The 288358-nt window shown below is 42.4% G+C and overlaps 1 protein-coding gene and 1 non-coding gene across 2 annotated transcripts; both read left to right on the forward strand.

The window, feature by feature from the left end:
- Positions 1 to 66478: 66478 nt before the first annotated feature.
- Positions 66479 to 207112, forward strand: LOC124722606. The gene is made up of 15 exons (XM_047247746.1): positions 66479 to 66513; positions 66654 to 66863; positions 67010 to 67231; positions 68171 to 68392; positions 68557 to 68736; positions 68901 to 69098; positions 69271 to 69468; positions 69997 to 70194; positions 70359 to 70538; positions 70703 to 70900; positions 71065 to 71286; positions 71451 to 71672; positions 96981 to 97201; positions 181351 to 181544; positions 206999 to 207112. Exons 1-15 carry the CDS (start codon positions 66479 to 66481, stop codon positions 207110 to 207112), a joined length of 2814 nt encoding a protein of 937 aa, XP_047103702.1.
- On the forward strand, positions 95073 to 95145 carry Trnaa-cgc. The gene has a single exon. It is a non-coding gene; the product is annotated as a tRNA-Ala (tRNA).
- Positions 207113 to 288358: the final 81246 nt, after the last annotated feature.

Below are 288358 nucleotides of genomic sequence, written 5' to 3' on the forward strand. Positions count from 1 at the left end.
TGTCATCTCCCAATCAAGATAAACCTTTTTGGGATTCTCATAATTGCTTTAGTGACCTTGGTAGGTCAGAATGCTTTGAATGTGCTTGTGAACTCCTTCTGTCACTTCAGGTGGATATTTCTGATGCTTTTTATGGTGCCACCTCTGGTCTGTCTTTACATAATGGCATCCATCGATCCTTGAGGGATGATGGTGTAGCATGCTTGGTTCAGAGTCTGCAGCGTCTGCTGTGGCTAAAAAGTCCCACTCAAAAGTGGCAGTCCCTACTGCAGTTTGGGCATGTGAAATTTGAGGGACTTCGAACAGAAGCCGCTCTGTCTCTTCGATTTGTTCTCTTCCCGATTTGTTCCTGTGTGCGTTCGTCCTCTGAGAGCTTGACGCCATTGCGCACAGTTACTCGCCACTTGACATGGTCATCTGCAATGCTTTCCCAGTGACTTGGATTGATTCTGGTCTTGGTCAGGTCTCTCTTGCAGACATCCTTAAAACGAAGATGCGGTCGTCCCACTGGCCTCACACCCTCCTAAAGTTCTCCGCACAGCAGTTGTTTCAGTATCCGTTCAGGATCCATGCACCTGACGTGTCCCAACCATCTTAGACGTCGATGACTCAGGAGTGCAAAGATGCTGGTTGTGCTTGCATGATGAAAGTCTTCGGTGTTGGGTACTCTATCTCTCCAAGAGATCTGAAGGATCTTCCAGAGACAGCGAAGATGGAAGCTGTTGAGTCGAGATTCTTGCCTAGAAAGAGTTGTTCATGTCTCACAGCTATAGTGAAGGGTGCTTATAACACAAGCGTTGTAGACTTTTAATTTAGTTTTTGTGTAAGCAGTCCGTTGTTCCATACTCTGTTTTTCAATCTAGCCATGACAGACGATGCCTTTGCGATTCTGTTAGTAATTTCAGTGTCCATGGACAAGTTGCTACATATTGTGGATTCCAAGTAGGTAAAGTTATCAACTACCTGGAGAGGATTGCCATCAATGCTGATGGATGGAAAGTTGGTAGTGCTCTGCGCCATGATCTTAGTCTTTTGAAGGTCGATGAGTAGACCAAATTTTTCAAAGGCATTTGATAATTTGTTGATTATATACTGCAGCTCATCTTCTGTGTTCGATACTAGAGCTGCATTGTACACATGTAACAACTCACGGATAAGAACTGTATTTACTTTGGTCTTGGCCTTGAGGCGAGCGATGTTGAAAAGATTTCCATCAGGTGCTGTATGTAGATACACTCCCTCCTCACAGTCTTCAAAGGCAAATCTGAGCAGAAGGGAAAAGAAAATCCCAAATAATATAGGAGCTAACACACACCCCTGTTTCACACCGCTATTAACAGGGAATGCTTCTGCTGTTTTACCATTGAAGCAGATTGTTGCTTGTGTTTTCTCATGGAAAGAGACAATTATCTGTAGTAGTTTAGGTGCGCATCCAATCTTCTGCAACAGTTTGAAAAGCCCATTTCTGCTCACTAAATCAAATGCTTTAACAAGGTCAATGAAAGCAATATAAAGTGGCCTCTGCTGCTCATGACATTTCTCTTGTAGCTGTCTTAAGGAGAAGATCATATCTACGGTTGATCGGCCGGGCCTGAAGCCATACTGAGGTTCTGGATAGATTCTGGAAGCTAAGATTTGTAATCGCATTAGGATGACTCTTGCATAAGCTTTCCCAGCTACACTAAGTAATGGAATGCCTCGGTCATTGTTACAGTTGTTTCTGTTCCCTTTCTGTTTATATAGAGTAACTATCCTCGAATTCTGAATACTCATCTGGACATAACCTTCTTCCCAGCTGGTTGTAATAAGTGAATATAAATGTTTGAGAAGAACAGACTTGTTATACTTAATAACCTCTGCAGGGATCCCTTCTTCACCTGGGGCCTTTCCATTAGCAAGAGAATCTATTTCTCTACTAAGTTACTCCATAGTAGGCATTGCATCTAGTTCCTCCATAACTGGCATTTGTTTGATGGCGTCACATGCACCCTTGCTAACTTCATTCTAGGCTCCATACAACTTGAGGTAGTGTTCAACCCAGCATTCCATTTTTTTTCCCTTCATCAGTAATGACTTCACTTGTCTTGGACTTCAGAGGAACTGTTTTTCTGACAGTTGGTCCAATTGCTTTCTTAATACCATCGTACATTGCCTTAGCATCCCCAGAATTGGCCGCTTTCTGTATACCTGTACATAAATTCAGCCAGTAGTTATTTGCGCATCTCATGGATGTTTGCTGTGCCCTGTTCTTTGCTTCCCATAGGTGATCTCGAGTTCTTTCATTTGGGTTTCTTTTGTAAGCAAGCAGGGCTTTCCGTTTAACCTCAGTGACTGGTTTCATTTCTTCCAAATTTTGCTCATACTGGTCCTTATTTCTTTTTCCTTTTATTCCATAGGCCAATACTGCTGAGTTGTAGATTGCACCTGAGAGTTTTGCCCATTTCTTATCAACATTCCTTTCTGCTTGCACGTTTCCTGGAAAAGCACTTTCAAAATTACTGGCAAAATCCTGCTTTCTTTGTGTGTCATGAACATGATCTGTGTTGATACGGGAATGACCTCTCGGTTTAGCATGGTGACATTTCTTAGGAGTGAGCCTCAATGTGCATGCCACCAGGGCGTGGTCAGTGTTGCAATCAGCACTATGATAACTTCGTGTCAGTATCACATTTTTGAGACCAGTATGCCTAGCTATGACTAAGTCAAGTTGATGCCAGTGATGAGAGTGTGGGTGTCTCCAAGACACCTTATGCTGATCCTTAAGCTGGAAATATGTGTTTGTAATACAGAGGTCACAGAATCAGCAAACTTCAAGCAGTCTCTGGCCATTTTCATTAATTTTTCCCACCGCATGATGTTCCAGGCAATTTGGCCATATGTCAATATCTGATCCAACTCTAACATTTAAGTCCCCTAGAATACATAGTGTCTCGGTGCTAGGTACCTTGGCTATTCTGTCGCTGAGTAAATCATAAAACAGATCCTTCTCTTCCATGCTGGATGATAAGGTAGGAGTGTACACATTTAGGATGTTGACAGTGCCACTTAAGGAGCATATTTTCAAAGCAATAATTCGCTCTGTTCCACCGGATGGTGGCACAGTACAATCCAGGAGGGTGTTTTTAACAGCAATTCCTACATCATGAAGTCTTGGCTCGTCTTGAGACTTCCCCTGCCAGAAGAATGTGTAATTATCCTCCCTGATAGAGCCCACTTCCTGGAATCCGCGTCTCCTGCAGCCCTGCGATGTCAACATTCAAACGATGGAGCTCTCTGTCAATTACGGCAGTCTTACGGTTGAAATCAACCTCTTGGGCATCGTCAATGTACCTTGGACACATGGTCCTAACATTCCAGGTGGCAATACGAAATAGTGATTTCTTTATTATTTCATTTTTGTTGTTGGTAGGTGTACTATACCAACCCGCTTGTCAAAGATTACTTCTAAGCACCACACACCCCGTGAAGCAGGCGGATAGTGGCGGGACAGCACCTTATTGTCTGGGGGCTGCCCAGCTTGAAGCGGATGGTAGCTGTCCAATGTGATGCAATGATGTCTACCACCGTCGGAAGTGGCTCCTGGCACTCGAGTCTTACGCCAATCAGACAGAGCTTATAACTGGTAACTGCCTCTTCCCGTGTTGTGCTGAAGTTCTTGGACATCACTGAAGTGTCCTCTCCAGGGTGCTACAAGCCTGAGCGATAAATATGAAGACTCATGAGTTGCCCAATCATCGCGGTCTCCCTCTCGACCTAAATGATAATATCCAGAGAAAAGGCAAGCCAATACGTCTCGTATCACTTCGGTTGCAGGAGCTGCCAGAAGGGGTCGTAGTACGCCTCCCAACTGCCTTTGGGTCCCACTCCAGATTTTCTTTCAGGGTTTTCTCCCTTAGCCTTCATCCCTCCTGAGACTAACCACAAGGCAGTGGTGTGTTAAGGTAATTAGAGAAAGAAAAGGAATAGTAACTGAGGAGAGGGTAGGGAATAGGATATATAGGATATAGGATATAAGACAGGTCATTGTGAGGCACACTTTGTCTGGCTTCTCTGCTGAGACCTGCCCGGCTAGGTTTGACCTGCCAGTAGCTACTCTATCACCAATATAGCTCTCAGCTTCCTTGGAGCACATAAATTTTCCCGCCCACATGGACAGTGCTATGATAAGGCGGTACCTCATGGGAGTCATGTCTTTACAAACTCTTTAATACTACTGACTTTCTTTGCAACATTTTCCACTCTTCTTCTCAATTTGTGTAGCCTGTGAATGGAGGAAAAGCATTTCTCTCCATTCACAGGCTTACAGATTTTGATATCTTCACCTTGCACCTTAACGGTGCAGATAGTTGTGATCTTCCAGGAAGGCTTACCCAATTTTTTATTATAGGAGTGTTTAGCAGGTGCCAGGGACATGGATGTCCCATTTCTTTTGCAGCTAATTTCATTTTTATAGCATCATTGTGTAATTCTCACTCTTAAAAAGGAAAATAACATTTGTGTTATAACATGTTCATGAAAAAAATCATGTTGCAAGTAATAACAATACTAATACAGTATTATTCTGTTCTGGCTCTCCTAATTAATAATGTTAATAATTGGTGTTGTTTCAGTAAAATGATATCATTTTTAACGCTCTTCAACTGTGGTCGGTAGCCCTTCTCTCAATTCAGGCATTCGCTGCCATCATCAACACCTTCAATCCTTAATCGGTGAGATGGCCACCTCTCTAACAACAAATGCTGAGTCTCCCTCTTTGTGGAAGGAAAAAAATTAAATATTATGAAGAGAATCAACCTATGAACCTACAATGAAAAATAGTGCAATTTAACATCTATATTGTGACATAACTAGATCAATTTAACACTTTAACAGCTATTTAATGGAAAGCCATAATAACCCCTATAGCAGGCACCTGGAGATGTTCGTAACCAGTGTAAAAGTGTTCATGGTTAATAGGCTCCATATAGATATCTTGGAAATGTCCCATGGATCACAATTGAGAGCTTTCTCCACCGTCATGGTAACCCACATTGTCACATGCTTCAGTATAGCATGCCACATAATTATATTTTGTTGTTGCTTACCTCTAATCACTTGGATTTTGTCGATAATCTACATCTACAACACTCATCTCAAGAGGATTCGCTGTCAAAATGGTTGGCTTCTGTATCAGTCCTTAGTACATTTTTTTCATGCAAACAAGTCACACTGTTTCCTCTGTGAGGCATCATCTTGGCTGTGGCTTGCCATACTAAAGCAAAAAAATGATGTACTTTGTCTCAGTGCAATACATAACAACAGAGTGTGTTAGCCTCTTCATATACTGCCCTGCCAGTGGTTTTCCACCATCTAGCAGATATGAAAAACACAGATATCTCAATTTCACTGAATGTATGGCTTACCAGCATCTAGCCTTGAGCACTATTGTATTTGAATCTAATTCACTCAATGAAGTATAATGTAATTACAGTTAGGCACAGAAACATCGGCAGTAGTATATACAACCCAGAAGTTCCATGTCTATTTCCATGACAACAAGTTTTTCCATCTAACGGACCTTGTAATCGAACATTAATAACCATATTTGTCCCATGTAATATGGTACCAAAGCAGACACCTGAACAATAACAAAGATGGACTATATTTCTAGAAGCATACGAACATAAGATTTTTTATAAGATAGTCATCCACAGTACCACCTCTAATGCTCTATTCAAACTTCCAGTAGACACAAAAGTAGCTCTAGCTACTAACAAGAATCACATCCTAGTGGTAGTGATTCAAAGGGCCCAACAGGTGTGGCTCAAACATTCACCGAGAGTGCATCACAACTTGTGCAGCATCAACAGTTATCATTAGCTAATGGAATGTTGATAGTCTCACTGAATCCAGAAGGATGTCAGATAGTTATTCCAAAGCAAATCTCTGTGGAAATTTGAATTATGGTCAGTATCTGTCATCCCTGGCACACTCACCTGGACAATTTGGAACTGTTTTTAAAGTATATATGGTTGGTGGTGGCAGGCACAGTGTCTAGTTACCAATACATCACCAACACGCAGTCAGTCGCTACAGATCATATAATCTTAGGCCTAAGTAATTTTCTCATGTTTGATGATGATGATGATGATGTTTAGTTTGTGGGGCACTCAACTGCATGGTCATCAGCACACATACAAAGTCCTAACTTTTAAACAGTCCAATTTTTACATCATCCAATCTAACCACTGTTACAAATGATGATGAAATGATGAGGACAACCCAAACACCCAGTCCCCGGGCAGAGGAAATATCCAACCTGGCCAGGAATTGCTCATGTTTGAGGTAAGCCTACTCACATACCACACAACACAAATAACCTGAAAATCCCAACAGAGATATTTTATGGTGGAAACCCATAAATGTTACTACACCTCCTCCACATTCAGCAATCTCCATCCTGCACCCAAAGACCTTGATTCTGGCAGCAGTAGAGAACACCCATGGCCAGATGATGTTCACTGCAGCCACCTGGGATAGTTGTCCGTGGCACCACCAAAACTATCTCTGTCTATGGTGGTCTTGCCAACTAACCACTAACAAATGAAGAACAACAACACCATCAAATAATATCCCATGAAAAATTTCACCAGACATCACAGATGATATGTGATACTGGACCAACAGCTTCACCACAACCAAGGACAGCACCCCATACAGGCGGCACCTTCAAGTAAAACAGTATTTCTCAGAAAGATTCTTTTAGGGAGATCCAGTGGAGGGTGGTCTATTGGCAGGTTCTGCCAATTACTGGTCTAGCTACCCTGATATTTCCATGCCTATAAACACAGACTGTCAGAACAGTGCTCCAACACTGAACATCCACATACTTAGCACATTAATAATCTGTCGGAGTCACTATCAGTCAAGTTGATTCTAGGCCTATTTGCTTTCTGTTTGGGTGAGGGTTTTCATGCCAGGTAATGTTATTGACAATAATGCTGTATCACAGCTGCCACTAGACCTGGAGGTAACTAACAACAAGAGGGCACCCCAGGCCATGAAACCACCATGGCTCGATCAGCCAACTTCATATTACTGGGACATGCATCCACTGACACCTACATATGACACCCAAATTGAACAGTAACCATAAGCTTGTTGCTATGCTCATGTGAAGTACTCACCAGTCTTCTACTATTAATGTCAACTCATGTCCACTATGGACTTTAAATAAAATATTCTATGGATTGTAGCTGTGATTAGTGGTTTCAAACTTTGGTTTTGTTCATTGATTCTCTTCTGTGCCAGTTTAGTTGTCATTCCTAAGTACTCATGCCTTCAATACAGGAACTTGTAAACCTGTTCTTGATATTAACTACATTAATATTTGTGATTTAATACATATTAGCATGTCACTGACAAACCAGACTCCTCTTGCTCACCATAATTAGGAGGTGGCAGCCCATAAGATGAACACTTACTGCTGTTATCTTGGTGTAAACTGCTATTAGTATTGAAAACAATGCGCAAACAAATTCATCAGACACCATTACACATTTTCATTGGACACTGGACTATGATTTGTGTCTTTGTAACTGCTAAAGGCTGATCATTACACTTGATTTATATATGCCAAAGGACTTTTCTTTCTTTTCTTCAAACCACTACCAGTGAGGTTTTCCAGTGGAAATAATGGGAGCACAAGCTGAATCTTGTACTGATGTTGCCCACATTGGTGAAAACCAGCTGCAAGCTCTTCCATATTGGGGTCTAATAAAAATTAGGAGGATTATATTTAATTAGATTCAGTTCATAGATCTATGAGCAGTTTTTTTTCCTTTTCAATATTTATTAAAAATTTTTAATTGTTCCAGATAATTTAGAAGATGCTTTGTGGTCTTTTGTAATCAAACACACATAGAAGACTTAATTTTTTCCCTAACCATGTCAGATCCTGCATCTTGGTACCAAATGGTAAGAAGGCAGTTTTTTCTGTACCTGCATACTGACACTCTTTGTGTATAGATGGGGCTTAGTCTCTAGAGAGATTTTAAGCCAAGTAGTCTATTGTAGCCATGTACCTCTTTTAAACATGAAAATCCTAATCGTTTCCCTTCTGTTGGTAATGTATACTCAGTTTTCTTCCAATATTGTGTTTAGGAACGTAAAGACACAAACTGCTTCCTATTTGTCAAGTAGGACCTCACCAAATTATGAGCTGTGCCTCGAATGACATAGTTCCACAGTTTTTCCTGCAATATGGTCGTATCAACACAGTCAAATGCTTTTTGTAAGTCTAGAAAGATGCCACATACATGTTCTTTGTTATCTATTGCTTGAGTGACACCTTTGATTCAGTTGGATGCTGCTGTAATGGTGGATGATCCCTTGGCAAACCCATACTGCCCCTGAGAAATCACTTTTTTGCATACCAGGAAGTTCCAGATTCTTATGTATATTACTTTTTCAAAGATTTTGGATATTCAGAAATGGGTCAAAAGTTTTCTACTCGATTTCTGTTTCCTTTTTTTAAAATAGGGACAACTCGAGCAATTTTCAATTCGTCTGGAAATAGACCATCTTCCGTATGAGAGTTGATAACTGTGGATAAAGGTGATGCAATTTCATGTATACATTTGTTAAGAGTGTCCAGACTAAGACCATCATAGCCTGCTGCATGGCAATTCTTTAAGTTAATCACTATTTTAATTAATTCTTCTTTACTTGTTGGTGTCAAAAATATACTTCCTGACACTAGTGTTCCTCTGAATTTGTATTTATAATTTTTAACATGATTGTTTATGCTTGAGCCAAAAGAAGCAAAGTAATTGTTAAATAGATCTGCTATCTTATTCTGATCAGTTTCTATTGTGCCATTTATCAGCAAGTGGTTGCATGTTTCCTAGATTTACCTATTTCTCTATTTACTAGTGAGCATGATGTTTCGGAGATATTATTTGAGTTCTGAATGGCAATTTCAAAATATTTCTGTTTTTCCAAAATTAGGAGGTCTACATAGTATTTCTGATACTTTTTGAACTCTTATTTTAATTTTTTATTGCTCAAGTAATTTAACATAGCATACTCATACCAGTCTTTTGAAATGTGGTGCTACAGAAGAATGCTGAAGATTAGATGGGTAGATCACATAACTAATGAGGAGGTATTGAATAGGATTGGGGAGAAGAGAAGTTAGTGGCACAACTTGACTAGAAGAAGGGATTGGTTGGTAGGACATGTTCTGAGGCATCAAGGAATCACCAATTTGGTATTGGAGGGCAGCGTGGAGGGTAGAAATTGTAGAGGGAGACCAAGAGATGAATACACTAAACAGATACAGAAGGATGTAGGTTGCAGTAGGTACTGGGAGATGAAGAAGCTTGCACAGGATAGAGCAGCATGGAGAGCTGCATCAAACCAGTATCAGGACTGAAGACCACAACGACAACATTAACAACAACCATCACAGGTCCTCCACCATGCTTCAGAAGAAGAAGAACACAGTTTATAGTGGGCACACTCACTGGTGTTCTTTGTGTGTTATCAGTTCCTAATGTCTCAAGTGTCAGATTCATTGAATAAAATTAAATGCTTCCATATGCCACTAGAGTAGGACCTGTGTGCTGGCAGAAACACCACAATAATTTTGCAAATATTTCCCATCATATATCCATATTGCACAACCTGCTCTGTAGATAAATTTTGATCTCAGTACTCTCTTATATTTTACTTGTTATCTTGTTATTGATAGGAATCGTAATTTATGGCCTGTTTTTATTATGGTGCTCAGATTTCCCTCCACTATTGTGCTTAGCAGGTAAAGATTTATCATTCATTTGAGATATGTGATCACACCAGATACAGATAAAATTACATGCCTCTTATAGATTAGAGCTCAAAGTCATAAAAACATCAGCTGAGCAGACATCAACAATTTGTCCTTGACAGAGATCTGTAATGTTCCACATGAAGTAGATACAGGATGCAACTTCAAATTATCTTTCACAATTACTAGTCCATTTATGACTGACCTTTCAAATCTTACTGAAAAATTTTGTACATTTTTAAATATATTCTCATGCCTCTTTGCTTTTCTGCTTCTAAAAGGCTTCCTTGGTAGATTGACTGTGCTCTTTCCAAATGAGACTTGCAGTCAGGATATCACCCATATACACTGCTAGTTTGGACAGTAAATCATCTTTTAGTACCTGACACCATCCACTTATGAAGACACAAATGCTAAAACAAAAGCCAAAAGGCCAGTCTGCAAACTGGTAAAACACATCTCATAAGCACATGGCTTTTATAGCCATGTGCTTATGAGATTTGTGTGTCCACAGTGTACATGTCTTTCAATACTGAGAGAAGTCTTTCACTGTGGAGCATATTTTTACTGTTGTTGTTGTTGTTGTTGTTGTTGTTGTTGTTGTCTTCAGTCCTGAGACTGGTTTGATGCAGCTCTCCATGCTACTCTATCCTGTGCAAGCTTCTTCATCTCCCAGTACTTACTGCAACCTACATCCTTCTGAATCTCTTGGTCTCCCTCTACGATTTTTACCCTCCACGCTGTCCTCCAATGCTAAATTTGTGATCCCCTGATGCCTCAGAACATGTCCTACCAAACGGTCCCTTCTTCTTGTCAATTTGTGCCACAAACTCCTCTTCTCCCCAATTCTATTCAATACCTCCTCATTAGTTATGTGATCTACCCATCTAATCTTCAGCATTCTTCTATAGCACCCGATTTTGAAAGCTTCTATTCTCTTCTTGACCAAACTATTGTCGTCCATGTTTCACTTCCCTACATGGCTACACTCCATACAAATACTTTCAGAAACAACTTCCTGACACTTAAATCTATACTTGATGTTAACAAATTTATCTTCTTCATAAACGCTTTCCTTGCCATTGCCAGTCTACATTTTATATCCTCTCTACTTTGACCATCATCAGTTATTTTACTCCCCAAATAGCAAAACTGCTTTACTACTTTAAGTGTCTCATTTCGTAATCTAATTCCCTCAGCATCACCCAACTCAATTCGACTACATTCCAAGATCCTCGTTTTGATTTTGTTGATGCTCATCTTATATCCCCCTTTCAAGACACTGTCCGTTCTGTTCAACTGCTCTTCCAAGTTCTCTGCTGTCTCTGACAGAATTAAAATGTCATCGGTTAACCTCAAAGTTTTTATCTCTTCTCCATGGACTTTAATACCTACTCCGAGTTTTCCTTTTGTTTTCTTTACTGCTTGCTCAATATACAGATTGAATAACATTGGGGAGAGGCTACAACCCTGTCTCACTCCCTTCCCAACCTCTGCTTCCCTTTCATGCCCCTCGACTCTTATAACTGCCATGTGGTTTCTGTACAAATTGTAAATAGCCTTTCGCTCCCTGTATTTTACCCCTGCCACCTTTAGAATTTGAAAGAGAGTATTCCAGTCAACGTTGTCAAAAGCTTTCTCTAAGTTTACAAATGCTAGAAACGTAGGTTTGCCTTTCCTTAATCTAGCTTCTAAGATAAGTCGTAGGGTCAGTATTGCCTCACGTGTTCCAACATTTCTGCGGAATCCAAATCGATCTTCGCCGAGGTTGGCTTCCACCAGTTTTTCCGTTCATCTGTAAAGAATTCGGATTAGTATTTTGCAGCTGTGACTTATAAAACTGATAGTTCGGTAATTTTCACATCTGTCAACACCTGCTTTCTTTGGGACTGGAATTATTATATTCTTCTTGAAGTCTGAGGGTATTTCGCCTGTCTCATATATCTTGCTCACCAGATGGTAGAGTTTTGTCAGGACTGGCTCTCCCAAGGCCGTCAGTAGTTCTAATTATTTTTACTTGTCAACATTAAACCATAGAGCTGCTCTCAGTCTGTGACTTTTTTTTCTAATGCAAGATCAAAGACTTCCTCCCTTCCCTTACATAATTTCACTGCCTCCAGGTATATGGACTATAGCTCTGCAGATGACGGTGGGCCAAATTTCAATGTAACACTTATCCTGGACTAGCATTCAACTATCTTGAAGCCTTTCATTACATTACAGAAATCACCTTGCTAGGCTACCTTCTGCCTATATAATGAGATAAGCCTGTACTAAGAACTATTCATTGATTACAGTATTAAAATGTGCACAAAGCCACAATACTTCCCTTTATTTGTTGTGCATATGATATGTGTGGCCCATTTGCTCACATTTACAGATTTGACAACACAGAGATTCTGGAGTTACTCTGACTCCTTTTTTACTATTGGTTCAAGAGAAATTAGTACAAAGACTATTCCAAAAGGCTGAGTATTTGCTGTTGGTTTAAATGTAATATGGGCTTTGAAATCATTGGAACATCCAAGGTAGATCTCAAAGGTCTTCACAAAGTTCCTCCAAATTGAGAAAATGAATATCTTATACCACATTACACCTTAAAGTACTGGATACTTTTTATCACTTGCTTTTGACTGGCTTTTGCTCTGAGCATAAGCCTGAGTGGTATTCTTTTCTTGTTAGGAGAAGTTATACAGTTGTCGGCTAGTGACAGTGGTGGTAAACCTGTTTTTTATCGCGTTAAATAACGTTACTGTTGGACTTGTGTCTACTTGAAATGATAATAGCTGTTTACTGATGTAATTGAAATTTCATATGGTGTACAACAGTGTAGTACAAAATTTTATATATTGATGAAAAATTTCAAATTTTGTATTTTGTTTGAGGCATATTAGAAAACATTGCATCTGTTTGTAGTAGAAAGCTACTTAACTACATTTTCTCCATTGTTGCAGTGGTGATTGTTTATGATCTTCCTTCACTACTTTGCGTTCCATGAAGGAACATAAATGTAGCACCCTTATTAATGAAATGACGTATGCTATGCACTGGTTTCATCTTCACTTTACTGCTGAAGCTACTTAATTGATTTTGACAAGCTTTTAATGCAGAGAGATTGCAGAGTACACTGAAATGAAGATTCAACAAACACTAACTGACTTGGCAGGCTTTGCAAACTTACCATCAATAAAGTTAATCAATCCTGACCTTTAACGATATTTAAACATGCTTTATTTTGGTTAGAGACAGCTGCAATGCTGGTAGATTGCATTACATAAACCAATGTTTGCATTCATGCTAAATAAAGCACTGCATGCAAGAAGGCAACTGTGGTTCATGAGCAAGAAGGCAACTGCTGTTCAGAGTGGTTTATTAATTGTTTAAAATGCTTGCTGCTCCAATACCAAGTCCACACTCAATTCTTTAGTTAGTGTGGTGCATGCCTGGGGCATGTTTGCTGCAGCTGCCAGTCTCAGCTCTTGTCTGATGTGCCAAGTGTCAGCAGTACATTTATGTAATCTGCACATCAGCACTATTTCTAGTTGTGGTTATTGGTAATACTTGATGTAGTAAAGGGGACTGTAATTTAAAGGAATTGTGTCATATCTCCTCCATTTGTCTCATACTGCATGAGTCTATTATGAATAAAAGAACCCATATATGTTGTCTGAGATTATTGGCATCCAAAGAAATATTTATGTCTTAATTTCTGTCAATCTGTTGGTAATGATAGTATGCTGCTAGTGACACACACATTTATACAAACGACAATGTTTCTGGGTCTGCCACTGGGGCTAGCATATGTAGTGAATTAAACACCTCTTGTCCAGTCCACAACAAAAAGGCGGGCTATTTGACTGACACTGTCTCATACCTCACAAACTGGAAAATTCTGTTGCAGTGGCAGTGCAATGGATAATACCTAAGCTAAAGGAGATTTCTGCATTTATAAGATGTAGCTCAGGAATTTCTACTCTTCTGTCAACTACACTATCCAGTCACATTAATGTTACACCCTGTGAAAAGCCCGAATAACCACCTTTTCAAGTGTGGCCATCTGTGAAACATGCTGCAACAGAGTCAATGAGGTTTTGGAAGGTTCTGATAAGAATGTGGAGCCATGCAGACTCCAGCACTGCTGGCAACTGTACTAAGTTTCTTAGTTGAGGATCCACAGTGCAAACAGCCTGATCCACATGGTCCTACAAATTTTCAATTGTGTTTAAATTTGATGTGCTCTTCATACCAGGCACATACACTGATGAGCCAAAGAATTATGACCATATACTTAATAGCTTGTTTGTCCATATTTGGAATGAAATACATTACTGATTATGTGTATCAGGGATCTAACACTTTGTTGGTAGGTTTGTGAAGATATGTGGTATTAGATGTCTCTTCACAGGTCATTTAATTCGCATTAATAATGGGCCGATTGTCTGCGTACACAGTGATGCAGCTGATAACATCACAGATTGGTTCCACAGAACTTACATCAGGCAAATTTGGTTGATGATACATCAACATGAGTTCACTATAATGCTCCTAAAACCATGTAGCATTGCTCTGGCTCTGAGAAATGGACAGTTGTACTGCTGAAAGACGACATCACCGTCAGGGAAGACATCAAGCATAAAGGGATCCAGGTGATTTGCAGCTGTCAGCATGTCTTTGATTCCTACCACAGGTCCCATGCTAGCTCAGAATAATGTCTCCCATAGCATAATACTATTCCCACGAGCTTGCATTTGTTGCTTGCAGCATGTTTAGATCCACCTTTCCCTTTGATGATGGTGTTTTTGGAGATGACGAGTAGCCTAGTGTAGCAAACATGTGATTCACCCAAAGAGCTCACACATTTCCATTGATCAACAGTTCAATCCCTATGGTCCCATGGCCACTGGTTTCGTAATTGATGATGTCACTGGCTCAACAAGCGAATGCATAGGGATTGTCTGCTGTGGAACTCCATATTTAACAATGTATGATGAACAATGTGCTCCAAAACACTTGTGTGCACACCAGCATTGTGCTCTTTTGGCAGAGGTGCCACAAATCACCATGTATCCTATTACACAGAGCAGACAAGCCTCCAAACCAACATCCTACCATTTTGTGCCTAGTGGTAGTTCCACTGTCCTTCTGCCTCTTTCCGTAGATTCTCCCAACATGAGCACGTGAACATTTTACCAGCTTTGATGTTTTCAAGATACTAGTTCACAGGCTATGCATAATTATAATCTGTCATTTTTCAAAGTCGCTTATCTAAGTGGGTTCCCCCATTTGCAGCCCATACCTTCACTAGGGTGATTGCCCATTCATGTCTTCTCCACTTACGTACTTTTGTTTCTGCATCACGTGCCTGCAATGCCATCAGATGGCATCAGATATCATGGTGGGCAGCGGTCATAACGTTTTGGCTGCTCAGTGTACACTGCAAGCTGTGTGACACATTGCATTGTCCTGCTGGTAGATTCCATCATTCTTAGGGAAAAAGAAACTGCATATAGGGGTGGACATCCCAAAGGATACATGCATCTATTGTGCCTTCCTTAATGATGAGATCACCCAGGGAATGCCACAAAAACATTCAGTAGACCATAACACTCTCTCCTTCAGCTTGGATCCATCCTATGATTGTTGGAGGGTGTTTGCTTTCAGACTTTTAATGTTGTACACGTCAATGACCATCTGTCTGATGGAACACAAAACGTAATACTTCTGAAACAGCCATTTGTTGCCACTTAGTAGACATCCAGCTGTGGTACTGATGTGTCAATTCTAGCTTTCTTTTCTGATATACAGCAGTCAGTGTGGGTGCATAAACTGGGAGCCTTTTTGCAGAGGCCCACATCAAAAATATTCAATGAATGGTCTTTGAAGAGACACTGTTGGTAGCTCCTTGGTTCATCTGAGTAGTTTGCTGCTCAGTTGTTGCATGTCTGTTTACCCATACATGTCTCTGCAGCCATCATTCACCCTGTTCACCTATGGCCCATGTTGTGCCACAGCTGCCTTGGAACCAGTTTTGTATAGCACCATTTTGCCATGCTGGTGTACTCCAATGTCTGCAGCATGCAAACAGTTTACAAACTTGCCATTTGGCCATTTGGTATGAAAACCAATGAACTTGACCTTTTGGATGTCAGATAAATTGTTACATTTCCACATTACTACACTGTGTTCACTGTTTTCCACATCCCCCACCATTCTTTATATACCCTCCACTGCTTGTGCTTGCACCTGCCACCTGTGGGGGGTTATCGCTTATTGATGTCAAATATGGGAGGTAGCCATATTAATGTGAATGGACCATGTATTTGTTCTGTTATTCTTGTTGTTCTTGCTGTGGCTCTTGTAGCTGCTTCAGTTGCTGTTGCTGCAATGACTACAAGTCCGTAAAATACCAGCATCTGCACTGTTATTGGTCAGTCCACATATAGCGTCTGATGCATTTCATCACCAAGCAGTTATTTACCATGGCTCATGATTCTCTTTAAACAGATGAAAGCCATTGCAGGCTAGAATATCACAACAAATTTTAACGTGTTCATTCAGTTACCAGGCCAAAGTAAGGGTCTGTAAACCATTGAAGAGCAGGTTGTTAGTAGCATGATCACAGTCACTCCAAATAACATCCACAAATGTAGCCTAGGTAGTTCAGTGCCATAATCCATAGAGTAGTCTGGCAGGCAGCTTGAGTAAGCAGTGTGAGTGAGTGCTAAACATCACGTGATCACTCTCTAATGGGAACTTTTAACAGTGTCATGATGTCACAGTGACACCAACTATTGCTATGGCTTACGCTTCCAGGGTCAGCAAAGATCTGCCTTCTGGTGAGAGAGTGTCTCTAGCTCTGGTGAGACATTGATATCATTATGCAACAGTATTATTGTACTGATTTTATAATGGAGTCAGAGTGGTGAACAAGGATTCTGCTTGTTGACCAGTGCTGGCCAGTAGTTGGAGGAAGGCAGGCCTTGTCTGGTATCTATTGGTCATCCATTTTTGTATTATAGGGGATTCAGAATTATGATTGTGTTATTACAACTGTTGATTATGATGAAAGATGAGCTGACTCTGTCTTCAAACATTTTGGTACCATCAGTGGCCAATGAAAACACCCTGCTTTCATATATGCATGCAGATATGTGAGCTCATGTGGTAAGTAATATTTTTGTTACAGTGGGCCATGGGATTGTTGGGTAGGATATGGCAATTGAAACAAAATAAAAACCTAAGCACATGCAACTGATCTACAGCCTGTCACAATTAATGGAGATGAAATGATATGTTGCAAAGAAGATTGTTAAGTCTTCTTCAGCCACAGAAACACAGTTGATAGTAACATTTTTCTTCTCTGGACAATTTGTTGCATTTTTAATTAGATACTGCATAGAACAGAATGGTAATAAGATGGTGACTATAACTGCGGTTGCATTTAGAGGACCTCGAAAAGTCTGAGGAAGGCAGTTGTGGGAAGTTATCAGAAACCATTATATGGCGTTTTCTCTTAATGGAAAATATATTTCTCACACCAAAGATTGTAATGCTATTAGTCATGGCAGTCATCTGAACCACATACAGAAAATATGAGATGGCTTCCATTATTAGTAACCATATAGTTCCCTTGAATGAGTGTGCACCTGCTCCCAAGGGTGGTCACATCTGAGCCAGGGGGAAATATGTGGCACAGGGCAGTCAGAGTCTGAGCACATGCATGTAGGCTTGCACCATTTTTTGAGTCTCAGTGTCACTGCCTGTCCAACAAACATGACGTCATGCTCTCATGTGTATAATTCCCCTATGTAACCTTCGCAACAATTGGAGTACGAATGGCTGGGATCTAGGCAGGGCAATAATCCTACAGTTGTCATACTCCATAACCAACAACATTATGAAACTAGTTGCCGTGACCCTATGTTCTAGTGGGAAGCATGTTGTAAAAGATGGCAGTAATTGTTTTGGCAGGTGAACTGGCAACCCATACTTAACTGATGATGCGGCTCTGGAGAGTAGCATGGTTACCCCTGTACATGGGTCTATATTGTCAGTAGTAAAAGGGAATTCCACTATAATAAAATACACATTGTTATTTATTTGTATGTGCAATGCCTTTTGTGGGCAAGTGCTCTACCAGCTAAATATGACTCATTATCTATCATCTCAGCTTTACTTCCACCACTACCTCATCTGTACCTTCCAAACTTCTCAGAAGTTCTCTGGCAAAACTTGCAAGGCAAGCAGGCCTGGAAGAGAAAGGATGTTGTGGAGACATGCCTTAGCCAAAGTTTGTGAATGTTTCCAGAAGTTTGGAATGTAGGAGATGAGGTCCTGGCAGAAGTAAAAATCTGATTATGGGTCATGAGTCATGCTTGGGTTTCTCAGTCAGTCAAGCACTTGCCTGTGAAATGCTAAGGTCCTGAGTTTAAGGCTCGGTTCAGCTCACAGCCTTAATCTGCCAGGAAGTTTCATATCAGCACACACTCCACTGCACAATGAAAAATCATTCTGGAAACATCCTCCAAACAGTGGCTAAGCCATGTCTCCACAATATCCATTCTTCCAGGAGTGCCAGTTCTGCAAGTTTCACAGAATTTCAGCGATGTTAGGAAAGTAGGAGGTGAGGAAGCAGCTGCGTTAAAACTGTGATGAATGGTTGTGAGTCATGATAGGATGGCTCAGCTGGCAGAGCCCCTCCTGCAAAATGCAAAGGTCTCATGATTGAGTCTTGCTCCACCATGTAGTTTTAATCTGTCAGGAAGTTTCATTTTTGAACTTTTTACGCACATTTTGATAACTTAGATGAGGCCTAACCGTGCCTAGCATATATTTGGTTTTGTATTAGCTTTGGAGCTTTTTCTGTGAAGGAATTTGAGTTGGTTAGATATAAAATGGTAACTATAGAGTTTAAATGACAGAATAATTTGAAAGATTTATTAACTTAAACAGAGGTATGTATGAAACAGACAATAGAGGGCTAACAGTTTTGAAAGTATATGACTTGAAGAGTGTTTATACAGCTATAAAATATGGTTAATTGTGATGGGAAAATAAAATGGCGTGGGATTTTTGAAGAAAAAGTCCGATTTATAGCATAATGTGACTGACATGCCTCTCATGAACACATGTCCAAAACAAATAATAGTTAATACAGTCAGAGAGTGGTAAGATATCAGTTTAGTGGTACTACATTGCACAGTAAATTATTACTCATTTATTTCAGACAATTGTGATTTCAGCCCAAGTGCAGGTTTAAATGTCTCCGAATGTCCGACCAGCATAAATGATCAAGCAAGTTACATACCAGTGTAACAACTGACAGGTTAGCAATGAATGCTGTTTTTATACATACATATCTATAGAAAAAAACGTTTCTGAAGGCTGCTGTAAATTAATTTTAATATTTACTATTTATTCAGAGAATGCCTGATATTTATGTTAACATAGGCATACTTCTGAGGCATTAACAAGCCAGTAAGTACAGCACCAGAAGATTGGCATGAGGATGAAGTGTCATCTGTAAATGGTGATTAGTTATTAAAATGAATTAAAGAAATTAATTCTAAGCTACACGAGTTACTATTTGCCCAAAAACTTAAGTTCCCATGACCAAATGATTACATATACTGACTCAGAAAGTATTCCTCTTTGGTGTGATAAATGACAACTTGCTGTAACTGTGTAAAATATAGTTAATACACATTAGTAGGAGAAACAAACCTGCATTGTTCGGATATAGTGTTACTAATGTACTTCATGGCACAGTCACATTGATTAAGTATCAGGGGGTACATTTGCTAAGTGATATGATCTGGTACAACCATATAAGGTCAGTTATAGGATAGATGAATGGTTGACTCCAGTTTACTGGGAGAATTCTAGGAAAGTGTAGCTCATCTACAAAGGAAACAACATATAGAACACTCATGCAACCCTTTCTTGAGTTCTGCTTAAGCATTTGGGATCCCCACTAGGTAAGATTAAAGGATGATATTGAAGCAATTCTGAGAAACACTGGTAGATTTGTTACTGGTAGGATTGTTTAACACCTGGGCATTACGGAAATTCTCTGTGTACTCGAACAGGAAGCCCTGAAGGGAAAACAATGCTGTTTTCATGAAAAATTATTGAAGAAAGTTTGGAGGAACACTATTTGTGACTGACTGCACATCATGCACAAGGACCAAAAAAAAGAAGCTAGGAGAAATTAGGACACATTCTGAGGCATATATACATTCTTTTTGTCTGTTCCATTTGTGAGCATAGCAGGAAAGGAATGACTAGTAGAGATCAGAAACAGAGTGAATATGAATCTAATCTTTGGGTTGTATGTTTCACAGATTAAGACACAGCTGTTACATCAGTGTTAACAGGCTTCCTTTGTTCATCTTATATCCTACAGTAGTCACTCAGTGACGACTCTTTCCTGTACACTACAACATCAGCTAACAGTCACACATTGCCTGCTCACCTTATCTGTCAGATCATACTTCCCTGGGACATTCCAGGTTATGTGCTTGTCTCTGATGAACACCCACTGTCCAAGACCAAGTACCTTGTTCTGCTACTTAAAAAGTCTTCAAGCCACTAACATACCTGAGAACTGATCCCATATGCTTGGACCTTTGTTAATAATCAGTAGTGGAGCACTGTGTCAAATACTTTCCAGAAACCCAGGAATTTGGACTCTTCTTAATGCCCTTCATCCATGGTTCACAGATTATTGTGTGAGAAAAGGGCAAGGTAATATTAGGGAGACGGATGCATTCAAAATCCATGCAGATTTGTGGGTAGAGGGTTTTCTCTCTCAGGAAATTTATTACATTCAGAGTTAGAATAAGCTCCAGAATTCTGCAGCAAACTTATGTTAAGGAAATTGTTTCTAATATAGTTGGTTCATAATTATGTCCTGCTCATGTATTTAATCACCTCTACTTTTTTCCATTGCCTGAGACTTTGTGATAGATAAGATGTTCATGATAAACACAAGCTAAGTAAGGAATCAATGTTGAAGTGTACTCTCTTGTGAAAGCAAATTGAATTTAATATCACCCTATATTACTATGAGAGATGCAGTTCAGCAGCTACAGATAAAATTACATTCAGGGTATATAGTCACAAGGTTTGTGCAAACAAATGCTAGTCTTAGCCAAGTAACAGAAAATAAATGTGTGCCTTAGGGAGTTTAGCAAGTGAATTCACAAACATGCAGAGTGAATTCTCTGGGGCCATTGGGGTCAGGTGAGACAAATGTACTTCAGTTAAATTAAAAAATCAGACTGCATTCAAGAAAATAAAAATGTGCACAGTTTCACTTCATCACATAAGAGTAGAGTGAAACAGGAAATTAGTGTGATTCATGCGAATATTAGGGAGGTAAGAAATAAAATAAATGAGTTGTTAGTTTGTTTCAAAGATCTCAGCATTTGGTAAGAAAATGATATCATTTGTCTCTCTGAACACAATGTAACCACTGGGATAGAGATATTTGTAATAGGTGGCTACATGTTACCTGCCTATTCATGTCGATTGTCTATGGAGAAAGGAGGAGTTTCACAAAAATGCTTGTAAATTCAAAAGCACAGAAATAATTGAACGTTCTGTAGACAATGATATAGCAGCAAGTGCTCGTCAGTTAATACTGAACAATATAATAACAATATTATTGTTACAGTATACAGGTGACCACAAGGTAATTTGTACAGTTTCATAAAAAATTGAGATATCCTAACGTGCTGTGCTGTCTGTCAGACTGAAAGATGGAATTATTGATTTGTAGTGAGTTTAATGCAAATCTCTTAAAGGAATCTTACAGGTTTGATGTTATTAAACTTAGACAGTTTACTGTCACATCTAAGTTTACCTACTTGCATGGCTCATGATAATAGTACACTGACAGATAATGTATTCAGACAATGAGCTGAAGTTAAAGAAACACAAATCTTCCCTGTGATAGATACATTACATAACGTAGCTACATTGAAGTCCATAAAAACTCAATGGAGGCAGTAAAGATGACCAATGACAAACCAATGAAGATTTTAAGGAAAAACATAAGAACATATTGACTGGAGTGAAGCTTACAAAGAGCCTAATACCAGCTCCAAATTCAATGTTCATCTTATTAAGTTTTTAACCATTTTGAAAATCATTTTCCTGTGAAAGTAAATAAGTCAAAGAAACTTTGGGTCACTAAAACTATTAAACTATGTTCAGAATGAAAAAGAGAAATCTAGAAAGTCATAGAAAACAGCCAAACTGGTAAGGATCTGATTCTGATACTTTATTAAGCATTTTGTATAAATGCATGCTATAATTGTATGTAATCTGGAGTACAGAATTTTTATTCCTTACAAAATTCACTTTAACTTCTAGAAATGAGTGTATAGTCAAAGCTTTGACTTTTTCCTTGTGCCTTTGTCCTGCATGTGCACAGGATTGGCATGGTTATTAGCAGATTGGGCAAGTTTATTTTAGGGTATTCCTGGATACTCTTTCTGTTGCCATCCACTGAGATGGAATTAATGTATCTTAACTGTCTGTGTCTAGTGCTATTCACATGAAAATGAATGAAAATTTTCCAAATATTTATGACTCACATAACTGAGGTGGGACTTAGCTACTGGGATGTGGAAAATTGCCTAAAATCACTTCCAGACTGACCAGCACACTGACACTCAATTGTTAAACCTCCTGACCAGCTCTATCCAGGACCAGTGCATCACTCATCCTCGAAGCAGTGCTTTAACATGCTCAGATTTCCTGGTAGGTAGCGGATAACCATACCTCTTGGATACAGTAAGGTATTTGTGTCACCTGTAAAATTTAATTGTTGTGTCTCGACATGTAATGAAACTAACCAACTCTTTAATATAATAAATGACAGCTGGCCATTCTGGTATCTTTTTAGCCATTTTCTAGTTATACCAAATTAGTTAAGCACCTTTACCTCACAGAACATTGCGATTTTGTGTTATTCAGTTGTCCTGTGTTTTATGTCATTGTTTCCGAGAAGCAATCAGCCTATGGTTCAATAAAATGTAATTTATGATATTATGCATTCCTAGAAACAAGTGTTGTACACAAAGTCTGAGTCAGTCAGTATATGGAAAACAAAATTTAAATAATGTGTAGACACTTGTGTGAGTGAGTCTGTGCAAATGTCAAAATCTACATTTATAAATTTTGTTTAGCCCACTGATACCAAAACATAGACCCAGTGTTAGTAGTTAGTCCTAAAATCATGTAAATTCATGTATTTGTCTTGAAACTTTGTATGTAGGCTTTCGCAGGACCTTCAAGTACTACCAGTTCTGGTAATCCTGCTTGTCACTAACCCATGAATCGAACAAACTTTTCACTATTCATGCTGCCTTTCTTTTTGCACGTTTGATATAATGCCTGCTGTGGATCCCAGTCACTTGAGTAATATCGTAGGATGGATCATTCAAGTATTCTATAAGCAGTCTCCTTTGTAGATTGAATGCATTTTCCAAGAATACTATGAATAAATTTTTGATGGTGTACAGTAACCAGCATTTTAGGGTGGCTACTGTACATCATCAACAATTTGTGTAACATAGGAGCCATGATCTCTAACCCAGTGGTGGATATATATGGGGGCACGCAGGGCACGTGGCCCTCCCCTCTTCCCCCCCCCCCCCCCCCTTGCGGAGGCATCCACATTGCCACCCATGCCAGTCAGCCCACATGCTATTCATTCATTTCTTTTGTCAGTCAACTCGACTGAGTCGAGTAGTTGTACTTTCCTATGTAGCACGCGCATCCATGACATCATATTTTATACGTTTCTCTCTGGCACATAGATAGCTAACATATACTGATTCTGTTATGCAAGTGTTGTCTGTTTGTCCTTGATCTGACTATCCTACTTTGCACATGCTGTACAAAATATTTACTTCTCTAGCTGCATCTATTGCTACAGTAGAAAGAAGTTTTTAAACACTGTGGCATACAAATACATGGCTGAGATTGACAACGAGGGAGAATCGACTTAATGGCTTAGCTCTGTTGAACACTCAACCTGACGTTGATTGTCCTATTGATGATGTAATTATCCAATTTGCCAGGAAGAATAGGAGCATAGAATTCATCATTTAAGGGAGAGAACCACAATTGTAACTATTTTATATCATAAGATGCCATTGTCTTGTATATGTGTATAATCATTTTAAAAAATGCTTTCTTAAACTTTGCATGTGACTTGATTATTTTTTATTGCAGTAAAAGTAGCCTAAAGGTATCTTTAGCGCACCCTCCTTGATGTTTTTCTGCATCTGCCACTGCTCTAACCATCTCCTTATGTGACAAAATTGCATTATCCTATTACTGAACTGAAGTCAGCTTTCAGGTACAACTAAGGCTGAAACTATCTCCATAGATTGTAACCGTCAGGTACCTGAATGAGTTGACTATTCCCAGTTGTAACTCATTGATATTTTAGTCAATGGATACAACGTTTTTGCATGTTTTGAAGGGCACAGTTTTACATTTACGATCGTTTAAAACACGTTACCAGACTCTGCACCATTTTGAAATCTTATCAGGAACTGTCTGGACATTTATGCAAGCCGGCCAGTGTGGTCGTGTAGTTCTAGGCGCGTCAGTCTGGAACTGCGTGACCGCTACAGTCGCAGGTTCGAATCCTGCCTCGGGCATGGATGTGTGTGATGTCCTTAGGTTAGCTACGTTTAAGTAGTTCTAAGTTCTAGGAGACTGATGACCACAGATGTTGAGTCCCATAGTGCTCAGAGCCATTTGAGCCATTAATGCAAATTGTTTCGGCTAGTCCTTCATTATGCACGACTGCATCATCTGTAAAAAGTCTGAGGTTACTGTTAATGCTGTCTGTTAGTTGATTATGCAAAACGGTCAGTAACAGACCAGTGTTAGCAGATGTAAGAACTGTCGCAGAATGTCCAAATTTTGTGAGTGTCATGAGCAAGTCCCGCCGAAGCCTTATGAGGAGTGGCAGGTGTCCCGACTTCAGGGCACTACCATCAGTTCTAAATGTAGTCCACATTCACTTCCAAGTTTCTCGAGCACATGAAAAGTTACAAAATGAGGTTCTTAGCTCCTTGATTGTGATAACCAGTAAAGTTAGAATATAGTGAGCCAGGACGCCGCAGTCAGCCAGTGATGTAGAGAGACTCCCCAGCACATTCTCGAACTGTACATTTCGAAAACAATCGTGCGCTGCCACTGTTATGTTATTACCGACACGCATCACCACTCTCGTCAAATGGGCGATTGCGAGTTAGCTTGTTGCGCCACACAGTACTTCCATTCCACGGCAGAGGACGTCTTTTGAACCTGTTTTGCTTTAGTTTCGTGCGCTTTCGTTTGTAATAAGAAACAAAACGCGAAAAACAGGTGCCTTTTATATGTGTGCAGAATGCCTTGTCAACGTTCTCAATTCGTTGTCTGTAGAAATACTACGTTTTAAGTAATGCGCCGAATATGCATCTGTTTCGAAACACAGTGAATATAAACAGATGAATGAAGTTACATGATGGATATATTAAGTAACTAAATCAACAAGCCTAAAAAACGACAGTCTTACCTTTTAAAGTTTTATTAACATTCTTAAGAAACGCAAGGCGTATAATACATTCCTGTGCATTTCTTTCTTCCTATGTAACCTTTCAGGATCTTTTGTTAACGGTTGATTGTAGACTTGCTTATGAATCATAGATGTCAGGAAGACTGCTGAAAAATCCAATTTTGTTCCTTTTCAGGATATTGTATGTGTTTCCTTGCACATGTATTGCATGTGTTCTTATTAAGTTTTTGCTCTTCCTAGGCATTCATACCTGGACTGACGCAACAAATTTCATTGGTTTGAGCTGAGTATCAAGTGCTGGCTGCATATATAATTATTCCAATCTTGTATTAGTCCGTCTCTCGCATTCGCCTCTATGTCAATCTCTTCCTTTACCTCCTCTCTCATCATCTTCTTCATCCCCTACCTCTATCCAATTCCCCCACCCCCTCCAGCCACTCTCAGCGCATCTATTCCTGCCATTCTATACCTCCTCCTCAACCCCACCTCTGTCCATCAGCTACGTCTTCCTCTGTCCATCTGCTCCCGCCCGTCTGACTCCATCTCCTCTTCCTCGTTTTTGTCCCTCCCCTCTCTCTGTCCACGTTCTCCTCCCCATCTCTCTGTCCATCTCCGCCTCCCCATCTTGCTGTTTATCTCCTCTTCTTTCCGTTCTTTGCCCATCTCCTCCCCCTCTCCCTGTCCATCTTCTCTCGCCCCTGTGTCTGTCCATCTCCTCCTTCCCCCTTTCTGTCTAGTCACCTCCTCCTCCCACCTACTCTCTCCATGTTATAACTCCCAACACAACACAAGGCTGATGGTGGTTGAAATTGTTCCACAGCTTTAAGACGAGTGTTTTACCCCTGACTTTTCCTGTGTACACACATGTCAAGTATATTTCACACATATTTCACATGTGTTGTTACACATATTTTACCTGTCTCTCTAGCGAATTTCACCCTACGGTTTCATTTCCACACAACTCTGTGTTTATGACTTTATATATCCTGGACTGTGAGTCATACAATGATGTAATTTTGCAGGTAAGTCCAGTGGTACATGTGGATACTGTTTTCGAAACGTGTTGTGACTATAGTTACTTGTAAAGAAGTAACAAATTAAACCGTCATGCATGATGCCGCAGTTTTTCACGCATCTCAGTGTTTATGACGTCGTACGTCCTGAAGTGTCACTCGTACAATGACACAATTTTTGTCGTACATTAAGTTGCACACATAAGTACTGTCTGCAAAATGTGTTGCGAATGCAGTTAGTAATAAAGAAGTAAGAACTTAAAACGTCATGCTTCATGCGGTAGTTATTATATGTGAACGGCGAAAATGTAGAATGTGATAAAATTTTCCCTTTCGTCGTTTTGTGGGTGTTGTCAGCGGAAACAGATTCAAAAAGGTTTGAAATTATGTGTAAAGTTTGTCGCAGGTCACAAAGTGGTCTTATTGTCAGATACTGGATCAGTAAAATATGAGTATTTGTTAGTCATGGACTATACTACTTTTCACCCCCATCTCCATCTGTTTTATAGGTAGCTGGTTCTTATCCTCACAGTGATTCTTTGCAAATGGTAAGTGATACGTGTACCAAGTTTGGTTGAAATCAGTCCAGTGGTTTAGGAGGAGGTGTAGAACATAAATACAGACAACAGTTTATACAGAGTGGTCATTAACAGTCTGGAAAGCTTGTCAGGGTGTTGCAGGGTATTTTGTGCTGAGAAATAATTATTAAGAAAAAAATTCGATACGTTGCGCCGTTTCTCAGTTAATTAACATTGAAGATGGCCAATCAGTCCGTTGCGTGTGCAAATTACAATCTTGGCTTTGTATTATACGCCCAAACGAAGTTGACACTCAGTGTGGTGGCTGATAGGAGAGACCTTAAAGGCATTTCTCTTTTACACTCACTCCCATCAGCCACTGCGTCGAGTGATAATTTCGTTTGCGCCAATAAAATATAGTACGGTACACTTTTCGCCTCTTTTGAAAATAATTTTAATACAGAATCTAAGCATCTGTCATATATGACTTACTCTGCTTCTTAGGTAAGTACATACATCCATTTCTTTTATCATTGCTCCTTCCATTACTCAATGAATAAATACGTTACGAGTCAGTTCGTGCGGGTGATGTCGTTTACATAATCTCTGCAACAAACTGGGCAACCGCACATGTGAGTAGCTAAATAATTATTTTTTAAGTGATTACCTTTAGCATTTCGCCCTACTTTGGTTTAGTAGCATCCGCAGTGTGCCTGTAATACGTGATTTGGCTGTTCGTGTATTTTATAGATACATGTCAACCTCTGTTGGCTGCTTATTAACAACTGCCATGTTGTGCTGAGAAATAATTATAAAGAAAAAAATTCGATACGTTGCACCGTTTCCCAGTTAATTAGCATTGAACATAGCCAATCAGTCCGTTGCGTGTGCAAATTAGAATCTTGGTTTTGTATTTTATGCCAAAAGGAAGTTGACATTCGTTGTGGTGGCTGAAGTGAGAGACCGTAAAGGCATTTCTCTTTTACAATCAGACCCATCAGCCACCGCGTTGAGTGACAACTTCGTTTGCGCGAATATTATATAGTACGGTACACTTTTCGCCTCTTTTGAAAAGAATTTTAATACAGAATCTAAGCGTCTGTCATATATTACTTACTCTGCTTCTTAGGTAAGTACATACATCCATTTATTTTATCACTGCTCTGTCCGTTACTCAATGAATAAATACGTTACGAGTCAGTTCGTGTGGGTGATGTCGTTTACATAATCTCAGGAACAAAATGGACAACCGCGCATGTGAGTAGCTAAATAATTATTTTTTAAGTGATACCTTTATCATTTCGCCCTACTTTGGTTTAGTAGCATCCGCAGTGTGCCTGTAATACGTGATTTGGCTGTTCATGTATTTTCTAGATAGATTTCAACTTTTGTTGGCTGCTTATAAACAACTGCTATTGCACTTACTTCACGAGTTTTTACGTATTATTGATTGGAAATACAAATTTACATATTTTAGTGGCACTATATAATTCGGCTGTTTGGCAGCATACGGTAGTTCAGTGGGTATTCGAGCACCTACACCGAAATGTGCATATTTTATGCTCTAAGTCACCAGCATCGATACAAATACGTGTTTTCTGCTGATAGTGTCCAAAAATTTTCAATACAAATTTACACATGTTTATTGCACCATAGAATTTTGCTATTAGGCAGTTTAGTTAAGTGCGTATGCGAGCACCTACACCGAAATGCGCTGCACTTGATGCTCCATATCCAATAGGAATTTGTGTTTTCCCCTGTTTGTGTCAAAAAATTCCTATCGTAATGGGAAAAAATGAAAACGGAAAGACAAGTATCATAGAAAATGAAAATATCGAACCGTAAGTTGAACAATAACTGCAGTTTCACCCCATATCTGAAGTATGGGATCTGTTCAGGAAAGGGGTAAACACGAAATTCGAACGTAACGCAAGGAAGAGAGACTCAAAAATGTATCAGACGTATTACTACCCCAGTTATGAGCAGTGTAGCCTCTAGGTGAATTTCACAAGTAATCCATTACAGACACGTCATTTGGAATCTGTTTAGTAGGGGCGATCACTTAGGCGCTTCGACGTAGTTCAAAAATAAATAAAATAAAAATAAAAAAGATTACGGTCTCAGTAATGTTGAATATCCCTCAAAACTCCATTTTAAACCTTGAGTGACATTTTCGACCGACAAGAAGTGTTCCTCATAGGCCATAACAAGGTCGACCAAGAGAAAGAACTCCGTGGTACCGGTACTACCTGTAATCACGACGAAATTAAGAAATGCATTACAAATGTGTGCTTGAGGCTCAGAGTAACTGATATGTACCCGACACACGCAGCAATGTACGTGTAACATATATATATAGTACAATGACTGAAGGAAGGAAAGGGCTTTTCAGATCATGTTGTAGAATTCTTCTCTCGTCAGTAGACATCGAGGAAAACAGATATAATTAGATAACATTACACAGTTAAAAGGAACACCAGTTGTGACGTTGAATCAGCCTTGTAGTGTTTCACAACGAACATTTCCTGTCATTCAGCAAAATAAAATTCGTCTGAAGATTCTACCATGCAAAGAGATGTGCAGATAGCGTGTTTGTAACACTGTATCCAAAAACTTCATCAGGCAGCAACACTGTGCTTACAAAGATAGTGAAAATATTGACTGGTACATTCTGGTGCAGTCCTTTTCGTTTTTTTCCTATCTCTATTACCCCTAAAACTTATTCACTAGCGTAGCTCAGGTTATTGTGAAAAGGTAAATCAATGTCTTGTACGAATTTAAAACAGTATAACAAGATACGATGCTACATTTCTTATAGAAAAACATAAGGGGTAGCCATAATACCTGGAAAAGTGAAGACCTTGTCTGAAGCCTGATTTTTGACTGTTCAAGCAATGTTGTACCTCGCAAAGCACCTCCTTGTCATTCTGGAAGTGCTAGCCCCACAGTACTTTCTTTATCTGAGGAAAGGGGAAGACGTCACTGGGTGTCATATCAAGAGGACATTGGGGGTGAGACAAAATTTGATGACACAAAGAAGCTGCATGTGTGACTGTGTCGTGCCTAGAATAGGCTACGACACTGATATGGAACAGATGAACCCCATGGACAGCTTTCCTTGCTTGTGCTAACAGCCTCCAGTAACCTTGTCAGGACATTTTGAAAGTATGCTCCAGTGACGATTGTCCGTTCTGAGTGTAATCAGTTTGCACCACACTATGTAAGCCCCCTCCCCCCCCCCCCCCCAAAAAAAAAATTCAGCAACTTCTTGATTATTGTTCAGTCTTGACGTTATTTTGGGAATGGCGAATTCACATGTTTCCACTGCTTCCTCTTCTTCTTTGTTTTGGGGTCATAGTAATATGCAGAGCATTTGTACATGTGATTATTTAGCTGAAGAAGTCATCTGGACTATTCTGAGATAGCTGTTGTGGGCCCTATTGTTTTGATGTGGTTTTGCAACTGTCGTAAACAGTCACGGAGACGAACAGGTGTTGAACTACGTAGTGATCAAAAGGCGTGTGAGATATTTAAGACTGATCTTTGTCAGATTTTCAACTCTCCCACTACTGCTTTGATTGACACATGCTGGTCTTCGAAGACCAGGGCCTCCACTTTTCTTGTGATTGCTGTTCTTCACAGTGAGATGGTGTGCTACTGAAACTCATTTACACAGGTATCTGCCAAGGGTCGCGAGAGGGGACACTTACCCCATTCTTGTATCTGAGGATAGGTTTCTTATTCGTTACAGAATTCTTGCGAATTTATAACAGTGTCTGTCTGTGTACCGGGACTGCAGACATGTTACATGTAAAAAAAACTGTATTTTTCATGTCATAATTAAAACTTTATGTTATACTGGTACCTCCTAGTTACCTCCAAACTGCATTCCACTTCTCTAGAAATGGAGAAAATATGTAAATAACTGCTGGGAGAATAATGGTCCACAGCTAAGGATTAGCCAGGGAACAGAGCTGCGGAGTGGGACAGATGTGTTTTTGTTGTCGTAGGGAGAAGCAAGCAGCACTATGGCTAGCTGGTGGGCGACAACGTCCAGCTGTGCCAGATAACACATTGCTGCCGTGGCCTCTTCCCATTCCATCCAAGGCAGTGTATACCAAGCTGTCCCTGTGCAACAGTGGCAGTATGTCACATGAAGATGACCCAGGAAACGCTCTACAATCTTTAACTACAATGAGGACTGCTCACCAGGAAAGCGCATGTGCAAGGTAAGGGACACAACTAAATTGAAACTCCATGTTATTTTGTGTTAAATATGGTACCAAAATAGAGTCTCAAGTTCGTTCCTCTAGAAATTGTACCAAGACAAGTGGATCTGGTTAGTCGAAAAATAAATAAATAAATGCAGATTCTGTTACTGAGAACAGACAATAGACATGCAATTTGCCATCCGGTCAGCTGTAGCTTGTCTATGTGGAGCTTCCAGTCAGGTGTAACAGAGCAAGAGCTTCGAAGCATGGACACTTTACAGCAGTTGTCTTCAACAAAGCTCACACAGTGCTGGGCAGCTACCTCAATGAAATAAGATTGGGGATCCAAAAGAAATTACAATTAGTAAGTTATTATTTTTTGTATTTCACACGCCATTTACAACAATGCATTGTTTAAAATATAGTGTTTATCAGATATACTGCACTTACCCTATGTCAAAGTTATACCCATTGGTGGAAATCACTTTTTATGTCTTCCAGCGTTATGCTTTGTAGAAAACACTGTATGAGTGGCACTCCCCTCCCCCATCCCCTTCCCCCTAGATTAAGATCTTTGCAGTCCTAATTTGCATCCTGCTCCATTACACAGATAGACATATCAATTAAGTGTCAGTATTAAGAAATCTAGGGTATCTAATGGGTATAGATTAGTATAAGGGTGTGCCTAGGACTGTTTGTCTTGAAATGGCATTCACAGTGAAATTAACATTAGTTTCACCACTCTCGCTTTGTTATCAGTACATGTTCCAGGTACATTCTGGCTGCATAATGACTCCAACACATTGTGTTTCAACAAATCTGCCCTGAAAATTTTTTAACATTCCAACTAAATTCAGTGATCCACGTTTTATCTACTCCACTTGCTCAAAATTATAGACCCTGATTGAAGTGATCCTCAACTGACTGATGTATATCTTCTGTTAACTGGCATTTCATGTATTTGCAGTCTGTCCCTGGTTTCTATTGTCAAAATCCCTTCCATAGTTCCTATCTGTACCAGTCCCATTATAATCTCTATTAATTCCACCATTATGATATTCATTCCTTAGACTTTCGTATTCTCTACTCCCTTGGCTTCCCCCCATTAAAGTCTGAATTCCATCCGGTATACTGATGATATCTGTGATTGGTATTTGATCTATTACCTGTCTCCAAAACACTATCAAGCTTGTCCACATACCTTAAAAATTGTTCCATTGGGTCATAAGGTCCATAAATTAAATCCCATTGTATCCTCTGTGGTATAGTTTCCTTTTGAATCTACCATTGTGTGTCATTTCGTCAAACGGCCTGTCTAAATGTACTAACCTTTTTAACCAGTTTTTGCAAAATTCCTTCATTCCCATTTCTTCCTCTGTAGTTAGGTCCATTTAAAAATTTACTCTAGGTTCTGTTCAAACTCTGACAAAGACTTATTTAAAAACCCCATGTCAGATTCAGCAAAAGTTACTCTCTGATCAAAATTTTGGTTTGCCAAGATAAATCTTCCACTTCAAAAAACTTCTTAACAGATTTAATTTTTGAACTGTCTTTCAGACCAGTCACAAAGTTATGTTTACAATGTTGAAGATAAGACTATAGGGCATAAGACACTACAATGAAAACTTTTCTCCGGAATATTGGCCCATATAACACTAATGTTAGCACACAGATTTTTAGGCAGTGTACCCTCTGGAAATTGTACTAGATGTTCGCTAACATTACGCAACTCATTTCCTGTCACAATCACAACTTTAGTTATACATTGTTTTTGACATCACCTAAATGTGCATCTAATTCACTAAGATTTTTCTCTGTTTCAATAATTAAGCTACTCATTTTGTTTTCTAAGGTACCTTTGACCTTGCACTGTTCTCCTTTTACCTTATCATTCCTGTTCAATAATAGAACTGATTTTATAAAACTTTTATCCCATTTAATACTTTCTTTAACAAACTCAGTTTCTAAAACGATTAATTTATTTTCTATGGTAGGTACTCTGGAATTGATCCCCTATAAACTAGTATAAGAAAGATTTTTGTCTTTGGTAGGGTATTGCCAGAATTTTACCTTCAATTTCATCGAATTTGTCACCTACTAAGTTCATTTAAAAGCCTAAAAGTGTCCACTGTTGCTTTGTGTTAATCTTGCTTCTAGCTTCTCACTTTTTTCTTGAAGTTTTGCATCTAAGTGTTCACTTAGCATTGTTCTCTACTTTGAAACATCAAACCTGTTCTCTGCTTCTGCTTTGAAATTTGTAAAACTCTCGAATTCAACTGGGTGAAGGCTTTGTTATTGCTTGCATCCAACTTACTCTGCCGAACTGCAAATCCACTCAACACTTTTGTTGAATCAGGGGTATTGACTTCTTCTGAACCAGGCTGATGTAATATAATTCCTGGCATCCTACCAAGCAAGGTGGCACAGTTGTTGGTACACTGGACTTACATTTGGATGATAGTTCAAATCCTTGTCCAGTCATCCTGATTCAAGTTTTTCATGATTCCCTAAATTGCCTGAGGGAAATGCCAGCATGGTTTCTTTGAGAAGGGCGCAGCCAATTTACCTCTCCATCCTTTCATAGCACAATCTTGTGCTTCATCTCTAATGACCTCGTTGTCGATGGGATGTTAAACCCTGCTTTTCCTTTCTTCTTCCTGCACCCCACTATAATTAAATTTCTCTCACGATCCATTTTTGTTACCGTTATTGATAGTCCAAAATAAAGTGTAAAGAAGTGTAAAATAGTTAAAAAAAGTGTAAAGTCTCTTATCTTTCCTGCTGAAGGACAGTTTACTAACTGTTTTCGACAATGTGAGTCTATTCTAGCTCAGTTTGTCTGAATTTTTCATGTTCTATGCACATTATTCTTCTGTAGTAATCTTGTACTGTTTTGTACACATTTTGGAAATTGTTTTATATATGCTGCTGACAAACACAATAATAATTAGAATTTAAGTTTATGATTTTCAGACCCTGGCAGCAGCACCAAATTCCAACACAGCTACCATGTGTTAGTTAGACAAGGAAATCAATAAATGAAAGGTATTAAGGTACCATGCAATTATAGTGTAAACCACTAATGTTGCATTTATGTAGACAATTTTCTGAGTAGTCTTCTTATAGGGAGAAGGTGAATTACTTATCATTCACTGACAGCAGTCATAAAAGGGCTGCAACAATCCATTTGGGATTTCCATTACTGAGGCCTAGATTTTGGCGAATGGTGTAAGTATTCCTTCTGCTGTTAACTTTTCAATCTATTATGATTTGTCATTCAAAACTATGTTCACATGTCTGTTCTGAATCACACCGAAAGGTCAACAAATATTGCATTCCGTTCCAAATTCAAACTCCCAACAAATACAATGATCAGCATTCGACTAATTGTGTACAACATGTCTGCCTATTTTGGTGCAGTGACATAACCTAGGATATTGACATATGGTAGATGAATTATGAACATAGAAATATAAACTGTGTTACTCACTGTGTACAATAAAAATAGTACTCGTGTATCAATGTGGGGTGCAAAATTATTCCATCTCTTAAAATTTATGATTTTACTTACTTTCACTTACACTACTCATAAAAGTATCAGAATGGCTAATTTTGTAGAGTTTTCATATTCCTGCACTCGAAACACAGTTGCAAGATATTTTCATTAACTTCAAAAAGAAAAATTAATTGGAACAGCTGAGAAGTATATTAATATACCAAGCTCCCTGTAAAATCTAAGACCCGTGCAAAGTTGGCCAAAAGAGGCTTTGGAACATTCATGAGAGAAGGTGGTGGTGATAGATTCAGTTCACACTAAAAAGCTCAAAACTGGGTTCTTTACATTGTGAATTATCCTTAATGGACAGTAACATAACCATTGTGAGGATTCAAAGAGCTTAACCAAAGAGTCACGTAAGCCTAGAACATCACATTAATCAGACAAGAAGCTTACTTTTTCTATGCTGTGATAACATAGTAGTAATAGAATAACGACATTAAGCTGCACACAATCTTTGCCAGGTTTCTCAGTCTACTTCATGCTTATAGGTTCCCACAACAAAAAGCAGAAGTAATGAAATTGGCCATAGGAGAAGCAGTGTGTCCAGTGGCTGCATGTAACATCCACCAAACACCATTTGGCAAGCTGTCAATTGAATACATCCACAAATAAAAGAGACGAGAGTGCCTTTCATCAGTGCTATACAAAACTAAATAAACTTATTGAGCATTGTCAACGATTTTTACTGAAGTAGAGAAATATTCACGCATTATGACTAAGTACTTTTTCAGAATATTAATTACAAAACACTATCTGTGCGTAATCAAGGAATCTATTAACAACTATAAATGTTTGTTATGAAATTAGCAGGGAAGACTGACAGGTTGTGTGAGTATCATATAACAATCACTTTGGTTTTGTAAGCATTGTCAACCTAACTCGCTAACATAAATGAGCAAGTGTCCTTTGAAAAATGAAATGTGAGCAGCTCATCCATCTCCTCATAATTAGCAATATTAACCATAAATAAGAAAATTTGTAGAAAAAAACTGATAATTTTACTATGAGTACGGACAGGAAAAGTTCATTCAAACGATAACACGACGAATAACGTGAATTCAGCAGTTTTTAAGGAAGTCATGCGAATTCGGCAGTTTTTAAGGAAGTAACGCGAATTCGGCATTTGTTAAAGAAGTCACGCAAAATCAGCGTTTTTCAACAATATTTTTCTGTTTCCTCGTAAGGAGTTTCGTAAATCTAATGATGTCAGAAACATATTTAACGTTGAAATCTTCCATGTTCCATCGTCGTACTACTTTTTGTAGTTGTGACGTCACTAGTGGCCTTTCGACTATCGACTTTTGCGAGCGCGAACGAATGACCACTGTGCGAATTTCGATTATTTCTTTTGCAGTGTATGAGCCACAGTATGACGTTTCAAAGCAATGGCATAATGAAAATCTATCACAAACACATCACATTGACGAAGCCTACAGTAACCGCTGACAAAAGGATAAGAGAATTTGAAATCGGTGGTTTATGTGTTCCTCATAAGCTAACAGTATTTTGTAAATTCTGCAATGTCAGAGTTTCATGAGAGTGTGGCTGCAGTCGACCGCCAGTAACTTCACTGGCGAAGTGCAGAGTAAACGGTCTTTGGAGACTCGAGATTCTTTGCCAGTCCCGTCTGCTACTTGACTGAGTGATACACGTGTCGTGAAATTCTGCATTGTTTTTCTTGTGTTTCTGTAATTATAGGAACCTTAATAAAAGTGTCTTATCGTAATAAGTTGGAGTTTACGGTGCGTGGTCCGTCACTATAGCCAAAAAAACCCACATTGGTGACCCCGAGTCGCGAAAATACGTTGCAGTCACTCGCTGTGTATCACCGGTTTCGCGCCAATAGACAATGTCGTAGCCTCCAGTTTTTACGGCAGTGCATGACGCGACGACCACAGAATGGACATTCGACTGTGAAGCGCAACGCTTTACCTCGTTTGCTACTAATACACCGGGAATGTTCATATCACCCGTGTTTGCCTCACCTGGCCGGACGACCCTAACCTCTGATGGCATACCACACCGGGCACTGTACACATCATTGCGGATACCTTCTATGGCATTCTACACTTGACAGAATGCTCCTCCAGCACAGGACCACAGAAACCCCAAGTTTCTGCCACACAACATGGACCACGCTGCTGTCTAGTTTATGGGTCCACACGCACGACCGCCGTTTAACGTGACCCCCTCCGCGTTGGTCAAATGGACACTCAGTCCAACAGTGTCGAGCCATTTATGCGCCTATCCATCCTGCTGCCCCTCACACACCTCAGGCGACGCACCTGCTGTGGTTCCGCCCTGTCACTCGGCGCTCAATCGCGATTTCGCGCCTCTGCTTGAGATTTTGGCTGCATCAGCAGTTGATCAGCCCGCATCTGCTGCACTGTGCTCATCGTGTGGCCATACAGATTCCATGCCTGCAGGTTGCAGTAGCTACTGGGAGATGAAGAAGCTTGCACAGGATAGAGTAGCATGGAGAGCTGCATCAACCCAGTCTCAGGACTGAAGACCACAACAACAACAACAAGGACTGGATACCATGTCTCGCCTAAACAGCTAACGGATGTTCATCGCAACACATTGCCTGCCACTGGGGCACAGTTCGCACCTGTGAACACCGTGCACAATCCCTGTATGGTTTGTGCCTTTCCTACACCCGCAAGCACTGGCCCCCGGCCGTTTTCCGAAGCTGCCGCCATTAGAACCGGAAAACCCAGTGATGTGGTTTATCTTGGCGGACAACATGTTGGACATACACGGTATTGCAGGTGACAGCACTCGTTTTGTGTGTTTAGTGATCCACCTGCATGACCAACCTGATCTCATCAGTGACTTATTGCGGAACCCACCTCAGAGCAACAAATATGCCTCTGCTCGTGCATTACTCATCGAGTGCCTCTCTCGTCTGCTGGTCGATACAATTCACAACATAATTTACGACGAGATTTTAGGTGACAGAACACCCTCACAGCTGTGGGGATGCTTGTGTGCACAGGTCAGTACCGTGATCTTCTTCGAACTTAGCGCTCTGGGCATCGTGGTTGGTGAAGCTGCCGCAAGAACTACAGTTACATTTGCTTCCACATACCGCAGTGTCACTCCAGGATAAACTACGGCTGGCAGACCAGGTATACACCATAATTCGACATAGCCACCTCCCTCTGCGCAGCACAGTGCCTAATACCACCGAGGTTGCTAATCCTGGGGTTATAAATTCCACCGTCGGGCGGTAGAAACCAGGCTCGGGCGTATTGCGGACAGCACACGGAACAGCAGCCATCTAGCTGCCAAGACCTGGAACTGCCAGCAGGTCGGCAACAGCCTCTCCCCACCCCAACTGGGCTAGGGCCTGCCTGCCCCACCTGACGCTTCGGCTGGTGGGCCAGGTACAGCTGACTCATACATATGCTGGTTTCACACCACTTTCAGGGACGCTGCTCGCAACTGCCGTCCACCCTGCTCGTTCCCAAATGCCGCACATGGGCCGCAGTAGGCACCACAGCCCGCGGATACATGCAGGGGCACCCACAGACATTACATTCTATGAGATCCCCCATCTCACGAGGACGTCTGTACGCCTTGGATTTAGGTTCGCACCGGTATTTTCTCGTTGATACCGGAGCAGAGATTAGTGTCATACCTCCCACATTTTCTATAGAGGACACGACACCAACCAAACTGTCCCTTCGATCAGCAAATAAGTTGATACTTTGTGTTGAGGGTTTGGCCAAGTTACCTATTGAACTGATACCTGACAGACAGTTCACTTGGTCCTTCTACGTGGCTGATGTCGAAGATCCAGTATTAGGCATTGACTTCGTTTTCCACTTCGGACTGTCTCCAGATCTGTAGTCAGCTGCATTATTGCACCATGCCTCGTCCACTCATTTTGCATGTTCAGTCACTTCTTCGGCCCCCCTTCCCTGTCAGCTGCCCGATGACTCCGGCACAGCTCCCATTGAGTGCTCTTCATTGGCGGACAGCCTCACAACTTCCATTGCCCAGCTCCAGCCCGAACGCCCTGCAATCGCCGGTCTCTGTGCTCACAACACCGAACTAAACCGTGCCATATTGTCCGCTACACAAGCCCTCACCGAGGCACGATGCCTTGTACAATGCCTGTCAACACTGCCACCATCCAACACCGGAGATGCACCTCGTGGAACTTTGTCGCCACCAATGCAGACAGCTTCCCCGGCACATCAGGTTAGTGACTCTTGTGTGCTACCGATTCCCATTCACGACACCCCCGATCGAGTTCGCCAGCTGAGCTGTACGCTATCATGAGTGGCACAACACACAAAATTGTCATGACAGATGGGCCTCCAGTGCGCCATAAAACTCGCAGACTGTTACCACATAAACTATGCATTGCTAAAGCCGCAGTGGAGGGACTTCTATTGGTAGGTATTGTTCGCCCATTGGACAGTAACTGGTGCTCGCCGATACATTTAATCCCCAAAAAGGACACCACTGTGCGCCTCTGTGGCGACTGTCATCACCTCAATGCGCGGACGGTATTAGACAATTACCCGATACCTAACATACAATACTTTGCGCAAGTACTTAGCGGAGCATGCATCTTGAGTGTCTTGGACTGCCGCAAGGCATACTTATTGATAGCAATGGAACAGAGTGACATACCAAAGACAGCATTGATCACACCTTTTGGTCTGTACGAATTTTGTTACGTGCCTTATGGTCTCAAAAATGCGGCCCAAACTTGGCAACGTTTTATAGACTCACTTCTTTTTAACTACACATATTGTTACACATACCTCGACAACATACTAATTTTCTCCCCCTCTGACAGGGAACATGAACTCCATCTGGCCACGATACAGGACTTATTGACACGTAACGGTGTCAAGATCAATAATGACAAGTCACAACTCCGCTGCACTACTAGTGCTTATTTACAGTGCCAGTGCAGCAAAGTTGGCAGGCACACACAGCCCTGTCTAGGTAAATTCGACATCATGAAAGGCCACTTCCGTCACATACATGTGGATCTCGTAGGACCATTACCGATGTCTGATGGTTTCAGGTATATCCTGTAATTGATGCTAGAGAAACTGATTTATGCAGAGTTCCAATGCTGATGTGGAAGGTAGGTTAGCAGGTCAGCCATTGGTAATAAAGTGCTGTACCTGTAAAAGTATAGGGTTATCACCAGTTTCAAACTCACATGTGTATACAGTGGATTTGGAGTAATAATTTACTTTTCCTAAGAAGCCTTAGAGTTCCCTCTGGTTTGTTGCCAATGGTAAGTAAGTGACAGCTTCAACATGTTTTGAATCAGTCCTGTGCCTCTACTGATAAGGATGTGGCATAGGTATTCCACTCAAGGTTGGAAGAATTCATGTTTATCTAAATTACGTTTTAGACCATTCTGCTGGAGTTTTGTATAGAACAGGCACAGATTGTGAAGGCATTCAGCTTCTGTATAATGAACGATAATTATAACACTCAAGTAACTGCCACATCTATACATATACTCTGCAGACCTCTGCAAAGCGCATGGAAGTGGATACAGAGTATAGTAGGCAACAGGTTAAGATTTCTTCTGACTTCAGTTGAGTATGGAGAACGGGAAAATGACTGCTCATATGCTTTTTTGTGTGCTATAATTAGTGTGATTTTGTTTTTACATCCCCTACATAAGTGATACATAGGAGAAGGTGAATATCTCTAGATTAGCCACTTAATACATTTTCTTAAAATTTAGCGTGTAAGCTTTTGTCTAATACTTTCAGTATATCTGAATGTGTCGGTCAATTCAGGTTTTTTTTACATTTGTTTCTGCTCTCTCGTGAGTCAAACAAGCCTGTGACCATTCACACTACCTTCTTTGCATACACTGAAAATCACCTGTTCGTCCTATTTGGTGTGGGTCCCATATACTTGAGCAAAATTTTAAGATTCGATGCACAGGTGACATATAAGCATTCTCCTTTGTACATTGACTGCATTTTCCCAGTATTCTGCCATCTGTGTCACCTACAGCTGAGTATATGTAAGCCTTTATTTATTTAGCACTCTTATTATCATGTTCATGATATTGGATGTTTCAAAGTACAAAACAGTATAAAATACTATGTGTTTTCATCACTTACAAAATCTTATCAACAAATCTTTATAACAGAAACATATTCTGTTTAATTAGGCTATAAAATTATATATGTACATACTGATAAAAGCTAGTGAACCACCTTGGTTGATTTTACTAAAACTATTAAATATGACTACTTTACTGAAATAGGCATAGTAACATATGGCACTAAAGTTAGGTGCATAATCAGATACATACGTTGACAAAAGAAGTTTAGATTTATACAAGAATACTTCGATAGCTATGAATTTTTGCTTAGATAGATTATGAGCAGACCTACAGATTTGAGCAGAATTACAGGTATTCATTAATGCTGTTGAAGCTATTGTTTATTAGTAGATTTTTATGCATTTTTATATAATTTTTAAATGTATTATTGCTTGGTATTTTTTGATGTTATCAGGCAATACACTGTAAAGAATGTTTGGTTTGTAAACAACATTGTCCTTATATACTGATTTTCTGTGTACATCCCTATGATAATCATCCCTGTCCCTTGTTTGATAATTGTGTGTCTCACTGTACAAAGCTGAAACTTGATGGTTTTTAATGAAGCAGATGAATTCATATATAAATATAGATGGTAAGGTCATAATTTTTAGTTCCTTAAAGATACTTCTACATGATTCTCTGCAAGCAATATCACTTATTAATCTTACAGTTCTCTTTTGAAGTTTAAAAGATTGCTTTGCACACAGGGGCTTTTGCCCAGAATACTACACCATACCTCAGTAGACTATGCATGAATGTGTAATAAGCACTTAACACTGTTTCAGTATTGCAGCAATCTTTAAGAACTCTTCAAATGTAACATTGCTTGCTTAATTTCTTGTTGAGCATTTATACATGTTTTCCCATCTCAGATGCTCACCCATCTGTAATACTAAAAATTTTATGTGATTCTTGTTTTGAATCACGTTCACACTTTTACTTATAAAATACTTTATTAAAATATACATATGTTCACTTTACAAAAGACACACTAAGACTGTCTATTGCGCCTCATCACTCACGCATATATACACAAACATAGCTGTCACCACAATCGATACTTCTCGAACATACTCGATATAACTTATTCTAGAATGATGTTCTGGAACTTTCTTATATCCGATATAAATGTATTACATAATTCCAACACACCTCCTTACATTTATATCGCGATGTTTAACATATTCCTAATTTTAATGAATTTTTCTTTACATAACGACTTTGTGAATATATCTGCAACATTTTCATTTGAATCTACTTTAATAATATCAATGAGTCCCTGTAAATAACACTCAATCACAAAATGGTAATGCACTTCTATGTATTTTGAATTCTTTGTAAAATTACCAAACTTCGCTATATCTAATGCTCCTGAATTATCTTCATATATGCCAATAGGTTTTTCAAATTTAACATTAAAAATGTCTAAAATATCATGTACAAGTTTCACCTCGCTTACAGCCTCAGACAATGCTACATATTCTGTGAAAGTTGAAGCCTTTGTAACACTCGCTTGTTTTCTTGACTTCCAAAATACAACATTACCAAATAATCTAATTACATAACCAGAAGTTGACTTTCTATCCACACTATCACCTGCCCAATCTGAATCCACAAAACAATCTAACATCTCAGCACTTTCATTCCTACAATAGTTTAATTTCAAATCTTTAGTTAAATATAAATCTTTCAAAATTCTCAAAGCATATTTAAAATGAGTACTACTGTAACAACTTTGGAATCTGCTCAAGTAATTCACACTATAGCTAATATCTGGTCTAGTACCCGAACTTACGTACAAGAGTGCACCTATCAAGTTTCTATATCTAACGTCATTACAATCTTCATACGCTGGTTCTAACTTTAAATTTACTTCCATTGGAGTTTTGTACAAGATTGAATCTTCAATTTTATATTTCGCAGCTAACGAATCAATATATTTTTCTTGATTCAAACTCATAAGTCTTGTTTCACAATCATAATTACTATCGATGCCAAGATATCTTTTTATCTCACCTAAATCTTTCATATTAAATCGTTTTGACAATAAGTTCTTAATCTTAACAATTTTTTCTTTTCTCACACAGCAAACGAGCAAATCGTCGACAAAAATAATCAAATAAATCAAGACATCTCCATCTCGCAATACATAAAGACAATAATCATATTTACTCCTTTTAAAACCTAAACTTCTTAAAAACTCGTCAAGACAATTGTACCAAGCTCGTGAGCTTTCTCGCAAACCATACAATGCTTTATACAATTTACAGACACTATCCGTACCATCATCATATCCTCTTGGCTGCTTCACATATAATTCAGATAAAACTTTACAATTTAGAAACGCAGTCTCCACATCCATTTGTTCTATAACCAAACCTTCTTGACAACAGTATGACAACAAAATCTTTAATGTTTGCATATTGGTTACTGGAGAATAAATATCCTCAACGACTTCTTTTTGTTGAAACCCCCTGACAACTAATCTTGCTTTGTAAACACTTTCTGATTTCTTTGTGAAAACCCACTTTACATCAATGGCTTCTTTATCAACCGGTTTATCTACTAATTCCCATGTTTTGTATTTGTTCAAGCAATCAATTTCCTTATTCATCGCTTTTTCCCAATAATTTGATTCGGCGCTGTTAATCGCCTCCTCAAAGCTTTCTGGACTATTTGCACTGCAAAAGTTTACATAAATAAAATTGCTGTAAACATAATCATTTAATATTTTTGGTTTTCTTTCTCTAGATGATCTCCTCAACTCAAGTACTTTCTCTGGTTCGTGATTATCAGAAAGCTTTTCATTTCTCTCAATTTCCTTCTGTTTTTCTATTAGTTCAGTTTCATTTTCTATACTTTTGTGTTCAGAATCACTAGAATATTCACTTACTGAATCATAATCTTTAAACCCAATACATTTAACACCACTTTCAACAATGTCCACATGTCGAGCAACAACTATCTTATTATTTATTAGCACTCTGTAGCCTACTTCACAATAACCCATTAAAACCCCCAAATCGGCTTTCCTATCCCATTTCGACTTCCTCAGTTGCTCAGGTACTCTTACAAAAACTCTACTTCCATACAACTTCAAATGATTAACATTAGGTCTTTTCCCCAGTAATGTCTCATAAGGAGTTTTCTTTTCAATGGTGTTAGCTAAAGTTCTGTTTTTGAGGTACGCTGCTGCACAAACCACTTCAGGCCAAAATCTCGTGTCTACTCGCGCTTCGGCTACCAGACACCAAGACATGTCCATGATGGATCTGTTATACTTTTCAGCAGTACCATTAAGCTCATGCACATAAGGTGGACAAGCATTCAATACAATTCCTTTTTGTCTCACAAATTCAGAGACATTTTCATTTAAATATTCCTTCCCATTGTCACATCTTATCTTTTTAACAGTTTTCCCAGTGAGATTCTCAACGTCATTAATATACTCTACAAAACAATTTTATACTTGATCTTTAGATTTTATGGTGTAAACACGAGCTGCCTTACTGTAATCATCAATGAAAGAAAGAAAATATCTTTCCCCATGCATTCCAGTAGTTGAGTGAGGCCCATTTAGATCTGTGTGAACAATTTCTAAGATTTCTTTTGCTTTGGTTCTATTATTTTATTATTTTTAAAGGGAACATTATGCATTTTGTTTTCGATACAGATTTTACATTTCATAAATTCTGATTCTAGTTCTGAAGGAACCCCATCTACCAATTGATGTTTACATAAAGTATTTAGATAATTGAAATTAACATGTCCCAAAATGCGGTGCCATTTTTCCTTTGTTGTCATATTATTGTCTTTACTCATAACATTAACATTAACTTCTCCTTTATTAATAGTACTACTCATTTTATACAACCGACTCTCTTTCCATGCAATCGCAATCAATCCATTAGCTTTATCAAAAATTTTAGCATTATTCCCTACCGATACAATTTTGTGATTATCTGTAATTTTGGCATAACTGATCAAGTTTTTGTCTATGTCTTTTACAAAGAAAACATCTCGCATATTAATTGGAGCCATTTGATCATAGACAGGAAAATTACTAATTACATTACCAACTTTAGTAGCTTGCAAAATTTTTCCATCAGCAATTTTTACATTTATAGGTTGTTTTAAAGTTATACTCTTAGAAAAATATTCCTCATTATTAATAACATGATCAGTACAGCCACTGTCTAATAACCAATTGATTTGAATTTGATTGTTGTTACTTGACTCTACTGTTCTATTTTGACCTATCATAGAATTAACCTCTGTTATAAAGCTACTCATACCATGATCACTCTGATGGTAACCTTGCTTGCTGTGATGCTGACCGCTGCTAAAACCATGCTGCTCTCCTCGACCACGTTGCCTGCTGCCATAACCTCCACGCTGCATGTTGCCGTAATTTCCACGCTGTACATTGCTATAGCCTCCACGCTGCATATTTCCATTACCTCTGTCGCTACTTTGAAAATGTACTCCAGGATGCCATGTGCCTCTGTTACTTGTTCTTCCCTGGTTACAATCACGTTTGAAGTGACCTGCTTTGCTGCATTGATGACATACTTGCTCCTGATTTCTTGAATTCAATTTTCTTTCTGTGTGAAATGCATTTGATTTTACCTCTTCATTTCCAGTTTTTGCATTCAATAATTGAATCTTACTTTTAACGTATTCAACTGTCTGGTCCTCTTCCTTCAAGACGTCCACTAAGTCCCCAATATAGCTCATTGACTCTGGTAATGTTCGCAGCATATAATTTAACTTCTCCTTTTCCGTTACTTTAGCGCCTGCAGATCTCAGCTCATTTACAGTTTTTTCAAATGCACTGAAAAATGTCCCCGTATCACTGTAATCACTTAACCTCAATTTGTCCAACTTGTTTCTGAATAATATTTGAAGGGCTGTAGACTCTTTCGAATATAATTCATCAAATTTCTTCATGATCTCGAAAGCACTTTCTCTGTCACTCACGAATTCTAGTTGCTTATTTGTGATTGCACCATAAATATAGTTGATAGCCTTCAAGTCCTCTTCATCCCACGTTTCGTTGTCTGAGCTCCCTTTTGCCCTCGTAGTCACTGTATGGCATTTCTTCATTTTTAGGTACATGATTATCCGCTGCTTCCAGTTCCCATAGTCCTCGCCATCAAGTACAGGTATAGTTATATCAGCCATGTCGAACTTTCTGAATAACACGCGACGGCCACAATATGATATTTAACTTCTACTTTTCTTTTCAATAACCACGCTCTGCTACCATGTTTTGAATCACGTTCACACTTTTACTTATAAAATACTTTATTAAAATATACATATGTTCACTTTACAAAAGACACACGAAGACTGTCTATTGCGCCTCATCACTCACGCATATATACACAAACATAGCTGTCACCACAATCGATACTTCTCGAACATACTCGATATAACTTATTCTAGAACGATGTTCTGGAACTTTCTCATACCCGATATAAATGTATTACATAATTCCAACAATTCTTTTGCTGAGTTTGGCTATTTGATAATTTGAATTTTACATTTGTCCTATTTTTGTTTCTTATATGGTTGAAGATCATCTTTACAGTTTTCTTGTCACTGATACCTAGATAATTACCTTTAAACCATTTTCAGCCACTTCTGCTGTTTTTTCGATTTCTTTCTGCATTCATAACCATTCTTCCATTTTATAAAGAATCTGGTACTATCAGCAAACAATATAGTGTATCAGCTGTTGAAAATCTTTGTGGTAGGTCATTAATAAGAACCAAGAATAACAATGGTCCTATTATCAAGCTCTGGGACACCCCATAATTAACTCTTATTATATTCAGAATGATACACGTTACCATCCTGAGAAATTTGCACTCTTTGTTTTCTATGAGTTAAATATGACTTGAACCACTGATAGGAAACACCATGGACACCATAACTATATAGTTGTGACAGTAGTAGTTTGTGATTTATAAGATCAAACGCTTTGGAAACGTCCAAAAACAACCCATAGACCAGTTCCTTGTCCCCTATAGCTTTGTAAACAAGTTTTAGGAAATTGAAGAGAGACATTTGCGTTGATTTGCCTTTTCTGAAACCATTCTGTTCATTTACAAGAATGTTTTTAGTAAGTCTAGCAATCAGTCATACATTATTCTTTCGATTATTTTTGAAAGTGTGGGTTATAATGATAGTGATCTGAGATTTTTAATATCAAACTTGTCACCACTTTTATAAACTGTTATTACTGGTGACTGCTGAAGTTCACTTAGAAACACACCAATTCCAAAGGAGTCATTGACTATGTCCACAAGTTGAGAGAAAATATTATTGTTACTATATTTAATAATTTTTTCAGTGGTTCAAACAAATCGGCAGGTCATTTTACTCTTTACTTTACTGATAGCCCTCTGTACTTCTTCAGGTGTTATGCGATATAGGAGCATTGTCTTTCCATTTATTGGAGCTATTACGTTTGTCTTTGGACTATATACACTTGTGGTCAGGTTTTTGGGCTATATTAATGTAATGATCATTAAATATATTAGCTATTAGCAGTGGATCATCAACAATTTCATTTTTGTGTTTTATGGGGAATTTATTACTTGTGTTTTCATGTTTGCTTGTATGATAATCAGTAAGTTTCCACACCGATTTCATTTTGTTGTTCCCTATTATGATATATGAATCATTGTGCTTCTTTTTGCAGCAACTATAGCCACTCAATGATATTTTCTATAACATTTTGCATATGGTTTCAAGATATTATTTTGATTTGCATTCTTATATAGCATTCTATGACTTTCTGATTACTTTTTGATTTCAGTTGTTATCCATGAATTTGACTGTTTATTTTTGTTCTCTTCAGAGGAAATGAATTATCATAGCACTATTTATAATTTGACAAAAACTTGTTGAATTTTATGTCTACAGAACTACTTGTTTCCGTATTCCAGTTTACATTTTTTAACATGAGATTAAAGACCCCAGTGCAGTGATCATTAATTAACTTCTTTCAGAATATCTCTTGTTGACACTTTTCACATGAGGTATCTAAGTTAATTTAATTGCTTGATGATCACAGAAACCTGTATCCAATACCTCACATTTAAAGCCGCATTTTGTTTTATCAATGAATTTGTGGTCAATAGCTACTTCACTACTGCTGCCATATCTGGTGATATCTTCTGCACATGTGTCCATATTGTATGATTTTAGTACATTAAGCAGTTTCTGCCCTTTTTTCCAGTTGTCCTTGAAATTAACATTGAAATCCATAATCATAATTATGTATTTTGACTTACTATCTAGACAGTTCAGAAGGTTTTCCAGACTTTCAGAGAACAACTCAAAATTGCCTATTTATAGATGTAATTATAATTTTGCTTTCTGTTAGTTAACATAAACCATATTCAAAATCTTTTTCAATACAGTAGATATTTTTAAACTTAATTTCTTTTGGTTTAATATCCCTTTTTACATATGTACATGTTCCACCCACTCTGTATGTTTCCCTGCAAAGTCTGTAATTCCAGCTGCACATTTTTGTATTTCTTGCAGCCAGTGTTCAGTTACACACAAGACTGAAATCTCCTTTAGTTTATCATTCAAAAGTACCTGTAGCTCACATAAGTTACTGGTTAGGCCCTGTAAATTGTGATATGGGAGAGTTACCAAATCATTCAATTCTATGAGAGGTACATTTCTTGCTTGGTTAATTCTTTGAAGAGTAGACGCTGGTCTTCTTTTCATTTCTGTCTTGATTTTCATCTCCTGGGGGTCCTGCAGTTCTCCTTGGTTGTATCCTTCTGCAGTGAATTGGACCATAAAAAATCATTCATGTGTTGTTCAGGTGCTGTCCTGTGCCTGGTGGTTCATTGTGATCTGCTGTTTTTATTTTCTGTCCAACCTGGTATCTCTTCCTCTTCACTCTTATTAGATGGTGATATTGTTTTCTGTGGTGCTTCCTTGTAATTTGTTCATTCCACAGAATTCATATTTACTGTTAACTAATTTCATAACCCTACCATCCTTGTCATTTGTTCGTCCCACAGAAGCCATATTTACTGTTAACTGATTTTGTAACCCTACCAATAGTCACGCCTAGGTATTTGTATGAGTCAATTGATATTAAGTGCAATTCTCTGATATTGTAACCACAGAGAATTATGACTTTGTTTCATTTTGTGAAGAGCATGACTTTACATTTTTGTACATTTAAAGCAAGTTGCTAATCATTGCACCATCTCGAAATTTTATTAAGGTTTGACTAATGTTCTTGTAGCTTTTTTCAATGAATACTTCACACAGATAACTGTACCACTCGGGGTACGTCTGAGGTTCTGTTTTTAGCATGGGCCCATCTGAAGTACTTGGACATCTGTTGAAGACCTTTCATCCAAGATAACATACTATTTCCTGTCTACCAAGATATCTTCAACTGTGTCAATAATTTTGTTTGATACTCAGTATATTCATAATTAGTCAACCTTGGTGCGGTACTGAGTCTAATGCTTTTCTGAAGTCTGTAAATACTGCATTCATCTGATTTCCTTGATTCATGACTTTTAGGATGTCACATGAAAAATGCTCAGGTGGGTTTTGCATGCGCAATGTTGTTGGAATCCATGCTGATTGAGATTTTGTTTCAGGTAACTTGTAATGATCGAGCTCAGTATATGTTGAAGGATTCCACAATAGATGGCTGTCAGTGAGACTGAATGGTAGCGTTCTGGATTGCTTCTGTTATCATTCATGTACACAGGTGTGAACTGTGCTCTTTTTTAGTCATAGGCCTAATTTACTGTTAAGGGATGTGTGATATATTATAGTGAAAATGAGATCTAATTCAGTTGTAAATTCTGTATGCAATCTGACAGGGATCACAGTGGGGCTTGCATCCTTGTTTAATAGCTCACATCTTTAGAGCGGTGTGGAAGATAAATTGTATCTTCCTTAGTCATTTGAAAATACAGTTCAGTATTTCTGCTTTCAGTTCTTTGGTTATCCATGAGTGTGTGAATACTAACACTGGTGTTGTTGATGGTCTTCATATAACTTGAGTTTCTTTGGGTTTTGGTAGTCATTGACAACCTCATTCACTGCCATCTCGACAGCCAAATACACTTCATTTTTCATCTCTCTATCTATGGCATATGGAACTGGCTATGCCTGGGAGATTTTTGATTGTGCATTTGCTTTCAGAGTAATAAGAGCTTCAAAATCATTGGCCTTACGTAAAGAGTCTTGAAAGACATCCTGAAATTCTTTGCACAGTTGAGATAAAATGTCATTAGGTACAAACGTGTTGACAGACGAAGAATTTTCCTAAATATGTAAGCCAGACAAGTCAAAAGTGCCAATGCCAAAAATATTTCGATGCTGTCTTTTGTGTATAGCAGCACAAATGACATTGTTTTAGTTACTTTCTTAAAAGTGACATGTAAACTAGACATGCCAAGAATCAGAATGTCACCTCCATTGTAAATGGACAGTACCATTTGTGACTCTGAAAGTTTTTGCTAATGTAATTGTTCATATGTAAGCCTGTTTAACACAGTGACTGATATTACTGTGTCTAGTTGCAGATACCAAAATTTGCTGAGAAATGTTCAAAGGCATGAATAACTTAGCTTTTCTCTGCATTGAGGACCAATTCTATGACTTTGTGACTGACTTCGCTACAGACTTGGAACTGACAGACTTAACAATGTTTGCCTCAGGAACTGGCTTTGACACAATCGCATTCACACTCTTACCTTTCTTTTTTAATGAACAAACATTTGACTTGTTCTGAAATAGTTTTGCACGCAAAATGATTGAATGTTGCCATGTTTGCCACATTTAAAACATTGCACCTTTCTACAAGGGCAAGCTAGCCATTTATGTACTTTGAGACATTATGGACATGACTTTACTTTGTTTACTGCTTGCTTAGTGTGAGGCAGGTGTTTACTACTTCCACCACGTAGCACGGGCCAGGCTGGTCTTGAACATTCCTCACTAGGCCATGGTGCATAACCTGCATGCATACACTGTTTACTACTGCCACTAGCTTGAACGTCAGTCTATCAAATATGTCTTGGTGATCCAACAAATCAGCAACCCGCTTGAGAGTAGGATATTTGAATATGATAATTTGAGCTCTAAGAGAATTGTCTGCCACATTTTGGGTAATGGCATCATGCCACATCTCGTCACTATAATATTAACCACATTCACATTTAAATTTGCACTGCCTGATTAAGAATGAAATATACAACCTATTGTTTGTTACTTTGCTCTTGCTTCCTTAGCAGTATAAAAAAATTTATACTTTGCAGCTGCTACACAAATCTACTCATCAAAATGCTTCTCTAAAGCAGTTACTAAATTGTCATAAGCAACATTCTCAGTGCAAGGTTCAGGAAACAGTTTACAACAATGCTTGTGAGTGTCAACACCAACTGTTGAAAGAAAATGAGCAAACCACTTTGTACATTGTATGTGATAGACTGAAAAGTGTGCCTGCAGCTGTAAAAAATACCCATCCAGTCTTCCTGCTGTACATAAAATTCTCAGAACTTAGATGCACAGGCAGATTTAGATTTCTGCAGTGTGGCCTTAGTAGCAGGACGCCATGCCGTTATGTTTGATTGAAACTCCAAAAGTCTATTCATACTGTTTCTAAGTTGCTGGATCTGTAGTGCCTGAAATGGAGCGACATGTTTAAGTGACATTTCTGGAATAGAATGGCATACAAAAATTTAGGTAAAGCTGCAAGCAATGACTAATTCCAAGCACAAGTAAAATAAGAGTACTGAACAACAATAAAATACAGTGTATATACTGGAAGCAGTCTTCCGCCAGTATTCTGTAGAAAGAACACGTTAGTACACCTAAATACTGGTGGGCAACAGCCAGATCTCAAACAGACACAAATTTTCCAAAATTTAAGCAGCGCTTTCAAAACCTTATTTTTCCTTGTCGCCAGATGTTGTAGCTCTTAGTGTCAGCATTGAACAATTTGTTTCTTAGTGGTAGACATGCATACAAAATACAATTCTGTTCAGGAAGGTGCACAGGAATTGAAGCATAACTCAAACATAGAATGAATAACAAACATCATTTAAAGCAGTTATGCCATGCGGAGGGGCCGTGCAGTCAGAGGCGTCATGTCATTGACGGCGCGGCCCCTCCTGCTGGAGGTTCAAGTCCTCCCTCGGCCATGAGTGTGTGTTGTTCATAGCATAAGTTAATTTAAGTAGTGTGTAAGTCTAGAGCCCAATGATCTAAGCAGTTTGGTCCCTTACAAATTCACACACATTTGAACATTTGAAAGTAGTTATATTGAGAGTAGTCAGTTTATAAATTAAAGACTGGTGTGGGGTGCAGTCCTTTCTTTACGGATGGTGTTGACATGTACAATTGTAAATCTCTGTACAATAGTTCAGTTGTGCTGACTGAAGTCAAGAGTTTCATAAAAATAACTGCCCCATCCATCAGTTGACATCTCTGAGATGAAGTAAACACTGAATACCAATGTACATCACTGTGCTGTTAAGTGGCTCCGCAGGGGATACGGGCCGGTTGGTGCTTGGGGCTGGACAGCAATCACTGCAGTGGTGACTGCTGGTGAATGGCAACTGCACTTCATCTGCCAACTTTGGAGTCCTCAGTAATGGTATTGACTGTACAACAATAACACATCCATGAATTTAATACCAATGGCAATTACAGAATTCTCCATCTCTTCTTGTACCTGACCATGTTTGCAGTTTATATACTGCATAAATCTGTGGCACAGAATCTTGTGAACTGCCTCAAAATTCCACACTCAGTTAGGTTAAGCTTTAGAATGTGTCAATCCAAGCACTTTAGCTTTTGTATATGCCAACAGCCTTATATCAACATCATGCACAGCCGTGGGATTGGCCCTTGCCTCTTGGAAAGTACACAAACTTTTCTGTGATGTGAACTGCAGTTTTTCACGTTTTTCTCTGTTTTTCCTACTATCTCTCATAATGAGACAGATAGTCCCCATCCTTGACTTTTCTGAAGTGATGCATTATTGTTTTAAATGACCACTCTTTATTTTTTGCTGCAATCATCACTAAAAGTGTTATAAATTGATTCGACATCAGTAATGGCCTTGGAAGGCATTTGCACCAGTTCTTCATTATCTGTGATTTCAGTGATAGTGACATTTTCAAGTTTCTTGATGAAACCAAAAATAGTGTTTGCATTGTCTCTTTCCTCTTCAAGTACTTCACATGATAAAGATGGTAATTAAATTGGTATAAAACCTCATAAGATCTTGTTTGCATCAGTCCTCATTGTGAACAATACAAACACAAATACAAAATGTCCACTTACAGTTCACTACATCACTCACACATGAATACTGTAGAGTCAGAATAATCTTATCTTACGCTGATGAGGCACTATGTGCTGGACATGTGGATTACTTACAGCTGACATTCTGTTAGTCTGTTAGATACCAGTTAAATTGGCAGCTAAAATGTGTGTTCTGATATCTATTGTATTGGCTATGCCTGTGTCCAAAACATGGGTTCAATGCTCATGAGAGATTTTTCAAATGTACGTCGTCTGGCAAAAAAATTAAGAAGCAGCCTAGAACATCACCACATTCTTTCTGTACTGCTACATTCAATAGAAATTTAAAGGATGTGAACATGCTGCCAGTGCTGTGCTGACTTCAGTGTCAAGTAGTAAATACTATTCCTTTGATAATATTTCCCACATATTTCCATTTGTCTGTTTAAGTGCATCATATTGACAAGTTGTTTGATGCCCTAAACGAATTACAGCATGACATAACTAAAAGAAAATCATTAAAAAGAAATAATAATGGTTGCTTCACTTGCAAAGTTGGCTGTCAGTGTTTACCCTTTACAGTTATTTTTTATGTGTACAAGTGCTGATAACATGTTACAATTTTAAGCACTGCTGTATTTCAAATGAAATTAGCATTGAAATCATAGAAATAACACATCAAACTATTTCAGTGTATTGAATCTATCACAAGCTACTAACCAAAATGTTAAGATGCAGCAAGATGAGTGATTTGGAGCTTAAATTTTAGTATAGATGAAGAAACAGTATCATAACAGCAGGAAACAGAAAGAAATTGTTTCTTTGGATTGTTACGCTAAGTATATATCTTCTTAAGGAGGATGTGAAAGCTTACAAAGCTGATAAAGTTTAATAAAGCTTTTCAAACATTAGAAAGGGTAAAATGATGTGTGTGGTATATACAGGTGCTCCTTGTAGGTTTTTGACTGTTTTCAAAGGTGATTTCAACTTATTGAGGGCTATAAAGTCTTCAGTGACTGTACATCAACACAACATCACAAACTACTAGCAACATTTGTGTAAAGTTTTAGGTGACTGTTGATCAACACATCAGCACAAAATACATAGACATATGGTAGCTCTGGATTCTTCCAGAGATTGCTTAATTCAAGGGGAAAGTAAGAGAGAAAACATGATCATTTGACCAAGGGATCGAAAAAAACAGAAATGAGGTTTTAATGCCAGTATGTTGAAGCTGATATTCATGTCACTCATCACAGACACATGAAGCTCACTACACTATTACCTTTGTGAGTAGCCAATCCTCAGTACCTAATTTACCAAAGCCTACAAGCCTTATGGATGGCTGATAATAATGCAGTCACCAACGCTCAAAGAGATTCAAACAATAGAACAGTGCTCTAGCTACATTTTATCATGCATATCATGATGTAGATCAGGAATTTCTTCGCATTTTCATGTGTTTTGGTAATTTACAGCACTTGAAAAAATGTACCAATAAGTCACACTATATTTTGTTGTTTAAATTCATACTGACACAGTTGCAGACTTTTGAAAAAACATTGTTTTTATGAAATTCATATGTAAGGAACACAACACAAATCATCTGACAGCCTCACTTGTTCTGTGGCATTATCACCTGTTGAAGTACGACAGTAAGACACTATAGCATAGGAAACCTGTGCCTAATAGTTGAGTTTACGTTTTGGGAACACAGAGGATGTGACAGCAGCATTATCCACTCCAGTGGCCATACCAAGTAACTTGGACAACTATTCTTACTGGCAAACGCCAATATACAAGCTGAAACATGTAAGATAAAACCTGTTCCTGTGTCACACCAAGGTTTCAAGAGGACTTATAATCTGTGTTGTTTTTCAATCTTTACCCATTACATACTTTAGTGATGTTTCACCATCATCCACAAGTTCCCTCTATCTTACTTAACAGAAAATTTTGTTATCCATGTCCATAGGCATGCACCCTCCTGGAAATAGGTACCAATTTTTTATTCATACTGGATTTCTAGCAGTCATTGCCTGCAACACCCCCAAACTGCAGATTTAACAATGCCAACCACAACAACAGGTACATAATCACTATGTATTTTGGGTTTTCTCATTTGTCACTCTTTTTACAGATAAGCATACCAATTCTTTGAGGTAGCTGTAATTTACCAGGATAAAGTCTTCAGTCTTCTTCTGTCATTTCCTCATTCAGCACTCACTGAGTTGCAGAAAGGAGCTAGTCTAACACCATGTTGCATGGATTCAGTCTCCAGTTCTCACCACATAAGCTTGGCAGCAGTATATGTGCCTGTCATCTACTCACTTTTCCTGTAATGACACCCTTCCATCTAGTCATCTGGTGCACGATAGTAGTTTACCATGTATCTATGGGAAAATAAAACCCATGATGGTCTACTGCTTCTCCATTCAGTTTTACAAACAGAGCTGTTGTAGTACAGTAAGAAGAACACAGTTACGCTAACTTGTGTATGCTTAAATTGATACTTCATCCACAAAATTTTAGTTGAGAAAATTGTGAAATTCCAAGGTCATCAAAATATGCTCTCCAGGATTGGGACCTTTTGTCTGTTGGTGAAATACAGCCCCATATGCAGCTATGAATTATAAATTCCAGTTGGCATCCTTCACAATAATGTGACAAACAGGAGGGATAATGATTACCTTGGCGCTGTCTTATGTTGCTAAAAGTTGATTCTACCTGCCAATTTGACAATTGTTTTTGGAGGTTTCCCACATTTATCTAGTCATATACTGGCTGGCCCTAGGCTACAATTTTAATAAAAAAATACAGGTTGAAAACACATTTTCTTCAAATTCAGTTATTCCAGCCAACACTAAAAAATAGGAATTATGAAAATAATGCAGTAAGTCCATTAATGTGAACAGATGTGAAGTCTTGTAAGTAAACAAAGTCTTACAAGCAATAACAGATTAGAATAAACTTTTGTAAATGTTTATTTCCTGTTCCTCCACTTTTATGGGTATTAAAGTGACATTTCTGTTGTCATCCAACAAGATTTTCTCTGTCATTCTGACTTTTTTCTTATTTCAGGTTTTTAATTTTCCAATTCCACCTAACATTATGCAGGTTAAAATAAATCATTTTTGTGAATATTTTCTAGTTTTAGTTCATAATGTGTTGGATGTTCTACATTTAATGATATGAGAATGTAATTTCAGATATAGTAGTTGAATCATAATATCACATATATATTCATCCTAGTAATATAAGTAGATATTTTTGAATATATTTATTGTTTAGGTACAAAAATAATCTGCCTTCAAAATACTAAGGAAATAAATATCCAAATGTCCATCTTTCAAGGTACAGCAAGTTTTGTGTACTTTTTGTCAAATTTAGTTCATGGGGCATAATTTTCACAATCACTTACTCAATTATGTTAAAACTAGCAAAGTTTTGAATCTTGCACTATCTTGGAAAAATTTTTACACACTCCCAAATTCATGTCACTGTCTGTCTTTTGGTCTACAACTGATTGTCTTATGGTCTACACCTGATATTTCGTAATAGTTTTTCATTTTTGTTAAGGATGATACAGGTTTCCACATAGTCGGAGCTTGTGGACTCTGCTTGCAGCGTGTTCTGTTTCACAGATTAATCTCTCATTAACTATGAAAGACTGCATGTTGCAAATACTGAGGATAATTATTAATCTTGTATTTCATCATTAGACTGTGTGTTTGTTTGCCATAACATGTCAAATGATACGATCCCTCAAGCCATTCCAAAACCTCTGCTAGTTTGGTCTTGATGACGTTCTTCAAAATCAAGCACATTCTGCTGCAGGCAGAACTGTGAAGAGAATCATGTTTAATAGCATACTGTGTTTCCCTGGTAGGTACTGCATGGTTTGTGCTTCTTATCCCACTGAAGACTCTTCCTTGGATTCACACTGTATAAGAAATCTCCGACACAAAAGTAATACAATAATCATTTTACTGAGACTGTTGCCCTAGCATAGTTTTCATTGACACTATTTTCTCTGAATGTTTTCTAAGTTCAACAGTTTCTTTCATGATTACTGACTTTTGTGAATGGTAGCAATCTTCTTCAATGGACTCCTGCCTCTGTCAGGGAGTTAAGTGTCTCCTTCAGTGTTATGTTTATGAGACAAAGATTTCTGATGACATCTGTATGCAATGATGACGCTAGATACATTACCTCCATGTACACTATGTGACCAGAAGCATCCGGACACCTGACTGAAAATGACTTACATGTTTGTGGCACCCTCCGTTGGTAATGGTGAAATTCAATATGGTGTTAGCCAACCCCTATCTTTGATGACAGATGCACTCTCACAGACATACGTTCAATCAGGTGCTGGAAGGTTTCTTGGGGAATGCCAGCCAATTCTTCACAGAGTGTTGCACTAAGGAGGCGTATCAATGTTGGTCAGTGAGGCCTGGCACAAAGTCGCCATTCCAAAACATCTCAAAGCTGTTCTATAGAATTCAGGTCAGGACTCTGTGCTGGCCAGCCCATTACAAGGATGTTATTGTCATGTAACCGCTCCACAACAGGCCTTGCATTATGAACAGGTGCTCAATTTTGTTGAAAGATGCAGTTACCTTCCCCAAATTGCTCTTCAACAATGGGAAGCTAGAAGGTGCTTAAAACATCTGTGTTGACATGTGCTGTGATAGTGCCATGCAAAACAACAAGGGGTGCAAGCCCCCTCCATGAAAAACATGGCCACACCATAACAGCACCGCCTCCAAATTTTACTGTTGGCACTATATGCACTGGCGGGTGACGTTCACAGGGTGTACGCCATACCCACACCCTGCCATAAGATCACCACATTGTGTACCATGATTCATCACTCCACACAATGTTTTTCCACTGTTCAACCGTCCTTACGCCAAGTGTGGTGTTGTTTGGTATTGCACCGGTGCAAAGTGTGGCTTATGAGCAGCTGCTTGACAATGAAATCCAAGTTTTCTCACTTCAAGCCTAACTGTCATAGTACTTGCAGTGGATCATGATGCAGTTTGGAATTCCTGTGTGATGGTCTGGATAGATAACTGCCTATTACACATTATGCCCCTCTTCAACCATCAGCCATCTCTATCACTCAACAGAGAAGGTGGGCCTGTATGCGTTTGTGCTGTACGTGTCCCTTCATGTTTTCACTACACGATTACATTGGGAACAGTGGAACTAGGGATGTTTAGGAGTGTGGAAATCTCTTGTACAGAGATATGACAGAAGTGACACCCAAAGACCTGACCACGTTTGAAGTCCATGAGTTCCGCGGAGCACCCTATTCTGCTCTCTCACAATGCCTAATGACTACTGAGGTCGCTGATATGGAGTACTTGGCAGTAGGTGGCAGCAAAATGCACCTAATATGATTAACATACCTTTTTGGGAATGTCCAGATACTTTTGATCACGTATTGCACATCTAGTGCGTTTGTGAATTTCGTCACAGATGTATCAACTAAGAGGCACCAGAAACTACAATGAGTGCCAACCAATGGTGGCTCAGGGCACTGCAAGAGATATTGTAATTAAAGTGAGAAAGAAAGACAATATCATTGTGTTATACATCAGCCAGGAAAAATCCTCCAGGAAAGGGATGGTTCTATCAGTCTTTCACTACATTTCACTCATCCTTGGACATATATTTTGTACTCATCACAGTGAACTGTTCCTTGTGTGGTGCCAGCTGACAGTAGGAGATATGAGAAAGGTCATACAATTTATGTTAATTAGCAAAACAAATTATGTTTGTAACTATTACAATGCTGCTGGAGTTCATGATCTGAAATGTGTGACAAGTAAGACTTGAAAGTTACAAAAATCATTATGTAGCCTTAGTTGCTCAATGACATTGTCATGTGCTAAAGTAGAAATTGTGGCAGTTTGTAATTATTACCAACTGGTCAGAAGCTAATTCTTACTTACTGGTCTTGGGACTAAAAGCTGTGGTAGATGCTCCGTTGACATTGGCAGCAGCAGTTGATCCAAGAGACTTTTCGACCTATTTGGACAAACCATCGCAACCAATGATTGAATATTCCAATAAAGAAGCATGAGAAGGGTAAATTCTGTCTGAAACCTCTGTGAAACCCAAAAGAGAGCATGAAATATTTTTGAAGTTTTATATGTTTTCTATTAAATTAGGGAACCACAGAACACTGATATTACCTTGGATTTTTCTATATGATTCCCAAAAATATTTCTGTGACCTAATGTCAGTAATTTGGATATTTATGGGATTGCATAATTTTTTTGGTACATCTAAGTTACTTACAAATACAGTAAACATTTATCATTATTTGGAAAGATGATTGTCTCACTCTTGTTTGCACTTTCATCATAAATAGGACTAAACTTCTTGGTGAAGTTAACATTACGTACAACAGCTATGGACTATCACCACTGATCGAAACTGTCACAGGCATAACCAAGCATTCTGCATCAATCATTGAACATAAAGTAAATGATATAGAGAAATTAAGATGTGATGTCATTGTAGATAACTCTGAACTTTCAAATCACTTGCATCAGATCTTAAAATTTAACATAGGTGTAAAAAACAAAACTAAAGTACTCACATACATAATGGTATTCTTTATGCCGAAAAGAGTCAGATCTGTCAGAAAGATCAACACTTAAACTTGGAAACACTTGTACATGGAGATTAGCATGAATGGGCTATTTTCAAAGTTCATTTCAATATTTAAATTCAGTTTTGAATTTCAGTTTTGAAGAAGTACTAAGAGCTATTAAAACACAAAATAAAAATAGCTGGGTAACTAATGGGATATTGAAGGCTGTAATCGTCAACCATCTTAGCAGTATAAAAAACAACAATAACAATGCTGCATTTTGTAACCAATACCATTCATACAAAAAGAAACTTATTTATTTATTTAACAGCTTATGGTGTACATTTATGGAGTAAGTCCAAGTACATATTTGATTTGTCAGTTTTCCAATAAAATACATTACTTTTACTGATTCTAACTGTAGTTTTGCTAAGATAAGTAATAAATTTTAGCCACAACATTTCCGGAAATTAAAAACATCATTACAAAATTTTAGATACTATAAACTGAACAGATTTTATGAGACATACATAATCTATGTACCTAAATTACAGAACATTGAATTTCAATTATTTTATGCTATGGGTCCATCATCTTATATATACGGTATAATACAGTCACATAGCACATACATATTCTATATCCTGTTTTTTTTACATTCATAAAAAAAATTTAACAGCAATAATACTGTAGAAAAACAAAATCTTTGGATAAAACAATGCTGTTAAGAAGTTAATACACTTTACTTTTTCTTTTTCTCTGTACCTGTGTACATTTTTCTTTTCGTGTACTATGTCTGTTTGGTTCAGTTATTTTCATTTGAAAGAATTTCTCTGATTGAATATAAAGGGGTTTCTAATAGCAGTTGTTTGATTGACTGTTTAAACTTCTCCTTTGATTTGTCATTAGTGATGTGTGGTGATAAAGAGTTGTACAACTTTACTGCCCTGTAACCACTGCTTCTCTCATATTGAGTTGTGTTCTGCTGTGGAATTCTTAATTTCTTGGTGTTTGTGGTGCGGTGGTGGTGTACGTCTTCATTTTTGTTGAATTTATCATTATGATCCCAAGCAAGGAGCAGAATTTTATATATATACAAGCTGTAGATTGTCAGAATCTTATATTTTTGGAAAAGAAGCTTGCAACTATCTCTTGATCTTTTGTTTCCCATTATTCTAATTGCTCTCTTTTGTAATTTGAATATTTTAATTGGCTGAGTTGAGTGGCCCCAGATTTGTGTACCATAGCTCATTATAGCATTGAAGTATGAAAAATACACCATGCACACATCATCTTCAGTTATTAGTGGCTTAATTTATCTCAGAGCAAAAACAGCACTGCTAATTTTATTGCTTATATTGGAAATATGATCTTTACATCTTAACCAACTGTCCTCAGTGATCCATAGAAATTTAGCACTTTCAACTACTCTTACATCTAGCTCTTGCAAATTTGTTGGTTAACTTGTTTTTCTTTTGTTGTTCCTAAATAGGATTGCATTAGTTTTCTCATAATTGAGAATGAACCTATTCACTTCAAGCCAGTGGGTGATTATTTCAACTGTATGATTACTTTTACTTGTGGCCTCCTGTAAGCTCGGTCTCACAGTTATTCTTGTTGTGTCATCTGCAAAGAGTATCAATTCACTGTCTACGTTACAAGGTAAATCATTTACATATATAAAGAAAAGGAGGGGTCCTAGTATAGTACCTTGTGGCATGGCACCCCATGTTTTATATCTTGTAGTTCTGATAGCTGTTTCCCTTGATTGACACTTCCACTGCTTGTTTTCTGTTCTGCAGAATGACTTTATGATATCAAGAGCACTTCCTCTAATTCCATAGTGCTGTAGCTTCATTATTAATATGTGGTGACTGACAGCATCAAAAGCTTTAGAAAAACACCAACTGGGATTTGACCTTGATCTAGGCCTGCAGAAATTATATTAATAAGTTGAAATGCAGCTGACACTGTAGATTTTCCCTTCTGGAATCCAAACTGTCTACCATTTATGATAGAGTTTTTATCAAAAAATGCCATTAACCTAACAAATATTATTCTTTCTATGATCTTCGAAAATGTGGGAAGGAGGCTAACAGGTCTGTAATTATTTGGGCACATGTGATCACAATTTTTTGAATAGTGATAGTGCTCTGGCGATCTTCATTCTATCTGGGAAGATTCCTGTTTTGAGACATGAATTTACTGAGTGGCAGAGGGGTTTAGCAAGTTCCCAAGTAGTTAGCTTCAATTTTTTTTTTTTTTTTTTTTTTTTTGACAGGTCATTTATGTCTGTGGATGCTTTATTTTTCAGTTTCTCTATTACTTTTCTTATATCTTGTTCAGTTGCCGGGTACAGGTAACATGAGTTACTGGGTGACTTTTGTTTATTCTCAACTAGTTTTTGGGCTTGCAGAGAATCGCTATTGTTACCCTGTGTAAGTTGTTGGCAGATGCTGGTAAAATATTGGTTGAAAGTGTTTCTAGTGGTTATTGAATCTTCTGTTACAACATTATTGATTTTTAGGCTTAAGCTTTTATTGTTATTTCCTGATGACTTTCCTGTTTCTCTGTTTATTATCTTCCAAGTGTTTCTGACTTTGTTGGGAGCGCGTGTAATAACATTTCCATTATACAGTTTTTTGCAGGTATTTAAGTTTTATTGTAAATCTTTTTATAGGCTCTATAATATTCAACAAAATGAATAGGCCTATCTGGAGCTTTCAAAATTGCGTGAAGAAGTTTTAACTTTTTACAGGATACTAATAGATCTTTTGTTAGCAATGGCAGATTTCCTCTCTTTTTCTTTATTGGTTTAGTTTTGGTTGGCAAACATTCTTCAATAATTTTTAAATAGATATCTAGGAAACTGTTATATTTATCATGAACACTATTACTTAAGTACATTTCTGGCCACTTCCCATTTTGTAGTTCTATCTTTAGGTCTGTTGTGTTAGAACTTCTCATATCTCTGTATGGGATAAAGCTGAGTGTATCTAATTTCCCTACTTCTTTTATTATAACTGTCTGTGAGTGGTGGTCTGATAAATTCATGTCTTCTATAAGGCAATTATATCTGCCAAACTGAATATTTGTAATTATGTAATCCATGGCAGTTTGAGTGTTCATACCTATTCTGGTATAAGTTTGTATTGTGTTATGTAAACCATACATTATAAGTAAGCTCTCTAGCTCCGTTTTATATTTTGATTCAGATAGTCAGTATTCAAGTCTCCACATAAAATTAACTTGTTCTCCCAAAATTGTGATAGCAGCCTATCACACTGAAATCACCACTGGGAGCTCTGTTTAAAGACATTATTACATGGGTTGCATTTTGCAGTTCAATACTTATACCACTACACTCAAAATGTTTTTCAATTGCATACCTTTCCAATGGAATTGCAGTTACAGGGCAGGAGATGCAATCTCTAACAAATATGCAGCTACCACCATTTTTAAAATTCTCTCTGCAAAAGTATGATACTAACTTATAACTGTCTAAGTTTATACAAGTTATGTCATTGTTTTTTAGCCAATGCTCAGTTACACAGAGAACAGTAGTTTTTATACCACTGCTTTCTATATCTACTTGTGAGTTTAAGAGTTTGTTTTCGATTGATTGAATATTTAGATGTGTAATTATTAAAAAATTATCTCGAAAAATTATCAGAAAACAAAATCAATGCAGTCTGGAAATCACCAAAGAGGAGACAAATAGAAGAAAACACAAGAAACATACCATTGAAGTATCATGGTACCACAATATATGATCCCAGGAATGGAGCACACATTGCAGTTCAATACTTCAGAAACATAGGTACCAAGCTACATACAACAGACATTTGACAAAACACAGTCTGAACAAAAACTCACCAAATACAATAATTCTGTGACCCAACACTACAGTACAACTATGCGCTTTTAAGCACAGTCTAAAAAATGAAGTGCCTCTGCACATACAGAAGAACTGTACAGTCAGTGTGAAAAACTCTTTAGTGCAAATCATAAATGATTCTTTCATGACAGGCTGCTTCCCAGGGACAGTAAAGGATGAATATGGAACCAAATCCAGCGACCGCTTATTTCTCAGTAGGAAAAACAAAGCAAAAATACAACATGGTTTCTTACACAGTGGAATTACATAGTACAACAAACTTTTACAAGTGATCAGAGACTTAGGAGAAAAACACGTTCATTCAGGAATACCCTAAAAGCCTACTAGAAAATTGTATCAACAGGTACCTTCAAAGATTGCCTGAACTGGCACATAGATTATGGTGACAATTATGCTAATTATTAACTGTTACGGTTAAGAGACATTCTACAATTATTGAATATAATATGCTGCACAAATAAAAAGCATTAAATTACATGTGTTTGTCTATACATTTATGTATCTGTATTGTGTACATTTATGTGTTGACAATATGCATACAATTCATATTGTTTACAGAAAAAAATCATAATCCTACAAAGCTACCCTTTGGCAAAGTGCAAACTAATCACTGCTTAGTGTGTCACAGAGTGCATCCACAGTTACTGTTAAAACCTTGGGCAACACTTCTGGGAGAGAGGAAGTCTTCCTCACACGCCATAACAAGGTCAATAAAGAGTAAGAACTTGCCGCAGGCATTGAATTCGCTAGTGAACTCCTCCTGAAGACTCATATTAGTTGATCCATATACTACACACCCAACAGTTTGTATCCTAGAAACATGGCGTCAGCAACACTGAGAAAGTACAATGAATGAATCAATAAACAAATGGGGAAATGAGCAATTCATTTATGAAACCAGCTCCAATTTATCGAATTTGTGTCGTTTCATTTTTTTCAGCATAGCCCAAGATAACAGAAATCATTGGATTACATCCTACACAAACAACAGACATAAATTATGTTGATGAGTCAACCTTGCACTGTCCCAAAATTAACATTTCCAGTTTTTCAGAAAATTAAATGCAGAAACCTTTGTACAACATTAAATGTTACTAAGACTACAGTGCGTGTCTCACCTACTTCAAGATTTCCAAAGATTCTACCACATGGAGTGGTGAGCAGATGACATATGTGTAATGGTATCTTCCAAACTTCATTGGGAGTCAACACAGTGCCTACGAAGAACAAGCAAATAATGGCTAAGCTACTGTAGGTCTCATGCAATCATTTATATCACTGATGAATCACGTACATATAGGAAGTATGATGTACTCCTATCTAAAAGATACAATAATTTTCAGTGACAGTGCACATTTCCATTTTTCTCTCACCCCACTTATGACTGAGATTTGGTGACTAGTGTAATGTAAGTGTAAATTGGATTATTTAGAACAAGTCAATGTATGATTTGCAGCAATTTGATTGTGTTTGAAATTCTCTGAATATTCTGTATAAATCTGTGTTTGGCTTTTCAGGAAACATTTCACCTTGAAAACGGGTCTTTCTGGAAATGCTCACAATGATTTCTTCATCCAAAGAAATGGAAAATCTCACAGGCTGACATGTCAAGACAGTACATGGCAATGTTTGATAGCCCAAAGAAGCAGTGTGTGTAAAAACACACACTCAGACTGCTTCCCATGATTCTTCATTTGCCAGCCCCCCTACCTCAACAGGAGATTTTGGTAATATGCTCATTTGACAGTTCACCTGTTTGCTGCTTGTACCACACCAAGACACCTTTGTTTCATGGTCACAGTGATATACCATACACTTATCCAGGTGGCTGGGTGACTAGAGATGGCAATTGGATGACCATGACAGCTGCAGTATTTCTGCTGTGGTTTCAGTTTGGCATGCTTTTTGTTATGGTGTGAATAGCTGTGGAACCAACAGGTAGCAATATTTTTCATATTCAATATTTCATTGTATAAGATACTAAAAACAGATCATTGACTAATTTCCAATTTATCCACTATTGCCTTGATTGTGTGAACTCTATATAGATTGTCGCTATTTTTCTTCTGTTCAAATGTACAAAAGAAATCACCAAATCATTGCATGATGCTCCACTTTATTTATGGTCTATACCCTTTTGTTTTCTCTCTTCAAGAAGTGTGCTATGATAGGGATTATTGTAGTGTGTGGTTTTCAGCGTGTACTGAGTCTGTGGACATGCACCTGCAAATAAACAGAAAAATAATTATGAAAACTTATTTTTTGACGTGATCATAAAAATTTAATAACTGTCCTTCATAGTTAGCATTAAACTGAATTCCATTCTTCTGAAATTATGTAGGAGAAGGAAATTTAGACAGGTAAATAATTTCAGTGGGATTTATTATTCACTCCAAAGGACCAGACCTGCAGAGTATCATAGATGTATTTGTGCTGTCACAAGGAGAAGGTAGCAGGCCTGTGTCCAGCTGGTGTTAGACCTCCTATGCCTCCTTCCCAGTTGGCCCCCTCACTGCCTCTCCTACTGGGGCCTTTCCCCAGCCCACTAAAAGCCCCATATACTGAGATGTCCCTGTGCAACAGCAGCATTACATCACATGAACATGGCTCAGAAAAGCATGCAGCTACAATTCAATTTACCCACAAGCAAAGCTCCAGTAAAAAGGTAGGGCACCGCAACTGAACTGAACACCTTGATAATTTTCAGCCTCTACCCAAACCTCAGTCAGCCCGCACAATGTGTTAGCTGACACTGCCTGTCCCCAATGCACCAAAACCCTTGTATACTTCAGTGTCTGTGTGCAACAGCAGCTTTACATTACATGAAGGTGACTCAGAAAAGCATCCAACTACAATGAGGTCTATCCACCAACAAAGCCCCTGTACAAGGTAAGGCATCACATCCAAACAGAACTCCTTGATTATTTCATGCAAGATGGAATACCCAGACACATAATAATTATTTGATGTGACACTTTAACTAAGGTCTGGAGCTGCCAAATGGCACAGATGTGTTTGTTCTGTTGCAGGGAGGAGCAAGCTGGGTTGCGGCAGGCTGGTGTTAGGCAGCCTCCACCTCTAATCCCGTTGGGCCTCTCACTGGGTAAGCGGTTGGGACGTATCCCCACTGCATCAGAAGTCACATGTACTACAGTGTCCCAACATAACAGTGTTAGGTCATCATATGAAGAAGGGTCAGAAAAGTCTGCAGCTATAATTGGGTCTCCCCACAAGAAAAGGTCCTGTACAAGGAAAGGCACCACAACTGAACAGAATTCCTTGCTAATATTATGTGAGATGGAATACCAAAACACATCAAAATTACTGAATGGGACACTTAAGCTGAGGACTTTTGAGTGCCATAGATGTGATTCTACTGTTGCAGGGAGGTGCAAGCAGAGCTGCGGCATGCTACTGTTAAGCAGCCTCCACCTCTAATCCCATTGGGCCTCTCACTGGGTAGGCGGTTGGGACCTGTCCCCACTGCATCAGAAGACACGTCTACTAAAGTGTCCCTACATAACACAGCCAGTTGGTCATATGAAGAAGGGTCAGAAAAGTCTCCAGCTATAATTGGGTCTCCCCACCAGAAAAGCTCCTGTACAGGGTAAGACACTGCAACTAAACAGAAGCTTCTTGATAATATTGTGCAAGGTGAAATTCCAAAACACAAAGTGGCGATTCTATTCTTCCATAACTTGTGCCGAGAGTGTATTAAAATTACTGCATGTAAAACTTCAAATAACGAGCACAGCTGTAAAGAGGCATAGATGTGTTTGTAGTATTGAAGGGAGGAGATAGGAGGGCTGTGGCCAGCTGGTGTTAGGCAGCCTCTATCACCATCCAAGTTGACCCTCTCACTGCCTCTGCAGGTGGGGCCTCTCACCATCCCACTAAATGCCATGTATAAACTAGTTTTTCTATGAAACAGTACCAGTACATCACATGAGTTTGGCTAGGAGAAGGGTGCAGTTACAATTGGTTCTAGCCACCAGCCAAAATCAAGTATGGGGTAAGGCACTACAACCAAACAGAAGCTCCTTCCTTTTTTTGTGCAAGATGCAATATCACAACACAAACTCATTTCTGGAAATTGTGGAGAGAGTGTATTAAAATTACTGGATGCGACAGTTATTTAAGTGGCAGAGCTGCAGAGCGGCATGGATGTGCTTGTGCTGTTGCAGGGAGGGGCAAGCAGGGCTGTGGCCAGCTGGTGTTAGGCAACCTGTACCCCCATCCAAGTTGGCCCTCTCACTGCCTCCACAGCTAGGGCGTCTCCCCATCCCACGGAAAGTCATGTATACGGTATCATCTGTGTGCAACAGCGCAACAGAGGGTGCAGCTACAATTGGCTCTACCCACGAGCATGGATACAGTACAGGGTAAGGCACCACAACCAAGCAGAAGTGCCTTCCTGATTTTATGCAAGATGCAATATGACAACAGAAACTCATTTGTGGAAATTGTGCAGAGATTGTATTAAAATTACTTGGTGTGACACTTATTTAAGTGGCAGAGTGGCATGGATGTGTTTGTGCTGTTGTAGGGAGGAGCAAGCAGGGCTGTGGCCAGCTGGTGTTAGGCAACCTGTAACCTCATCCCAGTTGGCCCCCTCACTGCCTCCACAGCGAGGGCCTCCCCCCATCCAGCGGAAAGCTATGTATACGGTATCACCTGTGTGCAACAGCAGCAGGACATCACATGATGGTGGCTCAACAGAGGGTGCAGCTACAATTGATTCTACTGACGACCACGGATCAAGTACAGAGTAAGGCACCACAACCAAGCAGAGGCGCCTTCTTAATTTTGTGCAAGATGAAATATCACAACAGAAACTCATTTGTGGAAATTGTGCAGAGAGTGTTTTAAAATTACTGGATGTGACACTTATTTAAGTGGCAGAGTGGCATGGGTGTGTTTGTGCTGTTGCAGGGAGGAGCAAGCAGGGCTGTGGCCCACTGGTGTTAGGCAACCTGTACCCTCACTGCCTCCACAGCTAGGGCGGCGCCCCATCCCGCGGAAAGTCATGTATATGGCACCAGCTGTGTGCAACAGTGAAACAGAGGGTGCAGCTAGAATTGGTTCTACCCATAAGTATGGATCTAGTACAGGGTACGGGTCCACAACCAAACAGAAGCACCTTCCTAATTTTGTGCAAGATGAAATATCACAACAGAAACTCATTTGCGGGAATTGTGCAGAGAGTGTTTTAAAATTACTGGATGTGACACTTATTTAAGTGGCAGAGTGGCATGGATGTATTTGTACTGTTGCAGGGAGGAGCAAGCAGGGCTGTGCCCAGCTGGTGTTAGGCAATCTGTACCCCCATCCAAGTTGGCCCCCTCACTACCTCCACAGCTAGGGCAGTGCCCCATCCCACGGAAAGTCATGTATACAGTATCATCTGTGTGCAACAGTACAACAGAGGGTGCAGCTACAATTGATTCTACCGACAACCACAGATCAAGTACAGGGTAAGGCACCACAACCAAGCAGAAGCGCCTTCCTAATTTTGTGCAAGATGTAATATCACAACACAAGCTCATTTCTTGAAAATGTGCAATGAGTGTATTAAAATTACTGGATGTGACACTTATTTAACTGACAGAGCTGCAGAACGGCTTGGATGTGTTTGTGCTGTTGCAGGGAGGAGCAAGTAGGACTGTGGCCAGCTGGTGTTCGGCAACCTGTACCCCCATCCAAGTTGGTCCCCTCACTTCCTCCACAGCTAGGGCAGTGCCCTATCCCACAGAAAGTCATGTATACGGTATCACCTGTGTGCAACAGCACAACAGGGGGTGCAGCTACAATTGGTTCTGCCCACGAGCATGGATCTGGTACAGGGTATGGATCCGCAACCCAGCAGAATTGCCTTCCTAATTTTGTGCAAGATGAAATATCACAACAGAAACTCATTTGCGGGAATTGTGCAGAGAGTGTATTAAAATTACTGGATGTGACAGTTATTTAAGTGGCAGAGTGGCATGGATGTGTCTGTTCTGTTGCAGAGAGGAGCAAACAGGGCTGTGGCCAAAAGGTGTTAGGGAACCTGTACCGTCATTCCAGTTGGCCCCCTCACTGCCTCCACAGCGAGGGCCTCTCCCCAACCTGCAGAAAGCTATGTATATGGTATCACCTGTGTGCAACAGCAGCAGGACATCACGTGATGGTGGCTCAACAGAGGGTGCAGCTACAATTGGTTCCACCCACAAGCATGGATCCAGTACAGGGAAGGCACCACAACCAAACAGAAGCTCCTTCCTAATTTTGTGCAAGATGCAATATCACAACACAAGCTCATTTCTTGAAAATGTGCCACTTATTTAACTAACAGAGCTGCAGAGCGGCTTGGATGTGTTTGTGCTGTTGCAGGGAGGAGCAAGTAGGGCTGTGGCCAGCTGGTGTTAGGCAACCTGTACCCCCATCCAGGTTGGCCCCCTCACTGCCTCCACAGCTAGGGCAGTGCCCTATCCCACGGAAAGTCATGTATACGGTATCACCTGTGTGCAACAGCGCAACAGAGGGTGCAGCTACAATTGGTTCTGCCCATGAGCATGGATCCAGTACAGGGTAAGGCACCACAACCAAGCAGTAGCGCCTTCCTAATTTTGTGCAAGATGAAATATCACAACAGAAACTCATTTGTGGAAATTGTGCAGAGAGTGTTTTAAAATTACTGGATGTGACACTTATTTAAGTGGCAGAGTGGCATGGGTGTGTTTGTGCTGTTGCAGCGAGGAGCAAGCAGGGCTGTGGCCCACTGGTGTTAGGCAACCTGTACCCTCACTGCCTCCACAGCTAGGGCGGCGCCCCATCCCGCGGAAAGTCATGTATATGGCATCAGCTGTGTGCAACAGCGAAACAGAGGGTGCAGCTAGAATTGGTTCTACCCATAAGCATGGATCTAGTACAGCGTACGGGTCCACAACCAAACAGAAGCACCTTCCTAATTTTGTGCTTGATGAAATATCACAACAGAAACTCATTTGTGGAAATTGTGCAGAGAGTGTATTAAAATTACTGGATGAGCAACTTATTTAAGTGGCAGAGTGGCATGGATGTATTTGTACTGTTGCAGGGAGGAGCAAGCAGGGCTGTGCCCAGCTTGTGTTAGGCAATCTGTACCCCCATCCAAGTTGGCCCCCTCACTACCTCCACAGCTAGGGCGGTGTCCCATCCCACGGAAAGTCATGTATACAGTATCATCTGTGTGCAACAGTGCAACAGAGGGTGCAGCTACAATTGATTCTACCGACAACCACAGATCAAGTACAGGGTAAGGCACCACAACCAAGCAGAAGCGCCTTCCTAATTTTGTGCAAGATGAAATACCACAACAGAAACTCATTTGTGGAAATTGTGCAGAGAGTGTTTTAAAATTACTGGATGTGACACTTATTTAAGTGGCAGAGTGGCATGGATGTGTTTGTACTGTTGCAGGGAGGAGCAAGCAGGGTTGTGGCCAGCTGGTGTTAGGCAACCTGTACCCTCATCCCAGTTGGCCCCCTCACTGCCTCCACAGCGAGGGCCTCTCCCCAACCTGCGGAAAGCTATGTGTACGGTATCAAGTGTGTGCAAGAGTAGCAGGGCATCACGTGATGGTGGCTCAGCAGAGGGTGCAGCTACAATTGGTTCTACCCACGAGCATGGATCCAGTACAGGGTAAGGCACCACAACCAAGCAGAAGCGCCTTCCTAATTTTGTGCAAGATGCAATATCACAACAGAAACTCATGTGTGGAAATTGTGCAGAGAGTGTTTTAAAATTACTGGATGTGACACTTATTTAAGTGGCAGAGTGGCATGGATGTGTTTGTGCTGTTGCAGGGAGGAGCAAGCAGGGCCTTGGGTAGCTGGTGTTAGGCAACCTATACCCCCATTCCAGGTGGCCCCCTCATTGCCTCCACAGCTAGGGCCTCTCCCCATCCCACGGAAAGCCATGTATAAGCTATCACCTGTGTGCAAGAGCAGCAGTACATCACATGATGGCGGCTCAATAGAGGGTGCAGCTACAATTAGTTCTACTCATGAGTATGGATCCAGTGCAGGGTAAGGTACCACAACCAAACAGAAGCTCCTCCCTAATTGTGTGCAAGATGCAAGACCAATATACAGTTCATTCCTCTGGAAATCGTCCAGTAAGTGTATTAAAATTACTGGATGCAACACCTTATATTTTATGTTAGCTCTGTTTATGGTATGGGACATGCACCAAATACTGGGTCAGTCTTTCCAGTAATATTATTTGTGCAGAAATAAGAAGAAATATATAAATTACAATTAGACCAGAAGTGATTAGTTTCTGTGTAGTAATGCCATCTGTTGTAGTTATTATCTTATTTGCATGTCCACCACCGTTAGAAAATATGAAAGTTGTCAGAGTGTCTTCATGCATCATAGTAGTGTACCCATATGGTAGCTAGTTTTGTGTCTGGTTATCACAAAAATAACTCCCAGTGGCAGTAGTAGTTATCTATATTCTTGCTGAATAGTGTTTCCAATGAGTTGTGCTTCAGCTATTTAATATAAAAAATGCTCCTTTGTGGTAGGGTTTTATAATTTTGTGCAGCAATGAAAATCAAAATAGGACTGCTATTCCCTTTTTTGCTAAGTGCTACCTGTCACCACTGTGTAGCCAGGAGCATTGATTTGGTGTAGGATCATAATTTTTATTGTCAAAATTAAGCCTCCACTGTTTAACCATTTGAATGTGTTAATGCCCTTTAATTGTGGTATCTTGGGCAATAAATTGATAGCGAATAAATCCCCTTAACATCAGAAACAAAGGAAACACAACAATATTGCACACATGTAGGTTCTTTCCAGTTTTGCTTACTTACCTTGGGTTGAGATGCCAGTCTTCCACTCACACACTTGTTCTTCATTTTAAGAGTTATATGTATAAAATAATGACTCAGAGCAGAAAATGATTTTTGATAGATTTCTGATGCGATTACTAACTCTTCTTCTAAATTGTGGCACATGCTCACACATGGGTGGTTCTCTATTCACATTAAAGCACAAGCAGAAAGAATTTTGCTACCACACCATTCATCTATGTATCTCCAGTAAATCGTTTTGGGATTAAAGGCAGGATTTTTCAGTCAGTTCATTCAGTTCATCAGTCATTCTGAAATAGTCAGATGAAGTGACATAACAGATTTTATCCCCCTTCTTGGCTGTTTTATAAGTTGAAGTACAACCAAGCAACATTTCATCTCTAACAGACATCCAGCTACTTGAAGATCCCACAAATCACTAATTACCTGATACATTACATAACATTGCATCATTTATATGTGTTGAATCAGAACAGCACCTGGGACTGATGACCTTCGCTGTTTAGTCCCCCTTAAACCTCCCCCCCCCCCCCCCCCAGAACAGCATCTAACCCTGATTTGTATTAGAAGGAAGCAGAACTTGATTTTACCGTATGGGTCAATTAAAAAGTTGTTAAATATCTGAAACATCATTTACAAAATAAGAAAGGAAAGAAGGTGCACTAGCATTTAATGATGTATTGACAATGAAACAGATTATAAACTCTAGTAGGAAATGGATGGGGAAGGCCATTGGCTATTTTCCTTTGAGAGGAACTGTAACAAAATTTTCCAGTAGTAATGTAAGGATACAATAGATAATCAAAGTACAGTAAAGGCACCCTGAAGGAAAACCTATCTCGTCAGTGGACGGCAGGAAATGGGTTCTTGTTACCTGTGGACCTGTCCATATATTGTGCAACTTATGTAACAGGATTATCTCAGCATTCGCTACCTTTGTCCCATAATATGGACACTATTAGCATGATAGGATTCAGCTACTATCTTGAAACACTGGCTACATTTTAAGACTATCGTTTCAAATGTCTTTTGGCATGTGATAGGTAAATTCACTAGCAATAATAACCACAAAAGGGCTCTCTACATAATATTCAGTGTGTTTCTGTCAGCTTATTAACCTCTGAGACAAAGGTGTCAACTTCATTATTTTGTGTGGAGCTGTGGAGTAGGAATGCTGTCAAACTGAAATATCCTATTTTGCTTGCAGAGTACTGAATGATGCAGCACTTGGAATTTTATGTTACTTGTAATGGAAAACTGACTTTTGGAGATAGTAGATGATTTGAATAATTGTGTATTGTCATTGAAGAGATTGATTACACTGCAGTGGATTCAGTGTTTGTGTAAGACACCCCAAAAACTAGTCATGTTCTATCAATGTCAAAGCTATTGGAGGAGTACAGTTTACATGTACATTCAGTGGCACTGTATGTTTTGTCATTTGTAGTTTGTTCAAACTGAATTATGTAGAAGATGCAGAATATTGAAGGAAAAGTTTTGAAACACTCATAAGCCTGAGTAGTCTGCAAGAGCTCATCACTAACATTATTATTATCCTTCATCAGGGTCTCACAAGTTTTAAAATTCAGAATTCTGAAATGAACCTAGAAAAGTTTTAAATGTTGTAAAAATACTTAGCATAGTAACCATTACTGCACAATTAGATAAATTCCTTCCTTCGAAATGGCATATTGAAAGTCATTCTTCTCACACATTAATTGGAAATGGAGCAAGAAGGGAGTAAAATGATACTGGTACTGTATCCACTACAAACTGTATGATGATTTGAAGAGTACATAGATAATTTGAGATGTAGAGTTTACTAGGCTAGAGAACAAATCCTTCTGTGAAGACATTCTAGTAATTGCTTGCTGTGATGTAGGGAATCCACAGAATATCAAACTCTAGATGTCAAGACAGGGATCTAAATCTCACCCATTCAATGTACAGATCTACAGAGGTTATTAGCCAGTACAGTGACAGAAAAGTTGAGGGAAGGTACCAGTTTGATTATTGTTTGGTTCAGGTGTGGGGGTGGCATCATAATGAGTGCGCATGTGAAGAATGAGAAAGATATTTTTCCTCTCTGGCTTTAACATCAGTTATACCTCCTCTTCCTTACACAACTGTTTTTACTGCAACACATGTTTCACCAAAAGCTTTATGCCATACAAATGAAATAGGTAGCAAATTTGCATAATTGGCTACTGTTTGTGATGATTTACAAATTATAAGTCAAAAAACTAATTTTTATGGTTATTGGTAGAAAAGATTACTCATATTGTCCCAAATAACACAAAAAACACAGAAAATTGAAATGTTGCAAAAAAATTCAAGAAATGAGGAACTGGCACACTCCACACCTGAGAAAGTTATATGCCCAAACACGTGAACCTTCATTCTGAGGAAAATAACCTGGTTAACTCTTCACACTTGCTTCTGACTGGCTTCTGTTCTGAACATAAGCTTGACTCGTATTCTTTTCTTGTAACATAAAGTTATACGGTTGTCAGCTAGTGACAATGGTGGTAAACCTGTTCTGTAGTATATAACCATGTTACGTAATGTTACTGTTGGACTTGTGTCTAGTTGAAATGATAATGGCTGTTTACTGATATCATTTACATTTTATATGATGTATAACAGTCTACTACCAAATTTTAGGTATTGATGAAAATTTTCAAATTTTGTATTTTGGCTTCTAAATGATGTTTGATGAATATTAGAAAATATTGGGTCTGTTTGTAGTAGAAAGCTACTTAACTAAATTTGCTCCATTGTTTATGATCTTCCTTCACTGCTTTGTATTCCCAATTGATTCATCATGCATAAAGGAACATAAATGTATCACTCTAATTAATGAAATGATATACACTATATTCTGGTTTCATTTTCACTTTATTGTCAAAGCTCATCAATTGATTTTGACGAGCTTTTCATGCAGACATATTGCAGAGCACACTGAACTGAAGATGCAGCAAACACTAATCGACTTGGTAGGCTCTGCAAACGTACCATAAATATAGAAAATCGATCCAAGCCTTCAGCAATATTGAAACATGCTGCAATGCTGCAATACTGGTAGAGTGTATTACAATAAAGCAATGTTTGCATTCATATTCAATAAAGCACTGTGTGCAAGAAGGCTACTTCTGTTCAGAGTGGTTTATTAATTGCTTAAAATGCTTGCTGCCTAGATATCAAGTCCTTGCTCAATTGTAATTTTAAGGAATTGTGTCATACCTCTTCCATTTGGCTCATACTGCATGAGTCTGTTATGAATAAAAGAGCCGATATATGGTGGATAAGATTATTGACATCTAAAGGGATATTTATAGGCCGTGCGGTTAAAGGCGCTGCAGTCTGGAACCGCAAGACCGCTACGGTCGCAGGTTCGAATCCTGCCTCGGGCATGGATGTTTGTGATGTCCTTAGGTTAGTTAGGTTTAACTAGTTCTGAGTTCTAGGGGACTAATGACCTCAGCAGTTGAGTCCCATAGTGCTCAGAGCCATTTGAACCATTTTTTTGATATTTATATACTAATTTCTCTCAGTCTGTTAGTGATGATAGAATGCTGCTAGTGACAATCACATTTATACAAATGACAATGTTTCTGGGCTGGCTACTGTGGCTAGCACAAGTAGTGAATAAAACACATAACATCCAGTCCATAACAGAAAGTAGGCTTTTTGACTGACACTGTCTGACACCTCAAAAACTGTAAAATTCTGTTGCTGTTATTTACATATTAAGACTTCAAGCCATATGTGGCTACTAAAGATGGTGGCAGTGCAGTGGATGTTATCTATGCTAAAGGAGATTTTTGCGTTTGTAAGTTGTAACTCAGAATTTCTACTCTTGCATCAACTACACTGTTCAGTCACACTAATGTGAATACCTGTCAAAAGCCCATATAACTACCTCTTCCCTTTTGGCTGTCTATGAAATAAGCCGATGAGATTTTGGAAGGTACTGGTAAGAATGTGGAACTATAATCAACTCCAGCACTGTGGCCAGCTGTACTATGGTTTTGGGTTGAGGATCCACAGCGCAAACAGCCTGATCAATGTGGTCCTACTGATTCTCGGTTGGGTTTAAATCAGCTGTGCTTTTCAAACCATGCACATACACTGATGAGTCTGGAATGAAATACATCACTGATTCTGTGTATCAGGGATCTGACACTTTTTTGGTAGGTTTGTGCTGGTATATGGCTTTAGACGTCTATTCATAGTTCATGTAATTCATCCTAGTAATGGGCCACTGATTTGTGTATGCAGTGATGCCGCTGATTGCGACACAAGTGGGTCCCACAGGATTTACATCAGGTGAATTTGGTTGCTGAGACATCAGCATGAGTTCGCTATAACACTTCTGTATCAAGGTTTTGGCACTGAGAAATGGACAATTATACTGCTGGAAGATGGCATCGCCGTCGGGAAGATATCAGGTTTGAAGAGATTCAGGTGATTTTCAGCTATCAGCGTGTCTTTGATTACTACCACAGGCCCCACGAAAGCTTAGAATAATGTCTCCCATACCATAATACTGCTCCTACCAGCCTGCATCTGTGGCCTGCTGCATGTTTCCAGCCACCTTCACCTTAATAGTGTCTGTGGAGATGACCAGCAACCTAATATAGCAAGAGTGTGATTCACCCAAACAGGAAATAATTTCTATTTATCAATCCCAATGGTCCCATGGCCATGGCAATCATAACTGATGATGTCATTGGCACAACATATAAACATGTAGGGATGGCTTGCTGTGGAGCTCCATATTTAACAGTGTATGATGAATAGTGTGCTCCAAAACACTTCTGTGCACACCAGTGTGCACACCAGTGTGCACACCAGTGATCTTTTGGCAGAGGTGCCACAAATCACGATACATCCTATTTTATAGAGCAGATGAGCCTCCAAGCCCCACAGTCTGTGGATGTAGATGCTCATGACATTAGCACGTGAACATTTGACCAGTGTCGCTGTTTTCAAGATACTCGTTCACAGTCTCTGCTAAGTAATAATTTTTCCTTTGTCAAAGTCGCTTATGTCAGTGGGTTTCCCCATTTTCAGCCTATATCTTCACTAGGGTGATCCCCCTTGCATGTCTTCTCTGCTTACATACATTTGTTACCTCATCACGTGCCTGCAACGCCATCCAGTGTCGTGGTGGGCAGTGGTCATAATGTTTTGGCTGCTCAGTGTACACTGCAAGCTGTGTGGTACATTGCTTTGTCCTGCTGGTAGATGCCATCTTTCTGAGGGGAAAAAACTGCATGTAGTGGTGGAAATGGTCCCAAAGCATACATGCATCTATTGTGCCTTCCATAGTGAATAGATCTCCCAGGGAATGCCACAAGACCGTTCCCCAGACCATAACGCTCCCTCCTTCAGCTTAGACCCATCCTATGTGTTGCAGGGTGTTTGATTTCAGATGTTTCATCCTGTTTACGTCAATGACCATCTGTCTCAGTAAGCACAAAATGTGATTTTTCTGGAATGGCCATTTGTTGCCACTTAGTGGACATCTAGTTGTGGTACTCACGTGAAAATTCTACCTTTCTTTGCTGATAAACAGCAGTCAGTATAGTTGCATAAACCAGGTGCCTTTTGCAAAGGCCCACATGCAGAAATGTTCGATGAACTGTCATTGAAGAGAGACTGTTGGTATCCCATTGATTCATCTGGGTAGTTTGCTGCTCAAAAATTGCATATCTGTTTACCAATACACATCTCTGCAACCATCATTCACCCATTTCATCTATGGCTCATGGTGTACCAGAGCTGCCTTAGCACAGGTTTCTTATAGCACCATCTTGCCATTCTGGTGTACTTTAATGCCAGCAACATGCAAACAGTTTACAAAATTAGCCATTATGAAAATGCTTCCACTCTTGATCTAAAAACCAATGATCATGCCCTTTTGGATGTGAGATAAATCATTATGTTCCCACATTACAACAATGAGTAGCTCTTGTAGATGCTTTAATTGCTGTCCCTGCAATGACTTTTATCTTTGCCATGTATTTAAAATATCAACATCTGAGCTGTTATTTATCAGTCCACATGTAATGTCTCATGTAGCTTGTCACTAAACAGTTATTTACCCTGGCTCATTATTCTTTTTAAATCCATAAAAGCCATTGCAGCCATGAACATCACAACAAATGATAATACATTTGTTCAGTTACCAGTCCATAGTAGGACTCTTTAAACCAGTGCAGAGCAAGACGTCAGTAGCATAGTCACAGTCAATCCAAATAACATCCACAAATGCAGCCCAGGTAGCTCAGGGCTATCATCCATAGAGTAGTCAGGCAGGCAGCTTGAGTAAGCAGTGTAATGAGTATTGAACATCATGTGAAGTATGCAGTCTATGAATGGAACTTTTAAAAGTGTCATGATGTCACAGTGACACCAACTATTGGTGTGGCTTACACTTCCATGGTCAGCAGTGATCTGCCTTGTGGTGAGAGAGTATCTCTAGCTCTAGTGAGACATTGATATTGCTATGCAACACTATCCTTGTACTGATCTGATGAAGGAGTCAGAGGTGGTGAACAAGGCCTCTACTTATTGGCCAGTGCTGGCCAGTCTGTCAGTCACCCATTTGTGTCATTATAACTGTTGATTATGATGGAGGATAAGCTGACTCTGCCTTCAGACACTTTGGTATCATCAATAGCCAATGATAACACCCTGATTTCACATCCACATAGAGATATGTGAGCTCATGTCCTCATATTTTTGTGACAGTGGGCTATGGGCTTGCTGGGTTGGATATGGCACTTTGAACAAAATAAAAACCTAAGCATGTGCAACTTATCTACAGGCCTGTCACAATTAATGGAGATGGGATACTATGTTGCAAAGAAGACTGTTAGGTCTTCCTGAGTCACTGTTGATACCATAATTTTTCTTTGGACAATTTGTCACATTTTGGAATTAATTACTGCATGGAACAAAATGGTAATAAGATGCTGACTATAACTGTTGCTGCATTTACAGGAGCTCCAATAGTGTGAGGTAGGTAGTTGTGGGCAGTCATCAGAAACCATCATATGGTGTGTTCTCTTCATGGAAAATACTTTTCCCACACCCAAGATTGTAAAACTTCTGGTGATGATAGTCATCTGAACCACATATAGGAAATTTGAGATGGCTTCCACGACCAGTAATCATATAGCTCCCTTGAATGAGTGTGAACCTACTCCTAAGAGTGGTCACATCTGAGTCAGGGGGAAATATGCTGCACAACACAACCAGAGTCTGAGGACATGCATTGTAGGCTTGCACCATTTTTTGAGTTTCAGTGTCAATGCCTGTCCAACAAACATGATGTGATGCTGTCATGTGTATAATTCCCCAAAGTGACCTTTCCAGTAACTGGAGTAGCAATGGCTGGGATGTAGGCAAGACGATAAAACTACAGTTGCCATCCGCATAACCAGCAACATTATGAAACTAGTTGTGTTGACCCTATGTTGTAGTGGGAAGTATGTTATAAAAGCTGGCAGTAATCCTTTCAGGAGCTGATATGGCAACCCATACTTAACTGATGATGCGACTCTGCAGAGTAGCGTGGTTCCCTGAGTACATGGGTCTATGTGGTGAGAAGTAACAGGGAGTGCTACTAGAATAGATTACACATTGTTATTTATTTGTAAATGCATTGCCTTGTACTTATGAAACTTAGTCCATGAAGTTTCATGGGATGGAGAATATTCATTAGCCGGGCCTATAATGAATGTCAAGCAGTTCTGCACTTGGGAATAAGCCCCATTACTGCGATTATTGTACTACTTTTGTGGGAACTTAGACTGGAGGCTTATAACAGCTATGAGTGGCTTATGATCTGGAATTATGTAAAATTGTGTTCCTTACAGATATATGTGAAATATCATAATCCCATATGCTATCACTAATACTTTCACTCTATTTGTGAGTAATTAATTTGGGCCACCACTAAGTCACCTAAGGTAAAAGTGGTCGGCTGGTGTGTGTTGTAAGAAGTCTCAGTGTACTTCTTGTGTTCTTCTGCTATACTGTCGCCTCAATGATAGTATCATATCACAGTATATGGCCAATTTATGCATCTCTTGTGTGTAGGTTAAGCTTTGAAGGACATAGCTTCCTTGCCTTCACTCTATTGAGCATTCTGCATTAGCACCACACTTGGAAGCCTACTATTTTGTGTTAGCCTTATTACCTATTCAAGTACTAATGTTGACATTAAGCGTACAGCATTCACTCATGGACAGGTTGTCTGATGACTGTTAATGCTTATAAGTTCCCAAAATGCAGAAGAAATGTGTCAGTTGCTTTGACGAAATACCTGGGGGATCATTAACTGAATATACTGAGAAACAAATGGCAGAAGGACAAGTTGCTCTACATACATGTACAATACCAGATAGTGAACTTACATTAATTTTTGGAGCTTTCTAGAATAATTTTTCACTCTGCAGTATTGTGTGCTGATATGAAACTTCAACGCAGACTGAAACTGTCTGTCAGACCAAAACTCAAACTTGGGAACTTTGCCTTTTGTGAGCAAGTGCTCTACCAAATGAGCTACCCAAGCATGACTCATGATCTGTCATCTCAGCTTTACTTCCACCACTACCTCATCTCCTAACTTCCAAACTTCACAGAATTACTACTGCAAAACTTGCAGGGCTAGCAGGCCTGGAACAAAGGAACTTCAGCTTGCCAGGTACAGATACAGAGGGTCATGTGATCAAAATTTGTGCTAGAGATGGATTTATGCGACATCACTCAGAATGTCTTGTCTGAAAATTACTTGGAGCAGATAGTTAGATAACCAACATGGTTTCTCCTTTCAATCACTGTACAAATGTCGAAATGGCAGATATTGGCATAACTGAGCATGGAACAGAAAAATAACTACAACTGCTTAGTAGTGGACAGGCATTATGACCAGATAAGATACCTATAGGATTCTACAAAGGTTATGCCAAAAAACCATACATCCCTTCTAGAAGTTGTTTATCATAGTTCACTGGACCAAAGAACGATACCTAAAGAGTGGAAAAAAGCACAGGTTATCCATATTTTGAGGAAGTCCCATAGGGCAGATGTACCTGTTTCATAATTATGCAACAAGTTTTATGCTCAAGAGTTATGACATTTTTGTTGAATGAAGCTCTCCTCTATAAAAATCAACATGGATTGTCAAACAGAGATCTTCCAAAACTCAGCTCATTCTGTTCCTCCATGAGATACATAGTGCTGCAGACAATGGCACACAGATTAATGCCATGTTTGTTGACCTCTGGAAGGCATCTGACATTATGAGCTTATATAGTATCACAACAGATTTGTGACTGGATTCAAGCCATCCTTGTGGACTGAACTCAGCATGTCACCCTTAACAGAACAAAATTAACAGATGTAAAAGTAATTTCCAGTGTACCCCAGGGAAATGTGATAGGGCCATTTCTGTTTACAGTGTGAATAAATGATCTAATAAATGTAACATATTCATTTGCAATTACATATACACGGATACTCTGAAAATCACACTTAGGTGCCTGGCAGAGTGTTAATCGAACCACCTTCACAATAATTCTGTTATTCCAATTTTGAACAATTTGGGGGGGAAAAAAAGCAAACAGCTATATCCTTCCGTGAGAGCTCTGATTTGCCTGATTTTGTTATGATGATCATTTCTTCTTATGTAGGTTGACGTCAACAATATATTTTTGCATTCGGAGCAGAATGTTGGTGACTGAAATGTCGTGATAAGACACCACCGCAATGAAAAATACCTTTGTTTTAATTATGTCCACCCCAAATCGTGTTTTATGACAGTGACACTATGTCCCTTATTTCACGATGATACAAAATGTGCTGCGCTTCTTTGAACTTTCTCTATACACGCCTTTGGTTTTTGAACATATTCTAAGTTGATTTTTGAACTAATCATAAGTTGATTTTTTAATGTGTGCATAGCGTATGTGATGCGTCTGCCAGGAGAATCTCTGTCACATCAAGAAGTAAAAAATTTCTGCAGACAAAAGAGCATGGGGCTATACGAGCTGAGGTGAATAAACCCGAATGGGTGAATGCAATCGCTGTTTGTTTATGTGGTTGACTGAGTGTGCCAGTGATGGGCTTTGTTATAACTATTAGTGAAATCCAGAGATTCAAGCTGCCAGAGTGGAAAAAACGACTAACAGGAATAACAGCTAAGAAAGATTACCTATTACCTTCTCAGTGTAACCAAGAAAATGAGATTTTGACAGAAAAATTTTGCCAGGATGCCACAATACTAGGGCCAGTAGTACAGTCGACGGTTGGCAGCCACTTAAGTTCTATTCTTGGCATACGTGTTGTACAAATACGTTATAATGCCTGACCAGAGAATGAATATATCTACTGTGAAGGAGATTAAATAAATCTGATCACACTAGGAAACCTGTGCAACCTAAACTGCCTTCTTTCAGTACTGGAGATTTGAGAGCCTCTGTAAGCCTTAGGAAAATAATAATCTACATTGTCATCTGTAACTGAAGCTACCATACAAAATTATTCCTAAACATGTTCAGGAATTATGGAAAATAATATGCACTGCCTATGTTGAAATTTAGAAAAAATGAACACTTGACATTAAATAGAATACATCTGTATTTTATATTAGTAAACAGTGATAAACCACTAGCAGTTAATGTACCTCAGCTATCCTTTCTTCCCTGTACATAGGGTAGGATGAAAGATTTTCTGAAATGGATGACTATTAAACTGATAAATATTGCATGGGAAGTTAATAACTCTTCCATAATTACTCTACCAAGTTGTTAAGTTCACAGAAACACTTTATAAAATCATAAAAGTAAATGTAAAAGGGTGTGCCTATAACTCTCTACTTTTCTTAGGAATCACACAGGTAACTTAAAAATGATTACAAGTCCTCTGTTTATTGCCTGAAAATTTGAAAAAGAACTTACCCTTCTCTCATTCGTTTCTTGGCACGTTTAATCAATGGCGATTGGGATGTAGTATCACAGGAATTGGGAGTCAGCTGCTACAGGAGCTGCTTTGGCCACATACATAATCACTCATGTTCCTCTATATTCAGAATACCTATAAACATGAATTAGTCTGGGACAACATTTCAGTTTGTCCTTTAATAGGCAGCAATGACACAGAACAAGTTAGGTCACCTGAAAAATATTGTACTACGTACTGGGCTTACAGATAATTAATCAGACTTAGCCTGTCTTTTTGTTCCTTTAGGATTGCAGTATCAGTGTTCATAAGGGAAAATATACATCTGCATCTACGTCATACTCCTCAAGCCACCTAATGGTGTGTGGCAGAGGGTACTTCTCACACCAATAACTGATCCCCCCTTCCCTGTTCCACTCCCTAATGGTGCATCGGAAGAATGATTGTCAATAAGCCTCTGTATTAGATAATATTTCTTGAAATTTCTCATCAGTGTCATTTCATGAGATGTATATGGGAGGAAGTAATATGTCATCCAACTTTTTCCGGAAAGTATTCTCTCAAAATTTCAACAGTAAATCTCACTTTTAATGCTTGCCAATGAGGTCTGCTGAGCGTTTCTGTAACACTCATGCACCAAATAAATGATCCCATGACAAAACATGCCCCCCTTCAATGGTCTTGTTGATCTCTTCTATCTGTCTACCTGGTAATGATCCCATACTGAACAATACTCAAGAATCGGTGGAATATGTGCCTTATGAGGCCCTTACTTTGTGGATGAGTTACATTTCTTAAGATTCTTCCTACGAATTGAGTCTGGCATCTGTTTTTCTTACAATTTGTTTTATGTGGTTATTCTACTTATGGTTGCTTCAGACCAGGGTACAGATTAGCTGGCTGTTTATCAAGGAGTTCCTTGTGGGGTGGCGGAGTGGCCATGTACGTAAAAATTAATATTCCATTTGAGACCCTAGACATACCACAGCACTGCACTGAACAGATATTAGAATGTTGAGCAGAGGCAGTTGAATTTAATGAAACTAAACTTCTAATTTTTGTTGATTATAGGTCCCCTAACTCTTGACTTTAGAGCATTTATGCTCAAGTTAGAGTGGGTTCTTGATTCACTTTAGGAAGTGATAGAAATTGGTTATATGTGGTAACTTCAATATTCACTTCGAATATGATTGTTCCAGAAAAAGGATGCTGGTAGATCTCCTAAATTTATATGGTCTTATGTGGACGGTGTTTTTTCCTGTCAGTGTGCAGGGGAACAGTAGCACAGCCATAGACAATCTTTATATTCATTCTTCGTTACTAGATAGGCATTGTGTTAGTAAAAGAGTTATGGTCTTTCAGACCATGATGCACAATTTTTAACATTAAGAGGCTTTTATTCTCAAACAAATGTCACATATAATTACAAACTATGTAGGAAAGTTAATCCAATGGCAATAGAGAGTTTTCTAAAACTCATCAAGGAAGAAGAGTGGCATGGTGTTTATACAGCTGATAACATAGATGACAAATATACTGCTGTCCTTAGCTCATTTCTCATGCTCTATGTGAGTTACTTTCAATTATAACATTCCAAATGGGGTAAGAGGCAGCCTGGGTGGCTGACCAGTGGGATAAGGATATTGTGCAGAACAAAGAGGGAATTATATGAAAATGTTAGAAGTAGTCACAATCAAGTTACAGTTGCCCATTACACACAGTATTGTAAGATGCTTGAAAATGTTATTAGGAGGGCAAAGAGTATGTGGTGAGCAAATGAAATAGTTAATTCACAGAATAATGTTAAAACCATACGGTCACTTGTGAATCTGGTCAGCAGCACAAGGTCAATGACATAAAGTCAGTTCGTAGTAAAAATATTTCTGTTACTGATAAACCAGATATATTTACAATATTTAACAATAATTTTATGAGCATTTCTGGTGAATTAAATAAAAATTTAGTTTCTACAGGGGATCATACAGCTCTCTTGGAAGATGCATTTCCGAGACTGATGCCTGAAATACTCCTCTGTGAAACTGACATGAGGGAAATTGCGTCAGTAATTGAATCACAGAAGGCTAAGGACTCTCATGGATATGAAGGAGTGCGTAGCAGAATATTAAAGTACTGTGCTGCACATGTTAGCACTGTAATTAGTCATATTTGTAATTTTTCTTTAAGGAAAGGTCAGTTTCCTGAACGGTTTAAGTACTCAGTAGCAAAGCCATTTTATAAAATGGGAGAAAGGGATAACACAGACAATTTTAGATCAATTTTTATGCCATCAGTGTTTGCTAAAGTTATTGAAAAGGCTTTTTATGTGAGGATAATTGAACAGACAGCAGAAAGTCATTGTTCGCAGTGTTGAGAATGACTATGATGTGGGGTCTTGAGTGGGGTACAGTCAAGTGAAGGTGCCAGGGGATCAGTGTTTGCGCCACTCCTGTTCCTTATTTGTATAAATGTTATGCCCTCTGGTATTGCGGGTAACTCCAAAATATTTCTGTTCGCTGATGACACTAACTTGATAGTAAAGGATGTTGCGTGCAACATTGGCTCTGTTTCAAACAGTGCAGTTGATGACATAAATTCATGGCTTGTAGAAAATAAACTAACACTGAATCGCAGTAAGACCCAGTTTCTTACAGTTTAATTCAACAAAACTCAATGTTTTAATTTCACAGAATAGGCATATGATTAGTGAAACTGTACAGTTCAAATTTCTTGGTGTTCATGTAGATAGTACACTGTTGTAGAAAGGCCACATTCAGGATCTTGTTCAAAGACTTAATGCTGCCATTTTTACTATTCAACGGTATCAACATGAAAATTAGTCTTCTTTGCTTATTTTCATTGACTTGTGTTGCATGGTATTATATTTTGGGGAAACTCTTCCCATTCTAAAAGGATATTTTTGGCTCAGGAATGGGCGGCTTGTGCAGTGAGTGGTGTAAGTTTGCAGAACTCTTGTCGGCCCACGTTCATTAATCTGTGAATTTTGACATTGGCCTCTCAGTATATGTATTCTTTACTGTTGTTTCTTGTTAACAATATCAGCTTATTTCCAAGAATAATCAACTTTCTGTCAGTGAATACTCAGCAGAAATCCGACCTGCATTTGGATCGGACTTCCTTAACACTTGTGCAGAAAGGAGTGCAATATACTGCTACGTCCATTTTCAATAAGCTACCACAAGAATTCAAAACTCTTAGTAGTAATTTTCTCGCTTTCAAACTGAAACTGCAGAATTTCCTCATGGGTCACTCCTATTCTCTTCAGGAGTTCCCTGAAAAATTAAGCTGATTTTTATGTTATATTTTTGACTGAGTTTCCTGATACTTATTGCTTGACCTTTTTTTTTCTTCATAAACATTTTATTTTTATCTTTTATTACCTTTAAGTTGTAATTTCATGTTGTGACATGTTCCATGATCTTGGAGATTTGATCCTCAATTTGGTCCTATGGAACTTCACGTTTAAATAAAACAAAATAAAGATAGCTACTCGTATATACTTTATGGCAGATACTGTTTCACAGTTTGTAATCAGTGGTGTAGTTATACAGTGGTGGATTTCTTTTCCTATTTATGTGCAATACACATGCTGGATAGTTGCACAGGTCATATCAATACTCAAGAAAGTTAGTAGGAGTAATCCACTAAATTATAGGCCCATATCATTAACGTCGATATTCTGCAAAGATTTAGAAAACATTGTTCTTCTGAAACACAACCACCTCTTTACACATGCAAATTTTTGAATGTTATTGACAAGGGATTTCAAATTTATTCAGTATTTCTATATTTCCAGAAGGCTTTTGACACTGTACCACACAAGTGAATTGTACTGAAACTACGTACTTATGGAATATTGTCTCAGTTACATGACGGGATCCGTGATTTACTGCCAGGGAGGTCACAGTTCATAGTAATGGATGGAAAGTCGTCAAGTAAAACAGAAGTTGTTTCTGGCGTTCCCCAAGGTAGTGTTACAGGCCCTCTGCTGTTCCTTATGTATATACATGATTTAGGAGACAATCCGCTCAGCCATCTTAGGTTGATTGCAGATCGTGCTGTCGTTTATGATCTAGTAAAATTGTCAGAAGATCAAAACAAATTACAAAACTATTTAGAAAAGATATCTGTATATTGCCAAAATTGGCAACTAACGCTAAATAATGAAAAGTATGGGGTCATCCAAATATGAGTGCTAAAAGGAATCCATTAAACTTTGTTAACACGATAAATCAGTCAAATCTAATGGCTGGAAATTCAACTAAATACCTAGGAATTAAAATTATGAACAACTTTAATTGGAAAGAACACATAGAAAATGTTGTGGGGAAGGCAAACCAAATACTACATTTTATTAGCAGAACACATCGAAAGTGTAACAGACTGTTAAAGAAATTGCCTACTCTACACTTGTCTTTCATCTTTTGGAGTACTGCTGAGCAGTCTGGGATGCTTACCTGGTAGGATTAATGGAGTCAGCCCCAAATCTAAGATAGTCTGAGCCGGGGCAAAAATGTCTTTGAGCATTTGACTTAGGAAGTAAAAAATTTAAAAAAAATCGTTTTTGAAAATTATGTTCATTTTGTAGTGCACATCTCTCTCAAGAGTCTGATATGTAAAACATACATGTTCCAGAAAATGTAAAACTAGTTGTTTGGTCTTAAGTGTGGCAAAGTGAGGTGCCAGGCATATTCACACATCACTCTTCTATCACACGTCACTGTATTTCAGTCTGTGGGATTAAATAGTCAATATTTTGTAATGGAAGCTGTCAGACTTATATTCAGGGACAGTGGGAATTAAAATGTCCTGTGGTGCCTATCCTATTCCCAGTCAGCCGGTTTGACATCATAAAACCTTTTAAAAAAAAATAAATAAAAAAAAACAACAATTAATACTGGTTGGTATTATATACGACCGGGAGAATAAGAACTCTTCAGAAAATTTGCACTCTTTATTGCTTTATAGCTAATAACTTTCTCTTTGTGTAACAGAAAAATAAATATAGGAAACATAAAACCAGTAAAGGCAAGAGACAAGTATGACATATATATTTCTTCAGTCCTTAGGTCCCAGCATTTTTCCCTCTCTAATGTAGCTAAGGCTTTACACACTGTCCTTTACTTTCTGTGCAAGAATCTATATGCCAGACTGTTTTGGCATAAATGGCCTTTCTATCTACCTCATTTACATAAATAACACAACAGAATGTATTTCTCGAAGTACCAATACCTAATGTCTATAACGCTTGTTACAGGAAAAAGGTTTATTTTAGGATAATTGTATAACATTTCAATTACATGCTCCAGCTTCTCAAGCATGAGATCGAAAAGTAGTGGTACGGAATTTTTATTTAAATATGGAATCATCATAATCTTCCATATAATTTTTGTAATGTCCCCATTTCTTCTCCTTCCTCGATCTAACAAACAACCTTGTCATCACTAATTCTGTAACATTCCCTGATTAACTTCACTAAGCCTGCCAGAATCCCCAGTTCAGGTAACTGACAAAAATAACTTTTGTTGATGTTGTTTTGCAAATGTCAAACATATCTTATTGATTTTTATAACATGTTGGATCCCTAAAGTGAATAGTAACACATCAGACTATATATTGTACATTTACAACTTATTTCTACAATTAAAAGTATGAATTACATGGTTTCGTGCATAGAATACCACAAGATTGAATAAAAGCAGTTTTGCAGTAGGTAAGCTGTCACAGACTTAAATTTTTTCTTCGAGATGAGGTTTTATTTGTCTTGGATATTTGTGACTTAGTTTTTTCTGTTGCATGGTATAAACCTTTTTTTGGAAAAAAAATTGTGTTGCAATGGTTAATATGTATATTACTGTGCTATCTGGTACTGTAATCATGGTCAATTATGTTTTGCATAAAAGTGTTTTCTTTTCTCATTACACTTTTTTGACTTGCAATACTACTTTAAATATATAAATGCAGGAAATGGGTAAAATTTTTAGATCTTCAAAGTTAGTTTTGCATGATTCTCTGCTGCTTGCTTGTTTAATTATTCCTATAATTGGCTTCTGTTTCCCAAAAACTGTCTTGGTTTGATTCACATTCTCCAGAAAATGATACTGCAGTTCACCGATGAATGTACATGGGCAAAGTATATAGGCCAAACTAATTCTACACTGGTGTTATTGCAAAACAATCTTACTACATAGCTAATTTTTGCTAGTTTTGCATTTAGGGATGTACTATGAGAGCTCCCGTAAGATTTTCTTGAATATGAATCGAAGGAAATTTAGTTTCAGTTACAGCATCAATGTTTTGATTATCCTGACATATTATTTGTTGTGCTGCATAAAAGAAATATAAGTGAAATAAGTAACTAGACTAATAATGAATGTTTACATGTTTCAATTATATTTGCTGAAAATACTCTGACAGCACTTTGTGTATTACTCACTTTCCAAAAACTGTATGCTAAAAACCAGCATTATTACACATGGATGTATGTAGCTTCAAAACGTCTTTGATTTATGTGTTAACAAATGTTTCCCTTTTTGAAAATTAATTAATGATGGGGGGTATTCTGAAAAACTTCAATTTTTTGTAAAATTCAATTTTAAACTTCCCAAGAAGGATAACTACATATTAACTTTCATGTGAGAAACATTTTTTACATGTCATCAGTTTGATGAAAGTACCTCAAAACCTAATTACCGAATTGCCTTGTGGGGTGTGTTTAACTTGTTAAAAGTGAAACCGTGAAGAATTGCATCATTTTTCACCCTCAGCATACCTGCCAAGTTTCATCAAGATCATTTAGTGGCACTTGAGAACGTTCCCTTGTTAGTTAACATGTATTTATGTCTGTTCCTTACTATAACAGGCCACAGGCATGCACAGATGCCTTACTGCAATGATGAAGGCCTATAACAGAAACTGCAAGTTGACTGAAGGTCTGCAAAACTAGCTCTTAATTTCCAATGGAATGTGTGTACTGACATGCAACTTCTGTATTTACAGATACATCTGGCTTCTGTTGCACATTGCAGTGTATAGACAATCTTTGAAAACAACTGGGAACAGTATAAACAATCTTTCAAAACAACTGGGAACACTAAGTTTTTATTGATTGTCCAAATGGATTGAGTTGTAACATCTTCTAAAGAAGTAAAAACTACTTTTCTTAAGCCATAAGCAGTTCTTAAACTTGGTTTAATATTATGATACTGTGATTAAAATACACTGACAGAAAAAAATCACAACACGAAGAAGGGGTTGTGCAGTTTGGTTGCAGGACCTCAACTAGCCTCTATCTAAGCAGCACATGGTCATCACTGCCACCTCAACACTTACCTCGCTTGACGCCACTTAAGTCAGAAATAGTGGTGGTTTGAGGTCATCGGAATGCAGGCTACAGGGCATCTGGCTCACAGCTGTCCTTGAAGTAACTGATTTGTAACAGTTCGTTGTGTCACTGTTGTGCCAACTGGTGCTCAGAGTGCTGTTACAGTGGCAGCACAATATGCCAGGACCTTCTGCTGAACACAAAGGTTTTTCCTCCTGCTAGTGCCAAGTGTCTGTCCAGAGCCTGGTCTTCTTGCAACTATACATTCTTGTGACCATGATTAACAGCAATGATCTACAGTGGTCACATTCCTGACAAATCTTGCTGCAATATCTCAGAAGGAATATACAGCTTCTCACAGACCTATTACATGGCCTTATTCAAACTCAATGTGGTGTTGACAATGGCATTTATGTTGCCTTAAATGCATTCTTGACTAACATCAACTCACTACATTCAATCTCAAAGGCACCTAACACTCTTGACCATTACAGCATGTGTTTAAAGCAAACCTGCATCATCATAGTGATACTGCTAGTGCTATTTTTATGCAGTTCCCATGAAATTTGAACAGACATCATCTTTCAGGTGTCGGAACTTGCCTACCAACTTTTGTTTATGTCACACAATTCTTTCTTTGTATTTTGAATTTTTTCCATCAGTGTACATTATATAACGAAAGTGTGAAAACTCAAATGCTGGGTAAGATAGCATGCTGCTACAGTAATATAGTGCAGTATTCAGGTTTTTTGAACAACTGAATCATTTTCTATGCATTTTTCTGATATGGTAAAATGTTGCAGCAGTAAGGTTACCATACATATATTTGCTAACACAGTTGGAAATACTTTGTTGGAACTGTGTTCCTTAGACACATTTTAAGCCCAGCTGACACCTAAATGGAGCTGACATCACATAAAAGGTAAAAATCTTTTTAAAACCATTTTCTCTCTTTCCAGAATTTCAGATCCTCTTCAAAGCAGATACATTTATCCAGCTAACTTTATACATATCTGAAGATTAGATACAATAGATGGAGATATCCTTAGTAGCCTTTTACTGTTACCACAGAGGCACCAAATAATCTGTAATAGACTGTTCGTGCTTCTTAAAAGTCTATAAGCTTCCACATGATTATAGATCAAGGAAACACACAAGGCCAACAGCTTACTCATTCTTCAGCACACTTTCAAATTTGTTGTGGATCAAGGGAAAAACCAAAGAGAACCACAATGTGTAATAGATGACTCAGGAAACAACTTACAGAAAGTAGTGGTAATAACATGAAAATCTTATTGGTTACCCCTCACCTGGACATGCTCTCTTCAAAATAGTGTCATCTGAAAACTATTCTGGGGCTCACTACACTAATTTGTGCCATTTTGTGGATTCAATTAACAGTATTAAATGTGAGAAACTTCACAATTAATGTTTATCAGTACACACACAAACACACACACACAAACACAAAAACACACACACACACACACACACACACACACACACACACACACACACACATACACACATCATTTGAAAGCCATGTCTTTTCATAGTACCATTGTCTATTAATGTACAAAGAGGGACAATTTGCAGTGCAGACATTTCACCATGTTATCTAAGGCTATTCAATGGTTCTGGGCATTCATAACAAAGAGGAAAGCAAGTGAATAGGTCTCCTGTAGGAGAAGCAGCAATTGTATTGGCTGCTTCCTCCTTCTGTGAAACACCGTGTAAAAAACAAAGAGGAAGAGTGTAAGTTGTTTTACTATCCTCTCCATAATAATGTTAGTACTGCCAATTGTGTTTTGAAATATGTAAGTGTTTGTCATTGCATGAGAGAAGCACTGACATACTTTGATGATTTTTGTAAAATTTCTGTTGTTTATGAAAGATGAGGCTAAGAGTTGCCATGAACCTGAACTCGTATTATCCCTCCTACACAAAATACCATTTTTTATATTTGACATATGTAGAAACAGGTATCCAAGCATCTTTATATTTTTAACTGGTGTAGAATATAAATGAATAACCAACAAAAAGGCTAAAAAAACAATCTCCTACACACACTGCTGCCCAGATTGTGTCATGCTTATTCATGGTTCTAGGTTTTCAGAACAGAGGATAATGGGAGTGTCCGCATCAGCTATGGCTGAAACAGTAACTGCGTCAACCTTTAATGACACAATGCTAGGCAGGGCACCAACTGAATATACCGAGAAGCAATCAGAAGGAGAGTAAGTTTATCCTCATTAATGTCTAAATATAAACACATATTGAGTTACTTTTTCTGATGTATTGGTGTTTTCAAGTTAATTACAGGTGAACAGGTGCACAGTAATTATGTTCACTTTCATAATTTTAGTTATGTAAATAGTTATCTGAGCTAAAATAAGTAGTTAAGATGTTTATTGACTTCAGTACATGTTTCTTGGAGGAACTGGTATGGAAGGTGTACCATCTACTGTAGCTGTACCAGTATTAACCTGGTTCTCATAGTCTCTCCTCAGTAGCACCCCTTTTGATCGGCACAAAGCTGAAAAGTATAAATGAGTGCAAGATGGTACTTACTCAAAGATGTACACAACACCCTTGTTTATATTGAACTAACACACTCATTTGTTCTTCACTAAGTTTGTTATTAGAAACAGTGACCAATTTGTCAATTACAGAAATTTGCTAGCTTATTGAACCACATCTGCTCTACAATTATGTTAGTGAAGTTATATTGCAGCACAAAGAACATTTCACATTTACACATGCCAAAACTTGCACTTAGCATTCTTCTGTAGTAATTCACTAGAAAAAGGTTATGCTTTGATGGTTCTTTTAAGCAAGTCTATAATGGGGAACACCATGTGCAATTGTGACTAGTTTTGATGTAAACAACATTCTTCACTCTTGCTTATCACAGCACAGGTTGAGTGAAATGTTAATTAATTTAGGTTCCAGAAATCATTCAAAAGCTATTAATTGTTAAAGTTCTTTAGTTCTTACTTGTGAGCTATCTAACTGCAAACTGACAATTTTGAGTGAAGTTTGACTACTTATAGATAGGCATAACAACAAACTGTTACTCTGAAAAACCATACAATGTTTTACAGTTTAGCTAGGAATACTTTCACTGTTTTTGATTACAACAAGAACTAATGTGATTTTGTATTAACCAAGTGAAACACTTTTTTAACCTTGTTTCACAAACTTCAGTATTACTGTATGACCTAGGTTTCAGGTTATAAACCTATTTTCCTGAAACCTATGTCATACAGTAAGAATGAAGTTTTTGAAGTAAGACTAAAAGAGTCTTTCATTTACTTTATATGATATACAGTATTTACCAAGAAACCACAGATGGATCAATTAAGAGAATGAGATTTTGCCTGATAGAAAATATTGCTTGATAGAAATGTAGAAAAATACATGTACACCATTCTCCTTATGCAATGTGAATCCACTTCTATCTATGTCTGAATGCCATATTGAAATTTAGGATAAATTACAAGAATTTATTAATCATTTAATTAATTATTTTCGTGTATAATTATCTATCAGTGGCCGTGCTGCAGTGGTAACATCAGTTCCAGTCAGATCACTGAAGTGAAATGCTGTTAGCGTTGGTTAACACTTGAACTGGTGACCATCTGTTGGCAAGTGGGGTGCACTCAGCCCGTTTGAGGTCAATTGACGAGATACTTTGTTGAGAAGCAGCATTTTTTGTCATGAATACTGACAGTGGCCAGGAGAGCAGGGTGCTGACCACATGCTCTTTCATATCTGCATTCAGTGATGCCTGTGGGCTGAGGATGACAAGCCAGTGTAGAAGGAAAACTATTTAGTGTAGAGGTATCCAGTTTTATAAGTATGATGTTCAGGCTCTGTGCTGCAAGATTTGCATTGTTTGCAGTGCTAGTGTAATGACTTGTTGTTAGGTGTTGGTACTGGTATGGTGAAGCAGGATTGAAACACAACCATCAGTTTGCACTACAGTGGCAGTCAGTCAACATGAGCTTGGACTAGGTGAGCAAGGCTTCATTCATAAAGCTGTTTTATCAAAATAAGCAGCATATTCTTCATGAATATTGACTCATTAAAGGAATATGGTCAGGTCCTCTTTCATGAAGAATGTTATTAGGAAGTTCGTATTAACTGGTGTTTTGGAAATTGCTCCTGGGAGAGGCTGATGGACAATTGTGGTCCAGATTGTTGAAGAAGTTACTGTTATGTGGCTGAGAATTGTGGATGCAATGTGCAATCTTCAATCTGTACACAGGCTGTGTCACAACAGCTGAACCGGGCGAGGTGGCGCAGTGGTTAGCACACTGGACTCGCATTCGGGAGGACGACGGTTCAATCCCGTCTCCGGCCATCCTGATTTAGGTTTTCCGTGATTTCCCTAAATCGCTTCAGGCAAATGCCGGGATGGTTTCTTTGAAAGGGCACGGCCGATTTCCTTCCCAATCCTTCCCTCACCCGAGCTTGCGCTCCGTCTCTAATGACCTCGTTGTCGACGGGACGTTAAACACTAATATCCTCCTCCTCCTCCTCCTCCACAACAGCTGAACATTTCATGGTCCACTGTTTGAAAAGTAATATGAACAATTATGAGTTGATATCCCTAATACAGTTCCAGGCTGTATTGGTAGCAAATAGTCATAGTATTGAGCAACATTTGTAACCTGGAACATAAAAATGGTATGTAATTAACAGATGTTCCTCTCTAATGTGGAAATTAAATGTCTTTCTTTCAATGGTTTACAAATTATTCATCTTCCACAAATCCTTACAAATGTTTCCACTAAGTTTAATTGTTGTATACTCTCTAGTTTTTCGTGGGGGATCTCTCAACCAGGGAAAGTTTAATTATAAGCACCGTGTATATGACTGTACTTATCTTCATATCTGTACTCCGTAACTGTCCATGGCAAACTCAGATTTTATACAATACAATAAATGCAGTATAATACAACAGAAGGAAGGTCAAAGCAGTGTTTCTTCTGAAATGTATGCAACAGGAAATTCACAAATAATGCTGCTGTTAAGGCTTCTAGCAGAACAGTAATTATTGTAGGTGAAGTGTGTTTGCTTGCATTAACCCCTCAATACCTTACTGCAGCATACTTTACATCTATGTCACTGCCACAGTGAGTCCCTGCCACTACCAGACTGCTTCATTGCACTTTCACCATTGCTAGACGGTCATTCGCCAAATGCTTAGCTGTTCACCCAGGCACATTTTTTAGACCAACTGTGCCACTTGATGTGTAGAGCCTTACCATGGTTTTATTTCTGTCATTGTCTCTTTTGAGAATGTTAAAATATTTAGACTCTGTGCCTGTCTTGTATATTAAAATTTTGTAAAATGTTGACAAAATCATTTTATTCCTTACAACTAACGATTTCATCTTGTGAAAGAATTAACATGTGCTACCTCCATATTATCTCACTTAATCAGACACTGGCCCACTCTTCCTCTCCTTTAAGTTTGCTCACTATTTTTAGTTGTAACCATTATTACCAACACAGTGTTACCAATGGTAGCTCATTCTGTGGATAACAAATTTTTCTGAATTGAGGTAATCCTAGTTTGTTATTCACCTGCTGTATGCACAACCTCCATGATGGTGCATACTATGCCATTGTGTCCCACAGTTTGGCTTTGATGGGGTTTGTTGTTGTACTGCATCTTTCCCATGTTGTGCATATCTTTCATGGCAATTTCTGGATGACTTCCTGATTGCATGGCATACCAGCTGTTACATTTGCTGTGGTAATAGCTGTGTCCTCTCTCCAGCATACCTGTGATTTTTCGTTCTGTGGTCCATGATTGATAAGGGCCAGCATGTTTGTAAATACTCAGAGATCCTTGGGCAGACTGTCAAATTTCAAACCGGACTGAAGGAAAGCATGCACATGGGGTATTAGATTCACACATGGAACAAGTGGTTTCAATTTTCGCCTCTCCATCACAATGTAGGTTTTCCATAATTTCTATTGATCACGCAACAAAAACATTTGGTTGAGTCTTTTGATAAGACCACATCCAGCCTCTCCGTCCTTGTCATTCATCCACCATAAGCTAGAGTCCTGTACCTAGTGATTTCACTCTCAACTAAACATTAGACACTAACCTCTATTTCATTCCTTTCTTCCTTTCAAACAAATCTGCTGCCCTCTGATCTTGATCTGCTTTGTATGATACAGAGACAAGCAGGCAGAAGTAAGCAGTGCCCAGCAGCCTTCAGTCACTCTTAGCATCCTGCGGAGATCTGAGGAAGAGTTGCTACAATGGCCTCTCCCGACACCACAGGATGTTGAGTACTACATTGGTCTTCCATTATATGCTAGTAGTAGTAGCTCACTGGGAGTTGCTACTGCAATACATACAGATGCAGATACATCAGAGGAATCCCCAACTGGAAGAGGTAAGTTGTTACTGTGAGTTTCTAAAATCATTTCCACAGTAGACAAAAACATTAGTCATCTGACATGCTATTACTGTACTAGTGTATTAAAAAACCCCAAAAAATTAATGTGCATAACTTGAAAAGAGTATTTGAAGGTTCACAGAACAAGAGAAACAATTAATCACAAAATGTATGAAACTGAACCGAGTCGACTCCAGAAACTGAACAGAGCCGACTCCATGTATTTTGAAAAACTACCCATTTAAAAAGAAGTAAAAACATGGAAACTATCTTAAACAACAACAAAAGTTCAGCAGACAAAATAGTTTCTCCCAGCTACCAATCATACTTGCGATAAATTACTTCAGAAGTACTATTGGCAATTGATTCCAGTCCTGAGATTTTGGTTTTGTGGATCTGGAAGAGAGATGTTTGCTGATGGGTGGCAGTCTGCCTTGCATTGCATCCTAGATGTGCTTTATAACAGCATTTCTTAAGGTTCTCTAATTCTGAACCCGTGGTAATTAAATTTTGAATCAGGGGGTTTGAAGTATTCCACTTTTTGCCATCCAACAGTACTTGACATTTGCACCTTTGATGTACTCAATATTTCCCTAAACACTGAATAGAGTAAGTCATATTCTCTTTCATCCATGCTATTACATGGTATACTACAATACTCTGATGTGATCAATTCCATGAGTTTGATCACATAAATAATTTAATTTCAAGTTATTATTATTTTACCAGAAGTGCTACTCAGTTCAAATTGTGATTCCTTTTGTTGGTTATGATCAAAGTGTTATGATAACCATGTTTTTATACGTTTATATGAATAATATCTGAAAACTACACTGAATACAGGGTGATTCTTACCAGCATTTAAAAGCCCCAAAAGTGCCATAGATGATGATGAGACAAGTAATTTAATATAAGGCACATGGAGCTACAAAAGTCAGGAAATACCCCAAAAAGGAATGAGAAATACTGAACATCTGACATCACCAGATGGCATACCTCATTGCACATGCAGTGGTTGGCCTAGGGCATGTAGAGATTATTGAGTGATGTAGTACTTGCACTAAAGCAAACAGTGCAAATTTCAGACATCTTCTGTGAATGTGGTCCGTTGTAAATGTTGAATTTGTAAATTTATGGTCCTTTCTGTAACCAAGTAAAAGCTGTTTTTATTTTGTGCTTCTTTCCTTTTTCCTCCTTTTTACTGTTTACAGAAATTATGTAGTAAAGAAAACGTAAATCATTTACTGGTAACAATGCAGTATGGAAGCTTATACCCATTTACTTGTGATGGAATATTGTATGTTTTAGTTGTATTGTACTTTGTATTAACGAGTGGTGACTGCAAGACCAGTAAATAAAATAATAAACCTTACTTCAATGTAAACACATAATTGTTTAATGGAATGAAAAAATACTGCTTGCCAGACACAAGACTCAAACTCTGAGCCCCGTGCGCTGAAGTCATGCACGGGAGCCCAGAACCACACTGACGGGAATACTTGAGTAGGGTTGAGATGAGCAGGTGCAACAAACTGATAGGTTCAACTGGTGCATCTACAATAAAGTACTCCAGGTGGTGACATCACCTGTTCAACATTTGCCACCCACTTTTGGGATATTTGGTGACATTTGCAATCCCATGTGTCTTAAATTAATTGACTCAGCATCATTTACATCACTTTGGAAATTTTTAAATGGTGATGAGAAACACCTTGTATATTACATTAATTACCCAGTGAGGAAGAAGCATTAGACAGTAGAGAATAATATCACTGTGAAAGAGATGAAGAAGGTTATAATGATACTTGCAGTTATTTTATTAGCACAGATAATATATGTAAGGCTCAAAAATTAAATTTAAAGAAATAAGCAAGATTACAAAACAAAAATTAAATGAAAATACCACCTCACCCAAGGCATATTGCTGAAATACTGGCTGCAGATTGTTACTTATTTATCCTGGTTATGAAGAAAGGCAGTCACAGAAATTTAACTGAACTATGAAATTCTTGTGGGTCACATACTGTAAGCTCAAATAAAGTGTCATCACAGTTTGTTAAACACAAATAAACTTTCTGTAACAATAGGTTTCAATTGTCTGTTAGTCCATGAAATCAAACAATAATACTTGGTGATAATTAATATAAGCCTTAGTTCCTGATAGAAATGAAAGTGCAAAAGTTTCTGTTTGAATATGATATAAATCCAAGCACTACTTCTTTATGATGCATGTGTATTGAAATTAGACATGAAGCAAAGTTCCACCTATGACTAGAGGGGCTGGAAACCAATCGCTCAGCTGTCAAAGCACTATACAACACAGTTGTAAATTTGTCCACATAAACGTCAGTGGTGGTCATAGTTCACTTGCTTAGGAAAAGTTGGATTATAGCAACTGAGAGCAATCTAGCCACTGGTTGATCTTATGTTTGCCATTTACAGAAGTTTATTTGACCAACCTATTGTACTGGTGGCTGCAGGCTCCCTTGCTGGATGTAGGCAATGTCACACAAATTGACATGTTCATATCTTCCATTTGCATGTCTGGCAAGGTCCCTAAATCATGTACAGTAGTTTTGATGGTGTGTATGTATTACAAGCATTTCTTGCTTCTGTTTTGAGCCTTGCACTTTAGCCAGTAATAATCAAGAATACAAAGAAGAAACACTAAAAAATTGGGTATTTTGCATCCATTTTTAGATCTATATAGATGAATACTCTCTAGGTTATTTTTGTCTCAAGACAGGAAAAATTAAAATATTTCCAAGGAAGGTGTAGGCATATGCATTTTAATCTCTGAATGGCAGTTAGTAAATTTTTCTAATCTTTTGGTGAATGTAATGATGAAAACCTGGAAGTGGAAGAAATGTATAACTGAGTTGCTCAAACAACAAGTTTAGGAAGCATTGTCATTCACATAATTACGAATGTTTGAAAGAAACAGACAAAAATCATAACATATTCTTCATATTTATGACATAATTTTCTGTGGTAAACGATCATTTATAAGGGTAGTATTATTGCATAAAAGCAAGTAGTGAGTAAAGTAGAGCATCAATTATCCAAAACAATTTGGGGCTGGGGTGTTCAGATAACCGATTTTTTGCATAACTAATCATTTTTTAGAAAAGAAAGTACTATTATCATTGGAGGAATATGAAATGAAGAAGCAGATTTGTATATTAAATACAAAAGTGCATGTTTTTTGTATGTATTACAAATACTGTACCTAGCTTACATAAATTACTCATTTTCTATTAAACCATCCCTACCATCTATGAAAAGGAGTTCTAAATTAACATTTTCTCCAGACCTGAAACATGCTTTTATTGTCCTAAATCTCATGCACATCTTAAATACAACAGCTGCACGACATCACACTCTTCAAGTTTGCAAGGCAGTGAAAAACTTCCTCACTGTGTGGTTCTTTTATGGTACAGTCATCACTAGCCTCTATCTTGTCACTGCAAGTATCTTGGTCATTGATGACGTTGCCAATGACCTCATCATCTGTCAGTAATCGATAACCAGGAGCATTGGTATCCCATTTGAACCAGTCTTGAATGTTTTTCTGTTCATAATCTCCAAATCTTGAAGATCCTTTAACCAGCCCATGCTGTTGCAATACAGATGTCTGGTTGGTGGTTCTACAGTTCCAGTGAGGGGCTCATCTGATGGAAGGAGTTTGTTCCAACATTTTGCTAGAGTAGTGTCCTCAACAGCAGTCTGAATGTCTACTGCTGTGTGCACAGTGTCCTACAGGTTAATGCCAGAGGACTGGAGTAATGTTCTGAGGCAAGAAAATAACTTTAGACTTTCCATTTTGTCTTTGCATTGAACAGTTTGAGGGATGACTTGGGGACAACAAAACAATTTCAGAATTACCAATTGCATGCCGTTGCTTTTACACTTCAGAAATAAATACAGGGTGGTATTATTCTGTAAAAATGCTTGCATCTGTCCTTGCATTCTTTTGATTCTTGTAGGTGACCAACTATTTTTTACTCCCATAAAACAGTGTCAAGTCTTGGATTTCCCTATGAACAGAAAGGGTAGCTTATGTGTTCTGGTAACATTTCTGCACACCATAGAAATGATGCCAGGTTTTCTTGCCTTATAACCAGGGACTGACACTTATTTCTAGGAAACTAGTGATTCTGTTGGCATTTTCTTCCAATACAAAGAAATTTCATCTATGTTGTAGATATTTTTTTGCTATAGCACTTGGTGATAAATTTATTTAGTCTCTTTGATACAATCTGCTGCTTCAGTGTCAGCAAACAGTTCTTCACCTTGAGTGTCCAATTCCCCAATTCAATGCCTAGATATAAAGTGCGTAATCCATCCAGGAGAATAATGGGTAGCTTTGAGAATTGAAATAGTGAAGGCAGCAGAGGATGAAGTAGGTAAAAAGATGATGACTAGTAGAAATCCTTGGGTAACACAAGAGATATTGAATTTAACTGATGAAAGGAGAAAATATTAAGATGCTGTGAATGAAGGAGGTGAAAAGGAATACAAACATCTCAAAAATGAGATCAACAGGAAGTGCAAAATGGCTAACAGGAATGGCTGGAGGACAAATGTGAGGATGTAGAGGCATATATCACTGGGAGTAATATAGATGCTGCCTACAGGAAAATTAAAGAGACCTTTGGAGAAAAGAGAACCACCTGTATGAATATCAAGTGCTCAGATTGAAAACCAGTTCTATGCAAAGAAGGGAAAGCAGGAAGTTTGAAGGATTATATAGAGAGTCTATACAAGTGCCATGCACTTGAGGGCAATATTATGTCAATGGAAGAGGACGTTGACGAAGATGAGATGGGCAGTATGTTACTGCATAAAAAATCTGACAGAGCACTGAAAGTCCTAAGTTGAAACAAGTTCCTGGGAGTAGACAACATTCCATTAGAACTACTGATAACATTGGGAGAGCCAGCCATGCACGAAACTCTTCCATCTGGTGAGCAAGATGTATGAGACAGGAAAAATACCCTCAGACTTTAAGAAGAATGTAATAACTCCAATTCCTAAGAAAGAAGGTGCTGACTGGTGTGAAAATTAGTGAACTGTTGTGACTCGCCAATCTTTCAAAGTTCCGCTGTGCAGTTACATGCATCCTCTATGTGTGGCACAGTCTGCCAGCCATGCAGCAGCAGCGCCACCTAAGCGGCCAGCCAGCCAGCGACCGCGAGACTTGGACTCAGTTATGATTTAACTGTTAAAAGTGACATACATCTTACTCTGTTTACTTGATCTGTGACTTTCATGATTTGCATTGTCCTTGAAATATATTTGTTCAACTTGAAGTTATAACATGAACTATCAGTTTAACGAGGCACAGTATCAAAATAATAACTCGATTTCTTTATAAACAAATGCAAAAACTAGTATAAGCTGACATAAGGGAAGATCAGCTTGGATTCCAAAGAAATGTAGGAAGACTTGAGGCAATAGTGACTCTATGACCTATCTTATTTACATTATTTGTAGACTTTGAGGAAGCTTTTGACAATGTTGATTGGAATACTCTCTTTCAAATTCTGAAGGTGACAGGGATAAAATACAGGAAGCAAAAAGCAGTACAAGATTTGAGCGGCACAAATGGGAAGCAGTGGTTGAGAAGCAGGGGAGACAGTGTTGTACACTATCCCTGATGTCATTCAATCTGTGTACTGAGCAAGTAGTAAAACAAACAAAAGAAAAATTTGGAATAGGAATTAAAATCCAGGAAGCAGAAATAAAACCCTTGAGGTTTGATGAAGACATTGTAATTCTATCAGAGACAGAAAAGGAGTTAGTAGAGAAGTTGAACAGAATGGATAGTGTCTTGAAAGGAGGATGTAAGATGAACACCAACAAAAACAAAATGAGGATAATAGAATGTAGTAGAATTAAATCCGGTGATGCTGAGGTAATTAGACTGGGAAGTGAGACACTTAAAGATGTAGATGAGTTTTGCTATTTGGGCAATAAAATAACTGATGATGTTTGAAATAGAGAGGATATAAAATGTCGGCTGGTGATGGCAAGGAAAGCATTTCTGAAGAAGAGATATTTGTTAACATCAAGTATAGATTTAAGTTTCAGGAATTCTTTTCTGAAAGTATTTGTACAGAGTGTAGCCATGTATGGAAGTGAAACATGGGCACAAAGGAAATAGCAGCTTTTGAAATGTGGTGCTACAGAAAAATGCTTATGTTTAGATAGGTACATCATGTAACTAATGAGGATGTACCGAACAGAAGTGGGGAGAAGAGCAATTTGTGGTACAATGTGACTAGAAGAAGGGATCAGTTGTCAGTTGGTAGGGCACAAGCTGAGGCATCAAGGGATCACCAATTTAGTATTGAAGGGAAGTCAATCATAGAGGGAGAATGAGAGACGAATACACTAAGCAAGTTCAGAAGGATGTAGGTTGCAGTATTTACTCAGAGATGAAGAGGAAAGAACAGGATAGAGTAGCATGGAGAGCTGCATCCAGCCAGTCTTTGGACTGAAGACCACAACAACAAGCAACAAGCCAGCCAGTAGTCACTTTAAAGTCAGTATTATCCCCAAGTTTCTTATTCAGTGAAGCACTTTTTCATAACTCAAAGGGCCACTTATGGACTGTACCTGTGTGAACCAAGTGTACACTGCAGTGTCTATATTCTGATATTCTGCCATTTTCATCATTTTTCTGTGTAAGATTCCATCTTCACTGCCAAGTCACTTGGCAAATTTTGTAATAGCGTTACATTCTTTTTAATATCCATTCTTGTGGCATGCCATATACCCTAGCTAAGCTTGATCCACTAGCACCATTCCTCAGTTGGCCAAATATTTTAAGTTTATTGGAAATATTGAGAACAACTCATTTACATTTGTTAACTGATGTGAACAGTATAACTACAGCATATTTCAGGTGAAGGCTAAAATGCCACTCATGGATGATGATTAGAGGATTGAGTTCAGGTAAGAACTAGTGGTCACTAGCGGAAAAGTATGATGTACAAATTTAAATTTATTGACTGAAACCCTTTCATATAATCACTGTTTCAGTTGATTCACATCAGGTTATCAATATCCTACTCTATAATATGTCATATTTATCAAGAGTATCTTGTAAATACCTTTTCAAGGAATTTTTCATATTAACTGTTTCACAATATGTCTATTAGCCCATGAACTTCATCATTTGAGGTGAGTATGATGTTCATAGCTGTTATACTAGAAGAAAAAAATTCCTTTGCTACTCTTCAATTGACACTGTGCAAAGCTCATTCCATAAGGAAGATATAAAAATAATTTTATTTGTTAATTTATGTACTAATGTCATGACTGATTTGCCATGGAACAGAATTTTAAGGGACCTATTTGAGACCTACAAACTTATGCAGATATCTTACTGTCAAGCTAATCTGTAGACTAGCTTAAACCCAATCTTTCCGCTTTTCTGTAGAAAAGGAGAAAGATTGTGTTTAACATCCTGTTGACATCACAGTTATTAGAGACAGAGCACAAGCTTGGCCTGCATTCAGGATGGGAAGGAAATCGGCTGTGCCATTTCAAAGGAATCATCCCAGCATTTGTCTGGAGCAATTTATGGAAATAATGGAAAATCTAAATCTGGACAGTCGGACATTGGTTTTAACCATCATCCTCCTGAATGGGAGTCCAGTGTGCTATGTAGTGCGCCACCTTGCTCAGTAATATATAGAAAAGTAGTAACGTACACACACACACTGATTAAACACTGCAGAGTCAAAGAAACTGGTACATCTGCCTAATATCATGTAGGGCACCAGCGAGAATGCACAAGTGCCATAACACAATGTGGCCTGGACTCGACTAATGTCTGAAGTAGTGATGGAAGGAACTGACACCATGGATCCTGTTGGGCTGCCCATAAATCTCTAAGGGGACTAAGCTGTGGAGATCTCCTCTGGACAGCACATTGCGAGGCATCCCAGATACACTCAAGACTGTTCATGTCTGGGGAGTTTAGTGATCAGCGCAAGTGTTTGAAATCAGAAGAATGTTCCTGGAGACACTCTGTAGCAATTCTTTTTATGTGGTGTGCTGTATTGTTCTGCTGGAACTGACCAAGTCTGTAAGAATGCACAATGGTCATGAGTGGATGCAGGTGGTCAGGCAGGATGCTTATGTACATGTCACCTGTCAGAGTGATATCTAGACACATTAGGGGTGCTATATCACTCCAACTGCATATGTCCCACACGTCACACACCAGGAGGAACAGCACTGTGCCTCTCTAAGAAATTGGAAGAATTCCTCAGGTAGCCACCATACCTGCTGACAATGGTCATCTAGGGTAGTGCAGAACCACGATTCATCACTGAACATAATGTGACAGCTTTCATCAGCAGTCAAAGCTACCTGGTACAGCACCACTCCTGACACAACTGTTTGTGTTGTGGTGTTTTAGCAGTCCACACAAAGGACAGCAAATCCCTACTCAAGCTGTTGCTTTCCTCTGACCAGTGGTACAGGATGACATAGAATGTTGCAGATAGTCTATTACTTGTGGATCTTCAACTTTTTCTTATGTAGTTTATGGGTGAATGGCCAGGCATTAGTGTCCAGTGAGCACAGTATTTCAGTGAGCAACCACATTGCGATCATCAGATGCACTCATGAACTGACTGCTTAGAAGCTTGTTCATGGTCTGCTCTCAGGTGTGGATGTGCATACAGCATCTCCTGCCTCATCTCCTCCTTCATATTGCTCCATCGAAGATTTATGACCCAGTGTCTTGTGCTGATGACATCTCCCATTTCTGTTGCTCCGTATGGCCCTGAAGACAGTTTGTAATGGGATTCTACTGTACTCTTCTGTGTAACCTAGCCCTGATTTTCCCCACATATACCAATGCCCATTGTTTCCCCAAAATTTCCTATCAAAATTTAATCTATTCATGTGATATCTATTCCTGTCTTTATCTTGTTGCTTGTATGGTTCAAAGTTTATCCTTCTCTCATAATTCTTTTGTGATAATTAGCCTGATTTCTTCTATTTTTTCCCACACCAAAGTGGCTAGATCTCAGTAGGAGGATCCCTAATGTACCTCATCATTACCCCTATTTTCATATCTACTGTAGTTAAATGGTTTGGCGTTTCCTTCCAATGATCTGTTTAAATTTTCTTGTATTCTTTCCCATTAATATTTCTGTCATTCGACTGTGGATCACTTTTCTGACGTCTTCCCTCATAATTATACAGATAACTTCTTCCCCGTTTCCTTCTGTAATTCTCCACTCTTGCGCTGAGTCACACTATGGAAATTCTGATTAAAACTATATACATAATTTCTCTCTAATCCCCTGTCCAGTTTATCTGCATATTTCAGAAATCAAAATAGAATCATCTGCCCCATAAACTAAACCCAGTTGCACTTTCCTTGGTAATCTCCTCTTTCATACACCTTTTTGTGTAAGCTCATCAAATGATTGATCTAGGATTATTAATTTTCTCAGGTGCTTCTCTCAAAAATCTTTCATGTTGCCATTCACTTCTCACTAATTGGTCCATTTATGAATTAACTTTTGATACTAGCTTGTTCAGTTTCTGACAATTTATTCTGAAAGCTGTTTTCAAGAGCACAATATGTCATTTCTGCATGAATATATTGGTTAGTCCAAGAGAGTGCTTCCTCATCCAAAGACTCTTTTACAAAATTTATCTTAAGCAAATCAGTCAAACAACTATCAAAATTATGACAAAAATGTTGTTAAAATGAACTGGGTTAAGGTTATTATTTCCTCTAAAACTTTTAATTGTCACATTGGTGCTCATCCCACTACTGTTACTTCTAGTTACAAAATTTTCCTCCAATTCAGATAGTTTTCTAAGAATATTAACTACTTTACAATTACATGGAATTACACTGCAACTTTCTCTAGTGCAATAACTTTATCATTAACTACCTACTTTTCAAGTTATTAATTTTGCATTCAAGATTATTGTCATTTTCATCCATTTCTGATCTTAATACCTGGCCTTCTTGTTTCATCACATTGTGCATTATTTCAAAAGTTTTCCAATTTTCTCAACTTTATCAGGACAATTTTGTTTTAAATTCAGTCACTTCACATATAACAGAATCAATCTGTACATTGATTCATTTGTCCCCTGAGTGTGCAACTAATTTATATTTATTAATATTCCCTATTGTTTCAGGCACTTGAATGCCAGTCTCCAAATTTCATTCTACAACTCCTTTAACTTGTCATTTTTAGCAGTGATTTTACCACCCCTATCACTTTTTTATTGTTTTAATCCTACCAACCAAATCTTCATTTAGTTTGCTTCTTAATGCCTCAATTCTACCCCCCCCCCCCCCCTCCCAAATTTTTATTCAGTTCCCTGCTGCATTTTTCTAGTTTTTCTTCAAAAAGCTTGGTTAGTAACAAACTATACTAATAATTTCCCCTGATAATCCTCTGTGACTGAAACTTCGGAATGGACAGCAAGCACTACTAACATTCCTGCCTACTGTTCCTTTGTCTTGACTCTGATTTTGTTCCAACCTTGTCAATAAAAACAATTTCTATCTCGTAAGGCTATTCGTAAGTTTCATACTGTCATTGAAAACTGGTTTTTTAATAACTGTGTAGATAATGGGGAGCAGTTGTTGTAATTACAATGATGTGATCACTCGCATTCCCAGCACTTAATATGAGTACTTTTATTCTTGCAACATATACACAATGCGTTTAGCATAGAGCATGTACTACAGAAAACTGATCTGACAAAGATACAGTTGTTCTTGTTGTGGTAGGGCAGCGATGTTATTGGGGGATAGAGTGCTTCTAAATCCCCCCAGAGGACCCACCCCCCCCCCCCTCAAATCACAAAAGTGCAGCACGGTGACTAGCGTACATCATAATGTGTTGTCCTGCTGGCGATGGGTAATGCCAACATATTGTAGTCTGCCAGGTATCTGGGTGCCCGTAAAGTGTGGCTGGCCTGTGATGTCAAGCAGTGGTACCATTGGCACAGTGGTGATGCCCATTGAGGTGTTGGTGGCTGGTAGTGCGCCATCCAGTATTATAAAATTCTCTGGGGCCGACATGAGCAGGTAGCCCTCCAAAGAAAGAGTAGATTTCAGACCTGCTGTGTCAGTCGTAGGTGGAAGGGGCATGCAGTGCTCTAATGACCTCAAGACCATGCTATAGCCTGACTATCTATTGTTTAATTTGCACCTGAGCATGACATGTGTACATGATTGGAGGTCCTTGTGCTCAAAGATGGTTGGTTTGTTGTGGTGGGATGGCGATGGGATGTGGATGTGGTGGATGTGGTTCCTGACATGTTTTACTAGGTTGACATCCACAGGGTCGGTGGTTTGTGGTACAAACTCTTTTGGGAGGGTGATCGGTTCCCCATAGAGCACCTCTGCAAGCGGGGCACCTAGATCATCTTTGTAGGCAGCTCGTATGCCCAGCAGCACCCAGGGGAGAGCCTCCGTCCATTCCTGGTTGTGGTGTATGAGTTATGTGTTGAGGGTGCAGTGCCACTGTTCCACAAGTTTGTTGGATTGGGGATGGGAGGCCGTTGTGTGGAACTGGTGGCACCCACAGAGGTGACAGAGCTCAGAGAACAGGGTCAACTAAAACTGCTGGCCCTGGTCAGTTGTCAGGGACTCTGGGAGCCAAAGTGTGCAGTCCATAATGTGATGAAAGTTCGGGTGACGGTGTCAACTAAGGTATCAGTCAGAGTGTGGCCTCCACCCATCAAGTTGTCCTGTCTATGGAACATGTACTTGTATCTGTCTGAATGTGGGAGGGGCCCCACCGGGTCTATGTGGACATGTTGCAAACAGTCCTTCGGGCTGGAGAATTTCCCGAAGGGTGGCTGGGCATGACGTTCTGTCTTGGCCCATTGGCATTGGTTGCAGGCTCTCGTCCATGCAGTGCTGTCCCAGTTAATGTTAATCCAAAAGAAACTATCTGTTATCAGTTTTAGTGTCGGGCGTACTCCGGGGTGAGACAAGTTGTAGAGGTGGTCAAAAACTGTCTTCTAGAAGTTCTGTGGGATGACAGGTCATTGCCTACCATGGGATACGTTGCTTCAAACTAGTTTTGTTGTGCCTGCAATGGTGCACTTCCTGAGCTGGAGGCCTGTTGTGTGTCCAGATAGTAGGTTTTGAAAGTTGGTGTCAGTTGCTTGTGACTCCAATAGTTGGTCAAAGTAATGGTGTGTCGATGTGGCAGCGAGTCATGAGACAAAGTCAGCCACCGTGTTGTCAGCTCCCTCATACATAGTGTAAGTCTGTAGTATATTGGTATATTCTGAAATCAAGTTCAGGCGGCAGAATTGTCAAGAGGAGGTATTGAGTGGCAGGTATTTAACAGCGTCTGTGTGGTTAGTAAGCTGCCAGCCCTCGATGTCGTGTGGGAAGTATCAAATCACTTTGTATATCGCCAAAAGCTCACAGTCAAAAGTTGACCACATCTTCTGGGAGTCAGTAAGTTTCCACGAGAAAAGCCATAGGGGTTGGGTTGCACTGGGGACTTTCTGTTGTAGCACTGCCCAAATCACTCAGTCGTTGGTGTCGGCTATCATAACCATATGAGTGTCCACGGATGAAAGTGCCAGGGCAGTGATCTGAGCAAGCTCTGTTTTGATGTTCTCGAAAGTTCCTTGCAAATCAGGAAGACAAGTGAGCTTATGTTTGCCTGATGTGTTCTTGCCACGGAGTGACTGTGTGAGCAGGACGAGTGTCTCTGCGACATGGGGGAGGTGTTGTATTAAAAATTAATTACCCCTAAGAAAAGGCGCAACTTGTGATAGTCCATTCTTGGTGGTAGGTCCGTACTTGGTCTATCTCTTCTGGGGTGGGGTGGATGCTCGAAGTGTTGTCGAGCTGGCCTATGAATGTAACACATTTTTGCCAGATTTGGCATTTGTCCTCATTGACAACAACACCCTGTTCTGCTAGTTTGTTGAATACCACTTGCAGGTGTTTCTCATGACCTCGAGTTGTTTCTAAGAATATATGTACATCATCCAAGTAACAATAGCAAAAGAGCATGGTAAAAAAACAACTCGTCAATGAACCACTGGCCAGTCTGGCCTGCGTTTTTTAGTCTGAAGTGCATAAAGAGGAACAAATAGGCCAAAGGGTGTAATTATTGCAGTCTTTGTGATGTCCTTCATGGCCATTGGGATCTGCCAACTATCTCTTTTAGAGTCGATCATGCTAAATATGGTTGCACTAGCCAGTTGCCGGAGGAAGTCCTGAATATTGGACATGGGCTAATTATCAATGATGGTGTGCATGTTCAAATGTCTGTAGTCTCTGCACATGCACCACATTTTATCTTTTTCCATTTTCATTGTAGTCAGTGAGGCGCATGCACTGACAGTTCCTAGATCGTGGCCTCGGCCACCTTTAGTTTATGAGGGACAAGGTGGTGGGGCTGGTGTCGGACCAGTGGACCTAGGGTTGTATTAATTCTCAGATATGGAGTTGTTGTTCAGGTGAATGCGATGGGCATATCAGTATGAGCATCTTCACTGTCTCATATCTGCCAGTGGTTGGTGCATGCAGTAGGACATCACCGATAAGACTGGTGTTGGTAGGGAGGTGGTTCAATAGCACCAAAAACTTGTCACAGTCGTCTGTGATCCCAGCCAACTGCATCATGCACTCACAGAGTGTGAACCATTCTTGCAGGGAATCAACTTGTAGCGGTGGCAGATGTAAATCAGTGTGTGGTCGGCGGTAATCTGCCTGGTGGCGAGTGACCAGGACCTGTATGAGGTTGTAATCATGTGAAGTACATGGTGAAGATTCATGAAGACCTTTTGGTGGCACTGATAAAGGCGGCGGCTGGAGCTGCAGCGTGGTAGTTGCGGTTGGTGTATTTTTAATGAGAGAGTGGTGACCAGTTATCACAGAATGTGGCACAGGTGCCACAGCTGGTGCATCGGCGTCATGAAGGATGGTGTAGTAGTGGGGAAGCAAGGAGTACAGTGCGGTGGACAGGGTGGCAGATGGCACATCAGTGTAGATCACCCAACTCGGCAGCTGTTGAAGGTAGTCCTTGTGTTCACACAGTGTGTGATTCGTAGTTGCAGTCAGGCTCGCCATACTGATATGCTGTTCTCACGAGGTGTGAAAACTCTGTGCAGTTGCGGGTAGACACGGTATGCCTGCTATTTGAGTGACTTCATGTGGCAGGTGTGGCCCAGAGCATGATACGGCTGTTGTCAATGTGACGTCGTCGTGATGACGTGATGTAGGGCACAGTACAAACTTAACAAGTGTGACGTCACCCGGGTGATCTATGGTATCACATAGAACGTAAAGTTCAGGTGTAGGCCATGGAAGAGCATGGTCTGGCATAGGTAGGTCATTTGTAGGATGGATTTGTCTGCAATAACCTGCAAATATCAGTTCTCTGCAGTGGAAAGTGGTCATATATGGTGGCGATTGTTGGTCAACAGTTGCAGTACTCTGGAGTATGTCTGTCCATAATGTCAGTATGCACTTAATCATTAGAATGAAAGTGAATGGGTTGTAGTTCATTAACAGTGTCACTGATCAGTATACTACTAGCACTGGTTAGGTGGGAGGTGGAGATGGCAGCAGGCAGCCATTTTACACAGTGCACACCTGTTGATGTAGCACAGTTAATTAAGGGTGTGGCAGGCTTCATCTCATGATCTTCAGTGCTAACATAGTACTTGATCTGTGATTTAGTGTGTTCATCTGTTTGGTGAGAGGTAACAATGCCCTGGTTTGGTGGTTGTTGAAACAATTGTAACACTGAATGAGATTTTCACTCTGCAGTAGAATGTGCACTGATATAAAACTTCCTGGCAGATTAAAACTGTGTGCTGGACCGAGACTCAAACTTGGACCTTTGCTTTTCATGGGCAAGTGCTCTACCAACTGAGCTACCCAAGCTCAACTCACGCCCTGTCCTCACAGCTTTGCTTCCGCCAGTAGGAGCCCTTGTTTTGTTCAAGACACCTTCAAGACTACCTACAAGTTTGTGAACAAAGGTATTTATATGTATGAAGATGGTATCTGTTCTTTTGGACACACACATATATATATATATATATATATATAGTTATAGCTCACCGGCCACTTGACCATCTTCTTCTTTTGTGGGGATGCACAAACAGTGCCAGAACTCTTCCAGGAATCAGAAAAAAACTGTGAGTAATGAGTATAATGGGCAGGGGTGCTATGAATATAGTGTGGGACAAGAAGTTGGGAACGTGGGTCTCACAGGAGGCATACCAGAGATAAGTCCCTGCCATTGCACTATCCTCTGTGTCCTTGGTGGCTCAGATGGATAGGGCATCTGCCATGTAAGCAGGAGACCCTGGGTTTGATTCCCAGTCGGGGCACAGATTTTCAACTGTCCCTGTTGACTTATATCAATGCCTGTATAAAGCTAGGGGTATTCATTTCATTGTAATGAATATATTTATGTTTGAATTTGGCCTACTGAAGAGGCATGCAATGAATATTTTTAATGAGGTTCGTTCTATAGGACAAATTTCATAGTCGGGTTGTTTTTTTAACTTTATAAAAGATTCTAAGTAACAGTTGTTGATACCATCTTTCTCAAATACACATTTTCCTCAATGAGCAGTTTTTTAAAAAAAAAAAGAAACTTGCATTCTCTTTGTGGGTAGATCATCTGATGATGTAGATCTTTCATTAGCTGAATATGCTGTCACTCTCACTGTTTCATTTTTTATCAGTTTCTGGCTGTGTTGTTTCATCTCCTGTAATTGTTATTACAGCTGCTCCTCTCTGAACATTTTCTTGTGTAATCAATGTTTCTTTGTGTGATACTGCTGCTGCACCTCAATAAGTAGGTAGGAATAATAAGTTGTAGGTCTCCTTTGTAGTTGGTGAAGAAATTGTGTAACATTTCTGAATTCTAGAGAAAACATTTTTCACTAACACTTTGGTATTCTGGCTGAGTAGTCATTTGCCCCATTTGCTTACATGAATTTTGTGCATTGTACAGTGGTTTCTTTCCAGACCATAAATAGTGAGGAAAAAAAGCATTTGAAGTGGTATCGCTGATCTTACTGTAAGTCCTGTTTGGTTTTTGGCTCTCTTTATTTATGGTACACAAAAAGATTCAGTAAGGTCATGCCTTTGTTGTTTGCTTATCAGAATCGGTTTTTGATCCCATAGTGTTCATAGCCTGTCTCTTAAGATTCTCTTTGCTACTTTTATTTCAGTTTAATAGATGTCTTCATTTGCATTTTGCTCTCTTCTTCATGCAGTTTGCGTAAGTGCTGCCTTCCAATTGTTATTACCTAAGCTGCATGTAATAATGTATGCCAAACTGTAATTTTCCAGTTTTGGACATTAAGTTGGTATGTTTGTTAACCGAGTTGGTCACTTTCATTATTCTTACTTTTTTGTCTGATTTTTAAACATTGAGTGAAGCATGTAAAACAGATAGCAAGATTAACATGAGCATTTTTAGTGATTGACAAAAATGCTTCAGACAAAAGTTGCTATGGGTGATAGGGCAGATTATGTGGTGTTAACAGCCTTGAAGAGATACAACAGTCAACTCTCTTATTTTAAATTGTGCTATGTTGTACTTTGGCTCCAGAACAGTATATATTGATGTGAAAAATCAGCCAACCAATTGCAAATAAAGGTTTATTATCCCTTGATCATGGTTTCGATATTTGTAAAAATATCTTCTTCAGAAGCATTGGCACTAAAAATGTATACAGCAGTTACAAAATGATTTTTACTAACAGAAAAGAAATATTAATAGAAAAACATTTCTGAAGTAAATGTACTCATTTATTACATCACATGTTGCACCAATTGATTAGATGAAGCTGAGCTCCTCTTGTCATAAATGAAATTTGTGAAACAAGAGTTACCACAAGCCATGGCTTTAGATAGCGTGAGATTACATGTATCATACTGTAGAAAGGCTACTCAGTAAATGCCCACGGGTAGAGGCTCTTGTTATCATATAAACAGAATAGGTGTTTCAAAATAAAATATATGCATAAATTACATATACTTTATGCCAGAGACTAATTCAATTGCTGGAAATATACAGGCTCAAGCGAGCAGGAAAAACTGGTCTACAGAGGACACTGCTTTTGGCTGATTTTTCGATCTGTTCTGAATTTCACAGTTGCTGTCTCACAGCCATGTTTAAGATTTTGAGCTATTGATGAGGTAGGTTATTTGATATAAATATTTTTTGATCTGGAAAGTAACAGAGTAAAATGCATTTAAAATAGGCAGTTTACTACTATTATTGTGTTGGGCTGAATAACACACCACTCTGAAGTTCTTGCAACTGTTGATGGTAATATGAAGTCATGAAATAAGATATTCTTAAACTGTTGTATGTTGATCTTAGGGAAATAGGAAGGAACATTAGGATTTAATGACTATTTACAGTAAAGTCATTGGAGATGGGGCAAAACCTGAATAGGGTAAAAATGAGTAAGAAAATCACTTGCGTTCTTTGAAAATCAATCATGGCAGCCTTTGTCTTAGTTTATAAAGGGCAATAATTGAAAACTAAAATCTAGATGGCCACTTGTTAGTACAGAACCCATCATTACTCCTGATAGTTCACTGCCCTTTGGATGATCTGATTAAAGTGTGGATCAACCACAACCAATACAATAATGTTCTGAGATTCACCAGCAGATATAAATACTGGGAATATTGACACCTGCTGATGAAGTATGATACTGGTGGGTTAATAGCATCCATGAATGCGGTACATAAAATGAGATGATGGTAATCTGTTATTAAAGTAGCAAAAATAGTTTGTTGTGCTGATTTATTACTCTGATACCTACCACTGCATTTGTACACCATAATTTATGCAACTACAATATGGTATTCTTAAAAAGAATCATCTGGGGATTTTATAAGGTCAGTTTCAAATACAAAATCAAAAGAATCTTGGGAAAAATCCTCTGTTACCATAAACTTCTGTAACTGCTCAACAACTAAGGTAAAAAAGGAAAATGGAAAGACCTGTTATTCTGTAGTACACAATGACAACCATATAATATTTTGATAAAGAGTTGTGATGTTGTACAGGACTTAAAAACATGTCACATAATAATCATTGGTAGCTCTTTTCTTGTCATAAAATACAACAAATTCAATAGAAATTTGACTCACTGCAATGAAAATAACAAAAATACTGCAGATTTGTGGGTCACCTTTCCAGGGTAGTAAACAACAAGCACTGGATACTGGTTAATGCATGCTGGTTAATAGTACAATAATCTGTCATAGACAGATCATTATGTCTGCATTTAAAAACCAAATAAGACCAATTCCCTGTCACAATTAACAAATTAATCTCCGCCCAGGACCATCTACCATTACCTAAAATGAAATTACAGCAGTTATATGGAAGCTGAAGATATCTCCATAACCAAAGTGAGCAAATTACCAATACAACCAAATACTACAGAATTATTGTAAGAAATGATGAGTTTTTTTTAAAGGCAGAAGCAAATTGTCTCCATCCTTTAGTTTTTGATTATACTTGGTACTGAACTACTATGGACACTCTGTTTCAGGTTAATGCTGTGCCTGGAGGGTGTTGTACAAAGGGCACAGCATAAGGTGTGGAGCTGAAGCATGAGTGCAGTCTAATAACAGATACAGTTTCTTGAGTATAGAGAAACCCAAAACACACACTTGGAGTGAAGCCAGCATCACAATGAGTGTAGCAGTAATATTTCTTTGATTTTGTGTAGTTTACTAATTGATGAAAAAATTTTATTCATCATTTAGTAGAAAGCTTACATTTTATTGTTCCATATGCCTCCACATTTCATCATGTGTGTTCACATGAGTTTTCTTGATACGATGTTTATCAGAAAGGTTTTAATTATGTTTTAGCTGCTTGTTCCTTGTAGGCCAGCCACAAAAGTGTTAATTTTAGGAAAAATTCTATACTGAAATGCGTTAATGTCTTTACCATATCAGTAACAGTTTTTACCACTGAATCATCAAATATGAATCAAAAATATTTTGCCTTGTCACATTAGTTGGCTCTTCACTTGCCATATGTAAGATATTTTTTAAATTTTAATCTGTTTGTCTTCTGTATGTCAATGAACACTCAGAATATGTAATTTGTTAAATAATCAATGTTGTAATGATGAAACAACTATTGTATGAAATATGGCACATATATTTAAAACTTAAGAAATTATTCATTCATTGCACTCAATTATGTTTGCAATAAAATAGCACCTAGTCACTCAAGTATTATCTAAAGTTTAAAATAAAACAGGAAAACTTTTATTGTTTTATTTATGAATGATTCTTCTTATTCCATTACCCACTTCAGTGATATAATAAATGTTATAGATTGGGCTGCCATTAAATTCATTCCACTCTCACACTAATTTTTTTTTATAGACTACATACTTTTCTCAGCTAATCACTCAACATGACTTAAGCTTCACTTGAAAACTGTGCAGGACCACCTGTATTTAGCCATTTTGATATGATTAGTAGCTTTTTCAATACCAGCAGTTTTCCTAAACTGTATTAGGTATAATAATGTCTTGTATTTTTGTGTTTCCATGTTATTGTCCACCTCCTATAACCACACTATCTAAGTGTATATGTTCACCTAATACATTCAAACCTTTCTTCCATTGATTAGTAACATCTACAATGCATGCCACTTTCATGTCTCCTACACATTATGTTCATTAGGATAGTGCATTGTCCATAGGGTAAATAAGCCATTTTACAGATAATTGCCAAACTTTCTTACTATTTTTATCATCACAATCATCAACACTGAATAACAACTAATTATACATTTAACTATTCAGTCTAATAATTGCAGACCATTTTTGTATGGGTGTCCAGTCATTGTTATTATTAGTTACATTGATGGAAATCTGGACCTATTTTGCCTATTACTGTCAAGAAAACAATGTAATTGGAATCTTAAGCCTTTCGTGAATACATTGTTGACATCATGACCTAGATAGCTATGTGACTCCTTTTGAGAACCATTGATGCAAAAGTGTTTTGAAAACTCTGTACATAGTGGATATTGTCAGGATATGAGTTACATTAAAAAAAAAAAAACCTATATTGATATTTGTAACTCTGTATGTCACAAAGAACAAGCTTTAACAGTGTTGATGTTTCTTAAGGGCAGTGGCCCCCTTTGATGAATGAAGTGTATACATGTTCTGTTCCATAGATGGGAAGTAGTACATGCTGTATTTTGCCCTTGTGTTTATTACAGAACAGTATAGAGAGTTATATAGCATAAAGTCCGACCCGATAGCTGAATGGTCAGCGTGACGGATTGCCATCCTATGGGCCCGGGTTCTTTACCTGACTGCTGGAGATCTTCTCTGCTCAGGGACTGGGTGTTGCATTGCCTTCATCATCATTTCATCCCCATCCAGCATGCAGGTGGTGGCGTCGAATGTAAGAAGACCTGCACCAAGGCGGCTGGACCTGCCCCGCAAGGGGCCTCCCAGCCAATGACACCAAATGCTCATTTGAGTTCCATTTATGGCATATAAAAATGCCAGATATTTTGATAAGCTTTTGGGCCTTGGTGCATCAGATGATATGGCTAAAGTTCCTGCTTGTCAATATGCTATTAGGTATCCTGGTCAATGTTATCCACACAAAAATTTATTTTGTCATATGGTTTTTGCCTTTGAGAGACCAATTGTTTTAGTTGACTATCACTGAACAGAGGCCACATATACACTAGCTATAGCGCAGTTACAAAAGATGCCATTTTTGAAGATATACATGAAGGACCCAGCTAAGTACACATGACGTAACACAGTAGCATATCTTGCAAAGAATAGTAATTGACATGTTGCATGGTGAAGAGATCCATATGAATCACTATTTGATAATTCAACACCTGCATCCAGAAGATTACCTTCTACAGATGCAGTTTGTGGATGGATTCAACCATCATATTAACCGGATGATTACTTCTTAAAAGTTTTAATATGGTCTGATGAAGCAGTAGTAATAGGTGAGGATAACTTCAATATGCATAATGCCACTATTGGTGTGCAGACAGCTGGCACATCTCCTAAAATCATGTATATCAGATTTGCTTTAGTGTGAATGTATAGGAAGTTGTATTTCAGGTCCCCACTTCCTAAATCAGTTGACTGCACTACCCATTTCGTGCGGTTCTAGGTGCTACAGTCTGGAGCCGAGCGACCGCTATGGTCATAGGTTCGAATCCTGCCTTGGGCATGGATGTGTGTGATGTCCTTAGGTTAGTTAGGTTTAATTAGTTCTAAGTTCTAGGTGACTGATGACCTCAGAAGTTAAGTCGCACAGTGTTCAGAGCTATTTGAACCATCACCCATTTCTCATAAACAATTTGCCTGAAGTGCTGAAAGATATTCCATTTTACATTCAGAGGAGCTTGTAGTTACAACATAATGGTGCACTTGCGCACTCTGGAAGGAATATGTAGAGCCATTCCTGGAAATGGGTTAGTTACATAAGTCCAGTTTCATAACCTCTGTATTTGCCTACTTCCTGTATATTTGTTCCTCCAGAGGCACTTGTCCTTGTGTGCACGTTTATTCTATTGACAAAGAATGTACAAGAACTAGTAAAGAACATCCAACTGCTCATGTAACTGTGTATGCAAGTATGTCTGAAATATTTCAGAATAGCGTGATTCAGTGAGTTACTAAATGTTTGGAAAATGCAAGGAGGCCACTTTGAGCAGTTGATATTAAAGTCTTTCAAAATAACATTATGTAAAAAAATTTACTCCACATTCAGAGATCTCAAATATGAGTTATAATAAGCTTCTGAAGATAACCATTATTTTCTTTATCATATATTATACTATGAGAATCTGCTTTGAAGGCAGTGTATGTTTCATCAAAGACATGGTGTTGTGATAGTGTATTTGTACTATCTTAGCAGGCTGCTAATGTATTTCACCTTGCAGCTTATGCTGAATGTAGTTTGTATGTTTAACTTTTGAAATTATTTTTGTCCTATTACAGATAATTTTTGTTTAATATTATTACTATTATTATGATTGCTATGCTCATAATTAAAATATTATAGTTGCAGGATATATATGGTTTAAAATATAGTGTATACTATATTATCATAGGAAAGAAAAAAAAGGGGACACCAAAATTGAGTTTCAAGGATCTCTGTATGCAGAATCTGTGTTGTTTGCCGTAGATGAGATTTTTTCTACAAGTAGGTCATAATCGATGATCAAAAAATGAATTCCATAGTTCTGCATCAGACAATATGAGCCTGTTAATATCTTCGTCCTCCAATAAACTTTTTCTTAAAACTGTTAGCGGCTAGCAATTGTCTAATTGCTTAACACAGCATCATTAGTTTTTCCAGTAACCTGAAATGATCTGTTGATAGAAGGGGGCAACTTCATTTGCATGAACTGTATAGAATATTAACAGTACTTATCCCTCCCCAATTTCTTGACACAAGAAAACAATGTAGGTGCGTGTCTATTCTGTGATGACTACATCATTATCTGGCATTGTGGTTTTCATGCAAGGAGTAAATGAAGAACTGTATTACAAAGTTCCACAGTGAAAAAAAATTTGAAAGACCAAATTTGATACTTCAGCTTTATATCTATCATCTGCCACCTTCACCCCAATATCGTTACTGAGCAGTTGAGTACGTAACTTTGAACCACTTACTGAATTTGTGAAAGACCAAAACTAATTCAGATACTTGGTCAGTTGGAATAATAAAAGTTTGCTTTTGAGTTCACTGAACACATCTTGAACTGCTCTCCTTATGTTCAGTATCAAAATGTTGACCAGGTTCAATGGTAAGTTGTGTGTCTTAATTATAGCTGTGAGCAATGACACAGGAAAAATTATATGGAACATGACAAGAATTATACACAAAGAAATTAATATTCTCTAGCAGCTCAGTCCAGTGAAATGAATAAAGGTCATTACAATTCTGTCTAAAGTCAGTATAGCTGTCAGAATCTCATCTGTTCAAAAATCTGTGGATAGCCATCTGTCTTGAACATATAAGGACATTGCTTCAGTTCGTAACATTTTTGTTTCTTATGATGGTATTCCAGATACTATGGATTTCTTTATTGATTGCCATTTTTTATTTGTAGTTCACTGTTACTATTTGAGTTTACATATTGTCATTTTTTCATTTGGAGGTAGTGAGTGGAGCTGTGGACACTAGAAAATGGAATGCCATGTGGGAACATTTCTGACATATTCTTCTTTTTTGAGTTCAAAGAGAGGGATGACAGCAGTGGAGGCAGCCAGAAACATTTGTGCTGTGTATGGGGATAGTGTCATTGGACAAAGTACGGCAAAAAAATGTTTTTCTCATTTCAAGGACAATTGTTTTGACATTAGTGACACCCCACATTCATTTAAACATGTTAATCTACAGTCACCCACATCAGTGTACTTGAGAACTGGCAAATTTGATGAACTGTTATGATTCCACCATGGTGAGACATTTCCAAAGAATGGGGATGGTTCAAAATCAAGTGTATGGATACTGCATACTCTAAGCCTAAATCACAAAAATCAGTGAGTGGTCATATGTGCATCTCTGCTCACTCGTCATCAGTTGGCTCATGAACAACACCAACCATTCCTATCCTGTATCATTACTGGTGATGAGAAATGTTGTCTTTATGCTAACATAAAGAAAAGAAAGGAATGACTGAGCCCAAACAATGCACCAAATCCCTGCACAAAGACCTAAGTGCATCCACAGAAGACAATGTTATGCATCTGGTAAGACAGCGATGGTGTGATGTTCTAGGAATTGCTTCCCCAAGGTGTAACCATCACTGTTGACATTTATTGCCAACAGCTGAGATGTCTTGCAGACACAATCCACGCACAGTGATAAGGAAGACCACGTGAAGTGATGCTGCTCCACAGTAACGCCCGCCAGCATTCTGCTAGACTGACAAAAAACACCACACAGGTCTTGCGACCTCGGATTTTCACCTTTTCCACTCTCTGTTGAACAGCCTTCAGGAAACGTCCTTTCTGCATGAAGATATGCTATGAAAATGGTTTGTTGAGTTCTTCAACTAAAAATCACATAATTTCTATAGTCACAGAATCAAAGAGTTATCACAGCATTGGCAGACTGTTGTAAATAGTGAAGGAGCATACATTAGAGATAACCAAAATCTCTGTTCGAATTTATTCATCAACCCAATATATGCTAATTGCCAATACCAGATATCAAAGCAAAAACTTTATTTTTTATCCCTTTTAATGTAAATGACTTAAAAATAAACTTACAGAAATGGTGTACTGGTTACAAGAATTAAATTGTGATGTTTATTCAGTAAAAGGATACTGGCTAATTCATAGTGAACATGGAATAAGTGTACCTTATCAGTGCTAATTAGCCACATGTTGTTGTAGAGAAAATCTGAAGTATTATGGTGTTTCAATATTTATCAAACAAACCACTAATTTAGAATATGAAGTGTAGAAGCAGTTTTTGAAGTTTCAAAAATGCTGATTCTAAGTCAGGAACTAATAGCTGTATCAACATAACGCTCTCCTAGTAATAACATGGAATTATTTCTAGAAAATCTTGAAAAAATGATTATAATTCTCTTAAAATACTATAAAATTTTTAAAAAATGATACACCAGGAAGGAGCTATGTAAATTGGTCACAAATTGAAATTCATACAGGTATTGACGGAAAATACAAAATTGTAAACTTTGGCAGCCAGTGGATGAATATATGATGCTGCAGCACAATTTCATCCTGCAGCTGGCAAGTATAGTAAACTCAAGACATGCCAGTATCAGGGCATAAAGTCTTCGTGAATTTCATACTCTGTAATCAAGTGGACAGTAACTATGCCTCACAGACAGGTGCACAAACAATACATGCAGATGTTAGCATTTCAGAGAGGGTATGTTGTTGGGCTCAAAGAAATTGGTGGGAGTTATTGGTGAAACGCTCAACATTTGAATAGTGGCAATGAGATTATTTGACAATTTCAGCAGGAATGGGTAAACCATAGTCAAACATAGTATCAATAAGGAAGTGGTCGAGCTAAGGAGATGACAGAAAGTGAAGACTGAACAATTCTTAGAGGCACTCAGAGCCCTGGATGCAACATTATCATTGATCAGACATACAACTGCTTTTTCAGTGACCACAACAACTATTAATAGGTAGCTCACCGAAAAGGGGCTGAGGTCATGGTGTCCCTTGCCCCAAATGCCATTGACCTCTGTACACCAGCAAGCCCATTTGCAGCAGTGTCGGGTTCATTCAGCCAGGAATCGCAATGAATGGAGTAGAATTGTCTTCAGGGATGAGTAACACTTTGAACTGATGCCCAAAGGGCAGCAAATACATGTGTGGAGACAACCTGGACAGCAGCAGGATATCAACCGGACTGTCATCCACCATATGGCCTGACAAGTGGGTATGACGGGCTGGGGTGCCACTTCATTTCATAGCAGCCACCCTTTGGTTGCCATCTGTGGTATCCTTAAAGCACAGTAGTACATCAACTATGTTCTATGCGCCATTTTGTTGCCCTTCAGTGTAAGCCATCCTGAGCTTACATTCTGGCGAGATAATACCTATATGCATACAATGAGAGTTTCTATCTCTGGTCTTCATGGTTCCAAACCATGCGTTGGCCAGCAAGGACGCTGGATCTCTTACAAGTACAGAATGTTTCGAGCATTATGGACAGTGCCTTCTATCCAGCTCAGGATTTCGGTGGTCAAATGCACCAGTTGGACAGAATTTGCCACAATATTCCTCAGGAGGACAGACAATTCTGTCAATCAATGCCAAACTAAAAAACTGCTTACAGAAGGGCTAAAGGTGAACCAATGAATTTCTGATTTCCTCAATTTGTAAAGCTCTGTCTCTCAAATAATTCATTCAGTTTTCCTGAAATTGTAATAATTTACTTCTCTGTAAATGCAAATCACATCTATCGATATCCATCCTATTTGGGTAATTCTTTCCTGGTGCATAATAATGGCACAGTTATAATATTTAGTAATATTAACATAGACATTAGGTATAAGACTAAACATATGTTGTACCTATTAGACATGTTAAGATCACTAGACTACTACTGTCTGTATGATAATCCCATCAGGCTCAATGCAAGCTTAGATAATATAATCTGCAACTTTCAACCAAATAAAATTGTATTTAATACTACAGACCTCACGATTTCTGACCATGCTGAACCATGGCTTAGGCCCCCTCTAAGCAAAAAAATAGACAGCTCTTCAACTTAACTTGGAAGGGAAATCAGACCAAGCAATGAACATGAATTGAATCAGTTAAAAAACCATCTTAGCTTCATCAACTGGGGTACAGTAGTCGCTAATGTTATGTTTGCCCACGAATCAACACAGAAATTTTTAAAATTACTTGTAGAAAACATTGTCACATGTCCCATCTATAACAAAAAACACACAAAACAGAACCAGTGTAATAAACCTCAAGAACTGAGGGACTGGGACATGCCACACCTGAGCCAACTTAGTGAGGAAATGACTGAGCACTGCGACAGAGTGCAGCAGAATCCAGCTGAGAAGGAAGCTTAGACAGCAACAAGAAGGATGTATAGATTAGAAATGAGAACAGTCAGAGGATACTTAATGACAACTGTATACTCAACTGAAAGTGTGAAGTAGGATGGAAAGTTATTAAAACAAAAGTAAGATCTGAAATTAAACACAACATTTGAATCTAACCAGGCACCTAAATGCACAATTTACCAGTCCTGGCACAAATAAAAACTCTCGCTGAAGATGTAAATAATGCCAAATCTTTGGTCCCAGCTCTAGACAGCAAGCTATTGACAATTTCTGCTGGTCTTGTGTAACTTACAGAACAGTATGTGAAGCAGTTGTCAAACTTAGCAACTCAAATACCAAAAGCTTCTATGGGCTCTCAAACTATGTAATACAAACATCAATAAAGAAATTTTACAGCCACTAACTCAAATCATCAACCAAATACTTCATGACAGGATCTCTCCAGATGGCCAAAAATTATTATTTTAATACCTACTCATATCAGAGGTGATAAAGCATCCCCTGATAACTGCCATGCCATCTCACTCACACCAATAATACCAAAGATAATAGAATATTATATGTACAAACAGATAGACCAGCATTTCAATGAGAATACCATACTTAGCTCTTAACAACGTGGTTTCTTTTAGGTTTAAAGAAATATCCTCTGAAACTCTTCTGGATTTGAGAAAAATGTTTGATACTGACTCCCACAGCATACACTAATCATAAAGTGCCAATACTACAGAATTGGAGAGAATCCTCTTCATGTTGCTGAGTCACAGCAAAGCAAGGGAGAACAGTCAGTAACTACACTCAAAGATCAGAATGCTGATCTGCTACAAAAGGAGCCCCACATGGCTCAGTACTCTGTACTTTCTTATTAACTGTGTGTATGAATGATTTACCCTCATTTATACCATTTGAGTTCTTATTAGACACAGGTGATACAACTCTAATTATGCAAGTTGATGATCTGGAGGAGCAATGGACAATTGTATTATTGGTTTGAGATAATGTGTTTACAAATTATAATAAAAGAGAAGTCATTGTTTTCAGTTTTAGTGTCTCCAATAAAGATTACAAAATAATTAACCTGTTGGGTTTCTACATGTACCAGAAACTCAGCTGGATGAGTCACATAGAAAAACTGTGTTCGAAATTATCTTGAGTGATTCATCTGTTGTACAAACTGAGGAATAATTAAGCATAAACCTATTAGTGTATGGACATTTCACACTTTTCCACTCTTGCCTTACAAAAGGAGCTCTTCTACATGGTAACTCCCCCAGCTCAAAATTGTATTCAGATGGCAAGAAAAGGGTGCCAGATGTATAGCAGCACTTACCACAAGAGAATTTTGTGAAGATTACTTCAAAGATCGTAGTGTAATTGTAATTCCTAGCCTCTATATGTAAATTTGCCTTCTCAGTGTTAAAGATAAATTATATGATTTTCACCTTAGGATGTCTGGTCTCGAACACAACACAAGAACTGGACAATCAATTGATACACTCACAGTAAGCTAGTTAAGGTTCACAATAGCTACAAATATCTAGGACCCAGATTTTTCAGTAGACTTTCAAAAGCTGTCCATTGTCTTAGCTACAGTACATTCAAAACTGTTTTAGAAGATTGGTTTGAGAGGACAGCATGCTGCTCCATAACAGAGTACGAGGAATCAGACTTAAGTGACTCAAAGTTCTAACTAATTACTGTCAGACAGAGTTGTAAGAAATCACTGCTTAAAAGGTTATTGCATATATAATTTTCACATAATAGGTAATGATGTCCCACTGATGCAAATATCATGAAATTTTATGTACCTCATTTCTCTTAGCCTTATATATAAATATTTCTACCAATAACATGTAAAATGTTTGAAGTGAAATAAACTGTATTCTGAACTCTATTCGCTAATGGTGCTCTCCTTATCCATATTTTGTGACACAATTTTTTAATTAATGGATGGGTAGAGCCATAAAAAGATCGGTTTCACCAATGCTGGATGTAGATTAATGGATTAATTTGTTTTTTTTACCAGTCACACACAAAAAATAGGTATAAGGCAAGACAAGTAGAGACACAAAATTTGTGACTGTTTAAAGATCACAAGATATTTCTCAGAAGAGTGGTCAGTCAGCTTTCGGGCACCTCAAGGGTCATTAATGGAAATTGTAGTTCTCCTGATCCATATCAGTGACTCGAACGTACATACTGATTTACATAAAACAATATTATTAACAAAAGCAGTTCAAAATGCAGATACCCTATATGTAGTTAGCTCTTTTATACGTCAGCTCAGTAAATTGTTAACAATATATCAATTCACTACAAACCCTGAGAAAGTAATATTAATAAATTTCCATAGTAGTCAAAACAGTATTCTGCATTAACCTGCCGTCATCATAAACAGTCAACCCATTGTAAATAAAGAAGCAATAAGGTTCTTGGTATTTAGATAGAATGTGGCCATAAAGGGATAAGCACATTAAATACATCAATTCCAGTATGTGAACAGACTAGTTAATTTTAATGTGTCTAAAGGGATCTCTGAACAAACAAATACTAATGTATGCTTATCTGTATCTGGTTTGTAAATTTACCTAATTTTTGGGTGCTGAGTACACTGGTAGGATCAGTTTTTCTCTATGGTGTCACATTTCCTAGATACACAGCAGGATAAAAAATGGTAATCGCAAAAATTGACACAATTAAGTCAAACAAAAATACACATTCAGAACGGTTGAAATGAATACTATTTGGTATGTATATATGGGCATGATGCCAATAAAAGGTCCAAATTAGTTCAGCACATATTTTCACCTTTAATAGTCTTTGGTTTTTGAAAAATTCGATGCCAGAGCTCTCCTTTTGTTTGCTGTTTCATCACTCTCCCTAACAAGACCTCAGCAGTAGTCACCCATCATCGAAGGGCTCCAATGGCCTTGGTGACGGTATTCCATGGTAAGAATGTCTTGGTGAAAGCGTTCTCCATGGTCATCGCTTACGGCTCCCAAATTTTCCAGGAAGAAATCGAGGTGAGAATGTAAAAAGCAACATTCTTATAATTTTCTAACAGTTCTTTCATAATGGTAACATAGTTTTCTCTTTTCTGTTATCCAAAAAGCCTGTCACAATTGCTTTAAAAGAAGACCAAGCACCTAATTGGATTTGTGTGCGTTTGGTATCAAAGGCTGGATCTTTCAGAAATTTTCTTATTTGTGGTCCAACAAATATACCCTCTTTCAGCTTTACCTCACTTACTTTGGGAAACTTTTCTTTTAAGGGATTGAAGGCCTCACGTTCTTTATTCAGAGCTTTGACAAAGTTCTTGATAAGGCTCAACTTGGTATGAAGGGGAGACAAAATGATTTTATCAGGTTCAACCAATGGGGTATCGTTCACATTTACGTTTCCAGGAACATATGACATCCTTATAGGCCATTCCTGGACTGTATAGCGGTTCATGGTGTCATGGCTGTCCCAAAGGCACAAAAAGCAGCAATATTTCGTGAATCCAGCCTGTAAACCTGTAAGGAGTGCAACAACTTTTAAATCATAGCAAAGCTGCCATTCACGATCCTTAAATTTGATTGCCTCTAGCAGCAAAGCCATGGTTTCACAAGTTTCTTTCATGTCTGCTGCGTGAGCCAAAGGTACCATAATCTGGGGTGAAGTGATAGAATGGGGTGAATTGAGAGAAAATGCAACGTTTGCTATAATATATCTCTGTATTAGCAACTGAAAGTAAATGTTGGCTACAATGATGTTTCTCGACCATCTAGGTCTGTTCTAATCCCTGTGACAGTCAACTGTTTTTTCGTGGCAATTTTTCAGGTCAGTTGAATTGTTTACTTTGACAGGTTATGTTGTGCTTTTTTTTAGGATACTGGAAACTTTACTCAACTAACACATACCCTACATTTCAATAAAGCTGAATTTCTTGTAAAAGTTGTGGATGCAAATCCTGTTGATATTGAAGAAAACCTGGATGAATCTGTAAAAAGTCTGCTTCGGGAGCTACACTATGGGAAAGAAAAACCTAGACCAAGAACCAGGTGGACAGAAAGCTCCACGTTGAACCAGAAAGAAGTGTCAAGAACGTTGGAAAAGATGAACCAGAATCAGAAAAAGAACTGGAGACGTCTCATGACAGCAATGACAAAGACGAGGCATACTATATGGCTGCCCCCGAAGAAAGTCAGAAAGAAACTGTGAAGTAGTTGAGCCTACCACAGAAGTTGATTGCATGACCCTCACTGTAGGAAACTTTTTGCTTGTAAAACTAAAAGACCAAATAACAAAAAAGGATAAGTTATATTGTTCGCAAGTCTCAGGTGTGTCAGAAACCAGTAGTGGTAGTAACAGGGTTATAGAAGTAAGTTTTCTCAAACAGTATAGCTGCTATAGAGACACTTTTGCATGGCCAGAAATCAAGGAGTCAAGTATTGTATACCATCATGAAGTTATTTCATGTATTCCAAAGCCAGCGACTCTTCACTATAGTCACCTTCAATTTCCAAAAAATGTTTTCTAATTTCTTTGTGAATAAATAGTTTTTTAAAAACGTACTATTTGTTTCAGTTCACCCCAGCGCTGTTAGTACATGATACAGCAGCCATTTCATATATTGTATCACTTCACCCCTTTACCTGGGGTGAAGTACAAGGGTTTTCTTTAAAAAAATAGGTAAAGAAAATAAGAAAATTAAAAAGGATTACATGGACAGATACTCCAAACATAGATCTAACCAGCCACTGGTATAAATAGATTTTTTTTAAAAATTATGTGTGTTAATATGTTCTTAATTTGCGAACTGTATCACTTCACTCCATTTTCCAGTACCGATGGAAATGCATTGCCATAATACAGTAGTACTGCTTTCAAGCTGGTTTTACCGAAGTCAATAAGTAGTCGCCACTCATGTGGGTTTTGTTGTACACCTAGCTGCATCATCACACCATTGACATCTCTACATACACACACGAAATTCTGCATATCGAAATATTGAGCGAAGGAAGCACCTCTTAATCTGGAACAGGAAATTGTGGTCCCCGGAACTAGAAGATTCCGTTGTTGCAGTCTCGACCCCAAGAGATCAGCTTGGTGTTTCGAAAGTTTTAGATCGCGAACCAAATCGTTCAATTCCTTTTGATTAAAGAGCTGAGGAGGGGTGTCATGATATTGAGTGCAGTACTCTTCTATATATTCAATACTTTCTGATCACCAACAGGACAATCAACGTACATTTTTTAAGAATTCTTAACCAAATCAGTGATTGGTTTTCTTTGAGTTTTGGAGTGAATTTCCCACACACATAACAAAAGTTGTTGTGGTGGTTTGGACAGCAATAAGATTTGCTTTTGAAGAGTATATTCGGATTCTACACACTAGAGTATATACTAGTTGATGTATCACATCGCAGATGTAAAATGGCTGTTGGGTAGTGTTGTTATAGGAAGCAGAGATAGACAGCTGTATAAACCAGTGTTTAAAACACTGCAAGCGCTGATGTTACCATGCATGAATGTTACAGACAAACTAACGAATATTCAAAAATTTAACTGGCACAGATAGTTGCATGAGACACGATTATGACATACACACTAACAATTCAGGATTAAAAGGAGATAGGCATGTAATCTCAACTAATATGTGTTTATGCTAGAATCGTGCAAGCAATATGGGAATAAAACTGTTCTACATGTTGCCCGATGATTTGAAACATTCACACATCAAAAAAAGTTTTGCATCACCCCGGTTCCCAGAACACTTGAAGATAGACGTTGACTGTAGATGTTGTATCACAGACACAGTCCCTTTGACTGTACAGAGATGTCACAAAACCTCCTGAAAGATGTAGACAACCATGCTTGAGCAGCACCTGTCAGCCGGAGGGGGTTCGACAGTTGATCAGTTCGTCATTCAACCAGGAAGGAGGTACACAGCTAATGTTATCTGAAGTTCAACAATGTCTAGATGGTCAATACCGCGGTTCTATCGCTTCTGCATTGTTACTTTGTGCCAGGAAGGGCTCTCAACAAGGGAAGTGTCCAGGTGTCTCTGAGTGAACCAAAGTGATGTTGTTCGGACATAGAGGAGATACAGAGAGACAGGAACTCTCGATGACATGACTCGTTCAGGCCGCCCAAGGGCTACCACTGCAGTGAATGACCGCTACCTACGGATTATGCCTCGCAGGCACCCTGACAGCAATTCCACCATGTTGAATAATGCTTTCCATGCAGCCACAAGAAGTCGTGTCATGACTCAAATTGTACGCAATATGCTGCATGATGCACAACTTCATTCCCGACGTCCATGGCGATGTCCATCTTTGAAACTACGACACCATGCAGTGCAATACAAATGGGCTCAACAACATGCCAAAGGGAGTGCTCAGGACTGGCATCACGTTCTCTTCACCAATGAGTGTTGCGTATGCCTTTAACGTATCGTCGAACACGTGTTTGGAGGCAACCCAGTCAGGCTGAACGCCTTAGACACACTGTCCAGCGAGTGCAGCAAGGTGGAGGTTCCCTGCTGTTTTGGCGTGGCATTATGTGGGGCCGGTGTACACTGCTAATGGTCATGGAAGGCGCCATAATGGCTATACGATATGTGAATGCCAACCTCCAAGTGACAGTGCAACCTTATTGGCAGTACATCAGCAAGGCATTCATCTTCATGGACGACAATTCGCGTCCCCATCATGCACATCTTGTGAATGGCTTCCTTTTGGATAACGATATCGCTCGACTAGAGTGGCCAGCATGTTCTCCATACATGAAGCCTCTCGAACATGCCTGGGATAGATCAAAAAGGGCTGTTTATGGATGATGTTACCGACCAACCACTCTGAGGGATCTACAACGAATCGCCATTGAGGGGTGGGACAATGTGGACCAAAAGTGCCTTGGTGGACCTGTGGATAGTATGCTATGACGAATACTATCATGCATCAGTGCAAGAGGTCGTGCTACAGGGTATCAGAGGTACCGGTATGTACAGCTATATGGACCACCAACTCTGAAGGTCTTGCTGTATGGTGGTACAACATGCAATGTGTGGTTTTCATGAGCAATAAAAAGGGCAGAAATGGATTTTATGTTGATGTCTATTCCAATTTTCTGTACAGGTTCCGGAACTCTCGGAACCGAGGTGATGCAAAACCTTTTTTGATGTGAGTATATTAAATGTAACTGCATTTAAAAGATCTGGCAAGTGAATACTGGAACTTTAATATAGGTACATATGAACATTATTATTTTTCATTGCAAACACTAAATTCTTATAAACTCCAGTATCGCCTGGTACATCATACTGCGTATGACTGAATAGGCTAATGAAATACACTGCCTGACAAAAAGGTGAAGCTCTCAGAATGGGAGGATTGTATCAAATACAGCGTAATTGGTTCGGGGTTATGTGGTGTTACTGCAATGATTACAAAACTGAGTCACATTTACAAAGAACTTGGTAGTATGTGCTCATCCAACAATATGAAGTTGCAGCCCCTCTAACCCAGATAGATACACTGAATCATTTGTAAAATGTTGTATCCTCTACTGAGACAAGAGGGCCAACAGCTGTCGAAACTGGTCGTTGATATCCTGGATACTGGCACTGGAACAGAGCTGATGTCTGAGCCGGTCCCACACCTGTTGCATTGGGGAGAGACCTGGGGTTCTTGTTGGCCACAGGAGTACCTCAACACAACACCCACAGTTCATAAAGACTCCTGCCCTGTATGGGCAAGCATCATCATGCTGAAAAATGGTGCTGCAATATTGTGACGTCACAGGTAAGAGGGTTTTTGTGACACACCATTGTACTGTCAGAGATCCTTCTATCACTTCCAGCTATCAGTAGAAGCCATACCCAGTGGCTCCCCACACCATGATGTCAGGAGCAACACCATCGAGTCTCCCTGTAACATTTGAAGAATGGGACAATACCATTGTGTCTCTCTCAAATATTGTAAGAACGAAGAACGGACCTCTCCCTGTCACCACCATATTCACCAATGATGACCAACTATCATAGTGCAGAACTGCAATTCATCACTCAACATAATACAGCACAATTCATTTGCAGGCAATGTATCATGCTCACAGCACCACTTCAGATACATGTGTTTATGCTGTAGTATTAATGGCAGCCTACGAATGGGATGGTACATCCTTAGTTTACCTGCTTCTACTCTTTGACAAAAAGTATGGTATGACGTATAACGTATAGTGTTACATGGAGTCAATTACTTTTTCTCAGATGACAGGTGCATATGTGAAGGGGTTACGATTGACTGGGATCTTGATGATGAGTATGACTCCGCTCACATTTCCATGCAGTACAAAATCAGGCCACTGTCACTCCCAGATTTCACATAATTCTGGATACTGAATGAGACGATCAGCTACCTTAATAGAGACCCACAATAAGACCACTTTCAAACTCTGTGAGGAGCTGATAAATCTGTCTCACACGAATACATATCTTTCACGGTAATCACTCTGCATCTGATACCATTAACATCCTTTATTTATCCTATCAGGCCAGGTAACAAAGTAAACCTGAACAAACCCTAATGCATTCTGGTGGCTGTTTTACCTGTCAGAAAGAATTACAACTCTAATCATTTAACCATCAACCAATGTTGTGTACATGCCTGAAGTTGCATTGACATCTAATCATGTTCTATGGGGAGCTTCAGTTTTTTCCCTTGGCCACTGTAAAGAGATAGGATAATGGGAAGCATATCTAACCCATCTTATTGCGAATTAATGACTCTTGTTACTACTGTCATTTGCGTCTTCAGCTGTTATACTTAAAAATTCTGGTACACATGTTTAGACAACATCTAGGCCAAATTTAATTCAAATTATTTGCACATAATTAATCATAAAAGTAATGCAGACCACCCACAATAAAGTAACTCATTTGTTCCACATTGCGTGTAATTACTTTCATATGTTTTCTCTTATAACTACTCATAAAATTGTGTTACCTTTCATTACATGGAAAGCTGTCCTAGACTGAGGATTACTCTAGATGTTAGTGCATAGAAACACTTGTTGCGAATTATGGAACAATAACTTTGTACACAGTTTACAATACATTCGAACATTTTACAATAATGTCAATGATATAGAAATGCATAAGATGAACACAGATTATAATACGGGTCTAATTTAATCTCTCTCTCTCACTCATTCACTCTCTCTCTCACTAACACGCACACACAAACACAATACATACAATTCCACTTTATTAACACGACTTCACTCACACCACTTATTTTAATTTAGTGCATTCACCATCCTTCTTCCTTTTCATAGTTACTTTCAGCATGCTATGTGTTTTCTAGATAACTGGGGAAAACAAGACGAGAGCAGACTGACTAGAATCACCTATTATAAAGTACTGTAACATTTAGACAATATACACATATGAATGCATGTACACTGTAGTATCTGAGGATGTTCTCATTTCATAAATGGCACTCTAAAATGTCAATTTTATGCATATTGTATTACATTATGTAGATAGGTTCTGATTAAGTGAGCCTTAAGTTATTTCTAGATATATATATTTTTCCTGTCCTTATTCTGTGTGGTACACCTTAATACAGAATGCGCCCAACATTTATGGAACCATTTCCAACGAACTGAACATGAATCAACTCAATATGGTGCGCATCCCAACGTCTGGATTCTGTATATAGCCCTAATACTGTTTACCATAGCTGTACAATTTTTCTTTAAGTAGATGATCATTTCAATTTGTGTATGGTAAAGACACAACTTCAGCATTTGAACATTCCACACCAGTTATCAATCATGACGTGGACTCCAAGAAATTAGTAATTTTAATTTTCTTTCTGTCTCAGTAATATTTTACATTCAGTACCTAGTCTTTGCAATCAGATACACATGTCACTATATGTGTACTGCATTGACAGATCAAAGTTCAAGGGCAGTACAGAGCCCATCCCCGTTATCCCACATTCGACCTGAAATATGAAGTGTGCCGAAAACTTATACCTAAGAATTTTTTATGTGAAAACTCTTAAATAAAGGAGACTTTATTAACATTATCCATCTTTATTCATCATATCTGTATATTTGCAGCCATCTGACAGCAGAGGGCTCCTAATTGTAGCGTGCAACATGATGGAGTGTAAATTAAGAGTCGCTGCATGAGAAACAGTGTACTGTAATCGAGTTTCTAATTTGAAGAGCTTGTCCATACACTGTGGATCCTCTCCTTTAGCACAACAATGCCAGATCACACATGAGTGCTGCAACATCTGAAATGATCTGATGCATGGGTTCACTGTCATCGATCATCCTCCATACAGTCTCATCTTCGGCCGGCCGCGGTGGCCAAGCGGTTCTAGATGCTGCAGTCCATAACCAAGAGACTGCTATGGCCGCAGGTTCAAATCCTGCCTCGGGCATGGATGTGTCTGATGTCCTTAGGTTAGTTAGGTTTAAGTAGTTCTAAGTTATAGGGGACTGATGACCTCAGATGTTAAGTCCCATGGTGCTCAGAGCCATTTGAACCATTTGAAGTCTCGTATTGTCCGCATCTGATTTTCATCTGTTATTAAAACTCAAAGCCACTTTAAAGGAGTAATGATGTGCAAAAACAGATAAACCAGTGGCTCCATCATCGAAGTCAAACATTCTACAGTGACAGTGATATAGGAGTCTAGTCCCAGACTGCTACAGTCATCAGCAGAAAGCCAGGAATGATGCACTGGTGAAGACCTAGCTATGCTCGAAAGCACCAAGAAAATATCATTAGCAATAACAAACATATTTATTAGGCAGTAATACAGGGTTGTCTTTCAAAGTGCTGTGCCACAGCTGGGCAAGCAGAACAGTAGGATCATCAACAGAGAAGGCCGGCATGTGCCGCAGTTGCAGTTTCACCAGCGCAGCGAAGCGTCAGGTGGTGGCTGTTACATCATATGGTAGCCATTCGGCCATTGACGCCAGTGGCCTCCAGCTCTATGTATCGATCTCCAAAGTGCTCTCATGAAGATTTGCACTCAGGGGTGCTGCCCTCAGATCCGCCTGGACTACTTGCTGGCTAACAGGGATCGACTCTCAGGTTCCAGGCCCCATCTGTGTTGCCTCAGAAGTTGACAGTGCAGCTGGCGGCAGCAGCGTCCTTCCAGCCAGACTCATGACCTCCATAGCCTCCCCTCTCACTGGATAGCTGCAACTGCCACAATGACTGAGACTACATACTAGGAAGTCAGCAATCAGCACTCAACAATTAGACATATATTAAGAAGGATGAGTTTTTTGTATTGGTGTTTCCCGTCTTCCCATGGTGCTCTGCGGCTGTGGGGATGGCAATGACATCATGTGTCCAGGTTTACCCCTGCTGTCAGCTCTCCTAGTAACTTCAGACTTTCGCAACTTGACCTTTCAGAGGTTCTTTTCTGCTGGTTTGGCACCTGAACAACACTCTGCTTGTAACTAGTTTGATGGTACCTCTCGGCTTCCATGATGTCATTATGCGTGTTTCCTGACTTTGTCGCTCAGTCGTTCCCCCATGCTGCAATAGCCACCATGTCTGCCATAACTAGCTCAGCATGTCCCCCTCTGGCAGTCTAATGGTATTGACACAAGCAGTTTATCTTGCAGAGTTGCCTATTTACAACTTGGACGAATTGTTTATGTCATTCAGCGATGCTTTCTGCAGGCATAACATCTCTCCCTTCCTTTAGAAAATTCATCTCAAAATTTTCAGTTTGGAGTACTCTTCATAACCAGATCCTACATATTTTGCACCAATAGTCATATATTATGAAACTTTAGTTATGCTTTCATTACCATACAGCTAATGTACATGATTTTCTACTGCTGATACGTCGAATCGAACACGAAGGTCTCCGCAGAAATCGTTTCTTACACACTAAAACAATTACTCACAGCAATCATAGATGTCTCTTATAGTCGTGATACCGTGATGTTGTCTGCCTTAGTATTCCTGTAAGTGCAGCAACATTTTTTGGCTGCAATTCCTCCTTTTTGCGTTATTACTAGTTCATCCAACGAGCCCAAAATATTTGGATTCAAGTTATAATTTAGAGAGGTTTAGTTTAGCATAGGCAGCACTTGTAGCAGTTTATTGGGCCAGTACAACAGAGGTTGTTCCCACTTAAGTGTGGTCATAATAGCGATCGGAGCTGGCAGATGTAATGTGACACCCGCGAAGAAACAGGTCTTACCGTTTGTTATTGTTCTGCTAAGCCGTATTTCTGCCCTATACATACATCTTGTTTCTCGTGTTCACAACAGTTAACTGTGACGACTTCTGGTGAAAAAACTGACTAAACCTAGTGTGTGACTACTCTCAGAAAATGTGGATATGGCGTTGACACTTCCCAGTGACATTCATTAACTTCGGCTTTTACCAAGAATAATTGGACCTTCCATACCTGAATACCAACCTGTATCTCTATGCACAAACATATCGTAAGAATTCCATTCTGGCATCTCTGTAGGTCTTCCAACAACATTAGAGCTACACATCCCTTTGATCTGAAATTATTAAGGGGAATTGGAACGCCCTATCCCAACAATGTTAAATTTAGTGACTTGACTTCCCTGTATTTCAGGAACCACTATAGCCATTGACATGAAACTTTTACGGGACATTGAACTGTGTATTCTGAGTCTACTGAACGACAATAATTTTATTGCATTTCAGCCACGGCTTTCGGAAATACAATTTTTTAACTAAACAGTTAAAATTTTGTGTACTTTTTTGTACATTAACCTTGATAATTTTAATTATACATAGCATTATGTTCTTCTTTTGGTTCAATAGACTCAGAATATGTATATTATTACTCCCTGGAAATTTGAATACTCTACTCAAAGTTGTTTCTGAGATTTAGGGAAAATGCAACAGAAAATGTAAATTTCCAGGAATGCCTTCTAAAGCTTCGAAAGACTGTAACTCACTTAGTATATCCTTAACTTTTTATTTTTAGTCACTCAGAAACACGCTACACCATACTTTATATCATCCTCTTGATCTCTTTCCAAGTTTTCTCTTCTTTTATTTTTTCTGGACTCCTTAGTGGCCAATTGTGCTGTATACTTTGCTTTATCAATGTGAACCTTGTCCATCTGTTCAAGTTCTCTGATGCAGTTTGCTCCAGGATTACCTCTCAGATGCTGTACCACTTTCACCCTACCAATGTTGCCATCATTAAAAGCAATAACAGAATCACTGACACCCCCCCCCCCCACTTTAGTGCCTTCATTCCAACAAAAACATTTTTGGTAAGTGAGTCCATATAAGATTATTGAACGACTCATTGGGATTTTGAAGCTGACAATGTAGACACTTCTTCAATAATTCAGGATTTGCCAGGTCTCTGTAAATAGGTTTTATGATATCCATGACTGCTTTTGGGATGGAATGTTTATGGCTGTATGAACTGTTTGAGTACTGGGCATTGTGGTAACTGCACCAGGTCCACTAGGGCAAAGGTAGTATACTAGTTCTTCATCAATTGACAGTCTGTGGAAGATGGTAGCCTATGCTGCCTGCTTCATTTTCAACAAATCCTCACTATTATTTCTAATGGCCAACCCATAATACTGCTGTCAGCCTGCTTCTTATGGTTTAACCGTCAGAAAGTTTCTTGTCTCTCAAACTTTGCTTCAACTTCCCCAACCTGGTGCCCATTCTCTTTTAGACATGATGAACACATTCCTGCTTTGTGACAATCTTCTCACCATAATGCTGAGGGGCTACTACATTGTTATATACTTTTGAGTCTCCATCACCATCAATGTAACACACTCCCCTTTCGTTCACAGATCGACTAAAAATTTCAATACATGCAAAGGCCTCCATACCATCACTTGTTCCATCACAATTTCTGTCACAGATGTGCCCTTCTTCTTTCCATGATTTACAGTTATAACAATGTTCGGTTAAAATCTGGAAATCAATTAGCTTCGACAATAGAAACAGCGCTTCTGCAAAGTTTCATCAAAAGCTACAAGTATGTCAGTCTCACTATCATTTATTTCAACAGCTTCGTTTGCAGCACCCTTCATTGACTCACAGCCAACAGATTCCACAGCACCTCCAATAAATCCTGTATACTTGTCGATTTAACAAGGTGGGCATGGCATATTCATCATGGCACACATTGTTTCTGACGTAGTGTGTTTTTTGCCAATACATCTCAATCCATAAAACCACATAACATTTACTTCAAAATAATTATCATTATACTAATCAGAATTCCAAAATGAATGAGTACATTTATAACTGGCACAATTAATGATAAGTTTCCTGGCTTATCCATTTGATACCTCCCTGTTTTCATGTAAACTAACTGACCTTCTACATATTTTACAATAGACAAATTCACCTAACACCCTTGTTAGGAAGTGTAATTCTATCAGAATATAATCTGAGCTACAATTTACATCACTTTCGTTTTGAGAAAACTTCCTAACAAGGGTATCACAATGTTTTATTTTAATCTTTGCAGCACTAATTGGTGGTTCTCTAGACACTGACGAGTCTGCCTTTATTTCATTGTCTGCAACTTCACATGCCACATGTTGAACACAATATTTCCCTTTATTCAAAAATCTATTACCATGAAGCCCACGTTTGTTAAAAACACTTTGTTTTAGCGTCATACTTTACTTTTTTAAAGATTTATCAATCTATTCATCACTTTTCCTTGGGAAAATGTTAGCACTTCGACATACAACTCATGTATATACTACGAAATGATGCGATACGGTTTTTGACAGTGCTACCAATACAAACACGTAATTTAACCTTTATAATACATCAATCCAAAGCCTTTTGTATAAAAAATTACCGATTTTATTAGATCTTGAAGTAATGCACGTAAAAATTTTAACATTTTCAACCAGTGTAAATTATATTTGAAAAATAAAATAAAATATTTCGCATGTGAGTTTATAAGTGATTATATATATATATATATATATATATATATATATATATATATATATATATAATTTTATTCAGAAATTGCAGACTTTATAATGAGACAAAAATCCGAAAATGTGAAAAAAGAATATTTTCCTCTCTAACTCATCTTAATACATATTTAGTCTGTATTTGTACATCAGATATTGAGTCAGAAGTCCATGTATCAGCCAATATTTCATGACATTCTAAACAATTAGGCACTAAAAATATACAATCATTTATTAAAGATGGTCAAACTGACCAGCCCAGTAAATTCTTTCATGAATCCTCTTGAGATTTCTCCTAGTAAAAATTAATGTATGACTCATGTGGTTGATGGAAGTATCAACGTACATGGAATAACAGAACAAAATGTTTCTAATGTAAGTATGTGGCCAAAAGTACTTAATGCGAGAGATATAGAACATATTATACTATGTGGACCCTCACAAGTATATCTAAATAATTTTCCAAAAGATGAAAATGGGCGTCATTTCTCTTTAACACATTGCACAAGAAAACTATCAAATGAAGAAATTATCAGACGATGGTGGCTAGTTTAGTCAGTATCAAACGACAGTGTGTTTTGTTGTTGTTGTCGACTGTGTGGCATAAAGTCAACTGCTAATTTGACTACCACTGAGGGTTTCAAAAATTGGGAACATTTAAGTGCAGCTTTCATAATACATGAAAATAGTCCTAACCACAAAACCATTTACTCAATGGACCGGGCTGAAATTAAGTCTAAAGCTGGAATAACCATTGACGAGGAAAAACGAAAGCTAATTTCAAAAAATATTTACGATGGAACAATGTGCTTCAAAGACTGATGCAAAAACTTTGTCTTTGGCTGAAAATAATATTGCATTCAGAAGTTTATCAGATAAATTATTTACTCCAAATAATGGAGAATAATTCTCTGGCCTTGTACAATTATTGGCAAAGTTTGATCCCATCACGGTAGGGCATGTCAGATTGGCAGTGAATGGTGATTTGGCTGACCATAATTGCTGCAAAAATATTCAAAATGAACTAATAGAACTCATGATATCAAAGGTTATGTCTACAATATCATACTGCATGAAGGGTTCAAAGTATTATGCAATCATATTTGATTCTACTTGCGATATAAAGCATAAAGAACAACTTTCAATAACTTTAAGATGCGCTGGCATAACAGAGGATGGCGGGGGAAAAATAAAAGCGTTCAGAACAGAATTTCGAAGTTAAATCCGCTAGGTTTTTGGTGCCATGTGGGCGCCATGGTAAATTTTGACCGAACATTTGAAAATACAGACGCTGAAAAATTTAAGTGAAACGCGCCGGGAAGGTCGAATTGAAAGCATCAAAGCGGTTAGTTATCAATTATGTGAAATTCACAATGCCTTGGTTTCCTTGGCCATGTTACCAAACAAAGCAATGCTGTGACGTCACACAAAGCGATATCACTAAGAGATCAATTAAAAAACTTCAGCTTCCTTGTTTCTCTAGTGACACGGTATTATGTTCTGTTTGAAATTAACGTTATGAGTAAAGCAAGTCACTCACTCACAACCAACTTTTGTTGAGTTTATCGAAATCCTTTATAAATCTTGGTCTTACTTGGAAACATATAGACAAACAGGTTTCGAACAAGTTATCGTAAGAGCAACTGAATTAGTGTCGCATCTCGATACACAGCCATTATTTAAACCACAAATACCGACTAAGTCGTATTAACCATAGATCAGGTGAAGAGGCTGTTGATGATCAAATAATTGACCCAAAAAAGAAATTTGAAGTACAGTTTTTAATGCTCTTTTGGACAATGTGCTATGAAATAAATATTTGAACAGATGCAAGATTTTTCAGCGACGTGGAATTTCTTGTTTAACATAAAAAATAAAAATAAAGAAGAAATAATATAACGATGTTCTAAATTACGAGAAAAGTTAAATGTCAGCATGAGATCAGAGATTGATGGCGATATGTTGTGCGATGAAATTTAAAGCCTGTAAAATTATCTCGAAGACAGAAAACGCCTATTGAAGCCTTAAATTTTATCAAAAAGCATAATCGTCAAAAGTTATATCCCAACGTCTGGATAACGTTACGTTCTCTGTTAACAATACCAGTGACTGTAAGCCAATGCAGTTTTTCCAAACTGAAGTCGATAAAAACGTACTTGCGGCCTATAATGTTTCAAACAAGACTGACCAATTTGGCATGACTGTCCGATGAAAACGAAGTTACAGAAAACTTAGATTTTGCTAAGCTTATAGAGAGTTTGCTGAGAAAAAAGCTAGAAAAGTAAAGTTTTCACTCTTTGTTTATATTTGGTTTTCATTAAATGTTTTGTGCTCAGACGACTGACACACAATGTAGGTTCATAGCTTGTAGTTATATTAAAATCAATAAAAGATAATATAGCCAATTCAAAATTTGTTTTTTTTTCATTATACATATAATTATAAAATAAAGGACGCAAAATGAGGTGCCCTGTCTTTATTACGTGATTGAAGCTGCTTTGCTACACCGTGGATATCTGCTTCTAATTTGGCAGTTGTTCTCCTTTCAAATTCTGTGATATTTACTTCATCTTCTTTGGCAAAGGAATTTCGGAAAATCGTATTTAATTAGTTCGACTGTCATCAGTAACATCGTCATTGTTATTGAGCAGTGAAGGTATTGATTGCGTCTTGCCGGTGGTGTACTTTACATATGACCAGAATCTTTTTGGGTTTTCTGCCCATTCTGAGGCAAGGTTTCGTTGTGGCAAGCAGTAAAAGCTTCTCGCATTGAAGTTTGCGTTATATTTCGAACTTCAGTGAAACTTTGGCATTACTGAGAGTTTCGCGTTCTTTTAAATTTGGTACGCCTTTTTCGTTGCTTCTGCAACAGTGTTCTGATCTGTTTAATGTATCATCGGGAATCAGTACCATCTCCTATTAAATTATTTGGTATATGTCTCTCAATAGCTGTCGATACTATTTCTTTGAATTTAAACCGCATCTGGTAGACGCTTGCATATTCAGATTGAAAGGATGGAGACTGTCTCTTAAGATGGTGGCAAGCGAATTTTAATCCGGCGTTTTAAACACATGTATTTTGAGTTTACTTTTGGTGAGTTTGGATGTTATGGTATTCAGTTTCGCTACAACAGCCTAATGGTCACTAATTCTTGTATCCATCACGATGCTCCCTATCTGATCAGGATTATTTGTCCCTATGAGGTGAAGTATGTTTTCGCAAACACTTACATTTCAAGTTGTTATCTCCTGGACCAACTGTTCAAAACAATTATCTAAAAACGCATTCAAAACGATTTCGGACCACGTTTTAGGCCTACTTACGACTTGAAACAGGTATTTTCGCCAATATATCGAGGGTAGATTCAAGTCACCACCAACTATAATTGTATGAGTGCGGTACCTATTTGACATGAGACTCAAGTTTTCTTTGAAATGTTCGGCAACTGTATCATGTGAGTTAGGGGGAGGGGGTTGTTAAGTATAGCCTCTACCCATACTAAATCACAGGATCTATCTACTTCGATTTCGCTACAAGTTAAACTGTTTCTGACAGCAATAAACACTGCACCACCAACTGTATTAAATCTACCCTTTCTTAACATTGTTAGGGTAATTTGTAAAAATTTCGGCTGAACTTATCTCCAGCTTTAGCCAGATTTTGATACCTATTTGAGCTACAGTGAGAGCTCTGGTTTTTTCCCAACACAGCTACAACAATTTACAACTGTAGTACTGATTGTTTTTGGTCTTCTTCGCTATGTCTGTCCTGCACCCTTTAGAGGCCCGCTGGATTGACACCTGAATACTTATAGTTGCGTTGCTGCTAGGCCTCCTCACGACACTCTGCTTTGTCATTAGGAGGATGATATCTCTTGGCTTCCATGATGTCATCACGCTTCGCTTGACGACTTGGAAGCTCGGTCATTCCCGCGTGCTTCAATAGCTTCCTTGTCTGCAGTAACTCGCTCAGCATTTTCCCCTAATACTGTTAGCCGACGTGGGCAGTTCGGCTTTGTGAGAGCTGCCAAGGCAGAACTTGGACGAATTTTTAGTGTCCTCCAGGGATACTATCTTGGGGCGTAGCAGTATCAATAAACTGGTCTCTCATTGGAAGAAATGTTTTCATCGGCAGGGTGACTATGTCGAGGAATAACTATATAGACACGAAGAATAAAGATGTAGAATTTTAGTAACGTTTGTTTTATTTAAAATGCTTGAAGATTTTTCACATTAAAAATGTTGAGACATTACTTTCCAGCGCGCCCTCATGTTACATGTGCTTTTTAGCTTTTTTAAAATGTGGCTACACACCCGTGTCCCCCGCCCAACTGGCATATGAGAGCACGATTCTCTCTATACCTGTATACACTGCTGTCAGAAGTGGGATCACCTTTTGGTCCAAAGGGAGACTATACATTTAAAAATCGTTGCTATAACAGTCATGTCTGAAGCCAACTGACGCCAACAGAAGCATAAGTAGGGAGGGTAGCTACACTGTTTCCACACACAGCGAACAAATCGACTTTTTACAACACTCACCATGAAGCCACCTGTAACTCCTCGCCAGCCATTGATCCAGCGTTGCCAACACCTCGTTTCCGTGTTGTGCCCACTGTATTGCCGAATTCCTTACCAGTCATGAGGCCACTGAATGCCTGCCTTGCCACAGAATGCACCACTTTCCTGCCTCGTCTCATCACTGCATGCTGCCTGGGCCACCTTGCCTGTTGTAACATTCACATTATATGACAGCTGCCATCAGAATTTGCTGTTTGTCACCTAGGCTTATGGTTCAAAAGTCTCTGAGCACTATGGAACTTAAAAGCTGAGGTCGTCAGTCCCCTAGAACTTAGAACTACTTAAAACTAAGTAACCTAAGGACATCACACACATCCATGCCCGAGGCAGGATTCGAACCGGCGACGGTAGCGGTCGCGGGGTTCCAGACTGAAGCGCCTAGAACCGCTCGGCCACTCCGGCCGGCTCACCTGGGCTTACCCATGCAATTTCGACAACATCGATACATGACATAACTGAGGTTTGTGTCACTAAAACGCCACTTTACGGGTGATGATTTGCCAAGTCCATGTGTCAGAGATGCAAAGTCGTTGAACAAGAGTATTATATTTTATATGACCTCCAGAAGCTCACTCATGTGTGTACTTGCACTGACGGACACGAATACCTGACTAGGTTTTGACGTTTCTTCCTTTCAAGAACTGCCCAAGACGTGTTAAGCTGTGCTGGAAGCGAGTTTTCGTTTCAGCACCAAAACAAAAGCATTGCAAGTATCAAGGCACCAAAAGAAAATTCTCATACCTTCGTAGTTAGAATCTCTAATACCACTAATTACTGCAATCTTGGTATAGTCTATCAGATTACACGTGGGAAGTAAGTGACTGTAGGTCTCAGATGCACACACCTCTAAAGCTGCATCACACACTTGCAGTTGCTGAAATCACTAGGATCCTGAGTAATCTTCCAGATCATGGAACGAATAGGTTGAATTCATGGTGCACAAAATCAATGTCGGAAATTCAAAACCGCTTTCAGCGGTGAGTTTAGAGAAATGTTCCGTCAAAGTCGCCACATGAGGAGCCAGAGAGCCGTCAGTGATGCTTAAGAAACTCAGGTTGAGCCGACTGCTACCTAAGCTAGGTCAGAGACGTGTTGGTCCCAAATTGACATGCAATTCCAAGGATGTACCCCGGATTTTTTTCAAAAGGCGAGTTTTCTGATTTGTCAAAGAGGACCTTAAAAACGCTCACGTTTTTAATTATTCTGAAAGCAAATTTATTTACTTTTTAACTTTTATGTACACAATTTGCCTTTGGGAGACCTCCATACAAATAGTATTTGTCTATAAAATTAAGCAAGAAAACTTTTCTTAAATAAGTACAGTGTGGAGCAAATGAAAGTGTCCTAGAGGAGTGGATATAATTGGACGTGAAGGTTTGCATGTAACCACGCCCGTGACATGCATACCACATGTATACTTACCAAATAATCCACACTGGTTCAGAGCACAGTGAAGGCTGTGTCAGTGTGAGTGGAGCAATGCAAGGGGGACGATGAACCTCACAGTGAAGTATCATGTGTTCGTTGTGGAAAGTTATGTGCCAACAAAATCGTGGAAATGGTCTGTTCAGTTGTTTGCTGAGAAGTTTAATGGTTTGAAAGTGCCAGCAAAGAGTGGCATGCAGCGCTTAGTCCGAAAATGGCGTCAGACTGGATTTGTTTGAAGAAATCAAAAAACATTCCGAAACGTGACGGCATACCAAAAACTGTGGGTGCAGTTCATCAGAAACTGCTTCAGAGCTCTAGCAAATCAACCTAGTGTCTATTGTTTATGCTTTAAAACCAGCAGACGCTCCTCAGCGCCTCCAGTTTTGTGAGTGGCTGTTCACTGAGATAACAATGAATGGCTTCAATCTGTTTTTTATGTCTGATGAAGCGTGGTTTCACCTGAGTGGTTACGTTGATTTACAGAATTACATGCTCTGGGCACTGGAGAATCCACATAACTTGCACAAAACGCCACTGCATGATGAGAAGATAGGGGTTTGGTGTGCAGTGTCTGCATGCCACATTATTGCTCCCATCTTCTTTCATTAGACACTGACTTTGGGGCATTACATTGCCAACATCTTGAAACCATTATTTTGTGGCAGCATTAATGGAGGAGGAAAAGACCTACAGTTACTTCCAACAGGTTGGAGTAACTGCCTATACAGCCAGCCGAACCCTGGTGCACATTTACAAAATCTTCACACCTGACAGAGTCGTTAGCAGAGGTAAGGCTCGTCACAGTCCTAACTGGCTAGCAAGGTCACCTGATCTTCCAGTATGCGATTATTTTTTGTGGGGAGCCTTCGAGTCTAAGGTGTATCGCAACATCTCCCATAGCGCTTTCAAGAACTGCAGCAGAACATTTCGGAAGAGACTGCAGCAGTTCCAGCAATCTAGCGTCGATCTGCCTTCAACAACTTGCTGACAAGTGCTCAAAAGTACGAAGAGATGAATGGTGGCGACTTTCAACATCTGCTATATTCAGGTTAGTAGTGTATTTCCTTTCCTCTGTTGTGTTTCTTTCTACCCTGGAACACTGTTCTCCAGACCACATTTATTTGCCCCAGCCTGTGTAACACACATTCTCAACAATATATAAGAAATACCCAAATGCACAAATAAATATATTTTTATTTGACAGTATGATAACTTCACTTTGTTGCCAAACGACTTAATATACCAAAGTGACGAGAGTCATGGGATACCTCCTCATATCGTGTCGGACCTCCTTTTTCCCAGCGTTGTGCAGCAGCTCGATTTGGCATGGATTCAACAACTCATTGGAAGTTCCCTGCAGAAATATTAAGCCATGCTGCCTCAATAGCCATCCACAATTGCGAAAGTGTTGCCGGTGCAGGATTTTGTGCACGAACTGACCTTTCAGTTATGCTCAATACATGTTTGATGGGATTCATGTCAGGTGATGTGGGTGCCCAAATGATTCGCTCGAATTGTACAGAATGTTCTTAAAATCAATCACAAACAACTGTGGCCTCGTACATTGGCGTACTGTCATCCATAAAAATTCTGTCGTTGTTTGGGAACATGAAGTCCACGAATTGCTCCAGATGATATCCAAGTAGCCAAACATAACCATTTCTGCTCAATGATCGTTTTAGTTTGAACAGAGGATCCAGTCTATTCCATGTACACACATCAAAAAAAGTTTTGAATCACCTCAGTTCCAAGAGTTCCACAGCCTGTACAGAGAATTGGAACAGAGAACAACATAAACAAAATTTCCACCCATTTTGTTGCTCATTAAAACCACACATGGAATGTTGTACCACCATACAACAAGACCTTCAGAGTTGGTGGTCCAGATTGCTGTACATATCGGTACCTCTCATACCCAGTAGCACGACCTCTTGCATTGATGCATGCCTGTTTCGTCATGGCATACTATCCACAAGTTCATCAAAGCACTGTTGGTCCAGACTGTCCCACTCCTCAATGGCGATTGGGCGTAGATCCCCTAGAGTGTTTGGTTGGTCACGTCGTCCATAAACAGCTCTTTTCAATCTATCCCATGATGATCGACAGGGCTAATATCTGGAGAACATGCTGGCCACTCTAGTCGAGCGATGTCGTTATCCTGAAGGAAGTCACTCACAAGATGTGCACGATGGGGACGCGAATTGTCGTCCATGAAGACGAATGCCTCGCCAATATGCAGCCGATATGGTTGCACTGTCAGTTGGAGGATGGCATTCATGTATCGTACAGTCATTACGGCGCCTTCCATTACCACCATCGGCGTACATCGGCCCCACATAATTCCACCCCAAAACAGCAGGAAACCTCCACCTTGCTGCACTCGCTGGACAGTGTGTCTAAGGGGTTTGGCCTGACTGGGTTGTCTCCAAGCACGATTGTCTGGTAGAAGGCATGTGCGACACTCATCACTGAAAAGAATGTGATGCCAATCCTGTGCAGTCCAATCGGCGTGTTGTTGAGCCCATCTGTACCGCACTGCACGGTGTCGTGGTTGCAAAGATGGACCTATGGACCTCGCCATGGACGTTGGGAGTGAAGTTGCGCATCATGCAGGCTATTGCGCATATTTTGAGTCGTAACCCGACGTCCTGTGGCTGCACGAAAAGCATTATTCAACATGGTGGCGATGCTGTCAGGGTTCCTCCGATCCATAATTCGTAGGTAGCAGTCATCCACTGCAGTAGTAGCCCTTGGGCGACCTGAGCGAGGCATTTTATCGACAGTTCCTGTCTCTCTGTATCTCCTCCATGTCCGATCAACATCAGTTTGGTTCAGTCCGAGACGCTTGGACACTTCTCTTGTTGAGAGCCCTTCCCGGCACAAAGTAACAATGCGGACGCGATCGAACCGTGATATTGACCGTCTAGGCATGTTTGAACTACAGACAACCATAACGATGTACCTCCTTCCTGGTGAAAAAACTGGAACTGGTAGGCTGTCGAGCCCCTCCGTCTTATAGGCGCTACTCATGCATGATTGTTAACAACTTTTGGTGGGTTTAGTGACATTTCTGAACAGTCAAAGGGAATGTCTCTGTGATATAATATCCACAGTGAACGTCTGTCTTCAGGAGTTCTAGGAACTGGGGCGATACAAAACTTTTTTTTGATGTGTGTAAAATACAGCTCACATCATTATGGAGCAATCAGCTTACACAGTGCCAAGCTGACAACCTGGGCCAAGGGTTTCGTGGTGTCTGCGCAATACTCGGACCCTACAATCAGCTCTTACCAACTGAAATCGAGACTCATCAGACCAGTCCACGGTTTTCCCGTCGTCTAGAGTTCAACCAGTATGGTCTCGAACCCAGATGGGGCACTGCAGGCGATGTTATGGTGTTGGCAAAGGCACTGGCGTTGGTCGTCTCCTACCATAGCCCATTAACGCCAAATATCGCCTAACGAATATGTTCTTCGTACGTCCCATACCGATTTTGCTCTTACTGCGCGCTTGTATGCTAGCGCTAACACTTCTACGCAAACGCCAGTGCTCTTGCTCATTAAGTGAAGGACGTCCACCACTGCGTTGGCCGTGGTGAGAGGTGATAACTGCAATTTGGTATTATTCGCACACTCGTCACACTGTGGATCTCGGAATATTGAATTTCCTACCGGTTTGGATGTGGAATGTCCCATGCGTCTACTTCCAACTATCATTTTGCATTCAGAGTCTGTTTATTCCCTTCATGTGGCCATAATCACGTCAGAAACCTTTTCAAATGTACCACCTGAGTACAAATGATAGTTCCAACAATACATGTCTTTTATATCTTTTGTGCACGATACATCCGCCATCTGTATATGTGCATATTGCTATCAAATGACTTCTGTCGCCTTAGTAATTTTCTAATACGAGGTTCACTAACACAGAGCAGAAGAATCTTAACGTTGGACTGAATAATTTATGATGCTAAAGGGCTTGAAGCTCTTTTGAGAGCAGGTATGTTTCTCGTACTACAATCTATTATTTAAATTGCCAAGTTATCTGAAACCACGTCAGAATTCCTTCAGTACATCAAAGCATTCCAAGTTTCTGAATTTATTCTGACTTTAAATATCTTTCAATGTATTAAAATCCTTCAGTTTCCTTAAGCGATCAAGAAGTTCTTTTTAAATTATTACTTCAATAGTCAACTTGAAACTACAACAACCAAATATATTTATAGCACAAATAAGAATACACAAATATTATGAGCTACAGTTTTGGGATCTTAACATTGATTCACGCAATGAATTCAAATAAACTTTTAACGTATGCGCTATGTGACGTTGCTAATGAGTTTCCGTTTATCCATGATAATATGATTACACGCTCTTTATGCTGATAAACTGCTCTGCGATGTACATCATACGTTATAGTCAATGGCTGCTCGTGAGTATGCATTCTGGGTCTTCACAAATTCAGATAAATTTGAGAGTGTGAAACTAGTAGCATCTGCTGTATAATAGTTATGCTTATCAACAAGTTTATGCATAACTTATCTGACAAAAGAAGCAATTTTTCTGGGATTCTGTTGTTTTGTACAGAATTAAATACAGTTTAGGGCAAGACCGAAATAATGTTTAAACTTTCGCAACTCAGCGTTACTCATTTTTGTGGAAGTGGAAGTTTTAATGCCTTTTCCTTTTTTTCCGGACAGATATACAAGATCCGTAACAGATGTATTAGTCCACGAATTTACTTCCGGGCTGAAAATCAGATATTCCTACGTTGCACTCACAAAATTCACTCTAAATGTACACTTCCTAATTAAATGTCCGTTTGTAGTCACACTTACTTGGTTTCGTCAGTCTTTCAATCAACGAATGTCATCTGGGAGGTTATAGTTCCTTTTCGGCTAACTTTTCCCGGTAATTTACTTATCTGTTCCCAGAATGAGATTTTCACTCTTCAACGGAGTGTACTTTCTGGCAGATTAAAATATCTGCCAGATCTAGACTCGAACTCGGGTCCTTTGCCTTTCGCGGGAAAGTGCTCTACCAATTTTTTTTTTTCTTCTTGTAAGGAACCGCTGCAGGTGCAGGACGACGGGTAGAGCAGGGGTCGACACCCGAGGCCTGGCCATCCCGCCGCCATGCCCAAGAAACGTGTTCGAGGATCGAAGGATCTGGAAGAGGATGTAGCGGATTGTCTATGTTCTTTTATTTATTTATTTAATTTTTATAACATTTTTATTTTTATTTTGTATTGTATTTCCAGAATGAGAAGTAAAGCTGTGAGTACCGGACGTGAGTCGTGCTTCGGTAGCTCAGATGGTAGAGCACTTGCCCGCGAAAGGCAAAGGTCTCGAGTTCGAGTCTCGGTCGGGCACACAGTTTTAATCTGCCAGGAAGTTTCTTGTATTGTATTTATTGAATTATTTTTGTTTCATTACAAAAAAAGGTCCTACAACTCCCGTAGCTGATCGTCCGAGTCGTCTCTTCGTTTGTTGGGAGGGGTTCCCCCCTATTCCGTCCGTAGAGGATCAATATGCTCCAGGATTCTTCTTCACTTTCAGCTCTCATACCCGGAACGCCCAAGTGAGTGGGAGGATCCGCAAATAATGAACCTAAAGAATTTGCGAAACGGGTTCTGTACTTCGGGTGGCGGCTGAAAGCTGCATATGTCGTCATCAGTAGGGACCAAAAGTCCAGTGTACCTTTATGAGCATCGCAAAATATGTAGTAAGGGGCTATGAGTTTCTGCTAGCTAACGGCGTTCGTCCTGGCCGATGGAAAGTATACGCCGTCGGGGCGCAATATATCATCAGGGGAGACAGACTCTGGCAATCATCGCAAGAGTAATGCCAGCATGCGCTGCGTCAGTAGCCAGCACTTGCCAGTCAGGGCACAAGTCAGACGGTGTGCATCCGAGTCAATGACTGAGTATGTCGGACACAAGGGGGTCGTCCGTCAGATGAATAGAATGTAGTCTCTGACGAGTAGCGAACTTCCCATTCACAACCACGTACCACAATGAACGCACCGTCGTAGGTAGAAAAGGTGTGTGTACCACTCGCCACACCGTGTTCCAGGCAATTTCAGGATGTCTCTGGGCGACCGTATTTATAGATTGCTGCTGTTAATAGAGGCGATAATAGTCTTTCGTGCTGGGCATCCATGTTGTCGGAAGGTCTGACCGTAGGTAGCTGTAGTCAATCAAGAACTCTCTAATGTGGGCGAGTGCCGGTGAAATGTGTCCGATAGAAACAGGGGGATGCAGAGAGTGTGGTGCCACTTCCGCTTTCAGGGTGCCTGTCAGAGTGGCGTGGGCAGAGGCTCACGTGTGACGCATAGTGTTGAGATAAAGCGATCGCGCACGGTTATATACATGAATTAAACCGATACGGCCCGCCCGCTGCGGCAGTGTCAGGGTGGCGTATCGGACTTTAAAAACAAGGCCGGCGCTTACGAAATGTCCACATGCTGCTTGAAATTTGTCAGCCATCGTAGCTGTCAAGGGAAGGACATGCGCAAAATAGTTCAGTATGGAGACAAGATAGGTGTTGACATAACGTGGTCTGATGAGCATATCCATGCGACACAATTTGTCGTCCTGCAGCAGAGCACGTGTATGGTGTAGGAGCCGGCGGTACGAGGCCGCCGTGCCGTAAACATTGCTATAGAACCGCTCTCCTAAACATTTGAGTACGGACACTTTATCAAAGCGCAACGCCGTTGCGTGGAAAAGCCCCCCTCCAGATCATCCATGTATTTTGTCTTCTTCACGTTGATAACGCTCCCAGAGACCGCCCCGTAGTGGCGTAGCCACTGAAGCGCCATATGCATTTCATCCTCTGATCTGCCAGGAACACCACGTCATCGGCGAATGCACCGCAACTAAAGGTCACGTCCCGCATGGAAATGCCTGTTAATTACTGCCGTAGACCGCGTAAAGCTGGTTCAAGCACTGCTGCAAATAATATACCCGACAAGGGGCACCCTTGTCGCACTGACCGTCCAACAACAACGTGACCAGACTGGTAACTGTTGACCATCAAGGGGGAGCGCGCTCCGTGGACCAGTCGAAGGCCCACCTGTGCAGACTCTGGAGAGAGGTCCATGTGTTGCAAAATTGCGCGTAGGAAGCCCTGGTCGACGCGATCGAATGCGTGGTCAAAATCTACGGCGACAAGGGCACCTCGAGTTTTGCAGGCCGCCGTCAAAGCAATTACGTCGCGGTATGATCCTAACGCTGTATGCATGTTTCTGACACCACCTAAACATGTTTGATCGGTGAGGATGGTTTTCCCGATAGCGGTGTGGAGACGCTCGTGGAGGATGCGGGCGAAGCTCTTGTAGTAGTCGTTGTTGAGGAGTGTGAGTCGGCGAAAGTCCTGCAGCCTACAACCACCATTCGGTTTCGGTATTCGGATCAAGATGCCGTCTGTTTATTCTGTGGGGACAGTGAAATCAGGGCGGATCAGTTCTTGGAACATTTGGAGCCACTTGTCGCCAATAAGGTCATAAAAAGTGCGGTAGAATTCCACGGGTAAACCGTCTGGCCCAGGCGATTTGTTCGGTGCACCACGTGCCAAGGCCGATGTCGGCTCGTCGGATGGAACGGGTAACAGCAGAGTATCATCGAGTGCCACGTCCCTAGGGTCGGGAAAATCGTGCAACAGCTCGTCATTATCACCTACGTTTCGCCCATCTTCCATGTACACGGTCCCATAGTGTCGGGCTGACGTCTGTGGTGGCGCCTCTCGCGCACTATGTGATAGACTGATGCTGTTTCGTTGGGGATGCGGTCATGCACTCGCGCACGGATGCGGACACCTTCTAGCTGCTCTGCCCTGATACGAAGTAGACCAGCTATGATGCGTTGTACGGGCATCTGACGTTCGGGAGACGGCAGTTGCGTCGCCAGCTCACGTAAAGCTGTATAGTAAAATTCCGATCTTGTCCTTTGCGAGTTCGATCTGTCACACCCGTAGGCCATCAGGGTCTTTCGGAGTGCAGGTTTGACACATCCCAGCCACCACAGCAACGTGGAAGCATGCATGGGCAGGCGCCTGAAACAACGACGCCACGTGTCAGTAACTGCTTGCCGACACGCTTCCTCGCGAATGGGGGAGGCGTTCAGCGTTCACGGGCCTCTGCTGCGTCTTGTGAATTGTCGGGATAAGGTGATAGTGCAGATATACGCGAGATGATCCGTGAAGGTCGTCGGCCAGAGTTCTGCATCACGGGTTGCTGTGCGGAGGGCACTCGAGACGTATATCCGGTCCAGACGACTGGCAGAGTGGCTGGTAAAATGCGTATACCCACGCTGGTACTCATGTTGTAGGAGCCAAGTATCGTGGGGCTCGAGGAGACGTATCAGTGCTTGTAGAGCCGGACATGAGACGTGCTGCAGTATCTGGTCCTCGGGCCGCAGAACACTGTTAAAATCGCCACCCACCATGTAATGGTGTATATTTCCTTCCAAAAGGGGGGGGGGGGTACCTCCTCCGAATAGATGACGTGCTTGTCACCGTGGTGCGAATTACTGGAAGGAGCGTAGACTTTAACAAGGCGGACTGCGCAAAGTGTGAGAGCGATGCTTCGCCCGTTCGGCAAGTATGTCACGTCCGTCGCTTCTATGCCATTTCGGAGAAGGACGCCCGTTCCTCCTGCGCCACCACCAGAGGATAGGCTGTAGGTGTAAATGCAGTTCGGGACGGACCTCCTGTAGAACGGCAATGTCCAAGTCTGCCGCTCTGATCATGTCGTGTAACATGCGGGTCTTGACAGTGGAGTGGACACCATTGACATTGACTGTTCCCACACGGTATGGCTGAGACATATCAAGTGGTGGAGGCAGTGTGCTGGTGTAAGCGCACGGTGCTCTCGCACACCACACAGCCATCCAGCCGCATGCCGTGCATTACTGTGCCGTATAATCCCCTGACTGGCAGAGCCCTTCGGGCTCAATGTCAGCCATGGGCCTGGTGGAGGTATCGATGTGTGCTGTGCATCATCGGTCTCCACATCCTCCATATCGTCTGCCCAAACACCAAGAGAGGATTGTGAGGTCAGTGGTGGCTGGTCGCTTTCACAGGAGCCCACATTTTGGCAGTTGTAACGCCCGAAAGACAGAAAACCCTAATTAACAAACTTTCTGAAAACTTAAAGTAGGGAAGTGAGTCATCTTGACAGTGACAACAACTATTGGTGATAAAAAAAGTTACACTCATAATGTTTTGATTAACAACTATAACACTCAAATACTGAGAGTAACATACAAAAGAGGAGATAAAGGGAAAGGGTCGTCATGCATTATCTTTTAAACATCTATAGAATAATTTTAAATTCATATGAACGAAGGTAAAATCCAAGGAGGTAATTCGGTCAAAGATAAGAGTTACCATGGAAGAGAGTTGTAGCCGCATCGAAAAGAAAATTCACCGCGCGACTGCTACGGTCGCAGGTTCGAATCCTGCCTCGGGCACGGATGTGTGTGATGTCCTTAGGTTAGTTAGGTTTAAGTAGTTCGAAGTTCTAGGGGACTGATGACCACAGATGTTAAGTCCCATAGTGCTCAGAGCCATTTGAATAATTTTTTTGAAAAGAAAATTCAATGCGCCTACAATGCAACTCGGATATGGAAATGTCTACTTAGTTGCTCTTGAGTACTATTGCGATAGTCTTCTGGAAGCAAACGCTATTACATTGTTCCAGTTGTGAAAGTTCGACAGTTCGTGGGAGAGAGACTAAAGCCATACTCAGTCATTCGACTGCATAAAGTAATCTTTACCGTTATCAACGCAACGGTAATTTTAATTCAGTGATACTAATTTACTGGACTTAACCTTCGGACTGAAGAACAGTTGCGAACTTGATAGTAATGAATCAGTGACGCGAAATTTATTCGTAGTCTTGAGTAGGACACAATAATACAAAGTCATGAAGAAAAACCAATACGCCGTTCAATCAAAAGCTGTTGTCATCGTCACGATTACTGGACTGATGAGAAGTTAAGCTTGAATGACATATCGGTGTGTGTGCGTGATAGGGGCAAACAGTTAATTACAAAAAGGTTAATAAACTATTAGTCAAGAGATAAATCAGATGTGTCGCCTACATGATTCAAGGAATAATATTACGTATGTTCATGCTAGTGATTGAGTCTTTTAAACATTTTAAATGATTGCGTGTAGACAGGAATAACAGACAGTGAGAGGTGAATAACATAAAAATCAGCATTACGGCGTGTTACAAGGATGTTACTTCAACGTAAGTGATCTCTGGAGTTACGTTGGACCGTTGTTAATAATTTGACGTAGCAAAGGCATAGCAACGGAATTACGGTAAGGATGATGTGAAAAACGACCGTAATGATAGGATTAAGAACCAAGATTTCACTGCTCAACGAAACTAAGCGGGCATAAGGTAAAAGATAAACAATTGGTCAGTTAACACAAACTGATGAGACTGTTACGGACGAACAATAGAATATTTCTTAACTACGCGAGGAGCTATGTTTTACGAGTGTTACAGGTGCTGTTCCACGTCATACTGACGGGGACGACCATCATTACGAGTCGCGTCTCCTCCCGACGAGTGCAGAAGGAGGGAAGGGACGTCACAGCGTCGACGCGATGCACCTCGCTTTCAGGGCCACCAGATGTAGGAGAGTGTTCCTTATCTTCAGGCGCCTTCAGGTGAATGAGGCCACTGGAGTTCGTTGCAGCTGTAGACGCGTCAACGAAGTCGATGTCTTCCGCCAGCTTCACATTCCTGTTCCATTCTTAAACAGACAATCGCCTCTTCTTGTGTCGCTTTGGTGTTTTATGCCTGCGAGTCTGAGATTTGACATCCACTGGAGGGCGGGGCTCGACAAAGCCTCGGACATTGCGCGGCAGCCACCAACGAAAACATGATGCAACGTGCTTCTTAAATTCTATGCTCACATGTCGTACCCCGTTAAGGATAGGGTACGTTTCGAATGTGTTCCATTTCTACCCTGTATGGCTCAGAACTGTGCAGTATGGCCACAAGGACAGCGACAAGGTTGGCAGGAACTTCGAATGGTAGTTCAAAGATGCGCACCGTACGCACCCCCAGACCAGCATGGTCAACTCCTATCACGCTCACATTACCGACAGAGTGACAGTAGCGAAAGCCATTTGCAGATAGTTGGAGGAGTCTGTCGCAAGCCGCTTCGTCAATCTATTTGAGGTACACTGTGCTGGATACAATAGACAAATGAATGCCTATCAGTTCTTGTGGTTCTATGTGCACGATGTCTCGAAGAAACAGTTCAATTTCATGGGCCTTCGGTATCCTGTACGATGCGTTGAACGTTAGTTTGATTGTAGTTTGTCGATATGAGAACGCCATGGCGGGTCTGTATCGGTACTATAAGGCAATACAAAGACGCAACCGCGCGCTAGCGGGTAACAACACCTGCAGAGCGCTGCCCGTGGCACCGAACCTGTCCGCACGGTATCACTGAGATATTCACTCTGCAACGGAGTTTACGCTGATATAAAACTTTCTGGCAGATGAAAACTGTCTGCCAGACCTAGACTCGAACTCGGGTCCTTTGCCTTTCGCGGGAAAGTGCTCTACCGATGTTTTTTTTTTTTTTTTGTTTTGTTCGATATAGTTCGTTGCGTTTGGTCTGGGCGGACGTCACAAGTCATCCGTTGAACTTGATCGTTGATGCCAATTGTTTTTTTCTTTTTTTATTACAGAGAGCACGCAGCCCTCTGACCGAACACGCTGAACTACCGTGCCGGCACCGATTGAGCTACCGAAGCACGACTGACGATCCGTCCTCACAGCTTTACTTTTCTGTTAATATTTAAAATAGATTCAACATAGTTCATGTTTACTCTGCACATGAAGGCCAGTCCTTGCACAGTACACAGTGATTCCAAACACAAACTGCCGTTTGTGGAAATGATTAATTCAAGTAGTAATGTCTACCAACATGGTCACTTGACTAGAATACAAATGAGGCGCTGAGAATCATTAGGATCTTAAGCACACCGTCGTCGATCCCACATTTAAGTGAATATCAAGGAAACCAGTGAGACAGCTTTTTGTCAATGTTCATATTTACGATGTGGGCCTCCTGCAGCACAGATAAACCTGGCCCACCATAAGATCGACAGATTTGAGAGGCATGAATAAATGATACAGTCTCATAATCAACAGTGATATGATTTAGGCTGTTATGATTCTCAGCGACTCAAATGGATTACTGTATGATAAAATTAAGAACGTAATGTATTATAACTCATTCAGAAACCTACAAAATAGGTTTTTCTCTCAGTATAACTATAGCATACACTGACGTCCGATTTAATTTTACTATATAGTGAGTGAATTGGCATATCTGAGGAGTGTGCTATCACCTAGCGGGGTTTATACCGAGCGAAAGGGGTACAAGGCTGCCGCAGTGTGCAATGATAATTTTTGTACACATGCTAACATCGCAGGCTGAAGATGAGGATATAAAGTATATGAGGATATCAAATGGGTAATTCAATACCTGGTGGCACTGATGTAAACTTGCAGTTGAGTGGTAAGGGCAAGCTGTGCACATCGTGAACGGTGCAAGTTCTTTATCAAATCCGTATGTATTTGGCCCCTAAGGCAATTACGTCACCCCAATTGCGCATGCGCAAAAGCTCCTTAAAACGTGCACAACTGGAGGTGTCTGGCGACCCTGATGCCAAGTTTCACAGAGTCTAAAAGAGCTGTAGCGCAGTACATTTAACTGCTGTATCTTTCAGATTGCAGCATCTATGTTACGTTTAACAGCAATGAAAGAGAACTAACTAATAAATCCGCAAGGTGTCGAAAATTACAGTGTTCACCTGCTCTTGTGCCGCTGGTTATCGCTAATACGAAGTTTATTTACAAACACATTGAATTGTGACGGTTAGACTCACTGTTGCAATGATATTACGAGTAATACATTTCACAGTAGAAGATATTGCGCGATATTTTGCCATTAGTGAAACTAATGATAGAATTTTGAGAAAATTTTTTAAAGCTAAGCAACCATCGCTGTTTGGGCGATATTTTTGTTGATAAACGTGATGTTTTGGCGAAACAGGCAAATCCAAGAGTATTACCAACCACTAATTTTAATTTAATGTTATTTCTCGTTATGTTTACCGCCCTGCGGCCATTTTAAATGCTGAAATATTGCAACCCCAAAGTGCTACCAGTCTCCATATGTCTTCAGTGCTAGCATTAAATTCCTATAGAGAGATAATTAGGCTATTAGCACATACATATTTTTATTTTACCGTAACTCTAGTGGACGAATCGAGATTGCTTCTCCTCTTCTTTCTCGTTACAAACTTACTTGTAATTAAAAACTATCACAACAGCACACAGAACAAAAGCAATAAACGCCAGTACGTACATCACATTCAGCTGCAAGTAAGAACTGAACTGATTAACAAAACAACTGAGCTAAAGTATGGCCAACATGTGCAATAGTGGTCTTGGTTTAAGTATGAATGGGCTATTGCTGACAGTGCAGTCGATACATCGATCGGTTTGTTGACTATCGACAATGTGTATCCCTTTTCCGTCGTATAATTGTAAATCAAAATGTCTTCCAATTTCACCTGTGATGTATAGGTAGTTTGCCACGGAACCAGGATAGCACGCACTCATGGAACTCTTCATTTGAAGAAAATCGATGGCCACAAATGTCTTCCTTCAGGGCTCAAAAAATATGAAACCGGATGCGGAGAGAACGGGACTGTACAGAGTGCCTGTGAGGGCTTCCCAGAGAAACGTCTGCACCGTAGTGGAAAAAACCATGGTAGTATGTGGGTGGGCACTGTCCTGCAACAGAATTATGCCATCTGTCAACATTTCTGGGCGTTTTTGCTTGATGGAGTGCTTCAGCTTTTGCAAAGTGTCCACGTAAAAAAAGCCCTGTAATGTTAAAGGACGGCATCACACTACTTGCACACTTTGCAAAAATTGAAGAACATCATCAAGTCCAAATGTCCACAGATACTGATGGACGGTATCATTACGGTATATAACAATGCCCGTCCGCATATTTCCAAGGTTGTTTGGGCTGCACTGCAGAAATCTCTCTCGGAAGCTTATACACATCCTCGATACAGACCTAACCTCTCCCCATACGTTTCTCATGTTTGTGGAGCTCTGACGGAAAACAAGGACCGTTGATTTGCTTCGGGTGAAGAGATGTTTGTCTGGATACAATCATGCTTCCATAGGCAACCGAAAACATTTTTCAATGAAGACATTGACCGTTTTGTCTCACAGTGGGATAAGCTTATTAACAGTTATTTCGATTACTTTTGAAATAAACAGCTTACTTACTTTTTTATCGTCTGGTTCGTTTTCATTTCACTGCCCGTTCTAGAATAAACTCCATTTAAATATTTTACGTGAATAATTACACATGTAATTCTCAACGATTTCTCTGTAGCTAATGTTGCATTTTTCTGTAGTTAGGTTTGTCTCTGTTTTGAAGCAAGTATTTCCACTCTTTCTTTCGAGGTGTTACAAAAATTCAAAATATTGATTTTCACGTCCATTACGACTTTCGAATGGACTGTTACCCTTCTGCATTTCTTTGTAATTTTCATGTCAGGGTAAACTTTACTTCCGGCCGTTATGGTCGAGCGGTTCTAGGCGCTTCAGTCCGGAACCGCGCGACTGCTACGGTCGCAGGTTCGAATCCTGCCTCGGGCCTGGACGTGTGTGATGTCCTTAGGTTAGTTAATTTTAAGTAGTTCTAAGTTCTAGGGGACTGATGAGCTCAGACGTTAAGTCCCATAGTGCTCAGAACTATTTGAACCATTGTGGTAAACTTTACTGCACTTCTGTTCAATGAAGTTATCACGCACTCGGTCCCTGTACACTTGTGCCTGTTATGTGCTACCTGAAATCCAAGCTGCAGTGTTTTATAGCACATCCGTGTACTCTACTGTTTAACAAATGTGTCATCTTGATGCGCCTCTGCTGTGTTTCCACTGAAGACGCAGAGTTCCGACGATATTGGCCAAAATATTTTGAATTTCGTATTTGCTGCGACTTCACGTAGAAACTCAACAAGTTCGCAAGAAAAACTTCAGATGTTTGCAGTGAAGGGTTTTCAGGTCAAATGCAAAACTGCTATGGTATCAGAAAATATTCCTGGATGGTGAACATTTTGTAATGGCATTGGTATTCGTGCATGGAGGGACGTTTGTCAATCTACAGCTACAGGATGGTCATTGCACTACACTATCTCAAGCGTGGACCATGCCAGGCAGCCATCACGTGTTGCTAAATGCGCACAGTTCTTCAAGATGATTCCCTGAGAACATGAATGCAGCTACTGCGAAAAGCACCGTGACTTGTGCCTCCTGTCACCCACCTTATGCACCATGCAGTCTTTCCCTCCCACAGGGATGTAGCACACTGCTAGGATGAGTTACCTTTTCCTCTTACCTATCTGGCAACTGTCATGAAGTAGTGGCTAACCACAGTTCTCTGCCTCTTATTTCCATGTGATCTCTCTTGACATGTGATTTGAAATGACGTCTAACAGTTCCCAGCTGAGCGTAAATTCTCACGCCGCGGCGTTATATGCTTTTTACAGAATGTAGCACTTTATACCTTCAAGTACTCCTTCCAAACTGGATATATTCTTGCCTTCCCGTTATAAAATATTTAAAGCGATGCTTCTCATTATTTCGTTTCTTTTCTTAGTAGATCTGTTTCAAATAATGAACATTTTTTCTACAATATACCTTTCACTCAATTTTTGGAGATAGCACTTATGTTTAGTACTCTGAGTTTCTCATTGAAGGTGAATGATACATTGAAAGGAATTTGAACCTAAGAGTTACTATTCAATATTTAGTCAGTAGTTTTGATGCCGAAAAAATAAGTGCACTCTCCATGCAACCATAGCGAGAACGCTAATGTGTGTTAAGAGAGATTAACTTCTCTTTGAGCTAAGTTAAAAGAGACAGTTAAATTCCATGTTGTTCATTCCACAGCAAAGAAGTGTTTATGATCTCTGCCGCAAATGCCACTGCATTTCATGCTACTCACGTTGCATCTCTACTGGATTTGATCATTTGCTGTTGATGTAATCGTAATTAATGGGGAGTTATCACACTCACTGGTGACCCAATTCTGAGTCCATATTTTAACTTTCTGCCTTTCTTCCTCGTACAGCAAGTCTGGAACTAGTGGAAAGCAGAATGTTTAATGGTGTGCTTCCTTCCACTACTGAAAAGGAGAATTGCAGCTGTTTTTTGAGCCATTTTGCACTTCAGCATTGATGAACAGCTGCGACCGGCCTCTAGTTATGTTTTAACCCCCTCTGTTTTCTTACCATATTGCCACACCACTGATGTTTTCTTAATTTTCCCTTTTCCGTTTCTAGGTATCATTCACTTGTGAATATCTTGAGTGATACTGACGATAAGCAACAGCCACTAATTCGTATCGAGTCAGGTGGATTTGACTCTTTGGCAATCTGAAACTGCACTGCGAAGTTAAATAGTGCTACACCAATATTTGGATAGTACACAGATGACTTGTTAAATACAAAGCACAACCCAAGACTGGGAATTAATGAACAGCTATTGTTAGTAGCGTAGTAAAGTAGTTTCTGGATCACAAAACACTCCAATAGTACTAAAGAAAGAGTCATTGATCAATAAGTACTTCCCATGATAAGATAATGCTATAACTGATAAGTAGTACTTACCTAGTACCAGTTATGGTCTTATTGATTGGCGACTCCATAGTGTCCTGTGCACTACGACCAGATAATGGGTATACTTGAAAGGAGAGACAGCATTGGTCGTATATTTTTGTTTATTATCGCTAAATCGATTTTCGGTCACTTAGTGACCATCTTCAGTGCTAGAAGTTAAAATTTTTTTCACATTACGATCAGAGAGTATAAAACAGAAAATGAACATAACACTTGTTAGAAACATACCTGTAATATATAACTTAAATTAGTAAGCACTGGTGTCAATAAGCTTACGGCGATCACATAGACAGAGGTCGCTGTTTACATGCACTTGTTCAGCAGACCTCGGTGTGACGGGGCTTGACATGCCCTCTATGTGACATGTGTCACGTGAAGACATAGTATTACTGGTTTTGCGAGATATTAACACTAAATAACTCTTGTGCATTTGTGAATCGTGCAGTAATTCAAATTTAAAATGTACGTACAACACATAGCAGACGAAGGGGGAAGGAAATATCTAAAATACATTGGCGTACTGTTTTTTTTTTTTTAAACAAACTTATAAAATATAAAACAGATCGATGATAAGTTGTCAGAGTGCAGGACATATAAAAGAGCAAAAGATAATGAAAAAAAGAATATTAAATGAATAACATGAAATGAGGTGTAACACAGGTTTTTAAAAAAACATTATACCCACCATCTGGCGTGGGAAGTTAGAAGTACAACGTTCGTGATTACGTAAAATGTTACGTTAAGACCAAGGAGTCAAATATATAAAAAAATAATAACAGTACGAAACTGCCATTACCTAATAATTAAAGTGCCGTGAAACACAATGTTCATTACAAAAATGTTTGTAGGTGTGGATAAACAATTTTGTTACCATGTTTAACCGACATGCTGATGTACGTCTCGTTTGTCCCTTTGGGCAAGCTAGCAGTGTTATAACAGTGATTATAGGCTTCCCCATAAGCACTGGGTCAGAACCCATACATACATGACATCAAATATACACAGTTGCTTACTGTAAAACATAGCCCCATCATTTGGCGTGGGAGGTTAGAAGTACATGGTTCTTGATTTACGTAAATAGTACGTTAAAACTGAGAAGTCAAATATATAAAATAGTAATGGTCCGAAAAAGCCACTAAGTAACAATTCATATGCCATTAAATAATATTAAAAAAAGTTTTGAGGGTGCAGAGTATCAATTTTGTTATCATATTTGACGGCGTGATAATGTACATATCATTCGTCCCATCACTGGTTGTACGCTTCCGCATAAGCACTGGATCAGAACCCATATGTACATTCACAGGTTGATTAAACAGTAATGAAGTTGCCAAGCAACCAGTTTTGAAATTAATAAACTAATTTGATTTTACATACTTATAGTAGTAGTGGGACCCATATGAAATACAAGCAGACTTAAGAAGTACCTATAATTCTAATTGTGTATTTGAAATACATTTGAAAATATAAGGTGCGAACAGGTAGTATACATCAAACATCGAGAAACCATCATGAGGAAGGACAGGTAATAGTGCCACTTCTACCAAAAATATACATCGTACTTTAGAGAAATTAAACATAGGCTATGCACGATATCCAGTGGTACAATTATATGACAAAGAGGCGAGATAGACAATACAAAGAAAATGGCGGGCAAAAAAAGTAGAGACAAAAAACAATAAACATGAAGCCGTTCACGCTGGACGATAAAAACACTAACACTTGTTGACACGGCGCACAGAACACGGAGGACGGCGACGGCACATGTGAACAGTGGAGTTGTAACTGCGAAAGAACGCGAAACACAAAACGAAGCACACACACGAGACACTGATGGCGATGATCTCCGGCGCGCGAATGTTCACTATGCGTGTGCGAGTCCGGGGACCTGCCAAGAGAGGAGGAGGAGGAAGGGGAGTGGGAGGGCGAGAGGGGAGAGCAGAGATGCCACGGGCAGGGGAGATAGGGGGAGGGAGGAATGGGGAGGGGAAGCCCGCGGGAAGAGGGGTGGAGGGAGGGGACGAGGGAAAAGGAACGAGAAGGTAAGGGAAGAGAAGGGAGGGAGGGTGCCTAAAGGAAAGGACACCGGAAGTGGAGGGTGGGGCGGGGTCAAAGTTGATAGGAGGGGTAGATGGAGGGGAGGAGGACATCATCAGGGAGGGGGAGCTGGCGGAAGCCAACTTGGGAGAGGGTAAGGAGGGTGGAGAGATGGAGACCGGGTGGGACGTGGGAAAATAGGCGCAGCAGTGGGCGGGGGTGGGAGAGGATCTGGCAGACGAGCGGGTGAGGAGGATCGAGTTTACGGGAGGTGTACGGGATCCGTATCCTTTCAAGGAAAAGGAGGAGGTGGGGGAAGGGGATGAGATCTTACAGGATCCGCGTAGGGGAGGGGAGACGGATGCGATAGGCAAGGCAGAGAGCATGGCGTTCAAGGATTTTTAGGGATTTGTAAAAAGTAGGGGGGGCAGAGATCCAAGCCGGATGGGCATAAAAAAGGATAGGGCGGATGAGGGATTTATAGGTGTGGAGAATGGGGGAGGGGACCAGACCCCACTTACGGCCAGAGAGGAGCTTGAGGAGACTGGGTCGGGAGCGTGCTTTGGCTTGGATTGTCCGGAGGTGGGGAGTCCATGAGAGGCGACGGTCGAGGGTGACGCCAAGGGGTGGTTTTGCCTACAATGATCGACTGGGATTTGGAGGGATTGACCTTGAGCAACCACTGGTTGCACCAAGCGGTGAACTGGTCAAGATTGGATTGGAGAAGATGTTGGGAGCGCTGTAGGGTGGGGGCAAGGGCAAGGAAGGCGGTGTCATCGGCAAACTGGAGAAGGTGGACGGGGACTGACGGCGGCGGCATGTTCGCCGTGTACAAAAGGTACAGAAGGGGGGAGAGGACGGAGCCTTGGGGCACACCGGCAGAGGGGAAAAAGGTTTAGGAATCTGAGTTATGGACAGTGACATAGGAAGGACGGCGGGAGAGAAAGGAGCCGATCAGACGGACGTAGTTAATGGGAAGGGCGAAGGTTTGGAGCTTGAAGAGGAGACCGGAAGGCCATACGCGGTCATAAGCACGTTCGAGGACCAGGGAGAGGAAGATTGCGGAGCGACGGGAATTAAGCTGTTCGGAAAGGAGATGAGTGAGGTCAAAGAGAAGGTCGTCGGAAGAGAAGGACGGCCGAAAGCCACACTGGGTAACGGGAAGGAGGCGGTGCTGGCGGAGATGCTGGTGGATGCGTCGGGTGAGGATAGATTCCAGGACCTTGCTGAAGACCGAGGTAAGGCTGATGGGACGGTAGGAGGAGACGGCGGACGGCGGTTTGCAGGGTTTAAGGAACATGAGGAGACGGGAGGTTTTCCACAGGTCGGGGTAGTAACCGGTGGACAGGACTACATTGTAGAGCCTGGCCAGGGTTGAGAGGAAAGAGACAGGAGCTTCACGAAGGTGACGGTAGGTGACACGATCGTGACCAGGAGCGGTGTTGCGTTTTGTGTGGAGGGTAGCAATGAGATCCTGTGTAGTGATAGGGGCATTGAGTTCCGTGTGTGCAATGTTGTCCAAGTACTGGAAACCAGGAGCGAGGGGAGGGACGGAGGTGTCAGTTCGATCACGGATATCCGGGAAGAGGAAGTAATCGAACTGGGGATCATCGGGGATGGAAGATACATCGAAGTGGTAGGAGGCAAATTGATTGGCCTTACTAAGGGTGTCAGGGAAAGGGTGATCATCATGGAGAAGAGGATAATAGGGGGAGGGTTTAGTTCCGGTAAGGCGACGGAAGGCCGACCAGAACTTGGATGTGTTGATTGGAAGGGTACCATTTAAACAGGTGCTGGGGGAAGAGATGAGTACCGAATCACGGCGAGGAGTGAGGAGGGAGATGGGGGCACCAGGACAATTCTGGCGAAGGAAGAGGGTGAGGTTCCAGGCTTCAAGGAGGGAGGGATCCGGACGGGAGAGGAGGTAGCGGTAGGAGGAGAGGGTAGTGGAGGAGGAGGAGGAGGGGCCAGGGATGGGCGGGGAGACGTCCATGGCATCAGGGGTGGGTGAAGGGGGACGAGGCGGAGCCTTTTTGGGAGCAGAGGAGGCGGGGGTGCCACTGAGGCGCTTGACGGAGGTGGAGGATGTGTGGGGGATGGGAACAACTGGAATGTGGTGGGGAGTGGCGGGTCCTGGGGCTGGAGTCGGCGCCGGAGACGGTGAGGGCGATGGCGAGGGCGATGGTGAAGCCGATGACGAAGACGATGAAGGTGAAGGGGAGAGTGGAGCGTGGGCAGTAGCCCGCCGGGCGACCACCCTGGCGGGGGCCACAGAAACGGAAGGAGCAGAGGGAGAGAGTGGAGGAAAGGGGTCAGAGGAGGCGCGGGAGGGAGGAGCCGGGGACGGAGTGACAAATAGGGAGGGAGATGAGAGAGTGAGGAGTGGGGGATGGACTGAGGGGGGAGTCAAGCAGCACACCACGTGATAGTGGTGGCAGCAGCGGAGGGGGAGGTGTAGATAATGGCAGTGGTGGTGGCGGTAGAAGAGGTGGTGGGGGTGGACATGATGATTAGGGGGAAAAAACACAGTACTAGACAAAGGAGCAAACGAGAGACACAGAGGAGAGAGGGACGGAGAATGAAGAAGGAGACGGGGGCCGAAGCCCCACTCTGCTGCCGCTGGGGGTGGGGGCGACCCGGCCGGCTGGCTGGTGGGGAGGCCTCAGCTGCTGCTGCTGCTGCTGCCAGGGGCAGTTAGGACCACCGCTGGCCGCTGGCTGCAACCGCTGGTGGCGGTACCGCTGCTGGCCGCTGGATGCTGGGTGGTGGCCGCGGGCTGGTGGCCGCTGGCTGGTGGCTGGGGCCGGCGTAGGCGAGGACCGCTGCGAGCTGCTGGCGGGGACGCTGCTGGCTGCTGGCGTAGACCGCCGCTGGCTTCCGGCGGGGACCGCTGCTGGGGAGGACCGCTGCTGGCTGCTGCCTGCTGGCTGCTAGCTGCTGGCTGCCTGGGTGGATGGCTGGCTGGCACCTGCAACACCTAACACTTCGATCAGTACCAGAAGAGCACAGATCAAAGGGCGGTATTCGACTGAATTCCCGCCGACGACGGATGCCTATATTTTTTTGTTTCCTTTGTTGTAATTTTAAACACCCATACAGGCGGGCTGTCAGCAGCATAGTACGCTGCTCTTCAGCCTTAAGTGGAACAATAAACATGACAGATAGGTGATATATACAATACAAAAAACGGCGGGCAAAAAATAGAGATACAAAAAAACAATAAACAAGAAGCCGTTCACGTTGGACGAAAAAAACGCTAACACTTGGAGACACGGCGCACAAAACACGGAGAACGGCGACGGCACATGTGAACAGTTGAGTTGTAACTGCACGAAACACAAATCGATGCACACACACTAAACACTGATGGCGATGATCTCCGGCGCGCGAATGTTTACAGAGCGTGTACGAATCCGGGGACCTGCCAAGAGAGGAGGTGGTGGAGGAGGAAGGGGAAATGGGAGAGGGAAGAGCAGAGATGCCATGGGCAAATTTGAGAGGGGAGGGAGGAAGGGGGAGGGGGAGGGGAAGCCCAGGGGAGAGGGTAGGAGGGAGGGGGGAAAGGAAAGAGAAGGGAAGGGATGGATGCCTATTTTTCTAATTGTGTATTTGAAATACATTTGAAAATGTAAGGTGCGAACAGGTAGTATACATCAAACATCGAGAAACCATCATGAGGAAGGACAGGTAATAGTGCCACTTATACCAAAAATGTACATCGTACTTTAGAGAAATTAAGCATAGGCTATGCACGATATCCAGCACTTATTCAAACAGCGTCCGCCCCAGTAGCTGAGTGGTCAGCGTGACGGCTTGCCGTCCTCTGGGCCCGGGTTCGATTCCCGGCTGGGTCGGAGATTTTCTCCGCTCAGGGACTGGGGTGTTGTGTTGTGTTCATCATCATTTCATCCCCATCCGGCGTGCAGGTCGCCCAATGTGGCGCCGCATGTAATAAGACCTGCGATATGGCGGCCGGACCTGCCCCGCGAGGGGCCTCCCGGCCAATGACGCCAAACGCTCATTTCCATTTCCATTCAAACAGCAAAGGAATTGTTAACATACATTAAAAATAATTACGTAAAGTGATAACCGGTTCGTATTACTTTGTGTCAAACGCCTAAGAGATGTCGACTGTAGTAAAATTATGTTCAGTAGGCGTCCATGAGTTCTGCAAATTACGGATCAAAAAAAGAGCATCTTTTTTAAAAACCGAAATTAGTAATGTTATTAAAACAAACCGAAACATGTGTGTCTATGTGTTGAGATAGTTGGAATAGCGGCCATTGTAAGTGTTCTCGTAGCAACTGTGACTGAGGCGTTGTATATAAGGGATAACAAGCAACTAACTACGAAGTCACCCTCGACCGTCGCCTCTCCTGGACTCCCCATCTCCAGACGATCCAAGCCAAGGCACGTTTCCGACTCCATCTCCTCAAGCTCCTTTCCGGCCGCACGTGGGGTCTGGACCCCTCCACAATCCTCACAACCTATAAATCCCTCATCCGCCCTATCCTTTGTTACGCCCATCCAGCCTGGATCTCCGCCCCCCCCTACCTTCTATAAATCCCTCCAAATCCTTGAACGCCATGCTCTCCGCCTTGCCTATCGCATCCGTCTCCCCTCCCCCACGCGGATGCTGTATGATCTCCTCCCCTTCCCCCACCTCCTCCTTTTCCTTGAAAGGATACGGATCCTGTACACCTCCCGTAAGCTTGATCCTCCTCATCCGCTCGTGTCCCCGATCCTCTCACCCCCGCCCGCTGCCGCGCCTGTATTCCCACGTCCCACCCGGTCTCCATCTCTCCACCCTCCTTACCCTCTCCCAAGGTGGCTTCCGCCAGCTCCCCCTCCCTGATGATGTCCTCCTCCCCTGCATCTACCCCTCCTAACAACTTTGATCCTCCCCCCCCCCACCTCCTGTGTCCTTTCCTTCAGGCACCCTCCCTCCCCCCCTTTCCCTTCCCTTCTCTTTCCTTTCCCCCCTCCCTCCTACCCTCTCCACCGGGCTTCCCTCCCCCTTCCTCCCTCCCCCCTCACTCCTTTGCTTATGGCATCTCTGCTCTCCCCTCTCCCATTTCCCCTTCCTCCTCCTCCACCTCCTCTCTTGGCAGGTCCCCGGACTCGTACACGCTGAGTGGACATTCGCGCGCCGGAGATCATCGCCATCAGTGTCTCGTGAGTGCCATCATGTTTAGTGTTCAGTGTTCCCGTCATACTCCATCGTTCACCTGTGCCATCGCCATCTTCAGTGTTAGTGCGTCGTGACAACAGTTTGTAGTGAATTATCGTCGAGTGTGAATGGCTCCGTCTTTGTCTTTATGTGTCTACTGTTTTATTACCCACCGTTATGTCACATTTGTGTATTCTTTCTGTTCTTTCTTTATCTCCTCTACGGCTGAAGAGCGGCATACCATGCCGCTGACAGCCTGCCTGTTTGTACAGGTTTGAAAATACCAATAAAGACAAAAAAAAAAACTAACCACGAACCCTTGCCACCCACCGCGTGGACACCTTCCTCCTTAATGAAACCTTCGTCCAACCCCACCACACCGTCCACACTTCGCCCTACCTCCTCCACCGCTCCGACAATCCCCTCCCAATTGCGCGTGACGGAGTTGCCATTGGGCACCTTCGCCAGATCCCCGTTCGGCTCCAACCTCTCCTTCCCGACCCCACCGAACACCTGATCCTTAGTCTCTTCTTCCCTGGCCTTACCGTTACCTGCGCCACCATCTATGTCCGCCCTGACGCCCCTATTCCCTTCGACTTCCTCTCCCACATTGACCGTACCTTCTCCTCCTACGTGATCGCCGCCGACCTCTACATCCATAGTCGTTCCGCCGCCCAGTTACGACGGTGGCATCGCTTCCTCTCCTCCTTTCAAGGCGACCTCATTCCCATCCCCCAGCACACCCGTCCCGAATCCAACTCCACTCCTGATGTTATCCTCTCCTCCCCCAACCTCCTTGGCCGCATTACGATGGATGTCCTGGAGCCTATTGGTAGCGACCATCTCCCTGTCCTCCTCACCGTTTCAGACGGTCGTCGCCCTCGCCCCGACCCTCGTACTGACCCTCCCCCTAAGTATGTCCACGACTATTTCCCGTGCCGACTGCAACACCTACCAGGATACCCTTTCCACCCAGGTCGATAACCACCCTCTCACCTGCCACCACCCAGGTGATGTCACCCAAGCCGCCTCCTTTCTCCAGCAGACCTTGTCTGAGGCCGTGGAGGCCCACGTCCCTACTGTCGCCATCCACCCCCACCATCCTACATTAGCCCCACAGGCCGTTCTCCTCCTCCGTGAATCCTGTCGTCTCTACCGTGCCTTCCTCTGCACGCGTGACCCGGACACACTACAACGCCACCGGCAACTCCAGCGACACGTTCGTAATTTGCTCGCGGCTTATAAACGCCGGGACTGGCGGCAGACATGCACCCGTTTAAATGCTACCCTACCAATCAACTCGTCCAAGTTCTGGTCGGCCTTCCGTCGCCTTACCGGAACTAAACCCTCCCCCTATTATCCTCTTCTCCATGATGATCACCCTTTCCCTGACTCCCTTAGTAAGGCCAATCACTTTGCCTCCTACCTCTCCGATGTATTTTTCCATCCCCGATGATCCCCATTTCGATTACTCCCTCTTCCCGGATATCCATAAGCGAACTGACACCTCTTCCCTTCCCCTCGCTCCTGGTTTCCAGTACTTGGATAACATTGCACACACGGAACTCAATGCCCCTATCACTACCCCAGATCTCATTGCTACACTCCGCACTAAACGCAACACCGCTCCTGGTCACGATCGTGTCACCTACCGTCACCTTCGTGAAGCTCCTGTCTCTTTCCTCTCCACCCTGGCCAGGCTCTACAATGTAGTCCTGTCCACCGGTTACCACCCCGACCTGTGGAAAACCTCCCGTATCCTCATGTTCCTTAAACCCGGCCAACCACCGTCCGCCGTCTCCTCCTACCGCCCCCATCAGCCTTACCTCAGTCTTCAGCAAGGTCCTGGAATCTATCCTCACCCGCCGCATCCACCAGCATCTCCGCCAGTACCGCCTCCTTCCCATTACCCCAGTGTGGCTTTCGGCCGTCCTTCTCTTCCGACGACCGTCTCCTTCACCTCACTCATCTCCTTTCCGAACAGCTTAATTCCCGTCGCTCCGCAACCTTCCTCTCCCTGGACCTCGAACATGCCTATGACCGTGTATGGCATTCCGGTCTCCTCTTAGAGCTCCAAACCTTCGGCCTTCCCATTAACTACGTCCGTCTGATCGGTTCCTTTCTCTCCCGCCGTCCTACCTATGTCACCATCCGTAACGCAGATTCCTACACCTTTTTCCCCTCTGCCGGTGTGCCCCAAGGCTCCGTCCTCTCCCCCCTTCTGTACCTTTTGTACACGGCGGACATGCCGCCGCCGCCAGCCCCCGTCCACCTTCTCCAGTTTGACGATGACACCGCCTTCCTTGCCCTTGCCCCCACCCTGCAGTGCTCCCAACACCTTCTCCAATCCCATCTTGACCGGTTCACCGCTTGGTGCAACCAGTGGTTGCTCAAGGTCAATCCCTCCAAAACCCAGGCGATCATTGTAGGCTAAACCACCCCTTCCTTCCGCCTCCTTGTTTTCTACATCACCATCTATGGCCGTCCTATCGCCCTCACTCCCACCCTTAAGTACCTTGGCGTCACCCTCGACCATCGCCTCTCCTGGACTCCCGACCTCCGGACAATCCAAGCCAAGGCACGCTCCCGACTCAGTCTCCTCAAGCTCCTCTCCGGCCGTACGTGGGGTCTGGACCCCTCCACCATCCTCCACACCTATAAATCCCTCATCCACCCTATCCTTTGTTATGCCCATCCGGCTTGGATCTCCGCCCCCCCCCTCCCTTTTATAAATCCATCCAAATCCTTGAACGCCATGCTCTCCGCCTCGTATATCGCATCTGTCTCCCCTCCCCCACGCGGATCCTGTATGATCTCATCCCCTTCCCCCACCTCCTCCTTTTCCTTGAAAGGATACGGATCCTGTACACCTCCCGTAAACTTGATCCTCCTCACCCGCTCGTCTCCCCGATCCTCTCCCACCCCCGCCCGCTGCCGCGCCTGTATTCCCACGTCCCGCCCGGACTCCATCTATCCACCCTCTTTACCCTCTCCCAAGGTGGCTTCCGCCAGCTCCCTCTCCCTGATGATGTCCTCGTCCCCTCCATCTACCCCTCCTATCAACTTTGACACTGCCCCGCCCCCCACTTCCCGTGTCCTTTCCTTTCGGCACCCTCCCTCCCTTCTCTTCTCTTCCCTTCTTTTTCCATCTCCCCGTCCCCTCCCTTCCCCTTCTTCCCCCGGGCTTCCTCTCCCCCTTCCTCCCTCCCCCCTATCTCCCCTGCCTGTGGCATCTCTGCTCTGCCCTTTCGCTCTCCCGCTCCCCTTCCTCCTCCTCCTCTCTTGGCAGGTTCCCGGACTCGCACACGCATAGTGAACCTTTGCACGCCGGAGATCGTCGCCTTCTGTGTCTCGTGTGTGTGACGTCATATAGTGTTTTTGGTGTCCGCCGTCCCACTCCTACGTTCACTTGTGCCGTCGGACTCGTCAGTGTTTTGTGCGCCGTGCGAACGTGTTTTCAGTGTTGTTATCGTCACATGTGAACGACTCCGTGTATTTTGTGTCTCTGTGATCTCTCTCTTTTGCCCGTCACTTTGTTCATTGTCATTCACCATTTTTTATACTCTTGTAAAACGCTATGGCTGAAGAGCGGCGTAGTGTGCCGCTGCCAGCCTACCTGAGTTGTACAGGTTTTAAAATAACAATAAAGTAAAAAAAAAAAAAAACTAACTACGAATTGCTAATTGTGATAATTGGCCACAAGTTGACTTTTTTCATAGGAAATCGGAGAAGCATTCCCAAAAATGTGTGCTTCTCGATATCGTTTGCTCGTTAAGTAGCGCGGTATCTGGAGCTTTATTATAACAAAAGATCTCCATCTCTTCCATAAGGTCGAGGAATCGACCTTTTTTACCCTTGTGCAACAACTTCAATTGCGATGTCAAATCTGGAGTTGTATGACCAGGTGCTACCAGATGGGCTGCGAAATTCGATTATTCGGCAATATCATTCCTCTCAAGTGCAACGTGCTCACGGAACCTTGTTTCCAATTTTCGTCCGGTTTGCCCTATGTAACCTGCATTACACGTGGCACACATAAGTTTGTAAACACCTGATTCAGTTAAGACGTTGCGTTCACGAATGTTATTCCTTAAAAGCACGCCTAGTCTGTTCGTCGTCGAGAAACCTACATTAATATTCCTCTACTTGAATATTGTGGCAATTTTATTGCTAATGGGACCATAGAAAGGCAAAGTGATAAATTTTTGATATTTAGTTTCGCTTGTCTCATTCTGACTTAAATTATCTTTACTATATTTTTTGGATACCATCTCATAAATGTTCATGATTTATTTCAACGGGTAATTATTATTTCTTGCAATTTGTTTAACTATGTTTAACTCTTTCTCATGGTTTTCATTAGATAATGGTAATCGGAACATACGATGAAATGCAAAATGGAAAAACGCTTTTTTGTGTTGGTCAGGGTTTTGTGAACCATAATCTAAGATGATATCTGTGAATGTTGATTTTCTGTAAATGTCAAATGTATGTTTTCCATTTTCCCTTCTAATGGTCAGGTCTAAAAAATTAATGACTCCATTCTGTTCTTTTTCAACTGTGAAAGCAATTTTGTTGTGTAAACCGTTAAATGTACTAACGACTTCGTCAATATCAGATTGACTGCCATTAATAAGCAATAGCGCGTCGTCTACATATCTATAGTAGTAAACGATCTTTTTAGCTAGTGTGGGAAAATCTTTTAGTAATTTCAGTCCAAGATAGTTAATAAAGATGTCTGCCATAATCCCTGACACAGTGTTTCCCATGCTGAGTCCGTCTTTTTGGACATAAATTTTGTCGTTAAATGTGAAGTACCTACACTTTAAGCTGAATGATAATAGTTCTATGAACTCATTGATTTCCACGCTGGACATATTACTGTGGTTTCTGAGATTAGCGTCAATAATTTGTATTGTCTCCTCAATCGGGATATTCGTATATAAATTGACAATGTCCAGCGAAAGAAACGTCATAGTGTCTGTAATAGGTGTATCTTTTATTTTCTCTACTAATTGGGTACTATTTTTAATCGAGAACTGTTGCACAAATTTATAATGCTTATTCAAAATAGTTAGGCATTGTTTCGCAATATTCACCAACGGGCCCCCTCTCCCATCAACTACGGGCCTAATGGGATTAGATTGCTTATGAACCTTGAATTGTGATCGTAGCTTAGGAATTTTTGGATTCATTACCTTGAGATACTGTATCTCACGAGGGGCTATTACATTTGAAAGTGATTTAAGTATCTTATTTAACTTTCTTTGAATCTCATTCGTTGGGTCCCTCGCAATTGATGTAATACCGTTTTCTTATTATTGTTACAAAAGAAATGTACGTAGAAAAAACTTTACAATTTTTTCAAGAAAACGGTATTACATCAATTGCGAGGGACCAATGTCCAGCGTGGAAATCAATGAGTTCATAGAACTACTTCACATTTAACGACAAAATTTATGTCCAAAAAGACGGACTCAGCATGGGAAACTCTGTGTCAGGGATTATGGCAGACATCTTTATTAACTATCTTGAACAGAAATCACTAAAAGATTTTCCCACATTAGCTAAAAAGATCGTTTACTACTATAGATATGTAGACGACACGCTATTGCTTATTAGTGGCAGCCAATCTGATATTGACGAAGTCGTCAGTTCATTTAATGGTTTACACAACAAAATTGCATTCACAGTTCAAAAAGAATAGAATGGAGTCATTAATTTTTTAGACCTAACCATTAGAAGGGAAAATGGAAAACATACATTTGACATTTACAGAAAATCAACATTCACAGATATCATCTTAGATTATGGTTCACAACACCCTGATCAACACAAAAAAGCGTTTTTCAGTTTTGCATTTCATCGTATGTTCCGATTACCATTATCTAATGAAAACCATGAGAAAGATTTAAACATAGTTAAACAAATTGCAAGAAATAATAATTACCCGTTGAAATACGTCATGAACATTTATGAGATGGTATCCAAGAATGAGACAAGCGAAACTAAAAATCAAAAATTTATCACTTTGCCTTTCTATGGTCCCATTAGCAATAAAATTGCCACAATATTCAAGAAGAGGAATATTAATGTAGGTTTCTCGACGACGAACAGCCTAGGCGTGCTTTTAAGGAATAACATTCATGAACCCAACGTCTTACATGAATCAGGTGTTTACAAACTTATGTGTGCCACGTGTAATGCAGGTTACATCGGGCAAACCGGACGAAAATTGGAAACAAGGTTCCGTGAGCATGTTGCAGTTGACAGGAAAGATATTGCCGAAAAACCGAATTTCGCAGCCCATCTGGTAGCAACTGGTCATACAACTCCAGATTTGACATCGCAATTGAAGTTGTTGCACAGGGGTAAAAAAGGTCGATTCCTCGACCTTATGGAAGAGTGGAGATCTTTTGTCATAATAAAGCTCCAGATATCGAGGAGCACACATTTTTGGGAATACTCCTCCGATTTCCTATGAAAAAAGTCAACTTGCGGCCAATTATCACAATTAGCATTTCGTAGTTAGTTTTTTTTTTTTTTTTTTTTTTTTCTTTATTGTATTTCAATTCCCCATCGGGGCGGGCTGGCAGCAGCATATGCGCTGCTCTTCAGCCGAAAGACATAGAACAAAACAATAGAAGACATTTAAAAACAGCAAAGGAGAGAAGAAGGCGAACATAGATATAAAAAGGGAGAACATCAAGGAAGGCAATATACAAAAAAACGGGGTGACTGTAAAATGGAGATAAAAAAAAACTGTTTAAAAGTAGCACACACAAAAAGCCACACACTGCGACGATTAAAAGAACACAAGGCACAGTATGACTGGAGCATAAAGGTGTTGACGGATGGCATAGCACACAACGTAACACTGACGGCGAACCTCAAGGCAGTACACAATTAAAATCACACCTCTTGACGCACACGAGAAACAGCACTAAACACAACACTGACGTGGCACACCGATGATGATCAATACAGAGGATCTGCCAGGTTCAAGGAGATGAGGGAGACCTGAAGAAGGGAGGGAGGGGAAGAGATGGGGGAGGGGAATGGGGGGCGCGCGGAAGAGGGCCAGGTAGGGAGGGATGTGGGAAGGAGAGAGGCAAGTATGGGGTGCAGGGTCTCAGGGGAGGGGGGGATGGAGGAAAATCCGCTCTGTGAGAAGGAGGAAAGAGGAGAAGGGGGCCCTGGGGAGGGGGGGGGGGGGGAACAAGGCCGGGTTATAGTTGGAAGGAAGGGTATATGTCACGGCGAAGTTCGTCATCCGGGAGGGGGAGGCGTTGGAAATTGCCCTGATGAAGGAGATGGAGGGTGTGGAGGTGGAGAGACGGAGGGATACAGCGATAGAGGCGCGGCAACGGGCGGGGGGTGGAGAGGAAGGAGGAAACCAGAGGGTGGGGGGGATCAACCCTGCGAACAATGTAAAGGATGCGGAGATGTTGGAGGAACAAGAGGAGGTGGGGGAAGGGGATCAGTTCATACAGGAGCCGTGTGGGGGAAGGAAGGCGGATACGGAAGGCAAGGCGGAGCGCATGGCGTTCAAGGATTTGGAGAGCCTTGTAAAAGCGGGTGGGGGCGGAGATCCAGGCGACGCTGGCATAACAGAGGATAGGACGGATGAGGGATTTGTAGGTGTGGAGGATGGTAGAAGGATGCAATCCCCATGTCCGGCCAGACAGGAGTTTCAGCAGGCGGAGGTGGGAATGGGCTTTCTGCTGGATGGTCAGGAGATGAGGGGTCCAGGTGAGGTGTCGGTCAAGGGTGAGGCCAAGGTATTTCAGGGTGGGGGTGAGTTGGATAGGACGACCATAAAGGGTGAGGAAGAAATCATGGAGGCGAAAGGAGCGAGTGGTGCGGCCTATGATGATTGCCTGGGTTTTGGAGGGGTTGCGACGGAGGAGCCACTGGTTACACCAAGTGGTGAACTGGTTAAGGTGGGTTTGGAGGGTACGTTGAGACCGTTGAAGGGTAGGATAGAGAGCCAGGAAGGCGGTGTCATCAGCATATTGGAGAAGGTGGAGTGGTGGGGGTGGCTTGGGCGTATCAGCTGTATACAAGAGATAAAGGAGAGGGGAGAGGACAGAACCCTTGGGGACGCCAGCTGTGGGATAAAAGATACGGGAGTTGGTGTTGTGGAGGGTGACATAGGAAGGACGGTGCGAGAGGAAGGAAGCGACCAGACGGACAAAATTGATAGGCAGGGCGTAGGTTTGGAGTTTAAAGAGGAGACCGGGATGCCATACACGGTCATAGGCATTTTGGAGGTCAAGGGAAACAAAAATGGCGGAGCGACGGGAGTTGAGCTGGAGGGACAGAAGGTGAACAAGGTTGAGGAGTTGGTCGTCAGCAGAGAAGGAGGGTCGGAAGCCACACTGGGTAAGGGGGAGGAGGTGGTGTTGAGCAAGGTGCCGATGGATACGGTGGGAGAGGATGGATTCAAAGACCTTACTGAAGATGGAGGTGAGGCAGATGGGACGATATGAAGAGGCGCAGAAGGGGGTTTGTTGGGTTTGAGGAATAGGAGGACGCGGGAGGTCTTCCACAGGTCAGGGTAGAAGCCAGTAGAGAGGATGACATTATAGAGATGGGCGAGGACAGTTAGGAAGGAATAGGGGCTTTCTCGAAGGTGACGGTAGGTGACACAGTCGTGACCAGGGGCCGTGTTGCGTTTGGACTGGAGGAGAAGTTTAATGTCTTGTGCTGTGATGGGAGTGTTGACGTCGGAGGGGGGCAACTGCCCCAAGTACTGGAGAATAGGAGCAAGTGGAGCGACTGAGGTATCAGCACGTTCCATGACGGTGGGGAAAAGAGAATAATCAAAGTGGGGATCATCGGGGATGGAGAAGACCTCGGAAAGGTGGGAAGCGAAGTGGTTGGCCTTACTGAGGTTGTCCGGAAGGGGGCGATCGTTATGGAAAAGGGGGTAGTGGGGAGTGGAAAGGGAACCAGTAAGACGATGGAAGGCGGACCAGTACTTGGAGGAGTTGATAGGGAAGGTGGCATTGAGTCTTGTGCAGGTCTGGCGCCAGTCCCGGCGTTTCGTTGCTGTAATAAGGTTTCGTACGTGTCGCTGTATTTGCCGGTGGCGTTGGAGTGTATCCCTGTCACGAGTGCGGAGGAAGGAGCGATAGAGGCGGCGGGATTCACGGAGGAGGAGGACAGTCCGCGGAGGGAGAGTGGGACGGTGTGGGTGGATGGTTTTAGTAGGAACATGGGCCTCCACGGCGTCAGTAATTACCGTCTGAAGGAAGGACGAGGCGCGGATGATGTCGTCAGGATGGCGATAGGTAAGAGGGTGGCTTTCGACCTGGGTGGAGATGGAGTCCCGGTAGGCATCCCAGTTGGCACGGCGATAGTCATGGACGACCTTGGGAGGGAGTGCAGGTTGCAGAGCCGGAGGGGGGCGCTTTGCAGACGTTATGGTGAGAAGGACAGGGAGGTGACCGCTACCTGTGGGGTCAAGGACGGCGACAGTGATACGCCCAAGGAGGTTGGCGGAGGCAATGACAACATCGGGGGTGGTGTTACTTTCGGGTCGGGTGTGCTGGGGAATGGGAACAAGGTCACCCTGGATTGTGGAGAGGAACTGATGCCACCGCCGAAGGGCAGCAGGAGTGCGGCTATGGATGTTGAGGTCGGCGGCAATCACATAGGTGGAGAAGGTGTGGTCAATGTGTGAGATGAAGTCATAAGGAAGAGGAGCAGTGGAGCGGACATAGATGGTGGCACAGGTAATGGTGAGGGAGGGGAAGAAGACGCTAAGGATAAGGTGTTCAGTGGGGTCATTGAGGAGAGGTTGTGGCCGGACGGGGATATGCTTAAGGTGGCCAATCGCGACTCCACCCTGCGCACGAGGACCAGGAGCATCAGTGCGGTGGAGGATATAGGGGGAGGTGCGGATAGAATGGTGGGGCTGGAGAAAGGTTTCGTTCAAGAGGAAGGTGTCGACCTGGAGGTGGGAGAGGGTGTGCATGAGGAGGTATTTGTTGGAGCAGAAGGAGCGAATGTTCTGGAAGAGGATGCGAGACTCGTGCCGCACCATGACGGGAAGGAGGGGGGGAAGAGAGGGAAGGGAAGAGACTTAAACTAGGGTGTCGAGGCGGGTGAAGGTGAAGTGGGCTTGGTTGTGGGAGTAAGTGGCGAATGTGTTCAGGTGGAAAACAGAGCGAGCAGCAAGGGATATTTGTTGGAAGGTGTGCGGGCGCTGAAAAGGGTGAATGTTTTGGAGTACAACGGTAATGAACCGGATGATGTCCTCGGCCGTGGGGGGTGGATGGAGGGAATTGTTAGGATGGACAGGAGGATCGACGGGACGAACTGGGACTGTAAGTTTAGGGGTGGCTGGAGGGGGTTTAGCTTTACACTTGTGGGAGTATGTGGGATGAGGGCCATTGCAGGTATTACAGGAAGGAGGAGCAGCGAGGTTGGGGCAGTTCTTGAGAAAGTGGGAGGCCTTGCAATGGGGACAGGTGGGGGGGGGGGGTTTTGCAGTTGGGAGTCAGGTGGTCATTGTACATCAGGCACCGCTGGCAACGGTAGGATTGGGGAGGGGATTTGGAGGATTCAACAGGGTGGCGACGGTGGTATATCAGGGCACCCTGGGTGAGGAGATGGTCTATGGATGGGGCGGACTCTGAGAATACCCGCATGAGGTAGGTGGGACCAGAGGCATTGTGGATACGGCGGGCAGAGCGGATGTCCAAGTCCGGGTGGGAGTTCAGTTCTACCAACACTTCATCCTCTGTGATCACCGGGCTGAGCTTAGTGATCACAGCGGTGTAGGTGGGGGGGCGACGGGGAGGCTGGGGCTGATGTGGAGTGGAAGCAGAAAGGAAGGGTGTCAGAGAGGCGTGGGGCCAAACATAACTCGTGGGAGTTTTCGCAGAAGGTCTGTGTGAAAGGATGGGGACGGGGACTTGATAAGGACTGAGTCCCTGCGGGGAATGAGTTGGGAGATGGGAGCACCAGGTAAGTACTTTCGTATTTCCTTGGTGAGGGTACGAGCATCGAGGAACTTAGGATCGGGAGTTGACAGGACAAAGGTGTGGAGGGTGGGGGCCAAGGTAGGGGTGGCAGGAGGAGGGGTGGTGTCCATGGTGACGGCAGGGGGAGGGGGAGGGGGAGGTGGTGTTGATTTTTTGTGGGAAGTGGCGGGAGCAGAGTCGGTAAGGACGCGCTTTTGTGGTTTTTTGGAGACTGGAGGCTGGGAGGAGGGGAGAGGGACAGGGAGGAGAGGGAGGTGGCGGGTGGCAGATCCCTGTGGCGTAATGGATGGTACCGGAGAAGCACATGGTTCAGTGGTGGTGATGGTGGCTCGGCGCGACGTGATGCGTGCGGGGAGATGCAGAAGACGAAGCGACGGGGTCGGTGAGAGAGGGGAAGCCAACCACCTGAGGGGCGGCAGCAGAGGCGGCAACAGAGGCGTACGTGAGGGCGGGGGTAGTAGTGGGAGCTGTTGAGGGTGTGGAGGCTGGAGGAAGGGTGTAGAGGTGTGGGTATACAGCAGGGGAGGGGATAGGGGGAGTGGGTAAGTGGGGGAAGGGAAGGGGAGGTGGAAGGAGGGAGGCCAGATGCGGCACTCCTGGAAGTGACGGTGGGAGAGGGGGGAGGGGGAGGTGTAGATGACGGTGGGCGGTGGGAGTACTCATTGCAGACGAATGGCGACGGACAGACGGACATGCAGCAGGCGGCGTCGGCGATGGGGCAGCGGCGAACAGACGGACGAACCAGCAGGCGGCGGCGGCGGCGGCGGCGGCGGCGGCGGCGGTTACGACGACGGCGATGGACAGCCAGCAGGCGGGCGGGCGGACGGACGGACGGACGGACGGATGGACGAACAGCGACAGCAGCGGGCAGACAGACAGACAGACACACACACACACACACACACACACACACACAATCTTCGAAGACGGAGATTCCACCCTGAGAGTAGCCCAGGCTTTGCAATCTGACGCTTTCGGAGGAGGGGATCCAACCCTCTAGATGTGTCGTAGTTAGTTGCTTGTTATCCCTTATATACAACGCCTCAGTCATAGTTGCTACGAGAACACTTACAATGGCCGCTATTCCAACTATCTCAACACATAGACACACATGTTTCGGTTTGCTTTAATAACATTACTAATTTCGGTTTTTAAAAAAGATGCTCCATTTTTGATCCGTAATTTGCAGAACTCATGGACGCCTACTGAACATAATTTTACTACAGTCGACATCTCTTAGGCGTTGACACAAAGTAATACGAACCAGTTATCACTTTACGTAATTATTATTAATGTATGTTAACAATTCCTTTGCTGTTTGAATAAGTGCTGGATATCGTGCATAGCCTATGTTTAATTTCTCTAAAGTACGATGTATATTTTTGGTTATAAGTGGCACTATTACCTGTCCTTCCTCATGATGGTTTCTCGGTGTTTGATGTATACTACCTGTTCGCACCTTACATTTTCAAATGTATTTCAAATACACAATTAGAATTATAGGTACCAGGCATCTCTGGCGGTACACCCAAAGGTTGCCGCCCTTTCGATAGTGCGATTTCAGCGCTTATCGAAGTTCTAGGTGTTACGGGAGCCAGCCAGCCAGCCAGCCAGCCAGCCAGCCCGTCCGCCCAGCAGCAGCAGCAGCAGCAGCAGCAGAAGCAGTGGTCCCCGGGTCCCGGCCTGCAGCAGCAGCCAGCCAGCCAGCCAGCCAGCCAGCCAGCCAGCCAGCCAGCCAGTCCTCCTCCTGTGGCAGCAGCAGCAGCAGCAGCAGTGGTAGAAGCGGTCCGGCCGGCAGCAGCAGCAGCAGCAGCAGCCCCGGCCCCGTCCGCGGCAGCAGCAGCTGCGGCGTTCCTGCCACCCGCCGTCGCCGTCGCCGTCGCCGTCGCCGTCGCCGTCGCCGTCGCCGTCGCCGTCCGACCCTGGTCTTCGTTCGTCTGCGTCTCCGTCTGTTTCCCAGTTTGTGTCCTTTCCTTTTCGTGCTGTGCGTTTTTTCTCCCTGTCTTCATGTCCGCCCCCACCACCACCGCCACCACTACCACCACCGCCATCGTCTATACATCCCCTTAAGCCGCCTCCACCACTATAACTTGGTGTGCCCAGTCACACCCCCCCTCCTTCCCTCCCACCTCTCCTTACTCTCCCTTCGCCTTCGCTCTTTGTCGCCCCCTCTCCCCCTTCTTCCTCTCGCTCCTCTCGCTCTGATCCTTTACCCCCACTCCCCCAGCCTGTCACTGCAGCTCCGGTTAGGGTGGTGGCCCGTCGGGCCACTGTCCACGCCCAGCTATCCCCGTCGCCATCGCCATCACCGCCACCAACCGTCATCATCATCGCCGTCACCGTCGCCTTCGCCTTCGCCGTCACCGTCACCATCTCCAGCGCCGACTGCTGCGTCCACGCCGGGACCTGTCCCTTCCCACCACCTCCCCATTGCTCCCGTCCCTCATGTCACCACCCACCCTTCTGCCGCCGTCAAACGCCCTAGTGGCACCCCCACCTCCTCCGCTCCCAAAAAGGCCCCGCCCCGACCTCTGCCTCCCCCCCCAGAGTGCCATGGATATCTCCCCGCCTGGCCCTGCTCCCACCTCCTCCTCCTCCTCCTCCTCCTCCTCCTCCTCCTCCTCCCCCCCCAGGTTATGCAAATATCTCCTGTCCCGTCCCGATCCTTCCTTTCTCGAGGCCCGAAATCTCTCTCTCCTCCTTCGCCAACATTTCCCTGGTGCCCCCATCTCTCTCCTTACTCCCAGATGGGATTCTGTTCTTATCTCCTCCCCCAGGCCAACCCTCCATACTGACATCCTCTCCCGCCTCCCCATCACCCGTTTTGGTCCTAACGCCTCCATTACCGCTGCTCCTTCTCCATCTCCTACCCACCAACCCCAACCCCCGCGTCGCCCGCCAACCCTCACCGCCGTGATCACATGGCTCAGTCCGTCGATCACGGAGGCGGAGGTGTTGGCGGACCTCAAGGCCCATCCCACGCTGGAGGTGCGGGCGGTCCGCCGCATTTTCAACTCGGCCGGCCCCACCCGCCTTATGCGGGTTTTCTCTGAGGACGCCCCCTCCATTGACCGTCCCCTAAAGGAGGGTGCCCTCCTCTTCCACCAGCGGTACAAGGTCGACCCCTCCCGTTCCCCTCCTCAATCCCTGCGCTGCCAGAGGTGTCTGCGCTATAATGCGCACCCAACAGCTGAGTGCCGCGAGGCTCCCACCTGCCCGCATTGTCGGCAAGCGCACTTCCTCCGGCAGTGCCCTAACCTCCAATTCCCTCCCTCCTGTAATACCTGCAATCTCCCCCATCCCACCTACTCCCAAAAGTGTAAAGCCCGACCTCCTCCAACCACTCCTGAGCTCACCGTACCTGTCCGTCCTCTGGACGCCCCCCACCCCTCCTGGCATTCCCTTCGTCCCCCCCCCCCCCACCGCTGAGGACATCATCAGGTTCCTCACCATCGTCCTCCAGAATGTTCATCCCCTTCAGCGCCCCCACACCCTCCAACAGATCTCCCTCCCCACCCGTTCCATTTTTCACCCTAAAATGTACGCCACCTATTCCAACAACCAGGCCCATTTCACCTTCTCCCGTCTTGACACCCTCGTCTAAGTCCCTGTCATGGCGTGACAGCACCGTATACTTTTCAACAACATCCGCTCCCTTCCTGCCAACAAGAACCTCTTCCTGCACACCCTTGCTACCCACCGTGTGGATGCCTTCCTCCACAATGAAACCTTCCTCCAACCCCACCACTCCGTCCACACCTCCCCCTATCTCCTCCACCGCTCCAATAATCCCCTCCCAGTTGCGCGTGGTGGAGTTGCCATTGGTCACCAACGCCAGATCCCCGTTCGGCTCCAACCTCTCCTTCCCGACCCCACCGAACATCTGATCGTTAGTCTCTTCTTCCCCGGCCTTACCATTACCTGTGCCACCATCTATGTCCGCCCCAACGCCCCTCTTCCTTTCGACTTCCTCTCCCACATCGACCGTACCTTCTCCTCCTACGTGATCGCCGCCGACCTCAACGTCCACAGTCGCTCCGCTGCCCAGTTACGACGGTGGCATCGGTTCCTCTCCTCCCTTCAAGGCGACCTCGTCCCCATCCCCCAGCACACCCGTCCTGAATCCAACTCCACTGCCGATGTTATTCTCTCCTCCCCGAACCTCCTTGGTCGCATTACGGTGGATGTCCTGGAGCCTATTGGTAGCGACCATCTCCCTGTACTCCTCACCGTCTCAGACGGTCGTCGCCCCCGCCCCGACCCTCGTAATGACCCTCCCCCTAAGTACATTCATGACTATTCCCGTGCCAACTGGAATGCCTACCGGGTTGCCCTTTCCACCCAGGTCGATAGCCACCCTCTCACCTATCGCCATCCCGATGATGTCACCCATGCTGCCTCCTTTCTCCAGCAGACCTTGTCTGAGGCCGTGGAGGCCCACGTCCCCACTGTTGCCATCCACCCCCACCGTCCTACCTTACCCCCACAGGCCGTCCTCCTCCTCCGTGAATCCCGTCGTCTCTACCGCGCCTTCCTCCGCACGCGTGACCCGGACACACTACGACGCCACCGGCAACTCCAGCGACACATTTGTAATTTGCTCACGGCTAAGAAACGCCGGGACTGGCGACAGACATGCACCCATTTAAATGCTACCCTCCCTATAAACTTGTCCAAGTTCTGGTCTGCCTTCCGTCGCCTTACCGGAACTAAACCCTCCCCCTACTATCCTCTTCTCCATGATGATCACCCCTTCCCTGACGCCCTTAATAAGGCCAATCACTTTGCCTCCTACCTGTCCGATGTGTTTTCTATCCCCGATGATCCCCAGTTCGATTACTCTCTCTTCCCGGATATCCGCGATCGAACTGACATCTCTGTCCCTCCCCTCGCTCCTGGTTTCCAGTACTTGGACAACATTGCACACACGGATCTCAGTACTCCTATCACTACACAGGATCTCATTGCTACACTCCGCACAAAACGCAACACCGCTCCTGGTCACGATCGTGTCACCTACCGTCAACTTCGTGAAGCTCCTGTCTCTTTTCTCTCCATCCTGGCCAGGCTCTACAATGTAGTCCTGTCCACCGGTTACTACCCCGACCGGTGGAAAACCTCCCGTATCCTCATGTTCCCTAAACCCGGCAAAGCACCGTCCGACGATCTTCTCCTTCACCTCACTCATCTCCTTTCCGAACAGCTCAATTTCCGTCGCTCAGCAATCTTCCTCTCTCTTGACCTCGAACGCGCTTATGACCGCGTATGGCATTCCGGACTCCTCTTCAAGCTCCAAACCTTCGCCCTTCCCATTAACTACGTCCGTCTGATCGGTTCCTTTCTCTCCCGCCGTCCTTCCTATGTCACCATCCATAACACCGATTCCTACACCTTTTTCCCCTCTGCCGGTGTGCCCCAAGGCTCCGTCCTCTCCCCCATCTTTACCTGTTGTACACGGCGGACATGCCGCCGCCGTCACCCCCTGTCCACCTTCTCCAGTTTGCCGATGACACCGCATTCCTTGCCCTTGCCCCCACCCTGCAACGCTCCCAACGCCTTCTCCAATCCCATCTTGACCGGTTCACCGCTTGGTGCAACCAGTGGTTGCTCAACGTCAATCCTTCCAAAACCCAGGCGATCATTGTAGGCAAAACCGCCCCTTCCTTCCGCCTCCTTGATTTCTATCTCACGGTCTATGGCCGTCCCATTGCCCTCACTCCCACCCTTAAGTACCTTGGCGTCACCCTCGACCGTCGCCTCTCCTGGACTCCCCACCTCCGGACAATCCAAGCCAAGGCACGCTCCCGACTCAGTCTCCTCAAGCTCCTCTCCGGCCGTACGTGGGGTCTGGACCCCTCCACCATCCTCCACACCTATAAATCCCTCATCCGCCCTATCCTTTGTTATACCCATCAAGCATGGATCTCCGCTCCCCCTCCCTTTTATAAATCCCTCCAAATCCTTGAACACCATGCTGTCCGCCTTGCCTATCGCATCCGTCTCCCCTCCCCCACGCGGATCCTGTATGACCTCATCCCCTTCCCCCACCTCCTCCTTTTCCTTGAAAGGATACGGATCCTGTACACCTCTCGCAAACTTGATCCTCCTCACCCGCTCGTCTCCCCGACCCTCTCCCACCCCCGCCCGCTGCCGCGCCTGTATTCCCACGTCCCACCCGGTCTCCATCTCTCGACCCTCCTTACCCTCTCCCAAGGTGGCTTCCGCCAGCTCCCTCTCCCTGATGATGCCCTCCTCCCGTCCTTCTACCCTTCCTACCAACTTTGATCCTCCCGCCCTCCTCCTGTACTTACTCCTCTGGGCACCCTCCCTCCCTTCTCTCCCTTTTCCCTCCCTCCTCCTTTTCTCCCCCCTCGTCCCCCGGGCCTCCTCTCCCTGTCCCTCTCCTCCTGTCCCCGTCTCCTAAGCCATGGCATCCTCTTTTCCTCCCCTCTCCCCTTCCTCACCCCTGTTCGCCTCTTGGCAGGTCCCCGGACTCGCACACGCTCAGTGGACATTCGCGCGCCGGAGATCACCGCCATCAGTGTATCGTGTGTGCCATCATGTTTAGTGTTCAGTTTCGCCGTCACACTCCATTGTTCACCAGTGCCATCGTCTTCTTCAGTGTTTGTGCATCAGGTCAACAGTTCGTAGTGTGGATTGTCATCAAGTTTGAACGGCTTCTTGTGCCTTTATGTTCATGTGTCTCCTGTTTTTTCCCGCCGATTTTCTAAGTGATGTCTCTTCTTTGATTATCTACTTGTACTCTCTTCGGCTGAAGAGCGGCGTATTGTGCTGCTGCCAGCCTACCTGATTGTTCAGGTGTCAAAATAACAATAAAGTAAAAAAAAATTATAGGTACTCCCTCCCTTCTCTTCTCTTCCCTTCTTTTTCCTTTTCCCCATCCCCTCCCTCCCCCCTTTTCCACCCGGGCTTCCTCTCCCCCTTTCTCCCTCCCCCCCTCTCTCCCCTGCCCGTGGCGTCTCTGCTCTCCCCTCTCGCTTTCCCACTCCCCTTCCTCCTCCTCCTCTCTTGGCAGGTCCCTGGACTCGCACACGCATAGTGAACTTTCGCGCGCCGGAGATCGTCGCCTTCTGTGTCTCGTGTGTGTGACGTCGTTTAGTGTTTTTTGGTGTCCGCCGTCCCACTACTACGTTCACTTGTGCCGTCGGATTCATCAGTATTCTGTGCGCCGTGCCAACGTGATTTCAGTGTTGTTTCGCCACGTGTGAACGACTTCGTGTTTTTTGTGTCTCTGTGACCTCTCTCTTTTGCCCGTCACTTTGTTCACTATCATTCTCCATTCTTATACTATTGTAAACGCTATGGCTGAAGAGCGGCGTAGTGTGCCGCTGCCAGCCTACCTGATTTGTACAGGTTTTAAAATAACAATAAAGTAAAAAAAAAATTATAGGTACTTCTTAAGTCTGCTTGTATTTCATATGGGTCCCACTACTACTATAAGTATGTAAAATCAAATTAGTTTATTAATTTTCAAAACTGGTTGCTTGGCAACTTCATTACTGTTTTATCAACCTGTGAATGTACATATGGGTTCTGACCCAGTGGTTATGCGGAAGCGTACAACCAGTGATGGGACGAATGATATGTACATTATCACGCCGTCAAATATGATAACAAAATTGATACTCTACACCCTCAAAACTTTTTTTAATATTATTTAATGGCATATGAATTGTTACTTAGTGGCTTTTTCGGACCATTACTATTTTATATATTTGACTTCTCAGTTTTAACGTAATATTTACGTAAATCAAGAACCATGTACTTCTAACCTCCCACGCCAAATGATGGGGCTGTGTTTTACAGTAAGCAACCGTGTATATTTGATGTCACGTATGTATGGGTTCTGTCCCAGTGCTTATGCGGAAGCCTATAATCACTGTTATAACACTGCTAGCTTGCCCAAAGGGACAAACGAGACGTACATCAGCATGTCGGTTAAATATGATAACAAAATTGTTTATCCACACATACAAACATTTTTGTAATGAACATTGTGTTTCACGGCATTTTAATTATTAAGTAATGGCAGTTTCGTACTGTTATTATTTTTTATATATTTGACTCCTTAGTCTTAACGTAACATTTTACGTAATCACGAACGTTGTACTTCTAACTTCCCACGCCAGATGGTGGGTATAATGTTTTTTTTAAAAACCTGTGTTACACCTCATTTCATGTTATTCATTTATTATTATTTTTTCATTATCTTTTGCTCTTTTATATGTCCTGCACTCTGACAACTTATCATCGATCTGTTTCATGTTTTATAAGTTTGTTTTTTTAAAAAAAAACAATACGCCAATGTATTTTAGATATTTCCTTCCAACATCGTCTGCTATGTGTTGTACGTACATTTTAAATTTGAATTACTGCACGGTTCACAAATGCACAAGAGTTATTTAGTGTTAATATCTCGCAAAACCAGTAATACTATGTCTTCACGTGACACATGTCACATAGAGGGCGTGTCAAGCCCCGTCACACCGAGGTCTGCTGAACAAGTGCATGTAAACAGCGACCTCAGTCTATGTGATCGCCGTAAGCTTATTGACACCAGTGCTTACTAATTTAAGTTATATATTACAGGTATGTTCCTAACAAGTGTTATCTTCATATGCAGATGTAATTGTGATTTTCTGTTTTATACTCTCTGATCGTAATGTGAAAAAACTTTTAACTTCTAGCGCTGAAGATGGTCACTAAGTGACCGACAATCGATTTAGCGATAATAAACAAAAATATACGACCAATGCTGTCTCTCCTTTCAAGTTATGGTCTTGATAATGACCTTATCTCAAGGTCACTGATAATGATTTCACTGTCAGATTGAACCAGAGGTAGTTGAGTGAGATCGCCCGACATTTCCCCTCACCTGGGGAACCGCCTTCTAGCCCACACACCTCAGGCAGTTATGTGAAGTCACCCTATAGAATTACCATCCTGTCCACATACCCCAGCCCTACCATCTCCCTCCTGGACCAATATAATTCAACCCCCTCCGCATCCTTTATAACTTGAGCAATTGATTGGGCAATGGCAGTCTTGTCCTGAGTAATTGCTATAAATAATTAGTTAATTTTTTATTACAATTAAATGAGCTTTATCCCGCTGCTCTTGACATCATGTCAGCGCAATGTTATGTCAACATCACGATGCTCTCAGTCAGTCACACTGCAAACTGTACCCAAAGCTATGGAAAAATCTGAATTATTTACCAGTCATGATCTGCTCCTCGCCATGTAAAGAATGTGCTCGGTAGTGAGAGGATCAGTTCAAATGGATCAAATGGCTCTGAGCACTATGGGAATTAATATCTTAGGTCATCAGTCCCCCAGAACTTAGAACTACTTAAACCTAACTAACCTAAGGACATCACACACATCCATGCCCGAGGCAGGATTCGAACCTGCAAGTGTAGCGGTCGCGAGGTTCCAGACTGAAGCGCCTAGAGCCGCTCGGCCACACAGGCCGGCAGAGGATCAGTGTGGGTAATCGTTATAATTAACATATTAATTGTATTATTACTCTAATCGCACGATTTTGGTCATTCGAGAAGCCATCAGTGACCAGCCATTACCCCCAGGCAGAAGAAGAAGATGACATGAAAGTAATCTTATAATTAATTGCTTTATTGAATTTATTTGTTGTAGTTTTTACCTATTTTTATTCAACTACCAACTTTTCTATGCTAAATACAATGGCAACAAATTACTGCAGTGCATAATTTAATAAGAAATATGCTCTTGCCAAGCCTTTAAATGTTGGAGATGGATCACAGTGTGACAGATAAACAAATAAACTCTTGCTAAACCATCCCTTCATTACTAGTATGCGTGAGTCTCATAATGTATGTGTTAAATGAGCCCATTCCCCTGTTGGTAGAAATAATGTCAGACTATATTCTGAAAAATCTCATTAAATATTAAGAAGATGTATGATGTTAGACATAGCGTGAGAAGTCATAGCAAAATTCTGTAAGCACTGTAGTTTTACCAGTTTCCAAGATTGTCAGTGAGAGACAAATATAAGTAAAATGTGTACACTATGTGACCAAACGTATCTGGACACCTGGCTGAAAATGACTTACAAGTTGGTGGCGCCCTCCTTCGGTAATGCTGGAATCCAATATGGTGTTGGCCCACCCTTACCCTTAATGGCAGCTTTCACTCTCGCAGGCATTCGTTGAGTCGGGTGCTGGGAGGGTTCTTGGGCAATGGCAGCTCATTCTTTACGGAGTACTGCACTGAGGAAAGGTATCGATGTTGGTGGATGAGGCCTGGCACGAATTCGGCGATCCAAAACACCCCAAAGGTGTTGTGTAGGATTCAGGTCAGGACTCTGTACAGGTCATTCCATTACACGGATGTTATTTTCGTGTAACCACTCCGCCAGAGGTCGTGCATTATGAACAGGTGCTCGATCGTGTTGAAAGATGCAATCGCCATCCCCGAATTGCTCTTCAATAGTGGGAAGCAAGGAGGTTCTTAAAACATCAATGTAGGCCTGTGCTGTGATAGTGCCACGCAAAGCAACAAGGGGTGCAAACCCCCTCCATGAAAAACACGACCACACCATAACACCACCGCCTTCGAATTTTACTGTTGGCACTACACGCGCTGGCAGACGATGTTCACTGGGCATTCGCCATACCTACATCCTGCGATCGAACCGCCACCTTGTGAACCGTGATTCGTCAATCAACACAACGTTTTTCAACTGTTCAATCGTCCAATGTTAGTGCTTCTTACACCAAGCGAGGCGTCGTTTGGTATTTACTGGCGTGATGTGTGGCTTATGAGCAGCCGCTCGACCATGAAATCCAAGCTTTCTCACCTACCGCGTAAGTGTCATAGTACTTGCAGTGGATCCTGATGCAGTTTGAAATTCTTGTGTTGTGGTCTGGATAGATGTCTGCCTAGTACACATTACGACCCCTTCAACTGTCGGTGGTCTCTGCCAGTCAACAGACGAGGTCGGCCCGTACGCTTTTGTGGCATACGTGTCCCTTTTCGTTTACACTTCACTATCACATCGGAAACAGTGGGCCTAGGGATTTTTAGGAGTGTGGAAATCTAGCGTACGGACGTATGACACAAATGACACCTAATCACCTAACCACGTTCGAAGTCCGCGAATTCCGCGGAGCGCCCCATTCTGCTCTCTCACGATGTCTACTGACTAATGACTACTATGGAGTACCTGGCAGTAGGTGGTAGCACAATGCACCTAATATGAAAAACGTTGGATTTTGAGGGTATCCGGGTACTTTTGATGACATAGTGTGTAAGAATTAACATAATGCTAAAAATATGCTCCTAAAGAAGTGACCAGTATCAGCATCACCAGCCCATCTCCCCAGGAATGCCTGGGAAACTTGCATTATTTAAACGAAATGTGTGTAAATGTTTTCAATGTGGCCAACCTGGTTGGTACCAGAAAAGATACTACTAGTATACAAAGCACTAAGAGAGTGGTATGCCAGCCATGTTAACAACAGCAAACCTGTCATAACCCACTGGTGCCTATGCAGTCACCAGCTGCCTTTAATACTACAGCTTATGGATGGGCATCAATAGTTTTTGTCAGCCAGCACTCCCAAGCAGAACAAAAATAAACATAAAATCAATTAACCTGCCACAACACAACATTTACTCAAACACCTCTTGCTACACAGGTACATTATTAGCCTGTGGTGTCACTAAAAGATTCATAAATAACCATGGATAAATCAGAGTACATACACTGATCAGCGAGAACATTATGACCACTTACCTAATAGCCGGTATGTCCACGTTTGACATGGATAACAGTGGCAACGCATCATGACTTTGAATCAATGAGGCCTTGGTAGGTCGTTGAAGGGAGATGACACCACATCTACACACGCAAATCACACAGTTCCCGTAAATTCCGGTGAGGGGGCTAAGACCTCTGATGCCACATTCAATTACATCCCATATATGATCGACTGGATTAAAATCTGGTTAGTTTGGGGACCAGCACTTCAGTTGGATGATGATGATGATGATTATGTGTTTAAAAGACTAACATACTGGTTCATCAGTCACTACATTTCATGAGAAAAACACGTAAAAAGGTAAAAACGCAAAAGAGTGAGGACTTGGCTGCTCCAGCTATAGAGGCAAGTTGAAGAGTTTAAAAAAGAGCGTGACAGTAGCTGTAACACACACAAAAAATTGGGATAACACAGTCAGCATTGTGCAACAGAAGGTCTAAAGGCACAACAAGGTGAGGTGGAAGAAAGTTATCTGCAGTCGCATGTGGGGTATCCGCACAGAGGGAGGTTCCCTCTCCCACCCTACACAACCACCGCTAACACTGAAAGTGATTGAGTATTAGAGTTTAGTGCAAAATCCGCTCTCTCTCAGGAAATGCAACACTTTGGTAGTGACTGTCTCGACATCCGCAAGCATCTGAGACAGTGAGGTAGATCGGCTTTCAGGGTGCACTCAAGAACATGAGCTATCGTCAGTAGACTACCGCTGCTGCAATGAGGAGAATCCTTCTGACACAGAAAGATCTTGGGAGAGATTTTCGTGTGGCTGATGTGTAGTTGGCACAAGATAATGGCATCTTCCCGAGGTGCCTGGAAAGATGTATGCCACTCGTTAGTGGACCACTTAATCGCTCTAAAGGTGTTTTCTGTCGTGATAACCTGCCATTCCAGTTCTCAGAGCCTCAAAATATTGCATCAGAGTTGAAGCCGCAAGTCTGTACCCGGCATTCCTATGTCGAATTATCTCCTGTAGTTATGTCTCGGTGTTGAGATGAAGGGTCGCTGACTTTCCCAGAGCTGTAGAGGTCCACCAACAGGTCTAGATGTTGGGGATCAAAAAATTTTTGGGATAACACAGGTATATGCCCTTTAAGGAAACTCAAGGAAACGCTATATATCAGAAAGTTCGTCGTGGCTAGGGATTTGACTTACTGCAAAGCCTGAGACATGACGACCAACTTTGCAGTGTATACACTGCAGGCACTTGGCAGAGAGTTCTTCTATGTCCCCTAGCATGAGCAAAAGCGTATCCAACCGTGTCGTTGACTTTCTATCCATCCATGAAGATGCATGCTGAATTAGAATAATCGTGGAGTATCGAACGAAACATGAGTCGCAGAAGGGGAGGATTAGCGTCCTTCTTGGGGCCGCAAAAGAGGTCCATCTGTATCACAGGGCAGCGTACAGACCACAGGGGGTGTCTAGAGGGAGCGCTAGGAGCACATACTAAAGGAGGCTGTTGGAGGTGATTCAGTAGAGTATTAAGTCGGATCCTAGCTGGTCTATGCAGTTTTGAGCCATTTACAAACAGTCTGAACTGCTGGTTGTGGAAACACAATTGAGTGACATCGGAGAATAGGCGCCTGACAGACTGTGACTGTGTAATTAGCCACTAGCAGCTGCCGTCTAACCAGGAGTGGTGGGACGCCGGCTTCCACCAGGAGGCTGTCAACAGGGATCATGCAGAAAGCCCCCATTGCCAACCGCACACCAGAGTAGTGGATAGGATTCAGCAAGCTCAGTACAGACGGTGCAGCCGACCCATAGGCAACACATTCATATTCCAAGATGGATAAAATCACAGCTTTGTAAAATCATAGACGAAATATGCGGTTCGCACTCCACAAGTAAGTAATATGAAAACAGAGCATTTAGCCTCCTCATGCTAGTTGCCTTCAGGCAGCGGTTGTGTGGCAGCCAAGTTAGCTTGTTGTTAAGTAAAATATCTAAGAATTGACAAGTTTCAACGACTTCAAGTAACTGGTCACAAAGATAAATTTCTGGGTGTGGGTGCACAGTAGGGTGTCCTAAGACATAATGGGGATTTTTTTCGTGAAATTGAAAACGCATACCCTCTATTTCTTTCTATTTGACCTCAGTAACTCACATACTAAATATTATTACAATTAAATTATTATAACATGTGCCGACTTGACGCTAAATATGAGACTTGAAAACGTTTAGTATGAGGGAATGGAGGGATTCTGGAACTTAATGGTTATGAAAGTCTCTTCGGGTTTGCTGCCGGATCCTAAAATCAACCTGACTCGATATTTCGGCGATCCAACTGGTCGCCATCTTCAGGAAAATGCTGCTTCTGCTGATGAGTCCCGCTGAGAACTGACGCCAGGATTTTTTCTTTTTCCTTTATTGTAATTTTAAACACCTATACAGGCGGGCTGTCAGCAGCATAGTACGCTGCTCTTCAGCCTTAAGTGGAACAATAAACATGACAGAGAGGTGAAATATACAATACAAAAAAACGGCGGGCAAAAAATGGAGATACAAAAAAACAATAAACAAGAAGCCGTTCACGTTGGACGAAAAAAAACACTAACACTTGGAGACACGGCGCACAAAACACGGAGAACGGCGACGGCACATGTGAACAGTTGAGTTGTAACTGCACGAAACACAAAACGATGCACACACACTAAACACTGATGGCGATGATCTCCGGCGCGCGAATGTTTACTGAGCGTGTACGAGTCCGGGGACCTGCCAAGAGAGGAGGTGGTGGAGGAGGAAGGGGAAATGGGAGAGGGGAGAGCAGAGATGCCATGGGCAAAGGGGAGAGGGGGAGGGAGGAAGGGGGGGAGGGGGGGTAGGGGAAGCCCGGGGGAGAGGGTGGGAGGGAGGGGGGAGGAAGGAAAAGAGAAGGGAAGGGAAAGGGGGGGGAGGGAGGGTGCCTAAGGGAAAGGACACAGGAGGTGGGGGGGGGGAAGATCAAAGTTGATAGGAGGGGTAGATGCAGGGGAGGAGGACTTCATCAGGGAGGGGGAGCTGGCGGAAGCCACCTTGGGAGAGGGTAAGGAGGGTTGAGAGACGGAGACCGGGTGGGACAAGGGAATACAGGCGCGGCAGTGGGCGGGGGTGGGTGAGAATCGGGGAGAAGAGCGGGTGAGGAGGGTCCGAGTTTACGGGAGGTGTACAGGATTTGTATCCTTTCAAGGAAAAGTAAGAGGTGGGGGAAGGGGATGAGATCATACAGGATCCGCCGTGGGGGAGGGAGACAGATGCGATAGGCGAGGCGGAGAGCATGGCGTTCAAGGATTTGGAGGGATTTATAAAAGGAAGGGGGGCGGAGATCCAAGCCTGATGGGCATAACAAAGGATAGGGCGGATGAGGGATTTATAGGTGTGGAGGATGGTGGAGGGGTCCAGACCCCACGTACGGCCAGAGAGGAGCTTGAGGAGACGGAGGCGGGAGCGTGCCTTGGCTTGGATTTTCCGGAGGTGGGGAGTCCAGGAGAAGCGATGGTCGAGGGTGACGCCAAGGTACTTAAGGGTGGGAGTGAGGGCGATAGGACGGCCATAGATGGTGATGGAGAAATCAAGGAGGCGGAAGGAAGGGGTGGTTTTGCCTACAATGATCGCCTGGGTTTTGGAGGGATTGACCTTGAGCAACCACTGGTTGCAACCAAGCGGTGAACCGGTCAAGATGGGATAGGAAAATGTGTTGGGAGCGCTGCAGGGTGGGGGCAAGGGCAAGGAAGGTGGCGTCATCGGCAAACTGGAGAAGGTGGACGGGGGCTGACGGCGGCGGCATTTCCGCCGTGTACAAAAGGTACAGAAGGGGGGAGAGGACGGAGCCTTGGGGCACACCGGGAGAGGGGAAAAAGGTGTAGGAATCTGAGTTATGGACGGTGACATAGGAAGGACGGCGGGAGAGAAAGAGGAGCCGATCAGACGGACGTAGTTAATGGGAAGGGCGAAGGTTTGGAGCTTGAAGAGGAGACCGGAATGCCATACGTGGTCATAGGCACGTTCGAGGTCCAGGGAGAGGAAGATTGCGGAGCGACGGGAATTAAGCTGTTCGGAAAAGAGATGAGTGAGGTGAGGGAGAAGGTCGTCGAAGAGAAGGACGGCGGAAAGCCACACTGAGTGACGGGAAGGAGGCGGTGCTGCGGAGATGCTGGTGGATACGGCGGGTGAGGATAGATTCCAGGACCTTGCTGAAGACTGAGGTAAGGCTGATGGGGCGGTAGGAGGAGACGGCGGACGGTGGTTTGCAGGGGTTTAAAGGAACATGAGGATACGGGAGGTTTTCCACAGGTCAGGGTAGTAACCGGTGGACAGGACTACATTGTAGAGCCTGGCCAGGGTGAGAGGAAAGAGACAGGAGCTTCACGAAGGTGACGGTAGGTGACACGATCGTGACCAGGAGCGGTGTTGCGTTTAGTGCGGAGTGTAGCAATGAGATCTGGGGTAGTGATAGGGGCATTGAGTTCCGTGTGTGCAATGTTATCCAAGTACTGGAAACCAGGAGCGAGGGGAAGGGAAGAGGTGTCAGTTCGCTTATGGATATCCGGGAAGAGGGAGTAATCGAAATGGGGATCATCGGGGATGGAAAATACATCGGAGAGGTAGGAGGCAAAGTGATTGGCCTTACTAAGGGAGTTAGGGGAAAGGGGTGATCATCATGGAGAAGAGGGATAATAGGGGGAGGGTTTAGTTCCGGTAAGGCGATGGAAGGCCGACCAGAACTTGGACGAGTTGATTGGTAGGGTAGCATTTAAACGGGTGCATGTCTGTCGCCAGTCCCCGGCGTTTCTTAGCCCCGAGCCAAATTACGATGTGTCGCTGGAGTTGCCGGTGGCGTTGTAGTGTGTCCGGGTCACGCGTGCGGAGGAAGGCACGGTAGAGACGACGGGATTCACGGAGGAGGAGAACGGCCTGTGGGGGTAAGGTAGGACGGTGGGGGTGGATGGCAACACTAGGGACGTGGGCCACCACGGCCTCAGACAAGGTCTGCTGGAGAAAGGAGGCAGCATGGGAGACATTGTCAGGGTGGTGGTAGGTGAGAGGATGGCTATCGAACTGGGTGGAAAGGGTATCCCGGTAGGCATTCCAGTCGGCTCGGGAATAGTCGTGGACATACTTAGGGGGAGGGTCAGTACGAGGGTCAGGGCGAGGGCGACGACCGTCTGAAATGGTGAGGAGGACAGGGAGATGGTCGCTACCAATAGGCTCCAGGACATCCACCGTTATGCGGCCAAGGAGGTTGGGGAATGGGAATGAGGTCGCCTTGAAGGGAGGAGAGGAACCGATGCCACCGCCGTAACTGGGCGGCGGAACGACTATGGATGTTGAGGTCGGCAGCGATCACGTAGGAGGAGAAGGTGCGGTCAATGTGGGAGAGGAAGTCGAAGGGAATAGGGGCGTTAGAGTGGACATAGATGGTGGCGCAGGTAACGGTAAGGCCAGGGAAGAAGAGACTAAGGATCAGGTGTTCGGTGGGGTCGGGAAGGAGAGGTTGGAGCCGAATGGGGATCTGGCGATGGTGCCCAATGGCAACTTCGCCACGCGCAATTGGGAGGGGATTATCGGAGTGGTGGAGGAGGTAGGGCAAAGTGTGGACGGTGTGGTGGGGTTGGTGGAAGGTTTCATTAAAGAGGAAGGCGTCCACGCGGTGGGTGGACGGGTATGGAGAAAGAGGTTCTTGTTGGCAGGAAGGGAGCGGATGTTGTTGAAAAGGATATGTTGCTGTCGCGCCATGACAGGGATTTAAACGAGGGTGTCAAGATGGGAGAAGGTGAAATGGGCCTGGTTGTTAGAGTAGGTGGCGTACATTTTGAGGTGGAAAACAGATCGGGCAGCGAGGGAGATCTGTTGGAGGGTGTGTGGGCGCTGAAAAGGATGTACATTCTGCAGGACAATGGTGAGGAATCGGATGATGTCCTCATCGGTAAGGGGTGGGCGAAGGGAGTTGCCGGGAGGGGTGGGGGCGTCCAGAGGGCGGACAGGAACGGTGAGTTCAGGAGTGGTAGGAGGGGGTCGGGCCTTACACTTCTGGGAGTAGGTGGGATGAGGGAGGTTACAGGTATTACAGGTGGGGTGGACTGGAGATTGGGGCACTGCCATAAAAAGTGGGCTTGCCTACAGTGCGGGCAGGTGGGGGCCTCGCGGCACTCAGATGTTGGGTGCGCATTATACCGCAAGCACCTTTGGCAGCAGAGGGATTGAGGAGGGGAACAGGAGGGGTCAACTTTATAACGCTGGTTAAAATGGAGGGCACCCTCCTTCAGGAGACAGTCTATGGAGGGGGCGTGCTCAGAAAAAACGCGCATAAGGCGGGTGGGGCCGGCATCGTTACAGATCCGGCGAACCGCACGCACCTCCAGATGGGGATGGGCCTGAAGCTCTGCCAACACCTCCTCCTCCATGATCACTGGACTGCGCAGAGTGATCACGGCGGTGAGGGTCGGCGGTCGACGCGGAGGCTGGGGTTGGCGGGAGGGTGGTGGCGACGGAGCAGGGGTGAGAGAGGCTTGAGGGCCAAAGCGTGTGATAGGGATGCGGGAAAGGAGGTCCGTGTGGAGGGTAGGGCTGGGGGAGGAGATGAGTACCGAATCACGGCGAGGAGTGAGGAGGGAGATGGGGGCACCAGGACAATTCTGGCGAAGGAAGAGGGTGAGGTTCCGGGCTTCAAGGAGGGAGGGATCCGGACGGGAGAGGAGGTAGCGGTAGGAGGAGGGGGTAGAGGAGGAGGAGGAGGGGGCAGGGACGGGCGGGGAGACATCCATGGCATCAGAAGTGGGGGAAGGGGGATGAGGCGGAGCCTTTTTTGGAGCAGATGAGACAGGAGTGCCACTGGGGCGCTTGACGGCGGCGGAGGAGGTGTGGGGGATGGAAACAACTCTAATGTGGCAGGGAGTGGCAGGTCCCGGGGCTGGAGTCGGCGCTGGAGATGGTGACGGTGACAGTGAAGGCGAAGGCGAAGGCGACGGCGACGATGACGATGACAGTGGCAGTGGCGGCGGTGATGGCGAAGGCGACGGGGAGAGCTGGGCGTGGACAGTGGCGCGACGGGCCACCATCCAAGACGGAGCTGCAGTGACAGGCTGGAGGAGTGGGTAGAAAGGATCAGAACGAGAGGAGCGAGAGGAAGAAGCGGGAGAGGGGGAGACAAAGATAGAGGGTGAAGGGAGAGTGAGGAGAGGTGGGATGGAAGGAGAGGGGTGGGACTGGGCACACCAAGTTATAGTGGTGGAGACGGCGGAAGGGGATGTATAGACGATGGCGGTGGTGGTAGTAGTGACGGTGGTGGTGGGGGCGGACATGACGACAGGAAGAAAAAACGCACAGCACGAAAAGGAAAGGACACAAACTGGGAACAGGCGAAGACGCAGACGGACGAAGACCAGACGCCACGTGGCAGATCGACGTCCTATATAGGCCACCGTACAGTACACGGCACATGCGCCACCCATCATGGTTTCTGCCTTCCAAAACAGGGAGGTGGCGCCCACTGATGGCAACGATATATCGCAATCAAGGCCGCACCGAAGAACGTTCAGTTTTGATGCGAGATAATACAGGATTACACGTTTTGCTAAGAGGAAACCCATTGTCTCTGTTGATTAAATTATCAGCCAACCTAATTTCAATCACCTCTTTATACACACTGTTCCAGAAACCGGAAATACTGCCTAAATGAGGGACACAAAATTAAATTTGACGAAACTGTTGTGGTTGCTAACATTTCCTGTTTCTGGAACAGTGTGTATAAAGAGGCGATTGAGATTAGGTTGGCTGATAATTTAATCAACAGAGACAATGGGTTTCCTCTTATCAAAACGTATAATCCTGTATTATCTCGCATCAAAACTGAACGTTCTTCGGTGCGGCCTTGATTGCGATATATCGTTGCCAGCAGTGTTTCACTAATGGCGGCGCCACCTCCCTGTTTTGGAAGGCAGAAACCGTGCTGGGCGGCGCATGTGCCGTGTACTGTACGGTGGCCTATATAGGACATCGATCTGCAACCTGGCGTCGGATCAGAGGGTTGGATCCCCTCATTCGAAGGCGTCGGATTGCAAAGCCTGGGCTACTCTCAGGTTGGAATCTCCGTCTTCGAAGTTTTTGTCTGTCTGTCTGTCTGTCTGTCTGCCTGCCCGCCGCTTACTGCTGTAGCTGTTCGTCCGTCCGTCCGTCCGTCCGCCCGCCCGCCCGCCCGCCTGCCTGCTCGCTGTCCGTCGCCGCCGCTACCGCTACTGCCTGCAGTCCGTCCATCCGTCCGTCCGTCCGTTCGCCGCCGCCGCCGCCGCCGCCGCCGCCACCGCCGCCAGCCGGTGCTCGCCGCCGTCGTCGCCGCCGTCGCCGCCGCCAGCCGGTCCTCGCCGACGCCTGGTCGCCGCCGCCGCCGCCGCCGTCTTCGTCTTCCTCCGTCCTCGTCTTCCTCCGTCCTCGTCTTCCTCCGTCCTCGTCTTCCTCCGTCTTTGTCTTTGTCTTCGTCATCGTCTGTCCCCTGTTTGTGTCCTTTCCTTCTGTGCGTTATTGTTTCTCCCTGACGTCATGTCCACCCCCGCCACCACCGCCACCGCTACCGCCAAGGCCATAGTTTACACTTCCCCTTCCGCCGCCACCACCACTATAACGTGGTGTGCCCAGTCCCACCCCCATCCTTCCATCCCACCTCTTCTCACTCTCTCTTCACCCTCGCTCTTTGTCGCCCCATCTCCAGCTTCTTCCTCCCGCTCCTCTCGATCTGATCCTTTCCCCCCAATCCCCCAGCCTGTCACTGCAGCTCCAGCTAGGGTGGAGGCCTGTCAGGCCACTGTCCATGCCCAGCTCTCCCCGTCGCCTTCGCCATCACCGCCGCCACCGCCACCGTCATCGTCATCGTCACCGTCACCATCTCCGGCGCCGACTCCAGCCCCGGGACCTGCCACTCCCCGTCACATTCCTGTTGTTCCCATCCCCCACACCTCCTCCGCCGCCGTCAAGTGCCCCAGTGGCACCCCAGACTCGTCTGCTCCAAAAAAGGCTCCGCCTCGTCCCCCTTCCCCCACCCCTGATGCCATGGATGTCTCCCCTCCCACCTGCCCCCTCCTCCTCATCCTCTACCCCCTCCTCCTACCGCTACCTCCTCTCCTGTCCGGATCCCTCCCTCCTTGAAGCCCGGAACCTCACCCTCTTCCTTCGCCAGAATTGTCCTGGTGCCCCCATCTCCCTCCTCAATCCTCGCCGTGATTCGGTACTCACCTCCTCCCCCAGCCCTACCCTCCACACAGACCTCCTTTCCCGCCTCCCTATCACACGCTTTGGCCCTCATGCCTCTCTCACCCCTGCTCCCTCACCACCTCCCTCCCGCCAACCCCAACCTCCGCGTCGCCCGCCGACCCTCACCGCCGTGATCACTCAGCTCAGTCCAGTGATCACGGAGGAGGAGGTGTTGGAGGAGCTTCAGGCCCATCCCCATCTGGAGGTGCGTGCGGTTCGCCGGATCCATAACGCTGCCGGCCCCACCCGCCTTATGCGGGTTTTTTCTGAGCACGCCCCCTCCATAGACCATCTCCTGAAGGAGGGTGCCCTCCTTTTTAACCAGCGTTATAAGGTTGACCCCTCCCGTTCCCCTCCTCAATCCCTGCGCTGCCAGAGGTGTCTGCGCTATAACGCGCACCCCACAGCTGAGTGCCGTGAGGCCCCCACCTGCCCGCATTGTACGCAAATGCACTTCCTCAGGCAGTGCCCTATCCTCCAATCCTTCCTGCAATACCTGCAATCTCCTCCATCCCACCTACTCCCAAAAGTGTAAAGCCCGACCCCCTCCGACTACTCCTGAAGTCACTGTCCCTGTCCGTCCCCTGGACGCCCCCACCCCTCCTGGCAATTCCCTTCGTCCCCCCGCCCCCACCGCTGAGGACATCATCAGGTTCATCACCATCGTCCTTCAAAATGTTCATCCCTTTCAGCGCCCCCACACCCTCCAGCAGATCTGCCTTGCCGCCCGTTCCATATTCCAACTCAAGATGTACGCCACCTACTCCAACAACCAGGCCCATTTCACCTTCTCCCGTCTTGACACCCTCGTCTAAATCCCTGTCATGGCGCGACAGCAACATATCCTTTTCAACAATATCCGCTCCCTCTCCGCCAACAAAAACCTCTTCCTCTACACCCTTGCCACCCACCGCGTAGATGCCTTCCTCCTCAATGGAACCTTCCTCCAACCCCACCACTCCATCCACACCTCACCCTATCTCCTCCACCGCTCCGATAACCCACTCCCAATTGCACGTGGCGGAGTTGCCATTGGTCACCACCGCCAGATCCCCGTTCGGCTCCAACCTTTCCTTCCCGACCCCACCGAACACCTGATCCTTAGTCTCTTCTTCCCCGGCCTTACCGTTACCTGCGCTACCATCTATGTCCGTCCTAACGCCCCTATTCCCTTCGACTTCCTCTCCCACATTGACCGTACCTTCTCCTCCTACGTGATCGCCGCCGATCTCAACATCCATAGTCGTACCACCGCCCATTTACGGCGGTGGTATCGGTTCCTCTCCTCCCTTCAAGGCGACCTCATCCCCATCCCCCAGCACACCCATCCCGAATCCAACTCCACTCCAGATGTTATCCTCTCCTCCCCCAACCTCCTTGGCCACATAACGGTGGACGTCCTGGAGCCTATTGGTAGCGACCATCTCCCTGTCCTCCTCCCCGTTTCAGACGGTCGTCGCCCTCGCCCCGACCCTCGTACTGACCCTCCCCCTAAGTATGTCCACGACTATTCCCGAGCCGACTGGAATGCCTACCGGGATACCCTTTCCACCCAGGTCGATAGCCACCCCTTCACCTACCACCACCCTGACGATGTCACCCATGCCGCCTCCTTTCTCCAGCAGACCTTGTCTGAGGCTGTGGAGGCCCACGTCCCTACTGTCGCCAATAATCCCCACCGTCCTACCTTACCCCCATAGGCCGTTCTCCTCCTCCGTGAATCCCGTCGTCTATACCGTGCCTTCCTCCGCACGCGTGACCCGGACACACTCCGACGCCACCGGCAACTCCAGCGACACATTCGTAATTTGCTCGCGGCTAAGAAACCCTGGGACTGGCGGCAGACATGCACCCGTTTAAATGCTACCCTACCAATCAACTCGTCCAAGTTCTGGTCGGCCTTCCGTCGCCTTACCGGAACTAAACCCACCCCTATTATCCTCTTCTCCATGATGATCACCCTTTCCCTGACACCCTTAGTAAGGCCAATCACTTGGCCTCCTACCTCTCCGATGTGTTTTCCATCCCCGATGATCCCCAGTTCGATTACTTCCTCTTCCCGGATGTCCGCGATCGAACTGACACCTCCGTCCCTCCCCTCGCTCGTAGTTTCCAGTACTTGGACAACATTGCACACAGAGAACTCAATGCCCCTATCACTACACAGGATCTCATTGCTACCCTCCACACAAAACGCAACACCGCTCCTGGTCACAATCGTGTCACCTACCGTCATCTTCGTGAAGCTCCTGTCTCTTTCCTCTCCACCCTGGCCAGGCTCTACAATGTAGTCCTGTCTACTGGTTACTACCCCGACCTGTGGAAAACCTCCTGCATCCTCATGTTCCTTAAACCTGGCAAACCGCCGTCCACTGTCTCCTCCTACCGTCCCACCAGCCTTACCTCGGTCTTCAGCAAGGTCCAGGAATCTATCCTCACCCGACGCATCCACCAGCATCTCCGCCAGCACTGCCTCCTTCCCGTTACCCAGTGTGGCTTTCCGCCGTCCTTCTCTTCCGACGACCTTCTCCTTCACCTCACTCATCTCCTTTCCGAACAGCTTAATTCCCGTCGCTCCGCAATCTTCCTCTCCCTGGACCTCGAACGTGCATATGACCGCGTATGGCATTCCGGTCTCCTCTTCAAGCTCCAAACCTTCGCCCTTCCCATTAACTACGTCCGTCTGATCGGCTCCTTTCTCTCCCGCCGTCCGTCCTATGTCACCATCCATAACTCCGATTCCTACACCTTTTTCCCCTCTGCCGGTGTGCCCCAAGGCTCCGTCCTCTCCCCCCTTCTGTACCTTTTGTACACGGCGGACATGCCGCCGTCGTCTGCCCCCGTCCACCTTCTCCAGTTTGCCGATGACACCGCCTTCCTTGCCCTTGCCCCCACCGTACAGCGCTCCCAACACCTTCTCCATTCCCAACTTGACCGGTTCACCGCTTGTTGCAACCAGTGGTTGCTCAAGGTCAATCCCTCCAAAACCCAGGCGATCATTGTAGGCAAAACCACCCATTCCTTCCGCCTCCTTGATTTCTATCTCACCATCTATGGCCGTCCAATCGCCCTCACTCCCACCCTTAAGTACCTTGGCGTCACCCTTGACTGTCACCTCTCCTGGACTCCCAACCTCCGGACAATCCAAGCCAAGGCACGCTCCCGCCTCCGTCTCCTCAAGCTCCTCTCTGGCCGTAAGTGGGGTCTGGACCCCTCCACCATTCTCCACACCTATAAGTCCCTCATCCGCCCTATCCTTTTTTATGCCCATCCGGCTTGGATCTCCGCCCCCCTCCCCTACCTTTTATAAATCCCTCCAAAACCTTGAACGTCATGCTCTCCGCCTCGCCTATCGCATCCGTCTCCCCTCCCCCACGCAGATCCTGTACAATCTCATCCCCTTCCCCCACCTCCTCCTTTTCTTTGAAAGGCTACAGATCCTGTACACCTCCCGCAAACTCGATCCTCCTCACCCTCTCGTCACCCCGATCCTCTCCCACCCCCGCCCGCTGCCGCGCCTGTATTCGCACGTCCCACCCGGTCTCCATCCCTCCACCCTCCTTATCTTCTCCCAAGGTGGCTTCCGCCAGCTCCCCCTCCCTGATGATGTCCTCCTCCCCTCCATCTACCCCTCCTGTCAACTTTGACCCTGCCCCACCCCCCACTTCCGGTGTCCTTTCCTTTGGGCACCCTCCCTCCCTTCTCTTCCCTTCCCTTCTCTTTCCTTTTCCCACGTCCCCTCCCTCCGCCCCTCTTCCCCCGGGTTTCCCCTCCCCCATCCTCCCTCCCCCCTTTCTCCCCTGCCCGTGGCATCTCTGCTCTCCCCTCTCGCTCTCCCACTCCCCTTCCTCCTCCTCCTCCTCTCTTGGCAGGTCCCCGGACTCGCACACACATAGGGAACATTCGCGCGCCGGTGATCATCGACATTAGTATCTCGTGTGTGTGCTTCGTTTTGTGTTTCGTGCAGTTACGACTCCACTGTTCACCTGTGCCATCGCCGTTCTCCGTGTTTTGTGCGCCGTGTCCACAAGTGTTAGTGTTTTTATCGTCCAACGTGATCGGCTACATGTTTATTGTTTTTTTGTACCTCCATTTTTTGCCTGCCGTTTTTTGTATTGTCTGTATCACCTCTATGTCATGTTATTGTTCCACTTAAGGCTGAAGAGCAGCGTAATGTGCTGCTGCCAGCCCGCCTGTATAGGTGATTAAAATTACAATAAAGGGGAAAAAAAACCTGGCGTCAGTACTCAGCGGGACTCATCCGCAGAAGCAGCATTTTCCTGAAGATGGCGACCAGTTGGATCGCCGTAATATCGAGTCAAGTTGAATTTAGGATCCGGCAGCAAACCCGAAGAGACTTTCATGACTTATTACGCCGGGAAAGCCTACGTAATCACAACTTGATGGTTGTTTGGTAAATAAAACACCAAATCGCCTAAATCGTGTTTATTCACTATTTAACAAGTAAAAACGTCAGTCTCTAAATTTTCGTTTCAAAGTTTGTTTTCTGCAGTCAGGATAAATATTTCGGTGTTCTTGTACGCAACGTAACAAAAATAGTTTTTGCTCCTCCTCAACCGAGATTAAACCATGAATGTGTGGCATCAACTTTACCGTTCTTTCAGCTGTATCATTCACTGCTCTCATTGCTGAAACCTTCTATTTGGTTTCTTGAAAGGAAGCATTGTTTGACCATATGGCAGGAAATACGTGAAGAAAACTGTCATCCATTTTAAGACGCTGTAACAATGACTTGCTTCTGACTGGAATGAAGTCGTAGATGTTTTTCTCTGTAATTAAGAGAGAGCAAACCAGTTAACAAAATTGTGATGTAAACAGGAAACTAAGGAAACAACGTCTCTATTCATTTATTTAACTCACCATACAATGGACCACAAAGTTCTTCCTTCGAAGGGATGTAATGGTTACCATGAGCTGATAAATTATCTTTGGTTAAATTTTCAACCATTTTTACTTTCGTTTCTAGACCCACATCATCGTCAAACAGTGACAAGACAGAAACTTCATCAGTCAAATACCATAAATGCTGGCTTATCTTCTGTAGATGTCTTTATCTATTTTTTCGTATGCCTTCATTGACTTTAAAAAGCACAAATCTTGGTAGGGTGCCTTTACTGCCAAAATACACTGGAGCCATGACTTGACGTAGGATGTCACGATGAACAGGCAAACGTCAAACAGCGCTACCTTCTCCTTGCTCGAAATTTTTAACTGAGCACAAAGTAATGATATTTTAGAGAATGTATAGCTTTCGCCATCCATCTAGCTTGGTGTATGGCACCTGGAAGCCGTATCTTGAATTTTCTGTCAGTATCTCCACTTAGAAATGTAACAGAAAGCTCTATCAACTCTCTGTAATCATCTCTGATTATTTCTTTTGTCAGTTCAGTGCAGTAAAACTCAAGCATATTGTCAATTTCTGAAACAGTCAGGTGCATTGCGACCTTTTCTTTGTAGCACTTTATGTTATCTGGATCTACACTTTTCCAGTTATGTCAGAACTTTTTGAAGAGTGGAATATCAGGACTTGTTGTCACTGAACTGATTTTTACATGGAACACGTTTTTTAGCACTAGTTCATACAATTGATGGCGGCAAGGAAAAAGAATGACACTTCTGTTAAGTTTTTGCTCAAGTAGCACTCAGGCACCATTGCTATGACCTGTACCTGAAGCCGTAGTACTACAAAAAAGATACTTCACTTTGTCTTCGAGATTCCAGTCCACAATCGCGTTCCAAACAGCTTTCTCCTGTTCACATCCTGAAAAGTTCTCCAACCTTGGCACAGCAATAAGTTGCTCTTTATTTCTATATGAAATAACTATCGGAAGACGTTCTTCTTTTAATTCCCGGTCATGTGTAGCAGGCAACAGTTTGCCATCCCAATGAACAGTCACAACATCTGGTACCTCGTTTTGAAAATTAACTTTTATAGCTTCCGCACGCTCTTTCTATTTCTCTGTACGAATCCTTTGAATCGAAGACTTACTTATAGGTAAGTCTTCAGTATTATATCCAAGTGCCTCAATGGTAGCTTCAAGAATATACACCGAATCTCTCACACTCAACTAACACCTATCTAGCGCTGTCACTAATTTTGGAGAAATGAAAATTATCCGCATAGTTGTTTTACTGGTTACAGATTTTATGTTCTCAATTACAGATGGGAAATTTTCTTGCAAAAAACACATCTCATTTTCATTACAATCTGAAGATGAGTCATTTTGTAATGCTTCATAAGATGCTGTCGAAGGAGCTGACGTGGAAAAATGTTTAGCACGTCGGTTTTCTTCCTCAATAGTTCTGATGCGCGACCTTTCCTCTTTATTAGCCAGTTTCTTGTCAACTCCAGCTAAGTGACCAGGCCGACCTGGCTCTCTCTGTCACTGTAAAAAAAATTTATCTTCATTTATTTTCATTAACTGAAGTGCATCGGAGTGGGCAATGTCGAACAAATCATTTAGCTTGTTGACAAATTCTTGTAGGCGCTGCTCAAATACCTTTTGGGTTTTTTGTGCAATTTTTTTGCAGCTCCCTCCAAACTTGATATAGGTTCACTAATTTCTTCACGCTTCAGTCTGGAACCGCGCGACCGCTACGTTAGTTAGGTTTAAGAAGATCTAAGTTCTAGGGGACGCACTACAGATTACAGACGAACTACATGACCTATGGTGGACCGGAAAGCACGAAAGATACGTTGCAAATGTGATATAAACCCCTCCCCCCACCCCCACCCCCTAGCTCCAAGGCATCAACAAAGACACAATGACGGCAGCTGACCATGCATTCGAATAGCGTAAACAGCTGTCAGAGAGAATGGCCAGTAAGTAGTTAAAATATGTGAATCGTTTCCCAGTTTCAGGAATGGAATGATAATACCTTCCTGCCAGATACGACTATAAAGTGTGAGGATATGTTTCATGCTGACAACACAAAGATGTTTCAGCATTTGGTTGTGGATTTTGTCGGGTCCAGGGGCCATATCTCGACACTCTACCAAAGCACTATGAAACTCCCATTCACTAAAAGGGACGCTACACGACAGAGAAGCGTGTGCATGGAAGGATAGCGGGCGGCACTTGATGAGGTGCTTTTGGGTCAGGGAATCAGGATAGTAATTACTGCAAGCGGACACTTCAGCGAAGTATGCTGCAAAACATTCGGCAAGTACCACAGGATCAGAGCAGATGTTACCATTGACAAAGATTCCAGAACTGCCGTGAGTGGTGGATGACTGCAGATGCAATGGAGTTTAGTCCATACTTGGGACGATGGGGTGTGGGATCGCACAGATGATACATGTTGCTCCCAACGCTCCTGCTTCCTTTTCTCTATTAAAAATCACGCTTTCGCCTGTAGTCTCTTGAATGCAAATAAATAATCCATACATGGAAGACGCTTGTGCCGCTGAAGCACCATTCCATTCAGAGCACCATTGTTGAATTCTGCCAAGTCGTCGAATATGGGGTGTCTAAGAAACCTGATTTCTCGGATCAGTTGACAAACATTTCAGACAAATGGTATTAATGAATTTTATTACGAAAAGTAAATGACAATACTTAACTTCGACAATTACATAGATGTGTCGCGAGCAAAGGGCGACATGCAGAATAAATAGGCTTTTTCAGTAGATAAAATTCCTAATAGAAGTGAAGTAATACAGTTGACGCTTCTGTTCAGGTCTCTAGCCTTGAGGCTTCTGTAGAACTGGGCCGCGACTAGTCAGGCGCGGCGCTTATGTTCTCTTCGAATAGGGGCCATTGCAGTCACGTTGCCATCCTGGAGAGGGGTCGATCAGCATGCAATTCGCTGACGTCTTGTCACAGCCCTCTCCGCTCTACCGTTCCTGACTGGCGTGCCGGCAATTGACTTTACACCGTAACATTCCTCCCCCACCCACCCCGCGCCGCCCTCCCGTGAAAGCGGCGGACGGCCGTTGTATAGGAAGCACAACAACGGCGGGAGAGGCAGGAGCGTTGATGCTGTGATCGACTGACTTTCAGTCGTACCCCACCATCCGACCTGCGCTCTGGTGGAAACGTCCCACGTAAAACGACCAGAAGGGTACGTGTCCATCTCCTAAGGCCCATAAAAAGATGTAGAAGGCGTCGGCTGCTGCTGCGTGGGCGTATCCAGCTCCATCGGTAGGACAACAGGAGGCGGAGGACGCGAAGGCTCCGTCCTCATGGGGTCGTCCCACGGTGTCGCGATGACACCCTCTGCCACGCTGCTGTGGCAGCGCTGTCCTCGATATCCGTGAATCTGGGGGATGAGAGACAGAAGGATCACCGTGCACATGACAGTGGCGAATTTGACTGCGATGTCGGCCCTGCAATCAGTTTGGACCTGAAATGAGATACATACGTGCGCCAAGTCGACGAAGGATCTCGCCTCGCGCCCACCTTCTGCTGCCGTTAAAAACCCTTTAAAATTCAGTAAGATGCGGTGCGAAGCGATAGTTGCGGCCTTCCTTCAGCGCCGGATGCTGAGGAGGGTAGAGCAGGTGGAGCAGTGTCCGATGGCGGCGGCCGTGAAGCAATGCTGTCGGCGATGGTCCATCTCGTGGATGCGAATTATAGGAGGCAAGAAACAGTTGCAGTGCTTGATCCCTGATGTTTGTGGTGCGAAGTTTGGTTATCTGCTGCTTTAATGTTCTGACAAAACGTTCCGCTTCGCCATTGGACTGTGGATGGAACGGTGCACTAGTTAGATGCTATACGCCATTGCGTTCACAGAATGGTTCAGATTCATTTGACGTGAACTGAGGGCCATTGTCTGGCACTATGACTTCAGGCAAACCTTCGAGGCAAAAAATAGAGGACAACGCATGAAACGTGCTACGTGACGGTGTCGAGTTCATTGGCACAGCAAAAGGAAACTTGCTATAAGAGCCGATCACAATCACGCAACGGGTGTTCCAAAAAGGTCTATGTGCACACGTTGCCATGGTGATTACGACTTAGACGAAGCTGAGAATTTTTGTGATGGAGCGGACTGATTTTCTGCGGATGTATGACACTGTGACATCATCTGTTCTATATGAGTGTCTACACCCTGCCAAGTACAGTGTTGACGTGCTAACTGTTTCATACGAACAATCCCCCAATCTCCTTGGTGAAGTAACTGTAACACTTCTTTTTGCAAAGCTTTTGGGATCAACACACGTGACTGTCCACTGTCACTGTGAACAAGAATCATACCTTGCTGTATAGCGAAGCTATGCCGACGTGCAAAGTACCGGCGCACTACAGAGTGCACTATGCTATGCAATGAGCAATGCCAAGATGTGTGAATGTACGAGGTGCATTCAAGTTCTAAGGCCTTCGATTTTTTTTCTCCCGACTGGAAAGAGATAGAAACATGCGCATTGTTTTAAAATGAGGCCGCGTTCATTGTCAATACGTCCCAGAGATAGCAGCACCATACGGCAGATGGAATTTTACCGCCAGCGGCGAGAATGAGAACTGTTTTAAATACTTAAAATGGCGACGTTTTCCTTACTTGAACAGCGTGCAGTCATTCGTTTTCTGAATTTGTGTGGTGTGAAACCAATTGAAATTCATCGACAGTTGAAGGAGACATGTGGTGATGGAGTTATGGATGTGTCGAAAGTGCGTTTGTGGGTGCGACAGTTTAATGAAGGCAGAACATCATGTGACAACAAACCGAAACAACCTCGGGCTCGCACAAGCCGGTCTGACGACATGATCGAGAAAGTGGAGAGAATTGTTTTGGGGGATCGCCGAATGACAGTTGAACAGATAGCCTCCAGAGTTGGCATTTCTGTGGGTTCTGTGCACACAATCCTGCATGACGACCTGAAAATGCGAAAAGTGTCATCCCGGTGGGTGCCACGAATGCTGACGGACAACCACATGGCTGCCCGTGTGGCATGTTGCCAAGCAATGTTGACGCGCAACGACAGCATGAATGGGACTTTCTTTTCGTCGGTTGTGACAATGGATGAGACGTGGATGCCATTTTTCAATCCAGAAACAAAGCGCCAGTCAGCTCAATGGAAGCACACAGATTCACCGCCACCAAAAAAATTTCGGGTAACCGCCAGTGCTGAAAAAATGATGGTGTCCATGTTCTGGGACAGCGAGGGCGTAATCCTTACCCATCGCGTTCCAAAGGGCACTACGGTAATAGGTGCATCCTACGAAAATGTTTTGAAGAACAAATTCCTTCCTGCACTGCAACAAAAACGTCTGGGAAGGGCTACGCGTGTGCTGTTTCACCAAGACAACGCACCCGCTCATCGAGCTAACGTTACGCAACAGTTTCTTCGTGATAACTTTGAAGTGATTCCTCACGCTCCCTACTCACCTGATCGGGCTCCTAGTGACTTTTGGCTTTTTCCAACAATGAAAGACACTCTCCGTGGCCGCACATTCACCAGCCGTGCTGCTGTTGCCTCAACGATTTTCCATTGGTCAAAACAGACTACTAAAGAAGCCTTCGCCGCTGCCATGGAATCATGGCGTCAGCGTTGTGAAAAATGTGTACGTCTGCAGGGCGATTACGTCGAGAAGTAACACCAGTTTCATCGATTTCGGGTGAGTAGTTAATTAGAAATAAAATCGGAGGCCTTAGAAATTGAATGCACCTGGTACCTTAGCGAAATGTTCAAATCTCAATCTGCTTCCGTGGCCTGTGCAACTTTCATATGGGTGCGGCAGAACCGACCAAGCATTTTCTATCGATTACCCCTGGGACTGTGCTGGGGTGTAGGCAGTATCACGTGATAAGCCTTTGATCAGTCACTGACTCCATTTCAGTAGCCAAAATGGTATGGACTGGTGCACACCGTGATTTTGCCGTTCGCGCATATTATGATAACAACAGCTCTGTGATCGCTACACAACGAGCTTTTCGGCGACAGTGCAACATTCCACGTAACAACGCAGTTCCTAATGCCAACACAACTCGGTCCTGGGTTCGGCAGTTCCAGGAAACTGACAGCACACTAGCAATAGATGCACATGGCTGTCGCAGGTCCATCACAACGCCAGAAAGTGTGCAGCGGGTGAGCACAGCAGTTCAACAATCGCCGCAACGTTCTGCTCCACGACATGCTGTTGCATTGGGGGTTGCAGACCGCAGTTTGAGAAGGATTCTGCAATGCGATTTGAAGTTTCATCCCTTAAAAATAATGATTGCTCACGAATTACGCCCAGCAGACTACGCCAACCGTCAAAATCTGTGAGAACAAATGCTTGCTCAGATCTCTCCGAATGCAACTTTCTTCAGTAGTGATGAGGCACCTTTTCATCTTAGTGGGTGCGCGAATAAACAAAACTTTCGCCACTGGGCTGAAAATAGCCCCCGAATTATTCATGAAAGGCCGCAACATTCTCATAAAGTGAGAGTGTGGTGTGCCATATCACAATTAGGCGTGGTAGGCCCCTACTTTTTTGAGGAGGAAGGAGTGACCGTGACAGTGAATTCCACACGTTATATTTCAGTGTTGCAAAATTTTACGTAACCCATAATGGACCAGATTGTTGAAGAACATGGACTGGGGGACTTGTGGTTCTAACACGATGGAGCTGCTGCTCACACATCTCGAATTTCACTTGTGTTTTGAGAGAAATGTTTCCGGGACGCCTCGTCTCTTTGAGGGGTGATGTCGGGTGGCCTGCGTGGTCACCTGATTTGAGCATTTGTGACGACTTTCTTTGAGGATGTCTGAAGGAAAAGGTTTTCAAAAGCCGCCGCCACTCCCTACCAGATTTAAAAGAGCGGTTTATTGACGAAGTGAATGCCATATCCCGCGATATATGTGCAAGAGCTGTTCGAAACTTCAGGAATCGTCTCCAACAATGTATTGATGCTAACGGCCGCTATGTTGAGGAGATTATTTTCAAACTTAAATGAATGTATAATGGTATATTGTACTACTTTAGGAAAAAAACATTTTTTCTCTATATATCCAGATTTACTTTTTATTGCTGCTTAAAACTGCTTAGTCGGTTCTGCAGCACCCTGTACTTCAGAGGAAAGGACTGAAGAAATTCAGAATTCTGAACATCGATGTGACAACAAGATGCAGCACAAGAGTCAAAGTCCGTATCAGGGCCGATCGGAAGACTTGAAAGTGCCTCCGCATTACCATGTTCAGCTGTCGGACGATACATAATTTCGTACTGGTATTGAGACAACAACAAAGCCGATCGTGGCAATTTTGGGCAGTTCGTACAGAAACCGGTTTCATTGGATGAAACAAGAACTGCAATGGCATGTGATCCGTTACTAAGTAAAATTTTCTGCCATTCAAATAGTGGTGGAATTTGGTGACACTATACACAATAGCCAATGCCTCTTTCTCTATTTGTGAATAGTTACACTGAGCTTTGGACAACACACTCGATGCGAAAGCAATAATCCAGTCTTGTATTACCAAATCTATGCGAAAGCACTGCACCGATTCCGTAAGAGGAAGCATCAACTTGTAACACAACTGGTTTGTCAGGATCCAAATGGACCAGTCATCGATCACTGAGCAATGCATCTTTAAGTTTCTAAAAAACTTCTTGGCACTCATCTGTCCAAACAAAAAGGACGTACTTGCGACGCAGGCGATGCAATAGAGCTGCGGTTTGTGCAGCATTCGGTATGAACCGAATATAATAGTTCAGTTTCTCTAAGACTGACTACAATTTTGTGACATTGCGAGGACGAGGCAGATCACGTATGGCTAACAAATGTGACTGAAAGGGATGTACACAGTTTCCCTAAGACTGACTAAAATTCTGTGACATTGCGAGGATGTGGCAGATCGCATATGGCTAAAGGGACTGAAGAGGATGTAAACGTTGACTGTTTATGACATGACCAAGATACTGCAACTCAGGATTAAAAAAATCACACTTCGTCAAAAAGCACACGAAACAAGACATGAATATTTTCAATATGTTCTTCAGGTGTGCGACCTGCTACGACAGTATCGTCCAAATAGTCTGAACAGTTTGGTACTTGAGCAGTCAGCTGTTCCAAATACCATTGCAAAATGGTGGGTGCGGAAAGACTGCCAAACGGCAAACCCAAATATTTAAACAAGCCCAAATGATTGTTCACAGCACTCACGGTTTGAGAGTCTTCATCTAGAGGTATTTGAAGATATTTGTCGTGCAAATCAATTTTTGAAAAGTAGCGACCAGCGCCTAATCTGTCCATGTGATCCTCTTGGCGTGGCAGCGGATAAGTATCAGTCACGGTTTGTGGGTTGACTGTAGACTTAAAACTCAGCAAAGAGGTGAATGCGACGTGAAGGCTTTCGGAGCAAAACCAGTGGACTTTCCCATTGACTAGCTTGTATGGGTGAAATAGCTCTACTATATTGCAGTTCTTTAAGTTCAGCAACGACTTTATCCCGTAATGCAATGGGAACTGGTCTGGCCCCGGAAAATTTCGGCTGAGCATTGTCTTTCATAGTAATAAGTGCAACAAAATTGTTAGCCTTGCCTAAACATTCAGAAAAAAAGTTCAGGGAATTCTGCGCTATCTTTGGCATTGAACGCAGTCACAGACAACACATTGACCTGAATTTGAAAGCCAAACAAATCAAACGAATGAGGGCAAAATATGTTCTCACAATCGCTTGATTGTAGCACAGTGAAAGTTACGGGTCGCGTATGCAAGCGATACATGGCAGGCAAAGTACATTTTCTGAGAACGGGAATCTTTTGTCCATCATAAGCCATCAGGTGAGTGCTAGTTTTGGACAAGGGTTGGGTTGGGTTTTGTGGGGGAGGAGACCAGACAGCGAGGTCATCGGTCTCTTCGGATTAGGGAAGGACGGGGAAGGAAGTCGGCCGTGCCCTTTCAAAGGAACCATCCCGGCATTTGCCTGAAGCGATTTAGGGAAATCACGGAAAACCTAAATCAGGATGGCGGGACGCGGAATTGAACTTAGACAAGGGTGGGGAGCCTAACAGCTCATCCGTGTTACAATTCAGCAATGTAACAGAGGCACCCGTGTCAAACTGAAATTTCCCACGTTTTCCACTAATATGCAAATGTACAAAAAGTTTGTTGGACTGGTGGTGCACTGAAGTAACTGTTTGCTTGCTATTTCTGCTGATGCCTGTTGCAGGCTTTGAATACACTGCATTGATTACATGGGCCTTGTGACTAGATTTTTGTGAGTGGACAGAATTGTTATGTGTGTTCCATTGCAAACATACGGATTGTGCTTGACCTTTCTGGCCACGAGCGTAACACTGTGATTGTCTGGACGGGCAGTCTTGGCGTTTGTGCTATGAATATCATCGAGGGCATGACTTAAGTCCGTTTGCCTGTTTAAAGAGCTGTTTTCATGGCGGAGAGAACTGTTTACGCAGCATGGCGCATGCAAGCTGCCGCTGCCTGCAGGGCCAGTCGCGATCAACGACCAACTCGACCCAACAAATTGGTGGCTGCTCAAATTCATCAGCCGACATGGCACCTGAATCGTACTGATCTAGTAGTTGCACTACGTGTTGAAATGGTGGTTCTTACTGTTTCAAAATCTGTTCTCTAAGTTTGAAATCAGTTGAACTGTACTCGATTGTATCATGCAATATAACATCTGAATTATAGCACCTCAAGCACATTTGAAGTTTCATTTCCTCATCATACCCTGCAAATCTGTTACCCACTTGCGATAAGTTTGATCTGACCTTCTCTTGCAATGAAAGAATTGATACGTAGCTGCTACCAAAGTCCCTTGTTGGTCAAAATTGTTAGTGAGCGAATCTTCAACCTGATCATAGGAAAGTTCACTCGGAGTTCAGTTGGGGAACAATTTCTGAATGAGGTGAAACACTACACTTCCTGCTGCTGACAAAAAGTAATATAGTTTCACAGTACCTGGTACACTGTGAGCAATTACATGGGTTTCAAACTGTTGCAAGCACTTGAGCCACTCCTCTTGTTTGTCATTAAACTGGAGGAAAGGCGGTAGGCACTTGGAGCCATAGTTGTATTTGGGCTGCGGTGGCTGCTTGAGTGGTGACGAGCTTCTGTATTTTGTTTAGCAGTGTACCGATTTGCTGGGTCTGAAACCGAAACATCTGTGTTAGCTGCTTTGCATCTATCACCTGCAGCTATGGCGCCTGAGCAATGGGCGGTAGAGGTGGGTTGGTCATTTTGGACTATGCAAATGCAATAAACAGACAAAGCAAACAATAAAAATAAGTACACGAGCAAAGAAAATTTCTGCAACACCCACCGTTGAACGTAGGGTATCAAGGGAACCTGCTTTCTCGGATCGCAAGACAAACAGTTCAAACACATCGTGTTAATGAGTTTTATTACGAATATTTAACTTTGAGAATTACATAGGTGTGTCACGAGAGGAAAGGGAGACATGCAAAATAAATAAGCTTCTTCAGTACATACAATTCCTAAATTCAGGTCGCTAGTCTTGAGGCTTCTGTAGAACTGAGCTGCAACCAGTCTGATGTGGCGCTTATGATCTCTTTGCATAGTGGCCACTGCTGTCGCGTTGTCATCCTGGAGAGGGGTCAGTCAGCGTGCAATTTTGCTGACGTCTTGTCACAGCCCTCTCCGCTACATCGTTCCCGACTGGCGTGCCGGCGCTTGACTTTATGCCGTAACAAACATGGCATCGACGATCTTCAGAATGAGGTGGAGGAGTGGGGTATCATTACTGTGGCAGCATACATAATACTATGAATATATTCTGCACCACTTTGTCGATATCTGTTACATGACAGGCTGCAAAAGTGGCTGTACTGGAGAATGCCTGCCAATCAGCTTTCCGAAGTGACCAATGTGGAACATGTTGCAGATATCTGTGAGTGGAGAGGGAGAGAACGATAGGAAAATGGTCGCTGTTACAAGGATTGCCATGGACGTGGCGCTTAATCATGGGTAAGATGTTGGGGCTGGGAACTGTGAGATCAATGGTTGAGTACGTTCTGTGAGTCGCACTGAAATGTGTTGAATAGGCAGACATCCACATCTGAAAGGTTATGTTAGAGTACCCTGCCTCTGGAAGACAGAGTGTCGCCACCCCCCAGAGGATTGTGGGCATTAAAATCCCCCAGTAAGAGAAAGAGGGGTGGTAGCTGTTTCACTAACTCTAACAGCTGGCAATAATGGCAAAATCTGTCTAGGGGTAGATTGTCATCCAAATTGACAGGTAGACACTAACGACCACAGCCTCTACTTCAGGAGTAAGGGGCACCTCCTCACTGAAAATATCAGAGCTTATGAGGATACAAACAACACCGGACGCCCTCTCAACATTAATGCGATTGATACAGTAGGGTTTCTAGTTTTTCAGAGCAGGGAGATGAGGTTTTCTGAAGTGCTATGCCAATTAGTAACTAGTAAGTGACAAGTTTGGTTAGATGGCTATAGTAGCCACTACAATTCCATTGAAGGAGCGTTTAAGTCACATCTCAGAAAGTGACAAATGGAATAGATGGGCGTGATTACTTTGCTACCATTTCGCAATCCACCCTGTTGTGTTATTCATCATCAGGCTGCATAGGCTCGACCTTTGTGGGGGTGGGGAGCAGAACATCCAAAGCCTCAGAAAGTAGTTTATCTTTTTGCCCATCCATCTTATCTTTTTGAGACTTCAGTTTCTGTGAAAATTTCCCCATTTTATCTTCCAGGGTCGAAGAGAACCATTCTTTTCTTTAGCCCACAGCCTGTGGCTGCTGGTATTTGTCTAGAGAGAGCGCACCTTGACAGGTGTCCTTATACCTGATGGTGCCAGAGGATGACTAAACATCTCTGGCCTCACTGATTGTGTGGCAACCACCAGTGCTACAGGGGTAGGGGGCGTGGGAGCTAACATTCCCTCCTCCAACTACGGGACAAGCCCTGGAATACGACAAGGGCCAGGGGATGTCATGCGAGACCTTGTCATCGCGTGAGGTATGGACTGTGACACAACAGTCGCAAAATTTGAGACCATATCAGTCGGATGAAGTCTTTCAGACTTTTTCTTTGCGTTTTGATCAGACAGGTGCTCAGGTGTTTTATACTCTTGAATTTTCTTCTCTCTCTTGAACACTGAGTATTGCAGTGAACGAGGAGGGTACGGTTCCAGGTAGTTGACACATTGAGGGGGTCGGGTTCGAGGGCTAACATCATGGGATGTCTGTTCATGTGCCCAAAAGATAGCCTCACGAGAATAGTGGCAGGCATGTGTCCAAACCTCAGTCACCTGAAACACTTCATCAGAGAAGGGAAATAAGATCTGACATCACACCTATAAACCACAACCTTAACCTTCTGATTTAAAATGTTACTGTCGAAGGCCAGGATAAAAGTTTCAGTGTCCAATCTATTATCTTTGGTTCAAATGGCTCTGAACACTATAGGACTTAACTTCTGAGGTCATCAGACCCCTAGAACGTAGAACTACTTAAACCTAACTAACCAAAGGACATCACACACATCCATGCCCGACGCAGGATTCGAACCTGCGACGGTAGCCGTCGCGCGGTTCCAGACTGCAGCGCCTAGAACCGCTCGGCCACTTCGGCCAGCTATTATCTTTGGATCCATACCGGATGCAGCAAACAAAAGGGACCCCACACCATGCCAGAATAGTACACAGGTCTTCATTGGTTTGTAGCATTACATCCCAGCTGAAGATAACACCTTGAATTCTGTTGAGCATGTTCTGAGGAGAAATGGTGACTGGTATATCTCCCATATTTATACAGGTATGAAGTGCCCACGATTGGTTGGCGTGCGATGTTTTGATCAGTAAAGATCAATTTCTCATCTTTTCTATTGCCACAACCTCCCCAAATCGATCTTCAATAATTTCAAATAAAAACAGTGGCTTAATTGTGGTGTATGATCCACCATAATTTCAGGTACAAGCCAAGAACTCAGAAAACTGTCCACTTCGATTTCTCCTTACCTGAATCTCGCCTTGATGCATGGTCAAAGAAGGAAATGCCATAGGGTTGTAAATCTCTGCATTAAAGTCATTATCCTGACCATTGAAACGGTCATGTAGGCACAGCCACCGTTAAGTATGATCTAATTCATACAGACCATCTGACCCAGTGCTACTCACTCTGATTGGAAGGTATTCCCATGGGCGCCACCCCACTGACGCTAAGGCCACCTAGCACAATAGCTGTCGCCCAGAGTCCCAGTATCTCGAAGTTGATAAGCACCTACTCCTTGGCTGACAAAGAGAGGTTACAGCTCAGGCATCGGCAGTATGATCCCTGCATTGCCAGGTAGCTACCTCCTAGAATGTACATGACAACCCCACCATGATGGCCTAGCTACCACACTGGAGTTTGGGTGCAGAGGTAGATCAACTTGATTGGTAGGTGCAAAATATAACAGTACACAGTGGAGAGTTAATGCATCACAGTGAGGCATCTTTCCCCGAAGGCCAGCATTTCTCTAAAATCTTGGAAAGCGGAGGTCAAACCCATAATGGAGACCAGAATTTAAAAATCCCAAAAAGGTGAGGGAAAAAGCGTTAAAGAAGCAAAAGGAGCGAAAACCATCAGAATTCCTAAGTATAGTCAAAAGAGCAAGGGAAAAACGTAACCAAATAGAAAGACTACTATTAGTGACCTCTTATTACAGTCAAAATGGCACTGCACGGGAGGGGAGGGGGGGGGGGGGCGCACATCAGTTGGAACTCGTCACTGTGTTCTGTACACTACTGGCCTTGTGACATGGTCCATTATTTTGTTGACAAATGTCATTGCCATCAGGAAACGTGATAATCATGAAGGGATGTACGTGGTATGCAACCACTATATGATACTCCTTGGCCATCATGGTGCCTTGCAACAGTTCCACTGGACCGATGAATAGCCACGTGAATGTTTCCCAGAGCATAATGGAGCCGCCACCAGCTTACCTCCATCCTGCAGTACAAGTGTCAAGGAGCTATTATCCCTGGAACTTGATGGATTCCGCCCTCACATCAGCATGAAGAAGGTATCAGAATTTATCAGAACATGCAATTCTCTACCACTACGCCAGCGTCCATTGCTGATGGTCACGTGCCCATCCTGGTTGTAGTTGCGAAGGGTGTTAACACTGGCATATGCATGAGTCATTGGCTGCGGAGGCCCTCCATTAGGAGTGTTTGGTGCGCTGTGTGTTCAGACACACTTGTACTCTGCCCAGAAGTAAAGGCTGAGGTTAATTCCACCACAGTTCGCCACCTGTCCTTTTTTACCAGTCTCCCGGAGGAGGTTCGAGTCCTCCCTCGGGCATGGGTGTGTATTTCATCTTGTTTTCACCATGTGTTGAGTACGCACAACATAGTACTCCTCGACCACTTGATGAGTTGTGCAGTTTTTGAAATGCTCAGCCTCCAGGCCATCACAATCTGCTCTCAGTCAAATTCAGATAGATTTCACACCTTCCCCATTCTACATACGGACAGCTCGTTCATTGATACTACTTGCACCATGAGTGTGCCTGACTGGCAGTCATTCCTCATTAGGTGACGCTGCTGTCGCCTGAATGGGAATATATCGATAGCAAGTCGGTGGTCATAATTTTCTGGATGATAAACGTACACTTATGACACATCACTACAAACAGTTACTGCAGTTCATTATTGTATTTGTAATTAAATTATGCAAATTAGGTAACATGTCATCGTATTATTTGTGCTAGACATGTAGGCTCTTGGAAGAAAATCGGTAAAAATTGCAACAAATTGACTAAAAATAGCAATTAATTATGAGATTATTTCCATGTCGTCGTCTTATTCTACCTAAGGGTGGTGTCGGTGGTGTCTGGTCTCTGCTGACACCTCGAATGGCGAAATTTGTTACTTAAATAATAATAAAGTGAATTACAACTTAGTTCAAAAAGCTCTCTATGTCAGTATGTGTATTCTGAAACTCTGCCAACTCCACATGCACCGATTTATGAGAGCTTGTGAAGTGAAACTTCGCTGTTCCATAGTTGATTTATATGATTACAAACAGTTTCACGTTCTGGGCGAAAGGCTTAGACCCATATGACGTAATTAGGTAACAACCCGATTCATTCGTCATGTCTGAAGTTGTGACCAATAATCCTTAAGGCATAACACCTCAAAATAAGTACGCTATTGGCCTGAGGAAGACAAGTTCTCCGTATCGCACATTATGGGGATTCTGTGGCACAGATCTAAAAATGTACATATACCATACAGATACAGGTGCCATCCAAAAGTGGACTAAGCAGCTTCAAAGGCTCACAATTGAAGAGTATGAAGAGTGTCTGCTCAAAAGCATTGGTGGTCCTCTGCCCCAAACTCCACATACGGTGTGCCAAGTAGTCTTCTGATCACAAGGCCATGAGGTACATATTGCAAGACTGCTAAATCCCCCAGTCGTATTATGATGACAAATGGTTAACCTGTGAGGATGGAATCAGAATCCTCTTGTACTCGTACTATTCATTTGGGTGACTGACTGTGTGGTTGGATATGTACTGGTAAATAGTGGATGTGTGAGCGGAATACTTGAGTGAACTGTTTGTCATAGTGTGTGTATGTGGGTGCTTGCCTGAATTAATTCAGTGTAGTCTACGTATTATCTGCACTGTCATGTCTCTCACAAAATTTCCTCTGGCTAGTACATCTGGCAGAAAAGGATTATAAACAGTGGCCATCTAGCAACACTGTAACCACATGTATAGTAACTATCTCGGTCAGCACATAATAATTGTGCTGCACAGTTGGTGCCATGAACAGAGTTTTGGGTTAGCATGCAGGAGGTCGAGGGTTCTATCCTGGGCTGGGGCGTATTTTTTTTACTTGTAATTTGATTCTGACATTTCATCCTGTAATATACACCGCTTCTTAGGCCACTTGTATCCTAAATTTACAACGGTTTGTAACGCTGAACACAACAAATACGTGGTTAGACAAATAAGAAATTGGCAGTTGAAACTAATGACCTGTCATAGGACAGAGTAACTACAAAATAAAATATAAGTTTTGAGGTGCTAAAGATGACATTTATACTACATGTAATATGAGAGCTTAGATGTCGCACATTAGCAAACAGTGAGAATACAAATGTCCATATTATGACCACATGGCCTCCACAACAGAATACGTTTCCCTCAGAACAACAGATGCTGAAAGCGATCTCTTTGCATGTCCAAACACTGCCCAATCCGCTGGATCATACAGCTCTGGATCCTTCGCAGCAAAGCTGCGTCCACAGTAACAAGAGCAGCATGGACATGCGCTACCAATTCTTCCACATTTGTCAGCAGAGTAGAGCACACTGGTGTCCCACATGAGGAAATCCAGGGGATTTAGGTCACGTGAGCGCATTGGCCATACAACTGGACCTTCACGTCTAAGCCATTTTCCTGGATATTTTCTGTCGAAATACTGTTGCACATTAATTACAGAGTGTGGAGGTGCACCATCATGTTGAAACCATATCCTCTGTCAAACATGCAGTGGAACATCTTCCAGCACATCGGGGAGATAGTTTGAGAGGAATGCATGATACCTTCGTTTAGTCAACTGGTCAGGCAACATGTAGGGTCCCAAAGACCTGTCGCCCAATATTCCGGCCCAGACATTGAGACCAAAGTGAACTTGATATCCACAGTCGTGGATGATGTGCATGTTAACCTTACACCCATGATGGGCATTGTGCACATTGAAGACACCCTCATTACTGAATGCTGCTCCATCCGACCATATTACGATGTTCACGAAGACATCGTTGGCTTCCTGTTGTTGTTGGAACCATTCACAGAATTGCATCCGCTGATGGCGATCTGTAGGATGCAGATTTTGCATGAAAGCATAATGATAGGGATGCAACTCATGCTCTTGCAACACGTTAATGACCATGCATTGCGAGACACGCAGCTGCCTTGCTACGCTACGTGTACTTCATGGAGGTTCTGGTGTATGACCTCCAGAATAGCATCCTCGGTAGCTGGAGTGCGGTGAGTCCGTGGATGACCTCTGTCAAGCAATGGTGGAAGGAGAGAACCTGACTCCCGAAGGTGCAGCTCCAGTCGACGAAACACATTTTTATATTGACAGTGCCGATGAAGATCTTTAACAGCATATTCACGAGCAGCAACACCACCCCTGTTATCAGGTGGACCAAGGACCAAAAGCATACCCACATATTCATCATTTCTATATGCCATACGTCGGCCACACCGATTTAGAGGTTTACAATGACAACATTCGATACATGTACCTTTGTACATGGGAGTCTGTCACTGGCGTGTTACTCTGCTCACAACTAGTCCCTGTCTAGTAGACAGTGTATACAGTGTAAACACGCCTTCAGTCCTGCTTGCTATTCCACCTGACAAATATTGTTCTCTATGATTCATCCCAACACTGCTAATTCTGAAATGTTTGGTTTCGAATTACACTGTTTCCCTAACCATGATGTTTCCACAAGACCATCAATAAAATAATGATTATAATAATAATGCATAGAGATACGTATTAAACAGCGTGCGGTTACCAGGCGAGCCGGCCGCAGTGGACGATCGGTTCTAGGCGCTTCAGTCTGGAACCGCGCGACCGCTACGGCCGCAGGTTCGAATCCTGCCTCGGGCATGGATGTGTGTGATGTTCTTAGGTTAGTTAGGTTTAAGTAGTTCTAAGTTCTAGGGGACTGATGACCTCAGATGTTAAGTCCCATAGTGCTCAGAGCCATTTGAACCATTTTTGTTACCAGGTGAAAGGTATAATTAATGGGACCATAGTGATAAAACGTGCAAATAGTAATCGAGTTTGGACATTATTCGCAAAGTACATTACTACTCCTACATGTCCATAAGGCGCTAACGCAATGTAATGGACCTGAAAGAGGCAAGAATAATAGTTGGTACTAATCTATGGGACCATTGGAGGAGGGTACATAGAAAACAGGTTTCATATCTAGTAGATGAAGTGGTGCGAATAAATTCACACCCACGACTGGGAAAGGGCTTCTTTCAAAGCTGACCAGTCTCCCATTTCTACGGTTGTAGTATGTAAGTGCAGATGTTTTCTAGAGGACCCACTGCAATTTCTGTTGACGATTAAGATACCGTACCATCTGGACTACATTTACCAAATAACAAACATATGCCTCAATGGAGGATCCAACCATTGACCTCCTGCATGCTAACCCAAAACTCTAACCACTTCATCAGCTGTATAGCATGACTAAAATGTGCTGACAGAGGTAGTTACCATACATGTGGTTACAGTGTTGCCAGATTGCCACTCTTTAACATCCTTTTTCTGCCAGATGTACTCACTCGGCAAAGTTTTGTGACAGAGATATTTTTATTGCTGGCACGTGAGGAGTGGCACTGCGATGTCCAAGTGCACGAATTTTGCTTCACCATGAATACATGGTCCAGTCATATCAGTGTGACCACCACCAGCTATGTTGGGCATCAACATGCAATAACCACTAACAGATGGCAGGTGGGAGAAAGAGTGATTTTTTTTGGGGGGGGGGGCAGGAAACATTGCAGTAGTTGTCATAATTCAGAAGTGGAACAATATATCTGACTTCCAAAAGGGCATCATAATTGGCTTTTAGGCCAGGGGTGGAAGCATTTCCAAAATAGCCAAGTTTTTACTTGTTCTGAAGTACTGAAGTACACTGTGCATGGCATAATGGTGCTATCCACAATGGGTGTTGAGGCAGCTGTTCTACACCAAAAGCTGTAGATGACAGATGTGAAAGATGTGTGTGGAGATATGTGTGGGTGAACAGATATGCAGCTGTTGAGCAACCAGCCCCCCAGTACATGGGGCTACCAAAACTGTCTCATCAGTGACCATTCACCGAATGTTGCTACATATGGGCCTCTGCAGCAGGCGTCTGGTTCATGCAGCCATTATGACTAATGTTTATTGGCAATGAAGAATGGAATTTGCATGCCAGTAGCACAACTGGACTTCCACTTAGTGAATCACATTTTATGCTCCATCAAACAGATGGCAACACTCTGAAACAATCATCAGAAGGATCTAGGCCAGAGGAGAGAGAATAATGAGCTGGGGAATGTTTTTTTGTCACTGTCTGATTGATCTCGTCATCAGTGAAGACACAAATATGCGCCTATCCTTGGCAACCGTGTCACCCCTACACACACTGTGTTTTTCCTCAGCATAATGGCATCTACCAGAAGGACAATGTAACATGTCACAGAGATTGCAGCGTATGTGCATGGTCTGAAGAGCACCAGCTTGAGTTTACCATACACTCCTGGCCACCAAACTCTCCAGAGTTAAACCAAATCAGGGATCTATGCAACCACCCTGATTGTGCTGTTTGTGCCATGGCTCCTCAACCAAGAAACCTAGCACAACTGACCATATGACTTGAGTTGCCATGGCTCCAAACCCCTGTCAGTACCTATCAGAATCTCTTCACCTACTCCTGCTAGTCCTCATTTCCCATGCGCTGCATATCTGTTGCATAATACAGTGAAGAACGTATATGGAAAAAAAGTTAAGTAATGATTAAAACACACACAAACACACACACACACACACACACACACACACACACACACACTCACACTCACACACCTAATGGTACTAGGTTCCAAGAGAAATGGATACAAGTGCATATCAACAATCTTTCAAATTACAAGAAAAATAATACATTGTAAAATAAAATTACAAACATTTTGTAAATGGACAATAAATTCAGAAAAATAAGGTAATTAAGAGATATACAAGAAGTTGTTAACAAAAGGATAAAAACATTGTCAATAAACCATAAGTTATTTTTTACGTGAGTGTTAATACTTACAAGAGAACCTAACCCTTTCACTATGGAGTACAAAAATTAAGTAGGCTTATGCAAGTGAACTATAGGGAGAAAAGGCTGAAAATTATCGTCAATAATTTATAAATTAATTTTTTGTTATTGTTTGGAACAAACCTGATCCTTTCACTATGATGGATGAACTTTGAATGACGACGCTCATGGAATTGAACTAGAGGGAAAAGGAAGAATTGGAAGTGGTTTCTCGCCATTTTAGTGTGTTCCTATTAGCTTAGAGAGAAACGTGGGAGGGGAGGACGATCTTTGTTTTCCCACCAGCTTTGTGTCACTCTCTTGTCAAAGATGCATGAGTCAGGTTTCAGGTTACATGCTGATGATGTTGACTGCACTACACACAGTTGCCCTACAGGCATGGGTGAGGTATGATGTTACATCCTGACTTTTTGTACCATATGTAATTGGCTCAGGTGCTTGGGCAGGGTCCCCAAAGTCTGATCTGATCAGAGGACTGAATCAGGGTAACAGATTAGGAGCTGAAACACACAGCCCCTCAGGTGCGTAGCCTTGAATGGAGGGTGAGGGAGGTGGGGGGGGGGAGGGAAGTTTGGGAGCATAACCTTAAATTTGCCACATACAAGAGCATGGGTCGGCTGTGTGTGCAGGGGATAACCATGAATATATCTCTCCCAGTTGACTCAAGCATAACCTGGCACTGGATATGTAATATAATAGCCCTCTTGTCTTACCTTAACAGCGATTGAACCGGTTATAAGTGTTTGGTTCTTGTATGCCACTGTACTTGCATCGCGGCAGGAACTTCTTCTCAAATTAAATTGAGAAATTCTACAATCAGTACACACCCTAACCATGATATTCAAGCTACGCCATCATATCATAAAACCACCTCCTCTGGCTACATTGTTGGCACTACATACGATGACAGGAATCGTTCTACGGCCATTTGTCAAACCGAAATCCATATGCTGAATTACCTAAAGGTTTAGCACGATTAATTACTCCAAATAACTCAATGCCAGTCTTGCACTGTGCAGTTGTGTCGCTCTTCACACCACCTCAAACGTTGTTTATCACTGACTACAGAAATATGTGGCGAACAAGGAGGTGCTCAATCGCTGTACCCCGCTGTGTTTAACTCCTTGCACACAGTCATCGAGCCACCTGGACTGCTGGTACCAGAGTGATTACCGCCACTGATTTCGCGAGATTTCTTACAACCACCTTCATCAACACTTGACAATCTCTGTCCCTCAGTACATGTGGTCTGCCTTGTCATGAATTAGCTGTGACTATTCTTTCGTGCCGGCAGTGGTGGCCGAGCAGTTCTAGGCGCTTCAGTCCAGTACCGCGCGGCTGCTACGGTCGCAGGTTCGAATCCTGCCTCGAGCATGGATGTGTGTGATGTCCTTAGGTTAGTTAGGTTTAACTAGTTCTAAGTTCTAGGGGACTGATGACCTCAGATGTTAAGTCCCATAGTGCTCAGAGCCATTTGTTCTTTCGTGTTTCCACTTCACTATCACATAATCATAAACAGACTTCATCAGTCTTAGAAGGATTGATAGAACCATGATGAATTTGTTGCTCAGGCGACATCCAGTGGTGAGTCCACATTTGAAGCCAATGCGCTTTTCTGATTCACTCATTCTGCTATTATTCCTTCTCTACTGACATCACAATACTCTCGGTCTCCATTTATACTGGCGGGTCCGTCTCTCGTGACAATTAGTGGTTCATTCTTCATTACGTAAGATGTCTGGATCCTTTTGATCAGATAGTGTAAGTAATTCAATTTATCAGCTCGTGCTTCTCCATTTTCTGCTTCTAAGAACTGTTCTGTCACGAGGCAGCAGCACATGTGGGATTAAGTTGTTTCTGGTATTGTTTCTGTAGCCAGTGTTGAAGCTCTCTGACCTGTTGAAAGTATGTATGCTGAGACTGTTTTAGATGTCGAAATTGTAGAAGCTGTGGAGGCTACGCTGATTGGATCTGAGTCTGATGAAGCGCAGAGGGCTGTTGTACTGCTAACTACAATGTGTCTTCGTTGTAGTATGAAATGTGGGCAGCGTGGTTAATGTTGCGTTATCCTGGAGACAGTTGTGATGATGAAGATGTTTAGTTTGGGGAGAGCTCAACTACTCGGTCATCAGCGCTGGTACAAAGTCCCCATTTTTACACAGTCCAATTTTTAACTCAATTGGATATAGCATCTGTCACGAATGATGATGATGATTATGAATTGATGAGGACAACACAAACACCCAGTCCCCATGGGAGACAATTGTTGAATTTAGTAGGGACTTTACAGCAGGTGTCGATTGCAGCCACAACCATATATCCAGTAGCAACTGGGGAAGACGTTACATCTCCGGTTATCTCCACATGTCCTTGAAACGACAGTCATAATGTTATAAACTGAAATACTCAGAAAAGCTACACTTGACAGTTCAGTTACGCATAGTTCTACACCTCTTCTGTCTTCTTGACTTGAGTGTTTTGTATGGTACCCACGCTATCAGTGTTCTAAGAAGTTCGAAATCTGTTTCTATTTTTATAGTGTTTCAGATTCCTGCCGTTTCCTCAAGGCTACGAAGCTACACAACAATGAATCAGTCCACAAAACCGAAAGTTCAGTAAACCCCAAAACGTGCTAACTACAACTATTATTAATAGATTTCCACATCTTATACAATACAATAGCTTTTCAAGTGGACATAACAGCTTCTGCATGAATTAGAAATCGGAATATGTGTGTAGCTCTTGGATGACTTTCTTTACATCATTTGTGTTGTGACTTGGCAAGACAGCCAAGCCACTATGAGATAGCCGGAAGGCACGCGTTTAAGCTCACGCAGGCTGGCGTGAGGTCTGGAACAGTTAAAGGAGTTGAGTCTAGTAAAAAAAGTACGTAGCTTCTGGAATACTTAACTTTAATCCATAATTGGTAAACATCGGTCTGACGGTACATGCATCACAAGATAAATAGCAAATGATAATGGCGCCTTGCTAGGTCGTAGCAAATGACGTAGCTGAAGGCTATGCTAACTATCGTCTCGGGAAATGAGAGCGTAATTTGTCAGTGAACCATCGCTAGCAAAGTCGGCTGTACAACTGGGGCGAGTGCTAGGAAGTCTCTCTAGACCTGCCGTGTGGCGGCGCTCGGTCTGCAATCACTAATAGTGGCGACACGCGGGTCCGACGTATACAAACGGACCGCGGCCGATTTAAAGGCTATCACCCAGCAAGCGTGGTGTCTGGCGGTGACACCACAATTTGCCAAGAAAGTTACGACATATTCCCGACATACTCTAAGTGGCACAACGAACGATACATTTTCTGAGAAAGTACATGCTTTTAGTCTACAGTCGCAATGTATTTAGTTTTATTACTGATTACAAGTTTCGGTACTCAGTACCAACCTCAGGCCATCCTATGACAAAAAATTCTGTCTCATAGTTACAACAATAATGCATGAGAAATTTACAAAATCTTATCCTCTATGACAGTCAACATACGTTGGTCAGCATAACCTTAAAATATATGTAGACATGATGTCCGTTCTTTCGGTCATATACGAAAGAATCGTCACTATATTGCCGCAGAAGAAACCAAATAGCGCAAGCGCCGTAGTAAAGTGGTTATGATACTGGATTGTTGCAGGGAGGGTCGTGAGTTCAAAACTTACTGGAACATTTTAATTTCTATATGCGGTTCGAGTACATTCTAGAAGTATCCACAAATGGCAAGAATCATTGTACTGGAATATTCTGTAGCTGTGTATATACCGTATGTGCTCTGGCCGGAGGCAGTTCGCTCCGCGCTCTTGTTTGTGCAAGTGCTGAATAAACCTTCGTTAAGTGAAGTTAGTGTTCGTCATTCATCTACTTACACCTTCCTCTACGTGATATTCTTCTGGTGGAGGCGCTTGGTATTGGAACTTGTGATAACGCACATTATCGACGACACGGTGGCTCCCATCAGGTCACGACAGAGCCGCCGTTTACGTGGCGAGAAACGCGGGTTCGAGCCAATTTCAACAGATCGCAATCTATCGGAGACAGAAGAAGAAGAAGACGTTACGATGACAGCAACTGTGTGCCACCACATGAGACATCCTTCCGGGTTCTCTAGTGACGATGGCCAAGATCCAAACAAGCGGCTGAAGGTATATGAGCATACAGCCAAATTTAACAAATGGGATGACATCATGGGTTTGGCTAACTTATTTTTCTACTTGGAGAGCATTGCCAAGCAATGGTATGAGAGCAACGAGGAGGAGGTCACAAGCTGGGAAGTATTCCAGGCGGAACTGCGCAAGTATTTCGGCGACACTCAACGACAGAAGTGTAAGGCTGAAAATAAATTAAAGTGCAGCGCACAGAGTCCAGGAGAAACTATAGCATCCTACATTCAAGACGTCTTGGAACTGTGTAAAATAATAGATCCTCGAATGAAGGAGGAAGATAAGGTTACACATCTCATGAAGGGCGTTGCTGACGACATGTATCATTCCCTACTTCTGAAGGACGTTTCGACAGCAGACAACTTCATAAAATGTTGCCAGTATATCGTGAAATGCATCAAAAAATTATTACACGCAAGAAGTTGGAACGGCTTCCAAAAGTCGTATCGATGTCTGTGATGGAGGAAGAAACCGATTTCACAAGTGTTCTTCGTCAGATAGTGAGAGAGGAAGTTCAGAAGGCACTTGGATTGCACTGCGAGAAAAAAACCGAGACGCTGCAAGAGGTCATAAGGGAGGAAGAGGAACAGACATTGAATCCAATCTTTCGTCCTTCATTTCCCTTTAAAACGGTGAAAAAGTCGAGACTCAGGCGAAGTTACGTTCCTACAATGCTGCATGAGGAACCTGTTTGGGCACCAAGGAAGACTGATGTCTGGAGGACCCAGGATAACCAACCAGTATGTTTCCACTGCGGACGACCGGGACATATGGTGCGCTATTGTCGGGAAAGGCGGCGGATATTTGATGACGCCCCCGCTAGAAGACAGCAGACCGATCTTAGCCGACGTCTACTCCCGGATGACGAAGATGAACAAGATGTGGGTACAGGACGATGTAGGTCACCATCACCGCAAGCTAGCCGCTGGAGAGGACGCTCCCCAACACGCCAATGCAGGTCTCCATCGCGGTTTAGAAACTCCAGCCAATTATCTAGCCGCCGAAACCTGGAAAACTAAAAGGTGCGACCTTCCTTGGAGGTGAGGCCGCCGAAGAGAAAAATCCTCCGCCGACGATCACTACAAAAATGATAGGAAACTACGTCGATATCCTCACGGGTGGCCGACCAGCCCAAGCTCTTGTGGACTCTGGAGCATCATCTTCAGTCATTTCGGAGAAGTACCGTGGCAAGTTGCAGAAAACCTGTTCTGAAGGTGGCTAATGAGAAATACGTAAAACCTACAGGAAGCGTGTCATTCGTGTGGGTATAAGTGGCCATACACAGCCCTTAGAGTGCATCGTCTTACAAGAGTGTAGTCATGACGTCATTCTCGGATGGTACTTTTTGAAAGCTTCTCAAGCAGTTATAGGTTGTGGTCTCTCGAACATTATGCTAGACGAGATGAGGTATTGTGGGCAGAAAGATGCGCATTCGAGTGTATGGAGACTATGTGTGCTGGATGAAGTGATCATTCCTGCAGTCAGCGCTAGAAAGGTAGCAGTCATGTGTCACACCATGCATCAACCCATGGATCTTGTAATGGAATGTAAGAGAAGCATACCGCTGAAGAATAGCTTGGTCACCCCAGCCTTTGTCGTCTCGTTTCAGAACGGATTCGGCGAATTGTGGATAGTTAACTGTCACCGAGAACCGCAGATCCTTCCACGACGCATGAGCGTAGCAAACACTGCCCCGTTAATTGAAGAAAAGCTGAGCGTCACAGAAACCTCCCATGAGTCTGTGGGCGAAATTAATGCTACCACGTCGAGACAAGATCTTCTAGCTCGACTATCACCAGATCTCACTAAGGAACAAGAGAAGAAGCTACCTGCCATTCTTAAAGAGTTCTCTGAATGCTGCAATTGACAGGTGAAGGGCAAATTAGACAAATCGATGGTGAAGCATCGCCTTAGCACTGGAGACCATCAACCAATAAGTCAGAGAGCAACCGTGTGTCAGCAATGGCACGTAGACTAATTTGCGATGAGCTAGAGAAAATGATGGAGAATGACATCATTCAGCCTTCGCAGAGCCCATGTTCGTCACCAGTGGTTCTCGTCAGGAAGAAGGATGGTAGTTGGCGTTTTTGTGTTGATTACAGGAAACTTAACAAGATAACTAAAAAGGACGTTTAACCTCTTCCACTAATTGACTATACACTAGATTGTCTGAAGGGGGATAAGTTTTTCTCAACCACAGAAATGTACTCGGGATACTGGCAAATCGATGTAGATGAGGCTGATCGTGAGAAAACTGTTTTCATCACCCCTGAGGGCCTGTATGAGTTTAAGGTAATGCCGTTTGGTTTGTGTAATGCACCAGCAACTTTTGAGCGAATGATGGATAATCTTCTAAGGCACCTGAAGTGGACTAGGTGTCTTTGTTATTTAGATGACATTATAGTGGTCTCAGAGGCATTTGATGAACACATAAAAAGACTGAGGGCCGTTCTTAAGTGTCTCCAACAAGCCGGACTGAAACTTAATCCAAGGAAGTGTCTCTTTGGAGCGAAAGAAATCAAAATACTTGGGCACCTTGTGTCAAACGAAGGTGGGCGGCCAGGCCCAGAAAAGGTGAGATCTATAACGGAATTTCCTATTCCTAAAAGTATCAGAGATGTGAGAAGCTTCCTCGGATTGTGTTCTTATTACCGTCGTTTTATCAAAGACTTTTGTATCAAAGCCAGACTACTCAAAGAATTCTTAAAAGCCGATGCTAATTTTATCTGGGGTGGAGCTCAACAAAATTCATTCGATTTGCTGCGAAAGGCTCTGACGACTGACCCTGTACTTGGTCTGTATGATGAGAGAGCACCTACAGAATTACACACAGATGCCAGTGGGTATGGGATCGGTGCTGTTCTGGTGCAGATTTAGGATGGAAAAGAGAATGTTATAGCCTATGCTTCTAGGACACTTACAAAAGCCGAGAGAAACTACTCAACTACATAAAGAGAATGTCTTGCTGTGATATGGGCCATGTGCAAATTTCAACAGTATCTCTATGGAAGGCCATTCACAGTTGTTACAGACCATCATTCACTTTGTTGGTTGACAGGTCTTAAGGATCCAACAGGACGACTCGCCAGGTGGGCACTACGTCTTCAAGAGTATGACATTACCATAGTGTATAAAAGTGGAAGAAAACACCAAGATGCCCACTGTCTCTCAAAAAACCCTGCGCAAGACCATCAAAACTTTGATGAAGAGGGTGACTGTCTCGCTGAACTCCAGGATCTCTTTACTGAGCAGAAGAAGGACGCAAAGCCATCTCAAATTTTGCTTGCCTTACATCTACATCTACATGATTACTCTGCAATTCACAAGCGCTTGGCAGAGGGTTCATCGAACCACAATCATACTATCTCCCTACCATTCCACTCCCGAAGAGCGCGCGGGAAAAACGAACACCTAAACCTTTCTGTTCGAGCTCCGATTTCTCTTATTTTATTTTGATGATCATTCCTACCTATGTAGGTTGGGCTCAACAAAATATTTTCGCATTCGGAGGAGAAAGTTGGTGCCGGAAATTTCGTAAATAGATCTCGCCGCGACGAAAAACGTCTTTGCTTTAATGACTTCCATCCCAACTCGCGTATGATATCTGCCACACTCTCTCCCCTATTACGTGATAATACAAAACGAGCTGCCCTTTTTTGCACCCTTTCGATGTCCTCCATCAATCCCACCTGGTAAGGATCGCACACCGCGCAACAATATTCTAACAGAGGACGAACGAGTGTAGTGTAAGCTGTCTCTTTAGTGGACTTGTTGCATCTTCTAAGCGTCCTGCCAATGAAACGCAACGTTTGGCTCGCCTTCCCCACAATATTATCTATGTGGTCTTTCCAACTGAAGTTGTTCGTAATTTTTACACCCAGGTACTTAGTTGAATTGACAGCCTTGAGAATTGTACTATTTATCAAGTAATCGAATTCCAACGGATTTCTTTTGGAACTCACGTGGATCACCTCACACTTTTCGTTATTCAGCGTCAACTGCCACCTGCCACACACAAACAGCAATGTTTTCTAAATCACTTTGCAACTGATATTGGTCTTCGGATGACCTTACTAGACGGTAATTTACAGCATCATCTGCGAACAACCTAAGAGAACTGCTCAGATTGTCACCCAGGTCATTTACATAGATCAGGAACAGCAGAGGTCCCAGGACGCTTACCTGGGGAACACCCGATATAACTTCAGTTTTACTCGATGATTTGCCGTCTATTACTACGAACTGCGACCTTCCTGACAGGAAATCACGAATCCCGTCGCACAATTGAGACGATACCCCATAGGCCCGCAGCTTGATTACAAGTCGCTTGTGAGGAACGGTGTCAAAAGCTTTCCGGAAATCAGATCCCCTGTCGATAGCAGCCATTACTTCGTGCGAATAAAGAGTTAGCTGCGCTGCACAAGAACGATGTTTTCTGAAACCATGCTGATTACGTATCAATAGATCGTTCCCTTCGAGGTGATTCATAATGTTTGAATACAGTATATGCTCCAAAACCCTACTCCAAACCGACGTCAATGATATAGGTCTGTAGTTCGATGGATTACTCCTACTACCCTTCTTAAACACTGGTGCAACCTGCGCAATTTTCCAATCTGTAGGTACAGATTTATCGGTGAGCGAGCCGTTGTATATGATTGCTAAGTAGGGAGCTATTGTATCAGCGTAATCTGAAAGGAACCTAATCGGTATACAATCTGGACCTGAAGACTTCCCCGTACCAAGCGATTTGAGTTGCTTCCAAACCCCTAACGCATCTACTTCTAAGAAACTCATGCTCGCAGCTGTTCGTGTTTCAAATTCTGGAATATTCCATTCGTCTTCCCTGGTGTAGGAATTTCGGAAAACTTAAATCAGTCAGAAGATGTGAAAGGACAATTTAAGGTAGTTAATGGATTACATTGCAAGAAAAACTTTGATCCGTTTGGAATGAGGTGGCTACCAGTGATTTCTAAACACATGCGCTTATATGTTCTACAGAAATTCCATGACACACCTGAGGTCGGACATTTAGCATTTATTAAGACGTACGATAGGGTCTGCAAGAGATTTTTCTGGCCAGGTTTATTTAGGAGTGTTCGTCACTATGTGTCGCACTGTCAAGAGTGCCAGAGGAGAAAGGAAGTTCCTCAGAAACCACCTGGCTGACTCATGCCAATTCCACCAGCCTAAACGACTTTTCAGCGTGTTGGGATTGACCTCTTCGGACGATTTCCAGCGTCTGGTAGTGACAATAAATGAATTATTGTTTGCACTGATTATGTGACGCGCTATGCCATTACAAAAACTGTGAAAACAGCCGAAGCATTCGAGGTAGCCAAATTCATCGTAGAAGACGTTGTATTAAAACACGGTGCCCCAAGGCTGTTAATTACGAATCGAGCGAAAGTTTTTCAATGGAATCTTGAGAGAGAGATAAACCGTCGGTGCAACATTACTCATCACATGACGACTGCCTACCATCCGCAAACTAACGGGCGTACTGAACACCTTAATAAGACCTTGAACGACATGCTATCAATGTTCGTCAGTGTTGAGCAGAGCAACTGGGATGAGATGATACCTTTCGTGACGTTTGCCTACAACACCGCCTAACAAGGCACCACAGGATTTACGCCATTTTTCCTTGTGCATGGGCGTGAGGCGACTAGACGATGGACACTGTGTTTCCGTTACATCCTGATGACGTGGACGACGACTACATCGGCCAGGTTTTAACCAGAGCTGAGGAAGGTTGGCACTTAGCTCGACTCCGCACGCTGCAGGCTCAAGAAAACGATCGCCGAAGGTATGACGCGAGCCACCGCCCTGTTGTCTAACAACCTGTTGAACTCGTCTGGATCTTCACTCCTGTTGGGAAGGTTGGTCTCTCTGAGAAGCTACTCAGGCGCTTCTTTGGACCTTATAAGATTGTAAGACAGTTGTCTGATGTTACTTATGAAGCTGAAGATTTAGACCCCGACACTAGACGACGAAAGATCAGAGATACGGTCCACGTCCTTCGAATGAGGCCCTATAAGGATCCTGCGACCCAGGGTAAATTCGAAGCTCCAGCGACAGGTAAGAAGCGAAAAGGTACCGAAGAACGTAGCGGCAAGAGAAGTTCTAAGAAGATCACCGCCAGGGCGAACGTCAGTCATCGGGAGTCGGAGTATGCAGGACCGATGACTCGTTCCCGAACTAGGAGGACGCAACACCGAGACGCTGTTCTCTTAAGCAGGGAGCAATGCCGCAGAAGCAGCAGAGTAGCGCAGTCGCCGTAGTATAGTGGTTATGATACTGGATTGTTGCGTGGAGGGTCGTGAGTTCGAAACTCATGTGCACTGTAGCATTTTAATTTCTATATTCCGTTCGAGTACATTATAGAAGTATCCACAAATGGCAAGAATCATTGTACTGGAATGTTCTGTAGCTGTATGCTGGCCGGAGTGACCGAGTGGTTCTAGGCGCTTCAGTCTGGAACCGCGCGACCGCCACGGTCGCAGGTTCGAATCCTGCCTCTGGCATAGATGTGTGTGATGTCCTTATGTTAGTTAGGTTTAAGTAGATCTAAGTTCTGGGGGACTGATGACCTCAGAAGTTACGTCCCATAGTGCTCAGAGCCATTTGAACCATTTGTAGCTGTATATATACCGTATGTGTTCTGTCCGGAGGCAGTTCGCTCCGCGCTCTTGTATGTCCAAGTGCTGAATAAACCTTCGTTAGGTGAAGTTAGTGTTCGTCATTCATCTACTTACACCTTCCTCTAGGTGACAATATATATGTGTACGTGGCTCGACGGCTCTAATATGTTCTTCTGTGTAGATGTACACAAACGCTCCAACTCATAAGGGAATCAGCGAATGCTGCGATAATACAGCCTTAAAGGGCAGCGACCCTACGTCAGTAGTGTGAGGACGAGTTGGAAATTTGCATCGATAAAGGGCATGTCCGTATGTCCGATGCAGCTAAGGCAGCCGCTCTTGAGAAGTGGTAAATACGGGTCCTAGTCCCAGATAAGCATAAATTTTTGACTTTCTCCATTGTTTTATTTCAGTGCCTACTAGCAACCGTCGTCTGTCTGTCCTTCGATTCACAGCCTTCAAATTTATGTGTAGCACCTTAATCTTGGCACGAAGTCGTCACGCTCTCTTCCCAAGTTGGTGTATCAAATGCTAAAATGTAAGTCCAATGTTGAGTTTTAAATAAAAGTGAATTGTGGCCAGCAGTGGTAAGTGTGTCACCTATGTAGAAAGATTCACTTTTTTTACTTCTTAAAAAGACACTGAAAATATATTCAAAAACAGCATATCAACTGAAATTAAGAAATGCCTAACGAAATTGTCTCCGCTGTAATAAAAGATTAGAAGCAAATTAGGAAATCTGTTTAGTCAAGTTTGCATTTATCGTTGTATACTGTTTATGCCACTATAAAACATCGATGTGACCGTACATTTTTAAATTAAGCAAATGTCGACATAATACAAGCACTAATATATGCTTTTACCTCAGGTGTGTTTGATCGTTCAGTAGCTTATATGTTCTCCTTTTCATTGTGGCTATAGATTTACACCCCCTTCAAGGTCTTCATCAGTGGGCCTTGGGGGCAATATTCAGAATTTCAAGATAAGTTTCTAAGTCTTGTATAGTATTTTGATTTTGAATAAGATGATTACGAAAGGTCGATTTTTCTTTAGTTGTCTCTACGGTGTGTTCTTTAAACCTTGTCAGAAAGCTGTGCCCCGCTTGTCCAGTAGTAACTGTTACACTCGTTACAGGGAATTTTGTTAACACCTGAATCCGGCGATTTTTCCCTGCATGTTACACAATGAGCTCTTAGTTTTGAAGGTTGTTTCATTCTTTTCCTTCCGAAAGCAATCTTGCTGTTTAATCAGAGATACCTCCCATATAAGTCACGTTTATTTTAAATTACTTTTTTTCACCTAACTCTTGGTTAATCTTATTTTCCATGGTTTTATATAGGCGTTTAGTTGCCCCAATAGTTGGTCTTCGCAATTACCTTCAAAATGTAGACCTTCGTTTCGCCTTGATTAGCTACATGCAATTTCAGAATTAGGCAGAACTTAGTTAGGAAGACACCATTTTCTGTTCTTGTGGATGGTTCGAACTAGCACTTATAATTGCTTCCATGGTTGTTGACTTTCTAAATATTCCCAAAGTATATCTTGTGTATTTTCTCTCTACATGTAAATGTAATAACTTTATAGGTTCCACCCCCCTTCCCACCCCCCCTCTCATGATATAACAACCTATACGATATTACTGTGGTCAAGTGTGTGGTATTTCTCGCCTAATATACCCACTGTTTTCTATGTTTTCACTGATTGACATAAAACTGACAGGGGACCTAGCATGATGATATTTTAGTGCACTTGGCTTACTGTTTTATGTTTTAGATGTACAAGATTAAATATGAATTTAAATTATATTCATCACTTACAGACATACAGCACCACCAGGTTCAGAACTGTCACAACGGGATCATATTCACAGCACACCATGTCTTTCGTGGTTGCATAATATCAAAGGCTTCCTCAGATTTATCTCAAGCGAACTGCAGATCCCCGTTTTCTCATCTCTTTAACTAAGCATGAGTATTCAGAAAGACATCCGATAGTGGTATGTGTGGAAATTCCCACTGGGGATAAAATGTTCTTAAAGTTTAAGAATGCTTACCAACAGCCATGATGCCCCTTTGTTGTGTACACTTATTTTGACTCTTACTAGTTTCCGTGACTTGTGTGAAGATGAACCCAACGCTTGTCATACCACTTTTTCAAAACTACACATACCGAGTGTGACAGTGTATCAGAATGTATGCTCTTATGATTCCAATCACAAGTTTGACTTGTATGTCAGGCATAAACCTGGGAGATGGTTGCTTTCTGAGCTCGAGAAACTTATGTGGAATTTTGGTGGCCTTTAGAGCAGAAACATTCAAATGACCAACTCTCAGAAGAACGATGCCCTATACAAGCAGGCAGTTGATTATCATATTTGTGATCTGCCTTTGGACAGAAAAGTTGTAACTCCACGTAGATAACACTGTCATCTAACAGGGAAGTTCCGCAGTGCAGCTCACTGTGCATGTCACCTGAAGTACAATCCGTCATGACGAATGCTCCTCTTCTTCCATAATTTGAGTGGGTATGTTACTCACTTTCTTGTTGAGCACTTGGGTACTTTTGGGTTGGAGAATGGTAGGGCCAATATCATATCTGACAGTGCAGAAAAACACATTTCATTCTCCAAGTGAGTGACGACAAGAATGTCGATCTGCTTCATGGATTTATTAAGATTTATGCAGGCACCTCTTCAGAAACGTGCTGAAACAGTGCATCGAGATGATATGCATATCACTCGAGTTGTGTTTCCCAGGGATGCCAAGTTTCAGCTTGTAACGAAGAAGGGGTCTTTCCACATGAATACCCGATTCTATGGAGAGAATCTGCGAGGCCACGTTACCAGATATAACTACATTCACCAGCAAACTTACAGGGACTGCCATAACAGATGCCGAGTATGGAAATGCGGTGAATGTTTGACAGGAGTTTCACAGCTTTGATTTGGAGGATTGTAATATATTGTATATGGAGAATATTTAAGATTGTATGCCTGGGCACATACAGTCTGGCTCATAACTTTTGTTACACCGCACTGGGGTTTTTGTGGGACGCAATGTTAAAACAGTTACATACCAAATTCGAACTGTTGACTGATGTTGATATGTTGCTTTTTTTTCGAATGTGGGATCCGCTGGGGACTCTGCCAGGTATTCGAAAGCGACTGAATGAGGAGTACAGGCCATCTGACGCTAGCTGTCGAAAGATGAAATCATCAGATTGAAGGATAAGATCCTCAGCGTGACTACTGATGCTGGTGGGGGATATGTCTTGGAGGCACATCTTGAATCAGATTGGCTGCTGATGCTGATAGGGGATATATCCTGGAGGCAGATCTGAAATATCTTACTGACTTCCATGACATGCACAGTGACCTGCCTAGTTCTGCGAAATGGTTCTATCCCAAAATTGACTGACAACGCTGGAGAATAAGCAGGCATACATTCTACATGCATATGAAGTAGTTAGGTGCACTCCTTAGGAACTGGACACATCTGGATTTGCGACCGATAATTCTTGCAGCATAATATCTCTGAACAAGGAGGTTATCGGCCTGATGAAAGAAGAAGCGAATGGCACACAGACTGTGGAGATTCTAGGGCTCAGATTGAAGATGTATGTGTACTCTGTATATGCAGGTACCACACAGAGACGGGCTAAGAGTGTGCACTGTGCGACCTCACAGGCACTCGCATTTGAAGACTATAAGAAGTGTCTGTTTACTCATGATGAGTGTCCTCATATGGTTTAGGAAGTAATCTTTTGGTTACAGGGCCATGAGATACATACTATGCTGAAAGTGAAAGTTGGTCTGTCGCACCATGGCGATAAACACTTCATTTATGCAGATGGGATTTGAACCCTCCTGTTGTCAGTCTATTCACTTGAGTGAATACGTGTGTGTGTGTGTGTGTGTGTGTGTGTGTGTGTGTGTGTGTGTGTGTGTCTGTGTGTATGTGTATGTGTCTGTATCTGTGTCTACGCAGATGAATTCTACATATCATTACGTGTACAATAAAATCATTGTTCATTAATGCAATCTCTTTTTGAAAAGAAACTGTTGTTACTGTTACAATGTATTTCTGCTTCTGTGAAATTTTCTACAGATAACCAGTAACTGTTATGTAAAAATATAATCATTGTGCATTCATGCAATCTCTTTATTGAAAAAAAAATGTTCCTGGTAATAAACCATGAGTTAATTCGTCAAATCTGTGTTATTATTATTATTTTATCTTTTTCCCATATAAATTATTTTAGGGTGGAAGTAAATAAGAAGTTTCATACACTCATCAAGAAAAGTTTTGCATCACCCTGGTTCCCAGAACTCCTGAACATGGACGTTGACTGTAGATATTGTATCACAGACACAGTAGTTTGGATTGTTTGTTTCAATTGCTACAATCTCTCGATATACCACAGCATCATCCGCAAAAGGCCTCAGTGAACTTCCGATGTCATCCACAAGGTCATTTATGTATATTGTGAATAGGAACGGTCCTGCGACACTCCCCTGCGGCACACCTGAAATCACTCTTACTTCGGAAGACTTCTCTCCATTGAGAATGACATGCTGCGTTCTGTTATCTAGGAACAGAATAGAACGCAGCATGTCATTCTCAATGGAGAATGAAGAGTCAAGCAGTATATTGCTCCCTCCTACGTATATCTCGCGAAGAGACCATGAGGATAAAATCAAAGAGATTAGAGCCCACACACAAGCATACCGACAATCCATTGAGAATGACATGCTGCGTTCTGTTATCTAGGAACAGAATAGAACGCAGCATGTCATTCTCAATGGAGAGAAGTCTTCCGAAGTAAGAGTGATTTCAGGTGTGCTGCAGGGGAGTGTCGTAGGAGCGTTGCTATTCACAATATACATAAATGACCTTGTAGATGACATCGGAAGTTCACTGAGGCTTTTTGCGGATGATGCTGTGGTATATCGAGAGGCTGTAACAATAGAAAATTGTACTGAAATGCAGGAGGATCTGCAACGAATTGACGCATGGTGCAGGAAATGGCAATTGAATCTCATTGTAGACAAGTGTAATGTGCTGCGAATACTTAGAAAGATAGCTCCCTTATCATTTAGCTACAAAATAGCAGGTCAGCAACTGGAAGCAGTTAATTCCATAAATTATCTGGGAGTACGCATTAGGAGTGATTTAAAATGGAATGATCATATAAAGTTGATCGTTGGTAAAGCAGATGCCAGACTGAGATTCGTTGGAAGAATCCTAAAGAAATGTAATCCGAAAACAAAGGAAGTAGGTTACTGTACGCTTGTTCGCCCACTGCTTGTTGAATACTGCTCAGCAGTGTGGGATCCGTACCAGATAGGGTTGATAGAAGAGAGAGAGAGGAGATCCAACGGAGAGCAGCGCGCTACGTTACACGATCATTTAGTAATCGCGAAAGCGTTACGGAGATGATAGATAAACTCCAGTGGAAGATTCTGCAGGAGAGACGCTCAGTAGCTCGGTACCGGCTTTTGTTGAAGTTTCGAGAACATACCTTCACCGAAGAGTCAAGCAGTATATTGCTCCCTCCTACGTATATCTCGCGAAGAGACCATGAGGATAAAATCAAAGAGATTAGAGCCCACGCAGAAGCATACCGACAATCCTTCTTTCCACGAACAATACGAGACTGGAATAGAAGGGAGAACCGATAGAGGTACTCAAGGTACCCTCCGCCACACACCGTCAGGTGGCTTGCGGAGTATGGATGTAGATGTAGAGATGTAGATGTCACTAAACCCGCGCAAAGATGTAAACAACCGTGCATGAGCAGCGCCTATTAGACAGAGGGGGTCCGACAGCCGATCAGTTGCAGTCATTCCAACAGGAAGGAGGTACACAGCTCGTGTTGTCTGTAGTTCAACCACGCCTAGACGGTCAATACCGTGGTTCGATCGCTCCCGCATTGTTACTTTGTGCCAGGACCGATTCTCAACAAGGGAAGTGTCCAAGTGTCTCGGAGTGAACCAAGGCGATGTTGTTCAGACATGGAGGAGATACAGAGAGACAGGAACTGTTGATGACATGTCTCGCTCAGGCCGCCCAAGGGCTACCACTGCAGTGGATAACCGCTACCTACGGGTTAGGGCTCGGAGGAACCCTGACAGCAACTCCACCATGTTGAATAATGCTTTTCGTGCAGCCACAGGACGTCGTGTTACAACTAAAACTGTGTGCGCGACTGCTACAGTCGCAGGTTCCAATCCTGCCTCGAGCATGGATATGTGATGTCCTTAGGTTAGTTAATCTTAAGTAGTTCTAAGTTCTAGGGGACTGATGACCCCAGATGTTAAGTCCCACAGTGCTCAGAGCCATTTGAACCATTTTTGTGCGCAATAGGCTGCATGATGAGCAACTTCACACACAACGTCCATGGCGAGGTCCATCTTTCGAACCACTACACCATGCTGCGGAGTACAGATGGGCCCAACAACATGTCGAATGGACCGCTCGGGATTGGCATAACGTTCTCTTCACTGATGAGTATATGCCTTCAACCAGACAATCGTCGGAGACGTGTTTGGCGGCAACTCGGTCAGGCTTAATGCCTTAGACACACTGTCCAGCGAGTGCAGGAAGGTGGAGGCTCCCTGCTGTTTTGGGGTGGTATCATGTGGGGCCGATGTACGCCGCTTGTGGTCATGGAAGGCGCCGTAACGGCTGTACGATACATGAATGCCATCCTCCTGTGGGGTGGAGGGTGGAATAATTGTTAATGTTCCTATTATTTATTTAATGCTGTTGTTTACCGTTCTCAACACTGGCTCTCTAACCACAATATTGGCAACCAGAAAGTGATTAGCAAAACGTGAAGCCTGTAATTAGAATTCCTAGTGCCCACTTCATCCGAGAAATACATTTATAGCTACAGCTTATAGCTCTGAGGAATTGGGAGATTGTCTGGGATTCATAATCAAAAACCATTCTCTCTAAAATGTTCACTATATTCTGAAAGTCACAGACCAAAAAGAATCCACACAATCCAACTACCAGAGCAGTTCAGAGTCTAACGCGCTGATGCAACTATAACTGCTCAAATTAAATGTTTAAGTGAATGCTCGCCGTAATTTGATTATAATGTTCATCAAACGCCACGCTAAATAATGGTAGAATGTCTGTACTGCGGCGGCACGTGAAAATACGACATACGCAAACTAAAGATAGATCATTAACGTCATCCCAAAATTAACACTTCACTCGAAAACGATTTCATGGTTACGCGTATCCCGAGTAACTTATTACTGCATCTGAGGCTGTTTCTATCAACGATACCGACGCGACGCGACTCCCAGCACAGATGGTGCGCTAATCAGAGTCTGGAGAGAACTGGGGCCTTCCTTTTCTTGCGCAGCGTTCTTACATACACTCCTGGAAATGGAAAAAAGAACACATTGACACCGGTGTGTCAGACCCACCATACTTGCTCCGGACACTGCGAGAGGGCTGTACAAGCAATGATCACACGCACGGCACAGCGGACACACCAGGAACCGCGGTGTTGGCCGTCGAATGGCGCTAGCTGCGCAGCATTTGTGCACCGCCGCCGTCAGTGTCAGCCAGTTTGCCGTGGCATACGGAGCTCCATCGCAGTCTTTAACACTGGTAGCATGCCGCGACAGCGTGGACGTGAACCGTATGTGCAGTTGACGGACTTTGAGCGAGGGCGTATAGTAGGCATGCGGGAGGCCGGGTGGACGTACCGCCGAATTGCTCAACACGTGGGGCGTGAGGTCTCCACAGTACATCGATGTTGTCGCCAGTGGTCGGCGGAAGGTGCACGTGCCCGTCGACCTGGGACCGGACCGCAGCGACGCACGGATGCACGCCAAGACCGTAGGATCCTACGCAGTGCCGTAGGGGACCGCACCGCCACTTCCCAGCAAATTAGGGACACTGTTGCTCCTGGGGTATCGGCGAGGACCATTCGCAACCGTCTCCATGAAGCTGGACTACGGTCCCGCACACCGTTAGGCCGTCTTCCGCTCACGCCCCAACATCGCGCAGCCCGCCTCCAGTGGTGTCGCGACAGGCGTGAATGGAGGGACGAATGGAGACGTGTCGTCTTCAGCGATGAGAGTCGCTTCTGCCTTGGTGCCAATGATGGTCGTATGCGTATTTGGCGCCGTGCAGGTGAGCGCCACAATCAGGACTGCATACGACCGAGGCACACAGGGCCAACACCCGGCATCATGGTGTGGGGAGCGATCTCCTACACTGGCCGTACACCACTGGTGATCGTCGAGGGGACACTGAATAGTGCACGGTACATCCAAACCGTCATCGAACCCATCGTTCTACCATTCCTAGACCGGCAAGGGAACTTGCTGTTCCAACAGGACAATGCACGTCCACATGTATCTCGTGCCACCCAACGTGCTCTAGAAGGTGTAAGTCAACTACCCTGGCCAGCAAGATCTCCGGATCTGTCCCCCATTGAGCATGTTTGGGACTGGATGAAGCGTCGTCTCACGCGGTCTGCACGTCCAGCACGAACGCTGGTCCAACTGAGGCGCCAGGTGGAAATGGCATGGCAAGCCGTTCCACAGGACTACATCCAGCATCTCTACGATCGTCTCCATGGGAGAATAGCAGCCTGCATTGCTGCGAAAGGTGGATATACACTGTACTAGTGCCGACATTGTGCATGCTCAGTTGCCTGTGTCTATGTGCCTGTGGTTCTGTCAGTGTGATCATGTGATGTATCTGACCCCAGGAATGTATCAATAAAGTTTCCCCTTCCTGGGACAATGAATTCACGGTGTTCTTATTTCAATTTCCAGGAGTGTATAAAGCCGCGGTGCGGACGGCTAAGGGAACGCCTGATCAAATCCGCTCTCCCGACTAGGCGCTGGGCTAGTAATACACCACTTTAAGTTATCGAATAAATCATTGCTTCCTTTGCTGATGGCCGATGAAGCTCTCAATTTAAATGTGCAATCAGCACACAGGTAAGTAATCATAATAAAAGTCTGACGTGGCTAAGTCAAATATATGGGGCGAGATAATTAATTTAATTACACTACACGCAGTAGACGAGCTCTGAACTTGCCTTTTGGAGATACGCTATCGCTATAGTTTTATAGTTATTCAGTTGAAACTTCTCACATCTTTATGATTCTAGCGGATCTCCCTTCTACTTAAATTTAAACATCCTAGCTTTATTTATTCGCCTACTTAATCTATCTTTCTTCCTTAATTTTTAAGATAAAAACCAGAAAATCATGAATTTCAACAAAAATTTTAATTTGTGGGATCCATAATACTGTTTCTACTAAATTATTATGCAAAAGGAATCTAAATATAAATTTTGAAGTTTCTAGCTCTTTTCTGTTGCGCCAATTATTTTTACAGAAAAACATCCAAATTTTGAAACTGGTTGAAGTTATTGAACTGATATCCAACACATATTGATTTTGTATTACTCCTGACATGCTAGAAACGTTTCAGGTTATTTACTTAACTTTAAAGTATTGCGCAATATTTATGACGTCAGAGCTAGTTACAGGGACTAGGCTGGCACACAATGGAAAGACTGATGTTAATTTTATAAGGCGTGAGTATGCTGCTTCCCTACACTCCGACTGATAGTGCAACCACACTGGCCGCATATTGGCGGGGAAGCATTCGTCTTCTTGGACGACAATGCGCGCGCCCATCGTGCACATCTTGTGAATGACTTCCTTCAGGATGACGACATTGCCCGACTAGAGCGGCCAGCATGTTCTCCAGACATGAACCCTATCGCTCATGCCTGGGATAGATTGAAAATGGCTATGTATGGATGATATGACCCACCAACCACTCTGAGGGATCTACGCCGAATCACCGTTGAGAAGTGGCACAATCTGGACCAACAGTACGTTCATGAACTTGTGTATAGTATGAAACGACGAATACAGGCATGCATCAATGCAAGAGGACGTGGTACTGGGTATTAGAGGTACCGGTGTGTACGGCAGTCTCGACCGTCACCTCTGAAGGTCTCGGTGTTTCGTGGTACAACTTGCAATGTGTGGCTCTCATGAGCAATTAAAATGGCGGAAATGATGTTTATGTTGATCTCTATTCCTATTTTCTGTACAGGTTCCGGAAGTCTCGGAACCGAGGTGATACAAAACTTTATTTCATGTGTGTAGATTTCTTTATTGTACACACAATTATTCAGATTTACAGAAAGATCTAAATAATTATTTTTATATGTTTTGAATTCAGCCAAATGTGTAAGGCACAGTGGGGCTATAAGAATAATTTCAACTTTAATCAAAGTTTTCCATGAAGTTATTCACTGAATTATCGTTTTAGGCACGTAGTATTACTTCTACGGGTATATCTATCCTATTGATGAAAGTTAGCTGTACACGAGTGTCAAACATTTATGTTTTACTGGTGTTTGATTCACCCTTCAAACTGCACAAAAGTGAATATCAGTGCGGTTATTTGGGTAGTGGTTGGGGCTAATGACTGAGGTAAATCATAGGCTGATACACAATTAAATTACATGGAAGGGTAGCTGAAAATACGTTAATGTCTATGTAATACCCATTACCACTAATAACGCCTTAATAATTGTAATACTAGTTTCAAATTAATGGAATGTAGCCTTTGTGAAGTGTTACTGTTCTTGTAAGTCATCTACAGAGTCCACAGAAAAATTGCTTACGAGCTTTTTCACCAACACAGTATTCATGATACCAGGTGTACATTTTTTGGCGTTGTATCTATTCACGTTTATCTTCATCTGAAACACGTGACCATTTCCCCTGGCAAAATCCGCAGTCACATTCCATCACCTCGTCTTCAGAACTATTTAGGGGCACAAGATCGTCGACACTGCAGTCTGAATCTGTGTCTGCAAACTTTCCTTTTCCTTTTGTTAGCTGTCTCGTTGAATGGGCCAACAGTAGTTGTGTTTCCGGTACTGCCACAGTGATCGAAAGGTTCTAGGCGCTTTAGTTTGGTACCGCGCGACCGCTATGGCCACAGGTTCGAATCCTGCCTCGGGCATGGATGTGTGTGATGTCCTTAGTTTGGTTAGGTTTAAGTAGTTCTAAGTTCTAAGGGACTGATGACCGCAACTGTTAAGTTACATAGTGCTCAGAGCCATTTGAACCATTTTTTCCGGTACTGGCACTTATTTTTCCGCCACCATTGGGTTCAGAAACTTTCTTTTTTGCTACTTTCTGCATCAGCAGGCCACACTTTCTTTGCCCTCACTAGAGCAATGTTTTCTCGAGATGCTGCGTGACAAGCGTTTGTGGAGATGGAAGAATATCCCAAGTCGAGTCTTCTGGGGTACCTGTGGACATATTATCGTTTGATGCACCATTCTCTGTGGTTGTTTCTGTGTTTGTTCTTAGGGCTTCAGAAGAAGCAAACCGCCAATGCTGAATAGCATCTGCGTTAAATTGGTAGATCTCTGTACAGGAATATCCATTTACAGCGAAGCGGACTGACGCAGTTGACATCCATGCTTCGCTGAATATATCATTGAAATGAACTTCGCCATTTTTGTGTTGGGATTTCTTTGCTGCCATGTTGTCTCGAGAGTCTTGAAAACACATCTGTCCAAGGGCTGTTGCACTTGGTTAGTGTGTGTCAGTAAACAGAACATTTCGATCTCTTTCTCCTAGCAGAATCCCAGTACTAATAGTGAAGAATGTGGCAGATGCCCGTCCAAAAAAATTATCACTTTTCCTGGCACTCTGTTTTCTTGAAAACATTTGAGCCATTTCAGAAATATTTCCTCATTTGTCTATCCACTTTCACACATTCATGAAATGGACCTATCGGGCAAGTTAACTGACAGTCTGATCTGTATCTTTGACCCTTGAATGTAACAAATGGTGGTAAAAATGCACCTACTGCGTTGCAACAAGCAATAGTCGTAATGTTCTCTCCTCTTTCAGCACTGATTGAAAAAAGGATTTCTTTTGTTCCTTTCTCTGCAATTACCTTCTGAGGTCTATGTTGGGTGACAATCTTGTTTCATCAATGTTGTGTTCAAAGTGCTGTTTGACAGTCTCTCCCCATGGTGCGGCTGCTCATTCTTTTGAGAGATCTTCTGGTTTCCTCAACGAAAGACTGTTTCTTTTACAGAATGTACCACACAAGTCCTCACCAGCTAAGTCTTTCCAGGGGTGTTTAACGTTGTCCCTGACAATTAGTTTGAAGGCTGCAGTACGCACAACTTTCAGTGTCAGTCCAAATTATCTTTTTCCCAAATATATTATTCTGTTGACAGGAGAGGTTTCCAAATCAATAGAAAAAATGTTTGGATGTCCTACAGGGTTACCACATTTTTTTTTAAATTCCTGACACCCATAATATTATAGTTGTCCTTTACATAATCTAGATACAAACTTGTAAATGGAACTCCATATGTTTTACTGGCTTCTAATAGTGATGTCAATTTCATTACTACTTCAACTGCACGCTTCATCGACCGACCCCTCGATCCATTCCATTTTGTCTCCTTTCCATTTATACGTCCTCACCATGTGAAGAAGATGGCGGAATAATTACAATAGTATTACAAAACGGAAAATATTTTGTAACATCACTGTACTTAATATTCAATCAGCTGGTCCCTATTTATTCTTAAAGTCCCGTTCTTAGATATTCGTTTAGCCCCAAAGTACATTTGAACGCAGTTGCGAAGTAGTGCCTCAGCACACCAACAGCTGGCAGCACCATTTACTAATGTAGCACAGGAAGGAACCAGTACCGTGACTCAACTTATGTCACGGCTTTCATTTCTTAGAAAGTGCAAGAAATCCTTAGCGAATAACATGTCAGTTTTACAAACCGTGCAATGATTACAAACTATGTAGGAAAGCTAATCCATTGGCAATAGAGAATTATTTAAACCTCCATAAGGTGCAAGAGTGGCAGGATTTTTATACTGCCAATAACATAGATGACAAATATAATGCTTTCCTCAACACATTTCTCATACAGTACTTTACTAGCAGTAAAAGGCAGTCTGGGTGGCAGACTAGTGGGATAAGGATATCATTAGAACAATGCAGGAATTATATCAAAATGTAAGAAGTAGCCACAATCAAGCTACAGTAGCCCATTGCAGACAGTATTGTAAGATGCTTAAAAATGTTATTTGGAAGACAAACAGTATGATGTATGCAAATAGAATAGCTAATTCACAGGATAAAATAAAGCTATATGGTTAGGTGTGAAGGAAGTGTCTGGTCCGCAGCACAAGGTCGAAGATATGAAGACAGTTTATAGTAAAAATATTTCTGTTAGTGATAAGTCAGATAAATGTACACTATTTAACAATCATTTTCTGAGCACTGCTGGTAAATTAAAAAGAACTTACTTTCTACTGGGAATCATATAACTCTCTTAGGAAATGCTTTTTCAAGATTGATGTCTGAAATACTCCTCTGTGATACTCACAACAGGGAGATTGAGTCAATAATGAAATCACTGGAGACTAAGGACTCTCATGGATACGATGGAGTGCCTAGTAGAATATTAAAGTACTGTGCTGCACATGTTAGCACTGTACTTAGTCATATTTGTAATTTTTCCTTCAAGAATGGTCAGTTTTCTGAACTAGTAAAGTACTCAGTAGTAAAGCTGCTTTGTCAAAGAGAGAAAGGGATAATGTATTCAATTTTAGACCTATTTCTATGTCATCAGTGTTTGCTAAAGTTATTGAAAAAGCTGTGTATGTAGCGATATTTGATCATTTTATATCATATAATTTGCTATCATATATACAGTTCGGCTTCAGAAGTCGTTTTGCAACTGAAAATGCTATATTCTCTTTTCTCTGTGAGGTACTGGATAGGGTAAACAAAACGTTTCGAATGCTAGGTAAGGTTTTTTATTTAACTAAGTTGTGTTGATCACAAAATATTGCTCCAGAAGTTGGATCATTATGGAATACGGGGAGTAGCTCACAATTGGTTCACCTCTTACTTTAACAACTGACAGAAAAAGGTCGTTATTCACAGTGTTGACAATGGCTATGACGTGGGGTCTGAGTGGGGTATGGTCAAATGAAGGGTGCTCAGTGTTGGGGCCATCCTGTTCCTTATTTATATAAATGATGAAATGAAATGTCGTGTGACGACGGCCTCCCGTCGGATAGACCGTTCGTCTGGTGCAAGTCTTTCGATTTGACGCCACTTCGGCGACTTGCGCGTCGATTGGGAATATAAATGATATGCCCTCTAGCATTACAGTTATTTCTAGGATGTTTCTCTTGGCTGAAGACACTAGCTTGGTAGTAAAGGATTTTGTGTGCAACAATGGCCCTGTTTCAAACAGTACATTTCATGACATTAGTTCATCGCTTGAAGAAAATAAACTAACGCTAAATCATAGTAAGACTCAGTTTTTACAGTTTCTAACACACAATTCAACACAACCCGACGTTTTAATTTCAGAGATTAGGCATATGATTCATTAAACTGAACAGCAGATTTGTAGGTGTTCAGATCGATAGCAAACTGTCGTGGAAAGCCCATGTTCAGGATCTTGTTCAGAAAATAATGCTGCCATTTTTATTATTCGAACAGTATCTGAGATAAGTGATCGTTCAACACGAAAATTTGTCTACTTTGCTAATTTTCATTCACTTATGATGTATGGTATTATATTTTGGGGTAACTCTTCCCATTCTAAAAGAATATTTTTGGCTCGGAAACGGGCAGTTTGGGCAATAAGTGGTGTATAGTTCACGGGGCTCTTGTTGGCCCCTGTTCACTAGTCTGTGTATTCTGACAATGGCCTCTCAATATGTACGTTCTTCACTGTAATTTCTTGTTACAATATCAGCTTATTCCCAAGAGTTAGCAGCTTTCACTCATCTTGGGTTGTCGGGTGTTCTGCCCGGCAGAACACCCGACAACCCAAGATGTCATTAGATCGCCGGGAAAGCCTGAAGAGTTACAGCTTTCACTCAGTTAATCCTGGGCAGAAATCTAATCGCACTTCCTTAAGTTTTGTGTTGAAAGGTGTGCAGTATACTGCTACAACCATTTTCAATAAGTTACCACAAGAATTCAGAAACTTTACGAGTAACCCACGCGCTTTCAAACTGCAACTAAACTGTTTCTTCATGGCTCACTCCTTCTATTCTCATGAGGAGTTCCTTGAAAAGTTAAGCTGATTCCTATGTTACTTTGTTGATTTCGTTTACTTCAACTTATGGCTCGACTTTTTTTGGGTTCACAAAGATGTTATTTTATCTGTTATTATTTTTATGTTGTAATTTCATGTACTGACACCCTACACGACATTGGAGATTTGCTCCTCAATTTGATGCTACGGAACTAGACGTGTAAATAAAAATAAATATAATAAAATAGACGTGTTCACTGGACACACAAGACTTCTGACAACAACGATCAGTCACCTAACGGCATTTCCTTTTTGCTGCTGTGATGGCTTGTGCGCCAAAACTTACATTTATTCATATAGCCCCTCTATTCAGTTAGCCCCGTTCTGCTCTATTCAAGCCTATAGGTGCAATTACTTACATGGACATTCCTTCAAGGATGTCAGCCTCCACTGATTTTATAGTTACAAGCTCTACACTTAGACGCTTTGGCACAGGAAGAATACGCCGGCCGCGGTGGTCCAGTGGTTCTTGGCGCTCAGTCCGGAGCCGCACGACTGCTACGGTCGCAGGTTCGAATCCTGCCTCCGGCATGGATGTCCTTAGGTTAGTTAGGCTTAAGTAGTTCTAAGTTCTAGGGGACTGATGACCACAGATGTTAAGTCCCATAGTGCTCAGAGCCATTTGAACCATTTGAACAGGAAGAATACAGGCATTCATACACTGCTCCTTGTGATTAGTATTTACACTGTTATTGCACAAATACACAAATTCATGGTACACTCCCCTCACATCCTGACGCCAATACCCCAATCTATTAATAGCAAATGATAATACACAATATAGGTGTTCTAGTTTAGCAACACAAGACTGTTTTAAATGTATATGCATGTCACATGAGGTTAATTCTAGCATCATTTCACCATTCAGACCTACTATAAACGCTTTATGACCAAACATATGACTGTCAATAGTAATGTGAAATGAGTCATACTCATCTGTCGTCTTCCTATCTATATATTCCATTACGCTGCATATACCACACTTCAGCATCGGCACTTGCTCGCAAGATGTGATGGTCCCGAGTTCGAGTCTCGGTCTGTCAATGGTGTGGGGCGTGTGCAGTTGGAGTGATATGGGACCCCTAATGCATCTAGATACGACTCTGACAGGTGACCCGATCGTAAGCATCCTGTCTGATCACTTGCATCCATTCATGCCCATTGAGCATCCCGACGGACTTGGGCAATTCCAGCAGGACAAAACGACACCCCACACGTCCAGAATTGCTACAGAGTGGCCTAAGAACACTCTTCTGAGTTTAAACACTTCCGATGCCCATCAAGTTCCTCAGACATGAACATTATTGAGAAAATCAGGGATGCGTTACAACTACTGTTCAGAAGAGGCCTCCACCCCCTTGTACACTTAACGATTTATGGACAGCGCTGCAGGATTCGTGGTGTTAAATCCCTGCAACACTACTTCAGATATTAGTCGAGTCAATGCCACGTCATGCTGCGGCATTTCTGCGTATTCGCGTGGGTCCTACACGATATTAGGCAGGTGTGCCATTTTTCAAGAGTGTAGCCTATGACAGTGTTGTAAATTCTCTTTCTCAAAGACATCACTATGAAGATCTGAAGTTAAACATGAAAGGATCTAATGTTGCTGGACACAGACATGAAACATATATATTCGATAACCCAAATGATTATGTTCTGTAGAATAAGGATGCCCACAGTGAGGTTATGCTGGTACCAGAGACGGTAGTGTTTTTCTGACTGCATTACTACAAACGCGGGTGCAACATGTTCAAAATGTGGAAACTTTTCTCATTGCAACATCTGTTGGTGACTATAGCTCGTTCTGTTCTGAATTTCGTGTGTATAGATAGAACATCAGTAAATCTGCCCATTCTCTTAATTAAAATGGTACATTTGGAAGTGTTAACAGTCGTTTTAGTTACTGCCGTAATAGTGTTAGTAATAGTAGTAGTAGCAGCACCAGCACCAGCAGCTTTATTCACCCATTCATCACTTGTACAAGGAAATTGGACATGACATGGACTTAGAGATTAAGAATATAAGACGTAAAGACGTAGTGTATATATCTACTTAGGGATTTAGTTGGAAGTGGATGGAAAAGGTAGTCAGCTGTAGCGTTATACTAGACACCGTCGCATTTTCCTCAAGTAATATACAGCGACAGCGAAAACCCTATTTCAAGATGGCCAGATGCGATTACAGCTTTTACTTTCATAGATGCAAAGTAAACCTGTTTACAGTATGAGAAATTAATTCATTTGTATCTGGTGTACATACCGCGTTTGTTTACACATTCTTGCAAAGAAGTAAGTTCATAATGTAAAACGTTATTGCTATTACTGCACATACTACATATGAGGGCTTTCAGTAAGTAATGCAACACATTTTCTTCTGAAAGCAGGTTGATTTCATTCAGGAATACAATACACCATATTCTTTCCTACTGTTATGGCTACGAGAGCCTGGTTTTCAATTTAATTTCCGTTGAAACGACGGTCTTACTCCGCCTTAATGGGAGGGCCTGTATGCCCGTGTGAAACCTCTCTACTGGCCAGCTTAGGAGCCAACGTCTTGCATCATCAGTAAACTCCCGATCATCCACGCATTGCTTGCTGTGGAGTGCAACCTTCATTGGGCCAACGGATGGAAGTCGGAAGGTGCGTGTCCCTGGGATGTAGGGAGGATGAGGAAGAACAATACAATAAAGTTTTGTGAGCTCCTCTCCGATGCACAGACTTGTGTGAGGCCTTGTGTTGTCATGGAGAAGGAGAACTTCGTTTGTATTTTTGTGGCCACGAACATGATGAAGTGGTTTCTTCAATTTCCTGAGGATAGTACAACATTTTTCAGAGTTGATCGTTGCTGCGTGAGGGAGGACATGAAACAAAATAACGCCTTCAGAGTCGGAGAAGACCATCGCCGCGACTTTAGCGGCTGAGGCTGTGGCTTTGAACTTTTTCTTCGGAGGAGAGGTGGTATGGCGCCACTCCATGAATTGAGATTTTGTTTGCTGTTCGAAGTGATGAACCCATGTTTCATCGTCTGTGACGAAGATCGACAAATTACTATTGTTTATCGTATGGTATACGTCACAATCCTTAGACATTTTATATGTAAGTTAATTACAGATTGACATCAAGACATTTAATATAATCAATTGCCTCCACTGTTGCAGCGAGGAAATCTTTAAAGATTCCCTTGTAGGCTCGAACCGGACATTCTTCCACTATGTGCCGGACTGTTTGTTTTTCAGTGCCGCAGTCGCAATTTGGTGTTGGTATTGTTTCCCATTTGTAGAGGGCGTCAGCACATCTTCCGTGGCCAGTACGTATGCGGTTTACAGTTGTCCACACTTTGCGTGACTTAGTTGGAAGTGAATGGAACAGGTAGTCAGCTGTTGCGTTATACTAGACACCATCGCATTTTCCGGAAGTAATATACAGCGACAGCGAAACCCCTAATTCAAGATGGCCAGATGGGATTGCAGCTTTTACTTTCATAAATTCAAAGTAAACCTGTTTACAGTGTGAGAAATTAATTCATTTGTATCTGGTGTACATACCGCGTTTGTTTGCACATTCTTGCAAAGAAGTAAGTTCATAATGTACAAAGTTAGTGCTATCACTGCACATACTACATAGTTAATGAAACTTTGGCGTTTTGGTGGGCAGTGTTCTTACCAGTGTTGTTTTCACAGATTGTCGACGTCAAAGTTGGAGTTTGTCAACTTTTTGGCAGAGAGTAAATCTTGTCTTCTCGATTTAAGTCTTCTGCACTCCAAGTCAGCTATATCGCTGTGTGTGGGCAGCTGTGTGCTATTAGTTATCTTGTTGAACTCACTGATAAGAGCGTTTTTTCGTCGAATTTCTGGGGATGGTATATGGCTCAGGGTTGGCAGCCATACAGTGGGCGTAAATTTTATTGTGCCACTGATAATGCTCAAGGTGTCATTTAGTACCACATCAATTCTTCTTGTATGCGGGTAGTTAATCGACACAGGAGCTCAGTATACTGCGTCTGAGTAGACAAGCCCAACTGCTGATGTGCGGGTGGAATGTGCTTGCTGTGGAGCCCCAAGTGGCGCTGCACAGTTTATAGGTGATGTTGTTTCTTGTCCTCATTTTATCTGCAGTCGTCGTCAGGTGCTCCTTGTAAGAGATCGTCCTGTCCAATGTGACTCCTAGATATTTGGGGTAACTGTTATGGCTAAGGCGTTTCCCTTCAAAGATGACATTAAGCTCTCTTCTTACTGAGTGGTTGCGAAGGTGGAAGCATGATACTTCAGTCTTAGTCGGATTTCGCTGCAGTCTCCGTTTGCGGAAATATTCACTCAGCAGCTTCAAATCGGAGCACAAGGTATCTTCAGTAGCCTCGTATCATTCATGTCGTGCAGCTATAGCCCAATCTTCTGCATAGCCAAACTTTCTAGATTGTGTGTTTGGGATCTCAGAAGTATAAAGATTGAATAACAATGGAGCAAGGACTGAGCCTTGTGGTAGCCCATTGTTGAGAATTTTGGTAGAGCTCATTTGTTCTCCAGTTATCACTTGAAAATCTCTCCTGGCAGATATGTTATCGACGAGTCTGATTATATTGCTGTTTGCCTTGTCCCCAGACAGTGTCATAGGCTGCGCTCAGGTCTATGAATGCAACTGATGTTTTTTGCTTTTTCTGGTAGCCTGCCTCTATATGTGTTGTCAGGGAAAGTACCGGGTGATCAAAAAGCCAGTATAAATTTGAAAACTTAATAAACCACAGAATAATGTAGATAGAGAGGTAAAAATTGACACACATGCTTGGAATGACATAAAAACAAAGTGTTGCTAGACGCATGAAAGATCTCTTGCGCGTCGTTTGGTGATGATCGTGTGCTCAGCCGCCACTTTCGTCATGCTTGGCCTCCCAGGTCTCCAGACCTCAGTCCGTGCGATTATTGGCCTTTGGGTTACCTGAAGTCGCAAGTGTATCATGATCGACCGACATATCTAGGGATGCTGAGAGACAACATCCGACGCCAATGCCTCATCATAACTCCGGACATAATTTGCAGTGCTGTTCACAACATTATTCCTCGACTACAGCTATTGTTGAGGAATGATGGTGGACATATTGAGCATTTCCTGTAAAGAACATCATCTTTGCTTTGTCTTACTTTGTTATGCTAATTATTGCTATCCTGATCAGATGAAGTGCCATCTGTCGGACATTTTTTTAACTTTTTGTATTTTTTGGTTCTAATGAAACCCCATGTCATTCCAAGCATGTGTGTCAATTTGTACCTCTCTATCTACATTATTCCGTGATTTATTCAGTTTTCAAATTTATACTAACTTTTTGATCACCCAGTACTTGATCAGTGCAGCTTCTATTAGGTCGAAGTCCTGATTGTTCGTTTGGAATTGATTCTAGTATTTTCGGGCTCAGTCTGTTATACTGGAGTCTCTCGAGCAGCTGGTATATGACACTGAGCAATGTGATTGGCCTATAACTCTTCAGTTGATCGCTTGGTTTTCCTGATTTAAACAGTACAATGATCTTTAAGTTCTTCGTTTTCTGTGGTTATTATAGTTGACTAATACTCTGCAAGCCAGTTTTTGGCATATTCCCCATAGTGAAGAAGGAATTCTGGGTGTGTTCCATCCAGTCCAGATGCCCTTCCCACCCTGACACTTGAAGCCTTCTCTGACTTCATTGATGGTAAATTTCGAGGAATACTGGTACAAAGGTGTGTTGTTTTTCTTAAGAACACTAAGTTCATGTGATATTATTCTTGTGTGTTTCTTGTTCTTTGGCGCTCTAGGTGTTACCTGTATATGAGATGAAATCTTATTTGCAGAAATATCTGTTGAGTTATGATGTAGTTTGTTAGCTCCACCTAGTTTTTGGAGGAGAGACCAGGCCTGATACTAGATATCTTGAAATCAAGCGACTCAACAGGTTCAATCTATTTCTCTCGCCGTGCGTTGTCTAGGCTGTGCAGCAGGTTGTCTGCAGTCTCAGGATCTCCACTCTCAAGGAATCTCTGATCCTTATTTTCGCACTCTTTGTCCCATCCTGGTACATATTGCTTATGGAACTCCCTTGGGACAGCAGCTAGCGCTGCGCTTTTAAATGCACCTATGAGTCTGTCATAATTACTCACTTTTGGGTGAATCCATCCCAAGCACTTAGCCAATTTTTCCACACAGATATCCCACTTTGCCTTTCTGAAATACCACCTTGGGCGTTGTACGGTTGTTATTATTAGGATAATGATTCCAATTTTAATCAAGACAGGGTAGTGTTGGCTATGAGGGAAGTCTGTTAATACACGTCTTGTAGTTCATAGTGGTGTATGGTTATCGCCAGTCATCATGAAGCGTAAATATGGATTATATTCCTTTCTCAAAGCTGCTGACCTAAATATTCCTTGGTCCTTTGGGTAGAAAACTAAGAACAGGTTGTTACTCTCTGCCCAGTTAGTAAGACCCTCGCCATTTTCATTAGCTGTTCTATATTTCCACAGAGGGTATTAAAATCCCCCCACGTATATTGCTGGTTGTGGCAGGTATGGCAGGACATCTTGAGGCCAGGGGATGGTTGGTGGTTTGTACACATTGCTCACTGCCAGATCTCCTGTCGTGACAACAACTTCATGTATATCACCATTCATTGTTGCTGAGGACAAGTGCACATCCATTCGATGATCGCACATACGTAGGCACGCCATATGCACGATGATACGATGTGCCAACTAAGTTGAAGCCTGGAATCATACCTCTCCATTTAAGTTGGTCTTCGTCTTCAATATGAGTTTTCTGAACTGCAACGAGATCACTGTTGTCACCACATAAAATTTTACTTAGTACTTGGCATTTAGCCCAGCTTCCTCCTTCTATACTGATATGGCAAATCTTGAAGATAGGTCGAAGGGGCCTCGTCTGTTGGCTCTGAGAGGAGCCTTTTCTGTGGGCAGTCATAATGGTTTGATTCATATCTGTGATATACTATGTGCAATCAGCCAGGAGATCAGCGATCAAGATCGATGATTGTTTGGTGACCTCGAAGTTCGACAAAAAATTGCCACGACCAGCCTCGTAAAGTGTAAGCAGTTCCGCACAGATCGTCCATCGTTGTTCTTTATGGTCTTCTTTTAGTTGGCGAGGAACTCATTGGGTACACACTTTTGAGTACCCCAAATGATGAACGAGGATGCCAGCGCTACCAACAGAAACATCCAGCTGTGCATCGAAGTGTTTACTGGTGATACGTCGATCACGTCGAATGAGAGCTATCGCATATTCCAACATTCCAGGACCCACAGCTGTGTGTGTCTGGCCGGCTTGCGGGTTATTGGAAAGGTTTACGTGACCATGACAGACATCTCGTCCAGTGTCTCACAGTGCTTTTGTTCACTGCCAGACCTCCATAGATATTTTGTAAGCTTCTGTGAATGAATGCGACGCTCTGGTTTTTCACCACAAGAAACTCCGTTTCAGACGCGATTTTGAAGGCGTGATATAGCGCCACCACGAACTCCATGAAACTATAGGGGCTGAAGCAAGAATATACCACGATGCAGCATTATAGTAGACACCGAAATTGGCAGAGAGAAAAATGTGTTGCCTTACTTATTGAACACCCCTCCTGCATCATCAGAGATCTCGAAGTAGGATCTACACGAACATAAGCATTTAGGCTGTTTGTTGGGTATATTCCAATTTCTGACTTGTACTGGAATTTTTGCTCTCTGCGGCTATCTGTAGTTAAACAATAGTTAATCCCTGATATCTTAAAGCAGCCGTTGTAATTGTGTCCCTTCCTCTAGCCACTTTTCCCATGTATGCCTCCCCTCATCGACTCTGTGGAGAACCTCATTATATCATCACATCTGTGCATCCTCCTCTAACACCACATCTTAAATGCTACGATTCTTTTTTCCTTGTTTTTACATTGTCCGTGATTCTCTTTCAAACAATGATATGCTCTAGACGTAGTATCTCAGAAATTTCTTTCTCGCATTAAGACGTACATTTGGTACTAGTGGATTTCCTTTGGCGTCGGTTGCCTCCACGGCCTATGCTAGTCTGCTGCTTATATTCTCCTTGCTTCCGAGATATCAAAATTCCTTCACTTCATCTGCTATATGGTTCCCAATTTTGATGTGAAGCTTATCGCTTATCTCATATGTAATACTTCTAATTAATTTCATCTTTCTTTGGTTTACACTGAATCCAGATTCTGCTCTCAGTAGAATGTTCATTCCATTCAACAAGACCTGCAATTCTTCTTCACTTTCACTGAGGGTAGTAATGTCATCAACGACTCTTCTCATCGATGTCCATTGTAATATTTCTGGCTTATTCAGCCATCATGTTAGGCTCCAGAAAGCTATTCCCAGGGCAGTGGAGATGCAAGAAGCATAGAGATGACTCAGTGTAGGATGAGGTACCGGTGACATGTTAGATGCGGTACCATTCCCGTGAGAAAGACCGCCTACATGATGCTGCTGCTCTGTGAGTGGTCGCTGTGTTCGGCGGTAGGGCGCCAAAACGTTAAACTTTAGTTGCTATTATTAATTAAACCTGTCTTCCAAATTACTTCATTTTTTTAAATAAACATCTCTCAAAAGCCAGCTATCAATCAGTCATTTCAAAATTATTAAAATCAGAGAATTACTAAAACAAAAGACTGACGATATTACTGCCTATGCACTTCGGTGGCGTTCGGGTCACGACTTGCTGGCTTGGCGCGAGAAGTGTCTCGCGCAGTCCGGCTCTCTAGTTCTGACTGTTCCGGTAGACAGACATGTTGTCTGTTATAGCAGTATTTGTTTCATGCAATTTTATTTACTACAGTTCCGACCGTCGCTAGGTACAGACATGATGTCTATAATAGTAGTATTTGATTCATGTAATTTTATTCTCCAGTTCTGACGGTTCCAGTAGACAGACATGTTGTCTGTGGCAGAATGTATTTAATGTTATCTTAGCCAGATATAATGACTGTGGAAAGATATGTTCAATACGTTGTGATCAAGAATAGCTTCTCGTGTCTATATCAATAAAAACGCGAGTGGCATCCAAAATGAGTTATAGTTTACTCATACCAGCAGTTCCTTGCGAAGTTAAGTTCAGCCTCAAGAAAAAGAATCCACGACCAGCGTGCTGTTTTCTGCGCTGGGGACATCATCATCATGAAGACAGCAGGTTAGTGAAGTGTACAAGAACTTACGTATTCCACACAGGGCAATGGAAACAACTAGGCACCTCACGTGTACTGCATGCACAGTACAAATGTGCTCAGTGACACGTCATCTGCAGTAATGGAGGAGGAGGAGGAGATTAGTGTTTAACGTCCCGTCGACAACGAGGTCATTAGAGACGGAGCGCAAGCTCGGGTGAGGGAAGGATGGGGAAGGAAATCGGCCGTGCCCTTTCAAAGGAACCATCCCGGCATTTGCCTGAAGCGATTTAGGGAAATCACGGAAAACCTAAATCAGGATGGCCGGAGACGGGATTGAACCGTCGTCCTCCCGAATGCGAGTCGCAGTGTGCTAACCACTGCGCCACCTCGCTCGGTGCAGTAATGCTGAGGAGGTAAAGAAGGATGAAAGAATTAACACTATCTCACTTTTATTCCTTTTTCTTGCCGTACATGCTACGGTCGCAGGTTCGAATCCTGCCTCGGGCATGGATGTGTGTAATGTCCTTAGGTTAGTTAGGTTTAAGTAGTTCTAAGTTCTAGGGGACTGATGACCACAGATGTTAAGTCCCATAGTGCTCAGAGCCATTTGAACCTTGCCGTACATGGCATCCCTTGCGGCGAGAAAACTTCAATGTTTGAGTGCTTTGAAGATATGAGGCTTGATTATTAGCGAGGACTGTGAAATGTGAAGAATTCTTGGAAAAATTCATAACACCTGAAGTGACTGTTCTGCTACTTCATGACAATAGAAATGTGTAGGATCTGTTTTAAATGATTTTTGAACTTCGATTTTTGATGCCACAGACAAGTTATTTTTATTCACGAGAACTTAACGTCTGTGAATAGTAGATGCTGAAAGTGTTAAAGTACAAGTGACAGAAAATCAAATACGCGTGCGCGGTCCATGGGATTACGTTTAAATTTCATCGAGATATCGACGTGCTACGAGACGACGCAACGGAGCGCGGGGAGGCAGAGCCAGCGGCCGCATTTCTCCGCGTCAGGTCAACGCCACCTAGGAACAAGGCCTCACATCGTGAGTCTAAGGAACCTGTGACGTCACGGGTAGGGGTCTGAGAAGCTAGGAACCGACTACCGACACACGTGATTCGTAGCGTTTCCATGTTGTACTTTGTGCTGTTCGTGAGTGGTTATTTGATCTATACTCAGTTACGATGCCCCGAAGGTGTTGTATGCCGAATTGCAGGGGCAATTACGATAATGGACCTAAGGTCAGTGTATTTTATTTTCCATCTGACGAGAATTTAAGACGAAAATGGTTATCGGCTGTTCACAGACAAGACTGGACACCGAGTAAGCACTCTGTTGTAAGTATCAGTGTATTTGTTTGGTTAGTGTGTCGTAGTTACTTGAAATGTAGTACAGCTGAACAAAATACAGTAAACAGAAGAACATATTTATAATCTCATACCTCGTTAATTTTCGTTATATGTTTTAAAGAGAACTGTATGCTTGTTTTTAGATATGTGAACTGCATTTCAACAAGGACGACATTTTAAGCAGTACCAGTATGTATGACCCGAAAACTGGTATACTCTTGACAGCACCGTTGGATCGTCGACGCTTGAGAAAAGGTGAGTTACGAAACACGCTCTTAGTAAAGTACAGTGGCATAAGAACTATCTTTATTTCACTTACATGCTGTGAGATCGGTTTCATACTTCGTTATTAATTTTTTCAGATGCTATCCCATCGAAGTTGCCTGGATGCCCATCTTACTTGTCGAGTCATCAAACTGCGGTACGAGAGGACCCAGAAATTCGTAGGGGGCGTTTAGAAAATCGTGCTCTTCAAATTGCTATCCAAGAAAGTGTGGACACACATGCGAAAATGATTGATGCGATATCGTTCGATAGTTTAGAACAAATGAAAACAAAGTTGAGTGAATGTGAAAAGCACAGTGACTGGGTAGTGATAAACAAATCTGACAGTGTGAGACTAGTGTTACTAAAGCATAATCCTTACCCAAGAATTTTTTGCCACGTAGTTATAAGCAGTGGTTTATTACTCAGTGTCTTCAATAATGATATTGAAGTGAAATGTATTGGAAACATGAAATTTCCCATGAAAGTAAACAACATACAGGTGGTAAGTGATGTTCTTAAGAATATTTATCTTCTGTATAATAGTTCTGAGGCTCCTGTAGATAACATTTTGTCTTTAATTGACCAGTTATTGCAAAATTTATTAGAAAAGTTGCCAGGAAACGAAACTAAAATTACATTTTTGAAGGAACAGATTTCATTTTTGAAGTGCAGAAGTTCAACTCAATTTAGGTATGATACTAACTCTATGATAATGTGGTCATTAGTACATTCTATAAGCCCACATGCTTACAAATTTTTGAGGAACACTGACAGTTTTTCTATGCCTAGTCCTAACACCCTTTCAAGGCTTTGTAGTAAACTCTCAACAAATCCTGTCATTGAGCAACAGGGTCATCAGTTTATGAGCTACATCACAAATAAAGTAGGTACTTTATCCTCAGATGATAAAACTGTGCTCCTGTTGATGGATGAAATTCATCTGAAGTCTCAGCTTGATTACAAAGCTGGAAATGTTGTAGGATGTGCCTTTAACACTGAAAAATTTTTGTGTGCAACCAGCGCCTATGTTTTTATGGTTCAGAGCATGGAATCACCTTACAAGGATGCGGTATCTATTCTGCCAGTTCATACTATTCAGGGTGATGTTCTGTTCTCTTACATTAAAGCAGTCATTGTTAAATTAGAAGCAGTTGGATTTGAGGTGGTTGGTATAGTAGCAGACAATAATGCAATTAATAAGAAAGCAATGTCTAAGTTTTCTACTCCTCCAGATGTGAAAATAAAGTATGATCACCCTGTACAGTCTTCTCCAAATCGCCCATTGTATTATTTTGTGGACACTGTCCATATTTTGAAGTGTATCCGCAATAACTGGTTTAACCAAAAGGAGCAGATCTTGTGTTTTCCTGACTTCAGTGACAGTTTGAAGGGAGGTTTGTCTTCTGTTGGAGCACTGAAAGAATTGCACTTGATAGAAAAAGATGAACTATTGCAATATGGCAGTTCCTTAACTTTGAAGTCTCTATTTCCTAACTCAATTGAGCGCCAAAATGTCAAGTTAGTGTTGCGTATTTTCAGTGATACGACAGTTGTTGCTTTGGACACATTTGGTTCAAAGAAAGCAATTAGCAACTGGGAAAGTACTGCAACATTCATAAAAATAATAAATCGTTGGTGGGATATTGCAAATGTAAAAACATTACTCAAGGGACAGAGGTTAAGAAATATTTTCCAAGAACCTGTGACTAGTAAATCCCATCACATACAAGAATTCTTACAGTGCTTCATCTCATGGTTATGTTCTTGGGAAGAGTGTAGTGATGAAAGAAAACTTACTCGAGAGACACATAGCGCTTTGAAACACACAACTGCTGCTTTGATAGACTTCAGTGACTACTGGCTCTCTGAGAAAAACAGATCATATTTGCTGTTAGGAAAAGTACAGACAGACAGTTTAGAAGACAGGTTCGGCAAATACCGCCAGCTATGTGGGGGAAATTATCATGTTTCTCTAAGACAAGTTTTTGAAACTGAACAAAAACTAAGGGCACAGTCTATGTTTTCCCTTGTGCTTCGGTCGAAAGTAGTTGGGGATGTTGTTATTAAGACCACTGATATTTTTTCTACTCATACTCAAATTCAGGGATTAAAAGAAACATCAATACCAGAATTTTTAAATGTAGCAGTAGATGAAAATGATGTTGATGGAATAGATGAGAATACTTGGCCACTGTTGCATTACATAGCAGGTTACTGCTCACACCAAGCTATTAAAAAAAACCATTGTGAATATTGTAAGGTATTCCTTACTACAGATGAAATGAAGCAGGGTGGTGATGATTTGATTATGGTAAAAGACAGAGGAGGGTTGACATATCCTGCAGATGATGTAGTAGTGTGTGTGACATATGTCTATTTAACTCTACAGAAAATTCTGAAAGACCAGGAAATTTTATTTTTAGAACAGGCAAATCAGAGAAATGTACTTGTGAAGGTAGCATCCCACAACATTCCCAGCAATCTTTTTTATGGGTTTCACTGTAAAAATAAACACTCAATTGATTCAGTCATGAATTGCATACTGTTTTGCTGTGCAAATATTTTGCTAAACAATTACACCAAGAGGAGAAATGATGTAACTACTGTTAAAAATGTAACTGTGTACAAAAGATTGAAAAAATGTTAAATTATACTGTTTGGGGCTTGGGAAGATGATGTGAAATAAATGTTTATTTCTATTTTCTGTTTTTATTTCATGCACAGTATCCCATACATCTTGTTGGTAAATGTTATGTATTGGACCCCTTCTGCTCTCTTCGAAATGGTGCAGCCGTAAACATGAGGCTTTGCTACAGATTAATTTGTTACCACAAATTCTCTGTGAAACCCCAATCTCATAGAATTAGGGGAATAGTCTTTTCTGTTCATCAGAAAATATATAATTAATGCTGCTCCTGCTCTGTGGTTGACAAGTTTTTGTATATATTTTTGTCCAATCAGTAAATTAATTATTCTCACAAGGAGAACAATTCATTGCTAGTATTAGCATGCTAGTCTGCCATCATAAGTAAATATTAATCTGCAGAACAGGTCCAGTCTGTCAATACAACCAATATTTCGGGGAGGGGGGAGGACAATATATAACTTAAGCCATTCTTCATTTGAGAGAAATTGATAATGTTTTTGGAGTTTGGAATAGCAGTGCTTTTTTTCCTCTGGGACAACATTAAATAGTGAATAGTAAAAGAATTTAATTGTCATTTAGCTATTGCAGCAATAGACAGTCAAATTACAAATGTTTAAAAAGTATACAGCATGTATACAAAAATTACTTTACACAAATTAAAAAACAATGTTACAACAGATTTTCCATAAAGTAAAATATTCAAGCTAAAATGATTTGTGTAGTACATCTTAAATTGAACTCATTAAGGAAATTATGGTACACTCACCGAGCAGTTTTCACTGTGATATTTACACTCATACGTTCAAGTGAGTAGGGAGGATTTACTGATAACCAACTGTACTACTTGTGCTTGAATAAATCAAATAAAGCTTCTACCCATTCTAGAGGCAGTTTGTTGAACAGCTTCATACTCACTACATTGCTGTTCTATGATTTAGATAATCTGCAGTAAGGTATGTGAAGATGCACACTATTTCTAGTTCTGGCATTACTGAAGATTGAGATACCACTCATCTGCTTGCACAAATGGCACTATAGATGACATTTTAAATTTTTACAATGCTGTAATACCCATTGCCAATGATCAGTGTATCAAATGACAAGTATTTTAATTAAAAGATGGGGATCAGTATGTGGATGGGTGAATATAAATGGATCAGTTTGTACAGTAAAAAGTAATAATAGGTTCTTAAGATATGTCGTTACATGAAGCCGATGGGTGGTGTCCCATTCTTCAGATAAACCTCAGTTCCATGAGAGTGTAAATCCTGCCTAAGCTGGTATTCTTTTAAGTTAGTCTTTGTATACAGTAGAACAGTGAAAATGTGCAAATTTATAACAATATTTTCAAGCTGATAAGCAATGGCTTACAGTGGGCAAGTTTGTCAGAGTTTGTAATGATTCTAATGTGTGATTCCCATGTCAATTTATAATACCTAATAACTTAACACTACCTAGTCTTCTACTGGCAAATCTCTTAAACTAAGTAGTATGTAGAAGGTTCAGTGAAGTTTACACAAGTTTCTGTACGGTAATGTTTTCTTAAGTATAAAACTGTAGATGACTGCCAAATGAGGTATCTGTCATACGAAACTAGAATTTGACATAGATACAAGTCCCAGAGTACCTGCTTCGATAGATTGTCAGTCTTTCCAATTGCGGTACCTCATTTTAAATTAAATTATGCAAGGTGACATACACGGTGAAAATAGTGCTGTCAGAGTTATGGAATTAGAAATTCACATTTTCAAAACGCGAGTGACGGAAATTAAAAAGTATTTTCACCTTTGGAGCTATAGTTTACGAAATTTGAACAATGTAATTCTCCTGTGAGAATGATTAGCGTTTGTTTACAGATTTGTGTATAAAGCAGTGAGTAGTCTACCAGGAAACTGTTTAATGTTTTCATATACGTGGCGTAGAGCCTAACAAGCCGCTCGGTATTTCGGACCCCTAGTCGTGACGTCACGAGTCGCGTTGTGAGGCCTTGTTCCTAGGTGGCGTTGGTCAGGTGCGAGGATCGGCAGCCAGCAGCGGGCGAGATCGGTAGCAGCCGCTGAACAGGGTGTTCTAGCAGTCCAGGCAGCGGTACGACACTACAGCTTCAGCAGCCAGAGCAGAGAAAGAACTTCTCGACGACAGCACGCAGAATAGCATCGAAGAGTAAGTGTGACACTGTCGCTCCTGACCACAACGACGTAGTAGATTAAGATGATGACGTCACACACACTGAATCTGACGTCAACATTGTAAATGAGCTACGTCAGACACACTGAATCTGACGTCAACATTGTAAATGAGCTAACAGTGGAGTCACACAGATGAAGTCATGGCACTGCTTCAGCTGAAACATGGCAAACAGTAGATAATGGGGAGATAGAAATCAGCAAGGAGCAAAATACGTTATCTATGTTATTATTACTTTTAAAAGAAACTAACGAAAAAATAGATAAAATAGACAAAGGACAAAATGGCACTAAATAAGTAATAAAAGCCGAGTTAAGAGAAACAAAAGGTGATCTCCGGAAAGCATATGCAGTAATGACTCAAATCAATAGCAATTTTAAGGCTTTAGAACAAAAGGTATCAAAACTTGAAGCTAAAACTGAGGCTTATTCCAGTAAAATAGATCGAGAAACAAAAGAATTGGGTAAGAAATTAGAATTATGTAAGCTTGAGATAAATCAGAAGTTTGATTGTAAATTTAAAAAGCTGAATGATGATATGGGGGCTCTGGATTGTGTAATACCAACAATAAGTAGTAATGTTAGCCAAATAATAAACGTGCAAAGCAAGGCTGCTAAAGAATGTAATGATAAACATGAACAGCAGTTAAGTGAGTTAGAAAACATTAAAGATGAGCAGCAGGTACTTAGTCGTAAGGTTTCACAAATAGGTGCTCATTGTAAAGGTACCACAGATGCGATTCAAGATAAATTGAAGGAATTTGAGCAAGCAATTAAGCAATTTCCTGACAAAAGTAAGGACAGAATGTGTGTACATGCTAGTGATGTAACAAATCCCACTATTGTTTACCATCCTTTCTCTAGTAGAGGTAACATACATCCAGTTGATTTTATTAAACAGTTCGAGGGGACACTTCCTGAAAATCTAACAGAACAACAAAAAATAAAAGCTGTGGCAAGTAGATTTCAGGGAGACGTAATATCATGGGGAACCGGTGTCAGTAACACATGTACCACATACAAGGAATTTGTACAAGCATTTTTAAATCAATACTGGTCTACTATCACACAAAATAGCGTCAGGAGTGAAATTTTTGAGGGAAGGAGTTTCGCTAGTAGTGGTTGTAACAGCTACAAAGAGTTTTTTCAACACTACTGGGAAAAGAATCAACACTTAACTGAACCATTAAGAGAATCAGACCTCTTAGAAATAATCAGTGTCTGTACTAGAGAAGTTAATCAATGTATACAAAAACGATGTCAATAACCTACTGCACGTCCTCGAGCAGTTAGATGCGTTGTCAGGCAACAAGCAAGTGCAGGAAGGCTGGAGAAGGAACAGGTGGTGTGCAGACCGCCGTAATGATCGTGAGTCAAGCCGAAGCAGAGGCACAAACAGAAGCGACGAGCGTCGCGACCGAGAGGAAAATAGGCCGCCTCGTTACAGTCGCAGTCCTTCGAGAAGAGGGAGAGGTGCTTTTCAGAGAGGTATGAATAGAGGAGGATGTTATGGTAGAAATAGAGAAGATCATAACAATGGAAGGGATCATGCTCCTGAAAGAGACAGGAATCAGGAGTAGCCGGAAAACTAGTGGGTGGTTCGGACCTGATCCAGTCGCGAACGGCAGAATGTAACGGACCACTAGTAAGGTTCTTGGGCTATGACGAAAGGGATGAGATTAAAATTGCACTCATGGACGAAGATAGGCAGGAAATAAAGGAGGTTTACCAACCAGCTATAGAAATTGAAATTCAGAGCATGAAAACAGTTGCGATTAAAGATTCTGGTAGTGAGATCAATGCTGCCTCAAGTAATTTGTATGGAAGGATAAAGAAAAATACTGATGTCCCAGAGTTATCAGTTCAAGGGGTCAAAGTAGTTACAGCGTGTGGGTCTAGAAGTAAAGTTATAAAGAAGCAAATTTTATTAGAGTTTACCATGCAAGGAAGTTTTCAGTGAGTGCAATGGTTATTCCCAGGCTCTGTGTCAATTTAATTTTGGGAACAGATTGCTTAATTGCTAATAGAGTAACGCTAGATTTAGCAAAAGGTGTGATGAGGATAAAAGAAGAAGAGGAGGAACAAGAATTTAAGTTCGAGGGAAATAAGGCCACACAAAGTAACTGTAATGATGCTAGACTGCAAATTATGAGGGAACAGATGTATTGGAATATAGAACCAGAAGAGAGCATATGTTTGTTTTTGGGAGTAACATCAAATGACGAGGTAGATATTGAGGTCAGAATCCGCGAAAGGGTCGTAAATACTGAAGGGTTAAATGAAATAGAGGCAAATGAACTGGAAGATGTATTGTTGCAGCATAGAAAAGCCTTTTCAAAGAAACCTGGGTGCATGAAGGATTACGAATATGGTTTCAAGGTGAAGCCACATGATCCGTTTAGATTTAAGCCTTATTCCATGCCACTTGCAAAAAGGGAAGCAGTAGATAAAGAAATGAAGAAAATTTTAGAGTGGAAGATTATTGAGCGCTCTCAGTGTAATTGTAGCCCTCTCGTCATTGTCCCCAAGAAAGATAAATCGGTGCGGATAACATTAGATGCCAGAGCACGAAATAAAGTTATTTTACCACAGCTGGATAGGCCTGAGGTACTAGAGGAGCTTGTACAGAAGTTTTATGGCGTCAAGATATTAACAAGCATTGACTTGACCGCCAGCTTTTGGCAGGTGCCTCTAGTAGAAGATTGTAGAAACTATTCTGCATTTGTTTATGGTGGACGAAGCTAGGAATTTAGAGTGTTACCTTTTGGTCTGAAGATATCTATTTCTGTTTTTATATGCATGTTAGACAAGGTTCTTGGTGAGAAGTTGTTGGACAGAATTACAGTGTACATTGATGACATTTTGATTGCTCCAAAAGGTTGGAAGGAACACAATGACATTTTAAAACAGGTTCTATCGAAATTTGAGAGGAACAATATAAGTGCAAACCTGGATAAGTCCGAATTCGGAAAGAGAGAGATCAAATTTTTAGGGCATGTAATATCTGCTGAAGGCATCAAACCAGATCCAGAAAAAGTAGAAGCTATCAGAAATTTTCCAAGACCCAAGAACAAGAAGCAAATGAAAGCCTTTTTCGGTCTCACCGGATTCTGTCGCAAATCTGCGAAGAATCAAGCACTTTATGCGAAATCTCTGCTAGAATTAACTAAGAAAAATGCCACATGGATTTGGACAAAGGAGTGTGAGCAAGAATTTCAAGCTGTCAAAGATGAGTTATGTAATGCTATTGTTTTGTCACATCCTGATTTAAATTTACCTTTTTGTATTTTCACTGACAGCTCAGAATATGGACTCGGGGCTCATCTTTGTCAATTTGTAGAAAACGGGGACACAATAGAAAGAAGGTCTATTGGATTTGCAAGTCGTGTACTGAATAAATGGGAAAGAAGGTATTCTGTAACGGAAAAAGAGGCGCTCGCTGTGGTATGGGCATTTAAGAAATTCAGATATTATGTCATGGGAAGGAAGGTTAAAGTGTTCACAGACCATAAGGCATTGTCATTTCTGATGGATTGTGGGCTAAGTCATAATCGGCTAACACGATGGGCTTTAGCGCTGCAAGAGTATGATTTCTCAATAGAATACCTACCTGGGGAAAATAACACTGTAGCAGATGTATTATCCAGATTTCCATTGGGTATGGATAATGCAGATTTCAATGATTCAGGGCAGAAAGAGGTTTCCATACTGTACCTAACCAAAGTAAAGCATGAAGAAAAAATAAAGGATAGACTGAAAAATTTGAGAAGGGAACAGAATAGAGATAACATCATAAAAATGATCAAAGCAGAATGGCGTAGGAAAACTAGTGACAAAGTGAGGAAATACTATATCATACACAAGGGAACACTATACCATAGGGCTGATCCACAGAAACAACAGTGGAAAAACTATTGGCCAGAGCATGAGATTGAGAGGCTTGTTTGGTTTATGCATTTTATGTATGCTCATTTTGGTGCTACGAAATGTGCAGACACAATTAAGGAGAGTTGCTACTTTAATAACTTAGAAAAGAGGGTGTACAAAATTCTTAGATCCTGCACTTTGTGTCAGAAAACTAAATCACCAAATTCTAGTAACAAAGCAGAGATGCATAGTATGATCCCTATGTTAGAGAAAATATGTGTCGATCTGTATGGTCACCTCCCCACTTCAAAAGGAGGTTAAAAATATTTGTTTCTTGTGTTGGATATGTTGTCAAAACACGTAAAACTGTATGCACTAAGAAGAGCAACAGGTAATTCAGTCTCAGACAAAATCAGGAACGATCATGTAATAAAGGTGGGAAAACCAGAGAGGATAACTAGTGATAATGGCTCACAATTTACATCAGTGTGTTGGAAAAATATGTTGCGTGATCTCGACTTAGAGCCTATTTACATACCCAAATACCATCCCCAGTCAAATATGAGTGAGCGGATTATGAGGGAAATAAACAGTCTGTTTAGGGCAGGGCTTAACAACTGGCCGGTTTTGAGCGCGAGTACTCGCGTCTGCTCAGGGGCGTGCTCGCGAGCTGGTGCAAGGTCGTGGAGTAGCGAGTGAGGGGGGGAGGGGAAATGCGCGCGCACGTATGAATAGGACCGCAGCTTGCCTATTGAATTCGCGCCGACTGTACGATCAGCTCTAACAGTCATTGCGCTGGTTAAGAATCATGTCAAGTCGCCGTTGTGTAACCCCAACCATGCTTTCGCAGTTCAACCCCCATTGGGAGGAATTGTATCTGTTCACAGAAAAAGATGGTGTTGCAAAATGTTTAGTATGTCACAAAACACTGAATTCTTTCAGGAAATTTAATTTGCAGCGACATTATACGTCGTACCACGCGAAAGACTACGGAAGTGAAAAATGTGATGGACCAGATCGTGCACAGGAAGTTATTAAACTGAAAAGGAAGCTACCTGAAGAAGATCTGGACGACGAAGAAAAATCAACTGAGGCACCTCTCAGAGTAAGTTACAAAATTGCTTTGCTTTTAGCAAAATCCCTGCGCCCCTTCACTGATGGCGATTTAATAAAAGAATGTTTGGTAGTTGCAGCGGAACATATGTGTCCATCTCAAGTTGAACAGTTTCGGATTGTGCCATTATCCAACATGACCATTATGCGTCACATACAGGACATGGCAGACGACGTACAGAGCCAGCTTGCAAATATTTTATGGCGTATTCTCTAGCTCTGGACGAAAGTGTTGTTATCACTGGAACAGCGCAGCTTGCCATATTTATTAGAGGTGTTAATAGAGATCTTCAGGTGAGGGAAGAGCTCCTCGATGTAGTAGCCATGAAGAACACTACAACCGAAGGTGATATATTAAGTAGTGTTGAAGAAAGTGTTGAAAATATAGGATCGTCGTGGAATTCGTTAGTTTCAGTGCCTACAAACGGTGCACCAGCGATGCCAGAGAAAATATCAGGTTTCGTGCGCTGTTGAAGGAGAAAATGCAAAAACTGACAGTGCTGAATGAAATAAGGGGCGTTCATTGTGTGATCCACCAGGAAAACGTATGTGCAAAGAGTATCACTCTAAAAAATGTGATGGTTGTTGTTGTTCGTACAACCAATTATATAAGGAAGCATGGACTACAACACAGGCAATTTAAAAGCTTTCTTGAGGGTGTAGAAAGCCAGTATGGTAGCCTGCCTTATTACAGCGAGGTCCACTGGCTTAGTCGTGGCGAATTATTAAATCGATTTTTTTGCCTATTAGATGAGATAAATGTGTTCATGGAAATAAATAACATGTGTGTTCCTGAATTGAAAGAACCTTCATGGAAATGTGATCTCGCGTTGTTAACAGATTTAACTAGCCATCTAAATGCTTTGAACATTTCACTACAAGGTAAAGATCTGCTAATTACTCATTTCATAGATCGAATACGAGCTTTTAAAATGAAATTGACACTTTGTGTGAGTCAGCTGGAAACAGGAAATCTAGCTCATTTTCCTAAATTATCTTCCATGAAAGATGTTCACAAAGACTGTGAACGTCATTCACATAGTTTAGTTGACTTTAAGGAAGAATTTGGTCAACACTTTCAAGACCTGACAGCACTAGACTGAGATTTTGATCTGTTCGCCTCTCCATATTCGGCGAATATTGAAAATATTCGTCCTGAGCTGCAACTAGAAATTATTGACCTGCAGTGTGACAGAGAATAGAGACAAATTTCAGAACAAGAAAAACATTTTGTAATTCTACAGACACTTCCCTCAGGATAGATTTCCTCGTTTGCACAAACTGGCGGCTACAATAATATCAATGTTCGGTTCCAAGTATGTTTGTGAACAACTGTTCTCTGCAATGAAATGTAACAAGACGCGCCTGAGAAACGCATTGTCTGATCGAAATTTAAACTGCACGCTGCGCCTACAATGCACCAGAACAATTACTCCGAACATAAACGCAATTGTAAAGGACAAAAAGTACAAGATAACCGAGAATCTCACACTTCAGTGACACTTTTTATTGTGTAACAGTTCACAAATTAATACGAATTTAGAGGCATACACTAAGCTAATAAAATTATGTGGCACCTGTACATTCTCCTTTATTTGTTTCATTTGTCGCAGTAATAATTCGTGAGTGATATCTGTGCAGGTGGCCGCGGATTTACATTGACTGGCGGCAGCTGTTGTGTCCCCCACGTGACTCTCCCCACTTTCAGCTCTGGTCCGGTAGTGGGGGTAGCGTGCTCGCGCTGCTCCGTGCGTGCTCGCGCCTTGCTGCTCACAGCTTGCTCCGCGAGCACTTATGTTGTGAAGTCCTGGTTTAGGGCATACTGTTCTAATAAGCATCACACGTGGGTAGATTATGTGGAAGAGTTCGAGAGAGTTATAAATGAGTTGCATCACTCTACCACAGAAATACCTCGACAAGAACTATTGACAGTTGAGAAAGTACCCAGTATTATTGAACAACAGGTAAGTTTTCCACCGAGAGATGATCTCCCAATTAATGAAAAAAAGGGACTTAGCTTTAAGCAGGATTAAAGAGAAAGCTGATAAAAGACAGAGTAAATACAACAAGCAGGTTAAGAGAAGGAAGTATCAAATTGACGAATTGGTATTGATAAAGGCAAGAAACAGGTCTTCTAAGGTAAATTCAGAAATTAAGAAGTTTCATGAATTGTATGAAGGGTCATACAAAATAATTAGGATTTCACACCCCAATGCTGTGGAAGTAGCTAACAGAAAAACGGGAGTAAGCAAAGGACTCTACAATATCGTAGACATCAACAAATACGATGAACATTAGTAGCACTCAGGGGGCAATAGCGTTCTTTGCATTGCTAGGTAGATGACGGCTACCAGGTACCCAAGTTAACTGACAGCATTACTTCATTTTCTTTCATGCTGTTCGTTCTTCCTCTTCTTTCATTCTGAGCTATATTCTGTCTTCTTTACATTCTTCTCTATCCACGGCTATGACAATTTTTTACCCGATTTGTGACAACAAACATAATTAGTGACAGCATAGTAACCCAGCAGTATTAACATCTGCATTGTATGGGTGTAAAACAGGAATAGTCGGAAAATATGTGAACAGCGAGTTTTATAACACCAAAGTATAGCATCACAGATACACAAGCTAGAGGACACAGTATTACATTGCCTTAAGAAACATCAGTATAAGCTTTTAATGACATTACATCTATCACAAAGTATACTGTGGAACGATTTATTTTTGAATTTTAAGAACTAGTAAGTATTACACATCACACATTATGTTTGAAAAATCTGGAGAAAGTAGCAAATAAGTTAAATATGGGCTCTTATTACAGACCTAAACTAGCAGTTGCTGAAGAAGAGGACGACGCTAAACCAGGTAAGTGAACATGGCGAAAAAGAACGAGATTTGGTGGCAGAAAACGATGTCAGGAGATTATTAGTGCAAAAGTTGTGTTAAGTTTTGTGGAAATAAATATATTATATTCTTAAGTATGAATTGCCAGCGACGCAATTCCCGCTGAGGCAAAAGAGTATGTATTTATAGACAAGGGATGGTCCTGCCAAAGAGGTTTATGTTGTGGAGAAATATTATTAGGCGACAGGTAAGTCGCCCAAATGTAAATGAAGAAGTGAGGAGATGAGAATTATTCGGCGACGTGTAAGTCTGCCCATTATTTATGAAGTATGAGGAAGTGGAGGTACAAGGCGATGTGTGAGCTGGCCCATTATTAAGGAGGTATTTATTGGCGAAATGGTTCCAACAACTGGTTATGAAGTACGAGAGAATAGACGTATTGTTATTGACATGAGCAAGACACAATACCAGCACGAACATCTCAAGGGACGCAGACACAATACAACTACGATTTAAAGGTAAGGCCACATTATATAAGATATAGAGAATAGCTCACTGGTTTATAATAAGAAGTATGAAAACTACAATGCTAGCAATGAATAGTTCAGACAGCCCCTGCATGAAGTCACATAATACTTACATACGACTTTTGACACAGGAATGATAACAGAAGTGTACACATATGAACACATTAATACAGTTTCACTGGTTATAGAAATAGTAACAACGCTTACATGAGAAGAGAAAGGTATGGTAACTTTTACTGTTGAGTGACGCAACGTTTCTGACAGCCAAAATTTTCATTAAGAGAGTTATTCTGAAGTGTTCTCTCAATCTGTCAATCACAACTGTGTGCTTATTAATGATTAAGAAAACTGTTTACGTAATATCAAAAATGATACTGTATTGAAAAATGTAGAAATAACGTATGAGAATGAGTTGGAGGTGCAGTCATATAAGTCTGCGTAATATAACAGTTATACGGCGCAGAGCTGTCTGTCAGAGTTAAGGCGTAAGGCAACAGCTGGCGTCTGCATGAATGAGTCACGGCGCTAGTACTGGACGTCACATGTTGTGAATGGACATCGACCCATCATACGCTGCGGGCAACGCCCTAGCCATATGATAGCAGTCACTGTTTATAAACAGTGGCACTGCATTCAAACAGAATGAAGTTTACTTTTTAGGTCTATTCATGTACATATTCATTGTATTGTATAATTAAAAGGTTATTTAAGGGATTAGTTAGGTTTTATTAAAAATCTAATATAAGGCATTTTGTATTGTTACATAAAATGTACCGGTCCTGCATGCTGGAGTTGGAGACTGAAATTGGACGGTCACTTGTCAAATCCAACACCAGTTGAGATGGACTACGCAGTGCAAGACCACTTAATGGACAATGGAAGCCCCTGTTGCTCTTGTGAGTCACATGCGTTTGTTCCTGTAATAGTGAAAGTGTACGTAAAAGATTTTCAGTCATATATTTTCGAAAATGTGAATAGTGATTTTGAAAAAGACGGCAATGAGCCGAGAAGGTGTCTCTATTTTAAATCAATTTATGTAATGCTGTAATTTCTTTTGAGTTTCAATGGACGGCAATGAACCGATAATAATGTGAACATTTGTGTGCAGTTAATGTTTTTTAGATAACTTCATAATCTTTTTGGGTAAATTTAAAAGACAGCTATAAGCTGATTTTTTCTTGTGTTTCAGATAACTATGTGGTTTACTTTGAAACTTCGTTTATTTCTCACATGTTTTGTGTAATCACATGATGATATACTATTTGTAAAATGTTTACTTATTCTTCATATTATTGTGTTAGGAGCTGAAGATGTAACTTTATGTTGACAATGTTTGTGGTGTAGGGTGTTACTGTTTTGGAATTTATGACAGGTATCACATCATTTCCTTCTTCTCAGATTTTGGAATTTTAATAATGATATTAGGGCAGATTGGTTAAAGCAAGCTTCTTGTATACAGGTTGATTTTTTAAAGTAGGAACAGTGGATAGCTTGGCTCTTGAGAGATTACCTATTGGTTCACAGTTTTATCAAAATTTGGTTCTATTTTTTGATATATTTCCAAAATTGAGTGTTATCTTCGAGAACACCCCAGTTTTTGGAAATCTCAGAAGGAAGGGGATGTGTAATATTTCTGGCTTATTCAGCCATCATATTAGGCTCCAGGAAGCTATTCCCAGGGCAGTGGAGATGCAAGAAGCATAGAGATGACGCAATGTGGGATATGAGGTACGGGTGACAGACGTTAGATGCGGTACCATTCCCGTGAGAAAGACCGCCTGCATGATGCTGCTGCTCTGTGATTGGTTGCTGTGTTCGGCGGTAGGGCGCCAAAACGTTAAACTTTAGTTGCTATTATTAATTAAACCTGTGTTCCAAATTACTTCATTTTTTTAAATAAACATCTCTCAACAGCCAGCTATCAATCAGTCATTTCACAATTATTAAAATCGAAGTATTACTAAAACAAAATACTGACGATATTACTGCCTATGCACTTCGGTGGCGTTCGGGTCACGCCTTGCTGGCTTGGCGCGCGAGGTGTGTCGGGCAGTCCGGCTTTCCAGTTCTGACCGTTGCAGTAGACAGACATGTTGTCTGTTATAGCAGTACTTGTTTCATGCAATTTTATTTACTACAGTTCCGACCGTCGCTAGGTACAGACATGTTGTCTGTAATAGTAGTATTTGATTCATGTAGTTTTATTCTCCAGATCTGACGGTTCCAGTAGACAGACATGTTGTCTGTGGCAGGATGGTTCAAATGGCTCTGAGCACTATGCGACTTAACTTCTGAGATCATCAGTCGCCTAGAACTTAGAACTAATTAAACCTAACTAACCTAAGGACATCACACACATCCATGCCCGAGGCAGGATTCGAAACTGTGACCGTTGCGGTCGCTCGGCTCCAGACTGTAGCGCCTAGAACCGCACGGCCACTTCGGCCGGCGTGGCAGGATGTATTTCATGTTATTTTAGCCAGATATAATGACTGTGGAAAGATATGTTCAATACGTTGTGATAAAGAATAATTTCTCGTGTTTATATCAATAAAAACGCGAGTGGCATCCAAAACGAGTTATAGTTTATTCGTAGCAGCAGTTCCTTGCGAAGTTAATTTCAGCCTCAAGAAAAAGAATCCACAACCTGCATGCTGTTTTCTGCGCTGGGGACATCATCATCATGAAGACAGCAGGTTAGTGAAGTGTAAAAGAACTTATGTATTCCACACAGGGCAGTGGAAACAACTAGGCACCTCACATGTACTGCATGCACAGTACAAATGCGCTCAGTGACACGTCATCTGCTGTATTGCAGAGGAGGTAAAGAAGGATGTAAGTATTAACACTATCTCACTTTTATTCCTTTTTCTTCCCGTACCAACACTGAATCTTCGATACACAGGCCGAACAGCCGTAAAACTAGACTGTGTCCATGCTTTACGAACTTTTTTTCAGAGCAATTCTCTCTTAATCGTCGAATCTTATTTTTCTATCTTGTGCAGAGCGACTTTGCATTTGCTCTCCTGTAAAACTGGGTATGCTTTTCTCAATAATAAGTGATCTGATCAGCTCGTTAAGTGTGTCAGATATTAGTATTATCCACTGCTAAGCTTTGGTGTAATTTTTCGCAGAATAAAACATAGGGGCTTGGAACTGTGTTGTGAAATGGCAGATGGGTTTTATTGTGGAAACATCCTGGCAGACTATAACTGTGTGCCAGAACCGAACATGAACGTAGAACCTTGCTTCGGTTCAGCATATACTTTCATCCGGGCAAGAAGCTTCAAAGTATATCATACTCCACTACCCAGTGAATGATTTATTCTGGTATTTTATTATTATTTAGTTGTGTTACATTTCCCAACAAATACATACTCTTTGTTATCTAAATATTTCTTCACTGTGTAGACTACATTGTTCAGCAGGTGCTTCTTAATGCGTTTCTAATTAATTTGATGTAGTAATCTTCGTAAGTAATTCATTGACTGTACAACATTATTAAAAGGTAGAAAATGATGTTTTTAAGTTGACTGTACGACATTATTGAAAGGTAGAAAACGATATTCTTAAGTTTTCTGTTTACTCTTTGCTGACAGACCTAAACTGAGTTTTAATTTTGCTCCACGGCGTTGGATAGACTTGCTTTTTACGATAATTGTCACCACTGGTTTTTAAGTGCATAACTGAGTGATACATGTTCTCAGACGTAGTTGCTACAACCTCGATATTTCCTATAGATATTTACAATGAGCAAGAGTGCTGTTTTTGGTTATTACGTATTCTCCAGGCCCTTTCCTGCAGTTTATGTATTCATAATTTATGCCTTTGTTCTCAAGGGAAAAAAAAAAACACGATTCAACAGCTAAGCATTTAGTGCATATATGAATAGTATATCATCAGGATTGTGACCCTTCGCATTGATGATGGGACTGTGGAGGTATTGCATACTGATTGTATTCTGCTTGCTAGTATCTTTACCTGGTAACGCGGAAGAACGAAGTGGCTTGTTGAAGGTCGTTATGTGTATTCGCTGGCTGCGCGAGGCCAGGCACCTGTGATCAGCAGGCACGCTATCAGGCCGTGCTGTGGAGCGTTCCAGGTTTGCTGAGGGACGGAAATGGCCGCCGTTAACGCGCCGTAGCGCCAGCCCAGCCAACGGCGCAGCAGATAAGGCAGCCCCGCCTCCCTGCCACTGAGTCAGCACTCCGCGCAATCTAGACGGTAGACGCTGCTATCGCAATGTGCTGGCGTTCTTCGCTAGTCAGTCGCCTGGGAAACGTATATTTTGTTACTGCCATTATTACGACAGGGTCAGCTTTACAACTGTTCCAACTAACTCTGCTGAAGAGCCCTGTTTCTTGTGAATAGTCTTCACGTAGTACAGTAACGTCACAAAAGTATTGTGATTTACATCTACATCATACTCCGCAAGCCTCATGATGGTGTGTGGTGTTGGGTCCTTTTTGCAGCACTGAGCCCTCCAATCCTGTTACACGAGCGAAAACCGCGTGGAAAGAATGATTGTCGGTAAGCCCCTGTATCTACTCTAAATTTCTCGAATTTTCTCCTCATGTTCATTACGCTAGACGCATGTAGGGGGAAGTAATATGTTCTCCGACTCTTCCCGGAAAGTACTCTCTCCGAACTTTGAATAGTAGAACCCTCCGTGATATCCACTGCCTCTCTTGTAACGTCTGCCAATCGAGTTGGTTGAGCATTTCCGTACGCTCTTCGTCGGATCGTTTCTAACTTCTCTGTCAGTCCTATCTGGTAGGAATCCCACATGGATGAACAATACTCAAAAATGGGTGGAACAAGCGCCTTACAAGGAACTTCTTTCTTGGCTGAGTTACATTTCCTTAAGATTCACCGGCCGGAGTGGCCGTGCGGTTCTAGGCGCTACAGTCTCGAACCGAGCGACCGCTACGGTCGCAGGTTCGAATCCTGCCTCTGGCATGGATGTGTGTGCTGTCCTTAGGTTAGTTAGGTTTAATTATTTCTAAGTTCTAGGCGACTGATAACCTCAGCAGTTAAGTCACATAGTGCTCAGAGCCGTTTGAACCATTTGAACCTTAAGATTCTTCCTATGAATAGGAGTCTCGCATCTGCTTTTCTCACTATTTGCTTTACATGGTCATTAGGGTAGTTCCGGATAGTTAGTCGTAGATATTTTACGGCAGATACTCTTTCCAGCGGTTTGTCATTAATAATGAGCGATACAGTAGAGGCTTCCTTTTCCTATGTATGCGCAATATGTTACATTTATTTACGTTAATGGTCAACTGCCAGAGCCTGCACCATTCATCAGTTCTCTGGAGGTCATTCTGCAAATTGTTACTATCTTCTGGCGTTGCTACTTTGTTATAGACAACCTCATCATCTGCGAACAGCCTTAGAGAGCATCCGTCCCTTTCTACTAGATCATTTATATATATTATAAACAGTAATGGTCCTACCACATTTCCTTAGGTACACCGGAAATAACCTTTACATATATCGATTTTGTTCCGTTAAGAGCGACGTATTGAGTTCTGTCTGCAAGGGAGTCTTGAATCCAGTTGAAAATCTGCTCCGATACTCGATAAGATCGTATCTTTTCACTAAACGGCAGTGCGGGACGGTGTCAAATGGCTTCCTGAATTCAGGGAACACGGTATCAACCTGCTCTGTGGATCTCAAGGAGGCCCAGAGCGAGCTGAATTTCGCAGGATCTCTGTCTGCGGAATCCATGTTGATTTTTATGGAAGAGGTATTCCTTCTCCAAGAGCCGACCGCCGTGGTCTAGCGGTTCTAGGCGCTCAGTCCGGAACCGCACGATTGCTACGGTCACAGGTTCGAATCCTGCCTCGGGCATGGATGTGTGTGATGTCCTTAAGTTAGTTAGGTTTAAGTAGTTCTAAGTTCTAGGGGACTGATGACCACAGATGTTAAGTCCCATAGTGCACAGAGCTATTTGAACCTTCTCCAAGAACGTCATAATTATTGAGCATAAAACTAATTCCACAATTCTACAACAGATTAACGTCAAGGATATGTGCCTATACAATAGTGTGCATCTGTCCTACGACCCTTCTTAAAAACGGGAGTGATCTGCGCTTTCTTCCAGTCGGTTCCAGGTACTAATCGTTGCTCAAGCGATCTACGATTAGTTACTGCTAGAAGGGGAACAAGTTATTTCGCATAAACTTTGTAGAATCTTACAGGTGTCTCATCTGATCATGACGCCTTTCCGCTACTAATCGAGTGTAGTTGTTTTTCTATTCCGCGATCGGTTATCTCAATATCTGCCGTTTTGACGTTCGTACGACGATTGAAAGGAGGGACCATGTTACGATCTTCCGTGGTGAAACAGTTGTGGAAGACGGAATTCAGTATTTCGGCCTTCTCTCTGTCATCTTGTGTTTCTGCGATAGTATGGTCACTGAGTGAATGAGCAGATGATTTTGACCCGTTCACTGATTTTACATACGACCAAAATCTCTTAGGGTTTTACTCAGATGAGTTGACAACGTTTTACTTAAAGTCATTGAACGCTTGACTCTATGCTGTCTTTGCGCTCATTTTCGCTACCTTCAGCTTTTGCTTGTCAGCTAGGTTTTTACTTCTCTTGAATCTGAAGTAAAGTTCTCTTTGTTTATGTAGCAGTTTTATAATACGGCTATTATAACATGGTCTTTCCCATCCATCAAGACCTTGTATTGTATTGTAAGGCATTGAACTGGGGACCTAGAAACGACGGAGAGGCTTCGTCCCCACCGTAGCCCACAGTGATACATAACCCCGCAACAGGCAACAGCAATCCACTCACACCACCGCCGCTCCAAACCAAACCTAGGGTTATTGTGCGGTTCGGCCTCCAGTTGACCCCGTCCCGGGAACGTCTCACACCAGACGAGTGTAACCCGATGTTGCGTGGTAGAGTAATTAGGGTGTACGCGCACGTGGAGAAAGTGTTTGCGCAGGAATTGCCGACGTATTGTAACTGAGGCGGAATAAGGGGCACCAGCCCGCATTCGACGAGCCAGATGGAAAACCGCCTTAAAAACCATCCACAGACTAACCAGCATACCAAACCTCGACACTAATCTGCCGGGCGGATTCGTGCCGGGGACTGGCACGCCTTCCCGCCCGGAAAGCAGTGCGTTAGACCGCTTGGCTAACCGGGCGGGCCCTCAAGACCTCACTCGGAACATATTTGTCTAGGGAATATGGAACGATTCCTTTGAATTTTTTCCATTGATTTCCCACATCTTCGTCCTCATCACCGAATATTTGATGCTCACTGCTCAGATACTATGAAATTTGTATCCTGTCACTTTTGATAAGTATAAATATGTTCCTACCTTTCCTAACATGCTATGTCAGACCCGGTGTCACAGATGCTATCACAGCCTTATGATCACTGATACCTTCATCTACGTTAACTGCTGCGATTAGGTCATATCTGTTTGTTGCCAGGAGGTCTAAGACGCTACCCTCATGTGTTTGTTCTCTATCTGCTCAAAGTAATTTTCGGACAAGACATCCAGAACAATGTCACATGGTCCCCTGTCTCTGCCACCAGTTTTGAAAGCATGACACTTACAATGTATACCTGGCAAGTTGAAGTCATTCCCTGTTACAACGGCATGATCAGGAAAATTACTAACGATATCCTGCAAGTTATGTCTGAAGTGCTCTACCACTGGAGCTCCTGACCAAAGCGGTGTAGAAAAGCATCCGATTACTATTTTTGACCGATCTTTATTAACTTCAACCAGATTAATTAACAATCGAAATCTGTGATAAACTTACTAGATTTTATCGAACTCTTTACTGCAATAAATACACCGCCACCATTGGCGACTAACCTGCCCTTACGATAAATATTCCAATCTGAACTTAGGGTTTCTTCGTCATTAACGTCCGGTTTCAACTAAATTTCTGTTCCTAATACTGTTTGTGCGTTATAACCTTCGGTAAGTGAAACTAATTCTGGGACCTTTCCTTAGATGCTCCTGCAGTTTGCTAAAATCATTAACCTTTTCTAACTCTGATCTACGACGACGAAAGTTCTCTGAGGACACTGTGGCTAATTTATCAGGCAAATCATCTTTGATCCGAATGGAGGATTTCTCTAGCCTAAAAAAATGCCCCATGTGTCGCCACATAATACTCCGCTACCCTAGTAGTGTCTTCCTGCGTGTGGTGCACGCCTGATCTATTAAGAGGAACCCTGGAACTCTGTACCTGATAGCGGTGGTCGAGAAATTCACATCCGGCACCGTCCTAGAGTAGTCTGAGCGTCTGGTTTAGACCTTCCACTCTACTCCAAACCAGAGGACCGCGATCAACGCTGGGAACGACAGGAACCCTGGAATAGACAGTTCAGCCTGCACCCCGCGTGCGATGATATTTGCCTTCACCAAATCAGGATGCCCTCAGAAGCCAAGCAGTAGGCGTCATTAGCGGCCCTCACACAGACGCTCCTAACCGCGCGATTTAGGATGCGCCACGCAGTTCCGCACGCAAGAGCGCCCGTGTGATTGCAGGTATAATAATAAAGGATGGGGCCCCTCCACGCCCACACCAACGTGGTGACCAACATAAAAGTTCTACTGTCACCTCCGTAAACATGTTAGTTTTTGAATCAGGCGTCACAGGATGCAGGCTGTGATGTTGTCCATGCGTCTGGGTAGGATTACTCATTAACATGATCCATCAGGAGATAGAAGTGGTCGAAAACGATTGAAGGGTAGCGGTTGTAAGGGTAGAGGAAAAAAAGTGCCAAGGCCAGCGCCAAGGGAAAAAAACCTCTGCGACAGTAGGACGGGCAGTAAGGGCAGTAGCGGCTTGCTAGCTGCGACAGAGCATGCAAGGTGAGGGGTGGTTAGCGTGAGGTATCGTGCGACGTTACCTATGTACTGCGTGGTCGTTAGCTGGGCCAGTCCGGTGCTGCGGCTGGGCTCGCTTGTAGTCTCCTGGGCCGGCCGCAGTGGCTTCCTCCCTGTAACATAAAAGTTCGGCACGGCAACGCATGCGCTGCTGTTAGGTCCTCTGCTGCGCCTTGTCGTCAGTGACTTGGTGCAGCTTCATCAGGCTGGCGCAGAACGACGGCGAACGGCTACCATACAGCGTCCTCCTCTACTGCACGGCGCAGCCCTTCTGCATTGCAGCTGTGAGCTGCTCCGCTTGTCCAGTGATCTGCACCGCATCAGCGTCGGAAAGATGCACGCCGTTCGGTCGCGCTTGCGCGATGACGGCTGCCTTTCTGTCTTCTCGGTCCCTTGTGGGGGCCACTCCCGCAGCGAGCGGCGTCGCCACCGGCTCCTCTGGGGCGGCGGTTGTCTTCTTTGTGCCTCTCACCTGCGGTGCTGCTGGAACAAAAGCTGGGATAGGCGCGCGAACGTCCTTCTGCGAGGTCGCAGGAGTGTTCACAGGTACGACTGCACTGAGGCCTTGGGCGAAGACTGCTCGCAGTTGCCTCAAGGCCTCTTCCTTCTCTGCGGCCACGGCGGCTGCGAAGGCAGCCCTCTCCGCCGCCATGAAGGCTTTGAGGGCTGCTGTGGCCTCCTCCACGGCGGTGCCGAGTTCGAGGTCACATCTCTTCACGGGAGGGCGAGCTACGTCCTGGCTGCCCGTTTCCGAGCGGCCGTCCCCGCCCCTGGCAGGTGGATCTGCTGCTGCGCCGTCCCTCAGCTGCACCGGGCTGTTCTGCGCCCTACGCCGTTTCCGACGTCGTCTTCTCTTCTGCTGCTGCGTCGGTGCGGCCGCGGCCGCTTCGCCGCCCCCGGCACGGTTGCGGCTTGAGAAAGCCGCACAACCGCGCCAACTGGCGACGTGCGGGCCGCCACACCGGACACAAGTCGGCAGAGCGTTGCTGCCGCGGTCACAGGCGCGGCTGTCGTGCTCACCTGAGCACTTGACGCACCGCGCCGCGTTGCGGGAATACTTCGCAACATGGCCCTCGCCCTGGCACCTGAAGCACTGGGGCTGAGGGTCCATGGCGGTTGGGAGAGCCTCCGTCGTAACCGGGAAGCCCAGCTACTTCCGCAAGTCGAAGATGTCGCTCCCGCCGTCGACCTCTTCCTGTTGGTCCGGTTGTGCAACCTTGCGGCTGCATTACCAAACCCGGCTCGCAGCAGCCCTTCCCGGACCGCTGCCTCATCACAGCACCAAGGTAACCCCCTGAGAAGTGCCTTGGTCGTCTTCATCCTTCCTACGGAAGGTGCCTTCTCACGCGCCGGCCACTGCGACCTTGATCGCCCTGTGGTCGGCCACGTTTGCGGCTCGAACGCAGATCAGCGAGTCTGTATCGACAGACTCGTAGACCACCTCGTTCCGAGTGCAATTCGTCATGGTGTCGAACAGCGCTGTCCACCCGCCTTTGCACTTGACGTACAAAGGGGGGACAGGCCGCGACTCGTCTTCTCGCGAGTTCCTTGCACGGTCGGCAGACTCGGTGAGTTGCACAACCGAAGGACCCTTCGTAGCGGCAGGTTTCCTCTGCGCACCCTTCTTTCCCATGCTGCGAGGCGCGGAACACGACAATTTGCACGCGTTGTAAAAACAACGCACGACAATTTGCTCTGCGCGGCGCCCACAGCACAGAAGACCTCTTCACGAGCTCTCAACGGCCGAGTAAGCGAAGCGCGCAACGGCAGCGATGCGCTCGCCTCGCCAGCTCAGGCCGCCCTCGCGCGTGATTGCAGGTAAATTCAAGACGCAGGTGCGCGGTCAAGCTGGCGGTTAGATGCGCCCCGCTCTTGCCCGCCAGCGCATTCAAACTTACACGCCTGGCGTGTGGCGTTCTCACGTGTGCTGCTTCTGCTCCACTGCGTTGCCTACAGCGACGTGAATTATTGTGCGCTCTCCCGCTGGTTGTTGTCAGTAACCGACAGTACTCGACGCGTTGCTGGACGAAGGACTTTTTGACGGAATTTATAAACATCTACAAAGAGCAACAGTGCTTGTGGAAAGTGAGATCAAAAGACTACATAAGTAAGAATTTAAAGAACGAAGCTAATGATAAATTGGTTGCATTTTGCAAACCAGTTTTTCCTGAAGCAAACCGCGACTTTGTTGCAAGAAAAATACAAAGCTTTAGGGAGCTCATTTAGAAAGGAGCTGAAGAAAGTTTGTGACAGTAAGCGTAGTGGCAGTTCTCTCGATGACATTTATGTACCAACTTTGTGGTACTACGACTTGCTTTTATTTACTGAAGATCAAGAGGTGCCAAGTGCGAGTTGTTCGAACATGGATATTTCTGTGGGTGTGCAGAGCGGTATCTCTAACTGATGACAATGGAATTGACAATGAAGCCAGTGATGAGGTCAACGAGGTTACGATTGATGGTGGAAGTCAACACAATGAACGACAACTTGAAAAAGTGAGTTAACGGTTGTGTATTTATATTGTTAAGAGTACAGTTACTTGAATGTACTTTATAGCAATAGAACTTGCAGAAAAATGTTAGAACGATGTTATATCTTTTACTATACAGTTCCCATGTAATGAAACATGTTACACTCTTCCAGCACGTAACATGTCTTCCTGCCAGGGTACACCTCCCTCTGAGACAAAATATTTCTTACATGTTTCTCGATTGTCTTTTGCTCATATAGATGGATTTCTTGACACCGCAGACTGTAAACCAGGTAATTCCACTGCTCCCTTTCGCCAGTCACCCTCGTGTAATGTACAGTCGTGGACAAAACGAGCGAGACCCCTCGTCTTTTCGTTATGCTGATCCGCACGGCTTTAAAGTCTGCTACACAGCATAACAGGCAAGGCGACGAAATGCTACCAACATAAGATGCACAGACGTGAAACTGACAAACTATCTGAACTTTTTTAGACTGTTTTCAATAATTTGTAAGACTATATTAATGCTGATTAGTGTGTTATATACAACACGTAAATATAAGACAGAACTGAAAGAAGAAACGCTAATTGGTGTGAACTGGACCAATAAAAATTAATTTCAACTTATCCAGATAACATAACTGTTTCAGTAAGACAAAGAACCCCAGACCTTTACGAATTAGCAAAATATTATCCGCATTCGGCAGCGAAACGGTCTGTGCCAACGTTCAGACCAGTCATACTGGATTACCGTTGCTGACCTACCATGAAAGTGTGCAAATTTAGCAATGCGTGAAGATTCATAACGAAATTCACTTAAAAATCATTCAGTGCCTCACTTAAGTCAATTCCATTATTGACAGAAGCGGAAAAAGTAGGCAGTAACATGTATGAAATTCTACAAGAGTGTCATATTGACATCCACAGGGCGCCAGTACAGAATAAAGGTAGCGATAATACGTATTGGGGGCGCGAGAATTTCTTAAAATTGCTTTACTGATGTTCTACCTGCCTCCATCGAGATTAGAACCGAAAACAAACCAGACCTTCCTTTCACTACGCTAGCAGACAACCCAGGCAAACAGCCCTCTATTATTACCCCAGACATGAACAAGCCGGCAATTTCGCAATGAAAACCTGCAGTTTATGTTGCATAGTGCTTTCTGGACTCAAAAACATGAATTTTCATCCATTGTGTCACCGCTTATGTGACAATCATTCGGGATGTTTATCGAAATAACAAAATACTGTTATTACAGAAAAAATTTTTTGTAGGATAATTCTGCACCACCCCAGGAAATAAACGGCTACATAGCTGCCAAACGTATTCTGCACTGTTTCGAATTCTCCACTAGACTCGCCACAGCCAGAAAACGTTCATTAGCCGAAGTGTTTCTTAAGCTAGCTAGCAATGGGAATGTTCGTACTTCTAAAACGCGGTGGCATTAATACTG

The sequence above is a fragment of the Schistocerca piceifrons genome, chromosome X (genome assembly GCF_021461385.2).
Source record: "Schistocerca piceifrons isolate TAMUIC-IGC-003096 chromosome X, iqSchPice1.1, whole genome shotgun sequence".
NCBI classification, from domain to species: Eukaryota; Metazoa; Arthropoda; class Insecta; order Orthoptera; family Acrididae; genus Schistocerca; species Schistocerca piceifrons.

Bases quoted from the DNA above. Each gene is read 5' to 3' on its own strand.
- LOC124722606 (XM_047247746.1), top strand. From the start codon at position 66,479: ATGAGGTCTATCCACCAACAAAGCCCCTGTACAAG. The intron at 67,232-68,170 runs GTAAGACACTGC...GTGCTGTTGTAG, and splicing joins CAGAAAAGCTCCTGTACAGG to GGAGGAGCAAGCAGGGCTGT. The intron at 97,202-181,350 runs GTAAGTTGTTAC...TCGAAGTTCTAG, and splicing joins GGAATCCCCAACTGGAAGAG to GTGTTACGGGAGCCAGCCAG.